A 275,880-nucleotide genomic window follows, 5' to 3' on the forward strand; every position below is an offset into this window, starting at 1 on the left:
CAGTCAGGTGTCCGAATACTTTTGACCACATAGTGTATGTGAAGGCATTGTCAAGATCTAAAATGGATGTTCCAGCATCCAGAAAGTGCAGAATTGTCTAAATCTACGACAGACAGGTAGCAAATATGTTTTCCAGTCATTAAACAATCGAACTACACAGTGAACATCAGTACAGTCGTTACATGTGTAATGAATTTGATCTGAAAATGTACTACGGAAGAAACTGGTTGACATGGCCAAAGATGAATAACATGTCTATGTTGGACAATCCATGTTCACAGGATGATCGTAGATACATAAAATCAAACATCTTTGGAAGAACTATGTTATCTGTGAATACATTTACAAATAAATACATCTCAGGAAGAACAGTGTTATCTGCGACCGCAAGGTGTAAACAGTATGTTTGCAGAACAAGAATATGGTATCATCCGGAAAAGAATACTCACGTTGTATACAGGCTTTAATGAGGAACACGTCCATATGTCATACATACCATGCTACAGAGAACTGCTAAAGTTTGCTATTAAAATATTTTGCATTGTAACCAATATGTTGCAGACCACTAGAGTGTCAGGCCTATGGCCTGAATGCCAAAGTTGATAGCGAAATGAATCAACATATTAGTAGCTCAAATTCGCGCAGTCTCTACTAATACAGTTCTAGGGAGACGAGAACCCACGATTATGGGACAGTACTGCACTGGTGTTAAGGATGCGAATTACATTGGCACAAGGACGATAAAGACACCCCATTTAATGATACATTAACAGAAAAAAATGAATAAATTCTAGTGTCTGATTTCACCCTCGGTTTTGACCACAGAGTGAGGATTCAGATGCACAGAATTTATTTTCTATTGTCGACATACATTGCCACCGCGGACATGTGATCTCGGGGTGGCGTAGGTCTCTCCATAAAACGTTCTATAAATGTTGAATGCCGCCATATCGTTAGTACAGATAGGTTCCCTTCGAATGTGTTGTGTATTTGGAACAGGTGTTTTGTAAACACCTTACCAATTTGAATTTGATACCTAGAATAAACTATTCTCACGGCTTTGATGCGCAAAATGAGCGGGCATCACGTCACAGAAGCGTCACATCAGCGTGTATTCACACTGTCTCTCACGTCATGTAACGTCAGTTCACTTAGTCCGTGTCAGAGTGTAGTATTGCAGCTGAGGAACCACGGTTATTAATGGCCAGACCAAACCTCATAACGTATGTTCTTGATCAGTTTTGTTTGTTGAAATACTGAGACGTGAAACAATATTTCAAAACATCGACATTTCTGTGCTATGGAAAAGAGGGCGTCTGTTCTGTTATTGTCATACCTGAATAATTTTTCGCTTCCAGATATCTCACATTCCTTGTGTTAAAACATCCAGTGGAAATAATTCTAAACCTTTACAATTTGCCATATAACAACATACAATAATACAATAAAGATTAAGAAGATACAAAAGCACAAGCTCAACTACTATAACACGAGCGAGCGCCGCAAAATAGGTTAACTTACGATGATAGGAGACGATGATACCGTCGACAATTCCTTGCCGGGAAACCTTGGCCTGCCGTGACGTGACGTGACGGTCTGTTGATGACTTGTCTGAATGCCGCCATTTCAAATGGATTGTGGAATGTTATGACTTGACATTACAGAACATCACGGCCAAGGTGAACTGGTCTTAAAAAGAGTCATCCTGAGATCATGTGACAATTTCGGCTTAATGTTGACAACATGCGCAGCACGAAATGCACACTCCAGAGATTTTTCTACTCTGTGGCTTTGACCGACGTCATATCTGAGTCACAGACGCTGCTTAGAGGCGACATATGAAGGGAATGAGATTTATTCCTAAATCAAAGAATGTATTTCAGAAAAGAAAGATAATACACATACATACAATAACATCCCATTGCAGCTCACGCGATTAATTACATTGTCACAAGTTACATCGGAAAGAAATTGGGGTAACAAAAAAGAAAGTAACAACATAAAAAACATACAAGCATTAAATAAATTATTATCACAGTTTACACGAGCAAGTGAAAGAACCATAGCTGGCCTTCAAAGTCCACTACAATATCACTCATAGTAAACTCGTAATCTGCATCTACATCCCGGCCGCTGTGGCCGAGTGGTTCTAGGCACTTCAGTCCGGAGACGCGCTGCTTCTACAGTCGCAGGTTCGAATCCTGCCTCGGGCATGCATGTGTGTGATGTCCTTAGGTTAGTTAGGTTTAAATAGTTCTAAGTCTAGGGGACTGATGACCTCAGATGTCAAGTCCCACAGTTCTTGGAGCCCTCTACATCTACACGGGCACTTACAAATCACACTTACGTGCTTGGCGAAGGGTTCATCTACCCACCTTCGCAATAATCCTCGATTATTACAATCACGAACAGGGCGCGAAAAAACGAACACATATTTTTCCGAGCGAGTTCTGATTTCCTTATTTTATGATGATGATCGTTTCTCCCTATGGAGGATGGTGTCAAAAAAATATTTTCGCATTTGGAGGAAAAACTTGGTGATCGAAATTTCGTGAGAAGTTTCTAGAACAACGAAAAACTCCTTATTTTTAATCATGTCCGCCCGAAATTCTGCATCACGTCTGTGTCACTCGCTCCCCTATTTCTTGATAGTACAAAATGCGCTGCTCTTCTTTGAACATTCTCGATGTAGTCCGTTTATTCTCTCTGGTAGGGATCCCACCCCACACAGCAGCGGTCCAAAAGCGGACAGACAAGCGTAGTGTAGGCAGTCTCTGTAGTCGATCTGTTGCATTTTCAGCCAGTAAAACGCAATCTTTTTCCCGCTTTCCCCCACATCATTTCCTGTGTGTTCTCTCCATTTTATGTTGTTCGCAATTGTGATTCCTAGGTCTATCTACACTCCTGGAAATGGAAAAAAGAACACATTGACACCGGTGTGTCAGACCCACCATACTTGCTCCGGACACTGCGAGAGGGCTGTACAAGCAATGATCACACGCACGGCACAGCGGACACACCAGGAACCGCGGTGTTGGCCGTCGAATGGCGCTAGCTGCGCAGCATTTGTGCACCGCCGCCGTCAGTGTCAGCCAGTTTGCCGTGGCATACGGAGCTCCATCGCAGTCTTTAACACTGGTAGCATGCCGCGACAGCGTGGACGTGAACCGTATGTGCAGTTGACGGACTTTGAGCGAGGGCGTATAGTGGGCATGCGGGAGGCCGGGTGGACGTACCGCCGAATTGCTCAACACGTGGGGCGTGAGGTCTCCACAGTACATCGATGTTGTCGCCAGTGGTCGGCGGAAGGTGCACGTGCCCGTCGACCTGGGACCGGACCGCAGCGACGCACGGATGCACGCCAAGACCGTAGGATCCTACGCAGTGCCGTAGGGGACCGCACCGCCACTTCCCAGCAAATTAGGGACACTGTTGCTCCTGGGGTATCGGCGAGGACCATTCGCAACCGTCTCCATGAAGCTGGGCTACGGTCCCGCACACCGTTAGGCCGTCTTCCGCTCACGCCCCAACATCGTGCAGCCCGCCTCCAGTGGTGTCGCGACAGGCGTGAATGGAGGGACGAATGGAGACGTGTCGTCTTCAGCGATGAGAGTCGCTTCTGCCTTGGTGCCAATGATGGTCGTATGCGTGTTTGGCGCCGTGCAGGTGAGCGCCACAATCAGGACTGCATACGACCGAGGCACACAGGGCCAACACCCGGCATCATGGTGTGGGGAGCGATCTCCTACACTGGCCGTACACCACTGGTGATCGTCGAGGGGACACTGAATAGTGCACGGTACATCCAAACCGTCATTGAACCCATCGTTCTACCATTCCTAGACCGGCAAGGGAACTTGCTGTTCCAACAGGACAATGCACGTCCGCATGTATCCCGTGCCACCCAACGTGCTCTAAGTCAACTACCCTGGCCAGCAAGATCTCCGGATCTGTCCCCCATTGAGCATGTTTGGGACTGGATGAAGCGTCGTCTCACGCGGTCTGCACGTCCAGCACGAACGCTGGTCCAACTGAGGCGCCAGGTGGAAATGGCATGGCAAGCCATTCCACAGGACTACATCCAGCATCTCTACGATCGTCTCCATGGGAGAATAGCAGCCTGCATTGCTGCGAAAGGTGGATATACACTGTACTAGTGCCGACATTGTGCATGCTCTGTTGCCTGTGTCTATGTGCCTGTGGTTCTGTCAGTGTGATCATGTGATGTATCTGACCCCAGGAATGTGTCAATAAAGTTTCCCCTTCCTGGGACAATGAATTCACGGTGTTCTTATTTCAATTTCCAGGGGTGTATATCTGGATCCCGCTCCAGCTACTGCTGGGTCTGACTGCTGACGAGTCCTCTCCATTTGGCTTCGTCCTCCCACCACTTTTCTTCCTCCACATGCTGCCAGGTCACACCTCTCCTTTCCACAGATATTTCCACTCCCATTTTCCACCGTGTTCTTGGGCGCCCTCTAGGTCTTTTTCCATCCATCTTTAGTTCTTCCATAATTTTGGGGAGTCTCTGCCCACACACCCTCTTAACATGCTCGTGGCATCTTAATCTCTTTTTTTCAGTTTCTTCTCTCATACATTCTTGTTTAAGGTCCTTTCTGATATCTAGGTTCCTTACTCTGCCCATTCTTGTTTTTCCCATAACTGCTCTGAGAAATTTCATTTCCCCTGCTTGCAGTCTGCTCCAGACCCTTCCTGTCATAGTCCATGTTACTCCTCCATAGGTAACAATAGGAAATTAATATCTCTTATACATAAGGAGTTTTGCTTTTCCTGAAACTTCCTTGTTCCAAATCAGGTGTTTTATTGTTTGGTAGAAATTGCCTCCCTTCTGTAACTTCCTATTAATTTCGTTGGTTGTTCTTCCATCATTAGATATTTCACTCCCTAAATAAGTGAAACTGTCTACCATTTTGAGGGGTTCTCCATTCAAAGTAATACATCCGTTGATCCCTCGGTCTCTTCCAAATACCATTACTTCACTCTTATCTTTATTTATTTTTAATCCATACCTTTTCATTATTTCCTTCCACACATCGAGTTGTAACTGTACATGTACCTCTTTATCATCCCATATTACCATATCATCTGCAAAAATAATCTTTTTGTCTTTTTCTTTTACTATATCTTTAACTGCCCTATTCATTTCCTCCATCACAAGTGCAGGAGATAGAATACTTCCTTGTTTAAGTCCTTGTCTTATTTCGAAGTATTCAGAGTTCCCCAATGATGTTCTAATTCTACAATAGTGTCCTTTGTACATTGTCTTCATTACATTAATTTATCCATCTTCTATATCTATTTTCTTCATTTCTTCCCAGAGTCTTTCCCTGGTAAGTGAGTCATATGCCTTTTCTATGTCGATAAAAACCATTAACACCCTTTTGTTATACTCCCAACTTTTTTCCATCAGTTGACGGATAGAAAATATGAGGTCAGTTGTGCTTCTTCCTCTCCGAAACTCATGCTGTTCTTCACTCAGCTACTTTTCTATCTTTTCACTTATTCGATTTAGTAAAATTCTTTCAAAAATCTTGGCTGTATGATTCATAAGGGTTATTCCTCTGTAGTTTTTAGAAAGCCTTTATTGCCATTTTTGAAGATGGGAACGATGTCTCCTCTTCTCAAATCGTCAGGTACTGTACTATTTCTCCATACACTTGATAGTACTCTACAAAGCCACTGCATTCCCAACAGACCTGCTGCTCTTATCATGTCGTAAGGTTCTGCGGCTTTCCCCCCATTCATCTTCTTCACAGCTATTTCCATTTCTTCCTATATAATTTGTCCTAATTCTGCTTCCCAACTTCTCTCAATTTCTCCATTATTTGCTGTTACCTCGTGTACCTGCTCCTCAGCGTTTAACAGTTTCTTAAAATGTTCTTTCCAGAGGTCTTTTATATTACCTGGATCTTCAACCACAGTAACTTCCTCTGTTTCCATCTTTACTGGTACTTCATAAGCCTTCCTTTATTTTTCATCGTTTTATAGAACATTCTCTTATTGCTCTTCACATCTTCTTCAAAATTTTTTGTAAACTCTTCCCATGCCTTTTTCTTTGCAGTTTCCACTATTTCTTTGCACTTCTTCTTTTCCTCTTCATATCTTATATGGCCCTCGTCATTTTGAGTTTTCCACCACTTTCTCCATGATCCATTTTTCCTTCTAACTGCTTGGATTGTGGTATCATCCCACCAACTTGTCTGTCCTGCTTTTTCTTTTCCAAATGTTTTACCACATACGTTTTGTGCTGCTTCGACTAAAGTGTCTTTGAATAATGGCTCTGAGCACTATGGGACTCAACATCTTAGGTCATAAGTCCCCTAGAACTTAGAACTACTTAAACCTAACTAACCTAAGGACATCACACACACCCATGCCCGAGGCAGGATTCGAACCTGCGACCATAGCAGTCCCACGGTTCTGGACTGCAGCGCCAGAACCGCTAGACCACCGCGGCCGGCTGTTTGAATAAACTTCATTCTTTTTCTACATCACAGAAAACTTCTTTTGGAATTTTTTGTGTGATTAATTCTCTATAATTGTCAGCACTTTTACTCTCCTTCAGTTTCTAATTCCATATCCTCATCACTTTCTACTGTTTTCTATTTTTCACACATTGATCCATTTTCCATTGTCCCACCAGTAATCTATGGTCTCCATCCGCACTCACACTAGGAATTATCTTCACATTTGTTACTTTCTCTCCCCATTCCCTATCTGCTAGGATATAATCAATTACACTCTTGGTTCTTCTATCCGAACTATATATGGTGATAACATGACTTTCTCTCTTCATAAGCCAGCTGTTTGCTAGTTTCATTCCATTCCTCTGGCACAAATCCAGGAGTCTTTCCCCTTCTTCATTTCTGCCCCCATACCCAAAACATCCCAACACTTGCTCAAATCTCTTTCTATCTTTGCCTACCTGTGCATTAAAATCTCCCATCACTATATTCACGCTGTCTATATGGTTCTCCAACTCATTTTCAAATACCTAGGTATTTAGTTCAATTTCGAACTTTAGATTTGAATGATTTATCGTCTAAATAAAGTTTGACAGAGTCCTTTTCGCACCCATGTGGATGAACTCACATTTATCATCATTTAGGGTCAACTGCCAACTTTTGCCCCATATAGATCAACTGCCAACTTTTGCACCATATAGATATCTTTTCTAAATCGTTCTGCAATTTTTTTGATCTTCTGATGACTTTACTAGATGGTAAATGACAGCATCATCTGCAACCAACCAAAGAGGGCTGCTCAGATTGTCTACTAACTCGTTTATATAGATAAGGAACAGCATAACCGTGGGAAACACTGGAAATGACTGCTGTTTCACTCGATAACTTTCCATTAATTAGTATGAACTGTGAACACTGTGACAGAAATCTTTGCAATAGCACTGCAACTATTGAGAAATAGTCTACTGCCAAGAAACACAACTTCTCTCTCTTGACCTTGTGTTTCTCGTGGAATATAATGTATCCATACAACTTACTAGAATGCAGCCGACATCTTTCACAATCTCGTCTATTTCCAAACGTAAACTCCCAATCTCTTTGAAGGTACAAATGCCGGAATATTGGTGGCTGTCTAGTACATCACCCAACTCTATTACCGTTTGTTGTTTGAACCAACATTATCCCCTACATTATCAGCTTACTGGAAACTATTTGCTGGCAGCATGTATGGTCCTATCTTAGATTGGTGTAAACTGCACCATACTCAATTTACTGACATATAAGCTGTGCAGCTAGAATGTAATTTCAGTTGTGATCTCAGACTGAATTTACTTCTGTGTCTCTGGCACACATACACTTTTTGTGTCAATTACAACATCACATTGGTAGCAGTACTTACATCACATCATGCTCACATCATCTGCAGTCATCTTACTAGTTTGTTTAAATAAAGGGAATTGAAGAAAAACCTAATACGCTTCCTTTCCCGCAAATCTGCCATGCTAGTCGTACAAAACAAACTACCATCAAAATTTTTCAAATGGCGCTGAGCACTATGGGACTTAACATCTGTGGTCATCAGTCCCCTAGAACTTAGAACTACTTAAACCTAACTAACCTAAGGACATCACACACGTCCATGCCTGAGGCAGGATTCGAACCTGCGACCATAGCAGTCGCGCCGATCTGGACTAAGCGCCTAGATCTGCTCGGCCACAACGGCTGGCGACTACGATCTCTCAGAGGATTATACGCAACTGTGCACAAGGGTAAGTCAATTATTATCCGCAATTTAGTCATAGTTTTATTTATTTTGGTACTACTGTCGTTTTACATTGATGATGCATGAGTTGTTTATTAATTGTTATATCTTTGCAATTATCAACCTGCTAGGTTAGTTTCGTTAATGCTGCTGCGCTGTTAATCATGGCTGCTCCCTTTCTATTTGCATCAAAGAAGAGCAGTATTGTGACAAAGGGAATACAGCGCCACTCTGCATTGTTGCCATATATATGCAAGATGGCGGCGATGACGTCATCCAAGATAGCAGCGTATAGACTTGGCAACAGTGCATGAAGTCATCCAAGATGTCGACAATGACATTATCCAAAATGACGGATTTTGGTGGGAAGTTGGAATTTTGGCGGGAAAGTGAAACGCCCCCCTCCCCGAGAAAAATGTCGGGAAGTTCAAATTCCAACAGGATAATGCATCACACGGCAGTCATCTCCACTAAGCTAAGAAAATCGCGGGAAGACAGCTAACTTGTACTACCTCCACTAACCAAAGTCATCCGACCGCCACTTCTTCCTATGAACTGGCGCCAAGTTTGAATTTTGGCTGTAAAGAAAGGTCACTTGGGGTTTCTCTACCAACCTAACAAAATTGCAGAAAACAAAGCTCACCTCCACTAACCTAAATCACCTGACCGCCACCTCTTCCTAGGGATTGGTGGGAAATGGACTATGCCTGCACTGGGATGCTGGAGAGATGAAGGAGTGTACTTTATTTATTTTCGAACAATTTATTTAGGGATGGAGTATATTTGTCAAAGCTATACAGAACACATGCTCTGACATGCCACACAGCATACATACTTGCAAACTACTCCTAAATAACTCATGTATAATGATCTACACTTGCACTTGCTAATTGCAAACTGTCAAAATAACGCATTGCACAGCCCACAGACATGCAAACCACTCGTAAATAATGCAGTACATTTACGTCCTGAGAGCCAAACAACTCGTAAATTGTCAAAATAATGATCCATCTAAAATACTCTGCAAACATGCTTGCTAATCGTCAAGTATCGAAATCATGCACCAGTCTTTATTTAAACAATCACAGACAGCACCACCATCCAGTGTGTTCGCCAGGAGGTCCGCACTCCAGCTGACCTAGTACACACTACCACCACCGGAGGGTGCTGTCCAAGATGACAGTCATTACATCAGCTGATGATGCAAGTACAGTTATCCAATATGGCTTCAAACAGTGTGTTCACCACTAGGTCAGGACCTAGTACTCAGTACCACAACCAGAGGGCGCTGTCATCCTTTTCATGACATAACCCAAGATGGTGGGGGTAAATTGGGGGAAAATGACTCTGCCTGTGCGGGACATGAGTTTTTATTTTGCAAGCAGTGTCTCCGCTATGAGATCTAGACTCCAAGTGAACTGTACACATTAGTGTCACGAGAGGGTGCTGCCATCCCTCCTGTGACGTAATACGAGATGGTGCTCTGTAGGGGGAAAATGGCGCGAAAATGACTCAGCTTGCGCTGGGGAGAGTAAGGAAGGAGTGCACTCTATTTATTTTGGAATATTTTATTTAGGGATGGAGTATATTTATCACACTGACACAAAACACACGCTCTGACATGCCTGGGGTCACGCCACACAGCCCACAGATCTGTAAACTACTCCTAAACAACGCTCTCCAGACACGCAAACAACTCCTAATTTACCAAAACAATTTCAGTACAGACATGCAGACTCCTCCTAAGTAATGCAGCACAGTGATGTGTAGACATGCTCAGTACTCTTAAACTGTCCAAATAATGAACAGGGCAGCTCACAGGCTGGCTCGCAAAATAATGCAACAGACACACAATCAACGAGCAGACACTGTCCGCTACCCCTCTCCAGTAGAGTGCATAGGAGGTTAGCGGCAATCCCTGTTAAGTGATGCAGCCGTCAGCTGTCAAACTACACACAGGTTCCCTCAGGCATGATGTCGCGACATCCCTTTCATACTTGACAATAGAGAAATTCCTATCCAAGTACGTGTTCACCTAGACACAGGGGCTGACACGACTGGGTGAGAGCGCAGCCGCAATCTGGGGCCGGACACAGGTGAAAGCTGCCTCTATTTCCGAGTATACAGTCACTGTTATACCGACCTAACAGAACTCCAAGGTGCAGCCCCCATATGCGAGACATCTGTGGACAGCACTTGTCTTTACTGCTGATGACAGAATAGCACAGGCTGCTTCCCCCTAATGGAACACATTAGCTGCGTTCAGCTGTGCATACCCGCCCCAGCATGTCTGACACCTCGCCGTGAAACGTTCGCATGGCGACTCGCCATCTAAAACGTTCTCAATGTTATTCTTACATCACATGGCTTTGTAAAAAAATAATAGCCAAGTCAACCTCTCGGGAATTGGAAACGAGAGAAAATTTCTGACTGATGACCTAGGATAGAGAGAATACTAACTGCTGAGACGCTTTCATTTTCCACAGCAGTTGCTCATGAGAACTGCACACCGTACTCGTTTGAAATTAAAACTGCATCATATTCATCTAATTTTGATTCGGTTTGTTAAAGAAAACTGCTAAAAACAAGTGAGGAGAGTTGCTCTCTGAGGAAAACCGCAGGTCTGCGGCTCTACGTCTGCATTTAAAGTGTATACGGCAAGGCACCTGACGGTGTGTGGCGGAGGGTAGTTTGTGAACCGGTGTCGCTTCCCCCTTTTCCTGTTCCAGTCATGTATGGTTCGCGGGAAGAGAGATTACCGGTAGGCCTCTACAATCTTATCCCCGTGGTCTTTTCGCGAGATATACCCAGATGAGGACTCTGACCACAATCTATTGGTTATGAACTGTAAATTACAACCGAAGAAACTGCAAAAAGGTGGGAATTTAAGGAGATGAGACCTGGATAAACTGAAAAAACCAGATGTTGTACAGAGTTTCAGGGAGAGCATAAGGGAACAATTGACAGGAATGGGGGAGAGAATTACAGTACAAGAAGAATGGGTAGCTTTGAGGAATGAAATAGTGAAGGCAGCAGAGGATCAAGTAGGTAAAAAGACGAGGGCTAGTAGAAATCCTTGGGTAACAGAAGACATACTGAATTTAATTGATGAAAGGAGAAAATACAAAAATGCAGTCAGTGAAGCAGTCAAAAAGGAATACAAACGTCTCAAAAATGAGATCGACAGGAAGTGCAAAATGGCTAAGAGGGGATGGGTAGGTGTAAGATAGATACTGCCTACAGGAAAATTAAAGAGACCTTTGCAGAAAAGAGAACCACTTGCATGAATATCAAGAGCTCAGATGGAAACCCAGTTCTAAGCAAAGAAGGGAAAGCAGAAAGGTGGAAGGAGTGTATAGAGGGTCTACACAAGGGCGATGTTCTTGAGGACAATATTATGGAAATGGAAGAGGATGTAGATGAAGATGAAATGGGAGATAGGATACTGCGTGAAGAATTCGACAGAGCACTGAAACACCTAAGACGAAACAAGGCCCCAGGAGTAGACAACATTCCATTCGAACTACTGACAGCCGTGGGAGATCCAGTCCTGACAAAACTCTACCATCTGGTGAGCAAGATGTATGAGACAGGCGAAATTCCCTCTGACTGCGTTAGAAAAAGTGAAATAATCAACACAGGAAACAATGCTGTACTGCTTCATTTTGTTGTGTGAATGTTGAGGATTCTAATGGCTCGACACATTTACATAATAAAACGGTCATTTTGTTACCTTTGGCCCCATGCTGCTATCCACCACCAGATTGATGGAGCCTGACTAAATAAATAGTTGGATTTTCATTAGTTTTGGTATAGTTTTTAAGTTCTACGTTTTTATTCACACAATTGTGATTGACATTTTATTGGACACATCGTTTCTGGAATAATTACAGGGCTTGAATTCGCTCCAGTGTCCAGAGTCGCCCTCTCCAGAGCAGGCGAGCCTCCAGCAGAGCTCCGTGGCCACTGGGGCGACACCCGCTGCCACCTGCCGCGGTACCCCCTTTGCCGCTGAGCGCTCAGCCCTGCCAGAGGAAATCCAGGCCTGGCCGCAAAGCTACTCCATCGGGAACAGCTCTCAAGTCTAGCTCTGAAACGTGTTCATAAGCCTGCGACTTATCCAGTATTCGCTTTGACTTATTGTCTCGAGAACAGATCGTTCATAAGCTTCAGTAGTCAGATCTCAACTACAGCTTTCGGTTTTTATATCGAAGCACTGGCCTGGACGAAACAGTCGGTCCATAGACATGCAGTCGTCTGTCGCAGAGCAACAGCAGACCAGCAACAAAGCTACGATCATTCTTGAAAATGTCCTCCCCACATGGGGACGAAACGTCGTGCTTTAAAGTGAAATCCCTTCGACCACGGCATAATAGCCCGGAATATATCATTAATTGTGAAAATTACGGGCGTGGAAGTTTACATTTTACAATCAGATTAAAATGTTCACCCTGAATCTTGTTAATCTTTATCTTTAGACTTACAAAGGATCACTTTACCAGAACTGTTATTGTAGTTATAGAGCAAAGGAACATAAAACTTAAGACATCTGACTTTGTGTTACAACAGTTTGAAAACTCACAAGATAACAGCTGTATGAAATCATTTTCTGATTAGAAACCTCTGAAATTACATGATATTTTCACAGATACATTGCGACAGTCACTGTGCATTACAGTGGACATGAACTCTGATGGTAATTACATTTGTTGGCCTACCTGTGCGAATGGAACGTTCGTCTGCTCTGCAACATATTACTACTAAGGTAAGGATGAAACTGTCAAAAACGAAATTTCATTTACCGTGCTTGCGAGCGACGTGCAGTACAAGAGGCTATCTGATCAGTTTTCATAAAAATGTTTCTGCACCGAGTATGCAAGCGTATCCATAAAAGTCAAGAACGAAAAATGAGGAACTGAAGTTAACGACTGATAAATGAGGACAAAGGCTCCAAGTACAACTATGCTTCATTAAGACTGGGAAGGGATGATTATACGCATACCAGAGGAAACACGTGGTGAGGGCCGTCGGTGCAGAGTCGGGCTGAGCACAGCACTGCAGCACGGGGGCGCCCAAGCGAACACTCTGCCCGCTCTCCATCATGTGCGACTGGAAAGGCGAAAACTTGTGACAAGTGTTACGGTGCCAAGCACTCTCTGCCATGCTCTTCGCAGTGGTTCGTACGTCGATTCAGATGTAGATATGACGGTGAAGACTCGGTGTTACTCAATATCTCAAGTATGTCTACGTTGTGACGCCACAGTTGTCTACAGTGGTGTGAGGCGTTCAGCGATCGGCAGAAGAGCCTACACAGGGCTTCTGTGGAGTACACGTCTTCCGTCTGCGTATCGTTCCAGATGCTGGTTAGACGGGCAGGAGCTGTCGGCGCCACGTACGTCGTCACTGCTGGACGACCCACGTAAACTCATTTGAAAATGCGAAGTAATACTACGAGACTCGAATATGTGTAACGCAACTAAAGCATAGGGAATAGTACAATCTCGGAATCGTCACATATTTCTAACATTTTCAATAATTTTCTACGTGACTAAACTAATGACAACAATTCACACTACTGTCTCAGACAAAATCATTTGCAGTAGTGTTATCAACGGAATACCGAGGCATACGTAAGAAAAAGGAATTACGGTTTCTGTGACCAGAGACGCCGCACAAAACAGATTCCGCAACAATATAGTTCCAGCCTGGATGCGGCTATTGTCTTAGCGCCGACTGAGTACAGAGAAAGTCGCCGGAATTCATTACGTCTCCGTGTGTGGGAAAAGCGTCGCAGACATCGACACCTTCCCTGGCAGTAATGCGGTCACGGAGAAAAAGGCGGTGCAGCTTTTCGCCCTGATATCGATTTGTTACTCGAGCTCAACTCGGCAACGACACGCACAGCGTCTGACGCAACAATGTCGCCCAGAGCAGCTCCGTTCCCAGCTGTAACGGAATTCTCGGCCCACAGCTGTTTTCGCGGCAGCTTACAAACTCCTCGTCATTTTAATTGTTCGTTCGCCTGGTATCGACGAATTACAGACCAGTGAAAGATTTTTTCCTTTCTATTGTCAAATCGCAAGACTGTTCTCTCTGGATAAAGGGAGAGAAGACAACGCCATTTGACTCTATTCCCGAAGCACTGGAACATAGAAACAGAATACTTAAACGAGTTTGTCAAATTGCTTCATCGCTTTGTTTGTAAGGGCGATGTGGCTTGATAGCGTCCCAAATGAAGCAGTACACACAGCGGGAGCTGAATGACAAGCGTAAAAATTAATGAGACGTCGTTAAATATGGTGATACCAGGCGGTTCTTTTTCTTTCTCGTCTCAATGTGTAGTTACAAGAGTAACGTAGTCTGTGTGGCGTCGTGATGTACGTGCGCGAGCGGTTACGCATAATCTGTCGGAACAAGCAGGTGCTACCAGTTTCTTCTGACCAGAAGACAACGTAGCTTCATATGTCACCAGTCTTAACTAAACTAAAACCTGCTAAATATTGCCTCAAGACGCGTATGTGGATAAGCTCGCCAAAACTTTACTAGCAGCTGGAAGTCGAAGCACCGGTCCGAACGAAACAAGAAAGTCGTAGTATGCGTCATTCACAGAACTGCTGTGAATACCAGAGACGCTTTGGTACATAAAGTCAGTATACTAAACAGAAATTAAAGATTTCAGTAGTGCACAGTAGTTCTAGCATAGCAATTCTGTTCGGACTAATGGCGCCAGTTCCTAGTAGTTTTCTGCTATGGACTAGTCAAGCACTTGTGAGTGCGGTCACCACATTTCATACGAGCGGCTACTAATCATACATTTCTCCTCTGCCCTCATCAAGGCTACTACGGTACGGTTTAAGTACGTGGCCGGAATGTGTAACATGTCGCAGCAGGTAAAAGTGACTGGACCGAAAATAGCTTGGCAACAGAGATTGCGGGATTCGACTGTCGAGGCTTGTCACCCGGCGTATTCCTAACGATGGATTACATTAACACCGTTTACACGTTTTAAAAATGTGTTAAAACTGTAGCAAAATAAAAAGTACGACCTTAAAATGCTTAAACTTGATAAACGTTGCGAATTTTATAGTGATAAGAGTTTAAGGACAAGTTCTGTCGATTGTAAAGGCTTCGTACGTGTGACGTTGCAAAGTAGGTCGTATTGAACACGACGCCTGTGTCGATGTCATGACGTCACGGGTGTGAACCATGGAACGAGGGCTGCCGCGGTGTGTACGGAATGTACGTAAATTTTCTCAAGCAGGTGTCTACACCCGCATATCGTGCGTCTGCAGGGCTGGCTTGGCGAAGCTGAGTCGGCACTGTGTATGAGTGTGGACGAGTGTGCCAGCGCTGCCAACACAGACGATCAGCTGAGCGGCGACATGCTTGACACTGACCTTTCGTTTACCTGGAATGAGAGTCCGCACGTTCGAATGTTGCAGGAACCACAGCTGTGCGTGGCCGCCCGGCCGCCACACGGGACGTCGGACGGGTTTGCGCAACTTCGCTGTGAAGACGAAGGACGCCTCGCGCGCCGACTCCCCGTGCTTTTGTTCACTGCCAGGTCTCCCGTCAGTGGCGGCTCTGGGCTGGGAACGCGCCTCCGTTTCAGACGCCATTTTGAAGTCTGCGTATCGTACCACCACCTGTCGCAACTCCATGAAACTGTGACGGCTGAAGCGGGAGTATTCCACGATTCCGCACAACATATTCTGCATTTTTTTCAAGCGAAACTGGCGGAGAAAAACAAATGTGCTGCATTACTTACTTAACGCCTCTGGTTAACCCTAAATTACAAATACTGTATTTACTCCGAAAGTACTAACTAGATTTTGAAGAGCGAAATCCTGTAGACTTGGTCTCTTTCAGAACTACGATACTAACAGCAAAAACTACAACAGTCCTATTGCAAAAAGCGAAATTGATACCGATATCCCTGCGATTAATATAACTATGAAAAGAGACTATACGTCGTTCACTGAAGCCTTTCTCACAGTGTTTAATATGGGGGCAAATCGTATTACAGTATCTTAAACGAGTCCAGAAATGTGACTTGTGGTGCTCAGCTGTATCACTGTGTATCTTGGGATCAATGATCAGTCTGCTACAGGTGGCTTCACTCCCTTTATGGCCGACTGTCGACAGCTCCACATGTGAGCGATCCTTCGGTGATTGAAGGCAAAGTGACTCTGGCGCCGGAAGACTACGGCCTCTGTCATTTAATCACTAACACGTATTATGCACTTTGCTTTCAAATCCTCACGATACAAAAGACAACCAAAAAACCCAAGCTCTGCGGAGTACATGACATTCCTTCAGAGTCACTAAGATGCTTGGCTACGCCAGCCAGGACAAAACATTCCCCCCCTGGTGTGCAAGACATATGAGGCAAGCAACGTATCCTCAGAGTTCAAGAAGAATGTAACGATTCCTGTCCCAAGGGAGGCAGGTGGTTACAGGTGCGGAGACAGCAGAACTTCACTTACCCGACCCTCCTTAATTCAGATATGTCGCTCATCTGGATAACTATATATCATTGGATACTGCAGAGGGAACAATCGGTGGTGACAGACATTAAATTTAAATACAGCCACTGGCATACAGAGATCCAAGCACAGTGGCAGTTAACAAGTCAACATCGAGTTGTGTAGTTTCCTCTATTGGCCCATCTGTTGCGAGTATAGAGGGACATCAAAGAGAAGGGACGTGCTTGTGTCCACAGTCAGCAAGATAGTTGTCTTGCAGAGGATGGATAAAGTAGAACTGTTGAACAAAATTGTTGTTTAATTTGTTGTTGGAGCTTCAACGATGTCAGATAGGTAGAGGAAACGGAAAGAAATTGAACACCTTTGTTTCGAAATGGTGAGTCCTTATGGTGATATTACTTCCTTTTGTCCGTCTTCGGCCAATGTAAACAATTCAGCAGGGACACCTGTGTGGTCCTGATGAGCAGAAACAATGTACGAATACGTCTAAAATTAAATCCACCGGTTATTTCACTGTATAAAAGCCATTGTACTTCTTCTGTATCTTGGCAAAATTTAAGTGAAAATAACTTACAATTTGTGTGTTGCCATGAAAATAAATTTAACGTGTTTTAATGGCATTTAACCAATGTCTTCTAACTGTTTTTTTTCATTTCCTGGTTACCCCTGTCCCACCTACACACACACCTGCGTCCACACGACTGCTGTGCAGTTCACACTTAAGTGCCTGGCAGAGGACTCGCCGGACCGCCTCCGCACTCTGTCTGCACCGTGCCTTTCTCGAACACCACGTGGATGAAACGACCACTTAAATGTGGGGTGTTGTCTCTTAGTTTACCACGGTGATCATTTCTCCCTGTGTAGGTGGGCGTCAACAAAATATTTTCGCCTATCATATCCGTGTCACTCTGGCCCTATATAGCGATAACACGAAATGAGCTGCCCTTCTCTCAAATTTTTCTGTGTCTTCCGTCAGTCCCATCTGGTAAGGGTTCTACACTGCACAGCAACACTCCAGAAGAGAACGGACGTGTTTCGTGTAGGCATTCTCTTCACAAGACCTGCTGCATCTTGTAAGTGTTCTGCCAATAAACGCCGACTTTAGTTAGCCTTCCCTGCAACATTATCTATGTGATGGTTCTAGTTTAAGTTGTTCGTAATTGTAATCTCTAGGTATTTAGCAGAATTGACGTCCTCCAGATTTGTGTGAGTTATCGTCTAACAGAAAACTACCGGATTCCTTTTAGTACTCGTGTGGATCGTGTCAACTGCGGCTTCTCGCATCAGACAGATATTTTGTACTTTGCAGCTTCGTGTGGCGAGTGTTTCAAATTGAAAACTTTTGTTTATCGTAACTTCACACAAACGGATTTTTTTCGATAGCGTGAGAGGTGTTGAATTCTTGGGCAGCATTTATACACTTGCTTTGGGCTGCATGCGGCTCGTGCGCTGTGCGTTGGACACCCCTGATGTAGATTAACGACAACAGTGGGCGCTGTAACACATTCTTGGGTAACGCCAGGTAGAACACCTGTTTTAGTCGATGTCGTCTCGTCATTTACTGCGAACTGTGACCTTTCTGACAGGAAATCACGAATCCAGTCGCTCAACTTGAACGGTGCTCCGTAGGCGTGCAGTTTGATTACAAACATAGTGTGTGTTCCAGAATCCTATAGCAAATCGACGTCAGTGATACGGGCCCGTAATTCAGCGGATTATTCCTGTTCCCCTTCTTGTGTAATGGTGTGACATGTGCCACTTTTTGGCCTTTAGGTACGGGTCTCTCGTCGAGCAAGCGATTGTATACGATTGCTAAGTACGGGACAGTTACATCTGGAAACTAACTGGTGTACAATCTGGACCTGAGGGCCTGCCCTCATTAAGTGATCTAAACTGCTTAACTACTCTGTGGATCTGGACTTCAAAGTTTCTCATATCTGTAGCTGTCATTGACTCAAATTCTGGAATACTTACTTCATCATCTTTGCTGAATTTGGGGAACCGTTTTCAGTGACTGCCATAGGAAACATCAGAATTCCTATCGCAGAGTGCGGGTGGTGGCTGTGTCTTTACACTGGTGTACTTTTACTACGACCTGAAACTCTCTCATTTTCTGCCAGTTTTCGAGACATACTTTCTTTGTGGGGACTATTAGATTCATCTTGTGTAGAATTCCACGCTAAATTTCCAGCTCCAGTAAGGACATCGCCAGTCACGATCTTGCGTTTTTTCTGTCTTGCGACGTCGGTACCACACTTGGTAGTTCTCAAGCACGAAAGGCGTACCTGTCAAGTGAAGATGTCCATGACCCTAGGTATTAGGAACGACAGTTAGTCCTGAGTACACATTACATGTTTACTGTTTGATCAATGTAAACCGTACCTGAATCTGATAAAGAATAGTGCCATCAAAAGGAAGTGAAGAAAGGCGGGAGAGAGGTCAGACACATTACACCAAATAGCTAAAAGGGTTGTGACTAAGACGATACCTGAAAGTAACTTGTACAAAAACTTTATGATGCAGCCATGTTAAAATCTCAAGCACTTTGGAATTGCTATAAATGTCCCATAAAGCTTGTGAAAGCTATCTAGAATTGACTGGAAAATCCCCGGCTTATCCATGTCAAAGACGATGGAATACACAACATAACCACGGGACCTGTGCGAAACATGCTCGCTGTTACAGTTTTAAATAATGTCAGTATTTGGAATAAGTTTGTTTAGTCATTGGTATAAGGGTACTTGGAGGAATAAGAGGAAACATTTTTAAAAACTAACCGAACGACGTGAAATAATAGTCGTGGATTATGTATGATACGTTCATGTTTCCAGAAATGTGTTTTGCACTCGGACTGTTTGTCCCGGTTTGTACGAGTGGCAGAGGTCAGGGACTGTCAGAGCATCCACGTAACCTGGAACTTCCTCTCGAGAGACATTTTCACTTACAGTGAGCACGTTAGATCATGGTGGCTGCAGGTAAATCAGAATTGAAAGTGGCAGTGGCAGGTATGTCTGTCGTTTCAGAAGGTATACTCGATTAGGAAAGTCAACTTGTACAATGGCAGATATAGCGGATAACTGCAGTGGCCACAGACATCATCTGTTACTGTGCTGTATACAAACTGTCCAGTTAATAAGTGCTTTACAACAAATAAAATTATTTTTGTAACAAGGTGGTATGAAGAGGGAGACTGTTATTCCTGTTTAATAACTTAGCTTCGTAGACTATAGGTGTGAAGCTCGCCACCCCGATACCCTTTTTCGTGTGACAGTTGAAAGTCTCCTTTAAGCTAAATTTTCCGCAAGTAGCAAAATTTTAGTGCAATACTAATATGGAATGACAGAATCCGGTTAAAAAACTTTCTAACGATACCTCATTTACCCCCGTACGATTAGTATGTGTTGAGAAAAAGAGATGTTGGCTTGTCTACTAGTATGAAAAATAGACCTTAATTTGAGGAAGAAATTTCTTAGGGTTTACGTTTGGAGCACAGTTTTATATGACCGTGAGACACGGACTGTCTGAAACCCAGAACAGAAGAGAATAGAAGTATGTAAGACGTGGTGCTACAGATCAATGTTGATAATTAGGTGGACTGATAAGGTAAGGAATGAGGAGGTTCTCAGCAGAGTTGGCGAGGAAAGGAATATATGGAGAAAACAATGACAACAAGAAGGGACAGGATGGTAGGACAGCTGTAAAGACATGACGGAATAACTCGCACAGTACTAGAGGGAGCTGTAGAGGGTAGAAACCGTAGAGGAAAACAGAGACTGGAGTACACCCAGCAAACAGTTGAGGACCTGGGTTGCCTGCGCTACTCTGAGATGGAGAGGTTGGCACAGGAGACGAATTCGTGGCGGACCGCATCAAACACAGCAGTCAGAAGAGTGATGAGTGAAAAAATAAATAAATAAACAGTACGGAGTGTCGAATAGTGGTGAAGAGAGCGATGATGATACCCAATGACAATGACTCAGAAACGTCAAGATGTGAAGGGGACGTCAGACAAGAAGTGATAACTGATTACAATGGTTCCGGTTCGGTAATTTCGTGGTCCGCTAATTGCAGTGTAGGTAGGAGTAAATTCCGTTCGACACGAAATCTAGATGTAAAAATTTCTTTGGAGATCCTCCACAATCACTTTTTTATGGGAGCTTGCTAGCAAAGATGGCGAGCGAGACGAACAAATGTGCTGAACAGTTCACAAACGCACACGCAGGACACATTAAAACAGCGATCGTGTGTTTGCAAATGGGTAGAAAAAAGTATTGGGGAATTGTAATCTTTATTCGATATCTTATTCCTCTCAGGGTTTATTTAAAGACTGAAATTTGAAATGTACTATTTGAGGTTCCTTCATTTTAATGACTCTTGTATTCCCGCTGAATTGTGTAGATACAGATCTGTCACTAACCATCTATAGAAAACATTTGAGGAGGCCTTTTACTCCCGCACATGAGTTATGCCATCATAAATCGCTGTTCATTGTGGAAAGGGCGGGACGTCTATCAATCTCGCTTTGATATTAAATAGTTTCGCTTGTGTAAAGCAGGTAGCGATTCTTTGTTACACTTTGTAACTTGCAGTGGAAAAGACATTGTGTTTAAGCCACAGTATAGTGAATATCCTCTAGTGTCTAAAGTCTTTGCTTCACCGATGTTTTAACAATGGATATACTTTGTCTACCGACAGGTTCTATATTATTAATGAGCGGTTCGATTTTCTCATTTCTAAAAGCAGTGGCTGCATTGGAACTGTTAGTATTAATGGGAAGGAAGTGCTGACAGCTCTGAAGGAGGCAAAACTCGAGAGAGGTAAATGTAAGACCTCTTACAGAGGGAAGCTGATGGCAGTGCGGTGGCGAGACAGCAGAGGCGTGTACACGCTTCCCTGTGTTTACAGCGGCGAGCTGCGGCAGACTGAGGAGATAAAAGTGCAGTGGAAACCTGGAGTGATACTGGAGTGCAGGGACAGAACGGCTGGCGTTGATTAGCTGACCAATACGGGACCAGTTATTCGGCCACGAGCAAACGTCTTAGAAAATATATATGCAGCGATTTGGCCATTTCATGGACGTAGCAGCTCTGAATCCGTACCTGTTGTACAACCAACATGGTGCAAAATTCCGAAGAATTGAGTTTCAAATGAACCTCACAGAAAGAGGCAGTATCGATGTCAGTTGATGCTCTCAGCATGGAACCTTGCCAGGTGTCGGTGCCGACACGTCTGGTGGGACGACATCTTCCAGAATAACACACACAGTCTTTCGCGTAAAAGCAGGCGCCGACGCGAAAATGCCGTGTGTGTTGCCAGTCGGGAATAAACGAGAAGAAAAGCACGTGTGTTTTGTGTAGAGTAAGAAGTTGGGGTTTGTGGAACACGATGCTTTGAACAGTATTATTCAAAATCTACTTTGTAATAAATTCGTTCGACAAAGCTGCACATACACTGATTCCACCAATATTATACTCCAGAATATCGAAACAAATACGAATTATATTTATTTTTATAATAAGATCGTTATTGTGGAAAGCTGGAAACTATTTTCTAATAACAGTCGCCCAGTTTGAAAAACTGGCGCCAATGCGCCGACCGAGGTGATTCTGTGACGTAACCTACAATTTACTCGTGAAGCAATAATTTGTATAACTGCAGCTTGCTCCTCTTAAAGGAAGAGAACGTAAACACATATTTGAAGCATGAGAAAATATATCTCGTTTGCTCTCTGTTCCTGTCATGATGGACAGTCTCTTTGACACGTAACAATTTTATATGCAGCGTAATGATTCACAGATTCTTACACTTCTATCGATGTTCTAATAGACGAATATTTCTTTCAATGTAATTGTTTTTGCTTCAAGAGCGAATCTGTTGTAATATTCTTGCCGTTCTTGGCAGAGATGTAGCAACAGTTGTGGAATTGATGTGATCCGTGTTGGAAAAGTTTCATTGTTTTTTATGTATTATTACCACATTTGTGTGTTTTTCATTTCATCAACAGTTGTGTTGGCTTATTTGGTACCTTACGTAACGCAGATACTGCATTCCATAGAAGTTTCCCATGTCTCGCGTTCATTGATCCGACTGGAGGTGTTGTGAACAAAACTTCACATCGTCGAATGAATATACGACGGCTTTCTGCTGAAGGTCAAGTCTTCCGCTGTTTACTAGCCTTTTTGATTCCCTTGTAAGAAAACGACGTCCTTCATTAAATATCTGTTACTTACAAGAGAATCGTAAGTAAAACGTCCCGAAATGTACCACTTCATACCTCCCACGGTCCTTAGGAATTTGAAAAAAAAGGAGGTGTAATGTTTTAGTTACTGCAGATTTTTACACAATTACAGACGTTCCCTGTTGAAAAACTGTGTTACAAATGAATATAAATGATGATATTCGCATTCCTCGTATATCGCATTCAGAACTATAGCTTAGTGTCCGCTTGGAGCGCTGCTGTCAGGGGTGTATAGAGAGCGGGAAGGAGTGTCGGCAGTGTGTTTGTCGGACTGCGGCGACATTCACCACGAGGGGGGAGAGGCGGAGGCCGCCCCCTGCACGCGAATGAGGCGCTTCTGTCTCCAGCTCTGTCTCTCTCCCTCCCTCCCCCCACTTTCCCCGTCTCTGTCCATCTGCCTGTGCATCTGTCTAGGTATCTGAAGGACGCAGCATGTTATCTCGGAAGGAGACTTACCAACAGGTGTGGGAGTAGCTTGAGACACGCCTCAGGGACGTGTGTTGCATGCACTGCGGTCCACGTCGTATGCAAATGACCTTGGAGGCAATGTTAAGTCAGGCCACAGTTCGTGCAGATGATACATTCTCTATAATGAAGGAGTGTCTGAAAGAAGCTGTACAAATATTTATTCATATTTTCACATGATTTCAAAGTAAAGCAGGATTTGACAAATTGCTTTAAGCGGGAAGAAATGTAAGGCTAATCGTGTGACGGTGGCTCCACGAACACCCTGCCATCCACTTCAGTCTGTTTGGCAGAGAAGTTACGTACAAAATTGTGCTCTTAAAAACACGCAAAAACGCCGTATTCTAAGGTTGTTGTAATATTAATGAGTCACTTCTGGAATCAATCAACTCATGCAAAGACCTGGGTGTGGCACACTGAGGTGATATAAAATGGAAGTATCACATAGTCTCAGTTGTAGGTAAACTAGATGGCAGAGTGGACGAGACACTGGATGAATGCGGTGAGTCTACAAGGGAGACACCTTACTAAACACTCGTGTGGTCCATCCTAGACTATCGCTCGGGTGTGTGGGATCCATTACAAAGAGAACTAACAGGGAATATTGAACGCGTACAGAGAAGGGTAGTGGCAATAGACAAAGTAGTGTTTGCGTGAAAGCCTGCTTACAGGAAATTCCAGAGCCAGCAGCGGGTGAGCAGGCCTCAGCCGGCGTGGGGACGTGTGCCCAAGTTCTGCGAGGGGCTCTCCCACACCCTCCCCCCCAAAACTCTCAGTCCCTCCTCCAACACAGCTCACATATCTCCGTGACGTTCAAAAGAATTCTAACTTCCGTCATTAACGCAGTACCAGTGCATCAGCAGACTGTTACCGCAGGGGACCTACTGTCGTTGTAGGAAAATAGTTAATTGGAGAAGAAAACTTAATAGTTATGGTTATTAAAAAATGTTAATAATAAGACTGCTACTGGAATCCTTCCAACTCAATGGAATTCAAAATCAGGTAAGGTTCACAAATTTTGTTCAGGATATACGCTTCAATGTTTTCATCACTCGACTCTGCTCCTTGTCTCACAAGAATTTGAGTGAGTTGTAGGTTATAAACACAAAGGGTATACACAAAACATCTTTTCCTCGCTATTTGAAGAGCAAATTCATGAATAGTATCTTCAGAACTCAATTCTGGAACCACGCCGTGTTCTATTGACAACATGACCGACATGCCGCTTCGGAAATAATTCTTGACGAGCTCTGAACGTGGAAAGCTTGTTTCAGCGGAGGCGACAGTTCCTGGCACGGCTGGCTAAATACTGTGGGCGATGTAAATCCCGTGAAACGGGTTTGCAGAATCATTCGAGTATTTCAGTACTAACGTAGGAGTTTTCACGTTAACCGGCCCCATTTCTCTGAGCACATTTCTGTCAAAAGAGCTGAAGCAACAATGTCTTTCGAACATTCTCAGTTTATGTTTACACTTAGCTCTTTCTCAAGGTTTTTGATGGCTTTTTCAATTCTTCGTCCTGTATGTATTTTAAACTGTCTAGAGAAAACAAAAAGTCAAGTACTCCGGAATACTTAGCCATTTGGCGAAACCTCTCTTTCAAACTTTTTAACACTGTCTCAACGACAGGGTAGAAAAAATCGATCCTATATGTCTCCTCTGAAGGTTGAGCTCTGCAAACCAAATCGTCACCTTCATAATCAAATTGCTTCGCCTTCTTGCCAGTTCTCCTTTCTCCAAATTTTGGTCAAGCCTGCGAAGTTTCAGTTATATCTTTCGCTGTTAACTGCACATTAACGAAAACTCCTTCGCGGAAATTCCCAATAAACGTAATTAGACTTTCGAGAGATTTAGTTGCTACTTTCACGTACGTTTGCTGCTTGCTGCCTTAATTGTTGCGCTAATGGGAAAGAGAAGGCCATACTATACGAGAACGCCTACAATAAACTCGAAGCTTTTCAAATCGTTCACAGCAAGCGAGTGAGCCCCGCTCTTTGTTTTCGATTCAACAGCGCTGTTGCTGACCTCAAGAAGGGCGCCTCTGACTTCTCTCGTCTGGCACCTTAACAGCTTTGACACTCTACACCCTACTTTGACATCAACTATCTGAAAGATTCTTCACTGTTAAAGTTGGCGCCCTGCGCAATAAGATTTCCCATCTCTGAGTGGATGCACTGAAAATAACGTATATTCTTTAAATTACACCAGAAAATGTGACTGCTTTTGCAGTAGATTTCGCCGCATCTGATAACACAAGACTGTGGCTGTCACATGGCATATAAAATGCTCTTGGTTTGCACCTTAATATTCGGGCTTGAACACCACTTCCATCACCTTTCATATTCGATAACGTTGGCCTCTGCAGTCATGAATATCGAGCCCTAGTTCATCTAATTTCGAAAAAACGGTTTCGGTCAAACTTTCTCCTGTTGTTGAAGTGACGCTCAGGAAGTCGAGGAAGTGTTCTTCCACAGTCGCTGCGTCTTCTGATAAATTTACAGACCTAACAATCAATGTCATTTGTTCCTTGTGGCATGTATCAGGAGTACAATCAAGCACGTCAGAAAAATATTTACTTTCGATTACAGAATTAACAATGCTGTTTTTTACTTTGTTGGCAAGCAAATTTATGAGTTCATTCTGAATGTTTTTTTCCAAGAAAATGGTCATGACTTACTTGAGCCTTTTCCCACCTCTAATGTTCCTGCAAAATGGGGTCAAATTCTGCTGTCTTTCGATCAAACCAAGAAAACTACCATTATTTCCTTGATAGAGCTTGTCGCTGCCTCTTTTTAAGGCAATATTACTTTGAACTAGGTACCTGATGGTGAGTATAATTCATATTAGAACCTGACGCTAATGTTCTTTCTCTTTTTCCAGTAGTTCAAGGTCAGTATGATCAACACCACTTTGTTGTTTCAAATTACCTCGCATTCTACCCACTTTCTTGTACTGTTTATGTTGTTAAATTATTGTTCACGCTCTTGAATCCGATTTCCTAAATGAACCCAGCCACAGAGTCCATCGCCTGATATCTTGTTTGAAGGAGATCGAATATGTTAACAATAAAAACAAAGAACGTTGTCGGTAGGTTTCGAATACACAAGCCATTTACGATCATTGTCTTTCTCAATTTGGTAAACTTCTTATATTAAAAATGAGTTGAAAATTTTGTTTCATTCTCGTTTAAAGGATACTCAAAACTTACAATGTTATCAGGGCCTTTATGTAAAATTTCATTTATCATTGTGGATGTTAACCTATTACGCCAAGTACCTGGGTCCAAACTCCTGATTGCTTCACAACTGCTAGCAGTAGGCCTACCCGAATGTGGGACAGCGGGAGGTCCGTGTTCCAGTGCTTGTGTTCACTTGCACCTGAAGCACCACACGATGAGAGGCTGCTGTTAAGGACATGGCCTTTTAAGCACGCTGAAGTCTCACTGTCTGACGTTGTTGGTCGGAGAAATTTTCCGGAAGCGCCTTTTTGTGAGTTCAAAAACTGTTCAGTTGTAGCTTTTTCTTGATCTTTTGAATACATGAATCGTATCTTTTAAATCTGTCCCTTTCAGGAAAGGTTTCCCTGTTGGCACTTTGAACTCCACAGGACAGGGAAAAACACTGTATCTTCACACACAGAGCACACACAACACGTGAAGTGGGAATGTGTGGCAGGCATATGTATCAACTGACGAGAATAAAACAATCATTCTGTGGGAACACCTTCTGACGGGTAGAATGTAATGCTTGATTGTTATCCACAGCAATGACTAGAAATGGCGCGGAGAGGCAGCGAGCAGCAATGAATCGAATCGACGCGTGGGCAGCGGCCGTGTGTTGGCAGCAGATACTGCTGCGGCGCGTCCGTCTCACAGCCGCTGGTTCCCTCGACTCCGGTGCGGGCATAATTTTCTGAGAGGCACTCCAGTGGCCACAGCAGTGTCACACTGAGCGTAGAATTGGATTACATTAAGTGAAAAGTACTTTCACAAACATGTTACTTTATGTTTTTCAGCTTGTCCGCAATAACAAAATTAGGACGACCGTCTTCGTATTAAATTCGCATGTTCTGCGCAGGGTCCCTGGAAGCGCTGCCCCCTGTGTGAGGCCCCCGTAGCAGGCTGCAGTTGGTACCTGCCGGCCTCGCAGCCGTTGGCAGCCCTGACTGCGTGCCACAGCCCTGCCGCTTCAGGCGTCTGTCGCATTTGTAGCGAGTCGTGTCCAGTGTGACGTTCTGCGTTGGGGTTTCGTGCTGCTGTTTCTGCGCCGAGAATTTCTTCTGCTACACCCACAGCCTTAATAAGGTAAGGACGACTGTTTTCATGCGTTCCTGTAGTGTTGAATTATTTTCTTTGTTTTCATTTGGTTTGTTTCTGCAAGGTCATGGCAGCTGTAAGGTTTCATTTGCGTTCACTATGGAGACTATCGCTTATAAAGCAAACCGCGTTCGGTTATTACGCTCTCAAAATACTAACGAATTTCGTATTACAAACCTTGATATTTTAAAGTCCTACTGATTTTCCTATTAATTCTGCTGTTCTACGGACTTTAGGCATGAGTGAAAAGCATAGGCTTGGACGAGATTTCTACTCGTACTCGCGCCATTTTGTTGAATTTTTTTTTTCCGAAATATAGATTCGTATTTGCACACGAGTGATCCATAAAAGGATTATTCTGCGTGTTAGGAATAACAGAACAGAATGACGGAACACTGCTTCTGCAAGTAGATAAGATGCTATGGCATCTTCGACTATTGAGGAATTAAACAGTTACTTTACGTCAGCATAGTGCGTAGACCTTGGGACAGTCTGATCCTACTCCTAATGGTTTGAAATCAAACCAAGCTAGACGCATTTTGACAGTTCGATAGTGGAGCATTGAATCCGGTATTTCCCCAAGCAGTCAGCTCCAGGAAAACTGTCGAATTTAGTACAAATAATCTGTCAGCTTCTTTCTCCCAGTCCTGCATTAGCAATCGTCAGCACGTCAAGTCACGCAAATGTTTTAATACAGAACGCTGTTCCATTGAATTTCGATATCTTCACTTTTCTAGAGTAATGTTTTTGGTGACAAGGTGGTCTGTTGGGTAGTCAGTAAGACAGATAATGTTATCGTCCATTTCGTCTTTGTTCTGTATGTGTAAAGTGCAGAAATGAATGAATTCTTACGTTGACCTAAAATTGATCCTCTTGCTAGAAAAGTTGTCAAAATTCCCGGCGTTACGGGCTTAGTCTTCACTTCTGTTAATAATCGTGCATCTCCAGGCAGAGACTGTGCCGTACACTTACCAAAAAAGTAGTCGGTTTTCTGCTAAGGGGGTATCTGGACGAGTGAAGCAGTGCCCCACGTAAAGGACCAGCACTGAAACACTTTGGCAGTAAAACCAGCCATCCTCAGAATCTTTTCTGATAAGTGTTTGTCAGTGCTCAGAACGATGTCAAGATACAGAGTATCAGCTACAAATCTCGCTGCAGAACTCAACTATTATACATATTCTTGATGGAACAGTCCATAGCTGTACTTTCGGTTCATAGCGTGCACGCTGGACACTACGAACAGGCAGTTCACCTGTGGACTGTTCCATCAAAAAATAAGTTGGGAGAAACTGAAGATTCACACACGTGTTCTTGTCAAACCAAACGGGTGCTGCTGAGTAATACTTTATTAGGACAAATAAAGAATTATTCAAATGTTGCGGCTTTAAGAAGAACGCATTGTTACATCTGTAGTTGCCTACAGTATGAAGGGTGTTGCTGTTGCGTAGAGAAAGGAATACACAGTTTATATCACAGAAAGCGGATCTCTTGTCATTAGTACGTTGGGAGTAATTTCATCGTCTTTTGTGTAAGTAAATGAAATATAGCAATGCAGGTGGTTGTAGACAAACTTCCACAAAGAAGGGCTGAGACCATAGCCACCTCCCTGAAATATGGGTTGTGTTGACAAATTGGTCTGCATCCATAGATACATACATACATACATACATACATTGATCCTTGTTGCATAGCGCATTAATACATTTCGTAATGATGTGGGATGTATCACTTTAACATAAGTTTTCTTTACACAAAATAGTAAATATTTTTATATTTAATACTTCATGTCTAAAGATTCATCTATTCAGTACGAGCTGTCATTCAGGAGGGTCGACAGAAGCGTCCGATCCCACGCGTCGGCTTTGACACGTGACGTAAGGGTGTTGTCGTGTGTGACGTCACGACGGCGCGGAGTTTGGTTTGAGTGTGGCGTGTTTGTAGATGTCGTCGTGTTGTGGTTTGTTGTGCTCTCTGGTGGTATGTTCAGGGTTTTCGCTCGTGTGGTGTAATGGGATCAGTTTGCTTTTGCTCATTATCCAGAATTGTTAGTGTGTCAGCTGTGTTTGTAGTGGAATTCGTTTCAGTGAGTTAACGATTTTGTGTGAAGGTTAATTTAGTGTTCGCTATACGTCGTGTGGTAATTTTAGTAAAATTAATAGATTGTTTTTGTTCAGGAATGGATATGACGGATAAAATTAAGTGCGCAGGTCAAGGGAAGTGTTCGATCCCGATGTGTGGCTGTGTCTGTTGGTATCAGGAGATGTTTTTGAGCTATATAGGCCAAGGGAAGTGTTTGATCCTAATTTATGGGATCGGGAGCTGCTGTTGAGCTATATAGGTCAAGGGAAGTGTCTGATTCCAAATGATATTGTTTAGTGGTATTTGGGGAGTTTTGTGATGTCGGTTTTTTCGTCTTTTTATGTGGTTTCGTATGGGGGTGGGCGTCTAAATTTGTTTATATTTAGTTTGCCCCCCTCCCCCCACCCAAAACACCCCATTTCCCGCGCTTGTCCCGTTAGTGTCATTAGGCTTCTTGTGGAAAGTGTGTGTGTGTGTGTGTGTGTGTGTGTGTGTGTGTGTGTGTGTGTGTGTGTGTGTTTTTCGATGTATTTTCGTCCTCACAATGTGTACATAACGACTTTATATGCGCCATATTGGAATCGTGGTTTATGGTCGTTTCCGCCATATTTGTGACGTCATGGGTGAAAGTAGACGGGCGGGATCGGACGCTTCCGTATTTCCATAATTTTCTTTTCTTTTAAATTTTGGTTAGTATCTGCCGGATTTTTAATGCAATTTGCCAAGTGACCAAATATTTTTGTGGCAACGTAATTCACACCTTTTTGTGACAAAGTGAGATTGAATCCAGAGTAGTGAAGATTGTTTCTTCTGATGTTGTAGCTATGCACTTTGCTGTTACTTTTGAATTGGGGTGGGTCATTAATGACAAATTTCATAAATGAATATATGTACTGCGAAGGTACTGTGAATATCTCGAGTTCATTAAATAAACGTCCACAAGGTGATCTTCTGTGGGCTCCAGCTGTTAGCCTGATCACACCCTTGTGTGCTATGAATACTTTTCCTCTTAGTGACGAATTGCCCCCAAATACGATACCATGTGTAAGCAGTGAATGAAAATAGGCATAGTAGGCTAATTTAATGATGTTCATCACCAATATTTTGCAATAACCGCAGTAGCGTAAGTAGCTCAACCTAACTATTTCAGCAGATCATCGATGTTTCTTCAAATTCAACTTCTCATCAGTGTACACATCCAGAAATTTTGAATCCCCTGCCTTAGCAAGAGACTTGTGTTCATAGCCTATATTTATGTGTTATGCCATTAACTGCACAGAATTATATTCACTGTTTTTTCTCATAATTTAATAAGTGTCCACTTGCAGAGAAGCACTTATTAATTTAGTGAAAGACATTATTTACAATTTCCTTGGGTGTGATTACTGTACTTGTATCATTAGCAAAAAGAACTAGCTTTGCATCTTCATGAATATAGAGTGGCGAGTCATTAATGTATATAAAGACCAACAAGGAAACAGACTGAACTCTGTGGGACACCGTTCTTGATACCTCCCCAGTTAAAGGACTCTGCTGGTTTTCGCAGACTATTTGTACTGTTAATTTCAGCCTTCTGCTTTCTTCCAGTTAAATATGAATTAAACCATTTGTGCACTGTCCCACTCATGCCACAATACTTACGCTTGTCTAGAAGAAATTCATTATTCACACCATCAGAAGCCTTCGAGAGGTCACAAAATATTCCAATGGATGAAGTTCGGTTATTCAGTGCATTTAATATTTGATCAGTGAAAGCACATATATAGCATTTTCTGTTGAAAAGTCTTTCTGAAAACCAAATTGACATTTAATTAGTACGTCATTTTTACAGATAAGAGATTCTGCTCCTGAATACATGACTTTTTCAAGAATTTTGGATAAAGATGTCAGAACTAAGACTGGGTGGTAGTTGTTAGCATCAGACCTATCCCCCTTTTTTATGCCGTTGTTGAAGAATAGCGTATTTCTGTCTATCTGGAAAAATTCATATGTGGCTGAGAATCCTACTTATTTATCGGCAACACGCTTTCAGTACTCCGTAGCACAGCAAGAGGTGTAGGTTGGTGTGGAATAAGAAGATACGGTTGAGAGACGGATAAGACAATGAACGTGAATGCGAAATAAAGGGTGGGGCTACGGGGTTCGTATGTAGCATGTACTTCATCATAAGAGCAAACCAGATGTAAAGAAACGCAAGCGCGCTGACTGGTCAGCAGCCGAAGCTCTCTTACCATTGGTGGTGCTCCGCTCTTGGAAGTAGGTCCAACTTATGTGTTAGATAGCTTATTACTATGTCAGTGTGGAAGAACCTTTCAGACATTCTGACGTATTAACAGCCATCAACATCTATCTTAATCGTACTTTACCTCTGTAACTTTTATGTTAAAAATTGTGTACAGTCAGTGTCTCTGCAACCAGTACTTGTGCTCTGATTGTCTCGGTGTTCATACGTACCGCGAAAATAGTCGACACTGATTCCTGCTTCGTAGTGAAACACGCGCGTGGAACACCGTTAATGGCGAGAAACAGGTAGTTAATGTTGTTCACAAGATTACAGGCAAAAATCAGCTTTTGACTTTTTTTCGAGTAGGACTATGTATCAGAAGTAAGGGAGGTGTTAACTACATGCGTGGCGTGATGGACAGGGTCGTAGATTGACCATCGTGTGTGCCGGCGGGCGGTGGTTCTACGCTCCACGTGGTGCGTAATTTTCTTTGTTAGGTTTGAATACCTAAAGCATATAAATATGAAACTCATCACATCTACATATACATCTATATGGTTACTCTGCAATTCACACTCAAGTGCTGGGCAGAGGGTTCAATGAACCATTTTCATACTACTTCTCTACCATTCCACTCTCGAATGGCGCGTTGGAAAAAGGAACACCTATATCTTTCCGTTCGAGCTCTGATTTCTCTTATTTTAATATCATGATCATTTCTTCCTACGTAGTTGGGTGTCGACAAAATATTTACACATTGGGGAGAGAAAGTTGGAGAAATTTCGTAAATAGGTCTCTCCTCAATGAAGACTGCCTTTGATTCAGTGACTCTCAGCCCGACTCGCGTCTCATATCAGTTACACTCTCAGCCCTGTTTCGCGATAACACGAAATGAGCTGCCCTTCCTTGAACTTTTTCGATGTCCGCCGTCAATCCTACCTGGTAGGGATCCCATACCGCGCAGCAATATTCCAGCAGAGGATGGACAAGTGTGATGTAGGCTGTCTCTTTAGTGTTCTGCCAACAAAGCGCAGTCTTTGTTTCGCCTTCCCCACAATATTATCTATGTGATCTTTCCAATTTAAGTTGCTCGTAATTGTAATTCCTAGGTATTTAGTCGAATTGACAGCCCTAAGATTTGTGCGATTTATCGTATACCCAAAATTACTCGGATTTCTTTTAATACCCATGTGGATGACCCCTCTCACTTTTCTTTGTTTAGTGCCAATTGCCACTTTTCGCACCATACAGAAATTCTCTCTAGATCATTTTGTAGTTGGAATTGATCGTCTAATGACTTTACTAGACTGTAAATCACAGCGTCATCTGCAGACAATCTAAGGGGGCTGCCCAGATTATCTCCTAGATCATGTAGGTAAATCAGGAACAGCAGAGAGCCTATGACACTACCTTGCGGATTGCCTGATATCACTTCTGTTCCACTCGATGATTTACCGTCTATCGCCACGAACTGTGGTCTCTCTCGGAGAGGAAATCACGAATCCAATCACACAACTGAGACGATACTCCGTATGCACGCAATTTAATAGTAGCTTGTGAGGAACGGTATCAAAAGCCTTCTGGAAATCTAGGAATATCGAATCGATATGAGATCCCTTGTCGACAGCACTCAATACTTGATGGGAATAAAGAACGATATTTTCTGAAGCCGTGTTGGTTATGTATCAATAAGTCATTTTCTTCAAAGTGATTCATAATGTTAAAGTAGAGTATGTGCTCCAAAATCGTACTGCAAATTGAGGTCATTGATTTGGGTCTGTAATTAAATGGGTTACTCCTGTTTCCTTTCTTGAATATTGGTGTGACATGTGCTACTTTCCTGTCTGTAGGAACAGACCTTTCGCCAAGTGAACGGTTGTATATGATTGATAAGAAATGCTGTGTTGTCTGCATGCTCTGAAAGGAACCTGATTGCTACATCATCTGGACCTGAAGACTTGCCTTAGTAAAGTGATTTGAGTTGTTTCGCAGCACAAATCTACTTTTGTCACTCACGCTAACAACTGTTCTGGTTTCGAATTCTGGGATATGTACGTCGTCTTCTTTCGTGAAGGAATTACGGAAAACTGTATTTAGTAACTCCGCTTCGGTGGCACCATCATCGGTAAGGCTGTGTTCACACTGCCGGCCTGGCCGGGCCGCCGCCCGCTTTAATATCAAACACATGGTTCTGAACTGCGGTGTTCACAGTGGCGGCCGGGCCGCGCCGACACGGCGTGAGCCCCCCGGAGCCGAGCCGGCGACATCCCGAGTGTTTGATATTGCCGGCGCGAGCCTGTGGAGCAGCACTACAGCTTCTGCAGTACACGCATCACACGCCTCCCCTCTGCTTTCATCTCAAGTGTGACTGCACACGTCTTTTGTTTTAAGATGTTACCTCACATTTCACAATCAGTGAGGAAAAATTACGTTTATTACAATGATACTTGCGAAATTACCTTTATTTCATTTATTTAATCTACCGTATTTACATGCATTTACAACAATAGCTTGCCAGCGATAGCGGCACTGCCGCCACTGAATAGATCGCATTTACTTGTAAACGGAGGCAGATATGAGTGTCACTGAGGGACGGAAATGTGTCCCTACCAGATGCCAATGCATTGTAAAGTCATGCTGTGGCACGTTACTATAAGCTGTTGTCTGTGACATCTTTTTCCGATGTTCTTACTTTAATGAATGCAGAATAACATATACATGACATTAACTTGCGGCCATCAATTTGGTATCAGAAATTCGGCTAGTATGGCAGTAATGATGCAGTTTCCAGATTATGGAACGAAGTAACCAACGAGTGTGTTTCAGATAGTACACAGAAGTGTAAATTAATTCCCTTTATAATTTTTTTGTTTTATTGCGATGAAACGGGATACACAAAGATACAGTATATAGCTAAGTACTTCCAATTCCTAAATTTATTTTTGAATGGTTTTTAATTATTTTAGGTTGAATTTTAAAACGAAATCTTCAACAAGAGTTCCTGACAGTTTTCGAACGTAATGTGGAATTTCTGTTGAATGTGGCACCAGCTTTCTGCATATCAGCATTGTTACAAAACTTTCCAGCTTCAACATTGCATCCTTCTCTGTCAATGACAACATTATGAAGTAGACAAATGCACTTGACTGAGTCAAAGGGCATTATCTCAAAACTCTTCGCCTATAAATCTGTCTATCTTACAAGGTAATAAAAAGAATTCTGTGAAGTCATCAGTGGCTCCACATGATGAACCATCACCACTGCCAAGCGCTGCATCATGAAGAAAAAGGTCGGAAAATTCTGAAGGAGTATTTCTGCGATTCTTCGTTGAAGGCACAGCAAGACATTACCCAAAATGACGAAGCTAATTACTTCCTAATGATTTCAGGAGTCTCATAAACTCTTCCTCTCAGAGGAAAGCGTTTGTGAAATTTAAAATGCAAAAACATGACTACAATTAATTGGAGGTAGTGCATACTGTGCAAAGTTCTACTGCAAACCAAAAAGTGTGTACTAACGAATCTTACCTTATCGTTATACACAATTTTTCTTCTGCTGTTATACTTCTGCGAAAATTTGTTCTGTTTCGAAATTTTGTCTTGAATGTTCTGCAGCACATACTGAAAAGTATTATGATTCATTCTGTAATCTGAATAAATTTTCAGGATAGTTTTTAAGTTCATGTAAAGAAAAAAACTCTCCTGAATGTCTGTCGCTATTTATGGGATGAATCCATAACCTCCTAGTTCTTCTGTACTTCAAAACTCGACGAGTCACTGCAGAGTCAAAACAATACCAATAAGAGAGAGAAGACAATGCTGTACACGACAGCACAGACTAGCTGAAGGCGAGCAACTGTTGACTGCAGCTGCGTTTTCTACTGACTTGCTTGTCAGCTGTCGAAGGGTGGGGATTTTTAAATTTATTTATTTGGCGACCGGCAGCTAACAGCCATTTAGCCAAAGAGTGGGGATTACCTTGACAGTGCAGCGCAGCCCGCCAAGGAAGAAAAAAAAAACAATGAAGAACAATGAAACGCACATCTGTGTCGATCTACAGCAGTTTCATTAACTCTCCATTATTTTTTCTGTCAAAGTAGACAACGAGACTATAGAATTGCACTTCAGTTTCTGCAGTAAACGTATCACAAATCTCCAGTTTGTTTTTGTGATTAGTTTTACACCAAATGATATCAGACCTATGTCATTGACACTTCTACCTGTACATGTGCGCAATCGCGCACACATACAGACGATACATTTAGGTTTTTTAATGGGTTTATTGAAACACTGTCCCACTCAGCCTTGGTTTCATTGTATTCATTTCCTGAAATAGACTGTTTGTAAGAGCTATCCACAGATATTTCTAAGTGGAGATAGGGTCGATCTAAAGAATGTAATTATTTACAGCTTGCGGTACTACTCACATGAACTGTAAAAGCGATAAAAAATGAACTTTTTGCGCCTAGTCAAACTTAGTCATAGAAACATCTGTAAATGTATTTATATTTTTTAACATCTGCTGTTTATTATATGCAACTAGAAAGAAATCATGTAGAATGTTGCAAGCTTTTATTACAATGCATCAGGAGCAAGATCTCATTTTAGATTAATATACTCTTAGTTCGAAATACGAAATGTACGCTACACTAATTGTAGGATGTTGATGACAAATAATTGTTTGTCTTTTGTGATGCAACGTGTGGCCAATTGTAAAAGCATAGCAGATGATTGTCCAGTAGCCGAGGGAAAAATTCTTGTACATCTGGATTTATCTAGACAACGAGACCATTAAAATAATAAGAGGGACCGGCACTAGGTCTGCGCTGATCACTAGTAATTAGTTTTTTTCTGCCCTGCATCATATGACTACACTGAACCAAGCTGTAGCCGCTCGAACTCCGTGGCTTGCGGACGCGGCACTGACGTCACTGAATATCTCGCATTACTTGAGACCAGAGACAGATATCAGTATCATTATCATTTCAAAAACTTTTTGGTACTTTTAGCTACATTTCATTCCCAACAATGTATGGTCTAAAACGGATCTAACAATAAGCTACCCGCTACATAACTTTTTCACTACAAGATTTGTAAATCCAGTGCACAACGTTGACAAATAGCATCATTTCACAATGACTGTTCAGAAATATGGAAAGATAAATGATTCAATACGAGGCTAAGATGTTACACTACCACGTGTACAAAAATCAGATTTTTTAGCAGCATACTTTCTTCAAAACCTGTTGGAAAGCGTTACGAAACTAAGAAATCACGCGAAACGAAAAGTAGACTTTTCTTTTTTCACGACGTAAGTAACGCTTTTAAGGAAAAAAATAAGTTAATAAAACGATGTGGCGAAGACTTGTATACCGCTAAGAATTTTTACAACATGAAAATCGGAGAAGTGGATTTTCCCCCATTTCGCCGTCCCGGCTCGGCTCGGCGCGGCGCGCAATGCGAACGCAGCCTAACTTCGCCATCGCTATCGCGCAGTGACGGTGTTGATCGTTTTCTGCCACTGGTGTACTTTACATAGGACCAGAATCTCTTTGGGTTTTCTACCATATTTTGAGACAATGTTTCATTGTGGAAACTATTAAAAGCATCTCGCATTGACGTCCGCACTATTTCGAGCTTCCGTGAAACTTCCCCCCAGGGGGTCCACAACTCTTTTGTGGATACGTGCGTGGCGAGCACGGGGCCCCGAGCCATTGCAGCCTTCTTTCTCTCCCGGGCTGCATTTCCTTTCCTTTCCCTTCCCCTCCTTTCCCCTCCATGCTCCTTTCCCCTCACCCTCTCCTCTCTCTCTATTGGTGTCCTTGCTTATGTTGGCCCCCGCTATCCTCCTGGTTCTGTTGGTTCTACACTCCGGCTTTTTTTTGCGTACTCATCTCCTCCTTTTGGCGTTCCTTGGTCCCCCTCTGGGGTTTGACCTCCATTCCAAAATTTCTCTTCCGTAGTGTGAGCCATTTGGGGAAGAGCACCTTACCTAGTGTCTCCGACGTGCGCCCTCCTAGTACATTCCACCTTTTCTTTCACGTCGTTGTCTGATGCTAGGGTGCATAGCCAGCACGGTAGCCAGCCCGTGTGGTGGGGTCGCTATGTACCCTTTTGGTTGAGCCCCCTGAACACACAGGGATCACACTTCTGATACCTGAGCTGTGACCTCCTCATGCATGCCTTGGAGTGGTTGCTCGTCATCCTGGAGCATCGGAACTCCCGGCAATGGCCGCCGTGCCAGACGGCCCTTGCTGTGGCTGGGTGGCGCCCGTGAGGAGAGCCCCTGATCGGAGTGGGTGGTATCAGGGCGGACGCTATGCAGATGAAACGCATACGGGTCCAAAACTCTGGCCGCTCTTCTGCGGCCGTCTCTCTGCGTGGTACTGATTCCTCAAGTGCTGCTTCTCTTGCCCCTTCGGCCTTCCCTTCCGTGGCTACCCCCTGGGAGGAGGGTCAGGCGCGTCGTCTAGGGGCAAAACCTTTCCCCCGTTATCTAGTTTGCACCAGGACTGATGGAGATACTTTCACCAGTGTCAAACCTTTATTCTTTGTGGAACACATTGAAGACAAGTTCGGTGAAGTGGACTCCCTGAGCAAGATGCGGTCGGGTTCGTTACTGATAAAAACTGCTTCGGCCGCCCAATCAGCGGCCCTTCGTGCCTGTACCCATCTTGGCACAATTCCCGTGTCCATTACCCCTCACCAGTCTCTAAATATGGTACAAGGTGTGATTTTTCACAGAGACCTCATCCTTCAAACTGATGAGGAACTTCGGGACAATCTCGGACGGCGGGGTGTTCACTTTGTTCGGCGTGTTCAGAAGGGTCCTAAAGATAATCGTATTGACACTGGTGCCTTTATCCTGGCCTTTGAAGGGGATACCCTTCCTGAGAAAGTTAAGATTATGGTCTATCGCTGTGATGTGAAGCCGTACATCCCACCTCCTATGCGGTGTTTTAAGTGCTTGCGTTTTGGCCACATGTCTTCTCGCTGTACCCAGGACCCTCTCTGTGGTGACTGTGGACGTCCACTCCATGAGGGGAGTCCCTGTGTTCCCCCTCCTGTATGTGTAAATTGTCGTGGTAGTCATTCTCCTCGTTCAGCAGATTGCCCCGTCTATAAGAAAGAAAAAAAGATACAGGAGTATAAGTCTCTTGATCGTTTAAGCTACACAGAGGCCCGTAAGAAATACGCACGATTGCACCCTGTGTCCATGACATCTAGTTACGCCTTGGTTACATCTTCATCCCTTCCTCCCCCTTCCTTACCCCCATCCCGGACCCCTCTCCTTCCCCCCTCCCCTGCGGCTCCCACACCTTCTCCTCTGGGCGCTGCTCCCCCTCCCCAGCCGGAGAAGTGTCCCACTCCTTCGGCGTCTGCCGGTCAAGGGCGCCTCTCCCGGGATGCCCCTTCCCGGCACCTTCCAGGTCAAAGGTCTGCTGCAGCGCGGCGACCGCGAGAGCCGCGGTCTATCGGTCCCCCGGTCGCCCGGTCTCTTTCTGTTCCTGATCTTGCTGCAGCTGGCTCCATTATGCCACACAGCCCTCCTCGATCTCAGCCTGAAAAGAAGAAGAAACATAAGTCCCGGGACAAGGAGCCTCTGGTGTCACCAGAGGTCCCTTCCCCGGCTTCACAACCGGATTCTGACCTGTCGTTTATGGATGTCGCCCCCTCCTTGTCGGTGACGGGTGGGGACCCGGCGGTATGACTGGATTTAGCGTGTTCAGCCCTCATTTAAACCATCGTTCTGTGGTTCTCCAGTGGAATTGTAATGGCTACTATCGTCACCTTCCGGAATTGAAATCCCTTCTTTCGTCCTACTCAGCAGCTTGTGTGGTTCTCCAGGAATCTCATTTTACTGATGCTCACTCACCGACCCTCCGTGGGTTCCGTGTTTTCTGTCGAAATCGGGTCGGACCCTTGCGGGCTTCTGGTGGCGTTTGTACGTTAGTCCGTACAGACATTGCTAGCACGTGGATTCCTCTCCACACTACATTGGAAGCGGTTGCTGTTAGGGTCCACTTAGACTCTGCAGTCACAGTATGCAATCTTTATCTCCCTCCTGACAGGACTCTTACACCTGCTGCCTTAACCACCCTTCTTCAGCAACTTCCTCCTCCCTTCCTCCTCCTTGGGGATTTTAATGCTCATCATCCTTTGTGGGGCAGTGCCTTTCCATCTAGACGAGGTCTTCTTATAGACCAATTTATTGCAGACCACGACCTATGCCTTCTTAATGATGGCTCCCCTACTCATTTCAGTGCTGGTCATGGTACCTTTTCTGCCATTGATCTTTCTCTTTCTTCTCCCTCTCTCCTCCCTTCATTACACTGGTCGCCACACGACGACCTTTGTGATAGTGACCATTTCCCGTTGATTATCACGCTCCATTCCCGCTCCCCGATGGACAGGTTACCTCGTTGGTCTTTCCACCGCGCCGATTGGCCTCTATATACTGCACAGGTCGAGTTTTCTCCCTCTTTGTTGGGTTGTATTGATGACGTCCTACGTGACGTGTCTGCCGCGATTGTTCGCGCTGCTAACCTTGCTGTCCCGCGCTCATCTGGACAATTTCGTCGTCGGCAAGTCCCGTGGTGGAGTACGGCCATTGCCATTGCCATCCGTGATCGCCGTCGAGCTTTGCAACACTTTAAGAGGCACCCATCTGTAGCCAGCCTTTCTACCTTTAAGCGCCTTCGCGCTAAAGCCCGTTATTTAATTAAACAGAGCAAACGGATATGTTGGGAACGATTCGTTTCTTCCCTTGGTTCCACTGTCCCTCTGTCACGGGTATGGGCTACACTTCGCTCTCTCCAAGGTTGCCATCGGCAGTCCACCCTCCCAGGCCTTCACCTCCCAGATGGCATTTGTACGGACCCATTAGTTCTCGCAGAACATCTTGCGACCCATTTTGCAGTGGCATCAGCGTCGGCCTCCTATCCAGCTGCTTTCCTTCATCAAAAACAGCAGGCTGAAGCTGTCACCTTATGTTTCACCACTTGTGAGTCAGAATCTTACAACGAACCTTTCACTGAATGGGAATTCCTTTCTGCTCTATCTTCTTCTCATGATACGGCCCCTGGCCCAGATTCCATTCATAACCAGCTGCTTCAACATCTCAGTGCTCCACAACGGCACCATCTTCTTCGGGTGTTTAACCGTATCTGGCTCCAGGGTGACTTCCCTTCTCAGTGGAGGGATAGCATTGTGGTTCCTGTCCTTAAGCCTGGTCAGAACCCCCTATCTGTTGACAGCTATCGGCCAATTAGTTTGACCAATGTTGTTTGTAAGTTACTTGAACGGCTGGTAGCCCGTCGGCTCACTTGGGTCCTCGAATCTCGGGATCTATTGTCCCCTTACCAGTGTGGCTTTCGAGAGGGACGATCTCCAATCGATCATTTGCTTCGCTTGGAATCCGCAGTTCGGCAGGCTTTTTCCCAGCGCCGCCATTTGGTTGCAGTGTTTTTTGACCTTCGCAAGGCCTATGACACGGCCTGGCGCCATCACATCTTACTAACCCTTCATCAGTGGGGTCTTCGGGGCCCACTCCCGATTTTTATCCGCCAGTTCCTGATCCATCGGTCATTCAGAGTTCGAGTTGGTACTGCTTTTAGTTCTCCACGGACCCAGGAGACGGGCATCCCACAGGGTTCTGTCTTGAGTGTCCTTCTTTTCCTCATTGCTATCGATGGACTTGTGGCCTCTGTCGGTCCCTTGGTCGCCCCTGCCCTGTATGTGGATGATTTCTGCATTTGGGTTAGTTCCTCCTCGATGCCATCTGCAGAACGGCAGCTCCAGGTGGCTATACGGCGTGCCTCTGCATGGACCCTCTCACACGGGTTTCAATTCTCTCCTTTAAAATCGCGGGTGGTCCACTTCTGTCGCCGTACTACGGTCCACCCTGATCCAGAGCTCTATCTCGGTGCACAAAGATTGCCTGTGGTTCCACAGTTTCGTTTCCTAGGTCTTCTTTTCGACAACAAGCTCACTTGGCTGCCCCATATCAGACTCCTGAAGGTAGGATGTTTCCGAAAACTCAATGTCCTTCGCTTCCTTGCCCACTCCTCTTGGGGTGCGGACCGTTCCCTCCTCCTCCGTCTTTATCGTGCTCTAGTTCTGTCACGTTTGGACTATGGTTGTCAAGTTTATGGTTCAGCTGCTCCTTCCACGCTGCACGTGCTGGATCCAGTCCACCATCGTGGTATCCGTTTGGCCACCGGTGCATTCCCTACGAGCCCTGTTGATAGTCTCTTGGTTGAAGCTGGGATCCCCCCCCTTTCTGTTCGGCGGTCCCAGCTTCTGGTGTCTTATGCCCTTACTATCCGTTCTTCTCCCGCTCATCCTTCCTATTCTATCCTATTCCCAGACCATGGACGTCGCCCGCCTGACTCCCGCCCTCGGGCGGGTTTACCGGTTGGGCTGCGCCTTGCGTCTCTTACCCGTGATTTTCGGCTTCCTTCTTTGTCCTGTCTTCCTCGCTCCCTCCCCTCCACCCCTCCTTGGTTAGTTCCTCGGCCTCGAATTCGGATGGATCTCCGCCGCGGTCCGAAAGATTCCACCCCCCCGGTGGTGTTCCGTTCCTTTTTCCGCCAAATTTTATGGGAGTTTCGGGATGCTGTTGTTTTTTACACTGATGGCTCTAAATCTGCTGATCATGTTGGGTATGCCTTCACGTCCTTTGTTGGAACGGAAAATCATCTACTGCCACCCTCATGTGGGGTGTTTACTGCGGAATTGATGGCAATTTCCCGGGCCCTTACCTTTATTAAACAATCCCAACACAACCGCGTTTTGTTATGTACGGACTCGTTGAGTGGCCTTGTTGCTATTGACCGGTGTTTTTCGCGCCATCCCTTGGTCTCTGCCATCCATGACCATCTCGCTGATCTTCACCGTGCTGCTTGTTCCATTGATTTCCTATGGGTCCCGGGCCATGTGGGTATCCCGGGTAATGAGCTCGCTGATCGTTTGGCTGGGGGAGCAGTTACTTACCCCCCGTTTTCTGTAACCCCTCCTGCAGCGGATTTACGGCTTCACATCAAATCCCACTTTGCACAGTCATGGGCCAATTCTTGGGAGGCTACTCCACTGTCTAATAAACTTCGTGCCATTAAGGTGAATCCAGGCCCATGGCGTTCTTCCTTTAGCCTCTCCCGCAAGGACTCGACTACACTGTGTCGTCTCCGCATTGGCCATACCAGGCTGACCCATGGTTTCCTTTTGCGTGATGAGCCACCCCCGCTATGTGGTTGTGGAGCCTTCCAGTCAGTGGCCCACATTTTGGTTGAATGCCCCCTTCTTTTGGCTCTGCGTGCTAAGTACAGACTCCCCCACACTTTACCTTTGATGTTGGCTGACGATTCCCGGATGGTCTCTCTGGTTCTAGGTTTCCTCCGGGAGAGTGGTTTTTATTCTCAGTTTTAAAGTTTTTAATCTCCCTCTGGTGTTGGAGCGGGGCGGTGAGTGTTTGGGTGTCTCCCACTGTAGGCAGTGTTCAGAGATTCCCGATTCACCTCCCTGACCGGAATCCTCTTTTCTTTCCCTTTTACTCTGTTTTTACCCCTTCTTTTTAAGGCTTGGTTAGTTTTTCTATTCCCATCCGTACTTTCTGCATTATAGCAGTTGTACCTTTTAAGACACAGGTGGTCTTGCTTATGCTGCTTCAGCATAGTGTTGGGTCCGTTCTCTTGCCAACTTCCTTCATTTGTTTTTACTAATGACAACGTGACTGCCCTTTTACGTTTCCCCTTTTTCTGTTTTATTTTTCTGACTATACTGAGATGTCCCGTTAGCAGAATGGAGTCTATTTGAAACAAGGGACTGATGACCTTGCTGTTTGGTCCCTTTACCCTCAAACAACCAACCAACCAACCATCCGTGAAACTTAGCCACTCCTCGAGATTTTGCGTTCCTCTGAATTTGGCATGCGTTTTTCGTTGCTTCTGCAACATTGATCTGACGTGTTTTGTGTACCATGGTGGATCAGTCCCGTCTCTTAACTTATGCGGTATGAATCTATTGCTGTCGATACTGTATCTGTGAATTTGAGCCATATCTGGTCTACACTTACATAATTAGCTTGGGAGGAATGGAGACACTCTTAGGAAGGCATCAAGCGAATTTTTACCTGCTGTTTTAAATAGATATATTTTTCGTTTATTTTTAATGGTTTTGGTTGATACGGTTTTGAGCCATATATGGCAATTAACTCATACGTCACCAATTTTGAGAAAAATGCACATCTTGCAGTTTACAATTACATATCACACGAAAATTTCTCGTTTTTATTGCAAGTATACATTCTTAGTGTTATATGGAACCCAGAATTCAAATGATGGTTCACTCATCAGCATTCAAATGAACAGACAGTAATAAATTTGTCATCTGGATGGAAATATCATTTTTAGCTACGTCATGCAAACGAAGTTGTACAGAGAATTTTCCCGTCATTTAAAGTTAGATGTCAGTAACTTTTCTCATGACTTCAGTTGTATCGTTTTGTGTTTGGTGGGAAACAGCAGTCGTAGTAGACGCCAGGTTACATTCAGTTTCCGCGAAGCGTAAGTGGTGCATTTCGGAGTCATTATTTATTAAATTGCACACCACGAAACTCTGTGATACATTTTAGGGTACATAGGTATTGGAAAACTGAAACGCCCTTCGCAATTGTGCAGTCCAGGCATGCAGTACGAGCATTGGACAGCGTCTCCAGTACTTGGAGCTGGAACAACGGTTCTGCTAGCTTGGTCGGCTGTCTTCCTGTGAAGTCAAACAAAGGAAATGGCGGAAGACCAGACTTTAAGTGGACTGTCAAGACTGGTTAAAGAAAAGAAACGTATCACACTCTTACTCCGTGAGTTGACGACATTTGCACGTGACTGTTATAATTATTTATGCATGAAAAAAATTGTCATTTGTCATGGCTGCTACTGGATATGAGGCCCTAAATTCCGTATTATGAAACAGCACCGTTTCAACGCAACTGTACATGGAAGATTTTTTTAAAACACCACACTTCCTTTCTGATGTGTTATAATCAGACGTCATGTAAGGAAGTATCGGCTGCTAAAGCCTTCATTACATTCAGTTTACGGTGCGGGGGCTGATCTTCCAGCGGTTGTAAGCGTTGAGTTAAAGAGCAGAGGGGGGCTACGGAGGTGACTCGCGTCCTACCATCTCACCTTCACGTTTGCAAAGGTTCTGGGACTTCTTTATTAAGTTAATTGCAGTTAGTTCTTAAATATTCGATAATGTGTACATATAGTAGTTCTCTCTCCCTGGAGGTGTGCGTAGCAGGTCTGGATTGTCATTGTCAATAATTTTCAAATCTACATATTAAGTGTGAAACTCGCAAATGCGAATAAATATTCACACGTTGATCATATGGCAGAGCAAATTACCGTTCAAAATAAAAAGTATAGAACTGACACATTTGCAACAGAATAAGAAGGTAGCGTAGTCTCAGCTATACATAAAATGTAGCCATATGTAAAGTGTACAAAAGACAATTTACGGGCTAAGTTTTAGAGGCCACGTCTTTCCCAGACAAAAATCTCCCATTAAAGTACCTCTTCAACCACTTACACAAAACGTTACAGATAGTGACGTGTTTTCGAGAGATGCTAGCTGTGTTGTTTCGAAACGGCTTTACTTACTGGACACAAGGTAAGTGAGCTGATGGTTTACCTCACTTGTTAGAGTGGCTGGCCCCCCCTTTTTTTCTGACTACGGACCAGCTCCACACATCAGTTTTCAGATGATTTAAAAATTTCATTTTCTTGAAAAACTTGAATGAGCAGAGTATTGGAATCTGTGCAGGCTGGCTTAAGATTCTTTTTGCTTGTAAATCAGTTATTGGTCTCACTGTTGGTGTTGATGAAGGCGTATTAGCAAATCCAGTTGGCACAACTTTTTCAGTAAGTTTCGGAGCTAATTCTTGCCAACATTATAATCTCTCCCTTATCCACAGCCCGGTCCACATGAATGCAAAACTTATGACGTCAAAATAACGTTACGTTTGCAGAAACTCCTGTGAACTGTAGGTTGCCCTTAACACAGCTGCAAGATCACACTCTACAGAAGACGAAATACACTACTGGCCATTAAAATTGCTACACCAAGAAGAAATGCAGATGATAAACGGTTATTCATCGGACAAATATATTATACTAGAACTGACATGTGATTACCTTTTCACGCAATTTGGGTGCATAGATTCTGAGAAATCAGTACCCAGAACAACCACCTCTGGCCGTAATAACGGCCTTGATACGCCTGGGCATTGCGTCAAACAGAGCTTGGATGGCGTGTACAGGTACAGCTGCCCATGCAGCTTCAACACGATACCACAGTTCATCAAGAGTAGTGACTGGCGTATTGTGACAAGCCAGTTGCTCGGCCACCGTTGACCAGGCGTTTTCAATTGGTGACAGATCTGAAGAATGTGCTGGCCAGGGCAGCAGTCGAACATTTTCTGTATCCAAAAAAGGCCTGTACAGGACCTGCAACATGCGGTCGTGCAGTATCATGCTGCAATGTAGGGTTTCTCAGGGATCAAATGAAGGGTAGAGCCACGGGTCGTAACACATCTGAAATGTAACGTCCACTGTTCAAAGTGCCGTCAATGCCAACAGGAGGTGACCGAGACGTGTAACCAATGGCACCCCATACCATCACGCCGGGTGATGCGACAGTATGGCTGTGACGAATACACGCTTCCAATGTGCGTTCACCGCTATGTCGCCAAACACGGATGCTGTAAACAGAACCTGGATTCATCCGAAAAAATGTTCTGCCATTTGTGCATCCAGGTTCGTCGTTGAGTACACCATCGCAGGCGCTCCTGTCTGTGATGCAGCGTCAAGGGTAACCGCAGCCACGGTCTCCGAGCTGATAGTCCGTGCTGCTGCAAACGTCGTCGAACTGTTCGTGCAGATGGTTGTTGTCTTGGAAACGTCCCCATCTGTTGACTCGGGGATCGAGACGTGGCTGCACGATCCGTTACGGCCATGCGGGTAAGATGCCTGTCATCTCGACTGCTAGTGACACGAGGCCGTTGGGATCCAGCACGGCGTTCCGTATTACCTTCCTGAACCCACCGATTCCATTTTCTGCTAACAGTCATTGGATCTCGACCAACGCGAGCAGCAATGTCGCGATAGGATAAACCGCAATCGTGATAGGCTCCAATCCGACCTTTATCAAAGTCGGAAACGTGATGGTACGCATTTCTCCTCCTTACACGAGGCATCACAACAACGTTCCACCAGGCAACGCCGGTCAACTGCTTTTTGTGTATGAGAAATCGGTTGGAAACTTCCCTCATGTCAGCACGTTGCAGGTGTCGCCACCGGCGCCAACCTTGTGTGAATGCTCTGAAAAGCTAATTGTTTGCATATCACATCATATTCCTGTTGGTTAAATTTCGCATCTGTAGCACGTCATCTTCGTGGTGTAGCAATTTTAATGGCCAGTAGTGTATTAATAATAATAGTAACCTCAGAGTTTTTCAGATGATCCAGTTATCTGTAATGTATTGTCTGCAAGAAGCTGCATAAATATTCAGTCAGATCTTGATAAGAATTCAAAGCGGTGGAAAAACGGCAACTTGATTTAAATGTTCATAAATGTAAGACTGTGCCTCCACAAAACGAAAAAATGGTATTATATGACTATAATATCAACGAGTCACTGTTGGAATCGGCCGACACATTAAGTACCTGGTATGAAATGGAATGACGACATACGCTTAGTTGTGGGTAAAGCTGGTGACAGACTTCCATTTACTGGAAGAATACTCGGGGAGATAAGTCAGCCTACAAAGGACTTTGCTTACAAACAACTCGTACCACCGGTTCTAGAATGTTGCTCAAGTATGTGGGACCCGCACCAAATAAGACTAACAAGGGATACTGAACGTATACAGAGAAGGGCAGCACGAATTGTCATGGATTTGTTTGACCCGTGGGAGTGTAACAGAAGTACGCGAGGCACTGAACTTCCAGACTCTTTAAAGACAGACTCAAACTATCCCGAGAAAGTCTATTAACAAAGTTTCAAGAACCGCCTTTAGATGGTGATGCTAGGAATATACTTACAACCCTCTACGTACCGCTCAGATAGGGATAGCGAGGATAAGATTACAATAAGTACTAAGCTTACAAAGGCATTCAGTCATTCTTCCCGCGATCCATACGTGAATGGAACAGGAAGAAACCCTCATAACTATTACTGTGGGACGTACTCTCTGCTACGGTCTATTTGCAGAGCATATAGATGTAGATGCAGATGCAAATGTAGAAGATGCTGTTTAGCATCGTATTATCACAGAGTCTTCCGTAGTTTCGGGCAATTCTCGTTCTCATTTTCTTTCCTTTTTTCATCGCAGTGCATCTTAATTTTCGTTTCATCACAGATGCAGGAATTCTGCTCTCAATTTCTTCTGCACTTTCTCGAGTCAGCCTATTCATCCACAGTGGTTCCTACTTGTACTTCGGTCGATTCCAAGTTGAGCTCCCATTTTCTCTTTCAAAATTACCTAATGTTTCTCATTTCAGTTCGCAAATACTGTGGATTCCTATAAAATGTTAGATTCCAGTTTAAGTGGACTGCCTGTAGGTATTTGTTATGATTTCCTAAGGCTTCTGTGCATGTACTGTATCTGCACCATCGAGCGTTTCCTTACCTGTACTTTCCAGTTCCAAATTTCCTGCTGTTTGTTCGCTCCCAAGTGTCTCGATAATGTCCGTACTTCGCTTACATACAGGGTGGCGCACGAATTGTTTTACCATTTTGTTTTTGAATATAAACTGTGTCAATACAGTCTGAAAAGAACATATACTACAATGAGGAACCGTCCATGGAGATTTGTTCTGAGCACATGGTCAATATGTCCGCCATTGGGGAGCCAATTTTGTCCGTGAATCAAGCGAGCTGGAAACCTGAGTGAAATGGTCCGCATGTCGAAATGCTCGTGTAAAAACTCCAATAGTCCAGACCTCAATCCATGTGACTTTCTTCTTTGGGGGTTCCTAAAGGAAAAAATTTCCCCGAAACGTCCACAAGATTTAATGGAGCTCAGAAGACTTATTCAACAAGCTTGCAGTGAAATTATGGACGACATGTGCCGTAGGGTAATCACTAACTTCAGTATTCGTTTGAAGGAAGGTCGGAAACGAAATGGTGGCCATTTTGAGTATGCGCTGAGTTAGAACAAATCTCCATGGGCGGCTCTTCATTGTAGTATATGTTCCTGTCAGATCGTATTGACAGTAAAGTTCATATTTCAAAAACAAAATGGTAACACATTTCTTGCGCCACCCTGTATGTTGCCAGTGAACATGGGCATTTGTTTTAGTAGATTAAAGAATTCCCTATGATCACAGTCAGTCACATCCCCCATGCTCCTGTTCTAGCCACCTGGCAACCAGCCTTTCCCGCTCACTCTTTTCTGTTCTCCTTCTATCCCACTTAATCGGTTTCCTGCCTCTCAAAGTGCCGCGAGGTTTGAGGCGCCGTGTCACGGATTGCGCGGCCCCTCCCGCCGGAGGTTCGAGTCCTCCCACGGGCATGCGTGTGTGATGTTGTTAGCATAAGTTAGTTTACATTAGTTTAAGTAGTGTGTAAGTCTAGAGACCGATGACCTAGTAGCTTCTTCAAATTGCGCTGTGTCGTCCTTCATTTTGATTGCTAAGTTCTGAACGTTTCTTCCATATCATCATCAATTTCTGAGCTCAGTGATTCTACTGTAGTCGTTAAGGTGCCATATTCGGCAACTAAATCTCAGTTCAGCTCCTCCTTTGACGCCAGCAAGTCTGCAGTCTGCCTTTAACTCTTCGCTGTGTGCTTACTCTTTTTATCAGCGTGGCCAAATTGGCCAATCATGTTCTGCTCAGAGCTACATGCACTGCTGCCCTCTGTTCACTTATCGTTGCTTCAGCCTCGCCCGCACTCACGCTTAGTAAGTTGTGCACTCGACCCCAAACACTGCTAGCTGTGAGTGGAACAGGCTGTGCACGTCCTAAATCTAAACATCTCCGCTGCACCACTGAAGTCTGGCTCACTCATTTGCCTCGCATCGGAGGAACCTACTGTTTCATTTTGCACATTTTCGTCGCTAAAAGTGGGGAGAATCCATCTCCCACACGTCTCTGTACCTTCGAAGTCTCTTTTCTAGGCATTTCGTCTACTTACCACCTTTTTTCTTTTCTCCTCGTACTGCTTTTGGAGCGACTACACTTTCGAATAACGCAAATGAAAATCTTATACAGAAAAAACACTATCTGAAACATTCACTTAAATAACATGCTAAATTTTTACTAAGTTCATCACACTGGCTAAACAAGGGATTCATCACAAGAAACCTAATAGAATGAAAATGAGCTTCACACGCAATTCCCAGCTCAAAATCGTCACACGAGCATTAATTACATTTAAAAAAAACTCCCCAATGAAAAGGATTACGACGAAAAGCTCCCAAAGTACCATAAACACACTTCACACAAAATTCAAAACAGACATCAAAGACGACACTGTTTCATAAATCACCCACAATGAAGAAATTGTGAGAGATCTGTAGAAAATAAAATTTACGTGTTAGTACACCCTAACAATGTCACAGCATCAACATGAGATCCCTGGGGTGACCGAAATCCTGTGCAAAAGGGTCTCGCCATTATGAAGGCTACCTGTTCTCCGCAAAATTCAGATTTAATGGCAAAGTCGGTGTTCCGAATGAAACCTGTTCCTGACTTCAAATACCAACAGCCACCAGGCAAACAGAGGTTATTTTCGTTTCATTGAGCACGCACCAGACACACAAACTTAGTTTGTGGCTGAAATTCGTTCAAGTACTGGAAAAATAGCCGAGAAAACCACTACCTGTCAGGCTGTTGTATGAGCTAAGGAATGAAATATCCTCGTACTGGATACACAAGACAACATATTACAATTTTATTGATCGCTATTACGGGAGGATAAGAACTGAATGCAGCCCCCAAATGCGGAACCCAATCTGCCAAATATGGGGTAGGATTTACTTGATACAGACACTGACCATATCCATAGATTATATAGTTTTGAAGAATGCTTGCTTATTCTGTTTTTAAGTACACTGTGACAGAGAGCAACTACCTTCGACAGTCAACTTCTGAGGACAAAGGCCCGTTGCAAGAATTCACTATAAACCCAATAATTAGACAGTACAATTACCGAATAAGAGCACCTCTACTCTGTACTTGACAAAGAATTTTATGTTCGGTTTTGGCCTCTAATATGAGACACAAAACACCTGTGGGGAAGGAAGTGGATCTAGCACCACACATTCCACACTCCAAAGGGAGCTCACAGTTGAAAATAATCTTTCCACAACATTATTTATGTCTGGTACAGCAGGAGCAAAACTCACAAGTGAGTCTATATTTTTACATGAAGTACATGTACTTTTAAGTGTATGGAATATATCACACAGTTTCTTATGTTTCCAAATTAGCTTTTTCCAATTCCTCAAGTTTCTGGGATACAATGTTGTTCACGCATCCTATCTCGTCTGAAATGTTGCACATCAGTCTACTGTCTTAAGAATTATCAGAAAATTTAAAAGTTAAGCCCAAGAAACAGTATTTTTTTGTGTTATCCAATGAAATTATTTCAGTGGTTGAAGTGGAGAACTCTACTTTTCCAAACAAGTCAGAAAAGTGTCTTAGAATTCGTAAAAGGCTCGTATTTTGACTGAGTACCTTCCTTTCCCAAGTTACTTGAAATGGTATTGATTATTTCTTGAAGCAAGCGGAAACCGTGGTTATTTCCAACTTTTGGATTGAATTTAAAAACATTTTCAATGGGCATTGTGTGAAATGAAGCCAAAGAAGTGACTGTGGGTTCTCGAAAATTTGTTTCAGCAACGTGGGACACCTATTCTGAGATAGAAAACAAGATTTCAAAGGTTCATACGTATCAATAACTTTTGTAACTCCTGGCAACAATGACAACCATCTAGTTTTAATACTACCTAGAACTTTGCCGTACCCAGTATCAACGAAATCACAGAATGATTTCAGTTGGTCCACACGTTGAGGGTAATTGTGTGTCGTCCTCAGTGTAACTTATTTTAAGTTAAAGTAGTACGTGAGCCCAGGCACCGATGATCTCAGCATTGATATCCCTGTAACGTTCTTTAACGAAAACTTGTCACACTCGTCCGTCGTTTCTGGAGTAGCAAATGATCGACACAAATCGCGAAGCTCGCGCGTAAGTCACTGGCACTCAGCACGATGACGGAAGATGTTGTGTTCACACCTCTCCTCATCCCGTGACCAAAATGCAGCGTCTTTGTTCCATCTTTGCGTTGACCAAAAGCGGTACTGGGAAATCGGTTGACGAAATCCGGTTTTTTGGGGCGCCAGGCGAAGGGTGTGTCTGTTGCCAGCTGTATAGCGCGGTTCGAGATAACTGACTGTGGCGTGGATGGGACGCAGGCGGTCCGGCAATGCCGACACGGACGTAGACGCCCTGCTGCAGCCGTTCCCTCGCCTGCCGCGCGAGCTGGCAACGCCGCCCCGTGACGTCAGCGCTGAGGGGGGGGGGGGGGCAGCCGGCTGTCTGTGCGGTCCAGTTGTGACGCAGCAGCCTGGAGGGAAGCAGCGTGCCACGTTGTCCTGCCTGCCCAGACAGAGCTCGTGTATCTTGTGTCTCCACGGGAATACCTCAGAAAGGTTGTTGTTGTTGTGGTCTTCAGTCCTGAGACTGGTTTGATGCAGCTCTCCATGCTACTCTATCCTGTGCAAGCTTTTTCATCTCCCAGTACCTACTGCAACCTACATCCTTCTGAATCTGCTTAGTGTATTCATCTCTTGGTCTCCCTCTACGATTTTTACCCTCCACGCTGCCCTCCAATACTAAATTGGTGATCCCTTGATGCCTCAGAACATGTCCTACCAACCGATCCCTTCTTCTGGTCAAGTTGTGCCACAAACTTCTCTTCTCCCCAATCCTATTCAATACTTCCTCATTAGTTATGTGATCTACCCATCTAATCTTCAGCATTCTTCTGTAGCACCACATTTCGAAAGCTTCTATTCTCTTCTTGTCCAAACTATTTATCGTCCATGTTTCACTTCCATACATGGCTACACTCCATACGAATACTTTCAGAAATGACTTCCTGACACTTAAATCTATACTCGATGTTAACAAATTTCTCTTCTTCAGAAACGCTTTCCTTGCCATTGCCAGCCTACATTTTATATCCTCTCTACTTCGAGCATCATCAGTTATTTTGCTCCCCAAATAGCAAAACTCCTTTACTACTTTAAGTGCCTCATTTCCTAATCTAATTCCCTCAGCATCACCCGACTTAGACTACATTCCATTATCCTTGTTTTGCTTTTGTTGATGTTCATCTTATATCCTCCTTTCAAGACACTGTCCATTCCATTCAACTGCTCTTCCAAGTCCTTTGCTGTCTCTGACAGAATTACAATGTCATCGGCAAACCTCAAAGTTTTTATTTCTTCTCCATGAATTTTAATACCTACTCCGAATTTTTCTTTTGTTTCCTTTACTGCTTGCTCAATATACAGATTGAACAACATCGGGGAGAGGCTACAACCCTGTCTTACTCCCTTCCCAACCACTGCTTCCCTTTCATGTCCCTCGACTCTTATAACTGCCATCTCGTTTCTGTACAAATTGTAAATAGCCTTTCACTCCCTGTATTTTACCCCTGCCACCTTTAGAATTTGAAAGAGAGTATTCCAGTCAACATTGTCAAAAGCTTTCTCTAAGTCTACAAATGATAGAAACGTAGGTTTGCCTTTCCTTAATCTTTCTTCTAAGATAAGTCGTAAGGTCAGTATTGCCTCACGTGTTCCAGTGTTTCTACGGAATCCAAACTGATCTTCCCCGAGGTTGGCTTCTACTAGTTTTTCCATTCGTCTGTAAAGAATTCGTGTTAGTATTTTGCAGCTGTGACTTATTAAACTGATAGTTCGGTAATTTTCACATCTGTCAACACCTGCTTTCTTTGGGATTGGAATTATTATATTCTTCTTGAAGTCTGAGGGTATTTCGCCTGTTTCATACATCTTGCTCACCAGATGGTAGAGTTTTGTCAGGACTGTCTCCCCCACGGCCGTCAGTAGTTCCAATGGAATATTGTCTACTCCGGGGGCCTTGTTTCGACTCAGGTCTTTCAGTGCTCTGTCAAACTCTTCACGCAGTATCATATCTCCCATTTCATCTTCATCTACATCCTCTTCCATTTCCATAATATTGTCCTCAAGTACATCGCCCTTGTATAGACCCTCTATATACTCCTTCCACCTTTCTGCTTTCCCTTCTTTGCTTAGAACTGGGTTTCCATCTGAGCTCTTGATATTCATACAAGTCGTTCTCTTATCTCCAAAGGTCTCTTTAATTTTCCTATAGGCGGTATCTATCTTACCCCTAGTGAGATAGGCCTCTACATCCTTACATTTGTCCTCTAGCCATCCCTGCTTAGCCATTTTGCACTTCCTGTCGATCTCATTTTTGAGACGTTTGTATTCCTTTTCGCCTGTTTCACTTACTGCATTTTTATATTTTCTCCTTTCATCAAGTAAATTCAATATTTCTTCTGTTACCCAAGGATTTCTACTAGCCCTCGTCTTTTTACCTACTTGATCCTCTGCTGCCTTCACTACTTCATCCCTCAAAGCTACCCATTCTTCTTCTACTGTATTTATTTCCCCCATCCCTGTCAATTGCTCCCTTATGCTCTCCCTGAATCTCTGTACAACCTCTGGTTCTTTTAGTTTATCCAGGTCCCATCTCCTTAAATTCCCACCTTTTTGCAGTTTCTTCAGTTTTAATCTACAGGTCATAACCAATAGATTGTGGTCAGAGTCCACATCTGCCCCTGGAAATGTCTTACAATTTAAAACCTGGTTCCTAAATCTCTGTCTTACCATTATATAATCTATCTGATACCTTTTAGTATCTCCAGGGTTCTTGCATGTATACAACCTTCTTTCATGATTCTTAAACCAAGTGTTAGTTATGATTATGTTGTGCTCTGTGCAAAATTCGACCAGGCGGCTTCCTCTTTCATTTCTGTCCCCCAATCCATATTCACCTACTATGTTTCCTTCTCTCCCATTTCCTACACTCGAATTCCAGTCACCCATGACTATTAAATTTTCGTCTCCCTTCACAATCTGAATAATTTCTTTTATTTCATCATACATTTCTTCAATTTCTTCGTCATCTGCAGAGCTAGTTGGTATATAAACTTGTACTACTGTAGTAGGCGTGGGCTTCGTATCTATCTTGGCCACAATAATGCGTTCACTATGCTGTTTGTAGTAGCTTACCCGCATTCCTATTTTCCTATTCATTATTAAACCTACTCCTGCATTACCCCTATTTGATTTTGTGTTTATAACCCTGTAGTCACCTGACCAGAAGTCTTGTTCCTCCTGCCACCGAACTTCACTAATTCCCACTATATCTAACTTCAACCTATCCATTTCCCTTTTTAAATTTTCTAACCTACCTGCCCGATTAAGGGATCTGACATTCCACGCTCCGATCCGTAGAACGCCAGTTTTCTTTTTCCTGATAACGACATCCTCTTGAGTAGTCCCCGCCCGGAGATCCAAATGGGGGACTATTTTACCTCCGGAATATTTTACCCAAGAGGACGCCATCATCATGTAATCATACAGTAAAGCTGCATGCCCTCGGGAAAAATTACGGCTGTAGTTTCCCCTTGCTTTCAGCCGTTCGCAGTACCAGCACAGCAAGGCCGTTTTGGTTATTGTTACAAGGCCAGATCAGTCAATCATCCAGACTGTTGCCCTTGCAACTACTGAAAAGGCTGCTGCCCCTCTTCAGGAACCACACGTTTGTCTGGCCTCTCAATAGATACCCCTCCGTTGTGGTTGCACCTACGGTACGGCTATCTGTATCGCTGAGGCACGCAAGCCTCCCCACCAACGGCAAGGTCCATGGTTCATGGGGGGGGGGCTCAGAAAGGTAAGGCAGGAATTTATGGGAGCGGCGGATGTTCTGCACGCTTTTGTGTGGTTTTTGTCGCGTAACTCACTTACTTTGTCTTACTTTGAAAAATTACGACCGCTACGAACAAAGGGGGTGGCTAACAGTGTGTTAAATTACCGTCTTGAGTGTTCAGTGATTTATTGGTCGTTACTTGTGGCCTTGCTCCAGTCTATGAAAACTTGAGCGAGAATAACGTGGAACGAATGGAAAATAACGCCACATTCAGTCGGCTAGTGTTTCGATGTGCCAGTGTAGATTTCCACGGAATTCACGTAGAACAGGCATTTAAAATGAAAACCTCGCGTTCTTGATTATGTTCGTAGGACGCAAGTTTACGAAAACCATCAAACGCAGAACTTTGCAGTAAGCGAGTTTTAGTGCGACAAGGCGTGTAGCGGCTTGCAGGCGTGGGAGAAATTTATTTTTTAATGTTTCGCGTAATGTGGCCGAATTCAGACATCTAAAATGTTGTCAAGATGTACTCATTCAGAGGTATAATCTTAAATTGCGGTTGTCACACAGTAAGAGAAGTACCGCAGTTGGAAACATTGCGCGTCGCGAGGTAACGTGACTAAGGGCGCTGAAATACGCGGGCGTTATTCAGCCAGTATTTCAGAATGAGGGCAGTTACCGACTTCCAAGAAACTGCACGGAAGACTACGGGAACTGGAGAGATTTTTCCGCTACCTCCCCCCCCTGCCCCCCCCCCCCCCCCCCCCGGCCACGTTGTCGCTGTTCATGGAGTCAACTTAGACATCAGACGTATCGTTGTAGTTTATCGGTACCTAGCTATTCGCGACGCAGTTTGCAGACAGTATCACCACACCCCGTAGGGTATCTGCAACAATTACGTCGTCGTACGGCCCACACATCAGCAGACATGACGTGTCAAAAATTTAGACGCGCGATAAACGGGCTTTTCTTTAAAAAGGAGCGCAAATTAAGCAGACTGTGTTTACCCAGTATTTCAGAATGAGCACTTGCTTTCGAACACACGTTAAGAACAATTTCAAACCGTTTCTAAACTTTATCTCGCTTACATGCTTAACGTCAGATGTTACACACGTAAACTCGTCTGCAAAGTAATCAGACGTAGGAAGCTGTCTCGTGCGCGGGCGTAGCGGATCCTGAAATCCGTTCGCGAATCACAACTCGTGGCGTGACGCCGACACGCTTGTGGCGATGAGACGCAGCACTCGCGTCCATTTCAGTATTTTCACAATGTTCTGGAGTTAAGGTTATGGTCGACGAGCAATCTGTAGCTTTCCCCAACACGCTCATTACACACGGGCGACCATTTGCGTAGTAGTTGGCGAATTCTTGAGAATTTATCGTAATGTTTGTGCTTCACGAAATAAACATTTCGTATTTTTTATCGCCCTGTCACGTCTCTTCGTTTGTGATTTGTTGATGAAATTTTTTTTTAGCACTCTACAACGCTGCATCGCTTTGTTGGGCTGTTCTCGTGTTACTATTTGTCTGATGATGAGAGAGCCCGGTGTGTCGACAAAGGAACGCGTCAGCGACCTGTGAGGCGCGCCGTGTTCTGTGCGGCCTGCGCTTCAGTCGTATATTATGTGAGGGAGGAGTGAATGTCGGTGATTCTGACGCCGTCACTTACCAGCTTCTTTATTTGACGTTGAAATGACACGATTAAAGTGCAGTGTAGATTTCTACGTGCAGCCTGTAACGGCGGCAGAATCTAGATTTAATTTGTGCCATTTCCAGTGCAACAATTGCGACAGTCGAGGTAGATTTGTTGTTAGTTTCCGTCAGAGGCTGAATCACGTCAGAATTATAACATTTGTGGGGGCATTTGCTACTTATGTTTGACAGAAACCTACAGTAAACATTATTTCGTTTAGCCAGATACTGTTACAGAAGCCTTACCCGTTATTGATGGTAAGTCACAGTTTCGGAATCGTCGGTGGCCACTGATGTCGCATTTACAGACACTTCGGCATGACAAAGTACTGAAGACGACCCGTCTTGAAGAGTTCAAAAATGCCATGTCAGACTGCACATCGTCGTAAAACGCAAATTTGAATACCAAAACCATAAAATTGACAATTTTCTTGGCAAACTCAACACGACGACTGTTGAGTGTGCTCCCCTCATCCACTGCCAGCAAAGAACGCGTGACGTCACGGAAAAGTGACTGTCGTCACACGTGACGGACAGGATGATTTGATAAAAGTTGCACGAATTTTATGTATAATAAGTAACCCGGAATCGGTGCTGTAAATGCCCTTCACTTTCGTGACGTGGAACTATGTGTGGTGGTTTTCGTATTTATACTCGCCTATCACAAAATATACAACGCAATTGATGCACGCCGTATTAAAGAGCTGTTCAAAACGTATCGTGTGTAGCGAGATAAGATTTTCTGAATTGTAGAAAACTGTGGCGTTCACGGATGAACAGTAGCGGCAGCCAAAAGTTTCCTAAAAAAGCCTCCATTTAATCGCGATTGTGTGGAATCAGCTCTTTAGGTGACACATAGATATCCAGTAATAAGGGAGTAAGGTCACTCGTGACTTGGGAATGTGTACAGTGTTTCCTGGTGCTTTCAATTCATTAGGTGTTCTGTCCACCAGTAAAATGTGATAGCCGCATAAAATTTCACACTGTGGTGTCTCACATGATACTTGGGCTGGCAGTAAACGTGACTCAGCGTGGAGACGGCGGCGAGGTGTCGCCCTGACACGTGGCTGAGGGTAACCTGCGTGCAGGAGGAACCGTGCTGTACCGGTGTGCGGACATTCGCCACGATTTTAGCTGCTCCGAAGGGCTGGGTCCCTTGTCTCCCCCTCCTCCTCGCCCCCCCCCCCCCCCCCCCCCGCGTAGTAAAGGTACTTACTGAGCCTTTCCGCTGGTTTACTTAACACAGGACCAGAATCTCTTTGGATTTTCCGCCACATTTCTAGAGATACTTTCGTGAAACTGTTAAATGCATCTTGCATTGAAATTCGCACCAAATTTCGAGACTCAGTAAAACTTCACCAATCTTGGAGATTTTGCGTTCGTCTAAATTATACTCGCCTTTTTCGGTGCTCCGGCGGCAGCTTTCTGTCGTGTTTTGTGTACCATGGGGTATCAGTTCCGTCTCTTATTAATTTATTTGGTACGAATCTCTCGAGTGCTGTTGATAACATTTCTTTGACCTTTAAGCCTCATATGGTCTTCACTTACATAGTTTGGAAGGATTGGGGAGTGTCTCTTACAAAGAAGTCTACCGATTTTTTAGCAGCTTTTATAAATAGATATATTTAGCGTTTAGTTTTGGTGAATTTCTTTGTTACGGAATTGATCCTCGCTACGACTGTGTGTTCACTAATCCCTGTATCCGTCGTGATGCTTGGGATTATTTGTGGCTAAGAGGTCAAGTGTGTTTTCGTAACCATTTCCAATGTGAATGGTCTCGTGAACTAATTGTTCAAAATAATTTAAAGAGACCATTTAGAACAATTACAGAAGTTGTTTTGTATAGGGTCTGAAAATGAACTTTTGACAACATATGGAAGGTAGATTGAAGTCGCTACCAACTATAATTGTATGAGTAGCGTACCTATTTGTGATGAGGCCCAAGTTGTCTTTGAACTGTCCAGCAACTGTTTCATATGAGACCGGGGGTCGGCAAAAGGAGCCAGTTATTACTTTATTCAGGTAGTCGAATATAACCTCTGCCCACCCTAAGTGACAGGAACTATCTGCTTCAATGTCACTTGTGAGTTGGAACAGGCATTACATTATTTTTCCTTACGTTGTGCTTCTTGTTTCTGTTGTAGTGCAGATCATTACAATTAAGGTTTTTCCCTCCAAAACCTAGCATGTTTTCTCTGTGACTCTGTAAATACCAGAGCTAAACAATGTAGAACAACGTACGTTAAAAGCATAGCATTCTGTTTTACCACAGTTCCGTATCTCTAACATTTTAAAAATGTACGTAGACTTTGGATGACATGTCAATCATAGAAGTTCTTATCTCTATTTAGTAGCGTATTTTCAGTCATGTTTTGAACATTGTCCCGCTACACTTTATTAACTGTTTCGCCGCAAGAGATACCGGATTTTAGAGAGTAAATTAATATGGAGTATGTCGTTCTTCTTTTCAAACGTTCACATACCCATTTCTTCTTCCCTTATTGTCTTTTGGGCATGCAGTTGTAGTAATTAAAGTAGGCACATTGCAGTGACCAAAAAGAAATGATTAGCGTACATTCGCACTCTTTTACATCTTTCCGTTCTTGTTGTTGTCATGGCGATAGACTGTTTCTATCTCAATAAGTAAGCGTGAAAGGAAGCTACCGTACAGACAGAGGGATCTGTATTTATACTTGGCACAACTAATCACATACTGACTTAGTCGTCGGTATTGCTTTCGTTTCCCAAATGTTATAAATGTTTACATTTCGGAGAAGCAGCTCTGTATTTCCCCGAGATGTCGATGGAGGTCCCTTACGTACTGGTTGCATCGAGTAAGATGTGAAGACGGCGGTTCGAAAGCGGACAGAAGTAGTACGAGGAATTGCGTCCCTAACCTGAGGGATCGCTAGTCAAGCTACCTGGCGAAGGGGCAAGTGTGGCAAATGCCCGGCGTGGCAAATGTCCATCATTCGCTGTACCACTGTGTGCTTGTAGTCTGAAGTTGAGCCACTCGCAGAGGTCCATCGTGGGCTGTAACTGCTGTATGGCAGCGAAACTTGGTATGCTAATGCGCCCTTGCGGAACCGATTTACACTGGAAAGAAATGTTCCCATATGTAATGGATTGGGAACGGAACGTGCACAGGAAGGGACAAAGAAGTGAGAAAGGCAGAATGTCGATATTATTAACCGCCACTTGCAGAACTTGTTCAGTATGAGCACCGGAGACTTCCGCGAGGTGTTGCACAGTGACAGATTCGCACCTGGTAACCGACATTGGAATTGATTTCCTCCGGCGCCAACTGGTTTTGCGTTAATGCATTAGCATGTCTACAGTGTTTCGCTGCCTTACCATACTCACAGACCACAGTGGACTTCGGTCAGTAGCTGCATTTTACTTACGAGCACCCGGTACTTGAATGTCTCAGACGGAGAAAAAAAAAATGGTTCGTGAAAATTTCGCTGTCGCCTTGGTGGCCCATGTGGTCATAAACCATTTAGTAGTTAATCAGTGAAAAAAATCTGCAGTTTTCTCAGACTTCCGTCGTGTGTTTCACTTTTCTCAAAGCATCAAGGCTCTGCAAGTACCCGTATTTCCAGTACAGGCGGCTGCCTAAACTGGAGCAGCTCGCAGCTGCTGATAGCGGCCGTCGACATTGACCCGTGGCGTAATGGTGTGCTGCGTGACGTCACACACACTCACGGATACAACAGAACGCGTGGCTGCTATATTATTTTCTGTAAAGAGTGTTGTGGTGGAAAAGTGATACGTTGCTTGGCCAGAGTTCTGGTACAGGTTGTCAGGTTACAGTATGGTTGTCACTCAGCGAAGCCAAAGAAATGAAATGCTACAGTAACAATTTTTGTGTGGCACGTATTTCACGCATGTTAGCTTTCGAAGAGTGTTGTATGTCCGTTTTGGTGATGCACAGTTGGAATCGGCAGGTTCAGTGCTGGGCACCGTTTGTCCCTAGTGTGGAGGCAGGTCCACACCTGTGCAACTTTGCGTGTGCGAGAGACGCACGCAGCCTCTGCAGCCTGTGCAGCCAGCCGGCCAGCCGCGCACGCCCCCGACACGTGAGCACGGCGCCCCGCGGCAGCCCCCACTCTCCGGACGAGTACAGACCGCGCTCTCTCCCGTCCACGGTGTTTTCTTGTCTGTTTTTTGTACTGCGTCTCACGGTTACGTTCCTGTGTTTCGCGCCCTTTCAAATTTTCGCAAGCCCATTGGCCGAGTGGTCTAAAAAGAAACAAAATGGCTCTGAAGATCATCGTGCATACATACCTGTGGCGCGAGTTCTCGGTAACATCCAGTATGGCCTCTATTTTGTGTAATCAGTGATCGAGTGGTCTTCTGCTAATATTTCAAGTTCATTTGAGTCAGCCACAGTGCAATGAAACCCTATTTTAATCGCTAGATTTTCGAAAATAAACATTAACAGAAACAGGGCTGTAGTACAATTATAAACATTGACTTAAATATAGGAGACAACCGCAATTACGACACACACACACAGTTTAATTACACAAACCCGTGACCAGTTTCAGATTTTCAAGCATCCATTGTTAAGTGCTTTTGCAAGCTGATCAGTACTTGCGTTAACCGCCTACGGCCAATCCAGCGATGCGAAATTTCGTCGTTTAGGTAGCAACAAACATCGATGCTCCCTGAAGGAATGAGTAGTCCAAACAACCACAATTGCAACATATCGAGGTAAGATGTACCCGGCACAGTTGTCTCACAGTATTAAAACGGCCCATTCAGCTTCGCCTGTCACACAGCACAGGATACATTAACCCTCGGCGAATCTCCTTCATGCGCCGAAATTACCTGAGGTTTTTCAGTACTCCACTCGCTCACATTGCGGAGATAAACTTTTTCAGTAAAGTGTTAGTTGCTTTGTCGCTGAATATCAGCGTGGGGGCGAAATGTCCATCCTCAATTGATCCCTGCAATGTGGCGCAAATCTGAAGGCGCCGGCCGTAACAGTCCGCTTTTAATTGTTGTAAGGGATCCGGACAGTACGGTTTGGAGTGTAACCGCCGACGCACTGTCTTCCACACACTTTGCTGCGGTGTTCAGAGTTCGTGGCTTCTGCGTGCTGTTGACTTGTGTGGACTGCGTACAGAAATCTCGTTCAGCCCCCCCAACCCTTACACGGTTTTTTGCACCTGCCACATTTGGCCAAATACCTCGCATGTTCCAACACACGAAAAGTCTTCCCTTGCCTTGTCGGCATTTTGGCAAGGCGCTGAATTCGTAATGGCATGCAATCATATTCGTACACTTAATACTTCGGAAAAATGCGAATTGTGGAAACGAGTGAATCGTTGACGGTAGCCCTCTGTCTCGCCTTTTATCCGTCGTCCTTAGTTTCTACACCAGTACGGTGCTGAGCAGCTCAACTCATGATATCGATCCCCTTGCTCATTTTACAAAAGGCCAAGAAGTCTTTAAATTCTTAGTCAGTCCGGTTGACAACATTGCATTTACGGATTATTTCAATAACGTACGTAATATCTGTACACGTAATGTGCCTCCAGGAACACCCGCGAAATGTTAACCATCAAAGTACTTCTGTGCCCTTACAATTAATCACTGCAGCGCCTAATTTTAATTCGCAGAATCTCTTACTTTTTGAACGCGCTTGGTTACACTTCACGTGCTGACTTTAACCCCAGTACATACACTGTGTACTTACTGTCGGGAATCGTTCCGTAAGCAATGAAAGATAATGTACGTAAATGATGAGTATATGCCTACTTCTACTGAACCCATATTACTCCTCTGTGGTACACAAGTTAATTACGTACGTACATGTAAACGATGCAGTTCCGCGTGTAACTGACGTATACAAAGACGCAGGTATCGTTAATACGTCGAGTGTAAGTGTTTGAATTCTAAAATTGGATGTAGAAGTTCGTTATGTGGAGAGCCAAGTACGGAAACCACTGCATCAGTGGCTTTATTCTTCTTTCAAAATAATGCTGAGAAATTTATACACAAGTGCTTTCTAACGCGTAAATACCTAGTGTATGGTGAGCTGTCAGTGTTGCTGTTCATTAACTTGTAATTCACGCCCTACCTACCCTTAGTTCACTTAGTGTCACTGAAGCGTCGTTCCTTTCCGTACGTAAAACTGCGATTACAAGTTACGAAATGCCACAGTAGGTGAAGTAACGCCCTCTATAAAGCACTGCAGCACCTTTGCTTGTCTCGGAGTTGCACAGCTGATACAATGAATTTTCGTTACCACTCACGAATAATTCCGTCTCTCGTTTACTGACGATTAAAATGCTTAATACTTGGGCAAATCTGCTGATAGCAAATATCGTTCTCCTTACTGTTCATCAAAATGTCCCCGACGTTCCATGCCTTCTTTCTTTTGTCGTGTAAATTTTGCCAACTCCAAGGAAACAAGACGACCGGCAAGTCAGGGATTTTTGTCTCCTTATATGAGTTTCAAACAGCTGTTTCTCTTTCTTTTTCTCTTACAGAAATTAGTATTGCGTATTTCTTTATACTTACCGCGTGTACAAACTATTTCCTCTTTTTTACTTATTTACTTAAAAATATGCGAATAATCGTTACCACCTAGATGGACGTAAAACATGAAAAATATATCTATGGACGGTTAGTCTCTAAATTGGCTAAAAGAGAATTACTACCATCTTTGTAGCCTCTTTCATGTAGGTGCTTTAAAAATATATTCATTACATGATGAACGGTGCAGTTTTTTATAAACTCACGCAAAGATTTATTAACGTGACTTTTCTCGACCGAAATATTTCAGACAGGACTAAAGAAAACGATGGCGTCCACTCTTGGCAGTTTTTGTGTGGTGATCCACAGTGCGGACCTTACTGTAGTTAGTTTCTTACTGTGCTTAGTTTGAAGCGTCAGAAATTAAATTTGGTATTTGAACCTAAAGTAATTGCAGCTTGCGGGGATGACGTCATATAACGATATTTTGCGCGGTTAGATTGTAAGAATTCGTATATTTAACTAAGGGATTCCGAGGGATTTTTTCCCTTGCTCTTTCTTCAGTACAAAGCCACTAAATGTGGCACCAGTGCTCCGGTAGTATAAAACCGAATACGGCGACCGGTCAGTCTCCTCTGCATCAACGAATCAGAGCGCAGACAACAGCCACTTACTGGGAACCGCTGAAAGTGACCAGCGCAAATATACAAGGGTTACTGCAAAAAACAGCCGCCATAAAATAAGTTCCGGCCATCGTACTCGGCGCAGCACAACGGAACAGACAGGGAAAATTTAGGTTCCTCTTCCGCCCACGAATGGCGCGTGGGTAGGGTGATCCTCGGTAAGGCGTCTTTATTGGCCGCAGTTTCTCGATTTTTCTCGTCGTTGTGATTTCCCTGCAAGCCTGGAAGCTTCGAGGAGACGCGCTGGCGCTGCGGAACAGCGGCTTGTGGGCAGGAAGCGGGCGTCCGCGCAGTGCAGATAACTGCGGGTCGCCAGTCCAGGGTCAGCGGGTGACGTCACGCGGCGAGGCTGGTGGAAACCGGCTGCAGTGAGAAACACAGTGGCTGGAAGGGGGGGGGGGGGGGGGGGGGGCAGCAGCGAGACTGACGTCACGGCGCAGCGAAGAACGGCTTCGGTGAACAAAGTACCTTCCTCCATATTCCGCAAAGTCGTGTGAGGTTTGAATCTGTAGGTGGTTACTTAGTTTTACTGCATGCCCCATCACGATATTAATTTTGTGGTGCTTTAGGTTTAGATTTGATTGATACACGACAAGTGTGTTGGAAAAGAGCACCATAACGTATTACGGTTATGCACATGAGGGTATACAGGTACATTCATGGCGGTGCATTTTGTGTGGTTCATATCGTTTGAAAGATGTTTCACGCTGATACGGAAAACACTGGGGCGTAAAATGTGTACGCCAAAGGAATTTTTCAGGCAGAAGAACGTTTCCTTCAGCTTGTATAAATCATACAGAAGTGTACATGTTGGCATAATTTGACAACAGTAATTGTATAAATTTTTCGTTCCTGTTTAGATATAGTAAAAGTTGTCTGTGGACTGGCGCGGACACACACACACACACACACACACACACACACACACACACACACACACACACACACACACACACGAGTGGTCCTACAAGAGTTTAGTTTCTACCGACTGAGCTGCGGAGCCATGGAAACAGAATGAGGTGGCGGTGTTTGCCGGGAGATTTGCTCCCGGGGTTGCTCGGCCGGTAGGAGAAAGCCGTAACGTTTCACGCGACTTGGCCCATCTGCTCGGCGGTGAGATGAGCCGAAGTTACGGGGGCGGCGCAAACACCCAGACCCCGAGAGAAGGAAATTAGCGACTCTGTCGGGAATCGAACCTGGGACGCTAACCACGGACTGCGGACACTGCTGCACCGACCGTGAACACGAGTCTGTCTGGGATACGCTGTGTGGGGCTCACCACCTCTCTTCCCTGCTAGAAGCAGTCAGTGTTCCGAAATTCTTCCGTTCATTATCGCCTTAACAACGTCGCGTTTTGTCTCTTGGGGGGGGGGGGGCGCCCAAGGGGGGGGGGGATGTGAAGATGTTCTACAAAGCAAAAATCTACTCGCATTTTCACCTAGAACATGCGAATTTCTTCTCAGATGGGTCTCTGATAAGAGCCGTGCTGTCCGTTCAACGGAAAGAAAGATTGTGTTTTGCGGCATCGAATATCCGCTGACAAACTTCGGGGTCACGTTATTCTGTTTACACTTATTAATAAATGAAATGTCCATGCTAGTACTCGCAATTACGTAGGAAAATTATATTACAAATCGTCTACTTTCAAAAAGAAATTCATAGCTCAGATCCTCAATAACAGAATTGCGGAATTGTATACAAAGAAAGATGGGTTAAACGAGAAAGCTTACTTGTTGTATCTTGAAATATTGATGCACTATTCGAAGTCTTAAAATTATCGAATAGATGATTTTTGGGCACTGGCCAATGATTTCATTGGTAAACAGAAAGAAGAAACACGCTGCCAGTCATACGAAAAAGCGTCAAATTTGTGTAAGGGTGTTATCAGAGGTAACCAACAAGGATGTTCGAATAATAAAGTTTTAACCCACGTTCTGTGAACGTGTTATTAGTAAAACTTATATAATATTTCCAACAGCTAAGACCCAGTTACTGTCCAAAGGGCTGAAATTCAATATCGCACCTGCGATTAAAGAACCGCACGTGATAGACAATTTCATAGCAGGCCTTAAATTAGGTTTGGAGTGTACCAAAACGCCAAAGAATGTTCAAATGCGGTTAGGCTAAGAATTCTGTGAAATCTTAGGAAATGAATTGTCTGTCGCTCGATCAAAGCATTACGTTATAGAACCGTGAAAAGTTTTAATCGTAAACTGGAGAATAATGGCGCCCTAGTTACGAAAGCCGATAACGGGAACTCGTTAATTATAGCTTCCGTATTTCGGTTACTTCGGCCGGCTTTAAACATCTAAAATGTTGTAATGTACTGATTAAGAGGTATAATCTGACACGCAGTAAGGAAAGTATCACATAATCGTCTTGTGGTGCAGCTCTTCTTGTTGTCTCCGTGCTTGCTAAGAAAATGGGATGAGAAGCTCGGCCTTATGCAAGACACCTTTTTTCTTTATTTCACACATACATGTTTCAGCACTTTTGTGCTTTAGTCAGTGGGTTCTATGTCTCCTTTTAACTGTAAATTTGTAGTGGTTCTAGGCGCGCAGTCCGGAACCGCGGGACTGCTACGGTCGCAGGTTCGAATCCTGCCTCGGGCATGGATGTGTGTGATGTTCTTAGGTTAGTTAGGTTTAAGTAGTTCTAAGTTCTAGGGGACTGATGACCACAGAAGTTAAGTCCCATAGTGCTCAGAGCCATTTGAACCATTTTGAACTGTAAATTTGTTCTTAACATATTAACATTTGTGTCGTTTACAACATTATGTAAAAGTTGCATTTATAACTGAATTGGCGAAAAGTGGGTGTAATCATGAGTAACATGCGTTACATGATATTATTGTCCACTTATTTTGGTAGCTGTTTTGCTACACAATATACAACTTGTCATCTGCAAACAGCAAAACGTAATTCATTTTAAATGCGAACATTTTTAGGTTAGGCATTACCGTGACTGTTACTGACATTAAATGAAACAAAAAGTTCACTGTTACCAGTCACCGTTTTATTTATTTCCACGACGCGTTTCGAAGGTTTAAACCTCCGTCATCGGGTGGATTTATATTAGTAAGTATTACATTTGTGTGTTGTCTTACGATTTTTTGTTTGTTATGCATTTACGAACGGAAATAAGATTGTGTCGCGTTTTCTTTCCGTAACTTACAGTTTTGAAGTTGTGGTACGTTTCCCTGTATTGTTGGAGAAGTAAATAGGCTTACTTCTGTGCCTTTGTTCGCGTGGCAATGCAGTTTGTCAAAACAGGGGCGGAGTTTTCGCTGCCATTACGTGTTGTTGTGGCTCTGTGGCGTTCATTTGTTTCGTAGCGTGTTCTGCTGGGTGAGGCGCGCGAGCTTCAATTACATTTGGCGTTAGTGGTGTGTGTGTGTGTGTGTGTGTGTGTGTGTGTGTGTGTGTGTGTGTGTGTGTGTGTGTTACTTGTATAGTTCTTCCGAAGAGGGTTTTGTTGCACAGTGATGTGTATTCATTGAGTACCTTACTTCCTTGGGCTCTTGATTTTTGGATGTGGTAGTTTTCCTCTGTAGCTAATTTTTGGTATAGGCTGCTGCTAGTTTTTAGGATGTGAAGGTCAGTTGTTGGGTGGTGGTTGTGTGCTACCAGGTGGTCTGCAAATGTTGAGTGTGTGCTATTGCTTTTCAGTGCTCTGAGGTGTTCATTACATCTGGTTCTGAAGGTCCTGCATGTTTGGCCCACATATACAGATTGACAGCAGTTGCAAGTAAGTTGGTAGATGTCGGACTGGCTGTATTTGTCAGTGTTGGTGGTATTTCTTCAGAGTCTGCTCTGTATTGTGTTGTTGGTTCTGTATGCTATGTTGAGTCCTTGTTTCTTTAGTATATTACCCACCCTGTGTGTGACCTTGTTGTTGCAAGTCATTATGTGCCATTTGTTGCTTACTGCCTGCTGATTTGTTGTGTGATGTGTGTGTTTGATGGTTATGTGCTGTTTGTTTCTGTATTTTCTGGTTTATTTTGTCTCTCTTTGCGTCATATCCATTCTCCTTTGCAATTTGCTTTATCGTGTTCAGTTCTTGTGTGTAGTCATGCTTGTTTGTGGGTATTTTGTTCAGCCTGTGAAGTAAATATCTGAAGCTGGCTTGTTCGTGAGATATGGGGTGATTGGATTGGTTATGAATAATGGTGCTGGTGGGTGTGGGTTTTCTTTAGATTGTGAATTCATGTTTGTTGTTTCTCTTGTGTATAGTGAGATCTAAGAAATGAAGTTTTTCATCTGTTTGTGTTTCTATGGTGAATTGTATTTGTGGGTGGATGGAGTTTATCATGAAGTTCTTTTATGCGAGACAGTGGTTCATCTATTAAGCAAATTATGTCATCTATGTATCTGTACCAATATACACTCCTGGAAATGGAAAAAAGAACACATTGACACCGGTGTGTCAGACCCACCATACTTGCTCCGGACACAGCGAGAGGGCTGTACAAGCAATGATCACACGCACGGCACAGCGGACACACCAGGAACCGCGGTGTTGACCTCGAATGGCGCTAGCTGCGCAGCATTTGTGCACCGCCGCCGTCAGTGTCAGCCAGTTTGCCGTGGCATACGGAGCTCCATCGCAGTCTTTAACACTGGTAGCATGCCGCGACAGCGTGGACGTGAACCGTATGTGCAGTTGACGGACTTTGAGCGAGGGCGTATAGTGGGCATGCGGGAGGCCGGGTGGACGTACCGCCGAATTGCTCAATACGTGGGGCGTGAGGTCTCCACAGTACATCGATGTTGTCGCCAGTGGTCGGCGGAAGGTGCACGTGCCCGTCGACCTGGGACCGGACCGCAGCGACGCACGGATGCACGCCAAGACCGTAGGATCCTACGCAGTGCCGTAGGGGACCGCACCGCCACTTCCCAGCAAATTAGGGACACTGTTGCCCCTGGGGTATCGGCGAGGACCATTCGCAACCGTCTCCATGAAGCTGGGCTACGGTCCCGCACACCGTTAGGCCGTCTTCCGCTCACGCCCCGACATCGTGCAGCCCGCCTCCAGTGGTGTCGCGACAGGCGTGAATGGAGGGACGAATGGAGACGTGTCGTCTTCAGCGATGAGAGTCGCTTCTGCCTTGGTGCCAATGATGGTCGTATGCGTGTTTGGCGCCGTGCAGGTGAGCGCCCCAGTCAGGACTGCATACGACCTAGGCACACAGGGCCAACACCCGGCATCATGGTGTGGGGAGCGATCTCCTACACTGGCTGTACACCACTGGTGATCGTCGAGGGGACACTGAATAGTGCACGGTACATCCAAACCGTCATCGAACCCATCGTTCTACCATTCCTAGACCGGCAAGGGAACTTGCTGTTCCAACAGGACAATGCACGTCCGCATGTATCCCGTGCCGCCCAACGTGCTCTAGAAGGTGTAAGTCAACTACCCTGGCCAGCGAGATCTCCGGATCTGTCCCCCATTGAGCATGTTTGGGACTGGATGAAGCGTCGTCTCACGCGGTCTGCACGTCCAGCACGAACGCTGGTCCAACTGAGGCGCCAGGTGGAAATGGCATGGCAAGCCGTTCCACAGGACTACATCCAGCATCTCTTCGATCGTCTCCATGGGAGAATAGCAGCCTGCATTGCTGCGAAAGGTGGATATACACTGTACTAGTGCCGACATTGTGCATGCTCTGTTGCCTGTGTCTATGTGCCTGTGGGTCTGTCAGTGTGATCATGTGATGTATCTGACCCCAGGCATGTGTCAATAAAGTTTCCCCTTCCTGGGACAATGAATTCACGGTGTTCTTATTTCAATTTCCAGGAGTGTATTATTTTGTACTGTTTTGGTATTACTATTTTGTCAAAGATTTGTTTTTTCCATCTGACTGAGGACAATGTCAGCTAGGAGGCCACTGATTGGGGATCCCATGGGTAGTCCATCTTGTTGAGAGTGAAATCTGTCGTTGAATGTGAAGTAGTTTTGTTCTGTGATGAGCCTGAGTATGGATAATATTTCTTGTATGTTTGTTGTGGGTATGTTTCCTTGCAGTTGGAGGTTTCTTTCTATTATGTTGATGGTTTCTTCTGTTGGGGGGTGTGTGTACATTGAAATTATATCAAATGAAACCAATGTTGCTGTGTTTGGTATGTTTTCATTTCTTACTTTGTCTAAGACTTCTGTTGTCAGTGTATTTGTATATTGTCTGTAGCAGAGTGTGTTTGGTGAAGTGGTATTTTGTGGCTTTGGTGAAGTTTATTCAAACATATGGGTATTCTGGGTTTGTGAACTTAAGGCAATGATTTTAGGGTGGGGGCCTTGGGATTTTACTGTATCATTTTTTAATCTGTGTTTCTGTGAAAATTGTTTCTGTTTCTCAGGGTTTTCTGTAACTCACTTTGGTATCGGTTTGTTGGGTCACTGGTTAATTCTGTGATGTTGTTGCTTTGGATGAGTTCTAATATTTTGTGAATGTATTCCTGTTTGTTTATGACTATTATTGAATTACCTTTGTCAGATTTTGTGATGATGGCATTTTCTTGTGTTAATTTATTCTGTAGCATTCTGTAGGTTTTTTCTTCAGGAGTCCTAGTGTTTTCTTTTATGGTGGTTTCGTTCTCTTTGATTATGTTTCTTATTTCTTCAGCAATTAGTTCTCTTGTTAGGTTTGCATTGAATACAGGTGTGTTTAGCCTTTCTTGTTGCTTTATGATGTTTTCAGTTGCTGTTATGATATTTTCTACTGTCCTGTGTTATGTTTGGGACTCTTTTCAAGTAGGCTGCTTTCTTGTTCAGATAATGTTATGTCCATTAGATTAATCACTGTTTTGTGAAAGGTGTGTTTGTTGTATTGGTGGTGGTATTGGTGGGTGTTTGTGTGATGTAACATTCTTGTGAGTTTCTTTTGTTGGATTGTCTGTTTCCTGCCTATTATGGTATCTGTGTATGCTCTAACCCTGTACATTAGTTCATTATGTGATTAGCTAGTTCTATATGCAATCTGTATAATTCAATATTCAGAGTCAGTTTTTGGAATACAGAGACCGGATTTCTTGCTTTATTCACATGATTTCTGCTTTACGTTTTGTCTGCTGTGCTGCTGGTGACATGTTGTTTACAGTTATTGTTATATAGTTAGGTACAATTTTATAAGCCAAACATAGTTTATTGAACTTAATGTTGAGTATGGTTTTATGAAATCTGATGGTTGTTCTGATATATGTTGAAGAGCTGTGATGGAAATACCTGGCTTGGTGTAGGAATAATCATCTTGTGGTGCAGTTCTTCTTGTGGTCTCCATGATTGCTAAGAAAATGGGATGTATCACAGCTGGAAACTTGGCGTGTCTCGATATGACGTAACTCACAGTTCTGAAATACATGGTCGTCATTCACCCAGTACTTCAGAATGATGGCAGTTAGCGACCCGGAACCAACTTCAGACAACATTTCAAACACTTGAGATAATTTCCTCTAATGTCACCCCGCCCCACACGCATACACACACACACGCACATAAACATGCGCGCGCACTGGGAGATTGGCATGTCGAACATTTAGTCGCGTGAGAGACTTCCTTTTGTTTAAAAAGGAGTGTCAACTAGCCACACTGTAATCCAACTGTGTTTCAGAATGAGAGCACTTGTCCACATCGAACACACGTTAAGAATAATTTCAAACCGTTCCCAAACTCCTCTCATACATGCGTAACGTAGGATATCACACGCGTTAACTCATTTATAAAGCAACCAGTCGTCGGGCGCTATTTTGTGTGTCGGCATTGCGTGTCCTGTAATCCACTCGCGAATCAGAACCCGTGACGTCATCCCGACATGGTTGTGGCGATGAAACGCAGCACTTGCGTTCATTTCAGTTTGTTGTTGTTGTGGTCTTCAGTCCTGTGACTGGTTTGATGCAGCTCTTCATGCTACCCTATCCTGTGCAAGCTTCTTCATCTCCCAGCACCTACTGCAGCCTACATACTTCTGAATCTGCTCAGTGTATTCATCTCTTGGTCTCCCTCTACGATTTTTACCCTCCACACTGCCCTCCAATACTAAATTTGTGATACCTCGATGCCTCAGAACATGTCCTACCAACCGATCCCTTCTTCTGGTCAAGTTGTACCACAAACTCCTTTTCTCCCCAAATCTATTCAATACCTCCTCATTAGTTATGTGATCTACCCATCTAATCTTCAGCATTCTTCTGTAGCACCACATTTCGAAAGCTTCTATTCTTGACTAAACTATGTATCGTCCACGTTTCACTTCCATACATGGCTACACTCCATACAAATACTTTCAGAAACGACTTCCTGGCATTTAAATCTATACTCGATGTTAACAAATTTCTTTTCTTCAGAAACGCTTTCCTCTCTACTTCGACATTCATCAGTTATTTTTCTCCCCAAATCGCAAAACTCCTTTACTACTTTGTCTCATTTACTAATCTAATTCCCTCAGCATCACCCGACTTATTCGACTACATTCCATTATCCTCGTTTTGCTTTTGTTGATGTTCATCTTATATCCTCCTTTCAAGACACTGTCCATTCCATTCAACTGCTCTTCCAAGGCCTTTGCTGTCTCTGACAGATTTACTATGTCATCGGCGAACCTCAAAGATTTTGTTTATTCTCCATGGATTTTAATACCTACTCCGAATTTTCCTTTTGTTTCCTTTACTGCTTGCTCAATATACAGATTGAATAACATCGAGGAGAGGCTACAACCCTGTCTCACTCCGTTCCCAACCACTGATTCCCTTTCATGCCCCTCGACTAAAAGAGCCATCTGATTTCTGTATAAATTGTAAATAGCCTTTCGCTCCCTGTATTTTACCCCTGCCACATTTAGAATTTGAGAGAGAGTATACCAGCCAACATTGTCAAAGACTTTCTCTAAGTCTACAAATGCTAGAAACGTAGGTTTGCCTTTTCTTAATCTAGCTTCTAAAATAAGTCATAAGGTCAGTATTGCCTCACGTGTTCCAACATTTCTACGGAATCCAAACTGATCTTCCCCGAGGTCGGCCTCTACCAGTTTTTCCATTCGTCTGTAAAGAATTCGCGTTAGTATTTTGCAGCTGTGACTTAAACCTGATAGTTCGGTAATTTTCACATCTGTTAACACCTGCTTTCTTTGGAATTGGAATTATATTCTTCTTGCTCACCAGATGGTAGAGTTTTGTCAAGACTGGCTCTCCCAAGGCCGTCAATAGTTCAAATGGAATGTTGTCTACTCCCGGGGCCTTGTTTCAACTTAGGTCTTTCAGTGCTCTGTCAAACTCTTCACGCAGTATTGTATCTCGCATTTCGTCTTCATCTACATTCTCTTCTATTTCCAGAATATTGTCCTTAAGTACGTATAGACCCTCTATATACTCCTTCCACCTTCCTGCTTTCACCTCTTTGCTTAGAACTGGGTTTTCATCTGAGCTCCAAAGGTCTCTTTAACTGTCCTGTAGGCAGTATCTATCTTACCCCTCGTGAGATAAGCCTCTAAATCGTTACATTTGTCCTCTAGCCATCCCTGCTTAGCCATGTTGCACTTCCTGTCGATCTCATTTTTGAGACATTTGTATTCCTTTTTGCCTGCTTCATTTACTGCATTTTATATTTTCTCCTTTCATCAATTAAATTCAATATTTCTTCTGTTACCCAAGGATTTCCACTAACCCTCGTCTTTTTACCTGCTTGGTCCTCTGATGCCTTCACTACTTCATCCCTGAGAGCTACCCATTCTTCTTCTACTGTATATCTTTCCCCCATTCCTGTCAATTGTTCCCTCACGCTCTCCCTGAAACTCTGTACAACGTCTGGTTTAGTCAGTTTATCCAGGTCGCATCTCCTTAAATTCCCACCTTTTTGCGGTTTCTTCAGTTTTTAATCTACAGTTCATAACCAATAGCTTGCGGTCAGAGTCCACATCTGCTCCTGGAAATGTCTTACAGTTTAAAACCTGGTTCCTAAGTCTCTGTCTTACCATTATATAATCTGTCTGATACCTTCTAGTATCTCCAGGATTCTTCTATGTATACAACCTTCTTCATTTCGGTATTTTCAGAGTTTTATGGAACTAACGCTGTGGTGAGCGAGAGACCTGCTGCGCTCCCCTGCGCCTCGGTTAGACTGAGGCGAAGGCTGGATTAGCAGCGGGCGGATTCTCGAAGTGTTGTCGTGATGTTTTGCTTCGTGAAATCAAATATTGCATGCTTCTCTTTTCATCTGTGACGTCACGTCTCCTGCTTTGAGATTAGCTGATGAAAGGGAAGCTATCAGACACAACACTTTTTTTTGTACTATGCAACGCTGCAGTGCTTTGTTTGGCTGTTCTTGTGTTAAAATTTGCGTGAGAAGTCCATGGCGTGCTGACAAAGCAAAGCACAAGGGATCTCTCCGAAACGCCTCGAGTTCTGTGTGGCTTTTTGTGCAAAAAATTTGCCGCAGTCGTGCTTGGGCGTTAATAGCATCCTTTGTTACGAAAGAATGGACGACTGACGCTGTCACTTACAAACTTCTTTACTTGAGGTTCAAATGACACGATTAAAGAGTAGCGTAAATTTTCACGTCCAGCCTACAACGACGGTAGAATTTTGTCATTTCCAGTGCAATAACGGCAAGATTAGGCGTAGACTACTCTGTTATTAGTTTTCCTGAAGGGACTGCTCCCCACATCCAATCGTGGCAATATTCAGAACTTGGTACCTCTACTTCAGCAAAATCACTTTCCTCCGGGTTTTGTGCGTAAAACGTGCTTGGTGGTGCGTAGAGCTGGCCGCATCTTCGTCGTAAGTAGTTACAGAGTACACAGCAGGCAGGCACCGCATTCTGCATATTTTCTTACCAATTTTTAAAGGACTGGAATGTGGAAGAGAGAGTCGGAAACACGTTCTCCACAGTTCTTCGACAACGGGATTGGCGATAATAGCAAACCACCTTCTCAGAGTTTAGTACCTTGAGACTATAGGGATCAATAAAATCGTGCCTTACGCAGAAGGCATTTCTCCTGCAAAAACATACGGCAGTTTGTGACCTATGACACAAGATTCACACGGTATTCTTAACTTACTTTTCTTCGGTTTGTTGCAAAATACTGTGTTTCGCACAACGCCACCATCAGGTATCCCGTCATTGGTTCCAAAGCCTCCATAGTGAACTCGTAATTTGCGTTTACTGTTGCAAGCAGCACCATGTTGCAGTAGCCATTGTAGTTACCACTCTCCAGGAGGAAGGACGATTAATGCGCACGTGTTCGCCGTCGATATGATCAAGACATTTCGGAACTCTTTTGCATTGTAAATCCATCCCTCTTGAGACCTTGGGAACTGTAACATAGGAAGGAAAAACACAGCTACATATAACGTCAACCTTTTTTTTTTAATTTACAACCTACCTCCATGTGTTCATTTATCAAAGCATAGAAAATTGCGGCACAAGTATCTGGCATAATTTTCGAGAGACCCAGTTGTGAAATAGCAACACTGTGCTGCAGATGACGGTATGTAGGGCCAGTAGCTAAGTACCTTAATGTTGGTGCTGATTTCTCATGCGGTGCCGCAGCTCTCCCCATCTGTGTCTCCCGTCTTTGTAGTAAAGGGCTCACGAAGGGGGAGCAAGTGCTGGTAAGTTTCTCCATCCATTCTTAGGTAATTGTCGAAATCACCACACTCTAAAACTGGCAACATTTCTAGGTGAGAGTCTCTCCTCTCTTCTTTGCAGCCATTTCTTCGTCGAAAATGTTGGTGTCCTCCTCCTCTTCTTGCTCAAGCAGCCGTATAGTTTCAGAACCGGAAGTGCGCACAGCGACAGCCAAACGACGTCGTCGTCCACCCTGTCCCGCTCCACACAGCAGACTGACAGTCGGTTCTGCCACCGAAAATCCGCGCGTTTTCTGCCGGGAGAAAGTGTCCTGTGGAACAGCGCTTCGTACGAACAATTTGCCCGCGGCGGGAAATGCGCGCGCTCCCGCCTACGCCCTGACAGCTTCCCCTGCCGGCAAACCGCGCATTTTCCCCCGCGGTAAAACGCCGTGTCGCATAGCGCCGACGCGTCGTGGAAACTGCCCGGGACGCTGAGCGCAGAGACGTGCTGTGGGAGGGAGGGAGTGGGAGCCGCTCCACGCCCTCAGGAGTGGAGGGACGGCAGTCGGGCTGGCAGAGGCCGAACCACGCAGTGGGGTGGCGAGTGCCAGTTTCTTCAGCTCTTCCAGGCGAATTGCGCTGGTCAACTCACGGATAGTAATATTCCTGTGTCACGACAGGGTGGCGAGCGAGAATGTTACCGGATCGCTGCTGAATGGCTGTTTCTGAGACACTCGCCATTGGCCAATCTCTATTCTCAGAGTGCGTGTGTCCGTGACGTCCACAAATGCGCCAATACTTTGTCAGTTGATTTTGATTCATATATTCTGCTAGGAAAACATTATCTCATTCTCTTCTTCAGTTGCGTTCGTATATAAGCAACTTACTTTCTGGAGTTCAGGTTTAAGAGTGCCGTTGGCGGCTGCTCCACAGGTGGTACAGGGCGGCGCGAGGCGCACACAGACTGTTTCTGCAGCGTCGTGGCGTGTCCCCAGTCCAGACCAAATGCTACCGAAGCTGCCGACGCAGGCTGCTTGTAACACTGCAACCGGTTGTACGTAGCGTGTGCAATCATACCAAATTTGGTATATTACGTGCTATGCCCCAAAAGAGCAAATAGTCCTGTCCCGGAAAAGCCACGTATAACACTTCTGTCAAATACACCTACTGTCATACCATAACCTCAAAACTGGACGCAGTTCGTATAATGAAATTATTTTTATTCAAGCAATTATAGTAATAAGAAGCAGAGCAGTGTTACCCTCTGACAGGAATTTTGATATGTTGACCGTGTTGTACCTAACGGAGGTGGTTTATCGGAAGTGAAACACAAAATTACGTAAATATTTAAACAGTAACAAACAATATCTTACCGATCTACACTGTTCAAAGAATAAAGAAAACGGTCGCCAGCCTAATTAGGCAAGAGAACGATTGACATTCTTGTTCAACAAAATAGGTGTGAGTAACTTCACGGGACAAACACAACCTATACTTCGCCACACGCGAGTGCAATGAACTCTGGCACCTGAATACAGCACGTTCACGTTAAGGCTGGAGCTACCAAATCAGAACAAACCATTTGCATAAATATAACAGATAACAAAACACACTATTACCTTGAAGACTGTAGAATCGTAAATTGGACACAGATTTAATATTACTTTTCAAACAAATTTCTATCTGACATGAAATATGGATATGGTCCACAGCAAATTTAGTTACTCTGCGTAGATTGTCTTTCGCTACTAAGCACCTTTCTACTTAAAATGAAAATTAAATGGAATTAACCAACAGATTACTCCTCACTGTCTTTTGAATAAAGAAATTATTGTTTTCATAGATAGTGGTCTTTCTATGAATCGTTATCTAGCATGGGCACAATAGACAAACTGTTGCTCCTGTTACACCATTAACGGTCACCTTTAATACACAAGAGGAACCCAGTATTGTACAGAATTTCACTTGAATAGCAAGAGTAGTAGAAACTACTTTGAGTGGAGAGGGGCTCTTAATCATGACCACTGTAGCAGAGCATACTAAACACAATTTCAATACACTAAAGAAACAAGGCCTTAACAAGTATGAACACGTAACCTTCAATAGTATTAGTTCTCAACTCTTACTGCAGTAGAACACAACTCGATGTGGTTATAAGACAATAGCTCGCCTTTGGTTGATTTTCAACAGACTGCACTGTCATCATTTACTAAGCAAACTTCATAAGCCGCAGTTTTGAGGACTTTCACTTTAGAAGTTGGCAATAAAATTTTAATAAGCAGTTTTAATAGAGAAATTACTTTCAGCAAGCATTATTTACTATGTTACTCAGTTGTGCTAAAACACCGAGCTTTAATGTTCTTTCAATAAAGACACTCCGTAATCACTTTAACATGGGAAGGACCCTAAGAGGTTGTGTGACTACGGATAAAAAAATCAAGGTAGGTATAAGAGTTCGAGTGTAAGTTACCTTGTATTTGCCCACACTAAAACATCCAATGAGCTGATCCTTCACCGTACACTTCTACTATTCCTTGGTTCCTTTTCAGTGGCTGCGCAATGTGGTGGCGATTGCATGTAGGTAGGTGGATTTGCAGGTAGAACTGCTGGGCCCTGTCATTTCTTGGTGGAGATGATAGATATCAATTCAAAAATAGTTCCAGCTCTTTATCCATCCATCCGAGGCATTGGAAAGCGCCATGGAAAGCCTCTCTCGGTACCAGCACAATACACAACTTTTACATGAGCAGTTGACAGTTTGGTAGCTCGGTCCCGACTGACTCTTGGTTCCACCTCTCTGTCCATGCCCACCACGTTTAGCGCGTGCTACGGAGTTCCGTTCCCGAGGGGAACCGCAACACCTTTTACATTTCAAATAACTTAAGAACCCTAAGTGAAGGTCAGCAGTTTACATAACAGCAAACAAACGTTTAAAAAAACAGAATATTAGCATATATTGAGATTTCTACTAAAAATTATTTAAACAAAATTACAATTATATACATTAAGTTTCGTCTCCCTCCGAATGAGACAAAGAATTTAAATGATAGATACACTACATTGCATGGAATCAAACCATGACATCAGAGTTTTTACAAAGAAAGGACTACACAATTTTGTCATCGATTCAATCAAACATCATTTACAGAAACTCAACGATCTGACATTAAATAAAACAAAAGGCAAAATGAATCAGTAGAGCATTAGAGCTATGGTGTTAGATGCTGCATATCGGCGGGCACATTTCTCTGTACGACATGCAGCCCGTCTTGTTCTCTCTAGTGTGTTAACTTTATTCACAAAAACGTGATACCTCTTTTCGGTAGTTATATGCAGACATCAGTTTAAATACGTACAAGCAGAGACGAATTTCAAAATTATCGACATGTGCTGTGTTTTACCTGTAAGGAAGACGCCGTTTTCACATCGTTTAAGTGACATCAGAAGACATCAATGTGTACGACACCGCCCTGCTAGCGTCATTCACGAGTGCAGTTTGCTACTGAGCTCTGAATGGAAATGAAATCTGCGTCCTTCTGTGCAAGAAATGAGAGTTGAAACTACCGCACGCGAAGCAGACAGCGTAATTTCGAAGTAGAGACAAATCGCTATCAAAGTACAAGTGGGCCACGTCACAGACGTATCCGCTTGTTCGCGCCCTGACAAGACTGCTGTGGGAAATCTTAACCCAATAGTCTCCGTCTCCGTCAATGCACGATAGTTCCAACTGCATATTCCAATGTATTCAACTAGATCCCTAATCGAGCTACAGTAACGCCTAGATATTCTGAAACAAATAGAACTCGATGGTTACAATGGCTGTGTCAATACCATCTCTGTATCACATTACACTGCCCTTGGGAGATGCATACACTCTCGTCTCACGATTACAGCTGCGTAAATAAAGCGAAATGGATTCGCATTTCACGAATCTGGATTTACGTGAGCCGTTTGTGGCACATGGAAGTTTGTGCGGGATTTGGGTTAGAGTCCCGCTCCGGCAAAACGTTTCATGTTTCGCAAATAGCGGACGTCAATTCGTATTCGCGAAATTTGAATAAATTTCACAATAAATGTAAAACTCTTTCCAAGCTAGATGAACCACAGATCGATGGTAACGTTTCTACTGAGCTTATGTTTCTCACACGCAAACAGATTGTCTATCGGAAAAACATCACAAATTGCAATTTTGTAAGTTTTTTTTAGTGTGTCAGATGTGACGCTTGCATATCTTCCGTATAAAGGAGGTAACAGAATGAACCGTGAACGCTGCAGGGTAGCGTATACTGTTGTAAAACTTGCTGACATTTTAATTTTGTGACGCACGACAGATGAAGTTTGCGTATCTGGACATGTTTAAAGTTGTGTCGTAAGGCGTGGGCGGCTAGCTCAGCTGGCAAGAGTGAAGGTTCCGCGCTGGAAGCCTCTTTCGGGGCACAAACGACACAACTCGGGTGCGGCTGGCGTCCTGTTGACAGACAGGCGCGGAAGTAAACACTGTGTCTGCAAGCCTGGACACTGGGGAGACACACAGAACAGCCGCCGGGAGAGAGCGGTCTGCCGCCAGGTAGCGGCCGTCCGCCGGTGGAGACCTCTGCGCCCGCTGCGGCCAGCCCGGGCTGCACAGAGGCCGGGACTTCCCCGAGCAGCTGACGCAATGCGGCCACACCCGCGGAAAACTACTGGCAGTAGTGGGTGAAGGAGGGGGGGGGGGAAGGGGAATGTGCGGCAGGCAAGGCGGCGCGCCGGCGGAGCGCAGAAAGGCCCTGGTGCTGAAAGTACCCTCCACCACACACCGTAAAGCGGCTGGAAGTAGGTTACTTTCTCCTTTTGGATCACACCCCAGCTCTGCCGTGGGATTAGAATTTTCTCAGGTACTTGGCAAAGTGAGTTATGACATGGAAGTTGTATGCTCTGGATTTTCCGCAATTTTGTGATTAAACTGCCCTTAATCTACTCACTCGGCTCGTACTGCTTCAGAGAGCAATTTCCAATTATTTTACACCTTGTCCATAATTCCTTCACGTCCATCGTATCGAAATTAAATGATGCCTATTCATTGCCTTAAGATACTAATACCTGCTTATCTACTATATCCATCATACATATTCTCCTAGGCTTCGTGAAGCATGTATTAGCTTCAGTAAGCATCGTCCCTACGTTGAAATAGAGATCATCAATTCCTGTCCTTATAGTTGCAATATCTATAAAGTCAGGTCACTTTGTAGTTTCATCGTCTAAAACATTCCCAATGTGTGTGGGTTCCCGAAATAGCGGCTCAAGACAGTTCTCAGAAAAAGCGCAGTAGCACTTCCTCTTGCGATTCCACTTGGTTTTCTATCACATGCTCGCATCTTTCGATATCTGCTATTTTGACGTTTGTGCGATTATTAAAGGCGGAACTACGGACCAATATTCGTCAGTGAAACAGTTTTGGGAAAGGACGTTTAGTATTTTGGGCTTTTCTCTGCAATCCAAGGTTTTGAGGTTTTCTGAGGAATTGGAAGAGAAGTTAAACGTAATGGACAGTGCCGTGGAAGGAAGATACAAGATCAACAACAAAAGCGATACAATGTAGCCAGATCATATTAGGCGATCCTGAGGAAATTAGATTATGAAAAGAGACGCTAAAAGTAGCAGGTGACCTTTCCTAGTTATGCTTAACTGATGGTAGACAGAGTAGAGAAGATATAAAATGCACACTGGTAAGGGCGAGAAAAGCGTTTCCGAAGAAGAGAAATGTTTAAAATTCGAGTATAAATTTAAATATTAAGAAGTCTTTCCTGACAGTATTAGTGTGTAGCCTTTTCTGGAAGTGAAATGTCGACGATAAAACGTTCAGACAGGAAAGGAACAAAGGTTTTAGATTGCAGTGCTGCAGAAGAATGCACAAGAATTGATGTGTAGATCACGTAAGTAATGAGATACTGAATAGAATTGCCGCGCAAAGAAATTTGTGACACAACCTGACTAGAAGAAGGCATCAGTTGACAGGACACATTCTCAGACAGCAAGGGATCCCCAATTTAGTAGTGGAGGGAAGTGTAAAACAGGGGGGGTTGGGGTGGACAGATGGTTTCGACCTATTTATTCACTTAAAGTGGGACTAAAGCTTCCTGGTACCAGTACATCCTGTCAAGTTGGTAGACTGGATTTGACTTCTAAATTCGTTGAATGCTGCACATAAGGCTCTGCTTACTCTAATTTAGTTCTGCTGTGGGGTTTTGGCCGCGCGTAGTTTTGCAGTGGAGCTGTGTTTGCCTCACCACTCTGGCCGGCGCACCCGTGCCGGAAGCGTGTCGCACAGTACTGCCGAACTCTGCCCACTGGAGCTCAAGACAGCCACTGGTGATATTTTCATGCTGAGCCCTCACATAACCTGCCGGCCTCTGTATGCGTATTTACAGCCGTACTGAGTGATGCTGAAAGATACAGTCACCAGTTTGATCTCTTGCTTCAGACGTTGTTGTGGAACATAACAGTGCAGTGATACTTTAGAGGTGATTAATCTTCTACTTGTTGAATATTCTACTTTGGTAAAGTAAATAGTCAGCATCAGGGCTCGTCCGATGGACCCCGTACAACCACTCACACGAAGAAACATACGTAGCTAAAGACAGGAAAGTCGCACGGGTCACACCAATACTCAAGAAAGGAAATGGGAGTAAAGCGATGAAAAACAGCCTCACATCACTGGAATCATTCTGCAGAATAATTTCGAAAATGAGTTACCTCAAAGAAAGCGATTTGTTCAGAATAAATTTCTTGTAAAGCACAACTAGCTCTTTTTTTCACACCAAATAATGAGCGTTGTCGACAGAGGAGCTCAAATCTATTCCATATTTATGAATTTCGAGAAGGCTCATGACAGCGGTCCTCACATGCAACTTGTAATCGAACTGCGTGTCGCCGGCCGCTGTGGCCGATCGGTTCTAGGCACTTCAGTCCGGAACCGCGTTGCTGCTACGGTCGCAGGTTCGAATCCTGCATCGGGGACGGATGTGTGTGATGTCCTTAGGTTAGTTAGGTTTAAGTAGTTCTAAGTCTAGGGCACTGATGACCTCCGATGTTAAGTCCCATACAGCTCAGAGGCATTTGAACCATTTGAGACGGCGTGTCCAGGGAGTGCCTTCCCAGTTGTGCGACTGGATTCGTCATTTCCTCGCAGAAAGGTCGCAGTTCGTAGTCATTCGAGGAAAGTCATCGAGTAAAACAGAAAGTGCATCTATGGTGCTCCGAGGAAGTGTTGAAGGTCCTCTGCCGTTCCTGACGTACGTAATTGCTTTACTAGATGATGTGAGCAGCCATTTTAGACTGTATAAAATGATGACATTTACCGTCTGGTAAGGTCAGCAGATCATCGAAACCAAATGCAAAATGATTTGGAGACGGTAACTTGTTTGTACGAATACTGGCAACTGATCCTACATAATGACGTGTTAAGCTTTATGCAAAACCGTCTGAAATTACCATTACGGACAACTTAAATTGGAAAGAACACACAGAAAATGTTGTTGTGAAGGCGAACCAAAGAGCGCATTTTATGGGCAGAACACTTAGTAGATACAATAGAGCTACTGGAGAGACGGCCGACACCACGCGTGTACCAAATTACTAAATTGGTGATCCCTTGACGTCTCCTCCTTCGGAATGTTTGCTGTGGAGAAGGGATGCTTACCAGATGCGATTGACTGAGAACATCGAAAAAGTCCAAAGAAGGACAGTTAGTTTTGTTTTATTACTAAGTAGGGGAGAAAGTGTCACGGATATGACACGCGAGTTGCGATGACAATAAGTGAAAGACCATTTCGTCGGGGCGAGATCTTTTCACGAAATTTCAGTCACCAGTTTTGCCCTGCTAATACCAGAATATTTCGCTGCACAGAGTGAAATGACCATTGCAATAAAACAAGAGAATTGAAGTTGTCGTGGAACGTCTTGAAGTGTGCATTTTTCTCGCGCGCTCGTGGGAAAGTATAACGGGAAAGAATTAGTCGCAGGGTAATTCGATCAACCTTCTGCCAGGCTCTTAAGAGTGAATCGCGCCGTAATAATGTTTTTTTTTTGTCATCAGTCTACTGACTGGCTTGATGCGGCCCGCCCTCTTCATCTCAGAGTAGCACTTGCAACCTACGTCCTCAATTATTTGCTTGACGTATTCCAATCTCTGTCTTCCTCTACAGTTTTTGCCCTCTACAGCTCCCTCTAGTACCATGGAAGTCATTCCCTCATGTCTTACCAGATGTCCTATCATCTTGTCCCTTCTCCTTATCAGTGTTTTCCACATATTCCTTTCCTCTCCGATTCTGCGTAGAACCTCCTCATTCCTTACCTTATCAGTCCACCCAATTTTCAACATTCGTCTATAGCACCACATCTCAAATGCTTCGATTCTCTTCTGTTCCGGTTTTCCCACAGTCCATGTTTCACCACAATGCTGTACTCCAGACGTACATCCTCAGAAATTTCTTCCTCAAGTTAAGGCCGGTATTTCATATTAGTAGACTTCTCTTGGCCAGAAATGCCTTTTTTGCCATAGCGAGTCTGCTTTTGATGTACTCTTTGCTCCGTCCGTCATTGGTTATTTTACTGCCTAGGTAGCAGAATTCCTTAACTTCGTTGACTTCGTGACCATCAATCCTGATAAGTTTCTCGCTGTTCTCATTTCTACTACTTCTCGTTACCTTCGTCTTTCTCCGATTTACTCTCAAACCATACTGTGTACTCATTAGACTGTTCATTCCGTTCAGCAGATCATTTAATTCTTCTTCACTTTCACTCAGGATAGCAATGTCATCAGCGAATCGTATCATTGATATCCTTTCACCTTGTATTTTAATTCCACTCCTGAACCTTTCTTTTGTTTCCATCATTGCTTCCTCGATGTACAGATTGAAGAGTAGGGGCGAAAGGCTACAGCCTTGTCTGACACCCTTCTTAATACGAGCACTTCGTTCTTGATCGTCCACTCTTATTATTCCCTCTTGGTTCTTGTACATATTGTATATGACCCGTCTCTCCCTATAGCTTACCCCTACTTTTCTCAGAATCTCGAACAGCTTGCACCATTTTATATTGTCGAACGCTTTTTCCAGGTCGACAAATCCCATGAAAGTGTCTTGAGTTTTCTTTAGCCTTGCTTCCATTATTAGCCGTAACGTCAGAATTGCCTCTCTCGCCCCTTTACTTTTCCTAAAGCCGAACTGATCGTCACCTAGCGCATTCTCAATTTTCCATTCTTCTGTATATTATTCTTGTAAACAGCTTCGATGCATGAGCTGTTAAGCTGATTGTGCGATAATTCTCGCACTTGTCAGCTTTTGCCGTCTTCGGAATTGTGTGGATGATGCTTTTCCGAAAGTCAGATGGTATATCGCCAGACTCAATATCCTACACACCAACGTGAATAGTCGTTTTGTTGCCACTTCCCCCAATTATTTCAGAAATTCTGATGGAATGTTATCTATCCCTTCTGCCTTATTTGACCGTAAGTCCTCCAAAGCTCTTTTAAATTCCGATTCTAATACCGGATCCCCTATCTCTTCTAAATCGACTCCTGTTTCTTCTTCTATCACATCAGACAAATCCTCACCCTCATAGAGGTTTTCAATGTATTCTTTCCACCTATGTGCTATCTCCTCTGCATTTAACAGTGGAATTCCCGTTGCACTCTTAATGTTACCACCGTTGCTTCTAATGTCACCAAAGGTTGTTTTGACTTTCCTGTATGCTGAGTCTGTCCTTCTGACAATCATATCTTTTTCGATGTCTTCACATTTTTCCTGCAGCCATTTCGTCTTAGCTTCCCTGCACTTCCTATTTATCTCATTCCTCAGCAACTTGTATTCTGTATTCCTGATTTTCCCGGAACATGTTTGTACTTCCTCCTTTCATCAATCAACTGAAGTATTTCTTCTGTTACCGATGGTTTCTTCGCAGCTACCTTCTTTGTACCAATGTTTCCCTTCCCAAATTTTGTGATGGCCCTTTTTAGAGATGTCCATTCCTCTTCAACTGTACTGTCTACTGTGCTATTCCTTATTGCTGTATCTATAGCGTTAGAGAACTTCAAACGTATCTCGTCATTCCTTAGTACTTCCGTATCCCACTTCTTTGCGTATTGATTCTTCCTGACTAATGTCTTGAACTTCAGCCTACTCTTCATCACTACTATATTGTGATCTGAGTCTATATCTGCTCCTGGGTGCGCCTTACAATCCAGTATCTGATTTCGGAATCTCTGTCTGACCATGATGTAATCTAATTGAAATCTTCCCGTATCTCCTGGCCTTTTCCGAGTATACCTCCTCCTCTTGTGATTCTTGAACAGGGTATTCGCTATTACTAGCTGAAACTTGTTACAGAACTCAATTAGTCTTTCTCCTCTTTCATTCCTTGTCCCAAGCCCATATTCTCCTGTAACCTTTTCTTCTACTCCTTCCCCTACAACTGCATTCCAGTCGCCCATGACTATTAGATTTTCGTCCCCCTTTACATACTGCATTACCCTTTCAATATCCTCATACACTTTCTCTATCTGTTCATCTTCAGCTTGCGACGTCGGCATGTATACCTGAGCTGTCGTTGTCGGTGTTGGTCTGCTGTCGGTTATGATTAGAACAACCAGGTCACTGAACTGTTCACAGTAACACACCCTCTGCCCTACCTTCCTATTCATAACGAATCCTACACCTGTTATACCATTTTCTGCTGCTGTTGATATTACCCGATACTCATCTGACCAGAAATCATTGTCTTCCTTCCACTGACCCCTACTACATCTAGATTGAGCCTTTGCATTTCTCTTTTCACATTTTCTAGTTTCCCTACCACGTTCAAGCTTCTGACATTCCACGCCCCGACTCGTAGAACGTTATCCTTTCGTTGATTATTCAGTCTTTTTCTCATGGTAACCTCCCCCTTGGCAGTCCCCTCCCGGAGATCCGAATGGGGGACTATTCCGGAATCTTTTGCCAATGGAGAGACCATCATGACACTTCTTCAATTACAGGCCACATGTCCTGTGGATACACGTTACGTGTCTTTAATGCAGTGGTTTCCATTGCCTTCTGCATCCTCATGTCGTTGATCATTGCTGATTCTTCCGCCTTTAGGGGCAGTTTCCCACCCCTAGGACAAGGGAGTGCCCTGAACCTCTATCCGCTCCTCCGCCCTCTTTGACAAGGCTGTTGGCAGAATGAGGCTGACATCTTATGCCGGAAGTCTTCGGCCGCCAATGCTGATTATTTATCAAAATTTAGGCAGTGGCGGGGATCGAACCCGGGGTCGAAGACGTTTTGATTATGAATCAAGGACGATACCCCTATGATCATGCACACGGTGAAAATGTTGTGTGGTATAAATTTTGTGAATGATTCGTCTGGAAAACTTTGTTGCATATTGCATGGTGAAATGTAAGTTCTCGATGCGAAATTGGACGAGAAGCGTATCTATATTTTAGGGGTATCTTCGATGTACATCACTTTCGGAAGTAAGAAGTCTTATCTGTCGTACTTTATCTGTCGTGTCAGAATTAATTGGGGTGAAAGTCTGTCTACTTGATATGAGAATAAGGAGCTGATTTTTTTATCTTTTTATGAATCAAATTTTTATTTGAGGTTTATTATCTTTGTAGCAGTTTATCGTCGGCCGAGAACGAGTGGCAGCAAAGCTAAACACTCGAACGAACAACGATAGTGAATAATAATGAAACATGCAAAAATAATTCCCAGGCCCGTCCTGTGTGGCCGCGGTCCAGCAGATACCGCCACGTTCTTACACACCACGGCGGGGCGCGGATTTCTGAGCAGGAAAGCAACTACTGGGAGAGAACCCACGACCCCTTACGCCGGTCCAGTAGTCAGGACTCTGTAGAGGACACGGCAGTCAAATACTGTCTCGACACGAGCAGAGGTCACTGGGAAGGTCTTGAAAAAAGTGTAGTAATTGGTGTGGTAGGGTCTGTTCTCACAGTATGAGATGCAATACCCACTCTTTACATGACGAATAGTACAGTGTTTCCAGCTGATGCCAAAGTTTATGAACGTGGCTTTTCTGGAACGAAATTTTTCAGACAGGAGTATAGAAAACTACTATGACCTCAACAGTTTTGTGCGGTGATCCACAGTGTTGGCCTTACACTGAAGCGGCGGAAATTAAACTTGCTATTTGACCCTAAAGTAACTGCAGCTTACGGGGATGACGTTTTGGTATTCGGTTATTTTGCGCCGTTGTATTGTAAGAAATTGCGCAGGTATATCGAGTGTTCGGTGGCCTTTTTTGCTTTGGACGTAAGTTTCAATACAAAGTGAGCAAATGTGGCACCAAAGCGCCGATAGTATGAAACCGGATACGACGACTGCTCAGTGTGTTCTGCCTCAGCCAATCACAGCACAGATGACACCCTCTTATTACGAACTGTTAAAAATTACTACCGCTTACTGCAAAAACTGCTGCTGCAAAATAAACATTTCGACTGTCGTACTTTGCGCAGTACATAGGAGCAGACAGAAAATTTTAAGCTCTTGCATGGACACCAAGGCAGCAGGCAGTCAACTGAAACGCTATAAGATGAATGGCCAGATCATGCGAATTAATTACGTTATGTACTTGTGACCTATGAGCTTCTCGGTTAAGACTGAAATCAAAATAACTACGGAAAATACAGGCGATGACGTAGGGAGAAGCGAGCGACGGAGATGTTCATTCGTTAGGCAGCGTTCTGTCGCAGTAAGCGTTGCGTGTGCTCGCTTCTCGGAGAAGGGAATGAAACGCTGCCACGAAGCGCCAAGGTCGTGGCGTTGCTGGCGGCGGAGGGGTCACGTGACCTGAGAGCCGCTGCCCCGGGCCGGCCCGGCCCGCCGGCTGTGGGGCAGCGAGGCGGCGCTCAGTCGCTTTCCTACGGGAGGGGGGGCGAGTGTGCGTGTGGGCGCAGCAGCAGCAGGTGGGGACGACGCGCAGTCGCCTCGTGCTGTCTGAAGAGTGCAAGATTTGTTTGCAAAAAATGTTGCAACTATTGCCGGTACTAATAGTTGAATTCAGTATAAAGAGCCGCAAAGTACAGACAGCTGTTACAATTGACTGCATGTACTCAGTTTAATCTCAAACAAATTAATTTTCTCGTTGTAGTGATCTGAAAAGGCAGGAACATGCATTTCACATCTCATTTAGGTGCAATAAACTCAGCTTGCTACTAAGTGACAGAATAGAAATGAAAGAAAATTACTTGTTCCCTCAGACACGGCCTCTCGCGAAACAAATTTTATTGCATGCAACTTCCTGGCAGATTAAAACTGTGTGCCGGTCCGAGAGTCCAGAACTCGGGTCATTTGCCTTTCGCGGGCAAGTGCTCTGCTACGGAAGTACAGCTATGAGGAGGTGTTTTGAGTTGTGCTTCGGTAGCTCAGGTAAGCCGGCACGGTAGCTCAGCGTATTCGGTCAGAGAGGTGTTTGGCCTCTGCAAAAAAAAAAAAAGGTGGTAGAGTACTTGCTCGCGAAAGGCAGAGGTCGGGAGTTCGAGCCTCGGTCGGGCACCCAGTTTTAATCTTCCAAGAAGTTCAATATCAGTGCACACTCCGCTGCAGAGCGAAAATTTCACTCTGGAAATTTTATTCCATGTTTAGAAGTGAAACTCTGACTCAAAGTACTCTGGTGAAGTAAGTAGGATACTTCGGACTCCGTCTTGACTAAATAAAATTCGTTTATATCGACAAGCCTACATCAAACTAGAAATGGGCCACGTCGTCTGTACAAGCCTCTTACAAATAGTTACGTAGGTGAACCTATTTCGTTAAATAAGGCGCCTCAAACGACTTCTGGAGGCAACAAAAATTTTATTCTCAGTATTTCGCGCTGTTATCGCGCGAATTTAAAAGTTATGTCTTAAACTGCTCGCTAAGAGTGTTTAAAGCCCTCTTACAGCGAGACAAGTATTACGCTGAACGAGACAGATACGGAGATTGCCATCGCATCTCGTGGAGCCCAAATAACCCACGATACGTTCATCCATTGTCTGGGAATGACAGCACTTGGCAACTTGCAACAAAGTTTCAACATTATCTCAAACCTTCTCAAAAGTTTCTCTAGCTTCCATGCATAACGTCAAATATTCGAGACAGTGGCGCATTTGTAAAGTAATAGATTACACGTGTAGTATAAGTGCGAGTTGTAGTCTTGGCAGAATCGGCCGTGGCGTGGGGTTTATACTGGTTGTGACTTGTGAGACCTCTGCACTGTACCTCATGTCGCTGTAGGACTTTCAGCAAACTTGCAAGTCCAACACCTAAGTCTTTATGTACGTGCCGGCAAGCCGCGTGGCAGTGCGTGGCAGAGGGTACTCCTGGTACTACTGACTGCTCCCATCCGCCTTGGCTGTGCCGCTCGCGAGTGGTACGTCATCGGCGCTAAGCCCGTGTGTAGGCTGCAGTTTCTCGAATTTTCTCGTCGCGCTCATTTCGCCGCAGGCCTGAAAGCGTCGAGGAGACACGCTTGCACTGCGGTTTGTCGGCAGGAAGCGGGCGTCCGCGCGGTGGGTGCAGATAAGTGCGTGTCGCCAGTTCAGGGTCGGCAGCGGCGGGAGGTGACGTCACGCGGCCACGCTGGTGATAGTCGGCGGGGGTGGGCGGGAAGCCAGCGAGGCGCAGAGTAGAATGGCCTCGGTGCACGAAATACCCTCCACCACACACCGTAAAGTGGCCTTAGGTTTGAAGATGCAGGTGGTAACTCATTCCTGCTACATTATGCATCGCAGTATTAGTACTTCATGTTTAGATTTGATTGCTACGCGTAAGGGGCGATGTAACGAATTAACAGTTATGCAGACGAGAGTATACCGGTACATTCGTAACAGAAAACACTGGGACCACTTAAAATTTACGGTTTACGGGTGGAACAACAGTTTCCTTCAGGTCGTATAAATAATGTAATTGTTCACATGCAGGCGTACTTTGACAACACAAATTGTACGGTTTTGTGGTGAATGTGGTTCGTCGATTGGCGGTCAGCGTCCTCCTTCCTGTTCCACGCTTCCGCAGTGCGTTCCTGCCGCCACCGAGTCCGCGACACTCCCACCAGAGCCCCGCTGGTGCCAGCCCGCCCGTTGCTGAGGAAGGGCCGTCTTTAGGCCTAGGCGCGACACGACGCTACAGCGCGACGCGCACGAATCACGCGTGGCGCGCGTGTCCAGCGCAGGTCGAGACGCGTGCACGTGTTTTGCACGCGCCGGCTGACGGCGCTCCACGCTGCCAGAAACGAAGCGCGCGCACACTGTACTCTTTCTCAAACGATTTTGCAGAAACTACTCAGTAAAAATATTTCATTTTTTACTTGCTTGTAGCGTTATATGGCAGCTTCGTGGCCAAGTGCCCATCATCTCGCTAATGGTCATACTTCTTGCGATATACACATTATAGTTAGACGCTACGCAAACTTCGAAAAGCCTGCAATGAAAAATAAGGGTCGCTACGATTTTGCGTTTGGTTACACCATATGTTGTTGCGTTTGAAATTTAGCCAACGTGTTGAATTTTTGTTTAGACTTGGGAGGAGGTATCTATCTGCCTCCAATCTCGATTAAACGGATCCTACGTAGCGCGCTCACTTCCGATCTCACGCCCGCGTGAATGAAATACTCGCAACATCTCTCGTATCTCCTAAACCGCTTGAGACATCGAAACGAAAGATTGGCGAATGATAGCACACAAGGAGAGTATTTTGCTAATTCGTAAACACAGGGAACTTTATCTTTGGCGATATATCAGTACTTATACTTCCCTTCTTATTTTTTTGACTCCATTGGTACTAATTTCTTGAGTTATCGACAGCTAGCGAAACAAGATTTTGCTAGTTGTTGTTGTTGTTGTGGTGGTGGTGGTGGTGGTGGTGGTGGTGGTGGTGGTGGTGGTGGTGGTGGTCTTCAGTCCTGAGACGGGTTTGATGCAGCTCTCCATGCTACTCTATCCTGTGCAAGCTTCTTCATCTCCCAGTACCTACTGCAGCCTACATCCTTCTGAATCTGCTTACTGTATTCATGTCTTGGTCTCCCTCTACGATTTTTACCCTCCACACTGCCCTCCAATACAAAATTGGGTGTGATGACTGGGTGTTGTGTGATGTCCTTAGGTTAGTTAGGTTTAAGTAGTTCTAAGTTCTAGGGGACTGATGACCATAGATGTTAAGTCCCATAGTGCTCAGAGCCATTTGAACCATACTAAATTGGTGATCCCTCGATGTCTCAGAACATGCCCTACCAACCGGTCCCTTCTTCTAATCAAGTTGTACCACAAACTCCTCTTCTCCCCAATCCTATTCAGCACCTCCTCATTAGTCATGTGATCTACCCATCTAATCTTCACCATTTTTCTGTAGCACCACATTTCGAAAGCTTCTATTCTCTTCTTGTCTAAACTATTTATCATCCATGTTTCACTCCCATACATGGCTACACTCCATACAAATACTTTGAGAAACAACTTCGTGACACTTAAAACTATACTCGATGTTAAGAAATTTCTCTTCTTCAGAAACGCTTTCCTTGCCATTGCCAGTCTACATTTTATATCCTCTCTACTTCGACCATCATACGTTATTTTGCTCCCCAAATAGCAAAACTCCTTTACTACCTTAAGTCTCATTCCTAATCTAATTCCCTAAGCTTCACCCAACTTCATTCGCCTACATTCCATTATCCTCGTTTTGCTTTTGTTGATGTTCATCTTATACCCTCCTTTCAAGACACTGTCCATTCCGTTCAACTGCTCTTCGAAGTCGTTTGCTGTCTCTGACAGAATTACAATGTCATCGGCGAACCTAAAAGTTTTTATTTCTTCTCCATGGATTTTAATACCTACTCCGAACTTTTCTTTTGTTTCATTTATTGCTTGCTCAATATACAGATTGAATAACATCGGGGATAGGCTACAACCCTCTCTCATTTTATTTTCCTAGTATGAAAATAAAAATGAAATTTCTTCTCTTATGTTACTACAAACCGACACTGAGGTTTTCGTAAGCTATTGACCTCTGTGATTGCCAGTTACTTGTTTTTTGAGTGACTCTGTTTCAGGATTCTGCCGCAGTAGCTGCTGTGAGATGAGTTTGCGCAAATTACACTGTGTTTTGACAAAGTACAATTAAAATTGTCAACAGAAGTGTGTCCGTTACTCATAAATGGTGACGCTTCTTCGAATGAGAAAAGGTTAACAACTCACACAAAAATTAATTACCAATTATGTTGGAGTTTTGGTCGAATGCCCGTAACCCATTGGTGTCTAACACTGAGGGACTGGAATGGAAACTTACCAAAGGATTTTATTGCTTCTCTTGTCTGAGCAGTATTAAAGTAATGACGACCGTTCCTTCAGGCGGAATAATACGCACCTGCCGGATGCTGGTTACTCACCTACGGCTGGGCAAACTGTGTGATAGCGAATGAAATAGTTGTTACTGAGAAAAGGAAAGAATTGGTCTGTCGCACAACATACTGGTCAGTGTATTGTCAGCAGCGGAGGATAATACGCGCGACAGGAATGCAGACGCTGGCCATGTGTGCCTTGTGAGCTGCAGTTCGAAGAACATTGTCATGAAAGTAGATCTGCCTTTGTCAGCAGCACATTTCAACAAATTAAATATATCTAAGCACCACACTCTTTTAGGATATTCCTACTTTCGTAATAATACCGACCATTTTTTTTTCATTTGTATAATTAGTTTATTAATGCTGAATAATGTGCATGCAACAATTGAAATGCTGTTTCTCATCTTGGCGAGCCAATTGAAACACTGCTATTTCTGACTGCTTTTCGAGTGTTTCTAGCTTGCAGTGGAAATGTAATGTCCACAGGTACATACTATAATGTCTCTTATTACACCTATATCCAAGTAACGACAGTGAAAGCTACGTACTTCATATCTTCGACGTTTTATCAGAAGCAGAAAGAGGTCATACCTGTGGAAATAACGCCTCTTCGACTTCTTGCAGCAGATCGCAGAGACACGTCAGCATTACAGGCAGCGAGTAGATACCCTTATTTTAATTTCCTGCCTCGTTTCTAAATCACTTGATTTTATAATTATTCCTTAGTTCCTTATTCACTACCCTCAGGATGAATCGTCTATCCCTTCTTACGATCTGAAAACATGGCGGAGGCAGAAGATGATAATGCCAGTGGATAAGGGCTCACCAGTTACTGAACTGTCCATTGTTCTTGACAAAAGAAGAAACAAACCAAAAGAACTGTAGAGATATTTGCAACTGAAAACTATTATGGAGTAACGTAAATAGATGGAGCGCTTGAACGGCGAAAGACGAAACACTACTCAGTGTTAATAAAATTCGGTATACCATAAGGCTGTATTTTTCGGACGGGCAATACTTCCACTGCCCATACGCGCCATGCCGGGGTGAGCACACGGCAGGTCTGCCTTCCTCCTCCCCCCCCCCCCCCCCTCACCTCCTCCCGCTGTGCTCGCGTGACGCGCGTCGCCAGAAACTGTGCCGCAACCACAACGCCGCGCGACCTGGTGCAGGCGCGCGTCGCGTCCCAGTCGCGTCGCGTCGCAGTTTGCGCCGCGGCCCCATTTGAACCTGAAGTTAGGAAAACGCGCGCTGCGCTGCGTCGCGCCACACGCGCTATATGCGTCTCAATTTGCGCCTAGCCTGGAATCCTAAAAATGAAGTGAATTGACCGGGAGATGATCCCGTTTGGGGTTGCTCGGCCGGTAGGAGAAAGACCACCTGTTTCACTCGAATTTGTCGGTTTGCGCGGCGGTGAAACCGACCGGCAATGATTGTGGCTGAACAAACACCGAGACCCGTAGAGAGGGAAAACACCGACTCGGCCGGGAATCGAACTTGCGACACTAACCACGAGACCATGGACTGCGGAAACTGCTGCACAAATCGTGAATGCCAGTCTCTGTAGGACACGCTGTGTCACATGCTGTGTGTTAAAGCGGTAACGGACGGCAGAATTTCGAAATATTGACAACGTGTATCAGATATGAGATGAACTACAGTGTCGCATTTTGTGTGTGTGTGTGTGTGTGTGTGTGTGGGAGGGGAGTGAAGATGTAAAAAAAACAACAGTGCATCAAGTAACGCAGACAAGTAGGAACAGAACGCCCATTCTGCTGCCTTTACTTGTGTAATGTCGCACCCAACATGCGTATCTGGTTCGGGAGCTTTCCTGCATAACAAAAAATAATAAAATGAGAAATAAAATCTATGTAGCCAACGTCGAATTTTCTACCCAAATTGGAAGTTACTAAAAGTCCATGTCGATGAAACTTCTTTTCGTGTCGTCTGTGGCTGAAATAAATCCGATCCGATCCGTGAGCGGTACGTGATGCCTGACTCCTTTTGGCGAGCCAGCTGACCGGCGCTGCGCATGCGCACAGGCTCCGCTCCCAGCACAGCCGGCTGCCCTGCCGCTCCCTCTGGGCTGACGCGATGCACGCCGTCTGACACTACCGGAAAACCGTAACAGCAGTGCAGCGACATTTTAGAGATCGTTAATCCCTGAAAGTTCTCTTGAGAAATGCTTGGAAAACTTGTTCTCTGCTCCAGATGCCACACATACACTCCTGGAAATTGAAATAAGAACACCGTGAATTCATTGTCCCAGGAAGGGGAAACTTTATTGACACATTCCTGGGGTCAGATACATCACATGATCACACTGACAGAACCACAGACACATAGACACAGGCAACAGAGCATGCACAATGTCGGCACTAGTACAGTGTATATCCACCTTTCGCAGCAATGCAGGCTGCTATTCTTCCATGGAGACGATCGTAGAGATGCTGGATGTAGTCCTGTGGAACGGCTTGCCATGCCATTTCCACCTGGCGCCTCAGTTGGACCAGCGTTCGTGCTGGACGTGCAGACCGCGTGAGACGACGCTTCATCCAGTCCCAAACATGCTCAATGGGGGACAGACCCGGAGATCTTGCTGGCCAGGGTAGTTGACTTACACCTTCTAGAGCACGTTGGGTGGCACGGGATACATGCGGACGTGCATTGTCCTGTTGGAACAGCAAGTTCCCTTGCCGGTCTAGGAATGGTAGAACGATGGGTTCGATGACGGTTTGGATGTACCGTGCACTATTCAGTGTCCCCTCGACGATCACCAGTGGTGTACGGCCAGTGTAGGAGATCGCTCCCCACACCATGATGGCGGGTGTTGGCCCTGTGTGCCTCGGTCGTATGCAGTCCTGATTGTGGTGCTCACCTGCACGGCGCCAAACACGCATACGACCATCATTGGCACAAAGGCAGAAGCGACTCTCATCGCTGAAGACGACACGTCCCCATTCGTCCCTCCATTCACGCCTGTCGCGACACCACTGGAGGCGGGCTGCACGATGTTGGGGCGTGAGCGGAAGACGGCCTAACGGTGTGCGGGACCGTAGCCCATCTTCATGGAGACGGTTGCGAATGGTCCTCGCCGATACCCCAGGAGCAACAGTGTCCCTAATTTGCTGGGAAGTGGCGGTGCGGTCCCCTACGGCACTGCGTAGGATCCTACGGTCTTGGCGTGCATCCGTGCGTCGCTGCGGTCCGGTCCCAGGTCGACGGGCACGTGCACTTTCCGCCGACCACTGGCGACAACATCGATGTACTGTGGAGACCTCACGCCCCACGTGTTGAGCAATTCGGCGGTACGTCCACCCGGCCTCCCGCATGCCCACTATACGCCCTCGCTCAAAGTCCGTCAACTGCACATACGGTTCACGTCCACGCTGTCGCGGCATGCTACCAGTGTTAAAGACTGCGATGGAGCTCCGTATGCCACGGCAAACTGGCTGACACTGACGGCGGCGGTGCACAAATGCTGCGCAGCTAGCGCCATTCGACGGCCAACACCGCGGTTCCTGGTGTGTCCGCTGTGCCGTGCGTGTGATCATTGCTTGTACAGCCCTCTCGCAGTGTCCGGAGCAAGTATGGTGGGTCTGACACACCCATGTCAATGTGTTCTTTTTTCCATTTCCAGGAGTGTAGTTCGGTTACGGTTCTTCACAGCGGTTGTATAACTGTGTTAGGTCACCCGAAATATACGCAGAATGACTGAACATGTGTCGAGGTGCGGCTTGCGCTAAACTGTAACTACGCAAGTTATAACGGAGCTGGACTTCCGTTTAATTAGGATGTTTACATGAGGCGTGCGCCTAATTTTCCCAGTTACATTGGGAACGCGTATGTTCCGAGGAATAATGAAAATACGAAAAAATCCAGATACACTTGTAAACGAATTGTTACTGTGCGACTGGTTTTACACAGTAACGAAAGATAAAAGTATGGAATAAATAAACGGCATCAGCCATAAGCTTAGACGGAAAATAACTCGAGATCGGTCACCAGGTCAATTCGTGAGCAAAAATTACTGTATGATTATTAATTAATAATCTCTCTGCATAAAAGGGAATGTCCTGCCCGTCTGACCCATCATCGCCCAGCCCAAACCGAAACTGGAAATCTCCAGGAGGTGCGTGTAAGAAGATTGCGCGAAATTTCAACCATAAGGGGGTGAAATTGGGATGAAGGATTTTTGAGAAATGTCTCTATTAAGGTAATTTTGGAGCTGGAACTACAAAAACTAGTGTTTGATTTCTCAGTCAGAAAATAAAAAAAATACGTGTTTGAGTGTTTCTGGAAATTCAACCCCTAAAGGAGTGGAATAGGGGATGAAAATTTTTAAGAAAATATTTCATTGCATTAAAAAGTTTCAAAGCTGCATTTATGAAAGTTGCTGTTTCACCTCTGGGTTAGGTATAAAGAAATATTTGTCACGGTATGGAACTTGTAACCTCCCCCGTGACATTTGAAAGACAATGTTTAAATATAAATGGAGCAAAGTGTAACCTCCCCACAAAAATGTTAAGTCAATTCAACAAAAAATGAATGAAATCTCAGCTGATATGAATTCAATAAAAAATGAAATCTCAGTGACAATGAAAACACAAATAGACCGAAATGTCGATCTTTAGGCCCTGATTAAACTCAAATTCTTACCTCAGTAATACTGCATCTGCTCTTATTTTTCGCATAGCTTGGAGGAAATGCATCGCAAATATATATATTTTTTTTAATTTAAGGGAGACTTTTCTTTAAGGAAATGCAAGGAAAATATTATTTCAAAAAGGGATTCTTTGTTTTGTTAAAATGCTTGGTTTGAAAACAAAATTATTATTGGGGCGATTCTTGAACAAATTAATTACACTTAAGATCCATTACATTATCAGATGTGCGCAAAGCTGCTTCATTACCTTATTTAAAAAATATACCTCGTCCTGAATGTCGACCATAGAGCCATGTCGACGCCCGCCGACTCCTCACACACAACTGCTAACTCGCAACAGCAACTACATGCTCTCGCGACTCGCTACGTACCACTACTGCCTCGCAGCAGAACTGAACTCTCGCGCGCTATTACTCTCTCGCAACTGCACTGACTACATGCTCTCTGGTCAGAGATTCTGTGGCTCGCCATCGCTGCCTATGAAACGTACGCGTTTCAAACTTGCTATGGAAATATCTGCAGAGCAACGCAAAAGGCACGATAAAGAAAATCTCTGGACTCCAGCTACCGGCTACCGGAATCGCATTTTGGTCAAAACTACATTCGGAAGAGACCATGCTTACACGGCCTTAATTAGCGTGAAAACCTGTAACGGTGTTGCAGTTTGTGCAAAACGTAAAAATCTGATTAAGTTAGAACAAAAAGGTTTCTGCCGGTCGTACAGACCACCCGATCGAAGCGCCAGTCCTTTCTGGACTGCAGTCACGAACCAATCAGGCGAGAACCGAACCAGGAGCTCAGACGTCGAAACACGATTAATACCACGAGAGAGAAAGTCGGTCGTCAGAAAACCAGGAGAACAGTTTGTGCCGAACATGCGTGTAAAAGTCGACGGTTTGCGAAACTGTTAGCGCATTGAACAACTTTGCGTTACCCACTGTGATGATAGGTGCTACCGATGTCATAAATGTAAATGTTCTCCTGATCTTACACCTCTGGACTACTTTCTGTGGGGTACGTTAAGAAGAATGTGTACCGTGATGTGCCTACAACCCCAGAGGATATGAAACAACCTATTGTGGCAGCCTGCGGCGACATTACACCAGATGTACTGCGGCGTGTACGACATTCATTACGCCAGAGATTGCAATTGTGTGCAGCAAATGATGGCCACCACATTGAACATCTATTGGCCTGACATGTCGGGACACGCTCTATTCCACTGCGTAATTGAAAACGGAAAGCACGTGTGTACGTGTACCTCACCCCTCATGGTAATGTACATGTGCGTCAGTGAAAAAGACCAATAAAAAGGTGTTAGCATGTGGACATAATGTGCTGTTCCAGTCTCTTCTGTACCTAAGGTCCATCACTGTTCCCTTTGGATCCCTACGTAATTCGGTGCTCTCCGATACAGACGATCGAACAGCGGAGGAGTGGTATTCAAGCGTCAAGTTTAGGTTACAATATCTCCGGATGTAATTAACATTTTAGAATGCAACAAACGGCACTGATTACGTATTTGTTTGTATGTTCAAATGTGCTAACAAAACCAACGGGGTTCCAACTAAAAAATGTAGTTTTATGTTAAAAAACATAGTTCCGTGCATTTTTTTATGGTTTGTGGTAACCAATTACACTAGCCCCTCTCCTCCCGTTCGGTCTGTGGAATCGGTTCGTCAGTATTTGATGTGGTTTACGAAATATATCCAGCGGTAACGTTAGGTGACTCACCCTGTATTTATCAACTGTCGCTGGAGACAGGTGTGGCTGTCACTCGTAGAGGTATCGTCAGTCACCTGTATGCTGAAACGGCTGCTCCGTGTTGCCGTGTTTCAGAATCGTCCGCAATGGAAGCAGTTAAGGACATCACAGAGACGGTGGCTGTCGACCTGGGGGACCTGCTGGACGCCGGGGACGACGCCATGGTGATGCTCGAGGCAGGTGAGACTCGGCTGGTGGTGCACAGGGCCGTCCTGGCGGACAGGAGCCCTGTGTTCGCGGCGATGTTCGCCCACGACACCCTCGAGGCCTGCACTGGCGTGGTGAGGATTGCCGACATCGGGGGCCCGGTGCTGAGGCAGCTGGTCTCCTACCTGTACACCCTGCGGGCCCCCCAGCTGCCCAGCACGGCCCCCCAGCTGCTGGCCGCAGCAGATAAGTACGGGGCGTCGGGGCTGAAGGCGGAGTGCGAGCGGCAGGTGGCCGCTCAGCTGACCGTGGAGACCGCGGCGGCCGCGGCCGTCCTCGCAGTCCGCCACTCCTGCAGTGACCTCAGGCGAGCCGCCATCGAATTTATTAAGGCACGTACCCACGAGGTGATGGCCACTCAGGGGTGGGCAGATGCGATGCTTCATCAACCAAAAGACTTGATCGAAGTGAGCCGGTTGCTGTACGATCCACCACCACAAACCAGGTAAGGGCGAGACAACCCACTGATTAGTGTCTCTCGGTTCTAGGTGTGTGTATTTCCAACTGTGTAATTTTTCCCACTGAATTTTCGTAGATGTGTGTCTGCTGTAAAATACACCATCATAGACAGTCATTTCACAATAGCTCACAATGCTATCATTAACCTCGTGTAGCAGTTTCAGCGAACCCCTAAACTGAACAGTGTTCATTACCAGGTATGTTAGCTAACAAAAACCATCAAAGAGCCAGTTTGTGGGCATTATATTAAACTACATGTATACAGAAAGTGGTTGTTTAGGTTTTAGCATCAACTGTCATGACAGAGGGTACACTCACTGTGTGAATAGAGCATGACCCAGACTGCTGTGAACACAAAGCAGTATTGCCCAGCACAGGCTCAGACACAGTGACGGGTGTAGTTTGCAACCGGCAGCCTGTACTGGTTGCTGTAGCCCTGTTCCCATGAAGTGGTCTCTAAAGTTGTCCATTGCCTCTGTGGCTGATGACAATGAGACACCTTTGAATAGTGCCACACTGCATGAAGATGATGACAAAGTCACTTACAATCGACACCTCGAGCAAGGTAGTGTACTGCAGAATGATTATAGAGGATGGTGGTAACATTTTTACAAATTTAGATGGCTGATGTTGACCTGTGGAAGTTTCGTCTTGTATAAAAGCAGATTATCAGAGTAATCACTATTCACACCTTAGTATTACAGCTTTGGCTCTTACGTAGTTGTCGGTCACTTTCTTTCCACGTGCAAGCCATATGCCAGTAAGTATCCCAAGATAATTCTTAGTTCTCTCCAAATCCAGATAGTACACGGAAGATGTTAATTGCTCTAAAGGCGCATAATATAAAAGAATGCTCTGCTGTGAGGGCTTGTATGGAAGATGTTCAGAAAACCAGGTGAAGTAAGCATCGGTGCCCCAGTGTCTGGCTGCTCACACCTCTTGCAGCCTGAGACCACCTCGCAGCATCACAGGCCAGACTTACCAGCAGTTCCAGCTGGTCCATTAAAATTGAGTCTTCCCACCTCATTTTGTTCGCCTCTGTACTCAGCATTACATAAAGCTCACGCAGTGCTTGGATACGTTCCATTCTGTGACACACAGAATACCGTGCCTTACTGTGTATTCGACGAACAGGTGTCCACCCCTGTGTGTGTGTGTTTCAGTGGATCTATGGCTTTACTAAAGCCACCCAGTGAACACTACAGGCTTCCGTTCTCCTGTGGCACACCTTATGACATTATCTATCCCATCCATTGTTGTTGCTGTTCCACCTCTGATAGTCTGTGACGCTTAAAGTGGCTATGCGACCAGAGTTACCATTTTTCTGCACCATCTTACAGTTACATATGTTCATAAAAGTCTAATAGCCACTAACACTGATAAATGATCATTTATTTTTCATTTAGATTTTAATACTTATGTAGTATTTTATGTGCTATTTGACATATTGGAAATCTTGTGTTCGAGATGACACTGTGCATTCCCTGAACCAATTGTTATGAACATAGAGCCAGTGTTGTAAATCATTCAGTGTCTTTCTCTTTTATTCTATAAAGATTAACATCAAAATTCATTGTTCAAGCAATAAACATATTACAATTGTTATTTACATTCTTGAAAAAAATGTAAAACATTACATTATTCCAAACTCGTTATGCACGCTGTGGGAAATGACTCGAGCTCTTATGTTTGAAAAAATTTTTGTTAACGGGAATCTTTTTACTAACAGTTATCTTTGTGTACATTTTAAAAATTCTCTTGATGATGTATAATAGATTCTTGTCGTGATCTTCACCTAGTTCACTGCCTCATACTTCCCACACTATTGGGTGTCACTTACAGACAGATATACAATGTTTGGTTCTGGAACTGCCTCTGTCTTTCACTGATTCCACTTGACACCCCCCCCCCCCCCCCCAGCCTCTCAAAATTATACATAGTATTACACACAAATTTTATACACCACAGGTACATATGATTTTAATAATTAAAATAAGACGTATAAAACCACATGTAAGCAGAATTATTTTTTACTTCATACAGTGTCCACTTCACACAGTGAAGTGATAGTGTTTTCCCATTTTTTGGGGAGGATGTCTCACTATCCCATGTTCATCCTACTCCCCCTTGTACCCATGCCAGCCCTTCTAGATAGACTTCAGATTCTCACGGAATTTACCATTCATACCTACTGTTTGTGGAGGACAAACTTAATTTTATTTCAGTAGCAAGTTTACAGCACAACTTACATCATCAATCACAAACATTGCTCATCACCCCCCCCCCCCCCCCCCACACACACACACACACACACATTAGTGTGTGTTTTTCCATCACTGGGGAATGACACAGCTTACTTTAACTACCCCATGGTTTCATGTGTGCTTACACTGTGAGGATGCTCACTTGAAAAATACTTAAATTCCTGTCAACCGTATTTAATTAATGAAATTGAGATGAATGTGGTAATACTGTTATGACATGTAACTGTTGCACACCCACAGCCTCTTTCTGTTGTCAAATCAAGAGTTTCACCGTGCCTTACTGCCCGCTGTACTGATTTCCTTCTCCAGCTCAATTTGAAACACGCTGTCAACCATTTCATTAGCTGTACCTTTCAAAGACCAGTTTTAAGACAGGCTTTGAACGATGTCTGATGATCAAAGTATCACATTAATTACAATACGAAATGTTTGACAATCAGACGAGTGTCGTGCCTGTCAAATTTATATGCGTGTGTTACCATGCTCAGAAGCAGCCAAATTTTCTGAACTGCGTTCCACCTGGTTTGTATGCAGGCACATAACTTTCTTGCACTTCGTCTATTATCGTCCATATGAAAACCAATACCACAGTAATGTAAATATCAGAAAACCCTTTATCAGAGATGATGGTCCTCAGTGCTTGTAAACTGAAGTGAATTACAATAAATGAGATTTCAAAAAGCAAGATTCAGCTTCAAACTACACGCTTTTGTATTGGACTGGGATCCAGGACTCCAATCCGGTCACTACAGATCTTAACTATCATTTTAACTGCATGTAACGTCATATGCACTTTTTCAAACTTAATATGATGGCGCATAAAGTTTTGTTTTGGGCAGGGATTGTGAATGAAGCACAATAAACTGTTATAATTTTATGTATCAAAATTTTTCACCACTAGAGGGATGATGAAACTGAAATGATTATACAACAAAGTATTCCCCTGCTGCATTTCGAACCCAGCATGTATCATGTTGTTTTCTAGCCACATATAGATACACAATGTCAGTTCATTTCACCACCAGTGAGATATGCTCATGTCTGAACTAGAAATTATGCGAGGAAAAGTTCTGTGCTGACTGGGACTCTTAACCCTGTATGTGCTATCACCACTGGCTACGCACCTGTCAAATACTTTTCCACCAGCCACTAGGAGTGGAATTTATAAATCTGAAATGATAGGATAAAACGTTCTCTGCCTGTTTCATAGTCAAAATTGGCACCAATTGTTATTGTTGATGTTAGCATGCACAAATGCTAAAAATCGTAATTGCTTTCCACATGTTATTTGCAGTGCAAATGCTACAACGTGAAATCACACAGCGAAAATTTTTGTACCCAACCAGTATTTAAAACCAGACCTTCCCCTTTCATTGAAACCTCGATAACTATGGAATGTTGGGGACCCAACAAAACGATGGAACTGTATTGTCCGAAAAGTGTTAAAGATGGCAGAAAGAGATATACAAATTAGATTCCCAGTTCAGCACCAACATTTTCAACATTGCAAGTTCAAATAAGTGTGCTGTGACTTTACATGACAATTGTTTCAGGGATGAAATAAAATTTCTGGTGCAAGAAAGGTTAATGGTGAGCTTCCACTAGCTGGACGTCTGCCTCTGTCATGGCCCAACATACACCGACTCTCCTCCAGCAGGTAGTGAAGGAGCGTCGGCTTTATTGTAGATTAGGAAGGAAAGTGGAGTCTTATGTTGTTAAACAGAAGTCACCGGAGGCAAAGAGGGTCTGTTAATACTAGTCAAGTGTTTGGCTGATCAGTGACTCGAATATAGAGCTTAAGCAAATGAAGCCAGAGCAATTTTAACAGACCACCAAACTACTTTCAATGCAGTGCCACTGTTTTGCTGTTAACGAAGGATGCTCGTCACTGGATGAGCGTTCCGTTTCCCTGGAGGTTCATTACAGCCTTTACAAAACATTCTTTTCCTTGTTAATCCATATCAATGGTCACTAGTTGCCTCAGCTACCTAATGTGTACTTGAGTTGTTTTTGTAATCACTGAAATAAAATCGCATAATTGTCAGCTGCACTACTGGCATTATTGTAGGCTACAGAAATTTCTGCAGGAAGTGTTTTCTCCCACCTGAGCTGCTGTGATCTTGTAAGAGTTTAGGTTACACCAACATTAGATCGTACAAAATAAACTCAGCGACAAGTATCAAACAAACTTCCAGAATGTTCTCCATTGTCACATTTATAACTGCAGTAGTGTGCCATTGTGTCAAGGAACGTTAATTATTTTCTAGCTCTTTATTATTGTGATAGAGGCTTATAATTTTACTAAAAGAAGAGAGGTCATTTGATATATAAGGAAGTCAATCATAGGCAGTGACTGTTGTTTGAGAATGCGTCCATTGTTATTCTTGAAGTGGCTTCCCTTTATTATAATTTCAGAAGGAATTTATTTTTTACTTTAAAGTGGTATTAAGCTACTAAGCAGCCATGTTTATCCACTATAATAGTTTTTTGAAGAGATCATTCATTATTATAATTTCTTCTGTTATTATTAACACCGTCAATCTTGGCAAAGATGAGGCTTGTCTTCAGTAAATGTAGCTTATGTAGCACAGATAATCCCTCCATATAAATTCCATGTGGAAAAAGGGGGCCTAAAAATGTACTGTGCAAGTGCGTAAGAAAGTCCATCATTTTTCCTCATGTAGCATACTACATTGATGCATGTAGCCTAAAAGGACCATCCATAATTTAATTGAAACAAGTAGATTCATGCATAATATCATAGACTTTTGTCTGACGTGTTGTCATGCAGGTTGGAATAAGTATATTTATCAATCATAATTTTTTATTTGTAGCTATAAAATATTCTTGGAGTGACTTATTGAATATTGTACACTTGAAGGTCATAAGGATTGTTGTTTAAACCTTCGAAAATGCTGCATGAAGTATTTTGTGCATCTCAGTATATTCGTAATTTTTACTTATGGACCATCTGACAGCAACTGAATAAAACACAATTTTAGTGCCATACGCGTTTCGAGTTTATTTTCTGCAAGGTGTTATCAGTGGCCTGGAATATGTACATATGCTAGCTATTTAATTTACATTTTTGTCACTGTGCCTATAGGTTATAAACAGTTCTGGTGGTTGGTATTTCCTATTAAGTAGCAATGTTTTGAACTGTACTTACAGGTTGTGTGGACAATTTCTTACATATTACACTCCCATTGCATTTTTGGTGTTCTTCTTATGAATGCCAATTTGCAGTTTTTCCCACATTCCACAGCACTATGAACTGAAAGATTGTTGCAATGGAATGTTTTGGTTTCTGTTGCCGACTGTCAAATGTTTTTGCCAAATATCGAATGTTATTGCGAAACTTTCAAGTGTAATTATTGAAGTATCTGTGATCTGTTTGTGTACGCATTTGTGCGTGCATGCGTTTGTGTGTGTGTGTGTGTGTGTGTGTGTGTGTTATGGTGTGGTATTTTTTTTTTTATTTTGGCTCTGCTTACATGTGTTAGTTTGTGTGTAGGTCATGGTGTACCAGCTGGTTCTTTTCTGTGTGGTGTTGTCAGTGTGTGTGTGTGTGTGTGTGTGTGTGTGTGTGTGTGTGTGTGTGTGTGTGTGTGTGTGTGTGTGTAAGTTTTCAGCTTGTGAGTCCTTTTGTATTCTGGAAATGTGTTTTGTTGTATTATTTTGTGTGTGTGTATGTGGTAAGTGTGTCAAAGAAATTACGTCAGGAAATAATTTTTTCATTTGCAGTTGGTTTGTTTTGATGTGGTGGTTTACCAGTATGGCTCAATCGATCACTGCCAAATGTCATGAAATGTGACCAATTAGCCATCATGCGGCACTTTAATTCAATAGGAAATGTTCAGGAAGAAAGAAAGAAGAAATTGTCAAACACCCCATCGACTGCAAGACCATTAGAGACAAAATAGAATCTACAGCTCTGAAATGTTAGAAAGGAAATACACTCCTGGAAATTGAAATAAGAACACCGTGAATTCATTGTCCCAGGAAGGGGAAACTTTATTGACACATTCCTGGGGTCAGATACATCACATGATCACACTGACAGAACCACAGGCACATAGACACAGGCAACAGAGCATGCACAATGTCGGCACTAGTACAGTGTATATCCACCTTTCGCAGCAATGCAGGCTGCTATTCTCCCATGGAGACGATCGTAGAAATGCTGGATGTAGTCCTGTGGAACGGCTTGCCATGCCATTTCCACCTGGCGCCTCAGTTGGACCAGCGTTCGTGCTGGACGTGCAGACCGCGTGAGACGACGCTTCATCCAGTCCCAAACATGCTCAATGGGGGACAGATCCGGAGATCTTGCTGGCCAGGGTAGTTGACTTACACCTTCTAGAGCACGTTGGGTGGCATGGGATACATGCGGACGTGCATTGTCCTGTTGGAACAGCAAGTTCCCTTGCCGGTCTAGGAATGGTAGAACGATGGGTTCGATGACGGTTTGGATGTACCGTGCACTATTTAGTGTCCCCTCGACGATCACCAGTGGTGTACGGCCAGTGTAGGAGATCGCTCCCCACACCATGATGCCGGGTGTTGGCCCTGTGTGCCTCGGTCGTATGCAGTCCTGATTGTGGTGCTCACCTGCACGGCGCCAAACACGCATACGACCATCATTGGCACCAAGGCAGAAGCGACTCTCATCGCTGAAGACGACACGTCTCCATTTGTCCCTCCATTCACGCCTGTCGCGACACCACTGGAGGCGGGCTGCACGATGTTGGGGCGTGAGCGGAAGACGGCCTAACGGTGTGCGGGACCGTAGCCCAGCTTCATGGAGACGGTTGCGAATGGTCCTCGCCGATACCCCAGGAGCAACAGTGTCCCTAATTTGCTGGGAAGTGGCGGTGCGGTCCCCTACGGCACTGCGTAGGATCCTACGGTCTTGGCGTGCATCCGTGCGTCGCTGCGGTCCGGTCCCAGGTCGACGGGCACGTGCACCTTCCGCCGACCACTGGCGACAACATCGATGTACTGTGGAAACCTCACGCCCCACATGTTGAGCAATTCGGCGGTACGTCCACCCGGCCCCCCGCATGCCCACTATACGCCCTCGCTCAAAGTCCGTCAACTGCACATACGGTTTACGTCCACGCTGTCGCGGCATGCTACCAGTGTTAAAGACTGCGATGGAGCTCCGTATGCCACGGCAAACCGGCTGACACTGACGGCGGCGGTGCACAAACGCTGCGCAGCTAGCGCCATTCGACGGCCAACACCGCGGTTCCTGGTGTGTCCGCTGTGCCGTGCGTGTGATCATTGCTTGTACATCCCTCTCGCAGTGTCCGGAGCAAGTATGGTGGGTCTGACACACCGGTGTCAATGTGTTCTTTTTTCCATTTCCAGGAGTGTAGATAGTGCCATTTCAAAGGAATGGTCACAGTATTTGCATTGCTTAGTTTAAGAAAATAAAGGAAAACTTAAAACAGGATGGTTGGATGGACATTTGAACTATTTGGCTCCACCTTCATAAAACAAAAATGTTTGGTCCTGACAAAAAACTTAAAATCAAAGGCTAATGTGAGTCCACAGAATGTAACAGTACACATCTGGTGTAATGAAGCTCTTTTGTGTTAAGAAATTCTTCCCACGGATATGTCCATAGTTATTAGCATCCATTGTATTCATGGTTGTCTGCAAAGATTTTCATTGTGTCATGCACATAAAACCAGAGGAGAAAAGCAATTTTGATTTTTATCGCCTCTGCATGTCTTGTCAACTATGACAGCTGGTGTCGATTTCAAGTCTGTCACACAAAACTTTAAATGATTGCTTGAAAAGTTAAAACATGTACCTCGTAGCAAGTGGCGAAAAAGAATTCGATAATCAACATTATCTTGTGTGCAGTCAACAACGATGGTGCATGCAGCATGCAGGGATAGATTCCCACCCCACACAGAATGTTCCGTTAGGTTATTTCCAGTTCATATATGGGCACATCCTGCTACAGCTAAACTAAGCAGATGTTTAACATGTATTTGTGGTTAGAAAACAACGGGAGGTGGTGGATTCAGATCCCAGTAAAGGAACAAAATACTTTTTCTCGACAGTTCAGATTCTCATATTGCTATATTTGGATATGTAATGTATTACTGCACTTAGTTAACAATCCTATTAGTTGCTAGGTTTGATTCATCGAACACAATGCGAAGCCATTTCAACATTCCAACATGCACACATACACACATGCTTACCTGTGGCTGAAATGATATTTAAGATCTTTCGTACTTAGTTAACAGAGACAATAGGTGCTCAGTTGGAATCCTGGATGGTAGTCTTAAGACAAATGTTTTCGTCACTTAATTTCAAGTTGAAACTTAGTTTCCAAAAAGTCATTTATTGCAATAAACTTGAGTTTACAAGCTGCCATCTAATTATAACAGGTTTCGATATTCACATTATCGTGATATTAGTCTGATTGTGGACTCAGTGTTACAAATCAGTTGCTTCAAGTGGGGTCTTTTAGTAATCGTTTTGTAGAGTGAAATGCCCATATCGAAAAGAGATCAGAGGAACTGCAAGACAGTAACATTATGTGGGTGCATTCGTCGTTCCCCTACACTCTGTCAAGGAATATGGGACTTCATCATCATCATACAATTTAGGTGGAGTGGAATTCAGGCCGTTTGGATAGTTTTGTTGGCGACAGCACCTGAGCTAACCTGTCCAGTAATTCTGTAATTATGTTTTGTGCAAGTATTGGGCATTGTATGTACCTTCTGGCTGCACTTAGATTTGAACTACCTGTTGTACGGGGTTGAGCGACTGCCATGGAAAGCTCGGATGGTACAACTGATTGTTATTAGCTTACTGGTAATTCATTTGTATTAACTGGAGCCCTATCCCCTGTGTGGATGGTCCCTCAGCAGTGGTGGCCATAGTGAGCCACCTCCACATCCCCACGAGGACACGCCTAGCCAGCTCACACCCTGCCTCTCTGTATGTGCAGTGCACCAGTCGTTACAGAGCTGAGGACCACCACTACCACCAGCACCACAACCACAACCAGAACCGCCACCACCACCACCACCGCTGCCACCGCCACCTCTGCCAGCGCACCTCGCCAGACACCTGCTGCTGCGCGGCCCACGACTCCTCCACCTGATGAGGCCACTGTCTCTCAAATGCGGTGAGTTCCCTCAAAACACACACGCGCACACACACGCACACGCGCGTGCACACAACATTATATGGTAGATAAGATATAAATACTGAAAAGCAAAGTGTAAATGCTCAGTCTAGACTTAATGAGGGTCAGCAAAGTGAACTGGGAATAAAATCAAAACATACAATCAGAGGTGGTATCCCCACGACTAGATCATAGTACCATGGAAGAGAGGTTAGTTAAGAATAGGTTGGTAGGAAAAATAGTTATTGTCAACAGTTCAGTGTCTTATTCATAAAGACCAGCAAACAAATGCCAACAATAATTCAGACTGAGATTTTCACTCTGCAGCGGAGTGTGCGCTGATACGAAACTTCCTGGCACATTAAAACTGTCTGCTGGACCGAGATTCGAACTCGGGACCTTTTCCTTTCGTGGGCAAGTGCTCTACCAACTGAGCTACCCAAGCACGAGTCAAGCCCAGTCCTCACAGCTTTACTTTTGCCAGTACCTCGGCTCGTACCCTCCAAACATTACAGAAGCTCTCCTGCAAACTTTGCAGAACTAGCACTCCTGAAAGAAAGGATATTGCGGAGACACGGCTTAGCCACAGCCTGGGGGATGTTTCCAGAATGAGAGTCGTGCTTGGGTAGCTCAATTGGTAGAGCACTTGCCCGCGAAAGGCAAAGGTCCCGAGTTCGAGTCTCGGTCCGGCACACAGTTTTAATCTGCCGGGAAGTTTCAATAATTCAGACAATGTCATGCCCAGAAAATTTAGTGATGGGGAGAGTATGAGTGCACTGAATGTGTAACACTGTCAGATGAGATAAATGTCTATTACTTTAGATGTATTGGAATGGTCTAGCAGAGGTCACACACACACACATTTATGAGACCATTTTTGGAGAGAGGAGAAAGAACCCAATAATTTGCTATAGTTTCTGTTAGTAACCAAGAAATATACTCGGCAATCACCAAACAGAAGCAAACGCCAGCAGAGCCTCAGCTTGCCAGGGTGTGCACCACCTTGGTTGCCCCACTGTAGTCTGCTGTAACAGCCAGTCTCGGTAACCACAGACGTGCAAAGGGGAAACTCTGCCTTCTGTTGACAATGTGTCTGTCTGTCTGAGCAGCAGAATTGCAGTGCCATGAGCTCCCAGAGTCTACAATTATTTATGACATGCATTCCTATCTCTGTCTTTCCCTACAGTTTTTAACCTCAGCAACCACCTCTAGTTCCACAGTGGTTATTCCCTGATGCCTTCAAATATAACTTACTCTGCTGACCCTTGTACTTGTCACAGTTTTTCACATATCACACTATCCTCACCTATTCTGCAGAGATGTTCGATAGTTCTTCTGTTAAGAGTTCACCTAGTTTAAACATCCGTCAATAGCACCGCATTTACAATGCTCCGATTCCCCTCTTGTTTTTTCCATAATCCATGATTAATTTTTATGCAGTACTCTGCTCCAAGCATACATTCAGGTATGTCTAACACAAATTAAGGCATATCTTTGATATTAGTAACTTTGTTTTGCGGGGAATCTCCTGTTTTTCCATGCTACATTATTCCTTATAACAACCGTGCTTTGACCCTCAGTGTAAATTAGCATCACATGTACCAGAGTCCGTACAAGTGGTCTACTGTGTGGTCCTTAATTTTGTAAACTTTGCCACCAATGTTACTTCTGCCACACCCCAATACTTTCCTCTTTCTTCCATTCATTAATCCTGATTTGGCACTCATTCAACTGTTTATTACATTCACCAATTCTGGTGATTCAGTCTGACTTTCGGTGAACACAGAAATATCACCAGTGAATTTTATCAATGATATCCTTTTCAACTTCAGTTTTAATTAAATTGCTATAAGTTTCTTCAGTTCCACCAATGATTCTTCAGTGTTCATCTGAACGTGTGTGGAGATAACCTGCATCCTTATCTTTAACAGTCTTTAATTCAGAATACCAATTCTTGTTGATTATTGTACATATTCTATGTTACCTGCTGTTCAATATATCTTATATGTACCTTTTAAAAAAATTTCACACACTTTCATTATTTCATGCTGTCAAATGTCATGTAAAGATCTTCAAATCCAATAAAGATGCCTTGATTTTTCTTACACATTCCTTCCACTATCCCTGGATCCTTTACTCCAAATTTATCTTCCTCAAACAGATAATCACCTTTGTCTTCCATTCTTCTTCATGTTGTTGTTATTTTTTTCAAAAAGCTCTATTCATGAGCTGTTTAGCTATTGCACTTACAAGTGCTTGGTTGCTTCTGTAGTATCTGGATGGTGTTTCTCTGGCATTCTGTTGCTATGACTCCTGTCTCACGGATTATGCAGACAAATGTGGATACTCGCTTGATTGCCGTTCATTATCACGTTGTCTAGAGCCTCGTAGAAGTTAAAATTCCCATTCCATTCCTGGGTACTTCGCTATCCTATTTATTTACACACTGAATTCTCATAACAGTTCTCTTAAAATTTAGTTCACTCATTATCATACCTGAATTGTGCTCCGAGTGCACATCTGTTGCTGGATACACCTTACAATTCAATACCTGGTTCCAGAGTGTGTGTCTGGTTGTGATGTACTCCAGCTGGAAATGTCTTTACCAACTAAAGCTCTGCCTTCCTCCTGAAGAGCTGAAAATGCCAAGATACCGAAGCAGCCATACAAATGTCACAGAACACAGGGCACAGCCTTGCAGAAAGTCAGCCACCCACATGTGGTGGAATTGTGCAGGAGGGCCCCTCCAAAGGGACTGCTTTTAGCGGTAATGTGGCCAACCATAAAAGGCAATCAGTGCTAACCTTAAATCGCTGTGAGGAATTTTTGAGAAAGTTGTGACCACAATATAACCTAATGGGAACAGGACAAACAGACTGGGATTCGTTTCCAAAACACTCCAGCAGAGTATAACCAACACTTAACATTTGTGTGAGGAACAGATGTTCTCCAGCACAAAAGCAAGTCTTATTAATTACATATTAGTTATGTATTAATATCAGTCGCCAGCCTAATTAGGAATTCTTGTCAAACAATGTAATAAAGCAGAAGGCAGTGCTAAGGCTAACCTAACCTTCCTTGACACACACACACACACACACACACACACACACACACACACACACACACACACACACCTGTTTCATTATATCTGTTCACATTACACCAGAGCAACGTAACCTTGCAGATAAATGTAATACTAATTTGGAGGTCAAACAAATGGCCAATAAGATTGCAAACTGTAGCATATGCCTAACAACAACATGTACCTTGAATCAGGGCTTAATTTTGGCCACAATGCATTCTGGCACCTCCCAGAAACTCCCTTTCTTCTAATTCTCTCTTTTCTCCCCCCCCCCCCCCCCTTTTTTTAACAGTACAGTACCGGAGATTTGAAGTAGTACATGTGTATTAAATCAAACCGTAACCGTAATTTTCCGCTGCACCAGCACAAGTGAACATGACAATGGCTCGCCAACATGATGTGACGGGCAGGAGAGAGAGAGAGAGAGAGAGAGAGAGAGAGAGAGAGAGAGAGAGAGTGTGTGTGTGTGTGTGTGTGTGTGTGTGTGTGTGTGTGTGTGTACGCACGTACAGTATACCCAAGATAATTGGAGTATCATTCTAAAGTTGTGATTGGTGCATATTGCCTTTTGTATACGACTGCCAACAACCTCGGCAATGTAGTAGCAAGGCAACATCTCATGTTATGTGTGTTAATGAGAAATAATGTAAGCCATGTTTGAATGTGAACGTCTTTATAATGTGCTTTCACGAAATCATTTTATTCCATGTTGTAATTTACGTCACAGCTAAAAATCATATGTGCGAATGGAGCAAAAATGACTAAAAGTTGGCAGCCTTGCGACCCGATATGTCCCTTTGCCCACGGCACTCTTGACCTTTGTCTTTATCTGCCCGCACCCTCGTGAGAACATGGTTGACGCTATACAGTAGAGGGGAGCTCCCACAGGGGGCAAATTTGAACTCCCAATGCAGAACGGACATGTATATGTTTGACCCTTAAGTCTGTCTGTCTGCCCCAGCATAGTCCTCAAACGAAAGTTCCAATTTTAAAGCCGTTTTTTTATTTGAAAGCTGGTTTAATGGGGACGGTTCTTAGCTATATTTCTGAAAGTCTGTTCAGCCGTTTAAATGTCATCAGCTATGTGAAGTAAAAATGTTTTCTGCCAGCATGCTCTCTTGAAATACATTACATAATCCATAAGACTCAACTGTGACTCAACTGTGACTCAACTGTGAAAGACAAACATATGCTCTTGCTGACTTTTTGTGGTTCTTTTTGAGGTCTACAATTCATTAAAAAATCAAATGATTTTGCTCTAATAGTGTAAGGAGCACGACGGCAGCCCAGTTTCTTGCGACTTGACTTACAATTATAGCCACAGCTTATTTCTTGTGCTACCTAAAGTAGCTAAATATATAATAGATAGTAAATGAATATATCTGTGAGTTAAAGAAAGAAACAAGTAAATCCCATAAGTGGTTCTCGCATTACAGTTGCCTGTCTGTATGTCTATGTGAATTCAGTCTTTTTAGTCCACGATTCAGACAGGTCGTGTCTATGGCTTTTTCAATTTGAATCAGTTTACCTTGTTAGCCATCGCTGCCTCACAGAGAAGCCAACAAACAATCCAACAGGCACTTCAGGAATTCACGTTCAACAATATTACTCAATCACTCTCTGTACGTCAATCGCTTGCAGTGCAGTTGTTCTGCTCAGAACCGACAGCATTGTTTTGGTTTGTTCGTAGTGTTTATTTACACATTGTGACTCAGTGGACAGGAGAGTTTAATAGTAATGTATATCTCTACAAAAATTAGTGACTTCTTTAAACCTAAAAGACAAAACGTTAGTGAGGGCAATGAAAACCACAGTTTAGATGTAGAATCCATGACGTCAGCTGTGGCTGGAGAAGAAGATGCAAACAACAAAGCAGACAATCCTTCTCCTATGTCATTGTTGCAAAATGAAAATTTCTATAAGTTGGTGGATATGGATACAGACAAAACATCTATAGACTGTATTGATAATTGTAATGATGATGAAAAGCCAGATTGTCGGTCTGTCGAACAATGTACAGATTATAAAGCTAAAAACCCGTGGTTGATTATTAAAAAAAGGCCAAGTTTGTAGATATACACTAGGTGCTGAAAAAGCAAAACGGTTAAAACTGAGTGAGCAATGGCTTTTAGGAACTGTAAGCTCATGTGGGACATGATCAAATAACGTCTCTTAGGAAAAAACTGTTTGATCACTGCACATTTGAAGCTCACGGTTTAGCAAACAAAATCCAGACTACGCAGAAAAATATCACATTCAGAACTCCGTCGCTTCCACAGTAAAGGAACAAGAAGTTGTTACTGAGCGTATTTTTGGACAGCTTATAAGCAAGCAAAGTTAAATAGACTGTTTAATGAGTTTCAGACAGAAATTGATCTCCAAATTAAAATTGGTTTGGATATGGGCCGAATACTATGTTCAAATGTTGCTTGATCTAATATAGTGATTCATATTTCTGACCAGATGACATCAGATCTAATAAATAATTTAATAAAAAGTGACTCCAAATTTTCACTTCTTTTGGATAAAGCCACTTCACTTTCACACAAAGCTTTGATTGTCTAGTTCAGAACATTGTTAAAAGGGAAAACGCCATGACAATTTCTTTGCGACTTTTTGAGCTAAATGACACAACAGCATCTGATATCTTGAAAGAACTTTTAAAGCAGTTAGAATCACTAGGACTAGGCTGTGAGTTTTTGAAAGACCATTTAATCGCTTTGACTTGCGATGGAGCTTCTGTCGTGTTAGGAAAAAAGTCTGACCTTGCAAAGCTGATGTTTCCAAACTTATTCATCTGGCATTGTTTGAATCATCGTTCAGAACTCACCATGCATGACACGATAGAAGAAGTGGTGGGAATTAATCACTTTAAAATATTCATGGATAAAGTTAGCAATATCTTCAGCTGCTCCTCGAAAAACAGCAGTGAGTTGGCAGTTGCTGCTAAAGGTTTGGAGCTAGAAATTTAAAAATTGGTCATGTGTTTTGACACTCGTTGGGTGGCCTCCAGTTTATTGGCAGTAAAAGCTGTGTGGAAAGATTGCATGGCTCTGTACAGTCATTTTTTAGAAGTATCAGAGGACACGAAACGAGACTCAAAACAACGGTCTTCTTACAAAGGGCTTTGTAATACATTGTCATCTACAACTTTCGTCTCCAACCTAGCTGTAATCTCTGATGCCTTAGAAGAGTTGGCCGATCTATCCCTACAGCTTCAAAGATCAAGTGTTAACCTTGCTCAAGCTCACGACGACATTACACTTTTATTAAAAGTGTTTGAAAGTCTGTTTGATGCAATGGGACAACATGCAAATGTAGCTAACATTGCACTGGAAAATATGAACTTTCAATGTGTTAAACTTTCTCAAAGAACAATTATTTCTAAGATTCCTGATGAACAGTTTAATCGCAGCTTGGCAAATAATTTGTGATCCAGGTTGCTATCAACAGTGAATGCATCTGAAAGCTACGATGATGATATGAACTACATGAAGGCCATTCACCTGAAATTGTGGCCTAAAAACATATCGATCACTTATGGAGAAAATGAGATTTTTCGAATGTGTGAAAGATTTAAGATTAATAGCCCTCTGAAATAATGAAGGACTTCAGGGAGTACAAACAGGGTCTGAAACCACTACTAAGTGGAGAAGTGCCAACTGTTCTTGTATAGCCACCAATGTTCAAAAATTTTGTATCAATAATAAACAGCATTGCAGTGTCGATTGCAGAGTGTGAACGTGGCATTTCTGCAATGAACTTAATTATGACACCACTGAGATCGTCACTCTACATCTGCACTGTTTGTAGTTCATTACGCATCAGACTTCTGGGACCACCTGTAGCTAGATATGAAAATGGGTGTCTTGGATGGCGAGGGGATATCATTCTGCACTTGCTACACAGTCAAAAGCACGAAGTGATAAAGTGTATAATGAGGATAATTCTGTATTATGGAAATGTTTTTCGTAATCCATCTCCATTGATTGTGTTTAAAATAATTTCACAATGCTTACTTTTTCTTCCTTTATTTGAGCCACTGAGTATGAACTTAGTTAAAACTATGAGTTCAGTTAATAATACATCCTAAAAAGGTACTTTTTAACAATAAATACACAATGTATATTCTGTATAAACTGACTCCTCATATGCCACTGACTTTTGTCAGGATAACAGATGTTTGTCATTTTAAGTTAATACACTATGTTGAAAGTGTAATAAAATTTAAAGGGAAATATTTAAACAAAGTTGTATACCCTTAGGTCAAAGATATATACTGCATGTTGACAGGACTTGTTATTTTATGAGTGAAGGGAAATTAAATTCATATTTCAAACTACAAAACTGTAATCTCAAAATTAACGCTCGGTACAATTTATTATTAATGTGATATTCTTGATTTGGAATCATTTGTAATTTTATCATATATGAGTTAACAGATCGATACTCAATCCCACCGATTCAGTTTATTGGTCATTAGCGGTTTAATTGTTGAACGGCAAATCGAGCTAAAAATCTACTGAGATGTGGGATTCTTGAAGTTTTCAACTGCTGTTTGAAACAGTATAACATCTTCGTGCAGCCCGCTGAAGTAAAATTGTTTAAATAATGGTTTAACGTACAAACTAATTTTTTTTATATACACAGTATGTTATTGGAAATGAAAAAGTAATTTTAACAGAGCTATAAATGGGACTCGAGAAGCTTTGACATTTTTGTAAAATATTCGCCAAAGATGGATGATTGTTATAAGTGCGACTTTGACTGAAATGGTCGACTTCACTGTGAAGCTGATTTTAATATAAGTGCATGTTTATTTTTGTAATAATTCTATCCCAATGCCAAATGCATTGATTGCTTTTCCTACAAGATGTATTCTACATGTAAAACATTTTTCGGTCAGATTGCAGCAAATGTGTTAACATTTATAATAACAGGTCCCTTTTGATTTTTTGTGGTTTAATAAATAAATATTCAGTTTGCAGTGGCTACCCATGAAGTATGTTTTTCTCAGTTAAGACACTATGGGCTTATGGAAAAGAACAAATCTGCCATCTCTATGACGAGTTTATCATTTCCTGATTATTATAACATAAAGAACACTTGCCCACAAAAAGCAAAGGTCCCGAGTTCGAGTCTCGGTCCGGCACACAGTTTTAATCTGCCAGGAAGTTTCATATCAGCGCACACTCCGCCGCAGAGTGGGAATCTCATTCTGGGAACAATAGTGTTTTTTCAGTTCAATTTTTACACGTAGGGTCTCATGTTAATTAAATGGTAAAGACCTTTCTCTTTGGCTAGTAACATAGGAACAACTAAATTTTTTACGAGTGTAAAAGTTAAGTCATAGATATTTTTAGTCTATTAGTTACATTTTACATTCAGAAGGGAATTTATTTATTACCTGTATAAATAAAACTTGTGATTTCTTTTTCACTCACTATCATGAAAGTTTCAAATGACAAAATCTGACTGAAGAACATTACATATAGTCTTTTCCCATGGCAGTGTAACATGTGGGGAGGAGAGGAGACGAGAGGAGAGGAGAGGAGAGGAGAAAGATTACGGCAGCCTCAGGGTGAGGAAGTGGGAGGGGGGAATGTTTTAACTTTATCTTGCATTGTTATCAACTCAGGCGCGATGCAACGATCAGCTGCTATGGTACAAAATGCTCACAGAATTAACATTGCGTGAAGACGTGGGAAATCGAAATTGTACTAGACCCAGATGGGGCAGGAATATCTTAGTCATTAACTGCTAAATGCCTTGTTGATGAATACTGAACACACGTTCATAGAGCAGCTACAAAGAAACTGTTTGAACGTTGTGGCTGGCAGCATTTGAAAACGTGGTGTCGTGAGTATGACTTGGTGCCAATACGTGTGAAGCAGAACTATGGAGCAAAGTGACACTGGTACGGCAGGTGGTGGCACCTTGTGGTGCTATGTTTTTGATTATAAGATAGTATGGTTTAAAAACCTGAATTTCAGAACTGTATTTAAGAAAGAATTTCTCATTGTAAGTCTTATCACATGTCTCTCTCTGTGGCCAGTGGGGAGTGGTAAAAGGGGGCGCCTTACGGCACCTAAAAGTTTAAAAGTTAAGCCCTGCCTTGAATGAACTAGATGCAGCAGTTAATAGAACCAGTCACCAACACACATGATACTAATAGCAATACTAAACAGGGCAGAGCATGAAATGATTGATTTAAATCAGGAGGTCTATTATGATCCTACCATATAACATCATTGCTAGTACACGGTCTCTATACCTTTACGTTACCCAGCTTACATTTGAGTAGGTAATGCAGTAAATATTTCTTTATTGGGCAACGTTTGAAGCAATTAAACAGAATGCAAATCTAACTACACTGGCTGTGGAGGTACCTTTGCTTTGCTTCATTAACTAACTAGTTCAGTACATGAGGGCCTCAAAGTTTCATGGTTTGAACAGCCACGCTCATTAACAAATCTTCACAAGTGTGTATGGAAAATGGTGAGTATTCTCATCAATAATTATTCATTAAGTGAAGCCCAACAAACTATAACTCTTCAAATAACAAATGTGCTTTGAAAAGTAGTCTTTTAACCTTCTCAAAATATAGTTGGGTGGGCAAATGCCAACACCATTAAATTCAAGTTCAAACACCTTCTCATGGAATGAACAGTAATAAAACTTTGTAATTCTGATCAAAGTGCATAAATGCAACAATTAATAATCTTTTTCACTTCTAATTAGTATTATTATTATTATTATTATTATTATTATTATTATTATTATTATTATTCTTTTAACTAACAACTTTACTATTTTTGGACAGCTTTTAAGTAAGCCAAAGTATTTAAGAAAAGTAATGCCGATCGATTTAAAAATGCACTGGAAGTGGTGTATTTCTCAAATTATTAAACTGAACTTGAAACACAATAACTCCACACATTAGAAAGCAATCACAACTATTTTTACGGCTGCTGAATAGTCTTTTCATAATAAATTAGCTCACTCGGAATTAAATTCACTAGGATAGGATTCCTGGTGAGGTTTGTGATTTGGGATAATCACAGGTGCAAGATAGAGCTTTTAGCAATACCGTGATTATTATTAAAATCAACCAAATTTCACAAATACCTAGTCCATTTACAGAGTGCCAAATATAAACATTTTGCTGGAAGGCTGGTGGCACTGCCACTGGTGGCATGATTTGCAGTGGCTGTTAACATGGCAGCGATGTAGTCGTGGCAGTACTGTTGGCCCCGCCCTGTTATAGACCTTCTGAATTATATTTTTGCAGGGCCAAAAACAATGCCTTTATACATGGTATCACCAAATGCAGCATCTGAGGTCCATATGTAACACTCTTAAGTTCCTCTGCCTCAATACTCCAAGAATATGAACTACAATGTTCTGCTACTGCTAGCGAGATATTAACCACAGCACTGCTCAAGCCAGACTCCTTAGCCGTCGCAAGGGACGAGTTGCCGCTTGCGTGAATGACACCTTTTCCATTCTGCCAGGCTACTTCTGTAGCTGCAGGGATTCCCCACATTTTTTACATTCAACCCTGCATTCCCTAACTATGGACCAAGTCATTTACAGTACATTATATAATAATCATTCCGGGAGTTATTTTCATTCATAAGCATAAATTGAACATTGTTCAAAAAGTTCACATAACTGAAATATGTATACATTGTCTAAGAATTTCCGTGACAGGTAAAACACTCTGCATATGACAGATACAGCACTCTACATAAGCAACTCTACAAATAGAAATATCAATACAAAGTAGGTCAAAAATGGATGTTACATATGCCCCATGGTTCACTGAAGATTCCTGCTACGCAAACATCAATAACACCTTAATGGTGCCAAGCAGTCGAAAATAATAATCACTTCATCCAGAGTTGAGCATGAAAAGAATACATTGCAAAACACATTAAAACACTATACACTCTATACACGTAATTACCAAAACAAGACATAAGCAACATTATTCAATTATGTACACCTGTCACATCTGGCTCTCATTTTGTGAAACAGTAAGTTGAGTAGTAAGCAAAATTTATCTGTATCGCCAAGAATATTGAGTAGCATTTTGTAAGCATTAAGAAATGTAGGTATACACATAATAGTATACACTCTACAAATATCACAAGCAATTTGACATTGTACATGCAACACATCCTATAGCATGATTTTGAATTTACAAAGGAGGAAACTATCAATGCTGATTCTAATAATAGTAGTCCATTCTTTGATATTTACATAAACAAACATATTTAAATTTAACCTACTATTCTTTTCTTACTGCCTTTATTTGAAACACAGTCCCTCTTTGAAAACTGTAGCAAAACACATACAACACTAACAGATATGAAAATAAAATAATTTTGCTACCTGCAATAGCATCTTGCACTGCATTTGACAACATTAACAAATTACATATCACATTAATCAATTGGCTGCCCATTTTGGGTTTTGGCAGTCTATTATAAACAGTTTTTTTTTTCCCCACTTTGGCAAGTCTTCTATGCTGCCCATTCTGTATTTAAGGCATTCCACATTTCTTTTCAATTTGGCAACATTTGCTTGTAGCGCTTTCAGTACAGGGTTTCACATATTTTACAACAGGTTTTAGAATCTGAAACTTCTAAGATAGTAACAGCAATTTTACATAGGTAACAACATTTTTATAGGAACATAAATTACAGTTAAATACAGTATGGTAGCTTCATAAGATAGATACATTTCATCTACAGCATAATATACATTTTTAGTCTGGTATGATTTCTTCATTTATTCATTCCTAGGTACATACAGTTTGAGATCCACTACATTATGGACATCAAGGAGCTTCTTCGACTCTGGGTAGATTAAATAGTAGGCATTGTTGTGAGGTGTGTCTTGTACTGTGAATGGCCCATTATATATACATAAATTTAGAAATTTCGTGGTTAAGTTCACCTGATTATTCATGGGTCTTCAGAAGAACATAGTCTCCAATTTTGAACATGGAAAACTTCAGGTTGCTCGTTTTAGATCTCGTTTCGGCTTTGTTTTTTCTTTTACCAATTCTTTCTTCTGGGCTAATCCCAAATCTGTAAACGGTGGGAACTCTAGTTTTTCCTCATTTAAACATTTGCTCTTAGTACTGAGCAGAATTTCCCCAGGTGTGAACTCAGTAAACCCATGAGGCAACGTCTTCATTAATATATTTAGTTTCTACACCATTCTGCTCCATTCCATCTTTCCAGGTTTTGAAATTAAATTGGGGCCATTATTGGGCAGTACTGCACTGGGTTTTCCAATGGTTCTCAAATACTGAATCATCCTATCGAATACTGACATTGCTGTCACCTTTTTCAGGAGATACAATTTTATAAATGTAGAAAATACTTCCGAAATCACTAAAATACATTTACAATTACCAGAAGTTGTGGGGAGGGGTCCATACAGGTCCACAGACAGTAAATCCATGGTATCTTTAGGTAACGTGTTCTGCATTGGGCCTTGATTAGTTCTATTGGTTACCTTAGCTATCTGGCAGATGTCACAAGACCTAATACGTTCAGTTACCTTTCGACTCGTACTATTGGCAATCACTATAACACTAGCCAATTTATCTAGACACTCCTTTGGCCCAATGCTAGTGAAAATAATCTGACATCTGTATCAAATTGGGTAGGCCAACACACCATCCATTCTTCAGTAATGAAGCCTTTCCTCTTATACAAGATACTTTTAAAAATCAAAATTTACTTATACAGATTTCCAATTTGGTTGCTCATTTTGATGATATCGCATGGTTTTGCAAATCTGTTCAGATTCATTTTTGCCTGATCTTCTTCATGTAATTAATTTGGAAAGTTCCATCTCCATTGCATTCCTTGGGTACATCAGTACCATTGGGACAATTCATTGCCACATAATTTTTTGTACCCTTTACATAGCAGATTTCATAATGAAATTGTTCCAGGTATTAAGCCCATTGGGTGAGCCTGCCATTTAGAAGGCAACAACCTTTAAGGAATGTTTGAGCTTTGTGGTCAATGTGTGAAGATCGTAAAACCCCACCAACCTATAAATTTCTTTAGATCCCATAATATGGCCAAGGCTATCTCCTCTGATATGGTATGGTTCCTTTTGTTTCCTGTCAATGCCCTGCTGGCAAAAGCTATAGTTCTATGTGCTAAATTTCCTGTACCATTTATCTCCTGGAAAATTTCAATACCAATCCCATAGGTGCTACTGTCAGTATTCATATTGAAAGTCTCTGACAGTACTGGGTGATGTAAAACATTATCATGTCAAAGTTTAATCTTTAAAGATTCACAATCCTGCCGACTCTGATCTGTCCAAACAAAAGCACTAAATCTTTTTATAGATTGTTCAAGTGTGGATTGTTGAAGGGTTTCCCCTTAACAAATTTTCTGTAAAATCCACACCAACCTAAAAAGGCTTACACCTGTTTCCTATTTTTTAGTGGGGGAAATTTTTCTAAGGCACGTAGCTTTCTCCAGGTCCTTATTAATGCTGGTAGTAGTAATTACACGGCTCAAGAATTTAATTTCTAATTTTACAAGTTCACATTTCTATAATTTTAAAGTGATGCCTCCTGCTTGAAGAGCAACAATTTGGAGCTTTTTTTGCCAGTTTTCATTGTAGATAAATAAATCATCTACATAGATAGTTAACCTGGAACTCAACTCCTCTCCTAACACAAAGTCCAGAGCTCTAATAAATACTGCCAGAGAGGTATTCAGTCCAAATGGAACTACTTTGTATCGATAACATTTCCCAGTAAACAGGATTGCTTTATATTCATGCAATTCTAGACTTAATGGGATTTGCCAATAGCCAGCAGTCATGTGGAAACTGGTTAAATACCTCATTATGAAATTTTTGCAACATTTTGTCCAGATTTTCAGGCCTGTGCACCTCTCTTTTTACTTTGTTTAGAGTTTGTGCATCAATGGCCACATGTACTCCTCCATCCTTGTTTACAATGATAAGTGGACTGATATATTCGCTTTTACTGTGTTATATCACTCCTCATTCCATAATCTTATCTGTTTCATTCTGTACGGCCTGGTTTTTAGAAAAAGGTACCGAATACGGTTCCACAAAGAATGGATCCAGAGTTGCAATACAGTATCCAAAATTTTGAGCCAGTCCGGGTTAGCCGAAAATGATCTACTGTTGCTTTCTAAGATAGTAATAAATTCCGCTTTCTCAGAGCCGGCCAGAAATTCTGCACGCATGCGGTGCTCCTGCACATGTGCAACTTCCGGGTCACAGCGTGCATGCCACAGCCGCCAGCGTTCATATAGTGCACGTTTCTATGCACAGATGTCGCTTTATCCACTTGCTGGGGTACTCTGTACCAGTGCATTCTAGTGCTCTTTCCACAGCATGCAAGCCAACCATGGGGAGGTATTTTGCGTATTAAAACATTTAAAATACCGTCACAGTCTACTCATTGAGACGTCTACTTTTACGTTACCAGTTTAACCCAGTAAGACAAGTAATACAGTTAACAACCGTGGGTTTTTATTAAGGCAGCTTGACTGACGGCACGCAAATACGTGTAATGTTTTTGATCTAGTATTTAAGAAAGAGAGCAGTCAGTGACTTCCAGCGAACCTTATTCATGATTTCAAATAACATTAAACTAATGCAAGGTTTCCTATAACTAATTCTCGGTGCCCTCAGTTACACCCACATAATTTCTCTCTCACTGACCTCTGAACAGAATGATAACTGCAGACCTCTCGATCACCTGCTATTTCAATACTATTATCAGTTCCGTCTAAAATCTGCATAATAACAGACAATTAGATGAAGGTTATTGTTTATCGACTTTAGCTGAGCGTAGCCCTTCACACATTAAAAAAACCCTAAATGTAAGTATACATTGGAACAATCGGTTTAATGAGCAATTTTCCTGATAATAGTGTACCATGGAGCAGAATGATGCAATAATGCACAGTTAGTAAACAATAATTTTTAATTATGAAAGGAATAAATCCAAACACGTTTATCACTGGTCATGAGGAATGATATAGTTAATATCGGGCGTAAAGGATTAGCTCATTGACGAACGCAAGCAGTTGTGTAGATTTTCATAACTTATGCTTGACAGAAACCTTGATTTATTCATTTTCATCACCCAGAAAAACCTTTCACAAACATATGTCAACCCAAACATGGACATAAGTCTCGCGGCATCTTTGTGCAGGCGTGGAAATTCTTGTTGTGAAAAATTTTCGTAGAATTCTTTTGAACTTCCCACTTCAAAGAACTTGTCCTTCAGTCTTGTATTGCACTGTAGGTCGATCAGTTCCCTCTGTAGAACATTTGGAGCATCTTCAACTGACGACGAGAACGGTTGAGCAAAGAGGCCAATGGCAGGAGACAAACTCGTATCATCTGCAAATTGTGCCTGAAATTGTTCCTTAATTTTTACAATTATTGATATGTATTCTTGAAATCTAGCACTTTCATGGACCAGTCCAAGAGTCGGGAAATGTGCAGTGTTTTCTGTCATTAGCTGGCGCTCCCAAAGCGCAAGCTTCCTTTCAAAGGCATTTACTTTTTCCAACGTGTCAGAAATTATTTTCACCTTGCAAACTGATGTTCAGGCTGTTCATGTGAGACGTAATGTCCACAAGAAATGCAAGGTCTGATATCCAACAAGGGTCTTCCAACATAGGTTCACTTTTTCCCTTCTCATGTAAGAATGTTACTATGACCAAACGTAAATCAAAAAATATTTTCAGCATTTTACCTCAACTGATCCAGCCTACTTCAGTATAGTAAGCTATGTCGCCGTACTCCGCTCCTAATTCCTCCAAGAACCGCCGAAACTGGTGATGCTTATGCCCATGTGTCTTCAGGTAGTTTATAGTATGCACAATAATTTGCATGACGTTTGCTAACATTACTAATTTTGCACAAAGTGCCTCTCGATGCAGAATGCAGTGAATTTCATACGTCCCATTTGTGCACCCTAGCTTTTGGCGCATCCGTGCTATGAGTCCTCTCCGATGGCCTTGCATTGATGGTGCTCCATCTGTGGTCACTGAGACTCACAGATTTCAATCCATACCGACACCATCAATCGCTTGGAGTAAGTCCGCACCTGTAGTAGTCCCTTTCAAAGGTACTAAGTCCAAAACGTCCTCTGTTACACAAAGTGCGTTATCGACACCTCGTATGTATATCACAACTTGGGCTGTATCTGTAAGATCTGTTGCTTCATCGAGCATAACAGAGAAAGCAACAAAGTCTTTTGCCTTATTTATTAGCTGCCTGTGCACATCGCCGGCCATAGCACTGATACGTCTTTGTCACTGTTTGTTTGGATAGACTGATTTCTTGAAACCTGCTAACGTTCGTGGGACACTAAAGTTCTGCAGCATCAGTGAGACACCCTTTCACAAACTCCCCTTCCTAAAAGGGTTTCCCAGATTGCGCAATTCTTAATGCGATTTTAAAACTTGCTTGCAGTGAAGATATAGTGTGGTTGTCATTCTGGAAAATTGAAAACAGTACATTGTACAGCATACAGTAAAATAGACATAAATGTAACACAAGAAACTAAGAAGTATCAGCTACTCTGACGTACTGTAAAATCGAGTTGATGTGTCTCATCCACTTTCTTAAGGACATTTAATTTTGCTTGCCGTTCTTCACTGTTGAGTACACTACACTCGTCTTTGTGATACGTATTGTAGTGTCTTTCAATTGAAAACTTACGTTGGCTGCCTATTATTTGGTGGCACAGCACACACCGAGTTTTCACCAATGGCTACAAAAAAGAATTGCAGTACCCAGTCATTTTTAAACAACTGAGAACATAGATCTACATCTACATACATACTCCGCAATCCACCATACGGTGCGTGGCGGAGGGTACCTCGTACCACAACTAGCATCTTCTCTCCCTGTTCCACTCTCAAACAGAACGAGGGAAAAATGACTGCCTATATGCCTCTGTACGAGCCCTAATCTCTCTTATCTTATCTTTGTGGTCTTTCCGCGAAATACAAGTTGGCGTCAGTAAAATTGTACTGTAGTCAGCCTCAAATGCTGGTTCTCTAAATTTCCGCAGTAGCGATTCACGAAAAGAACGCCCCCTTTCCTCTAGAGACTCCCACCAGAGTTCCTGAAGTATTTCCGTAACACTCGCATGATGATCAAACCTATCAGTAACAAATCTAGCAGCCTGCCTCTGAATTGCTTCTATGTCCTCCCTCAATCCGACCTGTTAGGGATCCCAAACGCTCGAGCAGTACTCAAGAATAGGTCGCACCAGCGTTCTATAAGTGGTCTCCTTTACAGACGAACCACATCTTCCCAAATTTCTACCAATCAACCAAAGATGACCATCTGCACAACTGCCATTACATGCTTGTCCCACTTCTTATCGCTCTGCAATGTTACGCCCAAATATTTAATCGACGTGACTGTGTCAAGCGCTACACTACTAATGGAGTATTCAAACATTACAGGATTCTTTTTCCTATTCATCTGCATTAATTTACATTTATCTATATTTCGAGTTAGCTGCCATTCTTTACACCAGTCACAAATCCTGTCCAAGTCCTCTTGTATCCTCCTACAGTCACTCAACGACGACACCTCCCCGTACACCACAGCATCATCAGCAAACACACACATTGCTATCCACCCTATCCAAAAGATCATTTATGTAGACAAAAAACAACAGCGGACCTACTACATTTCACTGGGGCACTCCAGATGATACCCTCACCTCCAATGAACTCACCATCGAGGGCAATGTACTGGGTTCTATTATTTAAGAAGTCTTCGAGGTACTTACATACTTGGGAACCAATCCCATATCCTCATACCTTAGGAGTCTGCAGTGGGGCACCGAGACAAACGCTTTCCCAAAGTCAAGGAATATGGCATCCGTCTGATACCCTTCATCTATGGTTCGCATGATATCATGTGAAAAAAGCGCAAGTTGCGTTTTGCAGGAGCGGTGCTTTCTAAAGCCGTGCTGATTCATGGAGAGCAACTTCTCTGTCTCAAGGAAATTCATTATATTCGAACTGAGAATATGTTCAAGAATACTGCAATAAACCGACGTTACGGATATTGGTCTGCAATTTTGAGGATCTGCCCGTCTACCCTTCTTACATACAGGCGACACCTACTCTTTTTTCCAGTCGCCCGGGACTTTACGTTGGGCAAGAGATTTGCGATAAAAGCAAGCTAAGTAAGGAGCCAATGCAGTAGAGTACTCTCTGTAGAACCGGAATCCCATCAGGACCTGGCGATTTATTTATTTTCAACCCATTCAGCTGCTTCACAACCCCAGGGATGTCTATCACTATGTCCTCCATATGGGAATCTGTACGAGGCTCAAACGGTGGTATGTTTGTACGATCCTCCTGCGTGAAAGATGTCTCAAATGCTAAATTTAAAATTTCAGCTTTCGTTTTGCTGTCTTCGGTTGTCAGGCCAGACTGATCAGTGAGTAACTGGATGGAAGCCTACGACACGCTTACCGATTTTACGTAAGACCAGAATTTCCTTGGGTTTTCAGCAAGATCTTTTGCTAAGGTACGACGGTGGTAGTGGTTGAATGCTTTGCGCACCGCTCTTTTTACAGCAGCGCGAATCTCTAATAACTTTTGCCTGTCCTCATTCTCCCGATCTTTCTTGCACCGTGAGTGCAACTGCCTTTGCTTCCTGAGCATTCTCCGAATTGCGCTGTTAAACCACGGTGGGTCTTTCCCGTCCGTAACCCACATTTTCGGCACACACTTGTCCAATGCGTGATTTATAATGTGTTTAAAATTTGCCCGTAATACTTCCATGTCCATTGTACCGGAAGTCAATGAAGTCGATTCATTTACTAAGTGGGATGCTAACAACTGCTTATCTGCTCTTTCTAGTAAGAATACTCTGCTAGCCTTCTTGACGGACTTTTTAACTTTCGTAACCATAGTCGTAATGACAACATCATGATCACTAATCCCTGTCTCAACACTGACACCATAAATAAGGTCTGGTCTGTTTGTGGCTACCAGATCTAAAATATTTCCATTACGCGTTGGCTGTCGATTCAGCTGCTCAAGACAGTTTTTGGATAATGTGTTGAAAAGTAATTCACGCGACGGCTTGTAATGAATCCATAGAGATCCCAGTCTATACTACATAGGTTGAAGTCGCCTCCGACTAATATTGCATGATCCGGGTACTTCTGCGATACAGAATGTAGACTCCCTTTGAATGATTCTAGAACTGTTATGGTGGGACCAGGTGGCCGGTAATAACACCCCACAATTACCTTTATTTCCCCTAGCCCTGTTAAACGTGTCCAGTAATTTCACTATCACACTCTACTTCGACCTCAGTAGACACAATATTTTTGTCAACTGCATGGGAGACACCACCTAGTATGGTGTCTAATCTGTCTTTCCGATACACGTTCCAACCCTCACTAAATATTTCAGAACTTTCTGTCTTGGGGTTCAGCCAGGTCTCAACCCCGAGAATAACTTGCGCGCCACACACTTCCTGGAGGGCAGTAAATTCAGGAACTTTATTCTGAACACTCTGAAAACTTACTGCTGATATCTTGATAGCTTAAGTGTCTTTACACAGAGCGCGTCCTGATTTCTCTGCCTGCACGTCGACTGGTGAGCGTTCATCAGGACACCTCGCACTACTGCCTAGCCTAAACAAAACCCATGTGCATGCCACAAGTACTCTGCTACCCGAGTAGCCGCTTCCTTTGTGTAGTGCACCCCTGACCTATCTAGGGGCGTCCTAAAATTCCCCACCCAAAAGTGGAAGTCTAGAAATCTGCAGCCAAGACCGTCACAGAGTCGACGAAGCCTCTGGTTGAGACCCTCCACTCGGCTGCAAACAAATGGACCCCAATCCACTCTGGGAACGATGCTGCAAATAGAGAGCTCTGCTTGCACCCCGCGTGCGAGGCCAGCGGTCTTCACCAAATCCGCCAGCCGCCCGTACGAACTGAGGATCGCCTCAGAACCCTAGCGACAGGCATCATTGGTGCCAACTGAGCAACTACTTGCAGGCAACTGCGCCCCGTACGCTCGATAGCCGCAGGCAAGGCCGCCTCCACATCTCGGATGAGGCCCGCCGGCAGACAAACAGAGTGCACGTTGGAATTCTTTGCAGCCCTGTACGCTGCTTCCGTAAGGGGCTCCATTACCCGCCTAACGTTGGAGCTCCCAATAACCAGCAAGCCTTTGCCCCCGTGTGCCTGCTCGGGCCCTGCTGAAGGAGCAGCCACCTGCCCACTGACTGGACGAACGGGCGAGGCCAGCCTCCACATTGGCCCTCCGCCTAGAGAGACGCGAATGCGTTGCAGTCCGCCACTCGCCCTGAGGTGAGTCCTTTGCTTTTTCGCAGTACCTGCCATTTCTCAGTACTTCTGTCAAGATTTTGGACACCAGGGGTAAACGGGACTGGGTGTGTTGCCGTGTTGCTTGTACCACATAAACAGGGAAGTGGAGCCGCCGCCGTTCATTTAGGACACACGTCTAATAACAGATGTGACTGTAGTTTGCTGCCGCACATGTGCGCACATGATCAGCACATCCGCATGTCTGCACACTCATTTCCACTTTGACCTTTTTAATACATGACACATGGTCGTGTGACTGTTTTCATTTCTGAAGAAGTCCAAAGTACGATACATGTGAATGTGATGCTTTCAGTTTATCTTGTTCTCATCGTGACAGCTGGTTAGTCCAAAGACTGTGTTTATGCATACATTTTCTGGGAATTACCTTTTATTTTGAGTAAAGAGGTCCACGGGACAGTTTTAGATTATGCTCCGGTAGCGCCGAAAATAAGCTGTTGCGATCCCGCAGTTGCTATACTCAAATTCCTATGTTTCATGCTGTCCATCCACCCTACACTTTTCGTCAAACTCTTCTTCCGCGCCCTTTATAATGTTGTTGGATGGCAAACCTCGCTCCACCAGCACTGCTTAAATTATTCATTTCTTAGGTGCGTTATGCATTATCACCGAATGACCGCCAACCCGGGCGTCCGCCTATATTCCGCCAAGCGTCAGCAGCTCGTGGTCTTGCCGTAGTGTTCTCGGTTCCCGCGCTCGGAGTCCCGGGTTTGATTTTCGGCGAGGTCAGGGATTTTCTCTGCTTCGAGACGATGTTGTGTGTCCATCATCATTGGCGTCAACTAAAAAGGATTTGCAGTACGGCGGCCGAACTCCCATGCGTGGGGCCTCCCGCCCAACAATGCCAAATGATCATATCATTTCATTCCGCCATGTCACTAGAAAGCCAGCACACTATCTACAAAATCACGAAACCAGCACCATACTTGAATAGTGACACATTACTGATTGTGAGCACATTCAGACATTAATCACAAATTCACGTGGTAGTAATGCAGAAGCCGAGTTGACTTTTCCGTTAATTCCCCGTGTAATGCAGCCCACAGACCTTTGTCGCTACCTCAGCGAATGATTGTTGCCGCTAGCGCCGAGGAAAGTTGGAATTTTGAACTCTCCCGCAAGGACCAAAGACACTCTAAAGTTAGTACATACTCACAGCACTGCGTAGGACGAAGTTCGAACATAATGTATGAGGTAGGACTGGCAGCTTGCATTACCAAATACAATTTTTTCTTCTGTTTGACACAGTTGCACTCAAAGATTTTGATTTGTGGGGACAATTTCTACATAACACTGTCCATCTCAAACACGTGCCTGCAAACAATTTATAGCTGTTAATGTTATCTTCACAAAATTTTTCATTCCAGAAAAATTAGACATTTCCCATTAGTGTAAATAACATTGGACTCTGTCGTTGCAAATACTAATGTACAAAGCAATTAGGGCACGCGTATATAATAGCAATAACTGGTATTTTTATATTTGTACGGATTAGTAACGCTTATTCAGGTTCCAGTAACGTTACTAAGACAACTGGTGTAAGTTTCACCTAAACGTACTTGTTGTACAATATACTGAATACGACATTGCAGAGCCCGTGTTACTCCGAATCACAGTGCGAAGTTCTGCTGCATATGCTTGCGTCTCCAGTGGAACAGGCACTACGGCGGCTACAGCGTGTGCTCGTACATCTGTACAGGTGAGGCATTTTACCTGGAAGTCGTTTGCCTGATGTCGGCGAGTAAATACGATATTGCGACCGGTCGCGATAAGCGGGAAACACGGCTTCGAGTCCCGGTCCGACACAAACTTTCACTGTCGTCATTCCACTGTACATCTGTTGGTTGTCCGTATTCGCGACTGCGGAAGCGTTTCTCGTATTTCATAGCACCTCTAGTCGCCGCTTCGCCCGTTCCTTCGGAGGTGCACAGGAACTTTGCTTCGTAATTCTGAATACCACAGGCACTGTAATAACGCAAGTAAATTCAATGTTAGTGCGTATCTGTAAAGATAAGATTGTGGTGGTAACTCTGTCATTGACGCAAACTTCCGATTACCCTTCCAAGAAAAAAAGTCAAATATAAATACAACGCATCGAAAGAAGCAGAGCAATGGGCAATTCCGTTGAGTTTTTAGTACTCAAAGCGACATCAGTGAACCCCTGTATCGTAGATCGTATCTCTGCGTAGCAACGTAAACAGAGATCGCAGTTTGGTTCGCACTGCTAAATAATTTAAAAATATACTTGGATACGGACAGTTGTACTTTGGGCGGTGTCCATTATCGTTCATAGCCTTTCGACAAGCAATTACACAAAAGTTTCGTTTGTCTGGGACCAGAATAGCAGAATAGCGGCTCTTGCGGCCGTCCTGAGCGGGCGCGCTGTGGCGCCTCTGTTTGGGTTTTACGACTTTACGTTCAGTCTCCGCGTTACAGTGTTGTGTAAAACTGATTCTGGTGATGCAGCATTTTAGTTTCCTTGTTTTCCCGAGCTGTTAACTGCTGACATGGCAACCACGTTTCCCAGAAAGCTTACCCCAAGATTTGGATTTGACAAAGCAGGCCGTAATGTTCAGCCAAGTTAACTGGAAACTCGTGACTGGATCGTTGACGTTATTGGCGTTACTTCGGACCAGACGCACACTGCTTATTATAACTTGGAGCAATACTGCTTTTTTGTGAAGCTGCTTTCCTCGTTGGTGCTGGAACGGATTTTGCAGAAATTTGAAGGAAAAGCCGAATTCCGCCATCGCGATAATTCGGTGAGTAGAGTTACCATTTCAAATGCTGATGTTGATTATAAACAAGTCAGAGAATTTAATTTCCCCCCTGAGGTAGAAAACTGCTACTTAAGAGACGTATTATCTAAATAAGGTGACATCAGGCAAATTTGTAATGAACGATGGTCAAGCCAGCATAGATTTGTTCTGTCGATATGCATGTCAAACAGAACATTCCATCTCATATTTTGGTTTGTGGCTACAAAGCGCACGTTATATACAATGGACAGACTTTGATTTTTCACATATGAAAGTGGGCAACTCCGGCAAAACTGTCCAAAAAAAGTGTTTGTATTGCAGAATAATTTACTACAGCGTAAAAGGTTATCACTGGCTGATCTTGTGACCGAAAATGAATGACGGGCGGTCACCTTTCCAGCATTACGGGAAATGTGGACGAAAGGCCACAAAACACTCTTGAAGCATTTCCACCTTTACTCAGGAAAGACACTGCAGACAATCCGGCTGGAAAAAGTAGTATAGCCACTAACAAGAGACGTCGAACTTTTAACGGCAGTAGCACAGATGAAGAAGATACCAGCCTGTCGCTGAAAGCTGTAGGTGACGTTCAGAAAACAGTACTGGGAACTACTGTTTCAGACAATATTGTCAGCATAGATTCAAACTCTTGAGTCAAGTGCATCAGTAGACAAATCGAACCCGCCACCATCACCGGAACAGGTCAAAGTGACACCACAGCCCCACTCTGTAGCGCTGGGCGCGCCGGTAGATGGCAATGCGCCCGTCTCGGTGACGCCACAGCCCCGCGCTGCAGTAGCCGTACGTCGACCAGCGCAGACAGATTCACTCGCAGATGCAACTGAAAGCAAACGTGACGAGGTAGCGAGTGATTGTCAACAACAGGCGACGTCACAGCCCAAATCCCAAGGCGAAGAAGCGGTGTTTTACAGCAATAACACACAAACAGCAAACGAAAGTGATCATAGAAGTGACGGGGCGTTGGAAGAACGTTCGCAAACTGCGTCTGCGCCGCCTTTGGCAGACGAGACGAGATGGTGGCACACGACTGCCCCTCAGATCCACCGACACCGCCCTCAGTGGTTCAAATGGTTCAAATGGCTCTGAGCACTATGGGACTCAACTGCTGAGGTCATTAGTCCCCTAGAACTTAGAACTAGTTAAACCTAACTAACCTAAGGACAACACACACATCCATGCCCGAGGCAGGATTCGAACCTGCGACCGTAGCGGTCTCGCGGTTCCAGACTGCAACGCCAGAACCGCGCGGCCACTTCGGCCGGCGCCCTCAGTGGAAAACTGCTCAGGGGGTGGGCGGAGCAGACATTCGGTGAAGGCCAGAGTCAATGCAAATCGCAAGAAAAGTATAAAGAAAGGTTCTAATGCAAACCGGGACGGTGGTCTCCAGATTCTCAGGAAGTATCCGGCATGGAGTGGCATCAAATGATAGACTAGCGGGAAAAGAGGTCACTCCCCTAAGTTTGTCATATATGATTACCACGCTAAACATTAATAGGATACAGTCGGATGTTAAAATAGCTGCTCTGAAACAGTTTCTGTATGAGTCAGCGACGGATATTGCTCTCCTACAGGAAGTGGTATTCCCACAATTAAATTTGTCCAGTTACGTCGATTTTTACAATATTTCCACTGAAACGAGTGTTGCACGGCCATTTTAGTTAGAGAAGCATCCCCGTACATGCTGTTGTTGTGGTCTTCAGTCCTGAGACTGGTTTGATGCAGCTCTCCATGCTACTCTATCCTGTGCAAGCTTTTTCATCTCCCAGTACCTACTGCAACCTACATCCTTCTGAATCTGCTTAGTGTATTCATCTCTTGGTCTCCCTCTACGATTTTTACCCTCCACGCTGCCCTCCAATACTAAATTGGTGATCCCTTGATGCCTCAGAACATGTCCTACCAACCGATCCCTTCTTCTAGTCAAGTTGTGCCACAAACTCCTCTTCTCCCCAATCCTCTTCAATACTTCCTCATTAGTTATGTGATCTACCCATCTAATCTTCAGCATTCTTCTGTAGCACCACATTTCGAAAGCTTCTACTCTCTTCTTGTTCAAACTATTTATCGTCCATGTTTCACTTCCATACATGGCTACACTCCATACGAATACTTTCAGAAATGACTTCCCGACACTTATATCAATACTGGATGTTAACAAATTTCTCTTCTTCAGAAACGCTTTCCTTGCCATTGCCAGCCTACATTTTATATCCTCTCTACTTCGACCATCATCAGTTATTTTGCTCCCCAAATAGCAAAACTCCTTTACTACTTTTAAGTGTCTCATTTCCTAATCTAATTCCCTCAGCATCACCTGACTTGATTCGACTACACTCCATTATCCTCGTTTTGCTTTTGTTGATGCTCATCTTATATCGTCCCTTCAAGACACTGTCCCTTCCGTTCAACTGCTCTTCCAAGTCCTTTGCTGTCTCTGACAGAATTACAATGTCATCGGCGAACCTCAAAGTTTTTACTTCTTTTCCATGAATTTTAATACCTACTCCGAATTTTTCTTTTGTTTCCTTTACTGCTTGCTCAATATACAGATTGAACAACATTGGGGAGAGGCTACAACCCTGTCTTACTCCCTTCCCAACCACTGCTTCCCTTTCATGTCCCTCGACATCATGTCGAGGGACATGTCCCTGTCCCCGTACATAACGTTGATAAATTAGAATCGGGGTGAGGTATTCGAATAAACGCAGCAGGAGTCACTATAGTCAGTTTATATGCTTCTTCTGGCAGCAGTAATAAAGCTGCAAGAGCCACATTCTTTAATCAAAGCGTAACTTCTTTACTGAGGAAAAACCGCCTCCAACTTAATAGGAGGAAATTTTAATTGTGTATTGAGTCGAAAGGATCAAATCCACAACTTCACTTACTCAAGAGACTTAAGACGTCTCGTTGTTGAAAAAAATAAACAACCTACGGCCGATTTCGCTTTTAAATTCGGATTATAAAATTATAGCTCGAGAAATTAACAAGCACTTTACACCATGCACCGCTGACATCATAGACCAACAGCGGATTTGTGCTTTCAGAAGGACGATTTTACAAACTGCGGCTTTGTATCGCGATGTCATTGCGCTAGCGCAGGCAAGTAACATAAAATGTGGACTGCTTTTCATAGACTTCCATAACGCGCTTTTCATAGACTTCCATAACGCGTTTGATCAAATTAATCACAAATACCTGATAGAGACAATGCGTCGAATGGACTTCCTGCCAAAAACCATCGACATCCTCAAGAACGTGGCTATGGGTGTTACTGCACAAATCTCCGTTAGCTGTCAACTGACACAACTAATTGAAATAAAAAGGGGTGTTACCCAAGGAAGCCCCTTATCCATGCTCCTGTTCGTTATATCGCTGGAACCTCCCCTGAGACAGCCACAGCACAGGCTGACAGGCATTACCATGACCGTGGTAGGCGCTTACGCTGACGATGCAGGCGTAATCATCAGAGACCAAACAGATGTGACGCAACTAGAGATGGTACTTGCAAAATACTGTTCCGCATCAGGTGCCGAGGGTAAATGAAAACAAAAGTAAATTTCTAAATATAAAGCGGCTTGCTAACTTGCGCATTGAGTGGGTGAACCATGTTAATGAATGCAAAGCTCTTGGAATAGCATTGACAACTCCCCTTTTAAAAATGATTGCAATAATTTGACGGGAGCTGGCAAGAAAAATCAAGGGAGCTTTGATTGAAAACTGTCAACGTAGTATAGACCAGTTCCAGAGAATACTGTTTATCAACACGTATATTTTATCCAAGGCCTACTACATAGCACAGGTTCTCCCCATCCCATCAATGGTGGAGAAGGCGATCATGTCCACCTTAGCAAAGTTCTTGTGGAAAGGGGAATTGTTTCGAGTGCCGGTGAAGACAGCAGTTTTGGATCCAAGCAATGGAGGAATGGGTCTGACATAAAGTATAAAGCGATGGCATTGTATGTTAAACGAACATGGGGCATAATGTGTAATGATCCAGGGTGCACTACAGCAAAACTATACGACATTGTCAGGCCAGAAAGTATAGATCATCATCATCATCATTTAAGACTGATTATGCCTTTCAGCGTTCAGTCTGGAGCATAGCCCCCCTTATACAGTTCCTCCATGATCCCCTATTCAGTGCCAACATTGGTGCCTCTTCTGATGTTAAACCTATTACTTCAAAATCATTCTTAACCGAATCCAGGTACCTTCTCCTCGGTCTGCCCCGACTCCTCCTACCCTCTACTGCTGAACCCATGAGTCTCTTTGGTAACCTTGCTTCTCCCATGCGTGTAACATGACCCCACCATCTAAGCCTGTTCGCCCTGACTGCTACATCTATAGAGTTCATTCCCAGTTTTTCTTTGATTTCCTCATTGTGGACACCCTCCTGCCATTGTTCCCATCTACTAGTACCTGCAATCATCCTAGCTACTTTCACATCCGTAACCTCAACCTTGTTGATAAGGTAACCCGAATCCACCCAGCTTTCGCTCCCATACAACAAAGTTGGCCGAAAGATTGAACGGTGCACAGATAACTTAGTCTCGGTACTGACTTCCTTCTTGCAGAAGAGAGTAGATCTTAGCTGAGCGCTCACTGCATTAGCTTTGCTACACGTCGCTTCCAGTTCTTTCACTATGTTGCCATCCTGTGAGAATATGTATCCTAAGTACTTGAAACCGTCCACCTGTTCTAACTTTGTTCCTCCTATTTGGCACTCAATCCGTTTATATTTCTTTCCCACTGACATTACTTTCGTTTTGGAGATGCTAATCTTCATACCATAGTCCTTACATTTCTGATCTAGCTCTGAAATATTACTTTGCAAACTTTCAATCGAATCTGCCATCACAACTAAGTCATCCGCATATGCAAGACTGTTTGTGTTCACATATCTTAATCTCACCCAGCCAGTCTATTGTTTTCAACATATGATCCATAAATAATATGAACAACAGTGGAGACAGGTTGCAGCCTTGTCTTACCCCTGAAACTACTCTGAACCATGAACTCAATTTACCGTCAACTCTAACTGCTGCCTGACTATCCATGTAAAGACCTTTAATTGCTTGCAAAAGTTTGCCTCCTATTCCATAATCTTGTAGAACAGACAATAACTTCCTCCTAGGAACCCGGTCATATGCCTTTTCTAGATCTATAAAGGATAGATACAATTCCCTGTTCCACTCATAACACTTCTCCATTATTTGCCGTAAGCTAAAGATCTGGTCCTGACAACCTCTGAGGCCTAAACACACACTGATTTTCATCCAATTGGTCCTCAACTAATACTCGCACTTTCCTTTCAACAATACCTGAGAAGATTTTACCCACAACGCTGATTAAAGAGATACCTCTGTAGTTGTTACAATATTTTCTGTTTCCATGTTTAAAGATTGGTGTGATTACTGCTTTTGTCCAGTCTGATGGAACCTGTCCCAACTCCCAGGCCATTTCAATTATCCTGTGTAGCCATTTAAGACCTGACATTCCACTGTATTTGATGAGTTCCGACTTAATTTCATCCATCCCAACCGCTTTATTGCACTGCAATCTATGGACCATTTTTTCCACTTCCTCAAATGTGATCCTATTTCCGTCATCATTCCTTTCCCATTCTACCTCGAAATCTGAAACATTACTAATCGCATTTGAGCAACTCTTCAAAATATTCCCTCCATCTGCCCAAGGCATCCACAGGATTCACCAGCAGTTTTCCTGACCTGTCCAAAATACTTGTCATTTCCTTCTTACCTCCCTTTCGAAGACTGCTAATTACACTCCAGAATGGTTTTCCAGCATCTTGACCCATAGTCTCCAACCTCTTTCCAAAGTCTTCCCACGATTTCTTCTTGGATGCTGCAATTATGTTTGGCTTTGTTTCTTTCTTCAACATAATTTTCTCTGTCTACCTATGTTCTGGTATGTAGCCATTTTTGATACGCCTTCTTTTTCCTTTTACAGGCTGCCTTGACTGTATCATTCCACCAAGCTACATTTACACACTACTTTTCCAAGACATTCTTTAGCCACTTCTAGTACTGTGTCCCTGTACCTTGTCCATTCCTTTTCCAATGACTGTAATTGACTACATTCAACTAACTGGTACCTTTCTGAGATCGCTGTTATGTACTTTTGCTTGATTTCCTTATCCTGAAGTTTCTCCACTCTTATCCTCCTACATATGGACCTGACCTCCTGCACTTTCGGCCTCACAATCCCAATTTCACTGCAGATTAAATAATGATCAGTGTCATCAAAGAATCCCCTGAATACACGTGTGTCCCTCACAGCCTTCCTGAATTCGTGATCTGTTATTATATAGTCAATGACAGATCTGGTTCCCCTGCCTTCCCAAGTATACCGGTGAATGTTCTTATGTTTAAAAAAGGAGTTTGTGATTACTAAGCCCATACTGGCACAGAAATCCGAGAGTTGTTTCCCGTTCCTGTTGGCCTCCATATCCTCTCCAAATTTACCCATAACCTTTTCATACCCTTCTGTTCGGTTTCCAATCCTAGCGTTAGAATCACCCATGAGCAGAACACTGTCCTTGTCCTTTACTCTAACAATTACATCACTGAGTGCCTCATAAAAACTATCCATCTTATCTTGATCTGCCCCTTCACAACGCGAATATACCGACACAATCCTAATTTTCTTGCTAGACACTGTCAAATCTATCCACATCAGTCGTTCGTTTACATACCTTATTGCAACTACGCTGGGTTCCATTTCTTTCCTGATGTAAAGCCCTACACCCCATTGTGCTATTCCTGCTTTGACTCCTGAAAGGTTGACCTTGTATTCTCCCACTTCCTCTTCTTTCTCACCCCTTACCCGAATGTCACTAACAGCTAAAACGTCCAGCCCCATCTTACTTGCAGCCTCTGCCAGCTCTACCTTCTTCCCAGAGTAGCCCCCATTGATATTAATAGCTCCCCATCTCATTACCATTTGTTTGCCGAGTCGTATCTTAGGAGTCCCTGGTTTGTCAATTAGAGGTGGGACTCCGTCACCTCCAAAGGTCCGAGGCATTTTGGTCTGATTGTTGCCAGCATCATATTTAAAGTACCAGGGAAGCAGGTTGCTAGCCTTACTTGCCCCGAGTCCCATTGGGTTTTACCGCTAACGGCTGAGGGACTAACCGGTGGATTTGGTAGTCTTTTCCGTATGAGCACAAAGGTGACCACGACTCAGAATATGTCCGAGACGCCCAGCCTTATTCCAAAGTAACTGGTATCCCGACTGTCGGGACCACTTACTTGGCCACTCGTACGTTGCCTGTGGTTCATGAACTAGGACATGACTACAGGAACCCACACCATGAACCACTTAAGCCGCCGATAAATATACAAAAAATAGGTTTTAAGCTAAAACACATTAGGGAGTATAATCTGTAACTAAGTTATCTCAGCAAAAAGCTTTTAAACTCCAAAAAAGTTACAGCAAAGGCGATTTTAGCTGAAAGATGGAAACATGAAAATATGGAAAATGAATTCGAGAAAATACTGAAATATCAGAATCACAATAAGAAATGTGGTAACATGCTCCGAATTGTTTTCAAAAGAATGGGTATTGGATAGAAACTGGATTCCTAGTAGAGAGGGAATGGGTTGAGTTCACGTTCCCAACCTCACCTGCAAGTCGCACATGAAAAATAAATCAGTAGTACAGCAGATACAAGAATATGACGGCAAACATCTGGTGTCTGATACGAAGGAAGATCTTGAACTCCCCAAGGATGCGTTTAGAAGGCTGGAACTGACAAACATAACAAGGCAGTGAAGGACTTTGCGATGTCGCTGTTCGGGACTGCTCCTCTGTCCACGTAATTTACTCTGGAAGGAACACACGTCAAGGATTTGCTGAATGATTAATTTGGGTCTGGGAAATGATGAGGAACCTCAGGCTGCAGAAGAAGAAAATGTGCGTGCTGAACTGCCGCCAGCTGAAGGTGCGGATTTGTGCTACTGCTAAAGACTGAATATGATTCCTCATTCTTTGAATGTTGTAATTTATGACTGCAATTATCTGTCACCTCATTTGTCATTTCTTTCTTTTTGTCCAACAACACAAATCATGGCAGTGGGTTTTCCATTTTCCATTGTAAAGTATGTGAGGAGAAACATTGGTTTTTTATCAGAATAACAAAGTCGATTGGGAAAAATTCAATTTTTATACATATAATAATTATAAACTAGAACTGCAGTGACAATTATCGTAAAAACAAAGCAATTTTCGCGACATCTTGCGAAACAAATGAAAACGGGCGTTTGCAATAAATCCGTAGAAAAACATGCCCCATTAACATTTACGAAAATGTTCCTGATAATTTTGAGGCAAACCAGTCATACTGAATCATGTCTCGGAATATTGGTGACGATGATTGATGGAGAATTATAGAATGAATTTTGATGCAATCTTCCCGGGAATTATTTCACGATTCTCCTGTTACAATGCGCTGCAGTTGTGCAAGCGCTTTACGAAATTTTTAACTTGCCTGTAAACGTAAACATCACAAGGTTGCACCAAAGAAATGCATTTTTGAGGTATGACTTCTAGAGACCAAGTTGGCATATTTTCGTCATCTTGAAAAATTGCATCATATGTCTCCGGAATCGTTTGAACTCCCCAAGTCAATGAGAAGTAAATATTTACTCTCCCCGACGAAAGATTTTATATATTTGCGGAGAAAATCCATGTATAAAACTGTTGTTCCTTTCCCGGACTGCGATGATGTTACGATGACGTTCGTATAAGTATTGCCATAGCCATCTATTAATTAGTGAATACGAGGTCCGAAATGACCGGTCGCTTCTTGTAAGCATATGAAGACATGTGGGAGCAGTTTTCCGGATAATGTTATTGAATATTGTGCGGTGTACGAATGCGTCACTTCATTCAAATCCGACTTTTTCACGAAAACTGTTTTACTTACTTTTTCAGTGAGATTGATATTGGTATCCTAAAACAATAGTATTTTTAATATTAAACAATATTCGAATGTGTATGTAAATATCTTTTTCTATAATTAAATTTGAATTGATGTATTTTACATCGGTAAAAACATTTTGTACGCACAAAACATGTATTTACCTGTTGGGTCAGTATGTATCGCATAATCCTCGTCGTGGTATTGAGGGATTAACCGGCACGTCTGCCGACGAAAGGCCTCCGCAGACGCCTGGATGGCCTCCATTGACGCCGCCTCTTTTTTCGAAACCAGTTTCGTGAGCTTGCGTTGTGAAATTCTGTGCTTCTGTTTAAATGCCGTGACCTATCGATCAGACGCCTTGAATTTGAAATCGACGAATTGTGCAGCCGCAGCCAATGTCCATTGCCTTAAATTTTTTGTCGCAACTTGCTGATATTGCTGTCTTGCTTCCACAAAATTCACGACTTTGTGGGCAAAGGGAATCATGTCACTTTTAAATCTTTTCGGTGACGGTTTATATTCGTCTGGAGACGAATCATTTTGTGGCACTTCGAAATGTCGGTCGTTCTCCTCACATTCTTCACAATCCTCTTGAGCGTGAATTAATTCCTCTTCAGTTATGAATGTTTTTGCACCCAAAAGTTCCAGTGTATTATTATAAAGTTCTCCGGCCAATAACATAGCATCGTGAGAGATTTCTTCCGAAGATGTCGATGCAATTAAAATATTTTCCGTCGACAGCTTTTCATAATACATCACTGCGCCCTTCAATCGTAATTTTGATAGGTCCCTATGAACGGATTCTTCAGGAATTTCTTCTCCTATTCCAGATGAGCCAGCAACTTCTTCAGTCGACGTGTTTAACCGCGGATCGGAATAACACGTCGAAATTTGAAACGGGCATGTCTGTTCACGACGAAGTCGAAAAACAAACTGCCGTTTACTTCTCACGGCTCGCGCACAGTCCTATGCCCAGATGGCCGTTACAATCCCAAGGGGGCCCTTACAAAGCCCCTCTAAACCTCGAAACCCCATGAAACGAAATAGAATAACGAGCACGAATATTTTTCAGAATGAAAACTTTACATTCTTGAGCTAAAATAGTGTAAGTTTGAGAAACTTTTTGAATAATTGGTGGAATAACAAAAGAAAAAATCAGAAGAAAAAGAACCCAAGGCCTCTGGCATAAGAGTCCGAGCCCTAACCATTTTTTAAAATTGGTCATAACATTCCACAGTAGTACATAATTATCAACTAACATTTAAAAGTAATAAAACAAACGAAAATTAATTACAGGTTCCTTGACATTTTAGAAGAAATCAAGGCCTAAACCAGATAGTGATGTTCGTCACTTGATCGTATTTGGTTTTCAAAGATCAAATTGTCTCTCGTTTCTTCATGTTCTGAATCGCATAATCGAAAATGGAGTTCACATGACGCTTCTTCTGAGGAAGTTGGCGTATGTATCATAGTAATTATTTATGCGTAGTAGCTTGTGATGCTGATCGGAGATTAACGTCCAACAATCTCCTTTGCTCCTTTCTTTACTGGACAGCAGGTAAAATACCGCGTGTCCCTTCAACCAGTTGACGGCATTTTTCTTTGAGGTGGGGTATAATTCTTTTTCCGGGTATAAAAGGCACGTTGGCGTTATCAAATACGGCGGTTTTCTCTGCATAGTTGCTAATTTTTTTCTGATTGACAACCATATATTATCTGCATTTCCACAGACAAATTGATGTTCATCTCTGTCAATCAGGTTGCAAGTGGTACGCGAAAGGGAATAAGCCAGATGAATGGAATGTAGTCTGGAGTTCGTAGAAAATTTCCTATTCACAAAATAATACCACAATGACTAGGCGAAACGGCGGCTCGGCACTGGACCAACATTTTATACTCATAAGGCACCTGAGAAACTTTGGATCGATTTTTCTCGGGATTTTCCGAGTAGTGCGTTCTAATATTTTAACCACGTGAGGTGTTAGGGGTCCACGCAAAATTTCGGACAAATCCCCGACCCCGTGGTCGTGCCGTCTCCTTGTGAGTTGTGGTGGGGAGGTGGCTGACCTCCACGTGACCTGCGTTTACGTTTAGTGATTGTGCTGTCTCCTCTTCGTTTATTGCTCTCACGTCAAACGAAAACAAAATTGATTTCTGTGGCCGCGAGCTATCAAGCGAAGTAAAATACACTGATGAGAGTACAGTAGACTAAAATATGTTGTTAGTTTCAGATTTTATTTTATTTCCACCTTCCTGACAGTCGGGCCTTAATCGCCTTGCAGAACAATACTTATTTGGCTTTTATTAATCTTCCTCGCTGAGGCAGTGAAGTTATTTTTTTAAATCCACATTATTGGTTAGTTTCAGCTGTTTGCTGCATCTCAAAAGTGCACGTTTTCATCCAACCAATTATTATGTTACTAGCACCTGCAAACACGATTTAAGTTTTGACAGAAACTTGTCCAGTTTTTAGGTATAATCTACCCTGGTTGCTTACATGCTTCAGTACTCTCCCCATAAAATTCAGCAGGAATGCAATTATGCGAGACGAAATGCAATTTCGAAACCAAAGACGAGAGTATGTTCGATATCTGGTCTTTGGGTTTACACAAATTTGTGAATAGACCCGAAATATTATGAGCCTAGAATCGCAAATGGAGAGACATCCTGCAGAAATCTGCGCACTATACCGTGTTGCCCGTTCGTGGTTGGTTGGTTGGTTGGTTGGTTGGTTGGTTGGTTGGTTGGTTGGTTGGTTGGTTGGTTGGTTGGTTGGTTCGTTGGTTTTGGGGAAGGAGACCAGACAGCGTGGTCATCGGTCTCATCGGATTAGGGAAGGAAGTGGCCGTGCCCTTTCAGAGGAACCATCCCGGCATTAGCCTGGAGTGATTTAGGGAAATCACGGAAAACCTAAATCAGGATGGCCGGACGCGAGATTGAACCGTCGTCCTCCCGAATGCGAGTCCAGTGTCTAGCCACTGCGCCACCCCGCTCGGTGCCCGTTCGTGCAGCTGCCCCTTGACGTGATCTCATTTCGGCGATAACAGAACCAAGTCAGCAGCACGCCTTAGGTAGCCAAGGTGGCCAGTGACTGTCGATGTGGACCAACAGAGAAACGTTTCCAACAGGTTGTAATCGACCTCCATGGAATCGGAATTTTCCATTAGTGTGCAAAGGCCTACATAAAGACACAGTCATGAACCAATGCTCTGTCCAGACGGGTGTTCATTTGGAATGATTCTTGTGATGGTCGGGGCTAGGTTCTCACATAAGGCAATCAATTTAAGAAGTACAAACAGCACATCTTCACCTCTGGTGACGGCATTCGAAAAATGTAGTGTTGCACTGTGGTTGCAAACGGACATAAGAGACGTCACTTTGCTACTTGTTGCGCGAGAGTCCTTATAGGTTGGGCCATGGCGGAGGCCTAATCATGCCAGGTTGAAAGCCAGTCACCAGTAAGCTTTCTTACGCGAGAGTGTTTTTTGATGAATGTGCCACTCATCGTGCAAGATCACTGGGCAGCTGATTCTTATTTTATTTCGGCATGAGATGTGGAAAATATCGGTGCTGGACTGAGATTCGAACTCGGATCTCCCTTTTCGTCACGTCTGATGATGGCTTTGTGTTGATACTTTCCACCGTTCGCCGCGCGGTCTGCGCGGCTGCCCCCGTCGGAGGTTCGAGTCCTCCCTCTGGGATGGGCGTGTGTGTCGTCCTTAGCGTAAGTTAGTTTTAAGTTAGATGATGTGGCGGAGGGTACCGTGAGTACCTCTATCTGTTCTCCCTTCTATTCCAGTCTCGTATTGTTCGTGGAAAGAAGGATTGTCGGTATGCCTCTGTGTGCGCTCTAATCTCTCTGATTTTATACTCACCGTCTCTTCACGAGACGTAGGATGGAGCAATATACTGTTTGACTCCTCGGTGAAGGTATGTTCTCGAAACTCCGACAAAAGTCCGTGCTGAACTACTGAGCGTCTCTCCTGCAGAGTCTTCCACTGGAGTGTACCTATCATTTCCGTAACGCTTTCGCGATTACTAAATGATCCTGTAACGAAGCGCGCTGCTCTCCGTTGGATCTTCTCTCTCTCTTCTATCAACCCTATCTGGTACGGATCCCACATTGCTCACCAGTATTCGAGCAGTGGGCGAACAAGCGTACTGTAACCTACTTCCTTTGTTTTCGGAATGCGTTTCCTTAGGATTCATCCAATGAATCTGTCTGGCATCTGCTTTACCGACGATCAACTTTATATGATCATTCCATTTTAAATCACTCCTAATGCGTACTCCCAGATAATTTATGGAATTAACTGCTTCCAGTTCCTGAGCTGCTATATTGTAGCTAAATAATATGGGATCTTTCTTTCTGTGTATTAGCAGCACATTACACTTGTCTACATTGAGATTCAATTGCCATTCCCTACACCATGCGTCAATTCGCTGCAGATCCTCCTGCATTTCAGTACAATTTTCCATCGTTCCAACCTCTCGACATACCACAGCATCATCCGCAAACAGCCTCAGTGAACTTCCGATGTCATCCACAAGGTCATTTATGTATATTGTGAACAGCAATGGTCCTATGACACTCCCCTGCGGCACACCTGAAATCACTCTTACTTCGGAAGACTTCTTTCCATTGAGAACGACATGCTGCGTTCTGTTATCTAGGAACTCTTCAGTCCAGTCACACAATTGGTCTGATAGTCCATATGCTCTTACTTTGTTCATTAAACGACTGTGAGGAACTGTATCGAACGCCTTGCGGATGTCAAGAAACACGGCATCTACCTGGGAACCCGTGTCTATGGCCCTCTGACTCTCGTGGACTTCTAGTTTCCAGAAAAGTCATTATACTCGAACATAATACGTGTTCCAAAATTCTACAACTGATCGACGTTAGGGATACTCGTCTATAGTTCTGCACATCTGTTGGACGTCCCTTCTTGAAAACCTGACCTGTGCCCTTTTCCAATCCTTTGGAACACTACGCTCTTCTAGAGACCTACGGTACACCGCTGCAAGAAGGGGGGCAAGTTCCTTCGCGTACTCTGTGTAAAATCGAACTGGTATCCCATCAGGTCCAGCGGCCTTTCCTCTTCTGAGCGATTTTAATTGTTTCTCTATCCCTCTGTCGTTTACTTCGATATCTACCATTTTGTCATCTGTGCGACAATCTAGAGAAGGAACTACAGTGCATTCTTCCTTTGTGAAACAGGTTTGGAAAAAGAGATTTAGTATTTCGGCCTTTAGTCTGTCATCCTCTGTTTCAGTACCATTTTGGGCCCAGAGTGTCTGGACATTTTGTTTTGATCCACCTACCGCTTTGACACAAGACCAAAATTTCTTAGGATTTTCTGCCAAGTCAGTACATAGAACTTTACTTTCGAATTCATTGAACGCCTCTCGCATGGCCCTCGTCACATTACATTTCGCTTCGCGTAATTTTTGTTTGTCTGCAAGGCGTTGGCTATGTTTGTGTTTGCTGTGAAGTTCCCTTTGTTTCCGCAGCAGTTTTCTAACTCGGTTGTTGTACCGCGGTGGCTCTTTCCCATTTGTTACGATCTTGCTTGGCACATACTCATCTAACGCATATTGTACGATGGTTTTGAACTTTGTCCACTGATCCTCAACACTGTCTGTACTTAAATCAAAACTTTTGTGTTGAGCTATTAGGTACTCTGAAATCTGCTTTTTGTCACTTTTGCTAAACAGAGAAATCTTTCTACCTTTTTTAATATTTCTATTTACGGCTGAAATCATCGATGCAGTAACCAGTTTATGGTAGTTGATTCCCTGTTCTGCGTTAACTGTTTCAAATAGTTCGGGTCTGTTTGTCACCAGAAGGTCTAATGTTATCGCCACGAGTCGGTTCTCTGTTTAACTGCTCAAGGTACTTTTCAGATAAAGCACTTAAAAATTTTCACTGGATTCTTTGTCCCTGCCACCCGTTATGAACGTTTGAGTCTCCCAGTCTATATGTGGCAAATTAAAATCTCCACCCAGAACTGTAACATGGTGGGGAAATCTACTCGAAATATTTTCCAAATTATCCTTCAGGTGCTCAGCCACAACAGCTGCTGAGCCAGGGTGCCTATAGAGACATCTAATTACCATGTCTGAGCCTGCATTAACCGTGACCTTCACCCAAATCATTTCACATTTCGGATCTCCGTCAATTTCCTTCGATACTATTGCACTTCTTATCGCTATAAACACGCCTCCCCCTTCACTGTCCAGCCTGTCTCTGCGGTATACATTCCAATCTGAGTTTAGAATTTCATTACTGTTTACATCTGGTTTCAGCCAACTTTCTGTCCCTAGTACTATGTGGGCATTGTGACAGTTTATTAATGAGAGCATTTCTGGGACCTTTCTATAGACGCTCCTGCAGTTTACTAATAGCTTATTAATATTGTTATTGCCCATTGCGTTTTGCCTACTACTACCTTGTCGCGTCTCAAGAAGGGTCTTGTCGGGCCTAGGGAGGGAATTCTCTAACCTAAAAAACCCACATGTGCACTCCACACATACTCCGCTACCCTTGTAGCCGCTTCCTGACGCCTGACCTATTCAGGGGGACCCTACGTTTCTCCACCCGATAGCGGAGGTCGAGAAATTTGCACCCCAGATCTCCGCAGAATCGTCTGAGCCTCTGGTTTAAGCCTTCCACTCGGCTCCAAACCAGAGGACCGCGATCGGTTCTGGGAACGACACTACAAATAGTTAGCTCAGATTCCACCCCGCGGGCGAGGCTTTCCGCCTTTACCAATTCCGCCAACCGCCTGTACGAACTGAGGACGACCTCTGAACCCAGACGGCAGGAGTCATTGGTGCCGACATGAGCAACAGTTTGCAGTCGGGTGCACCCAGTGCTCTCTATCGCCGCCGGCAGGGCCTCCTCCACATCTCGGGTGAGACCCCGCGGCAAGCAGACAGAGTGAACACTGGCGTTGTTCCCCGACCTTTCCGCTTTTTCCCGAAGCCTAACGTTGGAGCTCCCAACAACTAATAAACCCCTCCCCCCTGTGTGCCTGCTCGGACCTTGCTGAAGGAGCGGCCACATGTCCACTCACAGGCAGAGTGGGCGATGCCACACGGCCAGCCTCCACATTGACCCTCCGCCTCGTGCGCCGCGAACGCCGCTGAACCCGCCACTCCCCTTGGGGAGAGGGAGGCCCAACCGCGCCCGGTACCCACGAAGATGTCTCGACAGCAGGGACAGTGGGTGAAGCATGTAACACCTGGGGTGTACCAGACTCCCCACTGCCGCTACACTCCGAGGCAGAAGCCTGAAGACGGCTGACCGCGGCCATCAACACGCTCAGCTGTTCGCGAACAGTGGCCAGCTCCCCCTGCCTCTGTACACAGCAGTCACACATCCTATCCGTCCTAAGGAATCAATTTACTGTAGAGAGTTAATCAACTTTTAACTAGACTGCTAATCCAGTAAAGGCGGCTGATAGCTGACTAAACTGTGGTTACCAGACACTTCTTATAGAAAACAATGAAAAAAGCCCTACCTGTCTAAGGACTGTATTCAAAACACTAGCACTGCTGGCACTATGGCTGACTAAAGGGACACTCTGACTGTATTCAAAACAAACACGAAATCTATGGAACACTCGACAATTAAAGCTTCCTAAATGCAAAAACACACGAAAGAAGCAGTGACAAGTAAAAAAATACAGTTAATACTTAAATTAAGGTAGCTCGCTGCACAGCAGACGTGACGCAGACTGCAGTTACGACGACACTGACACTATGGCTCACTAAAGGGACTCTTGAGATCAGTTACTGCCCTGAATGGCGGTTACAGATAATGCATGAGGTGACTGGCCCGTATCGAACTACGGTGGGTAGAGGCAGATAAAGTATTCAAACTGTCCGTGAATATAGCGACATGGTAGCTGCGGCACATGTTGTCACGCTCGAGTGCGCCGTAATGTCGCTCGATTTCGGGAATGCTTTCGATAGGGAGAGTCACCAGTGGCTTCGTGAAACAATGGCCGTACTTGATTTTCTGCAATATTTTGTCAAGGTAATTGGTATAATGTTGAAGAACAGCAGTTTGCAAGTCATGATCAGTGAGTGGTCGGCTAACAAGGCAGCTCGCACTCAAGAGTTGTGTGCGACGAGAGGTGGTGCTGTGTGGAGGGCCTCGTTCGCCACTGGCGCTGAGGCCCTGCTAGCCGCTCTGCAGAAACAGCTACGAGGGCTGCACGCACACACACACACACATACCGCCAGAATATCGTGTGTAGGGCGTACACAGGTGACGTGGATGTAGTGATCGTTGGCGACAGCGACTGGGAGAAGGCACTGCAGGTCACCAGCAAATCCAAACTTGCATCAGGTTCAAAGCTAAGCAACACTAAACCACGCGAGACCTCAGTCCAAGTTCTGCCTCTGGACTACAGGTCTAACGTAAATCGTACTGCAGCTGCAAACTCTAAGAAAGGACTTGCCAGCGTGCCAGTTGGAGTCAAAGAAGATAGAGAAGACATGACGACATCCAAAGGCCACACTTTGCACATATGTACATGGTCTCTAAAGTCAACTGTGTGGCACAAGTTTTACCCATTCCACATGAAAGAGCAGCAAGATTTCTGTCAGCTTTGCGCCATTTTGTAACTCGTGGTAATATTTTTAAGATAAAGTTTGACACGTTGACCATCTCGGGCGGAAACGGGGGAATTAAATATCGCCGACTTTGGGAGAAAGTGAGAAACTATATTCGTGTGTAACACACACGAGATGCGGAAGAAGACACACACGCCCCTCACGCCGCACTTACCAGACGAAATTACTCCCACTGCTTCGAATCCACCCACAGATGTACGGCACGTCGCCAATGGCTTTTATCATTTTGAACAATTTTGATTCCAACTCAGTTATACTCAAACCAGAGTTGGCCGTCGAATATGGTAAAAGTCAAGAACATGTGCGTGGAATTAATGAGAAGCAAAAGCGGAAACGTGACTGTACAAAAGTAGCCGCACTACGGCTGGAGGGCCATCTGGACAAACATCGGCACCCCTCACCTACCAACAAGTGTGAAAACTACTCGGTAGAGGGCAGTAAACAGGAAAGTAGCAACCAAAGCGAAACTAGAGGCAGTCCACCTGGGTGGTCGGCAGCACGTGAGAGAATTACGACATGACAGCAGGCGAGGTTGGTACGCGCTCAAGTGAAGGACACCTGGTGAGTTATCGGACAATTGTTAGCCACAATAACACGAACTCTACTCCCAGTACCTTGCCTTCCAATTTTCTTGAATCGTAGCGACGTGCCGTGTGAATAAAGGAATGCTGTAAACTGGCTAAGAGGACAGACAACGCACCACCTGCCAGCAGAGGGAAGCGAGACGGGCGGACGCTGGGTGGGTCGCCGCACCCACGCCGGGCACGAGCGGGCCACGGGGCGGCGCGTGCGTCGCGGAGGCGGGAAACTGCGAGAGGAACTTCGCAACATGTTTCAGTACATACAGTTACGTGAAACAGTGTGCAAACTGAATAGAAAAAGGCGTAACGCAAGAACATCGTAATGTATCGTCCTTAAGCTCTTTTGTGTTAAACGGTGTTTCTTACTGACTTATTTATTTTTAAGGAAACAGAAATCTAATTTGAAATACATAGGTCAGAAGCACTCTATTTTGTGTTGAAGGAATCTCGGAGGAAAAGCTGGTCCTCACGACAGAACACGTGGTACTTTTTAGGACACTTTATTTCACTTCGTTCCGTATGTCGAAACTCCTTTTAGCCAGAAGCGACTGCGCTGATTTCTGCTGTTCTGCGTTACATTCATCGTCACCCGCTGTATCAGGAATCGCAGCACGGAGCTTCCAGCGCGTGCAGTGGTCAGTGATGGCAGAAGACCAGCTTTCCAAACGAGCCTCGGGAACTGAGGCATTGGGCGAGTTACAAGATGTTGAGAAATAAATCGGAAAGCAAACCATCGTGAACACAGCTTGGAAGGCGTCGCTCTCAGCTGAGTTAGTTTGTGTGCAGACACGGTCTTTCAGATGAAGTGCTAAAAATAAAAAAAATTAGAAATAAAAAAAATAAAAAATAATGCGCGAAAATAGCGCAGCGACTCGGTGACAGGTATGGGGGAGGCGTCGTGGCCAGACCTCGGAATGGTTAAAAAATTGAATGAAAGAAAAGGGGTTAAGGGCGCGAGTTTCTAGTCTGCGTGTACTGGATTCGAATACCGCAACTCGCATGAATTTTAATTCGTGGTAGTAGTTGCTAGTTAGGAAAAAGTTGAAATGATTCTTGTTACATATGCTGAAGGTCTGGGTTCGTTTCTCACATCCGGCAATCATTTATACCAAGCATAAGCAGCATCTCTCCCACCTCTGGTAGCCTGGAGGAGAGTCGCTACAGGTTGGGCCCTGACAGAGGCGGAAGTCACGCCGGGTCGAAACTCTGTCACCAGTCACCTTTCTTAAGCGATATTTTTTTTAAATCAATGAGCCAATTGCTGTACAAGGCCGCAGCGCACTTGACTCTTACTGTATTCGAGCCTGAGACGTGGAAAATATTGACGATGGACTGGAATTCGAACTCGGATCTCCCTTTTCGTCACGTTTGATCACTTTCAGATGATGCATTTCCACTGCTTCATTGTCTCCACTTGTCTGCAAAGTCATAAAGACGTTCACAAGAGACACATCCCTGGGTTCGAATCCTGGCATGTCACTTTAAGTTGCAACATGAGCTCAGCAAAATACATGTGAGAAATTATTCTGATTTTACCGATTCTCTGGGCTTTGTTAACAATAATGGTGGTACTGGTTTCGAGTCCCAAGTCAGACGGGCAGCTTTTCGTCCCTTTCGTGTCCCTTTCAAACATGCCACTCCTAGCTACTGGTGAAAGAGAGTAGTACAGTCGAGGTATCTTTGTATGTAGTCAACAACTGTGTGTCCAGGGTTCGATTGCTAGTCAGCAGAATATTTTCATAATCGTATTTACAATACAGAAATGCGCACATTTCGCTGCTAACGAAGTAAGTCATTATATAACGTCTACACGTGACTAGAGGTCCGTGTCGATAGGTGTTGGTTTCGAATGCCCATAACACAAAACACTTTCGTCTCCTGGTTTCAGTTTGTCATCTCATTGCTGGTTAAAAATGACGGTTTCTGGCGTTTCATTCTGCTTAGTTAACCATCCGATTAAGTGCTGCGTTCGAATCTCCGGGAAGCAAAACTTTATGGCAGATCATTTCAAGTTTCAACTTGGACACTCTTTGTTACTTGTGACTGAAACCATACTTGAGATATTTCGTCTTTACTTGCTGGATTGCATTCCCAGATAGTAGCGAAGTGAGAAAACTTTCGTCGTGTCATTTAAAGGAGGATGCTGCTTTCTGAGGTTTCATTTATTACAATAAATTTGAATATGTAAGCGTAATGGCTGTGTATTGTACTATAACACGATTCCTGGTATTTGCATTATCGAAGTGTCAGTTTGCATGTAAACCGATGATCACACAGAGCAGTTTTCTCTTGTGGGCTCATGTAGTGAACATTTTGTACAGGCAAAGACTGCATAGAACAACAACAACAAAGAATGAAAGAAAATTTCCGTTAACACAATTAATTAATGAAGTCCCCAGCAAGTATAAAATCTACGAAGCCAACAAAGCACAAGTGTAGCTGTTCTGTGTGTGGAAGTGTGATTCAACGTACACATCTGGCACAGTTCTTCTTCAATAAGACAAGAAATTTTAAATGTCATTTATACTGAAGTAGCCTAATTAAAGAAAATAGAAATACTATAATTACGCAAGAAAACCAGAATTACACTCTAATACAAGAAGACAAGCCAGATGCTTTGTTGACTGAACCTGTAATGACGCATTATTCAAGACATTGAAATAATGAGAAAAAAAGCGAGTTTTGTTACCTTCATATATATTGATGAAAAGCACTCTAATCATTACAATATCTCCATTAGAACAACATCTGCTGTCTAGCCCATCAAGCAACTGCATAAAACATGGAACAAGCACTCCCTACTAAAACATCTCAACACCGACTCGCTACTACCACACCTCAACAAGCACACTCCACCACGACCTCTCGACAAGAACTCTTTACTACGACATCTCAGCAAGCACTGACTACTGCCACATCTCGACAAGAACTGCCAGTGGAGGCGGCGGAATAAAACTCTTTGGTGCAATCTCTGGCGCTGTGGCTCAGTGTAGCCACCTTTCAACTTGCAGGAATGAGTGTGACAAAATGTGGTCATGAAATTCTTTCAGAGGTTGTATAATGCTATTTGTAATGGACGATGAATGAAGATTTTCTAATGCGGGAGATGGAACAGATTTGCTGTAATTTAATACATCCACACAACTGCGCACTGTTTTGTACTGTGGGAGGGGGAATACGGTAGGTTTGTTTCAGAACAGATTTGTATTCGCAGCAGTTGTTTCCTCGTGTGGCTGTTTTCCCCATTCTGTGTGTTGTGTGTTTGTAGCAGAGAGTGGCAGTTTGTGTGTTTTGTGCAGGAGCCTCTCTGCAGGGGAGAGGGGCAGGAGGCTGGTCCAGGCGGCTGAGGAGGGGCCAGTGGGGCAGCTGAGGGCGCTGATCGCCGCAGGGGCCGACGTGGGGGCGAGGGACGAGTGGAGGGGGTGGACCGCCCTGCACTGGGCAGCAGACAGGGCAGACGTCGAGGCGGCGAGGCTGCTGGTGGGGGCGGGTGCGGCGGTGGACGCCAGGGGTGACGGTGGGTGGACGCCGCTGCATCACGCGGCAGCCAATGGCCGCGCAGAAGTGGCGGCTGCGCTGCTCGTCGCGGGGGCCGACAGGGGGGCCACAACTCGTGGTGGGGAGACAGCGCTGGACTTCGCCAGGCAGTACAACCACAGGCGGCTGGTGGAGATGCTGTCATGAGGCAGGCAGTCCAGCGAACTCTGTGCAAAAAAAACAGGAACTGAAAGAGTTTGTAGGAGAGCAATATTCATAATTTTTTAAATAAAGATCCAAAAAACTCAATCCCATTGTGACTCACTAATTGCAGGCCTCCTCAAGTAACATACAGCACACACATACTCTAAGGAACGTTGTAGCAAAACCCGGACAACTCCAGATAACAGCAAAATAATTCAGGTAACAACGGACAATCCTTCTGTCAACAAGAATGTCTCGAGTACACTTCCAGAGTAAACATGGCAAAAGTCAACAGTTCATTGTGAACAAACACAACTGCTCTATAATATCTTATCGCTGAAAAGTATTTCATACCAGTCAGCAAGGTGCTGCATCAGACTATTCTAATTTGCAACATACCGAGATTAATGCTATATCAGTTGTATCACAAGAATTCTCGCTCCTGATACCAGACTCAATTTACTTCTCCATATTCAGCAAACATTCTACTCTACCGTACCTGTTGTGTTTAATAACAATGACATAGTAGTAGCGGTATTCACACCACATAATGCGACCATCATCTGGAACCATACAGTCAGTCTACATTGAACTAAACACAATCAGACCACAACATGACACGCATACAAAATGTGAAGGAAATCCTCTCTATCTGGTACTGTTGTCTCTACTTGACGTAAAAGATTGCAACGAGCAAAGTAATTCTAGTTGTATTGGAGACAGAACACCGGGGCCCGAGTTTCAGCACACGAAAGCAATTTCGCAACGACGCACACGAGTCTCCACACTCATCGGTCACAACGGCACAGCTGAGACGGTAACGCAAGTCGTGGAGCTACAGGTAAGAAAATTACACTTACCTTCACTCGTACATCGAGTAAATAAGTGTAGTGGAGAGTGTACGCCCGTCAACTCAGCTGCTGTCACCTCACTTCACTCCCTGCGGCCGCAGCTGACGCAGCTCGCCGCTCCCCGCCACTCCGTGGCTCCCGCCACAACTGTCAGCGGCCCCTCTGCTTGTGAGGCGCCAGCAGGCAAACGGCAGAACAGTCCGTGAGGCCGTCACTCACACTTCACTCACAAAGACTACTGACAAGGCGCAGACACAACATTGCCTTCACGAATCTTTTCAACAGTAAAATTTCTTCTCCGAGACCCTCGATATTAACGTCTACACTGTAGCAACATTCGTCGTTTCCCACAAGCTCTTGGACCGGAGAATCGTGTTCGCTTACGTAGTTCCACGGGAAACGGAATGTCTCCCCGTTGCGTGTGGCTGCACACGGTACAGTCAAGTTCCCTACAGCTGTGTAATAACGTGGCAAACATTTAGCTGAAAACTGTTCCTAGAGCTTTGGTTTAAATCGTCCCCTGATGCTTCATCAACAAAGCGTTTTCTTCTGCCTTGCCGTTTCTCTCCGTCATCAATCATTACATTCAGTTCAGGTGATATTCCAATATTTTCTGCTACTTCGCAACTTCCTGCGTAAATATTATCCCAACATTTCTCAGCTGATTTAATTCTTCCGCGAGACTCTTGTTAATACTACTTGAAACATATGTTTCTCTGGTTTGAAGTACAACTTTACGTATCTTTATTGCAGCCAATAATTTCAAATACTTCTGAATGCTCCTTAGTTCAATGTGTTGCTCTCGCAGTCGAGGTTATTAGCAAGTTCAACCGCCCATTGTAATCCAGGCAAATTCTCGGCAAATGGATGCGTGGCACCTACCCACACAGACCCTCTCGTTGCCGATATTTTCTTTTAAAACTTTCCATAGCTGCCACTTTCATTTTAAATGAGTTCCTTAGAAACAGCAGTTGTACTGGAGACAGAGGAGAAACGTCATGGGGAAGTATCGCAGTTAACTCGAGTGCTTCTTTTTGCCACGTCTTCCCCACATGTGGCACATGTAAGCTCACGTTTCGTTCCTCTGTGTGCAACTACGACTTCCATATCAGACACAATCTTACACGCCTCCGCCGTGATATTAAACGCTCTTTATGGAGGTAACAGAGAGCCATGTTATGCATCTCGCCGAAAGGTCGGGACGCGCCTGACGCTCTCCACCTGGTGTTGTCTGCTACCGCGGCTCACTGGAACGGCACAGCACGCTACAGCAGAGGGGAAACAGCCCAGAACTCCGTCCCCTTTCCTCGCATCGTCAAACACGCTGGAATTCACTGCTCATATCGCTCAACAACCGGACGCCAAATAGTCTGAAACGTGTTCCTGTTTAAACTCGTGTATGTAAATGTCTGGTTCGTATCTGAGAAACTGGTAAAATTTATGTTGATATGTAAATAGGTTAATCTCAGAGCAGGACAGCAAAACTGTTCTAAAACTAAATTTTGATGGGAAGTATGTGAAGCACACGCCACACGATGCGACATCCAGTCTAGCCACCACGTCAAACAATTCGCCTGCGAGAGAGCGTGGCGTTTTCGATGAAACTTACAAGTGCTATTTGATTGCAAACAAATGACACAGGTTTAAATCGTTGGCCCTGAATGTTGTTAATGTTTATCTTCAGCCTCGCAAAGAATCACTGTACCAGCAGTTTTACGGTAATTACAGAGCAAATGAACACAAAATTTTACGCATCCAACTTTGTATTAAAACTGTTTCAAAACTCACAAGGTAACACCTGTCTCAGATCATCTACCGATTTGAAACCTCTGAAGTGATGTACGTTCACAGATATATCCCGACAATTACACTATCTGACAGTGCGCAATGGTAATTAGAGATGTTGGCCTACCTCTGAGAACGGAAGGTTCGTTTCTTCTGCAACCTATTTACTATTAATACACTCCTGGAAATTGAAATAAGAACACCGTGAATTCATTGTCCCAGGAAGGGGAAACTTTATTGACACATTCCTGGGGTCAGATACATCACATGATCACACTGACAGAACCACAGGCACATAGACACAGGCAACAGAGCATGCACAATGTCGGCACTAATACTGTGTATATCCACCTTTCGCAGCAATGCAGGCTGCTATTCTCCCATGGAGACGATCGTAGAGATGCTGGATGTTGTCCTGTGGAACGGCTTGCCATGCCATTTCCACCTGGCGCCTCAGTTGGACCAGCGTTCGTGCTGGACGTGCAGACCGCGTGAGACGACGCTTCATCCAGTCCCAAACATGCTCAATGGGGGACAGATCCGGAGATCTTGCTGGTCAGGGTAGTTGACTTACACCTTCTAGAGCACGTTGGGTGGCACGGGATACATGCGGACGTGCATTGTCCTGTTGGAACAGCAAGTTCCCTTGCCGGTCTAGGAATGGTAGAACGATGGGTTCGATGACGGTTTGGATGTACCGTGCACTATTCAGTGTCCCCTCGACGATCACCAGTGGTGTACGGCCAGTGTAGGAGATCGCTCCCCACACCATGATGCCGGGTGTTGGCCCTGTGTGCCTCGGTCGTATGCAGTCCTGATTGTGGCGCTCACCTGCACGGCGCCAAACACGCATACGACCATCATTGGCACCAAGGCAGACGCGACTCTCATCGCTGAAGACGACACGTCTCCATTCGTCCCTCCATTCACGCCTGTCGCGACACCACTGGAGGCGGGCTGCACGATGTTGGGGCGTGAGCGGAAGACGGGCTAACGGTGTGCGGGACCGTGGCCCAGCTTCATGGAGACGGTTGCGAATGGTCCTCGCCGATACCCCAGGAGCAACAGTGTCCCTAATTTGCTGGGAAGTGGCGGTGCGGTCCCCTACTGCACTGCGTAGGATCCTACGGTCTTGGCGTGCATCCGTGCGTCGCTGCGGTCCGGTCCCAGGTCGACGGGCACGTGCACCTTCCGCCGACCACTGGCGACAACATCGATGTACTGTGGAGACCTCACGCCCCACGTGTTGAGCAATTCGGCGGTACGTCCACCCGGCCTCCCGCATGCCCACTATACGCCCTCGCTCAAAGTCCGTCAACTGCACATACGGTTCACGTCCACGCTGTCGCGGCATGCTACCAGTGTTAAAGACTGCGATGGAGCTCCGTATGCCACGGCAAACTGGCTGACACTGACGGCGGCGGTGCACAAATGCTGCGCAGCTAGCGCCATTCGGCGGCCAACACCGCGGTTCCTGGTGTGTCCGCTGTGCCGTGCGTGTGATCATTGCTTGTACAGCCCTCTCGCAGTGTCCGGAGCAAGTATGGTGGGTCTGACACACCGGTGTCAATGTGTTCTTTTTTCCATTTCCAGGAGTGTATAATGACAGAACTGTCAAAAACCAAAAAAGAGGAACTGAAGTTAACGACTGACAAATGAGAGGAAGGTTCCAAGTATAACTATGCTTCACTAATCCACAACAGCAACACACCCTTCCGTGAATTACTCACAACCACACATGTCAGCACACTCCCTGGTGCGACGCGCTTACATACTACGAGTAAAATACTTGAAACGACTCACCACGCAGGAACTGGAGAATTTATTGTGATTTCGCACGCTGCGTTGATAGCTACAGTGCTGTGCTATAAGGCAAAACACATTGCCCACCTTGGCACCATGATTGTTTACATCGTTTCATATTTGAAATATTTTGTGTTACGTTATTAGTTTTTGGGTAATTTCTACATTTCGTGTTTTTACTGATATGTCTGTAGTTGACAGCCTCCAGCTGTTCCAGCACAATATGTCTCCGGAACTGAGTCTGAATGCAGTGCTGCACGGCCCAGACCGTACATGAGAAAATCATTACGCAATATTATCAGCCCTGTATATGTTTACTTACAGCTGCACAGTAAAGGCTGATATTAGGAAAAATACTTTGTTTTTCTCGCATCTCCAGTTATAGAACAGTTCTTACAGGTAGCGACAATTTGTAGGAGACTAGAGAACAATCAGGTGAAGAAAGGTTCAACCGTAATTTCGAAAATGTAGTGTATTTCAAATGACGCAACGGATATCCAATTGTGCAAAAAATGTCTTAGAGCTGAAGTGGAAAAATAAACATAATCGGTGTTGAGCGCACCGCCATCGAAGAAAATGGAAAAATCTACAAAGTAATGGAGCTAAATAACTACAAATATTCCAAAGTTTAGTTTTCGACCTCTTTCCTTTGGCAGATTCTTAAAATACAATATTGTATGTATGTCTGTTTTCACCTCTGCAACTGAATGTAGCCCAGTCAACTGGTTGTTGTCCCATAACGAAACTGCGGAAGATCTTTTATGACGTGTTTTGGCCTACTAAATAATAATTTCGTGGTTGCTGCCCTGTAGCAGACTGGCTTAACAACGAGAGATCAAGAAAGCGTCAAAATTTTCACTCTCTTCTCAGATTTTCGTTCGTTTCACGAAGACTGCGTTTGTCGGAGTTGAAAACCCAGCACAAAATTAGAGTAGCCAAACTCTTCTACAAAACGCACCAATCAGGTCTGATTTTCTGACAGCGAGCGGTGACGGCGCTAGAGCGCGCTGAAGAACGGCGACTGCCGAAAATTCGGAACGCTCCTTTAACGGCCTTCGTCTGTTGTTCTCTGGTATTACGGCGCACTGCAACGGTACGGCACGCTTCAGCAGAGGGGAAACAGCCCAGAACTCCGTCTGCGTCTTCCCATCACCAAACACAACGGCATTCACCGCATACATTTGGCGATGAAACTAAAGTGATATCTTTTGAAACGTGTTCGTATTTATTTAAACTCGTCGTTTAAAGTGTCTGTCTGGTGTCTGAGAAATTATTGAAATTTATTTTGATACCGAAATATGTAAATCTCAGTGCAGAGCATCAGAAATGTGTAAAAATAAAATTTTGACAGAACACGCTACACGATGCGAAACCCAGGCTAGCCAGTACCTGAAACAATTGGCCTGCGAGAGCGCAGGCGGTTTTCAGTGTAATTTATATACGCTACTTGTCTACAAAACAAATGACTCAGATTAAAATGTTGGCCCTGGATACTGTTAATCTTTATCTTTACACTTGCAAACAATAACTGTACCAAAAGTGTTTTTGTATTTATAGTCCAAGTGAAGATAAAATTTAACAGATCTGAGTTTGTGTCAAACGGCTTAAAAAATTGACAAATAACACCTTTCTGAAACAATTTACCGATCTGAAACGTCTCAAATGGTGTGATATCTTCACAGATGCATTCTGGTGTGTGACGGAGGATACTCTGAGTACCACAGGTGTTTCAGCCTTTTCCTGTTCCAGTCGCCAATGTGTTGTACTCTCATAAAAAAGTTTGAAATCGAGTGAAAAACTTCACGTCCAAAAGAGTAAACAGCTTTCATAAGTTTTAGCTCAAAGTATCAGTTCCAATTACGATTAGCAGAAGTGCCGAGCGCATCCTCCACGTACTTCCGTTCAAAATTTAATTTTTGTACAGTTCTGTTGAACTCTATTGAGATTATGAAATTGCATTGTCCTCCTCTTCCAAAAAGCTGCTTCACAACTGTAGTGGACAAGGTTCATTCTGACGCTAGGCTTACTGTAACTCAGGAAGCAATCGAGAACGGAGCTGAAATTCTGCCGTTTCTGTTGACATGCTTCCCATGTATCAATGATTCGGAACGGAGGACTGTAGAATATTCGGTAAGTGAAAGGCCGTGGCAGGTTAGTCCTCAGGGACGGTGCGAGAAATATCTTCCGACTACTCGTCTGTTAAGAGCTCTGTCTGGTTTTTCGTCCTTTGGCGACAGACCGACGTTGGGCGGCCATTGCTCCCAGAATCCACTCAACTCGTGACGTGTTTATTACAACCGATCCAGCGCCGTCACGCATGCAGCACGCTATAATCTGGAGAACTTGGCCTTGAATTGTTCTCACTGTCTCAACACGGTATTAGTTAACTACAGCAGAGTCTGCGGAAAGTTCTCAGAACTAATCTCGCTTAAAAGCGGTAACAATGTCCACATAGTAGCAGGGACGGAAAGCTGGGTGAAACGCGAAGTCAGTAGCAACGAGATTCTAAATTCCGGTCGCAACGTAGGTCGTTAAGAGAGGTCGATCGCTGGTGTTTAAAGCAGTGAGAAGTAGGATTACATTAGAGAGATCAGTGGAGATCCCGAATGTAAAATAATTTGTATCGACAGAAGTGTTAAGGTTGGCTCAAATGTGGTAGTGAGATGCTTCCATAGACTCAGCGGCAACAGCGGCGCAACAGTTTGAGGGGAACCTGGAGAATGTTGCGCGTGAATTTGCTGGCCATTTTAGGTGGAAACTTTATCCTGCCATCTATACAGGGAGACAGGTGGCTAAAACTGGTGGTAGGGCCAGAAAATCATAATAAATTGATCCAAGTACTTTACCCAAAAACTACCCCGAGCCATTAGTCTGAGAACCGACTGGTGAAGATAACATCTTAGACCTGCCGGGAACAAAGAGACTCGAACTTTTCGAATCTGTTGGTGTAGAACTGGGAATCGGCGATCACACGGCCGTTACAGCATCACTGAGGATGACTGTAAACAGGAATACAAAGAAAGGTGGGAAGGTCGTTCTGCCTAGCAAGAGCGACGAGAAACAGGCTTCAGACTACCTGAGCAGTCAGCACTAAAATTCCCTCTGCAGCACAAACAGCGTGGGTGTCTGTGGGAGAAGTTGAAGAGCATCGTACAGTACGCTTTAGGATCACAGCGATGAGTTTAAGGCACCGATCTGCATACAAGTGCGCGTCGGCGCACGCCAGAACACGAGAGAACAGTACAGAAATGTCAGAGATCCGAATGTCATCAATGGAACTCGAGCCAAAGAAAGAGTTCTTTGTGGGAAGCGATCCACACCTGTAACATGCTGCGTTACTCTCTACGTGACGAAAACCTGCGTAAACATTCGGTCTGGTGGTTTAGGGAAAAACGTTTACGGCACTTTGATCCACTTACAAGTAGCTTCAGGGGGCGACATTTACGCTGCGGGGAAAGTCGTAGGTGGGGGCGCGACGCGGAATGCGGGCAGCGAATCCGGCCGAGGGCCGCGCATGCGCAGAAGCGGCGGGCGGGGCGGGAACAGGCGGTAGGGGCGCTGCGAGCAGAGAGAGGGGGGGGGGGGGGGGGGGGAGAGACCGGCCACGCGACGGGGAGGCCGGAAACAAATCGGGATTATCACTTAGCATATAAAATCTGCAACACTGTTTGGCGATTCGAGCTCCAGTTGTACTCAACAATTCAAAATTCAGCCGTGATCGCAGACACCAGCGTCCGGCTCGATGTTAATGTCACGATATTACAAAGATATTTTCTCCCGATCTACCAGTAATTTCGCCGTTGTATCTCAGCAGGTTACATCTACCTAATGGCCGTATACGGTGTACAAACACTAAACACTATTTCGACAACAGTTGTTTCACTTATGAGACAAAACGTCGCGTTATAAAATTTCTGCTCAAAACTTCAGCCATACGCAATGTCATAACAATAACAAACTACACAGTTACAAGTATGTGAAATACGGACATGTTTTCATTACTCGACGTATGTCGGTACAAAGTCCCCCTGATCTAACGCTGTCTCCAGCACACGGCAGGCCGAGTACACAGCCAGACCGCCCGACACACACACTGCCTGCTACTGCCGTGAAAGGAGGCAACACCCGTGCTGTCGGCAACAGACCTACAACGAATATGATTACAACGATACTACAGAAGTTGAGTGCATTTATCAAATTCACAGGTTCATTCAGATTTATGGCCCAAAGTACTTGAAAATTGACACAGAAAATAGGACACCCCCTTTCCATTTCTCATTCAAGTGCCGACACGAGATATTTCTGCATTATGGGAATTTTCCAAAAAGCGTGAGCGTCCAGTTTAGTGGCAGTATGAACTCCTGAATCAAATCGAGGGTGGAACGGAGTGGAGTACAGTAGAAACAGACCAACACTTCACCACCACTTACACACGTAACTTCATTACCGCATCCTACACAATGCAGGAAGGCCATCCTTGCATAAAATATTGCCCGGTTTCGGCCGACAGTTGTGAGTTCTGTATGTCTGGAGAGACGCCCACACGGCCGTACCTCTTTGAATACACCGATTCTCGTCCGCCGACCCTAGTTAAGCTACTCTGGATGGCGAGCGCCTGTTGGCTTTAGTCTTGTTCTTTCGCGTCCTCTCATATTTATACCCAACATTGCGGTAGTAACTGCATTACACATTTCGTACCACGTCGCACGCAATGTTCCACACCGTCGCCGTGGTGCTGGACACCCTGTGTAGAGGCGACACAGCGCACTCCTGTACCCAGCTGCCGGCTGTAGCGAGGTGTGAGAGGTTACGGCAAAACACACACCGTGTCCTCCAGAACTCAAAGTAGTGCCGTTAAGTCGATCTCACGTCGTACACAATTCGCGCCACGCCAACTGCTTACACGTTTCGTCATTTATCCACAGCCACAGCTACACAACGCCCAGCAAAGAATAAATCCGCACCATCACCTCATGAGCGTAATTCGTGTTAAAAAAATTATTCGCATTCAGTCTCGCCACCCAGGTCACAGGGAGTGCCGTGAATGTTTCGCAGCTTGCTACGGAGATTTAGGATTGGCGCCAACTGAATGCATCAAAATGAAACACGCATCAAAGGCAGACACCTGTAAGGACTGCGTGAAGAACAAAATTGTTGTCAACCTCTCAGATGAGCGTTTGAATAGTGCAGCATGTGGTTCGTTGGGACTGAAATGCTCGATAAAACCGACTGCTGGTTCTCCGAAGTGAAGAAATCGTAGGCAGTTACTCTCGTAAAGAAACGGCCAACGATAGTGACTTAGATGACCAGCAAATGTTTCCGAAATAAATTTGAGACTTAAAATTTCCATGCCGCAAGTACGGAAAGCGTTGGTGTATGGGATGAAAGAACGTGCTGAGAACTGGGTGGTAAGGAATGCTTACATACTGGTAGCCCTGGTGGAAAGCAATCCGATGAATAGGGAGATGCAGAATAACGTGAAATCCGGTCGTTAATAATCACGACGTTTAATGTACACACTTTAGACCTATTTCTATGAAGCAATAGAAAAGTCAATCAGTGACAGAAACACCATCTTGCATGACATGGTTTCTGATATTGCTAACGATATAAGGAGCGAAAGAATTTGTAGCTTCACCAAGCTGGACTATCCGTTCCCAAGACATCGCAGAAAATCACGTCTAGAAAGATAATAAAGAAGGTAGCGAGAAGAAGGTCTTAAAACTGTATAATTCAAATTTCGGTGTTAGTACGTTTCGTTTGATGGTAAAGAATACGATCGCTGTTCACAGTGACTCTACCGTGTACAATGAAACCAGTCCCTGAATTTGCGATAAAAGGACGCTTTCATTGAGAGGCGTTAAGAGGCGGATACAGGGTAATACACATTATCACTGTGGGTGGCTCAATGTCCATTGTTACCTGAGTCAATCGGCTGGAAAGTGCAGGACTTGTGCAAAGGTCAACGTCACCCACACACAAAGTAGTGATAGACTCATCGACATCTGGAAAAGTGGCAACATGAGTGTTGTTACAGTTGTAATGCGTCACGCTTTTCTTCCGCTTTCAGGAAGCATATCCATCTTCTTTGTAGATTTGTGTTTAGCTTAACAAAATGAAACTAAAAAGCTACCGCCATTCACAAGCAGAATTAACCATCGAAGTGTTGGCAGAAAACAGTTCCACTCTTCCGCTAAACAGCTACTTTGTACATTCCGCGTCATACGCTGATAAAAATTAAATTAAGTTCAGCCTGTGTCACATCTGTAACGGAAAAAACTATTTTCTATTTCTGGCGACAATTTTGTGGGGCCTTTCGTCTTGCTACGGCTGCTTACGTCCGTCTGAGCAGCTGCTAGGCAGCGCCAGGAAACAGGCGCCACTGCGCACGCGCGGCGGCGACTGCGTGGGAAGCCCGAGGTTCCTGTGAGCAGCTGCCAGCGCGTCCGTGCGGATGCGCAGAGCTGAATTCGCGTATGAGCAGTGCCTTCTCCCGCTCCTGGCTACTTGAAACGCGGCTGTTTCCCGTATGAGCAGCAGCAGCGAATAGGCAGATGCTACCCAGAAATTTTTTTTTAATAATGCCAGATTCGCGCATGCGCAGAGCAAGCTGAGTTACAGTGGGGGGTCATTCTCCACGTGACCCGTGTGTATGTTTCGTGATATTGCCGGTCTCTCTTCGTTTACAGCTTCCACATCAAATGAAAACAAAGCGGATTTGTGTCTGGCAGCCATCAAGTGAATTAATATACATTCTTATGATAATCAAAGACTAAAATAAGTCAGTAGTTTCAATTTTCTGATTATATATTATTTCGACGTTATTAACAATCAACCATTAATGTCTTAATGAAGCTATTTCTGTCAGTTCTGTGGACAAATTTGCTTCTATTAATTTTCCGGAAGTCTCGGAACCGAGGTGATCATTTTAACATATAGAACGTAATAGTAAAGATGTTAACCAGATGTAATTACTTACCGAATGAAAGAAGGACGTACTGATTTCTGTGTGTTTAAAAGCGTTCTTTCGGGCAGAGCATCTTCATTTTGCAAATAAAACACAGTTGTTGACAGAAAAAATAGTGGCAGCCAGAATAAAATCATAAATCTGCTGAAAAACAACAGGAGGACAATGGTATTAGTGCAGTTCATAAGGGAATATGTAGACAGCATTCGAGATAGCAGGATGTAATGTTAAAAATGTAGCCAGATGTAATTACTTACCAGAGTAAAGAAGGACGTAATCATTTCTCTACATTTGAAAGCCAGCTTTGCAGCAGCGCGTCTTCCCTTTGCAAATAAAACGCAGTCGATGGCAGAGTAAGTGGCGGTACCCATAAGATGCTCATTAACCTGCTGATAAAGAGAAGGCGAACAAACCCATTGCTACATTTCATACAGGAATCTGTAGACAGCATTCGAGGTTCCAGGATGTAATATTAAAATCGTTAGTAAGATGTAATCGCTTAGCAGATGAAAGACTGAAGTACTTATTTGGCCATATGTCAACGCCAGTTTTCCAGTAGCTCATCTTTATTTGGAGTTAAAACCCAGCAGGTGGCAGAGTAAATGGTGGCAGTCAGAACAGACAGCTTAACTTGCCGAGAAAGAGCAGGAGGACAAACCTGTCACTGAACAGGTCTACTGGGAGTCTGTTATTTGCACTTCTGGATTTTGTACGTACTACGTATGGCTAAGACGCTAAGAGACACTTCTGAATCGCTTATTATTCGCTCGCTGTCTTTGCTCAGAGCAGCTATGTCGCTGGAAGGTGTGTTCGTCTTTGTCATCGCTGCTGGGATAAAGGAAACATTTTTTTATTTGGTGGCACTGCAGTCGCAAGTAGTTAGATTCATTGTTGAATTAGACAGCCATGTGAAGGAAATTGAGATTTTTCATTAAAGATTGCTTAATTTTCACTGTAAGGGTTTTTTCATGTCTGTCAATTATTTTTCTAACAATTGTGAGAGTAAGCATTTGACATCAATGTTGTCCTTTTTCAATGTCAGTGCATGTTGTAACATAAATTTCATACAATTAATAATATATCAGATAATGTAAAAACAGTTTGTTAAAGGCATATTTCACCTAAGAGAGCATTGTGCACATCCTCGGTCCAAGTAATTTTTACTTAAAGGAGTCTCCCACTCAGTGGTGTGTACAACACGGTTTACTTGCTGGCTGGAGCATCGGCAGTAAGCTCTCAGCAACTGCAGTCAGAAATTCGCAACTGGCGTGCGCAGAGCAGCAAGCACTGCGTTTCCAAGCAACTACATTACGAGGTGAGACATTTCCATTTCACGATCTGTTTGCTACGAAAATGATCAGCGCACAGGGACCATTTCATGTACAACATTATTTGGCAGACCACTGAAGCACAGGGACAACTTTGTTTAGTTCAAGAGATTAACAGTACAGTTTCAGCAGAGCATTTCCATCGAGGAACAGGAAATTAACAGATTGGAGCTTTTTCCACGCACAAACAATACACAATGGTATACACAATTTTTCACCGACACATCTTTTGCTCTCGCCAATACAGGTGAAGAATCAAAGCCAAGGTAGACACTTGTGAAGCAGCAACAGACGAACCAAACAACACACTGAATGGGGCAGATATTTCAGCACACCGTTCATAGAATTCCTAATGATTCAACTTTGCTCTCGTCACATTTAGTTTTGAAGAATAAAAATCCGCCAGACAAAATAAAAGAACTTGTTTCTCTCCCCAAGTCACAATGTTTACGTCATCGTGAATTGATTGACATTGCAATTACTAATACAAAAAAGGCAGCTGAGGAAAGGAAAATGCTAATAAAGAAGGTAAGCCACAATAGAAAATTCAAAGTTGGACAAAAAGTTTTAGTTCGAGCGCACCCATTGTCTTCTAAAGCAAAGAACAGGTGTCAAATATTTCTAGTCCTGTATAACGGACGATTTCGGAGTCGACGAATCCCACTTCCGAACGTAGTACATCTTGAAACACTCAGAACGAAACTTTCCAGAGGTTTCCATCACCTCACCAATATAAAACCTTTCATTGTATAATTATTTGACTTTCTACTCTTCCTTGAGATGACTACACCATACTAATATACAACACTTATGTCCTGACAACACGTATTTCACTCTCTTATGACGTCAAGCGTTTGCGAGTAGCAGTTAACCTTTTTCTACAGGTTTTCTTTCACTGACATGTACGTGTACATGAAAATAACAATTTTGTCTCATCCAGTACTATAAGTACAAGCCACTTTGTATGTTAATTTTCACTGTCATTATTTTTATGTAATAGATACAACAGAGCACATATCACGTCATGCTCTAACATAACTCACCCCGATCTTTACATTACATCATTTTACAAGCAGAGATTACGTAAAAGAAGAGAGCAATAATTTTTTTCGTCAATGACAAAGGCATCACAGAACATAAAAGCAACACGAGAAACAATAAATCGAATTTTGCGCGTCGTAAAGCATTTTCTCTTGCAGGCTAACGTACAGAAGTATGCAACATCGGATTCCAGACAGTACTGATAAAACAGGTAGAGTATATATTTTTTCACAGGTATACCACGTACTGTCAGTAATCGGAGGAGATATTCAATTTAAGCGCCTTGCACTGAGATACTCAAACCCTGAGATATAACCAGGATTTCTTCATTCACTGTCAGAATTTTATTGTAGGTGTCGTATGTGAAGTGAAGACTTGAGGCTTCATTATAGATGAAGTATGTGTAGCAATGATTTATAGATTTTTATAATGAGAATACCATGAGATAATAGGAAGTGGGAATAGTGATCTTCTTATGATTATTATGCAGACGTTTATTATTTATGACATGAAGTGGCATATTGATGTTAGGTATCGTCACGGACTACACGATGATTTTCCTCTTGTTGCATGCTTTGTTGATTATGTTTTGGTGTGTATCTCTGACGAGTATTACTTTAATGGTTTGAGAGAAGCTGTTGCAAAACGATAATAGAAGGCTATGAATTTACAGGAAGATAAACTCATTGTTTCAAAAATATGCATTTTTTTGTGAACAGCAATGAGAAGGTTTGAAGACGCTTATTACGATGTACTTGTTTTGATGAATTTCTGACTTTGCTTGCGCTAGTGTATTTTTTTCTCAGTTACAGGAGAATACAATATCTCATTCTTTTTCGCCTCTAGATAATAGACTTCATCGGAAAGAGATAAATTCTTAATTGTTTTCGTTCTGCACCTTGACTTTACTTTTTCATAGATATTAAGTACTCTTCCTGATACCACTTAAATTTTGCATTTGGGGCAGTTATAAGTAATTGGCACGTGCATAGGTGAAGGTCTCGTGAACACATTTTCGTTTGCTTTATGTTTTGTGACTCAGAGGCAAAAGACAGATGTAATAATTTCTTTTTCTTTTCTCTACAGAAGTAAAATATTGTTCACATTTCATTCCTTTCCCTCCCTTTAGCCTGTATCCTTATGGGCATCTACTCGAGTATGTAAAAACATACACGCTGCAGAAATCAGTATTGTACGCTTGCATAACAACACGAGTGGGAGACGCATGCTCGTGTGAACAGTAAGAAGGCAGACGGCAATGTTTGCCTACTGATATTCTCACAACGCATTGTACGTGTAGTGGTTACTGTATTTTAATGTTTCTTTTCTCTCACAGCGTGAAACCGATTTCCATTATGATTATTCTGTCTGACATGTCACTGCCGACACAGCAGTGTATATTGTAATTTGAATATTCGTAAGAAATGCTTGTTATTGTTTGTTTTTTAATCTGAGAATTCACCATAATTTACGTAGTTTTAGATAAATGTAAAAGATTTATTTTCTTTGACTGTGTTGTAACAGGATACACGTACTTTGCGAAAACAGCACATCGATGGACTCGAGTAGAGATATTCTCTGCACTGTGAGACAGTTGGACGTATTATGGACGTTTTCCTTACGACGGCAAGCCAAATGGGTTATCGTGATTTTAGATGGGTTTAAGGGACATTTTGTTAAAGTGACGTGGAAGTACCTTTTGTGAGCGGTCTGGCTCTGAGTTGTCACAGGGTTCATTATGGACAGGTACAGCACCCACTGAGTCCGCCCTCAGCCGCCTCCCACACAGTCAGGGTGCGACGCTCTCACCTGGTCAGATATCACAGCGTTGTGAGTGAGTGCTGGAAGACACTCCAGCATGAGCTGCGTAGCGCACTGCGAACACTCGTGCCAGCAGCTTCGTGTACGAAAACCACGAAAAGACATTGCTTCGATACACATTTGCTACGACAAAAAGACGACGTAATCACAGCCAGTCTCACGACATTTTGTGCAGAATAACGACAAAGGAAAATGCCGTCAGTGTCATTTTTCCCACAATTAATGACTTTATAACTAGGGCACACAAATCTAGTGGACAATTTTCTTTAACTTGTGCACACTGCCTTCAAACGAAATGCAGCGCATTCTAAATACACCTGAGCACCAGTGTAATCAGCATTATATTTGGAGTGCAGCTGAGCGCGAAATGTGCGATGATTTTTGCAAATTAATTTATGAGCGACAGAGCACTGCTACTTACAAAACTTCTTTATAGTGCATATATACGCACTTAACATGTATATATTGCATATTCTGTTATCGCTATATATTTCTTTATAGTATACTATACCACTTCCTAGCTTACTACTATTTTCGTGTAATATTACGCAGACGAATTTTTCAGTACCATCTTTGACATGTGTAAACATCCTCGAGCAAAATTCTGGCTGGAGAGGCTGTGGGATAGCGAAATAGATTGTGAAATAAGTCTACTGTAAGTTTCTTCTTCTCCTTCTTCTTCTTCTTTCGAATAACCTATTTGGAGGGTACGATGAATCAACTTTGGCTACTCTTCATTGTATTAGATTTCCTTAGTTTCCAGATTTCCATCCTCCTTTTAGAGTGTTGTTCCCTTTCTTGTTGAGTCCACTCTCGTCTAGTTGTTTTCTTTTCCTCCTGAAATTCTGCCTTTTGTACTGACTTTCTGAAATGTATTCTGTTTTCTGTTGTGTGTATTGTAATTCCAGCGTTTTCCATGTCCTTTCCACTCTCTATGAACCATGCGGGTTTGGATTGGTAGCTACAGAGTAATGTGATTCTACGTTTGGTTAGTCTGTTGTTATCCATTCCGAAAATACCTCCAAAAAACTGTAGTCTTCTCTTCCACATTACATCACTTAGTTTTTCAGTTTTCAAGTACAGCACTCAGGTCTTAACCTATATTCAGCATTATCATCTCTTTTAGCTCCCAGTATTTTCCTTAAAACTCTTCTTCCGACCTTCTGTGAGTTTTTCATTTGCATTTCAGTACTTTATACGTACTATGTGTGTCTGAGACGCCAAACGACAATCTTGAGTCTGTTATTCTTCACGGGCAGTCTCTGGCCAGAGTCTGCCTGGCAGCGAGGAGCCCGGGAGTTGTGACGTCAGAGGGGTAGCGAGGCAGGCGCCGAGCAGCGGACTCGTGGCAGAGTAGGCGTGGAGGTGGCCGTGGGTGCGTCTGAGTTAAAGTGAACTGTGTCTGGATATTGTGAGACAGGGGGGGAAGATTTGACTAGTGATTTGGAATGAAATGAGATCAGGGAAGAGTATGAGGGGGAATGAAGGCAACATTACTTATTTAGTGACACCGCAGTCGCACGTAGCTAGATTCACTGCTGAATGAGACATCCACATCAGGGAACTTCAGGTTTTTCATTAAAGATTCTGTAATTTTCACTGTGAGCTGTTTTTCATGTTTATCGATTATCTGTCTAACGTTTGTGAGAGTTGGAGTTTGGTATGGGTGTCGTCCTTTGTCAGCGTTAATAAATGTTGTAATATGAACTGCATACGAGTAATAATATATCAGATAATTTAAAAAAAAAAGCTGGTTAAAGAGACATTTCATCTACGAGCATTGTCCACAACCTCGATCCAAGTCATTTTCATTTAAGGACTGCCTCACTCAGTGATGTGTGTGAAATAGTTTACTTGCTGTCTGGAGCATTGCACTGGACTCTCAGCAACTGTAGTCAGAAATTCGCAACTGGCTTGCAGAGAGCACCAAGCATTGCGTTTCCAAGCAGTTAAATTACGAGGTGAGATATTTTCATTTCACGATCTGTTTGTGTGCTACGAAAATTATCAGAGCACAGAGACCATTTCATGAACAGCATTATTTGGCAGATCATTAACGCATAGGAACAACTTAATTTAATCAAAGAGATTAATAGTAAAGTTCACATTTTTAGAACGATTATGCAACATGTCGCATTCTGGCAGACAATTATATTACGTTTCTCTCGTTATTGGAAATGCAGCGAAGGCTAAACAGGAAACTAGTACGAAATCTCAAATAAAATGAAAGCAATTATTTTAAAGGAAACTTTCAAAATTACATTTCACATAGGAATCTGTAGATATTATTTGACGTAGCAGAATGTAATATTAAAAATTTTAACCAGATCTAATTACTTAACATCCGATAGAAGGAAGTACTCATTTTTCTACATTTGAAAGCCAGATTTCGTGTAACGCATTTCATCTTCGCAAGAAAAAGGCTGTCGATTGCTGAGTAAATATTGGCAGTCAAAAGGAGGTCGTTAACCTGCTGATAAAGAAGAGGAGAACAACCCTATTACTACGTTTCGTACAATGCAAACCAGACGTTATTACTTACCAAACGAATCAAGGAAGTACTCATTTCCCTACCTCTTGAAGCTATTTTTTGAGTAGGGCATGCTCACTTTCCAAATAAAACGTACCCGATATAATAGTTCTTTTGGAGAAACGCTATTCAGAAAATTTAGGAAACAGGCATTCGACGCTGACAGCCGAACGATTCCAGTGCCACCAACAAGCATTGTTCGTAAGGTACACGAAAAGAGGATACGAGAAATTAAGGCTCATACAGAGGCATATGGAGAGTCGTTTTTGCCTCGCTCTGTCTGCGAGTGGAAGAGGAGAGTAACTGACAAGTAGTTGTACAGGGTACCCTCTGCCACGCACCATACGGTGGCTTCAGGGGTAGCTATGCAGATTTACTACATTTCTTATAGGAATCTGTAGATATCTTTTTCATCAAATGAAAGAAAGAAGTACTCATTTCTCTACCGCTCGAAGCCAGTTTTCGAGTATCGCATGTTCTGTCTGCAGACAAAAAGCAGCCGATGGGAGAGTAAATGGCGGCAGCCAGAAGACGCTTGGTAACCTGCTGTGGTAAATCAGTGGAGAACAACTCTGTTACTACATCTCATATATGAATCAGTAGAGAGCATTTGAGGTAGCAGAATATAATACACCCAATAGCCAAAGAAACTGGTACACCTGCCCAATGGCGTGTAGGGCCCCCGCGAGCACGCAGAAGTGCCGCAACACGACGTGGCATGGGCTCCACTAATGTCTGGAGTAGTACTGGAGGGACCTGACACCATGGATCCTGCACTGCTGTCCATAAACCCGTTAGAGTACGAGGGGGTGGAGATCTCTTCTGAACAGCACGTTGCAAGGCATCGCAGATATGCTCACTAAGGGGCGTTTGGTGCCCAGCGGAAGTGCTTAGAAGTGTGTTCCTGCAACCGCTCTGTAGCGATATTGGACGTGAGGGGTGTCGCACTGTCCTGCTGGAATTGCCCAAGTCCGTCGAAATGCACAATGGATGTGAATGGATGCAGGCGACAAGGCAGGACGCTTATGTATGTGTCACCTGTCAGAGTCGTATCTACAGGTATCAGCGGTTCCACGTTACTCCAACTGCACACGCCCCACACCTTTGCAGAGCCTCCACCAGATTGAAGAGTCCACTGCTGACACGCAGCGTCAATAGCTGTACACGTCAATCCACTCGATCAGTTTAAAAGAGACTCGTCGGATCAGGCAACATGTTTCGAGTCATCAACAGTCCAATGTCGGTGTTGACGGGCCCAGGCCAGGCGTAAAGGTTTGTGGGCCTTCGGCTCCAAATGCCCATATTATGATGACAAACTGAGAAGGTGGTTAAGATAGAACCCGGGGAAATATGTTATGTTGTGGCAAATCTCATCCTACGTGTTTGCTGCCAACATGAGAACTGCAATGAATTGATTTCAGACGACCGGTGTTTGGCCAAGGAATCTCGACGCCTTTTCAGGTGGTGACTTGCCACCAGCCGCGACGACTGGTATTCCGCAGCCACTCACAAGCCTTCAGCCGACCGTTCAGCAAAACCCACGCACTGACGCTCCCACTGACTCCCCCGACGCATCTCGTGGACTCGTGCAAGCTGACTGCAGCGCCAGATTACAAAATACTGAGCTGGAGCAAAGACGTCAGTGTTCTTTGACGCCTGACGCTCCAAATTCGTCCATAAGTAACTCCACTGGGTCAACCGTCCCTGGTTTTACCCCGGAAAATGTCACGCCAGTATCCAGAGCACCTGAGAGTGACGAGAAAGACAGGTCGAACCGCTATTGTCACATCATCTGCCTACGAGAATGAGGTACAACAAGAGACCAAGAAACCACTTAAGCTAAAGAATCTGAACAGAATAGAGCAGAGATCAGGCTGCTGGCTGGAGAAGAGAAGAAGAAACATATCTTCCCTTACAGGAGAGGAACACAAAAGAAAAACAAATTGACTCTACAGAAAATGAAACATCCGAAGACGACGAAGATGCGGCACGAACATATCGCAAGGAATTGTACTGGACTCCAACTGAGGGACGGATTGCCCGACAGAAGAGCAAACAGTGGGCTGGTGACTCGTGTGCTGGCACAGGCAGAGAGGACGGTGGCTCCCAGCTCACCTCTAAGACGTGTCATCGAAGAAACTTAAAAAAAAGAAGAGGAAATGTCGAGGTCCATTCCACCCTGTCTGGGGAGCGGAACGGCCTTGAAAACACTTACCTAGTTGGCTGGTACAAGAAAATAGTGTGTATTATTCTATTCCACTTTCGTTTGCGGAGTATACTACAAAAACGTACCGTCCCTAAGTTTCCGCACCTTGCTCCAGACGTGAGGGTCCCCCCCTGCCGCTGGAGCAGCTTCCCGGCTGCGCCCCCCGCGGACTCAGCCACGCCGTGCTCGCCCTACGAAGGCTTTCCTCACGAAGCAGCGCAGTACACCGGCGGCGCACAGCTGCGCACGAGGCGAACTTCGGTCCAAAGCTTCCAGTTCGACGGCCGCCGCAGCCGGCTGCTCCGTTCTCCATTTCTTGTCTTAATGTCCTCGTGTTGTGCACTCTACCTACACGCATCACTCACCCTTACAAACCCTCGTATGCCTCGAATGTAGAAGAAAGAGCACAGAACGTCGTTCGCTGTAATCCAGTAAACTCAACAATATTACTTTCCCTGTCTGTAAACATCAATCTACGTCCCACCCATTTTCATACAGGACATCTTGAAGATGGAAAACTCCTGAGAGAGAAAGAGTCTGTTGTCCTTGTGTTTTGCGGTAGTGGTCGTCTCTCCTACATCTCTTTCACCAACACGGAGTATTTCGCCACTGCCCATTTCGTATAGGGTTCCATTCGTAGTGCCGCTCTGTTAAGCTTCGTACAGAACACACTGCTCTGAAACCTAAGGTACTTTGCCTCACTTTTATCTACTCCGAATATAGCACAGAGACAGACAAGGCGTGGCACAAACACTGTAACGTAATATCAAGTACCCAACTAACACAGGGGTATCCAAACGTTTCCTCTGACGGAACTCTTCGAGAATGCTGGTACTTTTACGGAACGCCTTTTTTGTTTTGAATGTTAATGAAACTTTAAAAAATGAGAAGGATTTGTTTTATTCAGTGATTACTTCAATTTAAGTCATGACTAATAACACAGTAATCATAATAAAATGAAATAAAAATTAATATCGTCAAGGTGTTCACGAAAAAACTGGCCATGTTATAAACATTTTTTCGTGGAGCACATTTTCTGTCCTCGCGGAGCACCAATGTTCCACAGGACACAGATTGGGCAACCCTGCTCTAAGAAAATGCTCTGTGTTGAGTGCAGGGTGAAGGAGCACCGGTTAGTTTGAGACACACTGCGAATCTGTTTGTCATCCTCAGCAAACTAACAAAACACAGTTGCACAGGTGCGTCTAATTTTGGCTTCCAGAGTGAGATTTTCACTCTGCAGTGGAGTCAGCGCTGATATAAATCTTCCTGGCAGACTAAAACTGTATGCCAGACCGAGATCAAATCTCGGCACACAGTTTTAATCTGCCAGGAAGTTTAATTTTGACTTACTAAAGAAGACGCACCGTCTAAAATACAGGGGCGAAAAATTCATTAACTGGATAAAATTGGAGTAACATTTTTGCCAATACGTATACTGGGTAATATGGGACTAGTACCATCGCAGTAGCTGTTTTCAAATCGACAGTTCGCTTAACTTTTTTGTTATGACTGACAGTAATCATTGAATTACGTTCGCTACGAGACTGTTTTTCCCGTCCCGGGCTACTTATCGTTACAACGCACGAGCACTGTAACAGTGTGTGTGTGGGAGGGGGGAGGGAGGGAGGGAGGTTTTGGTGCTCGGTTCCTGTCTGAGCTGGCTGCATAGGGTTAACTGCCTTTGGATTACTTGGAACCGGCGGCCATTTGCGTAGCCATTCGACATCTGTCTTACTGCAGCTACGTTACAGTGTACTGTATTAAGAGAGGTGCGAACGACGACCCCGAGCTGGCGCCCAGGCAAGTTGTGCAATGCTATTAATTCGTTTTGCAGAAGATTTTAATTGGGATGAAACTAATGCACAGCTAATGGTGCCATTTGTAGTTGCACCGATAGCACTTTGTGTGCAATAACATGCAGAAAACACGTTTATCCGGGAATTTTTTGAAACGTGCAGCTTCTGTACTTTTAACTGGTATAAATAGGTTCAAATTTTGCACGAAGGTAGGTAAATGGCTAAAGTCAAAACGAGCCAAGATACTAGGTACACCTACTTTCAATTTTCATTTCTACGTGCGCCAGTTGCTACGACGTGCTATTTTAGGTGTCCACACGTGCACCTTTACATGTGTAAGTCAACGTGCGCGACCGATACGTGCCCGTGTAAACCCCGCTCAATGTACCACTCTGTACCTCCCGAGGTCTTTAGCAAACTAGAGAGAGACAAATACGGCGTAGTTTTTCAGTTAATGCCGATTTTTACTGCACTACACAGACTGCCTCTTGTGAAAACTGTGTTGCAAGTCATCACACACGACACTACCCGCTCTCATCCCTTATCGTCTTCAGGAGTGCAGGTTACTGTCCGCTTGGGGCGCTGCCGTCGCTGTGCATAAGGAAAACGGGCACCAGTGTGATGAGAGTAACATGTTAGTCTACACTGTGGTTGGACAACACGCAGCCGCTGCGACACGATATACACAAATACACGTCAGGTGTGTCGTAGGATCCTCAGTGCCTTCTGATCTTCCAGCAAACGGCCTCGCCGCAGTGGTAACACCGGTTCCCATCAGATCACATAAGTTAAGCGCTGTCGGGCTTGGCTGGCACCTGGCTGGGTCACTGTCCGGGTCTGCAGAGTGCTGTTGGCAGGCGGGGCGCACTCAGCCCTCGTGAGGCCAGTCGAGGAGCTACTCGAGTGAGAAGCAGCGACATAGGTCAGCAGAACTGGCAACAGCCTGGAGAGCGGTGTGCTCTCCACATGCCCATCCGTACCTGCATCCAGTAATGCCTGTGAGGCTCGGATGACACGGCGGCCGGTCGGAACCGTTGTGCCTTCAAAGCGTGTTCGGGCGGAGTCCTTTTTGTTCCCGTGGTCCGCAGATAAAACATCTTGACCACAAAAAATTTATCGCGAAACCATTTCTTAGAATAGCTGAATTCGTAAGAAATCACTCATCATTATTACAAGCATGTTGTATGAACATAATGTGTTCGCTTTTCTGCATCTACGAGAAATGGTCAGATGCAGGGGTGTCACGTAAGTTGGTGTGCCAAAGAGTCGGAAAGGTCGACAAACGCGGCTCTAACAAACAGTAAATCTTATTTATTCCTTTTCGGCATTTGTCACGGTTGTTTTGTAATAGACACCTGCATTAAAAGAGAATTCGAAGTTACTAGTTTTCTTTTAAAGAAATCGGTAACACGAGATTTGAATTTCAGTTCTCAGTGTCGACAAGGAAGTTTTCTCGGCGTAAAGGTAAGAATAATTCACCAGTCAGCAGGAGAGCGGAGACAGCTGTGATGGTAACCAGTCGCAGTTGCGAATTTTTGCGGTGTGAGTTACTCGCCTTCAGATCAGGTGGGAAATGAGCTGAAATGTTCGTATGTCGTTCGTGACATTTGTCTTACGCCATTTAACATGTATGAATCACATATGTGCTCGAAAAGCAGATAGTTTTTTAGCGTTTTGTCTCTCTCTCTGTTTCTCCCTGTTCCACAATAGTCAGTATACATTACAACCTTCATAGGCAGAACCGATACAGTAACTATTGATTGTCTTTCACAAACAATATAGAAAACTTTGATGTGTTGTCGTCAATGCCATAACAGCATGTCTTTCTAGTCATATCGATTGCCTTTTGTGGCTTGGGTTTTTCCGATATGCGAATCAGGAAATAAAAGGTACGAATTTGATGGCACCTACTTTGACGCTGACGACATTTTTATCTTCATCATACCTTCCGCGGCACACGAATGATCTGAATTCGAAAACGCTGTACTGAACGAATCGATAGCTGTGGTGCTGTGGTGTCGGGTTGGTGACAACCAGTTGGTGCAGCAGTGCCGCCAACTATATTGTGAAGCCTGAAATGACTCTGCCGGGCTACTGTTAGCGCTACAATATACCTGACAGACACAAACGCAGAAGGTGTCTCAGCAGGGACGTTCGATATTCGGGGATATTCCAGCGGCAATCATTCGAAACAAAAAAGCCTTAGCAAACGTGTGCTCTAAAGCACTTACCTTAAGAGCTGTGACCTCTTCTTCATCTTCGATACCGTGAAGCAAATCGCTTCTACGGCCAGCTCTTTACTTTCCGTATTTTGAGAGGAGCTGTAAATAGCGATCTAAAAATTTCAGTATGAGGGTGTTGCTGCAAAGAATATGAAAGCCAGCATGACTCCGATGCTTGTATGTAATCACCGACGTGTAAGGAAAGGCGTAGTGTGTTGATACAAACTAATGTATTATAGTGATAAGTGGATGTTTCGTTATGCTTCCTTTCGAACTGTTACCCAATAATTGTAATGTGTTACGTCTCAATCGAGCGGGTAGGTTAGACAATTTAAAAAGGTAAATGGATAAGTTAAAGTTAAATATAGTGGGAATTAGTGAAGTTCGGTGGCACGAGGAACAAGACTTCAGGTCAGGTGAATACAGGGTTATAAATACAAAATCAAATAGGGAGCAGGTTTAATAATGAATAAAAAAATAGGGGCGCGGGTAAGCTACTACAAACATTACAGTGAGCACATTATTGTAGCAAAGATAGACACTAAGCCCACGCCTACCACAGTAGTACAAGTTTATATGCCGACTAGCTCCGAAGATGACGAAGAGATTGATGAAATGTATGATGAGATAGAAGATGAAAATTTAATAGTCATAGGTGACTGGAATTCGATAGTAGGAAAAGGAAGAGAAGGGTAAGTAGTAGGTGAATATGGAATGGGGGTAAGGAATGAAAGAGGACCCCGCCTGGTAGAATTTCGCACAGATCATAACTTAATCATAGCTAACACTTGGTTCAAGAATCGTGAAAGAAAGTTGTATACATGGAACAGGCCTGGAGACACTGGACTGCTTCAGGTAGATTATATGATGGCAAGACAGAGATTTAGGAACCAGGTTTTAAATTGTAAGACATTTCCAGGAGCAGATGTGAACTCTGACCACAATCTATTGGTTATGAACTGTAGATTAAAACTAAACAAACTGCAAAAGGGTGGGCATTTAAGGAGATGGGACCTGGATAACCTGAAAGAATCAGAGGTTGTAGAGGGTTTCAGAGAGAGCGTTAGGTAACAATTGACAACAATGGGAGAAAGAAATACAGTAGAAGAAGAATGGGTAGCTTTGAGAGTTGAAATAGTAAAGGCAGCAGAGGATCAAGTAGATAAAAAGACGAGGGCTAGTAGAGATCCTTGGGTAACAGAAAATATAATGAATTTAATTGATGAAAGGAGAAAATATAAAAATACAGTAAATGAAACAGGCAAAAAGAAATACAAACGTCTCAAAAATGAGATCAACAGGAAGTGCAAAATGGCTAAGCAGGTATGGCTAGAGGACAAATGTAAGGATGTAGAGGCTTATCTCACTAAGGGGAAGATAGATACTACCTACAGTAAAATTAAAGAGAACTTTGGAGAAAAGAGAACCACTTGTATGAATATCAAGAGCTCAGATCGAAAACCAGTTCTAAGCAAAGAAGGGGATGCAGAAAAGTGGAAGGAGTATATAGAGGGTCAATACAAGGGTGATGTACTTGAGGACAATATTACGGAAATGGAAAAGGTCGTAGTTGAAGATGGAAAGGGAGACATGATACTGCGTGAAGAGTTTGACAGAGAACTAAAAGACCTAAGTCGAAACAAGGCCTGGGAGTAGACAACATTCCATTTGAACTATTGATGGTCTTGGGAGAGCAAGCCCTGACACAACTCTACCATCTGGTAATCAAGATGTATGAGACCGGCCTTCAAGACTTCAGACTTCAAGAAAAATATAATAATTCCAATCCCAAAGAAAGAATGTGTTGTCAGATGTGAAAATTACCGATCGATCAGCTTAATAAGTCATGGCTGCAAAATACTAACACGAATTCTTTACAGACGAATGGAAAAACTGGTAGGAGCTGACCTCGGGGAAGATCAGTTTGGATTCCATAGAAATGTTGGAACACGTGAGGCAATTCTGACCCTACGACTTACCTGAGAAGATAGATTAAGAAAAGGCAAACCTACGTTTCTAGCATTTGTAGACATAGTGAAAGCTTTTGACTATGTTGATTGGAATACTCTCTTTCAAATTCTGAAGGTGTCAGGGGTAAAATACAGGAAGCGAAAGGCTATTTATAATTTGTACAGAAACCAGATAGCAGTTATAAGAGTTATGGGGCATGAAACGGAAGCAGTGGGTGTAAAGGGAATGAGACAGGGTTGTAGCTTATCCCTGATGTTATTCAATCTGTATATTGAGCAAGCAGTAAAGGAAACAAAAGACAAATTTGGGGTAGGAATTAAAATCCATGGAGAAGAAATAAAAACTTTGAGGTTTTCCGATGACGTTGTAATTCTGTCAGAGACAGCAAAGGACCTGGAAGAGCAGTTGAGCGGTATGGACAGTGTCTTGAAAGGAGGATATAAGATGAACATCAACAAAAGCGAAACGAGGATAATGGAATGTAGTCGAATTAAATCATGTGATGCTGAGGAAATTAGATTAGGAAATGAGACACTTGAAGTAGTAAAAGACTTTTGCTATCTGGGGAGCAAAATAACTGATGATGATCGAAGTAGAGAGGGTATAAAAAGTAGACTGGCAATGGCAAGGAAAGCGTTTCTGAAGAAGAGAAATTTGTTAAGATCGAGTATTCATTTAAGTGTCAGGAAGTCGTTTCTGCAAGTATTTGTATGGAGTGTAGCCATGTATGGAAGTGAAACATGGACAATAAATAGTTAAGACAAGAAGAGAATAGAAGCTTTCGAAATGTGGTGCTACAGAAGAATGCTGAAGATCAGATGGGTAGATCACATAAGTAATGAGGAGGTACTGAACAGAATTGTGGAGAAGAGAAATTTGTGGCACAACTTGACTAGAATAAGGAATCGGTTGGTAGGACATGTTCTGAGGCATCAAGGGATCACCAATTTAGTATTGGAGGGCAGCGCGGTGGGTAAAAGTCGTAGAGGGAGTCGAAGATATGAATACACTAAGGAGATTCAGAAGGATGTAGGTTGCAGTGGGTACTGGGAGATGAGGAAGCTTGCACAGGATAGCTGCATGGAGGACTGCATCAAACAAGTCTCTGGACTGAAGACCACAACAACAACGCATAATACAATTCGTCGAGTAGAAGTGGATGAATTCAACAGCTGAATACAAACCGTGCGTTTTCGGCCATGGGTTTTTGTTCAAAATATTATGTACCCACTCCCCTCTGCAAATATTAGAAGTTTGTAACGGGAAATTCCGAACAACCTGTAGCTGGTGACATTGCCAGCGAGATATTGCTCATGTGTAGGCTGCTAGATGAACTCGTCGTCGGCGAACCTATCAGATAACAGGATACAGAAGTGTGTAAGAGGTCACAGGTAAGTGATGCTCACTGCTGTACTTTACATATCACTGAAATAAAACACAGCATTAATCAATGACGATCACAGCTCTTGAATGATAGTTCCGCCTTCTGACTGTACAGACTTCCTTGTCCTATATTAATATCATGGTTTTGTTCTTAAGTCATTATCACGTTCATTCGGTATAATTAGACATTGTTAAGTGAAGTCATCGATAAGATCTATTGAAATGGTTGTGCAGCATGCAGAAAATCCAAAATCGTCTAAATATATGACAAACAGGTAGCAAATATGTTTTCCAGTCATTAAATAATTGAGCCACAGAATGAACATTAGTACAGTAGTTACATGTGTGGGGAATTTGGTCTGAAAATATACTATGGGAGATACTGATTGACTGATGGCCAAAGATGAATAGCATGGGTTGTATGTCCCTGTACGATGACACGTGTTCACAGGAAGATCTTTGGAATAACTATGTTTTCTGTGAATACACTTACAAATACATCTTTGGAAGATCAGTGTTTTCTGTGTCTACAAGGTGTAAACAGCACTTCATAGCATGAAAATGTGACACTATGGCAAAAGGAATACCCACATCATACACAGGTTTAAATGAGAAACACGTCCATGTGTCGTACGTACCATACTACAGAAAATTACGAGAATTTGCCTTTGCCAAAGTCGACAGCGAAATGAATCAAAGTATCGGCAGCTCGAATTCGTGCAGTCTCTACTATTTCAGTTCTAGGGAGATGAGAAGCCAACATAACGTGACAGTATTGCACTGGTGTTAAGGATACGAATTTCATTGGCGCAAGGACGATAAAGACGCCTCATTTAATGATGCACAAACGGTAAAAAAGCAGTGAATAAATTCTAGTGTCCCGTTTCACCCTCGGCTTTGACCACAGAGTGAACATTCGGATGCACGGATTTGATTTTCGGGGCGGCGTAGGTCTGTCCGTAAAACGTCCCACAAAGTTGGAATGCCGCCATATCCTTAGTACCGACAGACTCCCTTCGTATGTGGTGTGTATTTGGGACAGGCGTTTTGTAGACGCCATAACAATTTGCATTCGATACCTGGAATAAATTCTTCTCTCAGCTTAGATGAGTAAAATGAACGGGCGTCGTCTCACTGCACCGTCACGTCAGCGTGTGTTTACACTGTCTGTCACGTCATGTAGCGTCAATTCCCTTAGTCTGTGTGAGAGTATAGTATTGCAACTGAGGAAACAAAGTTGTTAATGGCCAAAGCAAACCTCATAAGGTATGTTCTTGATCAGTTTCGTTTGTGCTAAGACGTGAAACAACATTTCAAAACGTCGACATATCTGTGCTGTTGGAAAGTGGGCATCTGTTCTGTTACTGTCAAACCTAAATGATTTTGTCGCTTTCGGATATCTCACACTGCTTGTGTAAAAACATCCAATGCAAAAAACCTGCAAGTCAGCATGAAACATTTACAATTTGCCACGAAAATAAAGCACAATAATAAAAGAAATATTAAGAAGATACAAAGCACAATATCCACTACCATAACACACGTGAGTGCGGCAAAATAGGTTAACTTACGATGTTAGCAGACGATGATACTGTCGACATTTTCTTCCCGAAAATCGTTGACCTGACGTGACGTGACGTGACGTGACGGTCTGTTGACGACTTGACTGAATGCCGCCATTTGAAATGCATTGTGCAACGTTTTGACGTGACGCAATGGCCAAGATGAACTGTTCTTAAAAAGAGTCATGCCGAGATCACGTGATAATTTCTGCTTAATGTTGACAACGTGAGCATCACGCAGTGCACACTCCAGAGATTTTTCTACTCTATGGCTTTGACCGACGTCTTATGTAAGTCACAGACGCTACATCTGAAGGCAATGAGGTTTATTCCTAAAGCAAAGAATGTATAGCAGAAAAGAAAGATAGTAGACATACATACAATAAAATTTCATAGCAGCTCACGCGAATTAAATAGGCACAAATTATATCGCAAAGAAATTGAGGTAAGAAAAAAGAAAGCAACAACATTAAAAACAAACAGGCATAAAATAATTCCAGAATGAGATTTTCACTCTGCAACGGAGTGTGCGCTGATATGAAACTTCCTGGCAGATTAAAACTGTGTGTCGGACCGAGACTCGAACTTTTTTTTTTTTTTTTGAACGTATATAGACTTTTATTTTCAAAATAACAATTTTCGTTTTACAATTACAGTTTGCGTTTTACTTGTAAAGACGAGACAATCCATTCTTTGCTTTTATTTTTCTGTTACTGTACTGTCCAGGTAATTATTTCATTTGGTGCTTTTTTTTGTATATATTTTTCGAGAGTCTGTCAGTCACATTTCGTTAGTTGTTTCTTGCACTGTTTATTGTTGCAGTTTAGCTTTTTCTGAGTCTTTGTACACTACATCTGTACGTGTGGCAGAATGGATTGGGAATAAGCATTGATTGAACGATCTAGTTATTTTCAGAGAAAAATTAGCAAAAAAAAGTTATTTTATGGAAAATTTACTCATTACTAGTTATGGTATTATTATTATTGTTATTATTTTTGTAGATATTTTGAGTTGTGGAAGTGCTCTATTCATTTTACAATAATGTTGAGTTATTACTATCTTCTTAGTACATCTTGTGTTAGAAAACAAGGGGGAGGCATTTTACGTTGGGTCTTGAAAACGAGACCTTAGTGGGACATGCACTAGCCATGAAATCAGTTTGACAGAAATATTAACGAGTGTATCAATTGTCCTCCTCACAGCTGTACCTCTGGCAGTACCTCGTCTCCTACCTTCCAAACTTCCTGTATTCGCAGGAGAGCTTCTGTTAAGTTTGGAAGGTAGGAGACGAGGTACTGGCAGAAGTAAAGATGTGAGGAGGGGGCGTGAGTCGTGCTTGGGTAGCTCAGTTGGTAGAGCACTTGTCCGCGAAAGACAAAGGTCCCGAGTTCGAGTCTCGGTCCGGCACACAGTTTTAATGTGCAAGTAAGTTTCATGCATTACATTAATTATTATCACAGTTTATGCAAGCAAGTGAAAGAACTATAGACGGCCTTTTAAGTCCGTAATATCACTCGTAGTAAACCCTTAATCTATATTTACACCTACAGGGATACTTTGCAAATTACACTTACGTGCCTGGCAAAGGGTTTCACGATAATCCTCTATTATTCCAGTCTCAAACAGCGTGCGGAAAAAACGAACACCTATATCCTTCTGAGCGAGCTCCGATTTCCTTATTTTATGATGATGATAGTTTCTTCCCGTGTAGGTCGGCGTCAAAAAATATTTTCGCATTCTGAGGCGAAAGTTGGTGATTGTAATTTCGTGATAAGTTTCTGCCGCAACGAAAAACGCCTATGTTTTAATGATGTCCGCTCCAAATCCTGTATCGTGTCAGTGACACTGTCTCCCCTGTTTCTCGATAATGCAAAATGTGCTGCTCTTCTTTGAACACTCTCGATGTAGTACGTTTATTCTGTCTGGTAGGGATCCCACACCGTACAGCAGCGCTCCAGAAGAGGACGGACAAGCGTGGTGTAGGCAGTCTCTCTAGTAGATTTGTGGCATCTTCAGCCAATGAAACGCAGTCTTTGGTTCACCTACCCACAACATTTCCTATGTGTGCTTCCCAATTAATGTTGTTCTTAATTGTGATTCTTAGGTGTTTAGTTGAATTTACAGCCTTTAAATTTGACTGATTTATCGTCTAACCGAAGTTTCACCGATTCCGTTTAGCACTCATGTGGAGAACCTCACACTTTTCATTATTTAGGGTCAACTGCCAATTTTCGCAACATACAGATATTTTTTCTAAATCGTTTTGCAAATTGGTTTTGATATTCTGATGACTTTACTAGATGGTAAATGACAGAATTATCTACAAACAAGCCGGTCGGCGTGGCCGAGCGGTTCTAGGCGCTTCAGTCTGGAAGCGCACGAGCGCTATGGTCGCAGGTTCGAATCCTGCCTCCGGCATGGATGTGTGTGATGTCCTTAGGTTAGTTAGGTTTAAGTAGTTCTACGTTCTAGGGGACTGATGACCTCTGAAGTTAAGCCCCATAGTGCTCAGAGCCCATCTACAAACAACCTCAGACGATTCATCAATTGTCTCCGAAATCGTTTATATAGATAAGGAAAAGCATTACCTTGGAAAAAGGTGGAAATCTTTTCCGTTTCAATCGATGAATTTACTCCAATTACTTCGAACTGTGGCCTCTGTGACAGGAAATGACGAATCCAGTCACAGTCCAGCCTGTGAGGACATTCCATAAGCACGCAATTTGACTAGAGGCCGCTTGTGAGGTACAGTGTCAAAGGCCTTGTTGTTGTTGTCGTCTTCAGTCCGGAGACTGGTTTGATGCAGCTCTCCATGCTACTCTATCCTGTGCAAGCTTCTTCATCTCCCAGTACTTACCGCAACCTACATCCTTCTGAATCTCCTTAGTGTATTCATCTCTTGGTCTCCCTCTACGATTTTTACCCTCCACGCTGCCCTCCAATACTAAATTGGTGATCCCTTGATGTCTCAGAACATGTCCTACCAACCGATCCCTTCTTCTAGTCAAGTTGTGCCACAAACTTCTCTTCTCCCCAATCCTATTCAATACCTCCTCATTAGTTATGTGGTCTACCCATCTAATCTTCAGCATTCTTCTGTAGCACCACATTTCGAAAGCTTCTATTCTCTTCTTGTCTAAACTATTTATTGTCCAAGTTTCACTTCCATACATGGCTACACTCCATACAAATACTTTGAGAAACGACTTCCTGACACTTAAATCAATACTCGATGTTAACAAATTTCTCTTCTTCAGAAACGGTTTCCTTGCCATTGCCAGTCTTCATTTGATATCCTCTCTACGTATCAATCTGAAATTTATGTCACATACTACAAATAGAGGAAGTCCTGTTTGGCTTCCATACCACAAAACACAATTGTTCTTTCCGTTAAATGGACAGCACCACTGTTCTCGTCAGAGGGCAGTTTGAGAAGAAATTTGAATGTTTGAGACAAAGTAGGAGTCGATTTTAGTGAACGTTTTATAAATGCTAAGTGTGTGTCTGTCATGGTTGATGCACGAAATCACGAAAGCTTAAAGTTATTACTGATTCTAGCTAGATATTATCCACGTACAAGTAGCTTCAGGGGCCGACAATTACGGCGAGGGGAAACTCGCAGGTGGGGGCGCGACGCGGAATGCGGGCAGCGAATCCGGCCCAGGGCCGCGCATGCGCAGAAGCAGTGGGCAGGGTGGGAACAGGCGGTAGGGCAGCACCCCCTGTAAAAGAAAGCCTGTCTACGTAGTGCGTGACGTCACAAGATGGCTACACACATAGTCCCTTCTTCAACAGTTTCACGGAACAGTACTTGTGAATAGTCGTTCGGCGAGTTTCGCGTCAGTTTACTATTATAGTGAATGGTGTTCCTGCGTTCGTGTACGTGATTTGGTTGTTTAGTTTCTGTGCACTAAACTGGTGATCTGTTTTTCTTGCCTGTGAAAATTTCGTTGCCTGCAAAATGCCGTATCGTTGTTGTGTGCCGAATTGTAGTGGAAATTACGATGGTGGACCAAAAGTAACCGTGTTTAAATTCCCAGAGGATGAAGCAACGAGGAAGAAATTGTTGTCAAGTATTCGCAGAGATAACTTCACTCCTTCTTCAAGTTCAAGATTAAGTATTTGTTTTGCTTATTTCTTAAAAGAGGTTAAGTGTGCTAACAAAGTATAGGCACTTATGCAGTAAGGAAGGTCAGCGACATTTTGACTAATATATCAGATCTTAACTGAATAAGTGCCGAAGAAAATAGCGTTTCGTTTTCTTGCCCTGGCAATTCTACAGTTTAGCTGGTATAGGTTATATGAATTCTGTATTCTGCAAGTTCAACCAGTATAGCCTAAGCACAGTCATACTTACGTAGTTAAATATCTCAGTATATCTTTATACTTACTGTTTATGCTGCCTGTTGTTAGGAATAAAAGTCGGTTTATAATTAAGTACGTGCACTTAAGATACAGACGACTTTCGATGTATTCTGCTTCTGTATTTAGTGTTTCTTTTTGCTGTAAAAGTCTTTAGGAAGTTGCCTGTTCAAAAACAAGTAATGTGGTGTACCCAGAAATTGAAAATGAAGTAAAAATAGTGTCTCAGTCGCTTGTTTTTAATAAATTATTGGTGGGAATTTGAAGTCATTGCAAGGAATGTTACTATTAGGGAATTTAGTAGGCTTTAGACTTAACAGTGAACCATAGACAGGAAAAATGAATGAGTACATGAATGGATTAACAGGCCATCACAAAATGCAAAGGGAGAAACTGTGAAAACATATAAAAAATACTTGTGGCTTTTACAAATTCTTACTTTCTGGGTGTGGAATTTCAGATACATGCCAGTGGCCTACACAGCTGTCTTATAGATACACAGCTAAAGTACTTGAAAGCAATTGTGTGCTCATGTTTAGCCTAATAGGTAGCACATAAGTGGCAATGTATTAGTTCATCATACTGTCAGTTTTTATGTAAGTTATGAACTGATATCAAAAGCAAAACAGTGTCTATCTGATAAAAAGCACTACCTTTAAGTATTTCATAGTTCTAAAGGTTACACAGTGTTGACAATTACTTTGTATTATTCTGTTACTGTGTCACAGTTGCTTCTATGGATTACACCTGTGTGAGTTTGGTGTCATCATGCTTTCTTGTGTCCGAGGTGTGTGTGTGGGGTGGGGGTGGGGGCGAATAGAGCAAGACATTAAGCAAAAATCCCACCCCTCTTGTGAATATATGAGCTTCAAGGCTAAATTATAAAAAAAATTGTCACTGTTATTGAATTATGCTACAAACATTAGTCAATGTTTGTAATTTTTGATCGGGAAAGTACTTTCTTCATTTCACCATCTCTTTAAGAGCTTGTTGCCATGACATGTAACTGCATGTGTTTTGATATTGTAGTGGTATTGTTTTATAGAGTTACTATGCCATGGCCACATTTATCACTCGAGTATTCTTCCGCATTTTAGTTGGGAGTCTATTTGTATTTTAGAACTAGAAACTAACTTTATATTCATAAATTGTTTTCACACTATTAATATTGTCATCACATTCAGTTGTAAGCACCTTTTTCATTTTTTATTCATTTTTAATTACAGGTATGTCATGTTCACTTCCACAAGGATGATGTTATTTGGGAAACACAAATTGTGGATGAAAGGACTGGTCAGTTATTAAGAACCCCCCTTCTCAAACCACGTTTGAGACCAGATGCAGTTCCATCACTACTCCCAAACTGTCCTTCCTACCTTTCAAAGGAAGAAAGTAGACGTGAAGGACCAGAGGAGAAAAAGCAAAGGCTTGAAAATGAGCAGTTAGCTGCAGTGTTACAATATAGTTTAGCATCACAGAAGGACTATGAAAACACTTTCAGCTTCAGTTCTTTAGAAGAGTTAATGTTGCATACGAAGGAAGTGGATTTGCCCAACGAGTGGAGTGTGATCGAAAAACACAGTGATTTTGTTTGTTTTTTAAAGATAATAAGAAATCCAGCACCATTAATCACACATTCTGTCGTTATAGATAGTAATTTAAATGTTTCATTGTTTAAGAAAGATGTACAAATTAAGACATTAGGAAAAAGATCTTTTCCTGTAATTGTAACCAATATCCATGAAATTGTCAGTGTACTGCAGGAGTTTTCAGACACAGATTGTGAGCACTCAGAAACTTCTATAGATAGTATTGTAGAGATAGTGAAAGACAGTCTAGGAGTGCTGAAAGACAGTTTACAGGAGAGTGAAAAGGAGATGGTAGACTTTATATATGAACAAGTTAATCTCATAAATGTAAAGAAATTTAATCATAGGTTTAGTTCTACATTTATGATACTGTGTTGTTTGCTATTTTCAATTTCATATCATGCTTACAATTTTTTACGTAGCAGCTCATTAATGAAAATGCCACATCCAAGCACTCTGCGTAGGATCTGCAGCAAATTTAATGTGAATCCATCTCACGAAAGGCTTGGGGGAAGTAATTTCCTGTCCTATGCAAGACAGAAATTTCAATACTTGAACAGCGATGATGTCAATGTTGTTTTGAGTGTAGATGAAATTCATCTAAATTCTTATTTGGAATATAAAGGAGGTAGTGTTTTGGGCATGTCATATAACTCTGAATGTGCTGCAAATTCAGCATTTGTATTTATGTTGCAGAGAGTCAAGTCTTTGTACAGGGATGTTGTTCACATTTTACCGGTGAAAACCATTTCATCTAATGCATTAGACGATGTGCTACTGGCCATAATAAATGGCCTTGAACTAATAGGTTATAGGGGTTTTTGTGTGGTAACTGACAACAACAATATCAATAGCAAAACCATGTCAATGTTTTCTCTGGATAAAGCTGTTAATATAGTTTTTAAACATCCATCTGATCCTAATCGCCCACTTTTCTTTTTAATTGATGCCATACACATTGTTAAATGCATAAGAAATGTGTGGCTGAACCAAAAAAATGATGGTAAAGATATGTTTTATCCTCAGTTTCCAGTTAGAAAAGAAGTGGAAGAAAATAAGTTTTCTGTAGCTTCTTTTAAAACACTGAAACAGATTTATGACATAGATTCCAGTTCTTTAGTAAAATATTGTCACACATTGTCTCTCAAATCACTTTGCCCTACATCATTAGAAAAACAGAGCATGAAACTAGTGCTGCAGATATTCAATCAACATGTGTCAGAGGGCCTTGAGGTAGCTAGTAATAAATTTGATTTGAGACATGCACCATCAACAGCAGAATACATTCGAATAATAACAAAATGGTTTGATGTCATGAATGTGAAATCAGTGTTTAAAGGGAAACACAAACAGAATCCTTATATGGATCTGTTGACAACTGATAGCGTTTCTATGCAATTTTTGCTAGATTTTCTAGACTGGCTTGATGTGTGGAACGCAAAAGGTTTGTCAAGTGGGCTTCTCACAAAAGAAACATTTTTTGCTATTCAGCATACAACATATGCCGTTGTAGAGATTGCTCGATACTGTACTGAAGAGCTAGGTATGAGCTATTTACTGACAGCCAAGCTACAAACAGATGTGCTTGCGCGGCGTTTTGGAAAGTATAGACAGCTTGCAGGTTCCCAATACAATGTTTCAGTGACACAAGTCTATGAAGCAGAAAAGAAGCTTCGAATTCAAAGTGTAATGCCTTTAGTTTTATGTTCTCCTTCCTATGGCAATATCACAGTAGGGGCCATAAAAAATTTTATGTTTTCTGAAGTTGAAGAAACAGACACATCAGACATAGAAGTCAGTGTAACTCAAGACGATGTTCTTTCAGTGAAAGATATTGCAACGTCTTTAACTTTCATTGCAGGCTACTGTGCTCATGCAGTGATTAAGAAGCTGAAATGTGAGAGTTGCCTTAATGAAATTGTGATTGAAAAGGAGTTGCCAATAAACGAACATTTTGGTTTGATACAGAGACTTGATCATGGAGGACTAAAATACCCATCAGACACTATTTTAAATATGATTGTCTACACTTATATTGTCATCAGCAAACTTCTCAAAGAACATGAAAGAGATTTTCTTGCCTGTACGAATCAACGTGCTATTGCCTGTGCAGTAGCACTTGCTACTCATCACGAAAATGACTTTTTATTATTTGATGGGGTATGCTGCAATGGACATTCATCCCAGGCAATAATGAAAAGTGTTGTTTGGGTTGGTGTCAATATATTTTTAAACAACTACTGTAAAAAGGTTAATGGAAAAAAAATTTCAAAAAACACTCAGCAAAAACTGCAAAGTTTTACAACATAACTTTGAAATCTTTATCTTAGATTCTTTTTAAATCATTAATACAAAACCTGTCATCAGTAATATTGCCACATCAACAAATGCCTCTTAAGCTGAACTAGTCAGGTTAATCTGAAACTAGTCAAACTTACCAAATTGCAACTTATGGCTGAGAGTTTGTATAAATATTTTAATATACAGCTGCTAACAGCTATCAACACTAACAGCCTAACGTGAAATTTTTATCAAAGAAATTAATCTTTAATATAAAGAATCTTACACTAATTCTTTCTCAGTTGAAGTTGGGTGGTGAATGATACATACAGGAGGGAGGGGAGGGGGTGTGGTAGGCACAGAGGACCAATAGTAATCTTTTTATAGTATGTGAAACCTAAAAATCAATTCGCTTGCTTTTCCGAGTATGACTTAAACCACTTCTTTGCTGCATGCCTTATTCATAGTATTTCTAATTTGTGTAATAAAGTTATGTGGCCCAACATGGCACATGCCTTTGACAATGACAGGACAATGCCATTTTGATCACCTTCCTTTATTATTTTGAGAAAAACTTACACAAACTGTGCTATAGCAGACTCCACTTTTTTTGCAAACAATGTTAGTTTGTTTTGGTGATAAATGGGAGACAAGAGCAAAATTGCTCTATAGTTCTCTACATTCTCTGCAACACTTTTCTTTGTATACTGAAGTTATTACTTTAGCTTGTGATAGATGTGAGAAATCTGCCAATTTGTAATGATTCATTAATTGTTACTGTTGAAAAAGCTACTATAGTATTTATGCATTCTTTAGGTAGACAAACTTCGATTTCACGTAGTGTTTGTGGTGTTCCTCTGTCTTCTACTACTGTCACTGTTATGAGTGCAGATGTGCATGCTGTGACAATTGCCTCTCTTTTTCTGAGTTTACTACTTTCTCTGCAGCTGTTATAACTGTTGTTCTCTCAACATTTTCTTATGTAGATCATGTTTGCATATATTTTACTACCAATACAAATGGAGAAGCTGGTAGGGGAGGGCTTTGCAGTACTTTCATGGCCTTCTTTGTGTATAATGATTGGCAGGTCTCCTTATCTAATAGTAATGTAATTGTGGAACAGCTCTCACTTCTGTTACAAGCACTATTGAGTGCCACTAATCCTCGGGTTGACTAATTACTGAGCTCTTTAAATAGATGCTTGCTCTGTGCCATAAAGTGCCTTCTTGTTAGCTCATCTTTGCTGAGGAGAAAAATATCTGAGGGGGACTCTCAGGTATGCCCTTCTGTTGGCTTTTTGAATATATTTGTTTATAAAAGAATATTAAAAAAGTTTAAGCCTGTCACAATTGCTTTTCACTCACCTAATCTAATTAATGTAACCAGATCATATTCCAACACCCCTTGACACATTTGTGCCACATAACATACACTTACAGTTGGTAATTACTTGCAATTTGCAGGGTGACCTAATATAATGTCTATATGCATCGCCATTTTTCTACTACAGTACTTTCATATGCATTCTTCCTACACAAAACTTTATGGTGCAGTGTTTTATTTGCATTCTTTTAGTGTCCCACTTAAAGACCTTCCATTACTACCCTGGAGATTATAAAATAGCAATTTAATAATTAATGTTGTTCAAAATTTATCATTATTATTCCTAAAATTATGAAACTTAAGTCTCAAGAATGTGGTTATTGTTAATGTTTGGCCTTGGTGTCCATAAGTCTTAATTATTTTGTCCCTACATAGTATTCATGCTGTACATCTATAATTTTCTATTGTGAACCACTATAATCTAAAATTTTTCTCATTCCATGTGTTAGTGATTGACAAGAGTGTATGGAAGATGAACAAAAGAAATAAATAAATTCATTCATACACAGAATTTTTTTACTTAATTTGCATTCATTCATATCAGCATGGTCAGTAGATGAAACTTGTTTTCCACTTTTAAACAATACAGGGTGATTCAAAAAGAATACCACAACTTTACGAATTTAAAACTCTGCAACGACAAAAGGCAGAGCTAAGCACTATCTGTCGGCGAATTAAGGGAGCTATAAAGTTTCATTTAGTTGTACATTTGTTCGCTTGAGGCGCTGTTGACTAGGCGTCAGCGTCAGTTGATGCTAAGATGGCGACCGCTCAACAGAAAGCTTTTTGTGTTATCGAGCACGGCAGAAGTGAATCGACGACAGTTGTTCAGCGTGCATTTCGAACGAAGTATGGTGTTAAACCTCCTGATAGGTGGTGTATTAAACGTTGGTATAAACAGTTTACGGAGGATGGGTGTTTGTGCAAAGGGAAAAGTTCTGGACGGCCAAGAACGAGTGATGAAAATGTAGCACGCATCCAGCAAGCATTTGTTCGCAGCCCAGGAAAATCGACTCGCAGAGCTAGCAGAGAGCTGCAAATTCCACAATCAACTGTATGGAGAGTCCTACGAAAAAGGTTAGTTATGAAACCTGAACGTCAACTACCCGAGGCAGCCCGTGACAGAGCACTTCATCACTGGCCTCCAAGAAGCCCTGATCCTACCCCCTGCGATTTTTTCTTATGGGGGTATGTTAAGGATATGGTGTTTTGGCCACCTCTCCCAGCCACCATTGATGATTTGAAACGAGAAATAACAGCAGCTATCCAAACTGTTACGCCTGATATGCTACAGAGAGTGTGGAACGAGTTGGAGTATTGGGTTGATATTGCTTGAGTGTCTGGAGGGGGCCATATTGAACATCTCTGAACTTGTTTTTGAGTGAAAAGAAAACCTTTTCGAATACTCTTTGTAATGATGTATAACAGAAGGTTATATTATGTTTCTTTCATTAAATGCACATTTTTAAAGTTGTGGTATTCTTTTTGAATCACCATGTATTACAAAGATTCTTTCCTCCGCTCTCCCAGTAATTTCCCAATTATGTCGCAGAACGTTACATCTGTGTAATGTCACTCTACTGTATGCTGGCACTATATATTAAATCGATAACAAACTCTGTTACAACTGATGCGCTAGACGATTTTATACATCACGGCACGTTTGGCGTCTTATTTCTGCATCAAGTCTCAACAACAGGAATGGAAACAGTGCCTGACTTGGAAACTATCATTAATATCGACCCAGTAATCAACTGAGGAACGACTATTCATTTAAGGGATAATTTTACTGTTAAAAATTTCCAACTCTGGCGCAGCGGAGAAGCAGTTGAATTTTCTGTCGGTGAGGCATTCATTTTAAATATTGACATGCCCTCAGGGACTGAGTTTACAAGGTGCATGATCGGATGTTTCTAATCAGCATGTCTCAACTCTCTCGGAAAATTCAAATTGAAGCATAATATGAGGTAGGGATTTTAATTGTGTGCTGGATCTGCAAACGAAATTATAACACTTAACAAATGTGCAGAACTACAGCAACTAATTTGTTGTTTTCGCTTAACCGAAATATGGCGCATTTTCCATTAAGATCAAAATGATTTTGCACCTTTTTGAAAGTGTGTTCTGATGCAGCTTTTCGAAGAGAAAATGCAGTCGAACTTCACAAACACTGTTTCTGATGTCACTAGGCCTTCTGCTAGTGGTAACAGCGACCCACACTGTCAACTTAAACAGACCAAAACAGAATTAATGCGCTTCAAAACATAGCAGATGGGAGCGTCAGATGTTAGGCAAGGTCTACAGGAAAAAGACTGAAGGACTTTCAAAACGAAAAACACAAAATGCAGAAGAGATCCATCCCTTCCATGTGTTCAGCATGAGAATGGCGATCGTCTTAACAGCGGAAACCGCTATAACTAGACACGTCCGCTCACCTTCTGTATAGCTTTCCGCCCACAGCCCGACTGTCCCTTCTGCATTGTCTTCCCCGTTACCGCAGGTTCAAACCTCACTCAGCTCGAAACACATCGAACGCCCACAAGTCGCAGTTGACAGTGATGACTTCAGACAATTTATCAGGTAATATGCAAAATACAAATTAACAACTCTATTGACATACAGTCAACAAAGATTTAGAAAACATCACTGTTGTGAAACACAGCAGGTTCGAATCCTGCCTCGGGCATGGATGTGTGTGATGTCCTTAGGTTAGTTAGGTTTAAGTAGTTCTACGTTCTAGGGGACCGATGACCTCAGTAGTTAAGTCCCATAGTGCTCAGAGCCATTTGAACCATTTTTTATATATTACAAATTATTCTTAACGACGCTCATTGTGTTACATTTTCTTTTTCTTTGACATTTGCATTGTATAAATTATATTCTCATCAACGTGGTAGTAACAAATTGTATGAAACCATTTTAACAATAGTTTAGCATTCAATTCGCTGTAACCACACAGAAATCTTTATATATTATGATCTTTATATTATTTAAGAAAAAAGCATTAACAACTGTATACCAATAAGACTGTTGTTGTTGTTGTGGTCTTCAGTCCTGAGACTGTTTTGATGCAGCTCTCCATGCTACTCTATCCTGTGCAAGCTTCTTCATCTCCCAGTACCTACTGCAGCCTACATCCTTCTGAATCTGCTTAGTGTATTCATCTCTTGGTCTCCCTCTGCGGTTTTTACCATCCACGCTGCCCTCCAATACTAAATTGGTGATCCCTTGATGCCTCAGAACATGTCCTACCAACCGATCCCTTCTTCTATTCAAGTTGTGCCACAAACTCCTCCTCTCCCCAATTCTGTTCAATACCTCCTCATTAGTTGTGTGATCTACCCATCTAATCTTCAGCATTCTTCTGTAGCACCACATTTCGAAAGCTTCTACTCTCTTCTTGTCCAAACTATTTATCGTCCATGTTTCACTTCCATACATGGCTACACTCCATACAAATACCTTCAGAAATGACTTCCTGACACTTAAATGAATACTCGATGTTAACAAATTTCTCTTCTTCAGAAACGCTTTCCTTGCCATTGCCAGCCTACATTTTATATCCTCTCTACTTCGACCATCATCAGTTATTTTGCTCCCCAGATAGCAAAACTCATTTACGACTTTAAGTGTCTCATATCCTAATCTAATTCCCTCAGCATCACATGACTTAATTCGACTGCAGTCCATTACCTTCGTTTTGCTTTTGTTGATGTTCATCTTATATCCTCCTTTCAAGACACTGTCCATTCCGTTCAACTGCTCTTCCAAGTCCTTTGCTGTCTCTGACAGAATTACAATGTCATCGCTGAACCTCAGAGTTTTTATTTCCTCTCCATGGGTTTTAATACCTACTGCGAATTTTTCTTTTCTTTCCTTTAATGTTTGCTCAATATACAGATTGAATAACATTATGGATAGGCTACAACCCTGTCTCACTCCCTTTCCACCCATTGCTTCCCTTTCGTGCCACTTGACTCTTATAACTGTCATCTGGTTTCTGTACAAATTGTAAATAGACTTTCGCTCCCTGTATTTTAACCCTGCCACATTGAGAATTTGAAAGAGAGTATTCCAGTCAATATTGTCAAAAGCTGTCTCTAAGTCTACAAATGGTAGAAACGTAGGTTCCTGTCAGAGAGGCCACAGCTATCCCTTAACTCACACCAAGTGTTGACTGCTACTAGCAGGTGATTTCAAATTGATTCCGTATTTCTAGATTTACAGAAGTCTTTTGACGCTTTACGTCACAGCTGACTTGAAATCAATTTGCGTGATTATCGAATATCGACTCAGATATGCGACTGTAATTTTTGATTTCCTATCAGAGAGGCCACAGTTTGTACTAATTGAGCGAAAGTCATCGAGTAAAACAGAAGTGATTTCTGGCGTTCCGCAAAGTAGTGTCATAGGCGCCCTGTTGTTCGTTATCTATATCAGCGATTTAGGAGACAACCGGAGCAGCTGTCTTAGGTTGTTTGCAGATGATGCTGTCGTTTATCGCACAGTAAAGGCATCAGAAGATCAAAACGATTTAGAAAAGACTTGTGTATGGTGCAAAAATTGGCAATTGACGCTAAATAATGAAAAGTGTGATATCATCGACATGAGTGGTGAAAGTATTCCGTTACACTTAGATTAGACGATAAATCAATCAAATCTGAAGGCCGTAGACACAACTAAATAACAATGAATTACAGTTACGTACAACTTAAATTGGAAAGAACGCAGAGCAAATATTATGACGAAAGCGAAAGAAAGATTGCTACTTACTCGTGGAAAACTTAGAAGACACAACACGTGTACGAAAGAGACTGCCTGCAATACGGCTGCCCGCCCTCTTTTGGAGTACTGCTAGCGGTGTGGGAGCCTTACCAGGTACGAGTGAAGGAGTACATCGAAGAAGTTGAAAGAAGGGCACCACGTTTTGTCTTATCTACAAATAGAGCAGACAGTGTCAGTGACATGGTACAGGGTTTGTGGTGGACATTACTGTAACAAAGGCGTTTCTCGCTGTGGCAGGAGCTTTACGCGAAATTTCAGTCGCCAACTTTCTCCTCCGACTGCGAAAATATTTTGTTCTCCTACATAGGGTGAAATGATAATCATAATAAAATAAGGGACATCAGAGGTCGCACGGAAAGATGTAGGCGTTCGTTTTCTCCGCCCTATGTTCGAGATGGAATAACAGAGAACTAATGTAAAGGTGGTTCGATGAGCCCTCTGCCAAGCACTTAAGTGTGGTTTGCATAGTATCCATGTAGACATGGATGTAGACGTGTGCCAAAATCAGTTTTATCAAACGTATTGGGACGTTATTGGAACCTGTTTTACAGGGAATGTGAATGAACTTATTGCTGCCACCCAAATTCAGAATCTCTTGGAGGAAATGATTATTTTTGTACCAAAGCAAACATGTAGTCATAGAGCCGGAGATCTTCGTCCAATAACTCTCCTAAATGCCGATTGCAAACTCGTTGTAAAAATCCTAGTATCGAAATTAAAACCTGCCATGCGTGAATGTATTAGCCGTCACCATAGACGCGGACCTGCACAGAGGAGCAGCTCCCAAGCCGCCTGTGCGTACACACGCGTGGTGCCACGCACAGCAGCGGCGCGTGACCCAGCCGCCGTACTTACGCTAGACTCCCATTTGTTTACTGATAGAGTCAGATACAAACAGCTACGTTAATCCTCGCGCACACACTGGGGTTTTGCGATCGATTTACTCGAGAGCAGCACAAGAGACAAGAGGCAGGCAAGTGCTTCAGAAAATTAACAGTTGGTGCAAAGAAAACAAATTAAAAATAGCTCCCAACAAAACTGTATGTTTGCTGCCCAGAGGGACGCTGCAGAGGAATCCAAGTCTAAAATTAGACAATACAAGCAAGCCACACGTTATCTCGGACTGCATCTAGACGAAAAACAGACTTTCAACCACCATATAAAATTGACAACCGAGAAAGCCTCCAAAATTATGCGACACTGAACAGAAATCAGTACAAATTACGTATTAAGACGATAAGGACCTACCACATTGCGATATTTGAATCCATAGCACGTCTCGCGTCCGTCGGTCGTCGTAATTTAATGTATATATTATTATTGTTATTATTATTTTTTTTTTATTGTTGCCGACTTACGTGGTGGGCCTTAATAAAAATGATATTTAAGTTGAGCAATGCAATAAACTTTTCATATAAATTTCCTCGGCTAGTCAGTTGACGTTAAAGCAAAAGATCTTTAGTTATTAATTACAATTGCGGCCCACACACGCGCGAGAGTATTTTATTACCTCCGTTAACCATTGTATTGTAGTCAGAGTCCTGGCTCTGGGTCTCGGCTATGGTACTGAAAATAAGAATCTTAAAGCTAAGTATTTCTGCAACTTCGTGCGGCTGTGGAGAAAAATTGATATTATGCTAATAGCGGGCGAGTTTTCAGCTTCCGTTAAATTTTCATAAGTTAATATCGCCACGTAATGGCGTCGTTGGCTGCATCGGCCGCTGCGATTGTTGAGCTGTAAATTACTTGAATGCAGGTTAATTCAAGGAAGGCGGACATGAAATCGGGATCACCTCTTACAAATTAAAAGTGCAAAATAAATTTAAATCAGTATATTATATGCTTAACTCATACAAATATGCTTACATTCGTCAGCACACGCAAGATGTCCCTCTAGACACATTCAAGACAAAGGAGGAAGTGAAGTCGACTAAAAAATTAACAAAAGAGCGTATCTTGTCGTCTCTTTAGATCATTCTGTCATAAATTATTTCTTTGCAATCTAAACCTACACAGAGAAATTATTATTTTACGGCTACATGATAAAAAAAATCTCTTACAAATTATGAATGTCTTCTTTATAAATATTGTCTTTTCGTAATATGGCACTGGGGACGCTATATTGCCCCCCGAAATGTTTATGTCATAAAAAATGTTCGTGTTTTTGACATAAATATTTCCTCTTTCATGTCCACCGTGTCCACACGCAGATTTTTCTTTCACAGTTTACATATGTCACATCGTATATTTAAAGCGTTAAATTACTGAGGTGTGTTGTCCACAAAGTGTAATACAGATGAGGTTCAAGGTATACAACCACGAGTTAGTCCGGAATATTTGAAGTCCCAGGGGTGTCAACTGTTCGCTCCCCATTTGGCGCGGCCGTAGGGAAACCTGGGGAAAACCTCGGCGGAGCGACAGACTAACTGCTTTGGTCACTTTCACTTAATTGTTTCTGGAATGTCATTGGAGTACAGGATGTGCATACAAATATTTTTGTTGCACTATGCAAAAAATGAGGTCATTAAAACAATTGATTGCGGTGTCGTTGATGATCTACGCCGCAACGTTTGGCTCGCGACGGCGTCGGTTGGTGTGTTCGGTGCTCGGCGTTCGCGGCGGCTGCGGAGAGGTCAACGCCCGCTCGACGCCAGCGTGTGTCTCGCCGTCGCGGAACGTCAGAATCAGCTGATCGGCTGCACCGTTGGCGATGCGCTTCTGTCTCGGCCGGGCGTGGCGGAGTGGGATGATATCCGCCCCCCGCTCTTGTTGGCAGGAGTCAGCTCTGCTACGCATCTCCGACGTAGTACATGAAACACACACACAACCAACGTAATATTTGTTTCCCGCTTCAGATGGTTACGCTAGTGGGAAAGGAGCATTTATTAGTGCGGCAGTTGTTGTTAAGTTTTCGCCAGTTTCCGAGTGTCAAGCTAGCACTGTCTTGCAGAAAACATGACATGGACCTTCTCCCGTGAATGCAGTTTTGATGCAATACTGTTTCCATTACACGTCAGTTTTTGTCTTGATAAAATTATTTATGTTTTCGCCGCACTCGCAGGCACTGGTGAGTGTCCCAATACGAGCTTAGCACAAACATTCGCCGTTTCTGCGGTCGCTGTTTTGCAACAGTCCACGCATCGCATTCCAATCTCGCATTATTGTGCTCACTGAAACTACAGTCTGTCCCAAAAATATTGACTGTGGGTTCACTTCACGTTAACAGTTCACATTTATAGGCAAATTCACAGTTTTTCGTGCGTAATATTGGCGTTTGGCGTCCTCACCGCTGTTGAACGTTCAATACTAGCACTTCACTGTCCATATCACAGTTTCACCTTCACAGTTTTTCACACTGCTTAAAGTAACTGTTTTGATTAGTTCACAAACACTAATGTATTTCATTCAGTCTGAACTGGATTTTGGCTAGTGCTGGATTTTACCAGTCTCTCGCACTAATTATCTCTTTTTATTTTCCACTTAGAGTCGTACTTGCCTTCAGATTTTTTGACTATACAATTGTATTTCCGTCTCATCTGAGGTAAGTCCCCATGTCATGTCTGCCCACTCATTGCGTACTTGCTCTCCAGAGCCAGGCTCGACTTTACAAAACCTTGCCTCTCGCATTATTGTACACATTTTATAATCTAGGCCTAGCGTGCAAGTTCCTAGATTAATGTTAGATTTGTGACTTTTGTTTGCACTACAAATTCGTGCAAATCTCTGCCTTAGCAGATGGCAATATATTTCAACAGTGCTTAGCGGTAGTCGCGTTTATTGATTTGCTTTGTACCTTGGGTGATGTACACCCTGCACTCACATTGTTAAGTAAATTATGATTGAGCATATTTCAAGATCGGTATAGACATAAATACATGAAACGACTTATACACTATAATATTGAATTTCATAAGTTGCATTACTACTACAGTTCAAAAATATTCATGACACACTAATGAAAAATTCTTTCATCATTACATGCTATTGAATTTTTTAAAAATATTTTTAAAGCATTTTTCAACATGAAATTTTTAACATATTCTTAAACCTACGTTCATTTTTTTCTTCAAAATGCAATTGCTTAAAAATACTATTATTCCTTAACATCTACAAAATTGAATCGCACTAATCTTGTGTGCCTCATTGTCTTTAAATATTACACTAAAATCGGAACATTTACACACACAAAAAATACACTATAAACTTAACCTACTACACACAAATGTAAACGTTGCTCTACTGAGCGAACTTCTTTAAGTCTTTGTAAGTATTTTTTCTTATTTCCTTGGTAACTGCCTCCTTATTTGACCACGGGATGGTGTAGTTTGCGTGACAGAAAGTATCGTGAGGTACCACTTCGATGTTATAGGTGTAGCCCTCGATAACACCGGGTTTTTCCGAAAGCACATTCTCGTAATCTGTAAGTAGCTGAGTCAATTCGTTTTGTTGTGCTTCAGTCAAATGTTCTGACTCCCTAACTTTCATGGCTATCAGTTTCCTTTTTTCCTCTTTGTCTTCAGTAATAAAATCTTTATAATATGCTTGTCTTGTACTTAAGTCAGAATATAAATTCATTACCTGTATTCCTTCGAATCTCGTTTGAAAGCTCCGGCAATATTTACCGTGCACTTCCCGTGTCCTCAACAACGGCAAAATTACACGTCTATCCTCATTCATAAGGCTTACTTCCCCGCACAAGAGGTCGATTTTTGCGTCCCTCTGGCGTAAAAATTCCATCCCCAGGATGCAAGCAACACCTAATCCCTTAACTACTAGGAACGAGCTTTTCATTGCTTCATTTCCTACCGTAAACTCGACTTGCACCTGGTGCTTTATGATATGAGATTGTGCACCTATTGCACCTGTAACACGACAATTCTTCACTGGCAATACTGGTATTCTATTATTTTGACTCAAGTACTTGTAAAAATTTGCACTCATGACATTGGTTGACGCACCGGTATCGACTATTATCTGTATTGGTGCTCCATACATATCTGCTTGCAATATAGCCTGCACAACACTTTTGTCGGTTCGGTTACATGTCTGCGGTATGTCTACAAGTTCCTTTTCTATTTTTGTTCCTTCATTGTATCTCAGCATACAAAGTTTATGGCTGTCATCTGTGAATGTGCCCTCACTACACCATCCTGCAGCCAACAACGGAGAGCGTATTGTGGCTGTCTTTAGTTTAACGGATGAGCATCAGTGGGTTGACAGTTGTCTGTCACTTCCACTAACCTCACATTGTGGTTCTGGTTGTTGTTGTTGCTACTGTTGGGTTGGCCGCCCTGCCTCCCCGATGGTGTATTTTGATATTGTGTATGGCTCTGGTTTTGTGGTGGTCGGTTGTAACTCCCTGACATGTTCTGTGACGGACCTGGGTTGGCGTTCCATTGTGGCGCTGTGTTTTGTTGCCACTGTGGTGTCGGTTCGTTACGACCACGCCACTGGTTTCGGTTGTTCCGCCATTGCGGATTGCCGTTACCATTATATCCATTACTCATGCGTCCATCATGATGTCTCTTTCGATTTTCACGATTATAGCCGTTGCCGTTATAACCATTGCCATTGTTTGTGCCTTGATTCTGTTGCCGGTGCTCTTGCCTATTCCCGTTACCATTTGGTACTAAGTTACTACCGTTACTGTGGCTGCTATTGTAATCGGCTTTGTGTTGATTATAGCCTGCATGGTTCCACTTGTTTTCGGTTTTCATATCTTCGATCAATAGGTCAACAGAATCCACTATTTCCATGAATTGTTGTATATCGTATTCCGGCACATTGATGAAATATCTTTTAATTTCACTGGGCAACTTCATTTTTATTAATCTGATTATATCACGATCGGACATTGGCTCGTCCCAGTACCTGGTTTTGTTTATATACTTTTCGAAATATTTGCGTAACGTTCCCATCTTAGGATTGTACATTTCTGGACTGTACACCTCCTTTCGTAGTCTTTCTTGGACGCTATCGGACCAGAATTTTTGCAAGAATGCACCTTCAAACTGTTGCATCGTTAGACATTTTTCGGACACGTCGGTGGCCCACAGTGCCGCGTCACCTTGAATAAAGGAGACCACGAACTGTATTCTTTGTCTTTCCGTCCATGTCCTGGGAAACACATTCCTGAAGCTCTTAATAAATACAACAGGGTGGACATTTCGTTTTTCGCTATTGAAGGGTTGGAATGTCCTGTGTTTTATTACATTGTCCTCTTTTTTGCATGTCTGATTGCTACATTCTGGGACATTCATCACTTCGTGATGTGCGCTGCACGGTATCGCATGTTGTTCGTGCTCATAATTCACATTAGGTTGCGGTTGCGCACTCGCACCCTGGCTACCGTCAGCGTTATTATAGTAATCAGTACGCGAAGTCGGATTCATGATCTGTCCGCCACTGTTTACATTGCTTTCCAACGCAGACAGTCTCCGCGCGACCTCCTGTTGCCAATTTGGCAACTCCGCTGTCACACGGGACTTGATCTGTGTTAATTCGGCACGTAGTGCGGCAGCGCTAGCGTCAATATTTACACTCGCGGCCGCAGTCGCTTGTTCTACAGCTGTTTTTACATCGCTTTCAATCTTTGCAGATATCTCGCGATCCTTTACTTCTAGCCATTCATTTAATTCTTTTTCTACTTTTTGAGCTTGCACTTCCAAATATGCGTCAATACTTTTCCGTGCATCTATCTCCACATTATCCACGCGGTTGGTTAAAGTCTGGACATTGTCTTCAAGCCTAGCCTGCGATATCTGTAATTTTTGCATCTCTCCGGCTAAGCTTTGCACAAGATCGGGTATTTCTTTGCACGCGTCCCGCATCTCGGCTAGTTCGCTTTGGATACTGTCGAGTTTTGCTTCACTGCGCTGCTCTTGCTCAATGAGCTTTTGCGTTAATTTTTTCTCCTGCTCATGGAACATCTGAGCCAGTTTTTCGTCTCTTTGTTTTTCCCTCTGTTCTGACATTCTTTCCTTTTCCCTTTCTTTCAGTTCTCTTTGTTGCTCTTGCTCATGGAGCATCTGAGCCAGTTTCTGATCTCTTTCCCTATCTCTTTCTTCTAACCTGCGCAGAAATTCTGCAAATGGGTCTGCAATCGGTGAGCATACTGGTGCCCCGCTTAATCTAGCACTCGATTGGCCCCCCTGCCCAGGCAGTGGAGTTGTTACTCTGTTCCCATTCTGCTGTGGAGCGTCATTCACCGTCCACAGATCCTCGCCCCCCGCTCCGGAAATTATGTTATCCGAGGCGGTGGCTTGGGATTCGTTTACGTATTGCAAATGATCCTCACTTTCCATATTAACAGAATTTTGTTCTTCTGGTACGGATGCTTTAGGTTGTCCTATCTTACCCATACTAAATTCACTTTAAGCCACTGACGAATCTTTAACACTGATACACACACGATTAATTATCCCCTCCAAAAATAAACACATAAATACACAAAACGAATAATTATCCCTCCAAAAATAAACACATAAATACACGAAACACCGAAGGTATCTCATGTGCACATGTGTTCGATATTCCGCACAGAGCTACACAGGATGCTTGCACAATAGGCCTTACCTTACTTATTTTTCTTTCTCGCAATCCTTTTTCTTTTCTACACTTTTTCCTCTCCAGATCTCCTCAGGGTGTGGTTTTGTTGTTGTACATGTAAAAGAATTCATACAAGCATTAATATTTTACAACAACTAGACACATACATAATTACATTCATTACAATAGAATCATATTAATCGGGCCCCAAAGTTGCGGCGCCAATCTCGCGTCCGTCGGTCGTCGTAATTTAATGTATATATTATTATTGTTATTATTATTTTTTTTGATTGTGGCCGACTTACGTGGTGGGCCTTAATAAAAATGATATTTAAGTTGAGCAATGCAATAAACTTTTCATATAAATTTCCTCGGCTAGTCAGTTGACGTTAAAGCAAAAGATCTTTAGTTATTAATTACAATTGCGGCCCACACACGCGCGAGAGTATTTTCTTACCTCCGTTAACCATTGTATTGTAGTCAGAGTCCTGGCTCTGGGTCTCGGCTATGGTACTGAAAATAAGAATCTTAAAGCTAAGTATTTCTGCAACTTCGTGCGGCTGTGGAGAAAAATTGATATTATGCTAATAGCGGGCGAGTTTTCAGCTTCCGTTAAATTTTCATAAGTTAATATCGCCACGTAATGGCGTCGTTGGCTGCATCGGCCGCTGCGATTGTTGAGCTGTAAATTACTTGAATGCAGGTTAATTCAAGGAAGGCGGACATGAAATCGGGATCACCTCTTACAAATTAAAAGTGCAAAATAAATTTAAATCAGTATATTATATGCTTAACTCATACAAATATGCTTACATTCGTCAGCACACGCAAGATGTCCCTCTAGACACATTCAAGACAAAGGAGGAAGTGAAGTCGACTAAAAAATTAACAAAAGAGCGTATCTTGTCGTCTCTTTAGATCATTCTGTCATAAATTATTTCTTTGCAATCTAAACCTACACAGAGAAATTATTATTTTACGGCTACATGATAAAAAAAATCTCTTACAAATTATGAATGTCTTCTTTATAAATATTGTCTTTTCGTAATATGGCACTGGGGACGCTATACACGCTTCGCCGCAAGTGCTTGGGCTCAGAGACTGAACATGCAGACTAACAAGACAACTGCGAGACGAGGTCAACGTAGTGTACTCCTGAGAATGAACGGAGCCTCCAACACCACGTCACTGGGGGCACTTCGCGATGTGATTGGGACCTGCCCTGTAGACATAACAATACGTCACAGACCTGCACTTTGTTGGCGTAAGAGGGACAGGGTCGATAAAGTTACCGAAATTACGGGAGCCGACATTACGAACAAAACACAAATTAAACAATGGCGGATTCAGGCATGGCAGAGAGGGTGGGATGCATCCGACAAGGGTCGCCGAGTACACTCTTTTCTTTCCTGATGTACGCGAAAGACTACAACTGAAACACGTCGACCCAAGCCGGGGGATGGTCCATTTCCTGAGACGCCACGGGCAGTATCCGGTGCATTTGAGCTGTATGGGACCAACTGACGACGAAGTATCCGTATGCGGAGAAACTGGGACACCAGAACATGTCGCACTGCTGTGCAACACGCTAGCACAAGCGAGACCCGTACAGAACGACAATGACATCGCCAGAATGATACGTAATCCCGACGACTGGAACACAATAAACAGCGTAGCCGATATTGTATCGAACACTCTGCACGAAGAATACAAGCGCCAAAACCCATACGAAAGGAGGCGTAGGCAAGCTCGAACAACACAACGAAACATACTGGAGCACACGAACACGACCACAGATTCAGAAACCGAGCAAGGAACACTAAGCGAACATGACTGAGAAGGGATCGACATGTGAGGGACCAAAGCCAACAGTCTATGACACTGCATGCCACAACACTGTCACAAACAACACAAAAATCATGAAGCAAATAAACACCGGCACCAGATACTAAGACCGTAGTAATGAGGTAATGTCGCTTGGGAGGAGAAGGATCGAAGAACTTTTATTCAGAGGCTCCTCCTCCCCAATCACATCCTGCATAGCGTTTGAAGTATACTGCACACAAGCATTAATGTACTGCCGGTCTCAATGTGTGCAGGCAGAAGTATATTCTCTTCCGTATTCAAAACTATAATCAATGAATTTCATATACCAGAAATGTATTAAGTTATTTAAGGAATAATGCATTCAAGTAGCAGTCAACTATATACTGTTTCAACTAACAAGTTACAAACATAAGTGTATTTCTCATGTGAAGCTAAGATTCAAGTATTCCATGTATGAAGTGCTCGGTCAGCATTTAATCTGTATAATATGTGTAAACATACATTAGCGCAAACCATTTCAGATGAGAATAGCTTGGGGTTGTACTGAGACCTTCTCATGTCAAATAGATAGAAATAGGCCGTTACATCTACATCTACATCTACATCTACATCTATACTCCGCGAGCCACCTTACGGTGTGTGGCGGAGGGTACTTATTGTACCACTATCTGATCCCCCCTTCCCTGTTCCATTCACGAATTGTGCGTGGGAAGAACGACTGCTTGTAAGTCTCCGTATTTGCTCTAATTTCTCGGATCTTTTCGTTGTGATCATTACGCGAGATATATGTGGGCGGTAGTAATATGTTGCCCATCTCTTCCCGGAATGTGCTCTCTCGTAATTTCGATAATAAACCTCTCCGTATTGCGTAACGCCTTTCTTGAAGTGTCCGCCACTGGAGCTTGTTCAGCATCTCCGTAACGCTCTCGCGCTGACTAAATGTCCCCATGACGAATCGCGCTGCTTTTCGCTGGATCATGTCTATCTCTTCTATTAATCCAACCTGGTAAGGGTCCCATACTGATGAGCAATACTCAAGAATCGGACGAACAAGCGTTTTGTAAGCTACTTCTTTCGTCGATGAGTCACATTTTCTTAGAATTCTTCCTATGAATCTCAACCTGGCGCCTGCTTTTCCCACTATTTGTTTTATGTGATCATTCCACTTCAGATCGCTCCGGATAGTAACTCCTAAGTATTTTACGGTCGTTACCGCTTCCAATGATTTACCACCTATGGCATAATCGTACTGGAATGGATTTCTGCCCCTATGTATGCGCATTATATTACATTTATCTACGTTTAGGGAAAGCTGCCAGCTGTCGCACCATGCATTAATCCTCTGCAGGTCCTCCTGGAGTACGTACGAGTTACTAACCAACATGCGACTTAGACTGTATTACACATCCAGATACAGCATATCATTTCCCTCTATATATTACAAATAATGACACACGCCTACATGTGCTACATGCACACAGAAAACATCATCGATAGTGTCGAATTGTATACTTAGGGCCCAGGATAATAGTATTAATTATGCAGCACATGCTGATATCAAAATCAGTATGCTGCGTAGAGAATGTGAAACAAAGCAGAAAAAAATAGAACGCCAGGATGAGATGCAAGACTTGGAAAGGTAGGAAGTGGGGAAATGTTTGGGATGCAAACACAACAGGTTATGTTACAACGAAAAAAGTGAGAAACTTACTGTTAGAGAAGGAAGCAATGGACTTACAGCACACACAATAACAAACTAGGACAATGAGAAACGAAGAATAAAGTTTTGGGGGATGAGTCGGTAGCTTTCAGAGAAGGTAGAAAAAGATCAAATAGGTAAAAAACAGGGCCAAATAGGAATCCTTGGTTAAGGAGATACTGATACTGTTACAAGAAGAATCTATAAAAATTAAGCAAATAAAACAGGCAAAAGGAAATATGAATGTTTAAAAAATTATTGACGAGAAGTGCAAAATGGCTAAGGAGGACTGTCTACAAGGTGTGTGTGTGTGTGTGTGTGTGTGTGTGTGTGTGTGTATGTGTGTATGTGTGTGTGTGTGTGTGTGTGTGTGTGTGTGTGTGTGTGTGTGTTGTTCTTAGCATGTTAGTTTAAGTAGTGTGTAAGTCTAGGGACCGATGACCTCAAGAACCTGGTAGCAGACAGCATTCCTTCAGAGCTACTGACAGTTTCGGGAGAGCAAGGTATGGCAAAACTCTCCCATCTGGTATGACACAACTCTCCCATCCCGTGTGCAAGATGTATGAGGGAGGCGAAATACCCTGGCATTTCAAGAATAATATGAGATTTCAGTTCCAAAGAAAGCATTTGCTGACAGGTGTGAGCACTAATGAAATACCAGTTAAGTCATTGGGTCGCAAAGTATTAACATGAGCTCCTTGCAGAATAATGGAAAAACTCGTAGAAGCTGATGTCGGGGAATATCAGTTTGGATTTTGTAGATGTCTAGGAATACGAGGCAATACTGACCCTACGATTTCTGTTAGAAGATATACTACTGACCATTAAAATTGCTACACCAAGAAGAAATGCAGGTAATAAACGGGTACTCATTGGGCAAATATATTATACTAGAACTGACATGTGATTACATTTTCACTCATTTTGGGTGCATAGATCCAGAGAAATCAGTAGCCAGAACAACCACCTCTGGCCGTAATAACGGCCTTTATACGCCTGGACATTGAGTCAGAGTTTGGATGGCGTGTACAGGTACAGCTGCCCGTGCAGCTTCAACACGATACCACAGTTCATCAAGAGTAGTGACTGGTGTATTGTGAAGAGCCAGTTGCTCGGCCACCATTGACCAGACGTTTTCAATTGGTGAGAGATCTGGAGAATCTGCTGGCCAGGGCAGCAGTCGAACATTTTCTGTATGCAGAAAGGCCCGTACGGGACCTGCAACATGCGGTCATGCATTATCCTGCTGAAATGTAGGGTTTCGCTGGGATCGAATGAAGGGTAGAGCCACGGGTCTGAAATGTAACGTCCACTGTTGAAAGTGCCGTCAATGCGAAGAAGAGGTGACAGACGTGTAACCAGTGGCACCCCGTACAATCACGCTGGGTGATACACCAGTATGGCGATAACGAATACACGCTTCCAATGTGCGTTCACTGCGATGTCGCAAAACATGGATGCGACGATCATGATACTGTAAACAGAACCTGGATTCATCCGAAAAAATAACGTTTTGCCTTTCGTGCACCCAGGTTCATGGTTGAGTACACCATCACAGGTGGTCCTGTCTGTGACGCAGCGCCGGCCGGAGTGGCCGTGCGGTTCTCGGCGCTACAGTCTGGATCCGAGCGACTGCTACGGTCGCAGGTTCGAATCCTGCCTCGGGCATGGATGTGTGTGATGTCCTAAGGTTAGTTAGGTATAGTTAGTTGTAAGTTTTAGGCGACTGATGACCTCAGAAGTTAAGTCGCATAGTACTCAGAGCCATTTTGTGATGCAGCGTCAAGGGTAACAGCAGCCATGTCTCAGAGCTGATAGTCTGTGCTGCTGGAAACGACGTCGAACTGTTCGTGCAGGCGAAAACGCTTGCTATTGGGTGGAGCGCCGTGACGTCACGACGAGGACCCTGGCGCGGCGCAGCCATATGCTTACACGGCAAATGCGCCGCACCGCAGACTCGGCGCTATGTTATTCATTTTACTTTTGCTTTCGTTCGATATGCATCTGTACAAGTCAAAACAAGGGGCACGACAGGTTTTGTACACATTAAGAGTAAATAGATCATAATTAAGGTGAAAAATAACTCGCTCGTTTGATGAAGAAGCAGATATGAATGTAGTCTGTTTCTACTGCCGTTTACCAGACGACGATGCAATCCATAACTGCTTCCTCTTTGCGGCACATTTCTTCTTTGCTTCTTGATTGAGATGCCCAATCCTTACAAATGTTCTCGTTTTTACATAAAGAGTAGTAACTGGTTCATGAACCTCAGGAAACTTTTGTTTTGTAATAGAGCACAGAGACTTAAGACATTTTTTTGTTTACACACTCCATTTCCATGAAAAGCAGCAAATTCTTCTTCAAACAGCAACACTGTTGTTTTCCCATGCTGGCATTGGAGTGTAAAGACCACCACGAGATGTAATTGATATCCAGTCTGCAGCATGATCTCCTTCACTTTTTGCTGCTGGAAAGCCTAGTGATTTATCAATGTTGTGGCACTTAAATGCAATATAGCCTGAAATGTATTTTACCGCATCTGGAAGAACATCTGAGATTACAGACTCATCCCCCATTGTTACCACATGTCACTAAATTTTCTTCCACATTCACAGTTTCTGGGATTTCTCACAGTGGCGCTTCGTCAACAACATACACACAGAGCTCACTGGTAATGAAACTTAGGGATGCAGGATCCGAGTCGACGCCACACTGGGAAGACTCCGTGTTTAATTCTTTAGTAACTGGCGTGTTCACAGAGAGAGAAATATCACTTGCATTACCCATCAGTATAAGGAGACGTATCCTGTTCCTTCCTTCAAAAGGTGTAGGATTGTTATGAAATATACCTAATCCTCGTACCCTAGAAAAAAGCTTTCCAGCCAATCTTGATTCAGCCTACAAGTTAATATATAGCTAACTTTCATACTTTTCAGACTTTCGAAAAGGCCAAAGGGAGATTTTATTGAAGCTATAAAACCTTTTTGGAAAGGCAACATTCTTTCTTTGTCACCAACGCACATTGCTGGACAGATATCTAAGAATCTGTTAAGCATTTTCTCGAAGTCAGATTCATTCTAAAGCCCTTACGCAGGGGGAGCATTCATATTTTGGAAGTCTAGAGTTCAAGACATCGAAGTCGTCGTTAACGAGTTCAATAAAATTACTTTCAACGTCTTTATGAAGAACATACTTCAAAGCCTGAGCTGTTTGTCGTGAAAATAGTCGCGCTGCCATCTGTACATTCTGCCTTGCTTGTCGAGTTATGTTTAAGTGCGCTTCAGTAATGTGGTGTGTTATCGTTAAGTCACTCGTCTGATGCTTTAAAAGTTCCTGCATGGCTGCCTTAGATATTTTGGATCCATCAGGTAGCGTAATGCCTGCACCCAAAAAACTGTTCCGTAATAACTTTAACAGGTGTGGTACATCGAAGAAAACCCATACATTCGTGGTGTCGTCTGCTTGATTTACGAAATAAGTTCTCTCTGTATCGACAGACAGTTCCTTCCAAACTTTTATATTTTTTCCGCCCATATCACACGTCACAGCAACAACACCGATTCCTGATTCCTCAACTACCTTAATGATGCTCTGAAGCAAATTACTGGTAATCACAGTGTCAAAATCATAGTAAACTGGTTGTTTCCACTGCTTACACAACCCACGTATCATGCAAACTTGTACATTGGAATGTGGTCCGACTACTACGTCTTCAGACGAATCGTAACATATGCGGCCATCAACATGGATTCCGTGAAATGTCAGAACAGCTAGTCTCTCTCGAGTAGTAAAAGTGTGTGACTTGGCTTTCAATAAACACGGGATATCTTCAAGAATACTCGGTCTGCTTTTAAATTCCTTCGTCCATTTGTGAAGGGTTGCCCTGCACGGCAAAGGAATTTTTTGCTTTCGCAAATAAGTGTATGCTTTAGGTGACAGAGCTCTGAAAGTAAATTCATGGCCAATGTCCCCTGAATTCCACTTTACCCTTTTATTTTTGTTTAATAGGCATCTTATTTGCGCCGTTGTAAAACACTTTCACAATACACTATTTACACTTTTGTGCAATTTTACTATTTCTTTCACGTCAGATGACTACTCTACCCGCTTCAGCGAAAGAACACGTTGGAGGTCTTTCGTTTTACTTCGTAAGGCTGCATCACATTTTTTGGTGCCGCTTCTTTCTGTGCATTCAATCTCGGCCCTCAGTTCCTTAATTTCCAAATTCTTATTCAATAGTTCAGTGGGTGCATGAACGCAATCTGTACGTGTGGTTCGGTCGACTTTCTTTTTTCCCCGGTGACAGAGTTTCTAAAGCCGTCAAAGCTCGCTTTTGCAAACTTGTTGCTCCACAGCGTTGTGCACGACTTCCGGATCCCTAAGGAATGAATTTCATTTTAATTTTATTATTCTTCAAATTATTTACCGAGTAGGCCTACTATTCCTAAAATTTTTGACCAAGTACTATGCAACTGCATTAAATTCTCACTAAAAATCAGAATTGACAAAAGCGATTAAATATCACCGGCATAAGCTGCTACAATAGCCTAGTTTGATAAAATGTAAAAATACAATGTAAGAGGAAATACAGGTATACGAACCCATAACCTCCAACATGGGAGTCAGAAACCGTACCACTACGCTGCGAAGTCAACTGGTCAGCATCAGCTATTGTTACAGAAGTAAATGTAAACAAATTACGCGAAATATGATGATTTTGTCATTTGAACTATATACTAGCTTTAAAATAGTTAACATATCGAGAATACTTAAAAAAAACGGCTATTTCTAAGACAAATGTAGCTATTATATCCAGGAGGAAAAGCAAATACACTTGAGCAACATTATTTATTGCCTGTACAATATAGCGAGTCATTCACTCCCATAAAGCAATATAGCAATGCGTCAAGAAGCATTGCACTTATGTGAATTCGTTTGTATTACGGTAATTTTTCAGTTTCAATTATTGAAAGTGTTATGTATGTGCAGACGTCTTACCCTTTCGTTTGCATCACCGCTTTCCACAATTTCTTGTCCACGCCAGTTCGGAATGTTTATGCAGGGGATTGCTGCTGGTAATAACTTCTTCCTTGAAGGTAACCCCAGAAGCTCATTTCTCCAATCCCGTTCATAATCTTCTGGCCGGTAATGAGCTGACCACACACGTGCAGTTTCCGCATTCACTTTGTCCTTGCGTTTGCACCGAACTATCCATTCACGTCGCAAGTGCTCATCCTTGGGAAAAACGTGATACGTAACGTCCGTCGTCGTCCGAGCACTATTAATGCAATGTTGCCGCGGCACACTCACAGCGAGCCTTGCTCGTGGCTGTCTCAAAACTGGATACTCGGCGCTGCAGCCTCCTCTCCTCCCCTCTCCGTGACGTCAAGGCGCGTGTGAGGGCGTCTGCGAGTTTTTTACTCGCTTGGGGCCGGAATGGCCGGCCTGCTTTTCCTATACACCTCGGTTCCGAAATGCCGTGTCGGCGTTTCCGCGGCGCGCGCCTTAAATCGGTGGCGACGCACTGTGCAGACCCATCCGGGCAGCGTTCATTTTTAGGTAAATGAGTTGGCACCACTGCGAGACAGTAGATGATAGCCATCTCCCGAAACACAGGAACAGAAATCAAAAGCCAAGGTTGCTACGTCTATTACGAATATGTCAGAACCGAATGCCTGTTCATCTGAAGGCATTTTCATCTACAATTCCCTCCTAAATGGATGGATATATTCCAAAGCGATTATAAAGGAAATGTGGTGTGATTATACCGGAGAACTGAAGACTGGCTCTTCCATTGTGTTTCCTCTGAGGTAAAAGTTCCCCTTGATTGGGTGGATTGAAACGCAATCATTCTTGTGATACGTGAAACTCGCCATTTCACACGTTTTATTACTCAGATTCCTACTTCATTTTTGTCATTGTGTGTACAACGTTATGCGTATCGGTTATTTAGTGTGTTGTCAGGTGTTAGAAAGGTTACTGGTATTTTAAGAGTATCAGCGATTATTTGTTTACTGTAAAAACGGATTACCGCATTTGTATTAAAATTTGCTATGAGAACGGATTAAAATGCATCGTGGTTTTAGAAATATTATATACTGCTTTTCGTGAGTATACTACGAGTGAAACAGGTGTTTACGGCCGGTATAAACATTTCGAAGAAGATGAGGATGACGAGAAGGTCATAATGGAAGACGAACTGAGAGTCAAACCAAACGATGCGTAAACCAACAGTCAATCGTCTCGGTGACAGATGGCCAAGACCACTGAAATGTGAATGTTACGTTTCTGACAGTAATCTTCGGTTTTAACAGTACAGTGCACCACGACTCCATGTCCCAAGATGAAACGGCCAGTAGGCAGAACTTCTCACCAGCTCAACCCCGATGGCTTGAAGCAACGCGGAAAGGTGTCCCGCTTTGTGGCGGGACAATTCACTGTTTCTGCACTGCGATAACGCACCTGCTCACAGTTCGTTGGGTGCTTGTGCATGTTTGCTTGAAACAATACTGTAGTGATGTCGTTGGCCCCACGTTCGCTCCGTGAGTGACATTTTGTTCTCAAAAATAAAGACAAACCTTAAAGAGCTGTCTTTTACATAAAAGATGACATTCAAACTGCACCTCTGAGAGAACTAAACGCTACCATAAGGATTGTTCCAGAACAGTTTTAAGCATTGGAAGAACCACTGGAATAAATGTATAATATGTAATGGGAAATATTTTTGTGAAGACGATATTGGTGTAGACTAATAAATAAACCAAGTATTGGTTTCACTGTTGCTTGCACTATCATATTGTCCATTTTCGTGCCAACGTCATGACCCTGTCATAGACTTCTAAGAGGAATGTCGTTGGTTCACCACCCAAGTTTCGTCGATAGAAAAGAGTTCTGTTAATTTCCTGACTTGTATAAAGTATCTGCATCGCCAGTCAGTCATCACTTCTCTCTAGAGGGATGTTTCCTTTACTTAGAGGTCTGTTCCAAGTAAACCGCATTTCATGCAGTGTCTTACGCTAAACAGCTTTCTTGCAAGGAAAATAATTTTTTTTTTGTTTTTACGGCAACAACTAATTTGTGTAATATCAGCACTACTTTTTAGCCATACAAAAGTCGCTATGGTTGATCAAATTAGCTATTTTGAGAAGCTGCCTGCAATGATGGATTTATTCCCCAAATTTCTTAGTGGTGTTTCTTGGCGGTTCTGGCAAACCGCGTGGTTTATTTTCGGGTGCCTTTCTGATGCGTCCAATAGCGGCAAGGCTGACTTTTGTGTAAACTACAGTCCTTTCTTTTTGAGACTGGGAACATTAGCCCCCAGTTATTTCTGTGCCGACTCTTTAATACAGTCCGTGATTGCGATAGAGGTGACTGAGCCATTTTTACCCCAAAGATCGCAATTATTTGCATTGTGCAGATTTTCCTGTGATGTGGTGCGCTTGTCGATCATCTCTGAATAACATATTCGTACATGTCCACAGAGTATTTCACACGGTGGATTACAGTCGAATGTTGAAGGAGATAGAAACGTGTGGAATAGGTTCCCATGTATGTGAGTGGACCTCAGCTCTTAAGTGACAGAACCCAGTATGTTGTCCTCAGTGGCGAGTGTTCGCCAGAGGCAGGAGTTCTCCAGAAAAGGGTGGTGGGACCGCTGTTACTGTCTGTGTACATAAATGGTCTGGTGGACAGGTATTTGCGGCTGTTTGCTGACTGTCCGCTAGTGTACAGTAAGATCTCGTCGTGAGTGAGTGTAGGAGGACACAAGGCGAGTTGGTCAAAATATCTAGTTGGTGTGACGAATGGCAGCCATCTCTAAATGCAGAGAAACGTAAGTTGATGCAGGTGAGTAGGAAAAACAAAACAGCAGTAGAGGTGTTCCGCTAGTCACAGACGCATCGCTTAAATGTCTGAGCGAGAGTTCGCAAAGTGATACGAAATGGGAAGAGGTTGAGAGGACTGTGGAAGGGAAGGCTGGAGGTCGACTTAAGTTTGTTGGGAGAATTTTAGGAAAGTGTGGTTGGCCTGTTGATGAGGCTGCATGTAGGCCGCTGGTGCGACCTGTTCTCGAGTACTGCTAGAGTGTTTGGTATCGGCAACAGGTAGAATTAAAGGAAGACAGCTAAAGGATTGAGAGCTGAGCTGATAGATTTGCTATCGGTAGTTTCGAGTGACACAGAGGTATTGTGCAGAAGCTTCAGGAACTGAAATCGGAATCACTGGAGGGCAAGCGAAATTCTTTTCGAGGAATTCTGTTGAAAGTTTAGAGAACTGTTTTTTGACGCTGACTGCAGAACAGTTCTAGTTCTGGCAATGTACACTTGAGACAAGGCGTGTGAAGATAGGGTGAGAGGCATTGTCGCTCGTACAGAGGCACACAGGCAGTCGTTTCTCCCTCGCTCTATTTGCGAGCGGAACGGAAAGAGGAAATGACTGCAGCCGGTTAGGATAACTTTTTATGTGTACCAGTTACTACTTTTGTTTCGTATGGTTGCTGCTTCACCTACATCGATTATTTTGTACTGGATGCAGCAGTTTTATTACCTCTGTAGCTTCTAGTTAGTATTTCACTTGTCTTTGGAGCTTCTTACTGGCTCTCTCGCTGGGGATTAGCCTTTAACTTGCATCAGCTGTGGGGAGAGGCTCTCGCGACATTGGGTCAAGTTCAGCAATGCCAGATCTGTACAAGTATTTTGATATTTGTAAGTGAACATGCAATAATCAATTAACACTGTCTGTTTCTATTTCTTACAGACACCTGATTTCTTTCTGGCATGATCTAAATTTATGCATATCATTAGATACAGGAAATATAATACTTTTTTGAGACTAGTCTAAAGTTACGGTTTGTTTCTACTGCTACTGAAACAGAAATTTTACTCGAGAGCAACATAGTTGGTGTACGTTTACAGTTCCGAAGACCTTTTTAACTACACTCCTGGAAATGGAAAAAAGAACACATTGACACCGGTGTGTCAGACCCACCATACTTGCTCCGGACATTGCGAGAGGGCTGTACAAGCAATGATCACACGCACGGCACAGCGGACACACCAGGAACCGCGGTGTTGGCCGTCGAATGGCGCTAGCTGCGCAGCATTTGTGCACCGCCGCCGTCAGTGTCAGCCAGTTTGCCGTGGCATACGGAGCTCCATCGCAGTCTTTAACACTGGTAGCATGCCGCGACAGCGTGGACGTGAACCGTATGTGCAGTTGACGGACTTTGAGCGAGGGCGTATAGTGGGCATGCGGGAGGCCGGGTGGACGTACCGCCGAATTGCTCAACACGTGGGGCGTGAGGTCTCCACAGTACATCGATGTTGTCGCCAGTGGTCGGCGGAAGGTGCACGTGCCCGTCGACCTGGGACCGGACCGCAGCGACGCACGGATGCACGACAAGACCGCAGGATCCTACGCAGTGCCGTAGGGGACCGCACCGCCACTTCCCAGCAAATTAGGGACACTGTTGCTCCTGGGGTATCGGCGAGGACCATTCGCAACCGTCTCCATGAAGCTGGGCTACGGTCCCGCACACCTTTAGGCCGTCTCCCGCTCACGCCCCAACATCGTGCAGCCCGCCTCCAGTGGTGTCGCGACAGGCGTGAATGGAGGGACGAATGGAGACGTGTCGTCTTCAGCGATGAGAGTCGCTTCTGCCTTGGTGCCAATGATGGTCGTATGCGTGTTTGGCGCCGTGCAGGTGAGCGCCACAATCAGGACTCCATACGACCGAGGCACACAGGGCCAACACCCGGCATCATGGTGTGGGGAGCGATCTCCTACACTGGCCGTACACCACTGGTGATCGTCGAGGGGACACTGAATAGTGCACGGTACATCCAAACCGTCATCGAACCCATCGTTCTACCATTCCTAGACCGGCAAGGGAACGTGCTGTTCCAACAGGACAATGCACGTCCGCATGTATCCCGTGCCACCCAACGTGCTCTAGAAGGTGTAAGTCAACTACCCTGGCCAGCAAGATCTCCGGATCTGTCCCCCATTGAGCATGTTTGGGACTGGATGAAGCGTCGTCTCACGCTGTCTGCACGTCCAGCACGAACGCTGGTCCAACTGAGGCGCCAGGTGGAAATGGCATGGCAAGCCGTTCCACAGGACTACATCCAGCATCTCTACGATCGTCTCCATGGGAGAATAGCAGCCCGCATTGCTGCGAAAGGTGGATATACACTGTACTAGTGCCGACATTGTGCATGCTCTGTTGCCTGTGTCTATGTGCCTGTGGTTCTATCAGTGTGATCATGTGATGTATCTGACCCCAGGAATGTGTCAATAAAGTTTCCCCTTCCTGGGACAATGAATTCACGGTGTTCTTATTTCAATTTCCAGGAGTGTATAAATGTAAAGTGTTACGCTGCCTGTAGCGGTGTGTAACTTGGTTTGTGTCCAGAATTTTCAAAAATTGCAAAAAGTTACACAAAGTTAACATGAGTGAGTATAGTAGTGGTACAGCATACCCTCTGCCACACACCATATGGTGGGTTGCAAAGGGTGTAAGTAGATGGAAATAAATGTTCCAGCGGATGTATCTCTTGTTGCATGCGTGATTATATGAGCACATGTGACGATTATTATGCAGCGGGTAGTTTGTGTGTGTGTGTGTGTGTGTGTGTGTGTGTGTGTGTGTGTGTGTGTGTGTGTGTGTGTCTCAGGGAGAGTCGACCTGGTGCCCTTGTTGTATTTGAAATATGTCGACCAACTTATTGTGTACAAAGCAGTGACTTTTATATTTTATGTCGGTATGTCAGAAAATGTCAGTGTTACTGGTCTGAATCACTTAGCTGTCTGGTGAGGAAATTGTATTTCAGTATTTACAGATGGGTGTAGTTTCTAGTGTTTTCTTCCTAAGTGAGAGAAGGAATTGGTACCCAGAGAAAGTAGTTTTAGGGGTCTGTTTGAATGTAGATGAAGGATTGGGTAGCAACTGCATGCCGAGGTGAAAGGAGGCGGATCTGTGGAGTGAATTATGAGAAAAACCAAATGAATTTGTTAGGAGATGGAGTGCACCTATTTTTAATGGGAGATGGGTGAAGTTTTTGATTATGGGCTAGTGCTGTGGATCTGTCTGTAATACGCTGGTTAACCCGTATCGCAGAAGCGAGATTTCTAGATTTGTGACCTGTCTCTCGGAAGAATTGTATTCAGAATTGTTGGCAGTTTTGCGGCCGTGACAGTTTCTTTCATTTCGTGTGTGTGTGTGTCTCGATAGTAGAGAGTAAGTGTGTCGATGTTTTGTGCAGGAGCCTTTCTGAGGAGGAGCGAGGCAGGAGGCTGAGAGAGGCGGCTGAGGAGGGGGCGGTGGAGGAGGTGCGGCTGTTGCTCGCGGCTGGGGCGGACGTGGGGGCGAGGGGCGGGGGCGGGTTCACCGCCCTGCACTACGCTGCACTGCAGGGGCCACGCGGCTGTGGTGCGGCTGCTGCTCTCTGCGGCGTCCGACCCCAACGCCACGGATCAGTGGGGGCAGACGCCGCTGCACGTGGCGGCATGGAATTTCCACGAAGAAGCGGCGGCTGCGTTGCTGCAGGCCGGAGCCCACAGGGGGGTGAGGACTAATGACGGGAGGACCCCCCTGGACATGGCCAGGCAGCAAAACCAGCAGCAGCTCGTCGAGATGCTAACACAGAGTTAATACGTGCCACTAGAGGAAATGACATCCTGTACTTCATTGTACAGGATATTAAAATAAAAAATTGAAAAAAAAAAGATCGATTTCTCTATTTATTTCTACCTTTTGCAGTCCACACAATTACTCCAGTAACACCACAACTACTGCAACAACAGGAGATATCTGTAAACCAACGTGACAAACCTTCCTTTTCAGAATACACTCTGTAAAACATATCGCAAGCAATTTCTGCAAAAGCTCAACAACAATTGCAAAATACTCAATCATTTTTAAACCCCACTTCTCTCTCCCTCTCTGTCTTGTGTTTCTCGTCCCACATACAGTATTCAAACAGCTTACAAGAATACAGCCGACGTCTTTCACAACCGCCTGTATTTCGAAACTTAAACACCCAATGTATTCAAAGAGACAAATGCGAGAATACCGGTTGCTGTGTGACACGTCGTCCAGCCGCAGTAACGTCACTTCTTCCCACCAGTCCGCTACATTACCTAATTACTGCAAACTATTTGCTAGCAGTGTCTATGGTGCTACATTACATCACTGCGAACTGCACCATACTCAAATTACTGCCATATAAGCGGTTCACTTAGAATGTATCTTCACTTCCGACTTCACACTGAATTCACTTCTGTGCGTGCACTGCACAAGTACTTTTCGTGCTTAATTGCAATGTCACATTGGTAGCAGTGCTCACACCACATCATGCTCACACCATCTGCAGCCTTCTTGCCAACTCACCTTCAAATAAAGAGAATTGGAGAACCACCTAAAATCATTTCTCTCCCACACACCTCCCTTGCTGCCCTCACAGAACAAACTACCATCTCTCAGGGAATTATACTCAATCACGTGGGACATGCAGTCATCACTGGAATTATACGGCAGTTTCCCCAAATTACACTTTTGCGTCTCTGTAGATGCTTTGGAAGCAGACCACATTTGGAACATTCATTCCCCTGTCTGCTGTGATACAATTAGACTTGGCATCCCCGTGCGTGCATGTGTGACCAAAGTGGCAGACTGCATTCTGAACAAGAGCTTCTGTGGCCCTCATGTGGCGGCGTTACACACGGAAGCTCCTCAACATTCTCTGTGAGGAAGCAGCGGCGCCAGGAGACAGTGCTGACTTGGTGAGTGACCTCCACGGCATTGATGAATACTTCAGGCTCTGCCAGCTGATCCTCAACATAAATAAATGTAATATACTGTGCATACACAGGAAAAGAAATCCACTACTGTACAATTACACTGCTGATCACAAATTGCTCGAAACAGTAAGTCACCTACCGTAAAATATCTAGCAGTAACTATCCAGAGCCACCCTGCGTGCAATGACCAAAAATACCAATTGGTAAGAAACTGCGGCAGATCTTTCCTCAGCGATTCCACAATCATATGTTTTGGGCTCCAAAATCCAAATTTCGTGCTTCCTGCCCTGTAGTATGTCTGCTTCGCAACGAAAGCCTCAAAATCTTCCGACTTTTCTCAGATTTTCATTTATTTCACAAAGACTACGTGTTTCTCAAAGTTGACAACCCAACACAAAATCAAATTGGACAAACTCTGCTACAACATGCAGCAGTCAGCAGTGATTTTCTGAGGGCGAGTGGTGACCGCGCTAGAGCGTCCTAAAAATACGGTGACTCCCCAAAATTCGGATCGCGGCTAACGCCATTCACGTGTTGCACTCTGCTATTACGGCACTTTGGAACGGTATGGCACGCTTCAGCAGACGGAAAACAGCCCAGAACTCCACCTGTGTTCTTCGCATCGTGAAACACAATAGCACTCACGGCAGACATCCGCTGTCGAAACGGACGTCATACATTTTGAAATGTGTTCGCATTTATTTAAACTAGTGCTTCTAAGTGTGTGGTTGGTATCTGAGAAATGGCTAAAAATTATTTTGATATCTAAATACGTAAATCTCAGTCCGGTGCGACAGAAGTCGAAAAACAAAATTTTGTACCGAAGTATGCGAAGCACACGCTACACGATGCGAAATCCAGGCTAGCCGGTACATCAAACAATTCGCCTGCGAGAGAACAGGTCGTTTTCAATGTAATTTATACGAGTACATACCATTTGTCTGCAAAACAGGTAACTCAATTTAAAATATTGGTCCTGAATATTGTAAATCATTATCTTCAGACTTGTAAACAATAACTGCACCAGATCTGCTACCGTATTTATAGTGCAAATGAAGATAAAATGTAACGCAACTACTCAAAAATTCAGAAGATAACGCCTTTCTGAAATAATTTAGGGATTTGGAAAGTCTGAAATGATAATTTCACAGATACATACTGGTGTGTGGCGGAGGATAGTTTGAGTACCACAGCTGTTCCGGCCTTTTCCTGTTGCAGTCGCGATGCTAGAAATATCTTTGGACTACTCGTCTATTAAGAGCTCTGAATGGAAAGTAAGAAACCCGGAGAACATGTGGCGTGCATTTCCTCGCCATGCTACAGTTTTAGGTGGAACCTTTAACCTGCCACCTCTGCAGTGGGCGACATAGGTGGCCGAGACTGAAGGCAGGGCCAGGGAATCGTGAGAAACTGATCCAAGTGCTTTACTCAAAAACTACCTCGGGCCATTAATCTGAGAAACGAGTCGTGAAGGCAGCATCTTCGACTTGCAAGTGACAAATAGACCCGAACTTTTCGAATCTGTTAGGGTAGAACGGGGAATCAGCTATGCCAAGACCGTTACAGTGTCACTGAATACGACCGTAAACATAAATAGAAAATAAGTTGGGAATATTATTGTGCTTAGCAAGAGCGACGAGAAACAGGCTTCAGCTTTCCTTCCCTCTGCAGCAGCAACAGCGCGGGTATCAGTGGAAGGAGTGGAAGAGCATTGTGAAATACGCTTCAGACAGGTGTGTACCGACCAAATGCGTTGCAAGCCCGGTTTCACAGCGACGAGTTTACAGCACTTGTTTTCGTTTAAGTGCGCGTCTGCGCACGCCAGATCACGAGACACTTCCCGCATAAAATGTGTAATACTGTTTAGCGATTAGAGCTCCAGTTCTGCTCAACAGTTTCAAAGTCGGTGATGATCGCAGACAGCAGCGTCCGGCTGCCATTTAATGCCCCGGTATTACAAGGATATTTTCACCCGCTCTCGCAGCCATTTCGCAGTTACGTCACAGCACGCTACATCTGTCTAATCGCAGCCCACGATGTACTAACACTAAACATTACTTCGATAACAACCTCTGTTACAATTAGTGCGCCAGATGATTTAATACATGTAATGTTTTATTTTTGCAGCAAGTCTCAACGGCAGGTGTAGGTACATCCGCTGGCTTTCAAGCTGTCATTACTATCGATCCAGAAATCAACAGCGCAACGGCAGTTCTTTTGTGGGATGGGTTTACACCTGAAAACGTCCAACTCTATCCCAGCAGACGTGCAATTCCATGTTCTGTCGCTGAGACGTTCCGCTTAAATATTTACGCGCCATCCGGCACTGACGTTACACATGCACGATCCGACTATTTTTTTTAATCAGGATGTCCCACATCTTTTGGTAAATATGTATATGTGAAGCGCACGCTACACGATGCGAATTAGAGGCTAGTCAGTACGTCAAACAATTCGCCTGCAAGAGAGCAGGCCGATTTCATTGTAATTTGTATGTCATTTGTCTGCAAAACAAATGACTCTGATTAAAATGTTCGCCCTGAATATTGTTAATATTTGTGTTTAGACTTCATTTACGTATTTGGAACCTCTGAAATGATATATTTTCACAGATCGATTGCGACAATCATTGTACCTTACAGTGATGGTAATTAAATTTGTTGGCCTAGCTGTGCGAACGGAACCCTCCTCTGTTCTGGAACCAGTTACTATTAACAGAGTGACGGAACTGTCAAAAACGTACGGTGCAGGTCCAGCGCGACAGCCGTCTGGAGGCAGAAACGGTGCCAGCATCACAGAATCAGCAGAGGGATTCGATACGCCCGCGCATGCACAGAAGTACGCCTTCTGCTTCTCGCTCGTGTGGCCACCGGCCAAGTGCAGAGTTTCGTAATGCAGATTTTGCGGTGAGTAACTCTTCACGAACACAGTAACTAAAAGATGTAGCAAAAGAGCCGGGAGGACGAATTGTGACAGGCGCTGCGAATGTGGTCACCTCTCTAAACCTCTGCACTCCCTCCACATCAGACAAGAGAGCTCCAAGGGAAAGATTTTTCAGCGATCGACTCAGAAGGCGCGACACCCTTCTGTGGCGCCCTGCAAAATCTGCCTGCAGGTCTGGACACGGGAGCCGCAGCTGAGCGGCGCGCCGCCACACGCACTCACTGCAAGCACGCCTCGCCAGTGTCGGCTTCGCGGCCTGACAGACTCCACACCACAGCCGGCTGCGACTAACTGTGCAGGATTACGACGCAGCCCCTGTCAGCTTCTCCGACCACCACCCTGTAATTGTTATTGCAAAATGTCTACACAGTCCCAAAATAATTCGCAGAGGATACTGGAAATTAAATTGTAACCTCCTCCACATAACATGGGTGAATATGGATTTAATTGCTCGCTACAAATCCTGGATTAACTGGAAACGTTTCTTCAGTAACGCGAGTGAGTGGCGGCTGAACCTTGCAAAACCCGGTGTCCGGAAATTATTTACAAATGTCGCCTACAGGATTGAAGTAAAGCGTGAATTTCATTTTGAATTATTTGAAAGTTGTAAGAATAATTAGTAATTGCCAGTACATCACTCAAAAAAATAATTCGTTAACGTGACATATCAGACTGTAAATAATACAAAACATGTAGGCAAGTCCTAGATACGACTTACTTATTTACAGAATTTTCGTTCGGGGAGTAGTAAGCAGTTATATTATGTATAAAATGCTGCACAGGCAACCACGTCCTGCAGATAAACTCATGTGTGTTTCTGGAGAAACACTGGCCACGGTGGCTGGAAAGGAGCAAGTAGGGGCGAAGCCTTCGACTGCAGGCGACAGAGTAACTGGGCGACATTTTGGAAAACAATTTCCTCCAACTGACAGCAAAGCGAGGCGGTGGAGATGGTGTAAGGTGTCTCGTAGCAAAGCTAAAAAAGAAACTGGAGTGTGGGAAAGGAAAGAAACAACATACTGTTGTCCAGTGTGTGATGTTGCGCTGTGCATGCCAGAATGCTTTGAACCATTTCACACGAAAGCCAATTACGTATACAAATTATTTGTAAAAAATTGTAATTTAATTTAGTTGTGTATTAAGATATTTTTTAGTAAATGCCTTTCAGTTTGTTTTTCCAGACTTCAAAGTGTTGATTTGTTGTTCCGGTGAGAGGCAACGGGGCCAGCGTGTGTGGGCGGTGGTGTTGTGACGTCACCACAGTGTGTCGGCAAGAGGCGCCTGCCGTGGTCTTCAGTTAACGATACACTATCGCAAAGAAACAGCAGAGACACTCACCAAGGTCTTGGTGATACGACATTAAATAACAACCTTTTCCGTTACTATCACGAAATTTTAATACTTTTAATGTAGTAAAAAACTGCGGTATCGATAGCTACGATGCCACGGCGTAGGTGCAAGTTCCCAAGGTGGCGGCCTCTAGCCGGCCGGCGCTGTGCGGCTCTGCTCTGCGAGCTCTGTTTGATCAGGGGCAGACGGCCGACAGCGCAGGTGGGTAATCGAAGACAAGGTTGGCAGCTTTTAAGCACCAACAGACTGTCCAAACTACACACTGAATGGGACAGATTTCCCAGTACACCGTTAATACACTTCCTACTGAAACAAAAAAAAATGGTTCAAATGGCTCTGAGCACTATGGGACTCAACTGCTGTGGTCATAAGTCCCCTAGAACTTAGAACTACTTAAACCTAACTAACCTAAGGACATCACACACATCCATGCCCGAGGCAGGATTCGAACCTGCGACCGTAGCGGTCGTGCGGTTCCAGACTGTAGCGCCTTTAACCGCTCGGCCACTCCGGCCGGCTACTGAAACAACTTTGCTCTCGCCACATTTAGTTTTGAAGAATAAAAATCCGCCGGTCAAAATAAAAGAACTTGTTTCTTTCCCCAAGTCACAGCGTCTACGTCATCGTGAACTCATTGACATTGCAATGGCTAATGCAAAAGAGGCAGCTGAGAAGAGGAAATGCTACAAAAGAAGGTAAATCACACTGGAATATCTCAAGTTCGACAAACAGTTTTAGTTCGAGCACATCCATTATCTGGTAAAGCAAGGAACAGGTGTCACAAATTTGTATTACTTTATAACGGACAATATCGGACTCGACGAATCCTGTTTCCGAACGCAGGACATCTTGAAACACTCACAACGAAAGCTTCGGGAGGTCTTAATCACATCACCAATACAAAACCGTTCACTAAATAATTGGTTGACTTGCTACTCCTTAATGATGACACCACCATACCGACATATAACAATTACGTTCTGACAACACGTATTTCAATTTTCTTATGACATCAACCGTTTGTACACACTAGTCAAGCTGGTTCTATGGGTTTTCTTTCATTCGCACGTAAATGACGAAAATAATATTTTTCCTGATACAGTACTATAGGTACAAGCCATTTCGTACGTCTATTTTCACTGCCTGATGACTTATGTAACAGATACAATGATCGTTACAGAGCATATACCACGTCATGTTCTAACATAACTGACCCAGATCTTTAGAATACATAATTTTACCAGCAAAGGTTACGTAAAAGAAGACAGCAATGAGTTATTCGAAGAAGAAAAGGCATCACAGAAGATAAAAGCAACATGAGAAACAATAACATCGAATTTTGCTCGTCGTAATGCATTTTCTCTTACAGGATGTCCGCCCCGGTAGCTGAGTGGTCAGCGTGACAGTCAATCCTAAGTGGCCGGGTTCGATTCCCGGCTGGGTCGGAGATTTTCTCCGCTCAGGGACTGGGTGTTGTGTTGTCCTAATCATCATTATTTCATCCCCATCGGCGCGCAGGTCGCCGAAGTGGCGTCAGATCGAAAGACCTACACCCGGCGAACGGTCTACCCGACGGGAGGCCCCAGCCACACGACATTTCCATTTCTTACAGGATAACGTACAGAAGTATGCAGTAACGGATTCCAGATAGTACTGAGAAAACAGGTAGAGTACATTTATTTGCACAGGCATAACACGTACTCTCAACAATCGGAGGAGATATTTAATTCCAGCGTCTTCCACTGAGATACTCTAACACGGAGGTACAATCAGGGTTTCTTCACTGACTGTAAGAGATTTACTATAGATGTCGTATGTGAAGTGAAGACAAGGATTAATTATAGATGAAGTATGTGTAGCAATGAATTATGGAATTTTATATTGAAGATATGATGAAATAATAGGAAGTGCGGATTGCGAACTTTTTATGACTATTATGCAGGCGTTTATCATTTATGATATGAAGTGTGGCATATTGATGCTAGAAGTTGTTAGGGATTACATGATGTTTTTAGCCTTGGTGCGTGATTTGTTGATTGTGTTTTGGTGCGTATCTCTGACGACTGCTATTTCTAACGGCCTGTGACAAGGTGTTGCAAAATGATAATACTAGGCTATGAAGTTACGGGAAGATAAGCATTTTCATTCAGAAGAATGCATCTTTTTGTGAACGGCAACGTGAAGGATTGAAGACCCTTATAGCCATGCCATGTACTTGCTTTGATCGATTTGTGACTTTGCTTGAGCTAATCGGTTTTCTTCTCATTCACAGGGTAACATCAGTTCTCATTGTTTTTCGACTATAGTTAATCGACTTCATCGGTTTTCGCCTATAGTTAATCGACTTCATCGGAAAGGGAGAATTTCCTATTTATTTTCATTCTGCACGTTGACTTTACTTGTTCACAGACATTAAGTACTCGTCTTGATACTACTTAAATTTTGCATTTGGGGTAATCATAAGTAATTGGCGTGTGCATAAGTTAAAGTTTTCGGAATACATTTTCATTTGCTTTATGTTTTATGACTGACAGATGACAGACAAATGTGATAATTTCTTTTTTTCCTCTACAGCAGTAAAATGTTGTTCACATTTCTTTCCTGTCATTCCCTTTAGGCTGTATCCTTCCACGAGTGTACTCAAGTATGTAAAAACATACACTGTGCAGAAATAACTTTTGTACTTTTGCATCACAACACGAGTGGTCGACTCACGCACGTGTAAAATGTAAGAAGACTGATAACAATGTTTGCCTATCGATATTTTCACAAAGCATTGTACATGTAATGATTACTATATTTTAATGTTCCTTTTCTCTCACACAGTATAAACGTCTTAGCTTTATTTTGTTTCACTGTATCGTAACAGAATATACGTACTTTGTGAAAGCGGCACATTCGTGGACTCCAGTATAGTTATTCTCTGGACTGTGAGAAAGTTGGAGGTATTATTAACGTTTTCTTTACGACGACATGCCACATCGATTATCGTGATTTTGGGTGACTTCACAGACATTTTGTTAAAGTGACATGGAGGTACCTTCTGTGAGCGGTCTGGCTCTGAGTTGTCACTGGATTTGTCACTGACACGTACGGAGTGCACTAAGTCTGCTCTCAGCCGCCTCCCAAACAATCACGATACGACGCTCTCACCTGGTGAGCTGTTACAACGTCACGAGTGCTGGAAGACACTCCAGCATGTCCTGCATAGCGTGCTGGGTACTCTCAGGCCAACACCTGCGTGTGTGAAAACCACGAAAAGACATTGCTTCGATACATACTTGCTGCCACTAAAAGACAATATAATCACAATTAGTCTCACGAGATTTTGTGCAGAATAACGATCAAAAATGAAGCCATGAATGTAATTTTTTCCCTCAATTGATGACTTATAGCTTATGCACAATAATGGAGTAGACCATCTTCTCAACTTGCCCACACTTCTTTCAAACGAAATGTAACGTATTCTGAATACACCTGAGCACCAATGTAAACAACATTTGTAACTCGACTTGTCGTTCACGTGAGCACGAAATGGACGAAGCTTTCTGCAAAATAATTTATGAGCGACTAGGCGCCACTACTTGCAAAACAATTACATTACGAGGTGAGATATTTTCATTTCAGGATCTGTTTGCTACGAAAATCGTCAACGGACGGGGACCATTTCACGAACAGCATTTTTTCCAGAGCATTAAGGCACGGGGACCACTTTGTTTTTATTAAAGAGATTAATACGAAACAGGATTTAATCAGTTTGCACATTTTTACAATATGAACACAGTAACAGAACGTATTATCACACTGGAAGATATAATAGACACGTTATTGCAGGGAAAAGAACAGCCACAAGAGAATGTGTATCGTGCGATTATCAACATATCAATTGACTCACGTAATTTCACCGCGGTAATTCACTATGGATCTGCAGTTACATTGATTACTTATGCAGCATGTAATAAACGCAATCCGAATAATTCTTGCCCTACAGTCGTATTAGATAAGTCTAAAGCTAGAGGAGCAGTTTCAGGAAAAGGAGTAGATGTAAACCTAGAGACACACACCTATAGTCTGCTGTTCAGGTCCACATATTTTATGCAGAAGCGCCGCAACACGGCGTGGTATGGACTCGCCTAATATCTGAAGTAGTGCTGGAGGGAACTGACACCATGAATCCTGCAGGGCTGTACGTAAATCCGTAAGAGTACGAGGGGGTGCAGATCTCCTCTGAACAGTAAGCTGCAAGTTTGACAGCCGTCGGAAGTGTTTAGAATCAGAAGAGTGTTCCTGGAGCCACTCCGTAGCAGTTCTGGACGTGCGGGATGTCGCATTGTCCTGCTGGAATTGCCCAAGTCCGTCGTTGTACACAACGGACGTGAATGGAAGCAGGTGATCAGACAGGATGGTTACGTACTTGTCGCCTGTCAGGGTCGTATCTAGACGTGTCACGGGTCCCATATCTCTCCAGCTACACCAGTACAGCGCCTCCATCAGCTTGAACAGTCCCCCGCTGAAATTCAAGGTCCACAGATTCATGAGGTTGTCTCCACACCTGTACGCGTCCATCCACTCGATACAATGTGGAAGGAGATTCGTCCGACCAGGCAACGTGTTTCCAATCACCAACAGTCCAGTGATGGTGTTGACGGGCGTAAAGCTTTGTGTCGTGCAGTCATCGAGGGTACACGAGTGGGCCTTCGGATCCGAAACCCCTTTTCGATGATTGTTCGTTGAGTGGTTGGCACGTCGACACTTGTCGATGGCCCAGCACTGCAATCTGCAGAAATTTGCGGAAGGGTTGCACTTCTGTCACGTCGAACGATTCTCTTCAGTCGTTGATGCTCCTGTTCTTGCAGGATGTTTTATAGATCGCAGCGATGTCGGAGATATGATGTTTTCCTGTATCCTGATATCGTAGGTACACCATTGAAATGGTCGTCCCGGAAAATCCCCACTTCGTCGCTACCTCGGAGTTGCTGTGTCCCATCGCTGGTGCTCCGACTATAACACCGCGTTCAGACTCACTTAAATCCTGATGACCTGTGGTTGTAGCAGCAGTAACGCATCTGTGTAGATGAACTACACTTAGTATAGGAATCCGTACATATCATTTTTATCAAATTAAAGAAAGGAGTACTCATTTCTCTACCTCTGAAAGGCAGCTTTCGAGCAGGGCATGTTCTGTTTGTAGATGGAAGGCAGTCGACTGCAGAGTTGATGGTGGCAGACAGGTGGTACTCGTTATGCTGCTGATGAAGTACAGGAGAATAAGCGTATTACTACATGACGTGTATGAATCTGTAGTGAGTGTGTGATATAATGGCATTTAATTTCTAAAAGATTAGTCAGATGTAATTAGTTATCAAGTAAGAGAAAGTGGTATTCAGTTATCCACATGTTAAAGACAACATAGGTGTAGTTTATCTTCTCTTCGCAGAATAGTAGTAGCGAGGTCTCTAGAGTTGTGGTACCCGTTGTGGATGTCCAGCAATGTAAGCCGGTGGGTGAACACACGCCATGGGTTCTCGACCATCTGAGTGCAGACCATACCTAAGTGAAGGAGACACGGGGAGTGTGGAATTACTTGTAGAAGCTCAGGCTCCTCCTGCAGGGGGACCGGAGGTAGAAATTAAATTTTGACTTTCGGCTCGTAAGTAAAAATTCGAAAGAAAATGTTTGACATAAATTGAGACTAAGTGCTGATGACGTTCGGTCGTATTACCGTATATCGAATCACTCCCGTCTCCGTTAAGTATTCAGTTTCCCCTGAAAGTATTCCAGCGCTTGCTCTGAACAAGCTACATCCCCTGAATATGGGCAAAAGTAGCGCAGTGAACTTCCATAAAAACGCAGAGTTGTTTTAAAAGCTTCACGGTTTTATGGCCATTGCCATTCAGCTGCACCCGCAGTACAACTGATTGAGGAGAAAGTGTGTGTCTGACTCTAAAATTTAGTGGTTTATAGGTCGCAGCTCTGTTTCACTAGGGCAAGAACCTTTTCTCTAGCATTATAGAAGCACAAAATATTTTGAGTACTATTCCACGGGAACGGTGGCTATGGAACGATGCTTCAATACCCTACGACCAGCAAAGACTTGGCTTAGAGCCGAATCGAGACAGACGAGGGAGACTGGCTGCGTTGTTCCTGCTGAGCGAACACCGAAACTACGTGAAAGAATACGGCGAGATTTAAGAAAAAGAGGAAGTATCAGAAACATCTGAGTCCAATCCAAGAACTTAAATTATTGTATTCTTTCGGGAGTGCATTCTTATGTTTAAAATGTTTATTGAAAGCAGTTTGTCGCCAGTTTTCTGTTTTCTCAATCAAGAAATGATGCCTGGTTTGCCTACTCCCAGTTCTTTGCGAATAGTATGACCTGCCCCCTCCCGCCACAATTGCTCTAGTTTGTGTCGTGGGTACGCCCTTCGATTTCGCATTCATGGGGAGAAATCGTGAGGATAAGGAGTTGTATACATAAAAAGACATCTTCCTCCGGAGAAGATTATCAGAGCAAAAGAATATTGTCTCAGAAAGTTTCCAGTTTCGCATAAATGAAAAATCGGAAGCGTATTCTGTGGCGAGAGAGTTTCCTTCCCACTGCCTCCCCACCTCCCTGAGAAGGTTCTCTTGTGTGTGTCGTCTGCCGTGTCACGCGTAACGCCAGACTTCATTCAGCTCGCTCAAACAGGCAAACCGTTCAGTGTACGAAGATGGAACTGGCGTCAGTGTGTTCTGTAAAGAGTTGCACTACGTTTAGATTTCACTTTTAGGTGCGGCAGCAAATAGTTAAGACGATTAAAGACAATTTGGAAAAATTTATTTTCTGCGATCGTATTGAATTTACGGCATGTGGGAACCTTTTCTGTTACTGAAGTTAGGTGAACACATTATGTGAATGAAATGTTAAAATTACATCATTTTTCATCGACTCCAAACAGGAACTATGGCCGAGTTTTCTAAGACGAGATAATTTTGTTTTAATACGTCGCAGAATGGTGTGCTCGCGTGTCAAGGACGCAAGCGATCGCCCGTGGGGTTCGTTACGAGAAGCAGATCGCTAGGTTTGTAATCAACCAGCTGTTAAGTTTTCTGATTCGTCTATATTCCGAACTTAACGAAGTGTAAGATTTACGGTGTGAGAAGACACGAATATCCGGAAATGTCAGCGGCACAGGTGCTGTGTGTATACCAAAGTCTTCTCGTACATCAGTGTGGAAACTTGAGTCTGCTAAATAGCAACAAAAACAATTTAATTTTCACTTCTTTTGAAAGGTCGCTCATCTCTTCTTTCATGATTTTTTGGAAGGAAATTCGCCATGCAAATAATGTTTTTATTGTAAAACTCGTAGAAGTTTCTACGGTTCCTCTCTTCTGTATTTCTTCGGGTACGTATACCTTCTTGCCTTCCAGGAAATATAAACTCTGCCTTTACTACCAAAAAGTCTGTAAAAGCTAACGTCAACAGGACTTACTCAGCTCGATGTTAGGCTACAGAGCACACTTCAAAAAACGGTTCGTGATTCGCCCCTCTAGTTTTATTTATACGAAGTAGGAGCATGTTCTTTGTTTTTAGCGGTCTCTTCCACTCATTTACTCAAGCTGAGAAATTTCTCCGGTGAAGTATATTTTCCGGCTCGCTTTATTCGCTCGAACCTGGGAATGTTCTCCACAATTTCGAGTATAAAGTACATTCTCCGTTTTATTCATACAACCGAAGGTCGCGATTCTGTAAGTTGCACCAAACCATGATGACGCACACTTAGAGAGGTAATTCGCCTCAGAAAGTTTTCACTCTGGACGGCGGTAAGTACTGGGTGTCCAGCAGGCTGTTTCAGAAACTGTTACACTATTCACTCTGAAGCTGCAAATCGAAATGTACAATTCTGTCCCAAACACAGCAGCACTACTTGTGGGGAACGTTTACCCCACAGGAAGCAATGTACTGTTTTTCTACGACGTTAATACCACATACTTGTCAATTTCTGCGGGTTTTCGGCAGAATCGGGTCGGGCCAAACTGGGTTGCCAATCGCCAGAAACGTTGTATTAGATAGTGTTTCCGCGTTTATTTCTGTTTCCCTTCTCTTTAATCTTCCCTCCTCCCACTTTGGGATTCCGAGATGAACCCCTTTTGCTCTTCCATTTTCCTCATCAGCGACGTCCCTGCAACACTGCCGCTCTCACTCCAGCCTAGCGACTGGAGAACTGAAGTCGGCGTCTGAACGACATCTCTGTCACGGCTGGAGTTTAGCGTGGAATACGACTGAGTAAGTGATGCCAAGCTTAGCCCGAATTATGCACAACTTTTCTCCTGTTTTTTTAATTTACGATTTCCCAAGACCATTTGAAATTTAATTTTCAAGGTTACTGCGACCCCATGTGGTGATTAAAGTACTTTAAAGAGAAAGCGTGTAATCCATTTGGAGTTGTGGATGATAACAAATCGAACACTACATTGCATTCCAGCATTGCTGATGGGGGGCGCCACGAACTTGTAAGTCATTTTCCGCCAGGTGTCCCGATACTTTTGACCACACAGTGTATGTGAAGGCATCGTCAAGATCTAAAATCGATGTTTGAGCATCAAGAAAGTGCTTAATGGTCTAAGTCAACGACAGACAGGTAGCAAATATGGTTTCCAGTCATTAAACAATCGAGCCACAGAATGAACATCAGTGCAGTAGTTACATGTGTAATGAATCTGATCTGAAATTATACTATGGAAGATACTGGTTGACATGGCCAAAGATGAATAACATGTCTATGTTGGACAATCCAAGTCCACAGGAAGATCATAGGTACATAAAATCAAGCATCTTTGGAAGAACTATGTTATCTGTGAATACATTTATAAATACATCTGTGGAAGGCCAGTGTTATCTGCGAGCACAAGGTGTAAAAAGTATGTTTGTAGCACAAAAATATGACATCATGCCGAAAGAAATACCAACGTCTTTACTGGTTTAAATGAGAAAAATGTCCATGTTTCATACATACCATGCTACAGAAAATTGCGAAAGTTTGCCATCAAAATACTTTACGTTGTAAGCGATATGTGGCAGATCACTACAGTGTAAAGCCTATGGCCTGAATGCCAAAGTTGACAGCGACATGAGTCAACATACCGGCAGCTCAAATTGGCGCTGTCTCTACTAATTTAGTTCTAGGGAGATGAGGAGCCAAGATAACTTCACAGTACTGCACTGGTGTTTTAAGGATGCGAATTACATTGGCACAAGGACGACAAGGACGCCTCACTTAATGATAAAAAAACAAACAAAAAACAATGAACATATTCTAGTGCGCCGGCCGGTGTAGCCGTGCGGTCTGGGCGCTTCAATCTGGAACCGCGTGATCGCTGCGGTCACAGGTTCGAATCCTGCCTCGGGCATGGATGTGTGTGATGTCCTTAGGTTCGTTAGGTTCAAGTAGTTCTAAGTTCTAGGGGACTGATGACCACAGAAGTTAAGTCCCATAATGCTCAGAGCCATTTGAACCATATTCTAGTGCCCGATTCCACCCTCCGCTTTGACCATAGAGTGAGGATTCACATGCACAGAATTTATTTTCTGTTGTCGACACACATTGCCACAGTGGTTGTGTATTCTTGGGTTGGCATAGGTTTGTGCGTCAAACGTCCTATAAATTTTGAATGTCGCCAAATCGTTAGTTCAGATAGATTCCAATCGTATGTGCTGTGTATTAGGGACAGGTGTTTTGTAGAGACCATAACAACTTGCATTTGATACCTGCAATAAATCGATCTCACAGTTCTGATGAGCAAAATGAGCGGACATCACATCACGTCGCAGCACCGTCACGTCAGCGTGTATTCACACTGTCTGTCACGTCATGTAACGTCAATTCGCTTAGTCCGTGTCAGAGTATAGTATTTCAATTGAGGAACTAAGGTTATGAATGGCCAAAGCAAACCTCATAACTTGTGTTCTTGATCAGTCTTGTTTGCTGAAGTGCTGAAGCGTGAAGGAACACCTCAAAACATCGACATTTCTATGTTATGGGTGAGTGCGCGTCTCTTCTGTTATTGCCAAACCTAAATAATGTTTCGCTTTCAGATATCTCACAGTGCAAAAAGCCTCCAAGTCGGCATCGAACATTTACAATTTGCCACGAAATCAAAGCACAATAAGAAAATGAACAGTAAGAAGTTACAAAAGCATAATATCCACCACTATACAACGAGTTAACTTACGCTGATAGCAGATGATGATACCGTCGACACTTCATTCCCTGGAAACCTTGACGTGACCTGCCGTGACGTGACGTGACGTGACGGTCTGTTGACGACTTGTCTGAATGCCGCCATTTGAAATGCATTGTGGAATGTTTTCACACGACGAGACTTGACGGCATCCCGAGATCATGCGACAGTTTCAGCTTAATGTTGACAACATGCACACCACGCAATGCTCACACCAGACATTTTTCTACTCTATGGCTTTGATCGACGTCATATCTGACTCACAGATGCTACTTAGAGGCGACATATAAAGGCAATGATGTTCAATCCTAAACCAAAGAATGTATCACAAAAAAGACAGGTAATATACATACAAACAATAAAATTCGATTGCAGCTCATGCGATTAATTACATAGCTATAAGCTATATTGCAAATAAATTGAGGTAACAAAAAAGAAAGTAACAACGTAAAAAAACATACATGCATGAAACAAATTATCACAGTTCGCGTGTGCAAGTGAAAGAACCATGCATGTCCTTTAAAGTCCACTACAATATCACTCGTAGTAAACTCATAATTTACATCTACATGGACAGTTTGTAAATCACACTTACGTGCTTGGCAAAGCGTTCATCGAACCATTTTTCACAATAATCTTCTATTATTCCAGTCTGAAACAGAATGCGGAAGAAACGAACAGATGTATCTTTCCGAGCGAGACCTGATTTCCTTATTTTATGATGATGATCGTTTCTCCCTGTGGATGTCGGCGAAAAAAAAAAATGCTTTCGCATTCGGAGGAGAAAGTTAGTAATCGAAATTTCGTGGTAAGGTTCTGCCGCAACGAAACATGCCTTTGTTTTAAATATGGCCGCCCCAAATTCTGTATCATGTCAGTGACACTGCCTCCCCTATTTCTCGATAATACAAAATGTGCTGCTTTTCCCTGAACATTCTCGATGAAGTCCGTTAATTCTACCTGGTAATGATCCCACACTGCACAGCAGTATGCTAGAAGAGGACGGACAACCACAGTGTAGGCAGTCTCTCTAGTAGATCTGTTGCATCTTCAGGCAATAAAACGCAGTCTTTGGTTCTCCTCCCCCACAATATTTCCTATGCGTTCTTTCCAATTAATGTTGTTCGTAGCGGTGATTCCTAGGTATTTAGTTCAATTTCCGGCCTTTAGATTTGACTGATTTATCGTCTAACCGAAGTCTAACCGACTGCGTTTAGCACTCATGTGGATGACCTCACACTTTTCATTATTTAGGATCAATTGCCAATTAATACGAATTGTGAACTCTGTGACAGGAAATCACGAATCAAGTCACTGGCCAGCCTGTGACGATATTCCATAACCACGCAATTTGACTTCAAGCCGCTTGTGACATATAGTGTCAGATGTCTTCTGGAACTCTAGAAAGACGAAATCAATCGGAAATCCCTTGTCAATACCACTCAATACTTCGTGTGAATAAAAGCTAGTTGTGTTGACTGTGTGTTAATAGACCGTTCTCTTCGAGGTAATTCATAATGTTGGAACACAATATATGTTCCAAAATCCTGCTGCAAATAGACGTTGGTAATATGGCCCTGTAAACTGATGGATTACTCCTACTGCGTTTCTTAAGTCTTGGTGTGACCTGTGCAAGTTTCCAGTCTTTGGGTTACGAATCTTTCGTCAGGGAGTTTCAACTCTCAGTTTCGCTACGACAATCCTGTGTTCACTAATCTCAGTATATGTTTTGGTGCTCGTTATGCGCAAGTGGGTGTTTCTGGCAGGGACAATTTAAAATCAAACACAACAATGGCGAAATGACATAATTAGGAACATATGGGGAACGTATACATACAGACTCCAGACAGAACAACACAAGGAATTCTAAAAAGTTTTAAAAGCAGTAATAACAGGGTACAAGCAGTTGTACTTCAAAGATTCAAAAGGCAAAATGACTACCAACAACAAACACAACTCTGTATTACTAGCAAAATGCTTCAACAACCTTCTAAACTGCGAGGAACCAACACAAAGACAGTCTTTCAGACAACTTCAAAAGGAAATCCCGCCTTGAGAGCCATATAACTGCATTAGACTCAACAATACAGTGGCCAGCCGAGAAACAACAGGGCGCCAGGAGAAGACGGGATATTGGCTGAGAGGTGAAAACTAGGAGGGAGCGGGCAGCTGAAACCTTTTACGAGGTTACGAAACACTGCTGGGAGAAAGGAGGAGTACCGGACCACTGGAAGCAAGCCACAATCCATCTGCCACGTAAGAAGGGAGACAGGACAGGCACACACATATGTTGTTCAAATGTGTGTGAAATCTTATGGGACTTAACTGCTAAGGTCATCAGTCCCTAAGTTTACATACTACTTAACCTAAATTATCCTAAGGACAAACACACACGCCCGTGCCCGAGGGAGGACTCGAACCTCCGCCGCGACCAGCCGCACAGTCCATGACTGTAGCGCCTGAGACCACTCTGCTAATCCCGCGCGGCTCCCACATCTACCTACTGAGTAAGACAGAAGACCAAGGAGAACGCACAACTGGCGAGTACCAAGCGGGGTTGAGGAAAAATAGTTTTTCCCCAGTGCAAATTCTTAACTTGAAAACAATTATCAGGATCAGAACAACGAAGAACCTCAACACAGTCGTTACATTCACTGATTTCAAAAAATCTTACAGTTCTGTAAATAGACAGAGTACCCTTAACACTGGAAGAAGCAGGTGCTGACAAAATCAGCAGACAGTCAGTCAAACAGACACTTACAGACACAACTTCACAAGTTAAATTCCTAAGGAAATTTCTGAAGCCTTCAAAAATAGCACAGGAGTTCGGCAGGGCGACGGCGTCTCACAGATCCTCTTCAGTATGATCTCAGACAATGACACGAGAGAGAGGAATAAAGAACTACAAGAGAAAAACATCGACCGAATCCATCTAGTAGAAAGGGCAAGAACTGACGTGGAATGTAATTGCTATGATTTCTAAGGATAAAACAGATGCAAAGATAATGATAGGAACACTGTACAAAATTGCATCTCCAACCTGACTACAAATACCGAAAACGAAAACAGAATGCATTGAACATAAACACAATAGAGAAAAATATATACAAACACAAGATGGAAACGTCCAAAGAGTTGATAAGTTTAAGTATCGAAGAGAATGGATACAATCAAATGGGTTAGATAACACTAGAAGCAAAGAAAGATCGAGGAAAATTGAATTAGCAAACAAACTCACCCAAAACCGATTTAATAAAAAATCAGTATCATTCCAGGCAAAAATTTAACACCACGCAACAGTAACTACACCGGATGCACCATGCAGATCTAAATTCCTAACACCGAGTACAAGAGGTGAAGGAGAACAACTGGAAATGCAGAAATACTTCAGGGCCACAAAAGAACTAAACTAATAAATAGCTTGACGAAGAGGATAAATGAAGAGCTATAGAGAAATATAGGAACAATCGCAGACTCAATAAGAGAGAGGAGATGAAACTTTTACGGTCATTGTACGAATGACTACTGGCTATTGGATAAAAATTTTAATCTCGTATTTCCAAATTAAAAAACATCACGAGGTGACTGGAACAGCCAAGAAAGGACATGACAAAACCGAACGTCACAGAAGACACCAAGACAGGGAAAATTTCAGGCTACAGGTCAGTAGTGCAAAATTTCTTGTCCAACAACAAAACTCAAAACCTAGGAGGCTGATGTCAATGAACAGAGCCAGGCCGCCAGCCAATGCATAAAGAGATTCTGGGAAGAAGAAAAACGACGTACCATTGTCTTAGGTTCTAAGCTATCTATAGTTGATCAAATTCAATTATAAAAAAATGGAAAACTTAAAGAGGTCATAAGCAGGAAATAAGGAGAAATAAACACAGAATTCCTAAAAGAAGCACTGCAGAGGTAAGGAAAATTCACAAAAAGTGACAAATGTTCGAACCGGTCACGAGAATTGAGCTACATACACTCCTGGAAATGGAAAAAAGAACACATTGACACCGGTGTGTCAGACCCACCATACTTGCTGCGGACACTGCGAGAGGGCTGTACAAGCAATGATCACACGCACGGCACAGCGGACACACCAGGAACCGCGGTGTTGGCCGTCGAATGGCGCTAGCTGCGCAGCATTCCTGCACCGCCGCCGTCAGTGTCAGCCAGTTTGCCGTGGCATACGGAGCTCCATCGCACTCTTTAACACTGGTAGCATGCCACGACAGCGTGGACGTGAACCGTATGTGCAGTTGACAGACTTTGAGCGAGGGCGTATAGTGGGCATGCGGGAGGCCGGGTGGACGTACCGCCGAATTGCTCAACACGTGGGGCGTGAGGTCTCCACAGTACATCGATGTTGTCGCCAGTGGTCGGCGGAAGGTGCACGTGCCCGTCGACCAGGGACCGGACCGCACCGACGCACGGATGCACTCCAAGACCGTAGGATCCTACGCAGTGCCGTAGGGAACCGCACCGCCACTTCCCAGCAAATTAGGGACACTGTTGCTCCTGGGGTATCGGCGAGGACCATTCGCAACCGTCTCCATGAAGCTGGGCTACGGTCCCGCACACCATTAGGCCGTCTTCCGCTCACGCCCCAACATCGTGCAGCCCGCCTCCAGTGGTGTCGCGACAGGCGTGAATGGAGGGACGAATGGAGACGTGTCGTCTTCAGCGATGAGAGTCGCTTCTGCCTTGGTGCCAATTATGGTCGTATGCGTGTTTGGCGCCGTGCAGGTGAGCGCCACAATCAGGACTGCATACGATCGAGGCACACAGGGCCAACACCCGGCATCATGGTGTGGGGAGCGATCTCCTACACTGGCCGTACACCACTGGTGATCGTCGAGGGGACACTGAATAGTGCACGGAACATCCAAACCGTCATCGAACCCATCGTTCTACCATTCCTATACCGGCAAGGGAACTTGCTGTTCCAACAGGACAATGCACGTCCGCATGTATCCCGTGCCACCCAACGTGCTCTAGAACGTGTAAGTCAACTATCCTGGCCAGCAAGATCTCCGGATCTGTCCCCAGTTGAGCATGTTTGGGACTGGATGAAGCGTCGTCTCACGCGGTCTGCACGTCCAGCACGAACGCTGGTCCAACTGAGGCGCCAGGTGGAAATGGCATGGCAAGCCGTTCCACAGGACTACATCCAGCATCTCTACGATCGTCTCCATGGGAGAATAGCAGCCTGCATTGCTGCGAAAGGTGGATATACACTGTACTAGTGCCGACATTGTGCATGCTCTGTTGCCTGTGTCTATGTGCCTGTGGTTCTGTCAGTGTGATCATGTGATGTATCTGACCCCAGGAATGTGTCAATAAAGTTTCCCCTTCCTGGGACAATGAATTCACGGTGTTCTTATTTCAATTTCCAGGAGTGTATTTCAGTTCAACATATCGAGTCCAAGTGTCATTATTTTCAGCGTTTTTGCAATTGGTTAGTGCTGTTCTGTGTCACTGTATTTCTGTTGCTACTGTCGCATTCTGTACTAATCCGACAAATAAGAAATTCTGGAATCCATAGCTAAACTTGATCTAGACAACTCAAGTACAAAGACAAAAACAAAACAAAAGATCCTAAAATGTAATAACAGTAGATACGTAATGAAATGTCAGCAAAAATAACGCACCGTGCAGCAGAGACCTACAATTTACCTGTATAGGCCTGGCTGTCCTCTTATAGTCTCCTGCCTAACCTCATCCTCACAAATCGTGCAGTTTGCGGAAAAATACAGCCAAATATTCGTGGGAATCAAGATTATAAATATGCGTGCTAACCGTTCCATTCGCACCAGTCACGCTGTTCTTTCGATTCCTGCTCGATCTCACCTTCGGATATGATATATCTTATTGGGAAAGAAGTTGCTAAATATTTTATGGGAACGAAGATTAAAAATACGATTGCTGCTTGATTCACTGGCATCAGTTTAAGCTGCGCGCTTAGGTTGCGGTGCTGCCTAACCATACTCTCGGAAATCGCGACATATTTACAATAATCGGCACAGTTTACTTCAGGCACTGAGACAACCGCAGATAACATTTAATGACGGGACACTTTCATCTTTCCCATCGAAGACCGATGACGTCACGACGTCGCTAGTCAAAGTTGACGGGTGGAATAGGACACTAGAATTGAACCAAAGTAGTACTTAATGCCCGAAACTCATGTCTAGGCTGGTGGAAAATCTTGCAAAAATAAATTATGCCTTACGATAGGTCCATGGAGAACGCGTGTTTCAAGAAACCATGGCGGTGTGCTAACGTTGTCGAACATTATCCAAAAGATCGAACGAAGAAAGCACTTGGCATGGTAGCTTTGTAGGAATACTTATAATCTGCAGACGCCCGATCTTCCTGTAATTAAAAGATACGTAAAATTAATCTTTCTCCTACAGAGACTGCCTTAGATAGATTCGTATGAATAATCCGCTCGACTGATTTGTAAAATTACATTATTCTTAATATATAAGTGCTGTGTCTAAGATCTCCATATTTATTAAACATGCAGGAGTCGAGAATTAATGTTACGCATGCGCAGGAAGGTGCAGTCATTTCGGTGGCCGTGCTTTGGCAGACATCAGACGCTGGTCGGTGACTCGGCACAGACCGCTGCCGCTGCTCCGTGCTGTTGCCGCATTTCTCTGTCTCTGCAGACTCTGCTGGCAACGGGGACAGCAACAGCCGCCTTGCTCGCCTTTCGACTCGACTCAAACCGTTGCCGGGATACGGCGTGGGCCGATGACGAGAGCCGTGTATTGTTGGCAACTGCGTCACGTCTTCATTTGTCTCGTTTACTGTAATGGGGTACAGTTGACTGAAGAATCATTTTTGAAAGGGCCTTAGTCCAAATTTTGACAAAATGAGTTAAGCACGGTCACAGATCCTATACACACAGGTAGATATTTTTGTAAGAAAATGGCTTTATTGCCGATACCTGAAATGTGTTGCTGCGACTCAGTTACAATGGCATCATTTATGAAAGGGCTTTACTCCTGGAACAGTGCCCTTTCAATGGTGATTGTATTACCATGCCATCTACCAAATTCTTAAAGCACTTTATCTTACCTTTCTCTTTCGGTAGTTGAACCTTTGCTATTTCTGAAGAAGTGTTGTGAGACGTAAAATGACTCCAAGTATTGTGTTGGAACGTAGTGGGAGTACCAAGAAAAGAAATAAAGAAAGAAACAAAAACGTATTGTTGGAAAACATGAGCAGAACGCTATAAGAACAGCCACAGTAATTTGTCATGAGTACACTAACCCTTTCAGCCATGTTCCTTTATACATTTTGAACACAGTAGTTACAATCAGATGTGGCTTATAAACACACAGACTCAAATCCGATTCCAAAGTTCAGGAATTTTTGAAGGCTGTCGCCCTGTTTCCTGTATCTTTTTGTTTTTCGTGTTCTGTGCTGTACTCTACGTTAATTCATCATTACTTGGGCACGAATCAGGGTTGCACAGTCTCCTCAGACATGTAGATAGCGGTTGCACAGAATATATTGTTACAGTAAGTAGAGCAATGCAGGGCCGATGGGGGTCGACTACTTAAATCGCATACGTGACGGCGCAGCAATGAATGCGCCGTGAGTGGCAGCGTTAGGCAAAGTGAGACGCGTGTCACGTGACCCGACACTATACAGCGCGACACGCACGTGCCGCACGGGTGTCCAGGGCACACTGCGACGCGCACACCACACCTCGCACGCGCCGGCTGGCGGCGCTCTGCGCTGACTGAACCGAGGCGCGCGCAGCCTGTTATCTTCCTCGAACGATTCTACGGAAACTGTTCACCGAAAATATTTGATTTTTGCCTTACTTGTATCGTTATATGTCAGCTTCGTGGCGAAGTGCCCATCACCACGCTAATGACCATTCTTATTGTGATGTACACAATTTTAGAAAGACACTACGCAAAACTCAAAAAGTTTGCAACGAAAATTAGGGGTCGCTCTGATTTTGCGTTTGGTACGTATTACACCATATGTTGCTGCTTATGAAATTTAGCTAACATGTTGAATTTTTGTTTAGACTTGGGAGGAGATCTCTATCTGCCTCCGATCTCGAGAAAATGGATCCCATGTAGCGCGCTCACTTCTGATCTCACGCCCGCGAGAATGAAATACTCGCAACATCTCTCATATCTCCTAAACCGCTCGAGACATCGATACGAATGTTTGGCGAATGGTAGCACACAAGGAGGAGAGTGTTTTGCCAACTCTTAAAGACACGGAACTTTCTTATCTACGGCGATATATCAGTACTTATGCTTCCCTTTCTATTTATTTCACTTCAGTGACTGTAATTTTTTAAGAGTTATCGTCACCTAGCGAAACAAGAGCTTCCCAGTATGAAAATAAAGATGAAATTTCTTCTTTTATGTTACTGCAAACCGACACTATGAGGTTTTTCGTAAGCTATTGTTGCTCTGTGATTGCCAATTACTTGTTTAATGAGGCACTCCGTTTCGGAATTCTGTCGCAATAGCTGCTGTGAGATGAGTTTGGCAAATTACACTGTGACAAAGGACGTACAATTAAACCAGTCACCAAGAGAAATGTGGCCGTTACTCACAAACGGTGATGCTTCTTCGACTGAGAAAAGGTTAACAATTAACACAAAAATAGATTGGCAATTCTGTTGGAATTTTGGTAGAATCCCTGTAACCTATCGTATTTTTAACACTGAGTGACTGGAATGGAAACTTACCAAAGGATTTTATTCCTTCTCCTGATCTGACCAGCATTAAAATAATGACGAGCGTTCCTTCAGGCGGAATGATAGGCACATGCCAGATACTGTTTACTCACCTACGGCTTGCCAAACTGACAATATGTGATCGCGAATATAATAGTTGTTATTGAGAAAAATAGTTGATCTGTCGCACAACACAATGGTCAGTGTATTGTCAGCAGCGCAGGATAATGCGCGTGACAGGAATGCACAAGCTAGCCATGTGTGCCGTGTGACTTGGAGTTCGATAAACATTGTCATGAAAGTAGATCTGCCTTTGTAAGTAGTACATTTCAACAAATTAAATATACCTAATCATAACATTCCTACTTTCGTGCCGGCCGCGGTGGTCTAGCGGTTCTAGGCTGCGCGCCTAGAACCGCGCGACTGCTACGGTCGCCGGTTCGAATCCTGCCTCGGGCATGGATGTGTGTGATGTCCTTAGGTTAGTTAGGTTTAAGTAGTTCTAAGTTCTAGGGGACTGATGACCTCAGATGTTAAGTCCCATAGTGCTCAGAGCCATTTGAACCAGCCAACCTACTTTCGTAATAATACCGACCATTTTCTTCTTTTGTGTAGTCTGTTGTATAATTAGTTTATTAATACTGATAATGCGCATACAACAATTGAAATGCTTTTTCTCATCACGGCGAACCAATTAAAACATTGTTATTTGCGACTGCTTTTCGACTGTTTCTAGTTTGCAGTGGAAATATGTTGTTCACATGCATGTAGTACAGTGTGTCGTATTACAAAAAATGGTTCAAATGGCTCTGAGCACTATGGGACTCAACTGCTGAGGTCATTAGTCCCCTAGAACTTAGAACCAGTTAAACCTAACTAACCTAAGGACATCACAAACATCCATGCCCGAGGCAGGATTCGAACCTGCGACCGTAGCGGTCTTGCGGTTCCAGACTGCAGCGCCTTTAACCGCACGGCCACTTCGGCCGGCTGTCGTATTACATTATTACATCCATATCAGAGTAATCACAGTGAAACTTCTATGCTTCAGAACTTGGACGCTTTTTACCACAACCACAAAGGGATCACACCTGTGGAGATTATCCCTTTCTAAATTTTTGTAACAGATCGTACAGATACGCTATCCTACTAGGCAGCGAGAAGATAACCTTGCTTTACTTTCCTGCCTTGCTTCTTAATCACATGATTTTATAATATTCCTTGCTTCCTTATTCACTACACTCTGTCTCTTCTTGCAATCTGAAATCATCCCGGAAGCATATGATACAATTCCAGCGGCCAATGGCTCATTAGTTACTGAAGTATGCATTTTTCTTTACAGAAGAAAAACAAAACAAAACAGAACTATACAGATATAAATAACAGAAAAGTATAATGTACTAACGAAGGAAGCTGGATCGTTTAAATGGCGAAAAACGAAAGACTACCCAACGGCAATAGAATTTAGTACACAGTAAGGCAAAAACTTACCGTATGCGCAGTGCTACCACTGCTCATATGAGCCGCTCCGATGTGAGCACATGGCCGGGCTACTTTTCCGCTCCCCGCCTCAAATTTCCCACGCTGCTAGCGAGGCACGCGCGAGAAACTGTGCCGCAACCACAACGCCGCGCGACCTGGCGCAGTCGCGTCCCAGTCGCGTCCCAGTCGCGTCGCGTCGCAGTTTGCGCGGTCCCACTTGAACCTGTGGAGTTACGAAAACACGCGCTGCGCTGCGTCGCGCCACACGCGCTATACGCGTCTCAATTTGCGCCAAGCCTAAACTAAATCAGGATGACCACTTCTCATACAAAATCTGTAATACTGTTTAGCGATTCGAGTTCCAGTTCTATTCAACAGTTTAAAATTTACCCGTGATCAAAGACATCAGCACCCAGCTGTCAATTAACGTCCCGTTCTCCCAGCAATTTCGCAGTTATGTCACAGGACTTTACATCTGTGTACTGTCGCTCTACCGTGTGCTAACACTATATACTAATGCGAAAACAACCTGTTACAATTGGTGCGCTAGATGATTTAATACAACATGGCACGTTTGACGTCATATTTCTGCAGCAAGTCTCAACGACAGGAATGGGAACATTGCCTGACTTGGAAGCTATGATTAATATCGAACCAGTAATCAACTGAGCAACGGGTATTCCTTTTCCTGTTAAAAATTTCCAACTCTAGCCCAGCGGAGACGCAGTTGCATGTTCTGTCGGTGAGGCATTCATTATAAATATTGACGCGCCATCGGGGCTAACTTTACACGTGCACGATCGGATGTTTTTAGTCATCATATCTCAACTCTCCTCCCAAATTCAAATAGTAGCATAATATGTGGTAGGGATTTTAATTGTGTGCTGGATCTGCAGACGAAACTATAACACTTAATAAATGTGCAGAACTACAGCAACTAATTAACTGACGTGTGGCGCATTCTCCGTTAAGATCAAAATGATTTTGCACATTTTTTAAAGTGTGGTGAGCAGAGTAGACCGAAAGTACGTTTCACGAAGTCTAACCGGTGATCTAATTCAAACTGAAATTTTTCCTGTTGAGTTTACGGACGATTGTGGCTTCGAAATGCGTCTAAAGCTAAGATTACCTTCACAAACGGACCTCCTACTCTTTAGAAATTCAATACCAGCTATCTTCCTCTTCGGGACCTCTGTTCCGAAATCACTGGTACCATGAAAATTTGTCGACACAAGCGGCAAAATTTAAAACCAGTCACAGTGCAGAGGCGAGTTACGCCAGGCCTGCTGTACGAAAGGCCCTCCCCGGCTGCTGTTGTGACGCAGCCCAACTTCACAGACACTGCTTCCGGTGTCACTACGCCTTCTGCTACTCATGATAGCGACCCACACTGTCAACTTAAACAGATCAAGGCAGAATTAATGTACTTCAAAACACAACACATTAGAGGGTGAGTTGCTGGGCAAGGCCTGCAGGGAAATTTCCAGATGAAAATATCGCACTGAAGCACTTTCAAAACGAAACACGCAAAATGCACAACAGCTTGCTTCCGTGTGTTGAGCTCGAGAATGGCGACCGTTTCACAACGGAGACCGCCATAACTGAACACGCCCACTCTTCTTTCCGTCCGCAGCCCGACTGACCCTTCTGCATTGTCTTCCCCGTCACTGCAGGTTCAAACCTCACTCAGCTCGAAACAGATCGAATGGCCGCAGATCCCAGTTGACAGTGATGACTTCAGACAATTTTTAAAACAATATCCAAAAATTAATCAGCAGGTCTATTCACATACAGTCAACATGGATTTAGACTACATCGTTCTTGTGAAACACAACTACCCCTTTAGTCACAATAAGTGTTGAGTGCTATTGTCACGTGATTTCAAATTGATTCCGTATTTCTGGATTTACAGAAGTCTTTTGACGCTTTACCTCACAAGCGACTTGAAATCAATTTGCGTGATTATGGAATATCGTCTCAGATATGCGACTGTATTTTCTTATTTCCTGTCAGATATGTCACAGTTCGTACTAACTGACGGAAAGTCATCGAGTAAAACAGCTTATTTCTGTTGATCCGCAAAGTAGTGTCACAGACCCCCTGTTGTTGCTTATCTATACCAACGATTTAGAAGGCAAGTGGAGCAGCTGTCTTGGGTTGTTTGCAGGTGATGCTGTCGTTTATTGTCTAGTAAACACATCAGAAGATCAAAACGATTTAGAGAAGACATGTGCATGGTGCGAAAATTGGCAATTGACGCTAAATAATGAAAAGTGTGGTGTCATCCACATGAGTGGTACAAGGATTCCGCTACACTTCGATGCACGATAAATCAAACAAAGCTGAAAGCCGTAAACTGAACTAAATACCAAGGAATTACAATTACGAACAACTTAAATTGGAAAGAACACAGAGAAAATGTTGTGAGGAAACCCAACAAAGACTGCAATTTATTGGCGGAAAACTTGGAAGACACAGCGCGTGTACGAAAGAGATTGCCTACACTGAGAGGTGGCATGAGCCCCCTCTCATATTTCTATCTTACGATTTTCCTCTCTAATTGCATGCGGTGCAAAGTTGCTATTCCTTCACACGCGGACTTCCCACGCAGCGTCTCTCGTCACCCAGGTGGTCCGGTGACAGGCGGGCTCTTCTGATTTTGAAAGGGTGTGAGGGAGTCGAGTGAATGCTTTCCAGACGCCGACGTGGTCAAAAGACACGCCCGCAGGGGCCTGAAGTAGCGGCTGGGCTAGAGGTTCCGTTACTTCGCAGAATCTTAGCGAAAACACTTTCTGGCGGGCTACCAGCGAGGCGTGGGAATGACTTGTGTTCCCAGGCAGTTGTGGCGGGAAAATTCCCGCGCTTTCTGCAAAATAGTAACTGTGATAGGCTTGCTCAGGGCATAGCTCCGTGACGTAGCAAAATCAGCGCAGAAATCGGCGCCAAGAATCTCCATTGGTGGAATGGTAGTGCTCCGGCAATGGAGTGGAACTCTCCGCCGGTTTTAGAGTTGCTGATTGGAACGTTTAACCACGGCCACTGTCGTGGGGGCGGGAATGTTCTGTGTTCGGCCTGTACGGGTGCTCTAGTAGTCGGCTCTCGCCTTTCGGTCGGAGTAGGTTACAAGACTGAGCTCTCGCTGCTCTGGTCAGCCTGCTTTCCGTTGGCTGTCTAATATACTTTTATTTAATTGTAACTGTTTGACGAAGTTGCTGAAGTTTCGACTTCAACGTGACTTTCCGAGTACAGTTGGCAATTGAGCGTTCTGTGTACAAGAGGCCTATGTTGTCTGTCTTGAGCAGTTTTGGCTAATGTTGACTGTACCGGAGTTACTGTGTGACTTCGCTTGTTAAAATCAATCACTGTACCATCAGTGATTGTGTGGCGAGCCTTCTTCGTCTCCCTCAGAGGCGCATTTGTATTGCCGGGAAGTCTTTAGTCTGGAACAACCATGCCAGGATAATTCGTTTCGGGTTATACTCGCGACATTATCATCACCATAACAGGACGTCGAAGCAACCAGCCATCGCCTACGGTACGCCAGATCGTGTTCTGGTAGTTAAGAAGACAGTTTGGTAACGTATGTCCGCAGCACCGGCAGACAGGGATTTTCCCAGGTGATAATCAGAGCCCAGCAGAGCGCGCCTGTTCGTCTTTTTCTAACTTTGTTCTGTCTTGGGTAGCAGCAATTAATGTTGGGTTGGCTGTGTGTTTTCTCTTAAGATTTGAGTTGCAAGGAATTGGCTCCACATACCACTTCGTCATAAATGTCACAGTCTAGTTTAGGGACAACTTCACCTTCACAGCATTTATTTGAGTATCCAATTTGAACCAATTTGATGTATTGTAAATGTTTCATGTGTTTTGTCTATTATTTTGAGTTTAGTCATAATAAATCATATATTGATATTTTGGACATAACTTTCATTCTGTTAATCGGTAGAGCAACCCTTTCATTTCTCACTACATTACTGAAACTTTCCTTTATTTGATTAATGTCTGTCAAATTAAATTATTGCAGGTGTCAAACTCTTTTCTACTCCACTTGCAGGGTCTATTACAGCCAGTTCGCGTTTCAAAATGGTTCAAATGGCTCTGAGCACTACGGGACTTAACATCTATGGTCATCAGTCCCCTAGAACTTAGAACTACTTAAACCTAACTAACCTAAGGACTTCACACAACACCCAGTCATCACGAGCCAGAGAAAATCCCTGACCCCGCCGGGAATCGAACCCGGGAACCCGGGCGTGAGAAGCGAGAACGCTACCGCACGACCACGAGCTGCGGACAGTTCGCGTTTCTTTTTAATCCATGTGCAACAGCAAAAGTCGTAGTTAGAATAGGGGGGGCTTAGAGCATCATTTATATATGAAGATTCTCGAAGAATTTAGTGTTAAATACACTGCTAGCCCCGGCACCTCGCAACACTACGCTTGGCTGCCCTGTTTGGTGTGGCATCCATACCAGATAGGATTGAAGGAGTACATGGAAAAAGCTCAAAGAAGGGCATCACGTTTTGTCTTATCGACAAATAGAGGAGACAGTGTCACTGACATGGTACAGGGTTTGTGGTGGACATCACTGAAGCAAAGGGGCTTCTCATTGCGGCGGGATCTTTTCACGAAATTTCAGTCGGAAACTTTCTCCTCCGATTTCGGAAATACTTTGTTCTCCTACAGAGGGAGAAATGATAACCGTAATAAAATATGGGACGTCAGGATTCGCACGGAAAGATATAGGTGTTTGTTTTCTCCGCTCTGTTTTGGAGATGGCTTAACAGAGAACTATTGTGAAGGTGGTTCGATGAACCCTCTGCCAAGCACTGAAGTGTGATTTGCAGAGTATCCATGTAGATGTGGATGTAGACGTGTGCCCAAATCAACTTTACCAAACGCATTGGGACTTTATTCGAACCTGTTTTACAGGGAATGTGAATGAAGTTATTGCTGCCACCGAAATTCAGAATTACTTGGAGGAAACGATTATTGTGCTACCAAAGCGAACATGTAGTCATAGGGAGGGACATCTTCGCCCAATAACTCTCCTAAATGCCGATTAAAAACTCGTTGTAAAAATCCTAGTATCGAAATTAAAACCTGCCATATGCTAAATCTATCAGCCATCAGCGTCAATGCGGACCTGCACGGGGGAGCACGTGACCCAGCCGCGGTTCTTCCGCTCCAGTGCCCACACGTTTACTGATAGTGTCAGATACAAACAGCTACGTCAACTCGTGCACAGACTTGGATTTGGCGATCGATTTACTGAGCAATGCAAGTACTACAAAAATACATATCAACTGTTGAAAAACAGGTGCTGTGGCAACTCGTAGGCCTGTCAGGCAAGGCTGTCTGCTTTCAGTGCTCGTGTATGTCTCAGCCTCGTTTGTCTTCTTCATATTGGTTGAAAAAACAATAAATGGCATATCAGTAGAAACAAGGAAAGTGACATGCAGCGCATACGCTGATGATGTGGAGCTCTTTTTGAAAGACGTATCTGACTTTCATCCAGTACAAAGTTTACTCTCTATTTCGACAGGCAACAGGCACAACGATAAACTGGAGCAACAGGTTTCCACCGCCCACTGTGTCCTGTACTCTGTTCCGCCAGTCGTCTTTGAGTTGCGCCGCCAACACATTCAAAGTGCTGCGTGTGCAAATGTCATATACGACAACATTAAACTGGCTTTAAATACTGATTACTGTCAGCGCTGTAACAAACAGACACGCAAAACGCAAGCCGAACCTAATTCAGAAATCAGAGCTAGTCAGCGTCTTTGTGCTGTCAAGGGCCTGGTGTGTCGCCCACGTGTTGAATGTGTCGAAACAAATGGGCAGGGCGATTAACCAGTCTGTAATCTGAGTTCTGTGGTGGCTGAATTTCGATTCTGTTCGCGGGGTTCCTTCATTCGACTCAAACCCCAAGAGCTGTGCAAGAGCCACATCAGTTTCTTACGACGCCATAAAATGTACAAACTAGACCACCATTTTTAGTATTAGAATACTACCAAGTAGTGATGTACGTATATTAAACAAAAGCTTACTTGCTAATGTTTCTTAGGATACTAAACACGATATTCTTCAGACTGACTTTTCGAATTAAGTAAATACATGTGAATCTATAGCACAATCTATTAAAATAGGGCAGTCAAAATTATTTTAGAGTAAATGAAGTAATCAACTCAGAAAACAGGCGTTACAGTCTGGAACCGCGCGACCACTACGGTCGTAGGTTCGAGTCCTGCCTCGGGCATTGATGTGTGTGATGTCCTTAGGTTAGTTAGGTTTAAGTAGTTCTAAGTTCTAGGGGACTGATGACCTTAGCAGTTAAGTTCCATAGTGCTCAGAGCCACTTGAACCAATTTTTTTTTTTTTTTTTTTTTTTTGACAGGTGTTACACAACCTATAGTGGCTAATAGCTTCCTCATTGAGTTTGTAAAACGCTCACTAAAAGTTTGTGCAAGAGTTGTGCCATAGGTCTTCATGGCTGACACAATCGTAAGCCTTAAGGAAGAACTGGTGACGTCACCCGTGTTCCTTACTGCGTGAGCTGCCACACCCCTGTACGCACAAACGACTTGGGAAATGTTGTTTTGTGCATCTCCACAATTCCGGTAAAAACTAATGCATTTATCATTTTTAGTTCTGACACGAAGCGTTTCATAATGAGTTTGTAGTGTTCGTCATGATAGAGGTCAGGAGCGGAGGGCGTTGTAAAACGAAAAGTAATGAAGTGGAGTGGACCCAGTTTATTCCTGTAACGATGATACATTGGTGCCTACGTAGGGCCGAGCAGCCCCAAGAGGGGTTGCCGTCTGCTCATCAGAGAGGCAGAGGCCGGAGGGGCGACTACTCGGGGCCGAGGTCTGAAGCTAAGAGAGCGCGGAGCTGTTTCCGAGCCGCCCTCGCCGCTCCCGGCCGCGTCCCCACGTGATCACACGATTAGCCTCTGATTGGAGGATTGATTCCGCCAACGCGCCTTGCTAGTAGCGTGCCCCCGTCAGCGCAACCAACCCGTGGGACTTGAGTCTGACCGAGGAGCACATGGCAGGAATGTGCCGACCGTGGTCTTCCGGCCAGCACCTTCCACCACAGTATGCCCAAGCTGGCTACGGCTGAACATTATGCGTGGAAAATTTATTTAATAAAATTTTGTCGGCAATGATTCCTCTTGGGGGGTCTCCTCCCTGCACATCCTTTCCCCTTCCGAAGAAGGCTCTCTGGATGAAAATGGAGCTTATTCTAATTGATTATTCCATTTAAAAATATATATGATCATTATGAAGGGTCCCAGAAATTAACATCCATAACATAGTGATATCAATATGTGCAAAAGTTACAGAGTGGCCTGAAGGAAGGCTCTTGAATAACAAACTTGTGAAGTTGGTGCGACGGCAGTGGGGCGGCGCCATGCTGTGAGTGTGTGTCGGCGGTGTGAGTGGTGGTGGGTATCCAGGCGATGGTGAGGGGCACCGGAGCACAGCACACTGAAACACTCCACCCTCGTGGGGGTGAGAGGATGCTCCCAGGCCTAACAGTCACAAGGGGGGTTTCCCCCGTAATGTTACTTTGAGTTCTTAAATCTAGGATTACAATGGTAATTGCCCGAGTGGCTGAATGAGAACATTACAAAATGACAAAAAGTTAAAGAGAAAACAAAATGACTTACATGAGGGTTAAAACTCGACAGTTAAATTGTGATTCCATAGACTTTACATAGAAATACAAATCCATTACAAAATTAGTTCATTGACCTGACACCTAGACTACAACTTAATTCTAAGGGGGGGGGTCATGCCTGATCGCATGCACCAAGGTTGGCAGGTAGTTTCAGGTGTGATATTCACCTTCAGGTTGTGGGGGTGGTACTACTTCTCGGAAGGAAGTGAAACATTTGCAAAACCCTCTTTTACAGAGTATCCAGCATACTATAATCAGAATTATTACAGTGATGATTACCGAACCAGCGCTGGGTAATACAACGGTGGTTAATCGCTTGGTTTGGTGCCAATCAGCAATATGTGAGGCCACTCGGTCAAGAGCAACTTGGTTGTGTTCCTGGGTAAGGAGATGATTGATCGATTGGAGTAGATCTGAATCATTGGTATTCGGTAAATTCTTCAGCTTCTCATGGTGATGGATTTTGAAAGAGAGTTCAGGAAGGTAAATGTGGGAATGGTGACATGAAAGGTGGAGTGCAATTGAGCTGATATCCTCATAGAAGCAGCGTATACGTCACATCTTGAACTATTATACACTAGGCCACTATTATTCAGTGTTACCCGGTACGATTCAGTCTCTGACATTGAACGGTGGCGGTGACAGTCTGTGGAACAGCGAACAGAAAACTGTTGCCAACAGGCTGAATTATTGGTTGACGAAGTGAGACTAGAACACGAGGACATGGAGGGGTAGTAGCTTCAGCTAAAAACAGTGACATCTCGCACTCAGTAGTGTTAGTGTGTAAAATTAGCGTGGAGCATAAGTAATGTGTTGTGTGGGAGCAACTGGATAGTTCAGCGCGAGTGAGAGTGGCGTGAGTTTGTCGATCCCGACTAACTATTAAAAATTCTTGAGTCTGCCAAACAACATGGTGATGAAGGGTAGCCCAAGAGACTGGAAAAGTGTATATTTGATAGCACTCGTATTCGCAATTTGCGCACGTGATTGGCAACCTCATTCGCATCTGAATACCGTCAGAATTACGGGTAAGTCGGACCTCCAACGCAGCATAGTAAAAGGGGAGGTTGCTTTCCCGCACGGCATAAAGCATTTGTTTAGGGGCCAAAATTTGCGAGGACACATTGTGTAGCATGTGCAAGAAGGGCTCTGAGGGTAACAGGTGTGGACTGAGCTTTCCTTGCAGTCCGAGTTGAATGGCCGAGTGTAACATGTGCACGTGTAACTGTGCTGTGTGTATATTAAATAAAAGAATCTGCGTGGTCTTCATAATGTCCAATGTGATAGTTAGATTACGTAATCCCGAGCGAAGATGAGTCCACTCTTGGTTAAAGGATTGTTCAAGTGCACCATAGTGTCGTGTTAATCTGTCGGCTACAACTTGTATTTGTCTAGTTGTGGCTAACAGGTTATTCTCAAGATGTGTCAGGCGCACCTGTTGATGTATCAACACTTCGTGATTAACTTGTGTTTCCGAAAGCGCTTGCTGTGTGTCCAAATCCCAGCGTTTTGCGTCTGTTTCGTCAGGAGTCCCAAAGACAGATTTTAATAATGTACCTCCAACGGGCAACCAGGCTCGTTTGAAACGAGGCAGTGGTACTGCATCCCTAATACTGTTCAATTGACTTCGAAGGGTTGAAATAATTCTAGTCACTGCCCACAAAGATCGGAGAAACTCATGTTCCTTCGTCTGCGTCAAGAAGGTTTCATATTTTGACAATTGCTGAGCTGTATCATATAAAGCACGGTCTTCCTCTTCTAATAATGTTAGGTTGACATCAGCTAACACAATAGCATAATGTGGAGTATGCACCAGATTGTGACGACGTCCAAAGAGCACGCCAGATGTGGAAGGGTAGACGTGAAATGGAGGCGCCTTAACGGCGACGACGACAACCATTGAGATTAACATGCTGCCCATTGCGGATGATAAATTGACAGCCATTTGAAGGGAGGTTGCTTTCAGCTTCCAATGTTGATAACGGTCGACTGCGAGAGAAAGTATTAGTGCCCCTAGAAGTAAAAATTTCCTGGCTTACTTGATGAGTAATTCAGAGATGACGGAGGGGGTACAACGTTGTAGCAATAATTACCTGGCAAGTAGCGACGATGGACCAGTTCAGTCACGCTTACTGATGAAGAAGGCCACGAAGTAGAATCACGGCAGGCAACCAACAGTTTAGCAGCCGTGGGGGTAGCAAGGCGGCAAGACAATGGTGTAATTCGACACCGAGTATCCGCTGATCAATCACGCGTCAGCAAAAAAGACGCTGAACGCGGAGGCACTACTACGCAGCGCAGACTAAGCGTAACTCGCTGGAAAAATTTTTCTACCTGCTATGGGACGAAGGCCAAGTGTCATCAATTAATTTGAGATTTTGTACGAAGAGAGTTTTTTTTTTTAATGAATAAAATGAGAAGGAATCCTGTGATCGCGGTGTAAACCTGCACAGCCTAGGCACCTCCCACGCATTGGCCACTACGCAGGGGCACCCACCCCGCTAAGGTTCGACACGGCGAGACAGGTGAAGTACTTCATAAATTTCAGAAATAATATTGAGTGGTTTTTCAGCTGTAGAAAACCCGAATGAGGGTAGGACAACTCAAGTTAACTCAATAATCAAAGGATCTTTACTTACAGAAGTGGTCAATAGAAGTCGGAAATGAATGTTAGCGAGAGCGAGTCTGTTGCTCGTGAATACAGAGGCTGGGTGTGAAGCAGTGGAGGCGGCGCAGCGCAGCTTTATCAGCGCTGAGCCGGCAGAGTGCTGAGCTCAGGTAACAGCGTCGGAGAGCGCTAGTGGCTCTGCGTCCGAGACCAAGGCATTGTAAGTGCAACTTAAGAGTAACAGTTTATTGCAAAGCAATAATACACAAATAGCTGATGTCACAAAGACGTTTGATTCCATTTTAACAGAACAACGTAAGTGTTCAACAGGTAAATTGACTACGTTGTTGATTAAAAGAAACTGCTACTGGACATAACGTACATACGTACGTACTTCCCTTTCCCCTTCCGAAGAGCGGAGGGCATAACCGATAAGAGCCTTGTTCATGTACTTAGTATATGACAATAGAGGTCTGGTAACATCAACAAGTTACACCAAGGTAGTGTGGATATGAACAGTGTGAGTGTGTTGTTAGTTGTTTTTGGGCGTATGAAGTGTTGTGTAAATGTGTGACTAATGGTAGCTGATGGCGGATACGAATTGAAGGCCAATAGGTGCTATCAGAGAGACTTCCAGTCGAGAAACAATGAAAATTAAAAGGGAATACCGAATATGACACAAAGATAACGTATAACCATAAAGTGTACTAACATTAATCATAACTATAAATTGATAACAATAAGACATGACATTGAAGTAATAATAATTGACAAGAAATAAGATAAAGGGAATATTTCCCGAACATAAACTTCCGAATCGGATACGAAATCCGTCAGCGGATGTTGTTTTTTTAGTCGGCTGACGAAGTGCATTAGGGACTACGTCAGTAGAATCCGACAGTGTGTGTATATAACAACATTGTTCTTAAAAGTGCAGTTTGCACTGTCAGATGGTGAAAAGCAACTAATCCGTTCAGCAACGGAAAAGGCTGCCATCTGGGGAACGGTATCTGAATCTTTGGCAGAATCCGATGATTTTGCAATGGAATTGCCATCTAGAAGAAGGTGGCGTTGTATAAAATGTAATAAAAGAGCGTCTGGGGCTCAGTTCATTTGTGGTTGAGTGCCAAGGGCGTAGTGTGAGCGCAAATTGTCTCACGGTAATTGATGTATGAATTGTTTTGTGGTCAACCGAGGAGCCTAGGATTCGGTGACGTGTGAGTACAAGTTCGCGGTGCGTATGAGCTACCTGCGAGTGACACGACTATTAAGTTCAGCAGTGCATTAGTGCAATCTGCAGACTTGGATTGATGATTATATAATTTGCAGGGCAATGGGGCAACCTGCGGACAGTGCTAAGGCAACCTGTCTGATAATTGAGGGGTAGGCTGTGCATTGGAGCTATCTGCGATACCGTGGTTCAGCGGGCCTAAGGGCGTCCGTCTGACTTGATAAGAATTAGTGTAGGCACATGGGTTTCCTGCGATACATGGAATAAAAGTATCAGCGGCGTTATCAGCGTCCTGCTGTACTAGGAAAATGTCGACTGTTCAAGCAATAAAAATAGCTCTGAAGCTAGAATAGCATACACGCATAAATAGCGTCACTTTTTGTGCGCGCAGTACATAACACTACATAAAATGAAAATCATGAACTATAAATCACTAGCGCTAGCATAATATAATTAAACACAATGATGTATAATAATAACGCTGCAAGTAGTCGGAACGCTCAACGTTAACATGTGACACTGACCACCTGGGGCTGGCTGCTGGGCTGCGTGTGTGTTTGCTTTAAAACTGACGATAACAAATTCAACTGAAAGGGCAACTAGACACAGTTCCCGTAGCGCTTACATCACCGGCTAATTAGAGGCAAAGTACGTGTCTCACAATGGATCATCGGCCGATATTTTGGGGCAAGACTGCAACAAGGGAGAGCAATATCTCGGTGTAAAAGGGCGGTAAGATTAAAAGACCGGTACTGTCGGAAGAGGGTACCTAACATGTTGTAGGGGCCTCCCCATCGACAGAAGAAGGAAAACAGGATAGAACAATGACCACGGCGGTAGAGTAAAATAAATGGGGAGGGCAAAAATAACTGCGTAGCAACCAAGGAACAATCGCCCACCGATATACGGCAGCCCGGACGATTGGTCGTTTGTGCCTCGTCAGTAGCGTGAAAAACCCGTGGCATTGCTTTGGTTTGCCCATATCTGGCCTTGTCCAGGGAAGATAACGTTAAATGTCCTCATAGTTCGATGTGTAAGAGGGTTAGGGCTGTAGTTTATAGCTTATACAATGAATCAAAGCAGCAGTGAAATTTCACTTATAGGATTGGCAGACTAAGGTATGCAGAATAATGTAAATCGTTAAGAACTTCGTGTGATTTATCCAGCTAATGTGAAACAAAACGAGGAAAAGAATATAAACAATGAATCAAATCTATTTAATGTTTATGTTAACATTTATTGGGATGTTTGAATGAATTTTGTTTGCCGTGGCTTCCGGCTGCATGAAAGAAACCAGCCTGGAGCTGTTAGCGAGCGCGCAGCGCACGCGTAGGTGCGGAGTGGGCAACGGCACGTCAGCGGTTATGTGAGACGGCGTGTAGCCGCGAGAGACCGGCCGCTACTGCAGCGACAAATATCACGCGCTTAGCGTGTACCAGAAATAACGATGAATCAGAAATTGCTAATTATCTAGCATAAGAGTTTTTTTTTTTTTTAAAAAAAAGGCTGTTAGTTATATAAACTGATGGTAAGTGCATTGTAGTCTGTCATACACGGAGGATAGGGCAGTAATTTGCGGTTTGTTTTTGTAACTACTCGGACGCGCTGCGTGTTGAGACGCTGGAGGCGGCAGCGCACGTGGTGATAAGATACGTCATCGCGCGGAGCGCTGTTACTGGCTGAGAAAAAATGATGGCCGCTGGCCAGTTCTTGGCGAGGAGAAGGGACAGCGCTGAAGAGGAGGGGAGGCGACAGCTGATGTTTTGCCCCGCCAACAGCTGGTCCCGTAAACAAAGCGTACGAGGCGTATGCATTTCAAGTCCTGGCTTTATCTGTTCCGATTACTTACGAATAGCTGCAGCAAATACAGAACTACGACATATAGTACAATACACTAGGCGTCAACGTAACAAGTATTAAGAAAAGCTCGGAGTAAAAATACTCCACATGTACTGATTTGCCAAATAGATGGCAATAGAGGACCTTGAAGAACATTATTCGGAGTTAGCAGCCGCGGTACTGCCAACACCAAGTGTAATGGTTGCATTTGAAGCAAGTCAGTTGCGTGACGTGTAATGCGTGGCATTGCTTGCAAAACATAAAACATAATCATACATATGAAAATGAGCAAAAATACATGACGGGACTGGAAACTGACAATTGAGAATAGCTGGGAACTCCGTGGTGGCCAGGCACGTCTTGCTTCCAAGTCCCTGGAGAAAATGACTTAAACTAAGCTGCAATAGAACATAACATAAAACTCTAACTAGGCGTGATTAATCACGCGACCTCAACCCATAAGGGTGTCGATTCCGCAAAGGGTATCTACAACCCTGTGGAGGTAATCTCCTCCGTTTTTTCTTTCGTCTTTGTTCCACAGGCGGATCGGGGGCTGCGACCTGTTGTGGTGACACAGCCCTCCCGTGGTAAGGTTGCAGGCGGTCAAAGTGCACTATCACCGTACGATCGGTTAATTGCAGTTCTGCATTGACTGGTGAGGTCAACCGTACAATCCGATACGGGCCTTCAAAGCGGGGAGAGAACTTTTTAGTTCGTCCCTTTTTGATTGCCGGGTTTCGTAGTAACACTATATCACCTGTTTGATAAGTCGGTAAAACAGCATTTTTGTTCTGCCTGTGCAACAGTTTATTAGTAGCTTTGATATTATTCCTCTTTACCTTATACCAGATCGCTTTTAGCCGGCGGGCTAAACCTTTTACTTCCTTTATTTCTACACCTTGAGGTAGTTTGTCTATTTCGAACGGCGAATTCATCGGCCGTCCAAACACAGCTTCGTAAGGGGTATACCCTGTGGATTCATGTATTCGGGTGTTGTATGCCGAAGAAATATACGGTACATTCTGTCCCAATCAGCGTGCGTTTTTGCAACATAATAGGATAACATTTTGCAAATTGTACGGTGTACGCGTTCAACGCGACCGTTGGCTTTAGGATGGAAGGGAGTTGTACGCCATTTTTTGATTCTTAATAATTTACAAACTTGTACAAATAAAGCAGACATGAAATTGGTTCCTTGATCCGTTAAAATGGCATCAGGACTTCCAAAAGGTAGTATCACACGATTTACAAACTCTCTCGCCACAGTTTCAGCTGTCATGTCGGGGAGGGGAACCAAAATTAGATAACGTGAAAAGTGATCAATAATAGACAAAATGTATTTGTTACCTTGTTGCGACTGTGGAAAAGGACCTTGGAAATCTAAAGCAAGAATTTCGAAGGGTGAAGATGCCTGAGGAAGTGTTTGCAGCGGCACCCGCGGATGCCTATTTTGTGCTCGTTGTGCACACGGCAGGCAAGATCTTACATACCTGTCCACATCACGTTGTCGGTATTGCCACCAATAACGTGTCGCAATTCGAGCGTTCGTAGCGCGTTTTCCGCTGTGACATGCTTGGATGGTATCATGGCATTGCCGTATTATACGTTGCTGCAAGCATTCCGGTATTACCAAACGATTCCCATGTGGAGTTCTTCGATACAAAAGGTCGTCTATTACTTCAAATTCTGGGAATGTGGCGTATCTTTGACATTGAACGTCCACCTGTTGTGCTTCTTTTAACTCTTCAATTGATACCTCATCTGATTCAATGACACGCACTTTTCTGCTTAACGCATCAGCATTTTGATGCAACAGACCAGGCTTGTGCCGAACTTCAAAATCATATTCTGACAGTTTCATGGCCCAGCGCATAAGTTTGCTGCTAGGGTCTTTAAGATTCAATAACCACTGCAGAGCAGAGTGATCGGTAAGAACTGTAAACTTGCGACCATAGAGGTAACATCTAAAATAATTAATTCCAAAAAGAAGGGCAAGCAATTCCTTTTCTGTAGTACTGTAATTAGTTTCTGCTTTATTCAGTTGACGAGAGGCATACCCAACGGGTTTTTCCTCACCATCTTGCACTTGGCTTAGGACACATCCTACAGCAAAATCAGATGCGTCACAAGATAAAATAAAAGGTTCAACGAAGTCTGGGTAAACAAGTAGAGGTGAACTAGTTAAAATAATTTTCACTGTTTGAAAGGCGGTCGAACATTCATCCGTCCAAACAAAAGGAGTATCCTTTTTCAACAATTTAGTAAGTGGTTTGGTAATAGTAGCATAATCTTTAACAAAACGGCGGTAATAATTTGCAAGGCCAAGGAAGGATTGTAATTTCTTTAAATTTGTTGGAATAGAAAAAGTGTCTACTGCTTCAGTTAATCGTGGATCTGGTTTGACTCCGCTGGAACTGATGACATGTCCTAAATACTGCACTTGTGATTGAGCAAAAGAACATTTTTCTAATTTTAAGTTTAAATTAGCATTTTGCAAGCGCAACAGTACACTGCGTAGATGTTCAGCATGTTCAGCAATGGATTTTGAAAATATAATTATATCATCAAGATACACAAGGCACATAGTAGGTTTCAACCCACGTAATAGCAGATCTGCAAATCGCTGAAAGGTTGCTGGCGCGTTGCGAAGCCCGAAAGGCATCCTTAAGCATTCATATAAGCTACAAAAGCTGTCTTAGCTCGATCTTGAGGAGCAATTGGAATTTGATGATACCCACTGCGCATGTCTAATGTTGTAAAGTACCGGCAATTGCCCAGACGATCGAGTGTTTCATCGATCCGGGGTAATGGATAATGATCTGGGGTAGTAACCTTGTTTACTACTCGCATGTCTACACAGAGGCGATAGGATTTTTCTCCGTCTATAGATTTCTTTGGAACGACTACAATTGGGCTTGACCACGCACTAGAAGAGGGTTGTATTACTCCTGCTTCTAGTTGCTGTTGTATAGTTTCCTCTACCACTGACTGAAGATGGTGGGGAATTCGGTGTCCTTTTTGAGCTATTGGCCTAGCATTTCCGATTGGAACCTCATGTTGGATTAGATCTGTTGCTGGTAAATATTTCCTGTCTTCAAACAACCATGAATACTCATTCAATACTTCATTTATTAGCTTTTGTTCATGCAATGGTGGGTGACTAAGCTTAGCTTTAAACTTATCTGTCAGATGTGACGTGATTGTCCAAAGGTGTTGAGAGGCGGCAGCAGTCTTTTTCTTTTTCAGAGAAGGGGTTTTCATTGGCAACTCATCTTCTGTGATAACCTGTAAGGTGGCTAATACTGTACCACGCAGTATTAAAGCTTGCTTGTGACTAAACTTGTCTAAACACACGGGTACGCAATTTTCTTTCTGTACTTGCTGCGCTTTGCACAGGCTACGTTTTACGTGGACCTGCATCTGGTCAAGAGTTTCATTCTGGCAGAGTGGATCTACCAAGAAATGAACCTCTTCAGATTCACGTATCCCGACAGACACCCAAAGGATCTTTCTTGTACCTTCTCCACGGGATTATCGGCTTTTAGCATCGTTACGGAAGACTCCGAAACTCTGGAAACGGATCCTTTTTTCCCAGCTTCACTCGCCCGCAACGTGCAGTCACGTCCAAAACGGCGCACGTTGTCGCCTAATTGGACGTTATTGAACCTATAGTCAATAACCCGCTGGAAATGACGCAGAAAGTCACTTCCCAGGATGATGTCGTAATCCGTGCGCCTGTTCCGTACAACCTCCATCGTAAAAGCATATTCTATTGAGTCCAACATGAACTCAACGCAACAGCTGCCATCAGGTTTACCTATGCCGGGACCATTACCACTGATATGGTACCGCGGCGGTTGCAATGTTCTTTTACCTCTCTTCGATAAAAATGCCAAGCTGATCTGTGCGCCTGTGTGAATTAGCACGCGTATTGGTTTGCGGCCTCCAACACCGTCGACAACCACGCTCGCCACCTGCGTGATTCCTTCATAAGCTGGTGGGGTGACTGCTTTTAACGGGGCCCTGGAGGCGTGGCACTTCCTGCCCCGCGGCCGTTTCCCGAATTCTGTGGTTGGTTTCCGTTTCACCTGGAATTTGCAGGCGGTTGTGGCCTACTATTCGGACAATGCACACTTTGGTGACCCATGTTCCTGCACCGATGACAATATGGCACGCGACACTGCTCTGCCACATGTGCTTGTCTACTACAGCGCCCACACTTAGTGTCGTTCGGAAAGACACGTCGGGGCTCGCTTTGCCGCGCGGAGACGGCCATAAATCGGCTCGCCTCCTCTCTCAAGAGCGCTAATCGCACGGCTGCATGTAAAGTGCGGGGTGAAGCTACCTTGATTTCGCCCCCTACCCGTGGTCTAGGGGTAGCGTCTTTGATTCATAATCAAACATCTTCGGACACGGGTTCGATCCCCGCCACTGCCTAAATTTTGATAAATAATCAGCATTGGCGGCCGAAGACTTCCGGCATAAGAAGTCAGCCTCATTCAGCCAATGGCCTTGTCAAAGAGGGCGGAGGAGCGGATAGAGGTTCAGGGCACTCTCTTGTCCTAGGGGTGGGAAATTGCCCCTAAAGGTGGAAGAATCGGCAATGATCAACGACATGAGGATGCAGAAGGCAATGGAAACCGCTGCATTAAAGACACGTAACGTGTATCCACAGGACATGTGGCCTGTAATTGAAGGAGTGTCATGACGATCTCTCCATTGGCAAAAGATTCCGGAATAGTCCCCCATTCGGATCTCCGGGAGGGGACTGCCAAGGGGGAGGTTACCATGGGAAAAAGATTGAATAATCAACGAAAGGATAACGTTCTACGAGCCGGGGCGTGGAATGTCAGAAGCTTGAACGTGGTAGGAAAACTAGAAAATCTGAAAAGGGAAATGCAAAGGCTCAATCTAGATATAGTAGGGGTCAGTGAAGTGAAGTGGAAGGAAGACAAGGATTTCTGGTCAGATGAGTATCGGGTAATATCAACAGCAGCAGAAAATGGTATAACAGGTGTAGGATTCGTTATGAATAGGAAGGTAGGGCAGACGGTCTGTTACTGTGAACAGTTCAGTGACCGGGTTGTTCTAATCAGAATCGACAGCAGACCAACACCGACAACGATAGTTCAGGTATAGATGCCGACGTCGCAAGCTGAAGATGAACAGATAGAGAAAGTGTATGAGGATATTGAAAGGGTAATGCAGTATATAAAAGGGGACGAAAATCTAATAGTCATGGGCGACTGGAATGCAGTTCTAGGGGAAGGAATAGAAGAAAAGGTTACAGGAGAATATGGGATTGGGATAAGAAATGAAAGAGGAGAAAGACTAATTGAGTTCTGTAACAAGTTTCAGCCAGTAATAGCGAATACCCTGTTCAAGAATCACAAGAGGAGGAGGTATACTTGGAAAAGGCCGGGAGATACGGGAAGATTTCAATTAGAGAACATAATGGTCAGACAGAGATTCCGAAATCAGATACTGGATTGTAAGGCGTACCCAGGAGCAGATATAGACTCAGATCACAATATAGTAGTGATGAAGAGTAGGCTGAAGTTCAAGACATTAGTCAGGAAGAATCAATACGCAAAGAAGTGGGATACGGAAGTACTAAGGAATGACGAGATACGTTTGAAGTTCTCTAACGCTATAGATACAGCAATAAGGAATAGCGCAGTAGGCAGTACAGTTGAAGAGGAATGGACATCTCTAAAAAGGGCCATCACAGAAGTTGGAAAGGAAAACATAGGTACAAAGAAGGTAGCTGCGAAGAAACCATGGGTAACAGAAGAAGTACTTCAGTTGATTGATGAAAGAAGGAAGTACAAACATGTTCCGGGAAAATCACGAATACAGAACTACAACTCGCTGAGGAATGAAATAAATAGGAAGTGCAGGGAAGCTAAGACGAAACGGCTGCAGGAAAAATGTGAAGACATCGAAAAAGATATGATTGCCGGAAGGACAGACTCAGCATACAGGAAAGTCAAAACAACCTTTGAAACGTCCCCTTAGAACAATTATACACGACTGTGCTTAAACTGACACACAATATTTTTTTAGCGCAACGCAATCTGACTTTCAGAAATCCCTACAAAGGAATGGCCCTAACTAACATTAACCTGTACCTTTCACAAATCACTTACCTCACCAAAATCTTCATTACTCGAACTACTGCAATACAGCGAGCGCCACTACTGCCAGCTAAATTAAAGATTCAAACTACCGAAGGCACTAACTACTGATAGGGATAGTTAGCAAATGGAAGATTTTAATAGAGAACAAACACTGTATTTACCTTAATAGTCATAATATATGATATCCAGTATTACAAACTTCGAAACTCTGCCATCTCTCTCCCCACATCCACCACTGCTGGTGGCTCACCTCTAACTGCGCAACGCTACGCGCTGTTCACATCCAGCTGCCGCTGCCCAACACTACAATGGCAGACAACAATGCAAACTAGCCACAGACTGCACATAGCACAGCCAGTGATTTTCATATAGAGCGCTACGTAACGTTGCCAATAAGAAAACATAAACAGCCTACTTACACCTTCTACGCTTCTAATCCTGTCCGCGAATGCTTCTAAATCCTAACCCGTTTTTTGCTTAAGGGTGGAAAGCAAGTCGCGATAGTAACTAGTACCACGTTTGTCTGTATACCTTTCAATCGACCCTGTTGCAAGGGACTGGACGGTAGGGGCATTTTTCGAGCTCTCGACCGACTTCACGTAGTTCCGCGCTTCGCCGGTGAGCTTCATTTTCATCACGTTTAAGAGAAATTCATCTGGCCAACCGCAAAGCTTTCCGATGTCCTGGACATTCTGGACAAGCGTTCCAATATTCTCGTGCGACTTTCCAGCGAACGCCGGAATAATCGCTACTGCTGGAAAGCTCTGCACCACAGCCACAGGTGATCCTGCACTAGTCAGTGGTGGAGTCACCTGCTTCGGCTGTTCCTCCACTAGCACTTGCTTAGCAACGTTAGATTGCGGAGAAGCCATTTGCAGATCATCTGTCTGCTGCTTGATTTATCTGGGTCTGCAGCGCCGAGAGGGGATCTTTATCCTCTCCGGCTGCTCCTGCCTACAATTGCTGCCTGGTGGTCGGCATGTTACAACAGTGTGGGCGTCTACACCGCCGTAGCGTCGCTAGCGACTTGCATTATTTGGTGTCGTGCAGTCGACGAGCGGCGGCAGGCGCGTCGATCACGCTTTGTTGCGGGTGAAGTTTGTTGTCTCGTTTTGGTGTGTTGCACGTTGTTGTTGCGTGTTGGGAACAGGACAATGTAGACTTTCCACGCCCTGCTCATGAACCCGTGCCCTCAGCCCTGAGTTACATCCTTACCTCAGCAGCCAACAGCCGGTGGCCCTCACTACCCGTCACTAACTCTAACTGTCCTAATCTGTAGTGTCCTGACAATGAACAACACAGTTGAAACGTCCCCTTTGAAGAATTATACATGACTGTGCTTAAACTGATACACAATATTTTTTTAGCGCAACGCAATCTGACTTTCAAAAATCCCTACAAAAAAAAAATGGCCCTGACTAACATTAACCTATGCGTTTCACAAATCGCTTACCTCACAAAAATCTTGGCTACTCGAACTACTGCAATACAGCTAGCGCCACTACTGCCAGCTAAATAAAAGATTCAAACTATGGAAGGCACTAACTACTGATAGGGATGGTTAGCAAATGAAAGATATTAATAGAGAACAAACAATGTATTTACCTTAATATCATTATATATATATATAGCAGTTCATGACAAATTTCAAAACTCCGCCATCTCTCTCCCCACATCCACCACTGCTGGCGGCTCACCTCCAACTGCGCAACGCTATGCGCTGTTCACATCCAGCTGCTGCTGCCCAACACTACAATGGCAGACAACAATGCAAACTAGCCACAGACTTCACACAGCACAGCCAGTGATTTTTATACAGAGGTGGCGTTACCAATAAAAAAAACCTAAACAGCCTAATTACACAGTCTTGCACATAACAAGAGTGGCATATGATGCCCACAATACAGTTGGCAGCAAGTTTCTCTGAGTGAAATATATGCTAAAGACCCAATAGGAACATTATCAAAACAAAACTTTTACATCTGGAAAGACGACGTCTATTTTGATCCGACGACGATATATGCCATGAAGGATCAGGTCTGAAGCAAGCAGGCAACCATGCCACGGTAAAACTGTGGCGGGATGGTCCTTTCGGACAACTGCCACTCAAGAGGGCGCTGCTGTGTCAGTTGTGCAATGATGCTGCTATCAGTGGTCACGTGAACATTCTCAAGAGCATAGACGAGGTTCTGGACGCCCAAGTAGCAGAGACACCGGCCCATGTCTCTGTATTGTCAGGGCAGCAGTGGTAGGTTGTACAGCCAGCACAGCACAGGTGAGAGGGACTCTGAGCCCAGACGCGTCCACGCGAACTTTTCCGAACCTGTTATTAGGAGTGATGCTGTGGGCAGGCGAAGCTGCAGGCTGTGTCCCCCTCACGCCGCAGCATCGCCGTGCACCACTCGACTGGCGTCATCAGAGGATCACTTGGATTGGCGTACCGTGGTCTTCAGCGACGAAAGCGGATTCTGGCTGCACGCAAGTGATGGTAGTTTGCTCGTACGACGCAGACCTGGCAAGCGCTGTCTCGTAGACAAGACACACTGGTCCCAGCCACTACAGCTCCCTTTCATTTTTGCTGCTTCTGGACGGGACTTTAACATGCACCTGATATGTGCAGAATATTGTTAGACCTGTTCAATGCCGCTCTTGTAACAGGAAGGTAATGTGTTGTTCCAACAGGACAATCCTCCCCCACACGCTGCCTGTGGAACTCAACGTGCTCTGCAAGATGTGCAGCGAACTCCCTGGCGAGCAATGTCCCTGTACTTGTCTGCAACCGAGCAAATGTGGGATACGATGGGACGAGAAGTGACTTGTGCGACTCGACAACCAACAACTCTTACACAACTGTGTGAACCGGTCGAGCAGGGATGGCATAATGTATCGCAGTATTCTACATATGTACGATCGACTGGATACCAGAGTCAGCGCCTGCACTACCACCTCTGGAAGCTACACCATATACTAATATGTGTGTTTCAGCAGGGGCCGATACGTGCTACATCAGAACCGCTGGTGCTACTGATCTGTAAACGTAACAATTTCATGTTAGTCCATATGCACAGTGGATACAATAAATCGTGAGTTAACTGGAAACCTCTAAATGTGTGCACTAATCTTTTTCCACAGAGTATAACAGCAGTTAAGTGTTTTCTCTGCCAGAGCGCTCCTAAAATAGTTTCGTTTTGTTCAGTATAATAGGAAAGTTTTTAATACACACATAAAAAAAGTATTGCTTCACTCCGGTTCCCAGAACTCCTGAAGTGAGACGTTGACTGTGGATATTGTATCACAGACACAGTCCCTTTGACTGTTCAGAGATATCACTAAACCCGCCCAAAGATGTAAACAACCGTGCATGAGCAGCGCGTATCAGACGGAGGGGGTCCGACAGCGGATCAGTTACAGTCATTCCACCAGGAAGGCTCGCGTTGTCTGAGTTCAACCGCGCCTAGACAGTCAACACCGCGGGGCCAACGCGTCCGCATTGTTACTTTGTGCCAGGAAGGACTCTCACCAAGGGAAGTGTCAAGGCGTCTCGGAGTAAACCAAAGCGATGTTGTTAGGAGATGCAGTGAGACAGGAACCGTCGATGACATGCCTCGCTCAGGCCACCCAAGAGCTGCTACCGCAGTGGATGACCGCTACCTACGGATTATGACTCGGAGGAACCCTGACAGCCGTGCCACCATGTTGAATAATGTTTTTCGTGCAGCCACAGGTCGTCGTGTTATGACTCAAGCTGTGCGCAATACGCTGGATGATGCGCAACTTCACTCTCGACATCCATGTCGAGGCACATCTTTGCAACCAAGACAACATGTAGCGCGGTACAGATGGGCCCGACAAGACGCCGAATGGACCGCTCGGGAATGGCATCACGTTTTCTTCGCTGACGAGTGTCGCCTATGCCTTCAACCAGACAATTGTCGGAGACGTGTTCGGAGGCAACCCAGTAAGGCTGAACGCCTTTGACACGCTGTCCAGAGAGTGCATCAAGGTGGAGGGTCCCAGGTGTTTTGGGGTGGCATTATGTGGGCCGACGTACGCCGCTGGTGGTCATGGAAGGCGCCGTAACGTCTGTACGATACGTGAATGTCATCCTCCAACCGATAGTGCAAACATATTGGCAGCATATTGGCGAGGCATTCGTCTTCCTGGACTACATCCGCGACCCCATCGTACAGATCTTGTGAATGACTTCCTTCAGGATCACATCATAAAAAAAAAAGGTTCAAATGGCTCTGAGCACTATGGGACTTAACATCTGAGGTCATCAGTCCCCTAGAACTTAGAACTACTTAAACCTAACTAACCTAAGGACATCACACACCTCCATGCCCGAGGCAGGATTCGAACCTGCGACCTTACCGGTCGCGCGGTTCCAAACTGAAGCGCCTAGAACCGCTTGGCCACTGCGGCCGGCATCACGTCATCGCTCGACTAGAGCGGCCAGCATGTCATCCAGAAATGAACCCTATCTAACATGCCTGGGACATGCAAATAACTTACGGGTTTTCTGCCTGGTGACGTCGTCGACCACCGCCGATATTTCGAGAGGAGCACACCCTGCCATTCTCAAGGCACAACTGCAAGAAGGAAGCAATCTGCAAGGGAATTTAATACCTTGGTTCACAGAGTAGAAACAAGGAAGATAACACACACAGAACAAGTAACCGCAGAGTCAACACATAACCAAGGATAACCAACATCAGAAATATAGATAGTGACTATTAATCAACAGGTGAGGTAGCACTAATTCTGTCACTCTGTTTTTTTTTATTTTATTTTTATTTTTTTTTTTTTTATGAGAGACAGAGCCGGATTCCAAGCAGCATTTCAACAAAATCCACCATCTCTGTTCATAAGGTTGCTTGATAGTTTGATTTCAACAGCTTCCTTAATAACCTTGGTTCACAGGGCCCTCTTTATCTCAGACCCTGTAAGTTTGGCAGCTGAGCTATCACATCTCGAAGTCACCTTTCGTCAGAATGGTTATAGTGAGAGGCAGATCAAACGTGCGTTGCGCCATCAGCCTTCTGTGCAACGGGTGAGTGACGATAGCAACGAAGTGGCACCCAAGTCTACGGCCTTTTTGCCTTATGCAGGAAGCATTTCCAACAGGATTGGCCGTATTTTGCGGAAATATGATGTGAAATGTGTTTTCCGACCACCGTCTAAGATTAAGGTCCTGTTGGCGTCGGTAGAAGATCATCTTGGTTTGTTAAGGCTGGTGTCTATCGCATTCCTTGCACTTGTGGCATGTCATATATTGGTCAGACAATCAGGACTGTGGAAGACCGGTGTATTGAACATAAGCGTCACACACTGTAAGTAGGCTGTTTAGGTTTTTTTATTGGTAACGCCACCTCTGTATGAAAATCACTGGCTGTGCTGTGTGCAGTCTGTGTCTAGTTTGCATTGTTGTCTGCCATTGTAGTGTTGGGCAGCGGCAGCTGGCTGTTAACAGCGCGTAGCGTTGAGCAGTTGGAGGTGAGCCGCCAGCAGTGGTGGATGTGGGGAGAGAGATGGCGGAGATTTGAAATTTGTCATGAACTGCTATATTTATATATGATGATATCAAGGTAAATACATTGTTTGTTCTCTATTAATATCTTTCATTTGCTAACTACCCTATCAGTAGTTAGTGCCTTCCATAGTTTGAATCTTTTATTTAGCTGGCAGTAGTGGCGCTCGCTGTATTGCAGTAGCTTGAGCAGCGAAGATTTTTGTGAGGTAAGTGATTTGTGAAAGGTATAGTTTAATGTTAGTCAGGGCCATTCTTTTGTAGGGAATTTTGAAAGTCAGATTGCGTTGCGCTAACAAAATATTGTGTATCAGTTTAAGCACAGTCTTGTATAATTGTTCAAAGGGGACGTTTCATAACACGCTTACAACAGCCGAGCAAATCCGCTATTGCAGAACATTGCCTTGACACCGGCCATCCTATGGAATACAACAACACGGAGATTCTGGCTTGCACGTCCAGCTATTGGGATAGTGTTATTAAGGAAGCTGTTGAAGTCAAACTATCAAGCAACCTTATTAACAGAGATGGTGGATTTTGTTTAAAAGCTGCTTGGAATCCGGCTCTGTCTCTCATCAAAAACCAGAGGGACAGAATTAGTGCTACCTCACCTGCTGATTAATAGTCACTATCGATATTTCTGATGTTTGTTGTCCTTGGTTGTGTGTTGACTCTGTGGTTACTTGTTCTGTGCGCTCAAATGGCTCTGAGCATTATGGGACTGAACATCTGAGGTCATCAGTCCCCTAGAACTTAGAACTACTTAAACCTAAGTAACCTAAGGACATCTAACTTAAACTAACACTCCCATGTCCGGGCGAGGACTCGAACCTCTGACGGGGGGAGCCGCGCGAATTGTGGCAAGGAGCGCTAGACGGTGCGGCTACCCCGCGCGGCCCTGTTGTTCCCTGTGTGGATGTTCTGGACCGCTCTTAAGCCCATCGTAAAAATGTATTTACACTGACCCATGTTGTCCAAAATTTCTTTTGCATTCAATGTTGGATGTGCACCAATGATAGTCCTTGTGTTGAGGTATCTGTAGTCACAGCATAATCTGTACATTCTTGTGCCATCCGACAACTTTTTTGGGAACACTTAAAGCATCTACACCTCTTCAATAGTCCCCTCAGACAATTTCTGATGGAGGAATCTTCCGTTATTGGCTGTAGGTGTTCTGGAAGCCTGTATGGTTTCCTGTAGACAGGAGCGTTATTGTCGGTGAGCTGAGAGGAAACTCGGACATGTTAGGAAGCTGGAACCAGCGGTTAGGTAGAAAGTGACGGGCGTGGCTAGGGTGAATTCACATATATAAACTGAAGTTTTCCCGTGCAGATCTGAGAGTGATGTTTTCTAAGTCACCGTTTTCCTGCTGGCTTTGAATTTTATATTGCGTGCAGCCAATTCAAGTTAATTTATTCAACTTAGATGGTTATCTCCCCAGTCCTGCGGTCCAATCTTGGAACATTACGCGGTAGTAGTAATGTTACTACACTGAAACGCCAAGAAAAAAAGAAAAATACTGCATTTCCGAGGTAGCGATGAACTGCGGACTTTCTCGTACGACGATTTCACGAGTGTACTGTGAATATCAGGAATCCGCTAAAACATCAAATCGCCGACATCACAGCGGCCGGAAAAATATCCTGCAAGATCGGGACCAACGACGACTGAAGAGAATCGTTCAACGTGACAGAAGTGCAACCGTTCCGCAGATTGCTGCAGATTTCAGTGCTGGGCCATCAACAAGTTTCAGTGTGTGAACCATTCAACGTAACATAATCGATATGGGCTCTCTGAGCCGAGCTACCACCCCTGTACCCTTGATGACTGCACGACACAGAGCTTTACGCCTCGCCTGGGCGTCAGCACCGACATTGGGCTGCTGACGGCTGGAAACATTTTGTCTGGTCCGACGAGTCTCGTTTCATATTGTATCGAGCGGTTGAACGTGAATCAGTACGGAGACAACTTCATGAACCCATGGACCCTGCGCGTCAACAGGGGACTGTTCAAGCTGGTGGAGGCTCCGTAATGGAGTGCAGCTAGAGTGATACGGGACCCCTGATACATCTAGATACGACTCTGACAGCTGACGCGTATGCTACTATCCTGGCCGATCACCTGCATCCATTCATGTCCATCGTGCATTACGACGGACTTTGGTAAATCAAGCAGGACAATGTGACACCCCACACGTCCAGAATTGCTACAGAGTGGCTCCAGAAACACTTTTCTGAGTTTAAACGCTTTCGCTGGCCACCAAACTCCCCAGATATGAACATTATTGAGCAGATGTGGGATGTAATGTGCTGTTCAGAAGAGATCTCCACCCCTCGTACTCTCACGGATTTATGGACAGCCCTGCATGATTCATGGTCTCAGTTCCCTCCAGCACTGCTTCAGACATTAGTCGAGTCCACGCCACGTCGCGTTGCGGCACTTCTGCGTACTCGCGGGGGCGCTACACGATATTAGGCAGGTATACAGGTTTCTTTGGCTCCTCAGTGTACTAACAGTGCTGGTAATTGCCGGTGCTGGACTTAGATTGGTGAAGCTTAACTATGCCTCGCTGATCAAAGCGAAGATGACGACGTCACATTTAGAGCGGTTTTACTAGTGTAGCAAAATTTATCCGGGTCTGCCAGTAAACTGTTTGCAACTAAACACGCGGAGTAGAGCGTCACGTGATGTGTTTAATGCGAAGCAAAAAAAAAAAAAAAAATTAAAAAAATTGGCTCTGAGCACTATGGGACTTAACATCTGAGGTCATCACTCACCTAGAACTTAGAACTACTTAAACCTAACTAACCTAAGGACATTAGACACATCCATGCCCGAGGCAGGATACGAATCTGCGATCGTAGCGGTCTCGCGGTTCGAGACTGGAGCGCCTAGAACCGCTCGGCCACTCCGGCTGGCTGACGCGGGGCAAACTGCGATTGTGTTTTCGCGACGCGGCGGGAGTTCCGAAGAAACGACGGAAGGAGTTCATCACTTTGTTTCGGTTCTGCAGCGTGCTCGCGCGCGCGCACCTGTGTGTGTGTGTGTGTGTGTGTGTGTGTGTGTGTGTTTGTTTGAGAGTGAGTGAGTGTGTATGTGATCAAATAGGTATGTAGGTA

General features: G+C 43.6%; 1 protein-coding gene across 2 annotated transcripts; it reads left to right on the forward strand.

Moving 5' to 3' along the window:
* The first annotated feature begins 27,570 nt into the window (after positions 1-27,570).
* LOC126426720 (ankyrin repeat domain-containing protein 65-like) lies at positions 27,571-155,584 on the forward strand. Of its 2 annotated transcripts, none has more exons than XM_050088641.1 (4): positions 27,571-27,739; positions 100,321-100,897; positions 110,152-110,331; positions 155,098-155,584. In XM_050088641.1, exons 2-4 carry the CDS (start codon positions 100,332-100,334, stop codon positions 155,480-155,482), a joined length of 1,131 nt encoding a protein of 376 aa, XP_049944598.1. In that variant the 5' UTR covers positions 27,571-27,739; positions 100,321-100,331; the 3' UTR covers positions 155,483-155,584. The 2 variants fall into 2 exon arrangements, with proteins under 2 accessions (XP_049944598.1, XP_049944599.1); XM_050088642.1 differs by lacking the exon at positions 27,571-27,739 and adding an exon at positions 52,657-52,767.
* Positions 155,585-275,880: the final 120,296 nt, after the last annotated feature.

This window comes from Schistocerca serialis, chromosome 11, assembly GCF_023864345.2.
Source record: "Schistocerca serialis cubense isolate TAMUIC-IGC-003099 chromosome 11, iqSchSeri2.2, whole genome shotgun sequence".
In the NCBI taxonomy this organism is placed as follows: Eukaryota; Metazoa; Arthropoda; class Insecta; order Orthoptera; family Acrididae; genus Schistocerca; species Schistocerca serialis.

Coding starts and splice junctions, on each gene's coding strand:
- LOC126426720 (XM_050088641.1), top strand. CDS start 100,332: ATGGAAGCAGTTAAGGACATCACAGAGACGGTGGCTGTCGACCTGGGG. Junction 100,898..110,151: donor GATCCACCACCACAAACCAG/GTAAGGGCGAGA, acceptor CTGTATGTGCAG/TGCACCAGTCGTTACAGAGC. Junction 110,332..155,097: donor GCCACTGTCTCTCAAATGCG/GTGAGTTCCCTC, acceptor TGTTTTGTGCAG/GAGCCTCTCTGCAGGGGAGA.